Source organism: Ovis aries, chromosome 7 (genome assembly GCF_016772045.2).
Source record: "Ovis aries strain OAR_USU_Benz2616 breed Rambouillet chromosome 7, ARS-UI_Ramb_v3.0, whole genome shotgun sequence".
Lineage (NCBI taxonomy): Eukaryota > Metazoa > Chordata > Mammalia > Artiodactyla > Bovidae > Ovis > Ovis aries.
In genome coordinates, this window is record NC_056060.1 from 12,000,814 (window position 1) to 12,252,763 (window position 251,950).

Genomic DNA, 251,950 nt, shown 5'->3' on the forward strand with positions numbered 1-251,950 from the left:
GTTCCAGATCCCCTGTCCCATTTCCTCCCAATTTCATCCTTCATCTACTGAAGCTGAGCTCCATGAGGACAGAGATTCGTGTCTGTTTGTTCACTGCTGTATCACCAGGACAGTGAATAGAACATAGTAAGGGCTTAATAAATACTGATATTGAATGAATGAATGGTGCTCAATGGATATCAAAAGAATAAATGAATCCATCACATGGAAAACCCACAGAGAGAGGCTGTCAGATTTCAGAGGAGAGGGGTATCATTTCTGGCAGGGGGTAGCGTGGGCAGGTGACTAGGGGAGACCTTCATGATGAGGTGATGCGCTGTGGGGTGCACAGCACACCGTGGGAAGAGTGGGATCTGAAAACGGCAGCAGCCCAGAGGCTCGTGGAGGGGAGGTGACGGGAATGAAAGTGCTAATCATCCTGTGAAGAATTGCTCCTCTTGGCGGTGGAATACACACAGGGCTGGTCTGTTTATTTTCCTTTGGCCCCAAGCAGCTGGACCTCTTTTTCATCCTAATTGCTTTGCTTCAAGTTGCTGTCACTTCCCAGGAACAGTGGCAAGTTAACTGTGCTGGTGGGAGACACAGCTGTAGGCAGACAGGCTATGTCTGAGCAGGCTCATTGTGGGCGTGGGATGCAGACCCCCTTGGAGGGGTTCTCCTGGGTCTCTTCCCAGTGATGTCCCTGCAACCCTCAAGATTCTGCTCGAGCTGGAATGGGGATTCTCTCTCTGGCATCTTAGCAATTAGCAAAAGGTGAAGAGGTCTTTCTGTCAGGTTGCAGGGTCTTAGAACAGCGAGGAAAGGGAAGTTGGCAAGGGCAGGGCACATAGCTTGTGTGGAGACACGCAGCAATGCAGTGGACCACTCTGACCCCCTTCTCTAGAATCTTCTTCCTGTCACACCATGCTGCATCTCTTGTGTTGCCTGCCAGGACACCCATGAGGGAGGTCTCCAAAATGACCCATCTGGTCTGCCCTCCCTGATTCCGGACCTCCATCCTCACTTTTCCAGGAAATATAACCCTCTTGTGTCACATTCTTTTAGCACTCTGCTTTATTCAGCAGATAGAGACAAAGGGCTTGATCTGTAATGGTGGTATCTGAGCACCTGGGCCCTTCACATTACACACACACACACATGATTTTGACAACTCTAAGGGTGGCCTTATGACACTGGCCCACTATGCTTTTTCTCTCAAGTGAAATATTTTCATTCTAACTGGGGCCTTCTGTGGATAGTCCTAGCTCCATAGTCCTGATTAGCAGAGGAAATTTCAGGGGCTCAAAGAGGGAGTGAGCATTGCCCTGGGGTGGAGACAAGAGGCTGAGGCTCTGCAGAGGGCCAGCTGTGCCCAGAGCAGGCAGCTGGTTTCAAGGTCAAGGCCCAGCTCTGCGTTCTGACCACGGTAAAGTTCCTTAACCTTTCTGATATTAAGATGTCTCAACTCTAAACAGGGAGGATAATTCCTTCCCTGGAGGGTGGTTATGAGAGTGGAATGAGGACCTAGAAGCCAGCACAGGTTATGCTCACCATCCGTGTTCGTTTCTCCTCCCTCCCCTTCTCCACTGAGACCCTTTCTGTGAGGCAGGCCAGGGGTGGGATGAACACAGTCCTATGGTCCAGGCATGTATCCCTCGGCGAGGAGGCTGCATGGCAGCGTGGGTAAGCATCGGCTTCAGCATCAGTCAGCTGTGTCATCCATATGCAAACTCCATCTATTCATAAAATGTCGAGGATAATGAGGTTCACTGTACCCAGAGCTGTTGTGCAAGTAGATCCTGTGAAGCACCTGTATCTCTCCCAGGAGGGAGGGAGGTTGGAGTCTGGGTGCGAAGAGCTTTGAATGCCAGGCTGAGATTGTGGGTCTCATTCTGTAGGAAGAGGGAGCCACAGCATGTGTTTGGGGTGATGAATATGGAAAATGGATGCCATGCTTCTCAAATTCCAAGAGCAAGCCCCTCAGCTGGCCCACCTGCCCTTCAGAGCCACTCTCCCCTCTCCTGTCCCTTGCCCTGGGAGGGTGCCCTTTGTGTTGCCTTACTGGTCCCCTTGACTCTGACTTCAATGGGGACAGCAGCAGCAGGTGAGGGTCAGAGGAGAGCAGGAGTCTGGGGACTTCATTGCAGGCTCCCTCCCTGCCCAGCTGCTTTGCACCTACTTCTTTCCTCCACTGACCACAGTCACAGCTCCTGTCGGGTGGCCCGTCCCTTGCAGGGCTGTCAGTTTCTTGGTTGTGGTGGCCACCTCTCCCCTCCCCCTGCAGGCCTGGGAAAGGCAAGAGCCCCACTGGCGCTAGCCCTGCACCAGCCCCACAGCAGTAACCTCTGTCCTTGGTAAACAGCCTCTTCACTCAAGTCTCCTCTAGTGACCTGATTTGACTTGCCATCTCTTTCCTGCCAAGATGCATGCCCTGTCCCCTCTGGCACTCGTCTCTCTGGGCATCGGTCATCAAGTGCCTTGGTTTGCAACAGCAAAGGATACAGGCTTACCTCGTGCTATTGTGCTTTGCTTTATCATGCTTTGCCAATGTTGCATTTTTTTACAAATTGAAGGTCTGTGGCAACCCTGCACTGAGCAAGTGTTGCTGCCATTTTTATTTTTTAAAATTTAGTTTGTTGACTTATATTTTGGCTGTGGTGAGTCTCTGTTGCTGCGCCCAGGCTTTCTCTAGTTGCAGTGCCTTGGCTTCTTGTTGCAGTGGCTTCTTTTTGCAGAGCACAGGCTCTGGTGCACAGGCTTCAGTAGCTGCAGCACTCAGAATCAGTAGTTGCAGCTTGCAGGCTTAGTAGCTGTGGTACATGGGCTTAGTGGCATGTGCGACCGGGCCTGGACCAGGGATTGAACCAGTGTCCCTTGCACTGCAAGGCAGATTCTCAACCACTGGACCACTAGGGAAGCCCTGGCCCAATTTTTCCAACAAGCACTTGCTCACTTTGTCTGTTTGGTAATTTTGCAGTATTTCAAACAGTTTCATTGTTACTTTATTTGTTATGGTGATCAGATGTTACTGTTGTAATTGTTTTGGGGCGCCTTGAGCTGCACCCATAAAAGATGGTGAACTTAATAAATTGTTGAAATGACAAGAAAATATTTAGACTGTTACATAAACTTAGTTGGTAAAGCAATGGCAGGGTTTGAGAGGACTGACTCCAATTTTGAAAGATGTTCTACTGTGGGTGAAATGCTGTCAAAGAGCTCTGCATACAACAGACAAGTCATTCATAAAAGGAAGTCAATCAATGTGGCAAACTTCATTGTTGCATTATTTTAAGAAATTCCCCAGCCTCCCTAATATTCAGCCACCACCACCCTGATCAATTAGCAGCCATCAACAAGAGGCAAGGCCCCTACCACCACAGAAAAAAAGATTATGACTCGCTGAAGGCTTAGAAGATGGTTAGCATTTTTCAGCAACAAAATCTTTTAAAATTAAGGTCGCTATACTGTTTTTTTTCCCCAGTGATCCAACAAATGTTGGCAATTTGATCTCTGGTTCCTCTGCCTTTTCTAAATCCAGCTTGAACATCTGGAAGTTCATGGTTCATGTACTGTTGAAGCCTGGCTTGGAGAATTTTGAGCATTACTTTGCTAGCGTGTGAGATGAGTGCAATTGTATGGTAGTTTGAACATTCTTTGGCATTACCTTTCTTTGGAATTGGGATGAAAACTGACCTTTTCCAGTCCTGTGGCCACTGCTGAGCTTTCCAAATTTGCTGGCATATTGAGTGCAGCACTTTCACAGCATCATCTTTTAGGGTTTGAAAGAGCTCAACTGGAATTCCATCACCTCCACTAGCTTTGTTCATAGTGATGCTTCCCACTTGACTTCGCATTTCAGGATATCTGGTTCTAGGTGAGCGATCACACCATCATGATTATCTGGGTCATGAAGATCTTTTTTGTATAGATCTTCTGCGTATTCTTGCCACCTCTTCTTAATATATTCTGCTTCTGTTAGGTCCAGACCATTTATGTCACTTATCGTGCCCATCTTTGCATGAAATGTTCCCTTGGTATCTCTAATTTTCTTGAAGAGATCTCTAGTCTTTCCCATTCTATTGTTTTCCTCTATTTCTTTGCATTGATCACTAAGGAAGGCTTTCTTATCTCTCCTTGCTATTCTCCGGAACTCTGCATTCAAATGGGTATATCTTTCCTTTTCTCCTTTGCCTTTAGCTTTATTTTGCTTTATTTATTTAAAACTTCTGCTTTATTGACTATACCAAAGCCTTTGACTGTGTGGGTCACAACAAACTGTGGAAAATTCTTCAAGAGATGGGAATACCAGACCACCTAACCTGCCTCCTGAGAAATCTGTATGCAGGTCAAGAAGCAACAGTTAGAACTGGACAGGGAACAACAGACTGGTTCCAAATCGGGAAAGGAGTACATCAAGGCTGTAGATTGTCACCCTGCTTATTTAACTTATATGCAGAGTATATCATGCAAAATGCAGGGCTGAAAAAGCACAACTGGAATCAAGATTGCTGGGAGAAATATTAATAACCTCAGATATGCAGATGACACCACCCTTATGGCAGAAAGTGAAGAGGAACTAAAAGCCTCTTGATAAAAGTGAAAGAGGAGAGTGAAAAAGCTGTCTTAAAACTCAACATTCAAAAAACGAAGATCATGGCATCTGGTCCCCTCACTTCATGGCAAATAGATGGGAAACAATGGAAATAGTGAGAGACTTTATTTTGGGGGGCTCCAAAATCACTGCAGATGGTGACTGCAGCCATGAAATTAAAAGATGCTTACTCCTTGGAAGGAAAGCTATGATCACCTAGACAGCATATTTAAAAGCAGAGACATTACTTTGCCAACAAAGGTCCATCTAGTCAAAGCTATGGTTCTTCCAATAGCCACGTATGAATGTGAGAGTTGGACTATAAAGAAAGCTGAGCACCGAAGAATTGATGCTTTTGAATGGTGGTGTTGGAGAAGACTCTTGAGAGTCCCTTGGACTTCAAGGAACTCCAACCAGTCCATCCTAAAGGAAATCAGTCCTGATATTGGGAAAGATTGAAGGTGGGAGAAGAAGGGGATGATGGAGGATGAGATGGTTGGATGGCATCGCTGACTCAACGGACATGAGTTTGAGTAAGCTCCGGAAGTTGGTGATGGACAGGGAGGCCTGGTGTGCTGCAGTCCATGGGGTTGCAAAGGGTCAGACATGATTGAGAGACTGAACTGAACTGATACTGTTTTTAAGATATTACACTAATGCACACTTTATAGTGTATGTGTGCTTGCTTAATCACTCAATCATGTCCAACTCTGCGACCCTATCAATAGTAGCCCACCAGCCTCCTCTGTTTATGGGATTTTCCAGACAAGAATACTGGATTGGGCTCACCACTATTATTCAAAATAGTTTTGGAAATCCTAGCTACAGCAATCAGAGAAGAAAAATAAATAAAAAGAATCCAGATCGGAAAAGAAGAAGAAAAGCTCTCACTAAAAAAAAAAAAAGAAGAAAGAAAAGCTCTCACTGTTTGCAGATGACATGATAATATGTATAGAAAGCCCTAAAGATACTATCAGAAAATTACTAGAGCTAATCAGTGAATTTAGCAAAATTACAGGATACAAAATCAATACACAGAAATTACTTGCATTTCTATATACTAACAATGAAAAATCAGAAAAGATAATTAAGGAATCAATCCCATTCACCACTGCAACAAAAAGAATAAAATATATAGGAATAAACCCAAGGAGACAAAAGAACTATATACAGAAAATTATCAGACACTAATGAAAGAACTCAAAGATAGCATAAATGGAGAGATATTACATGTTCCTGGGTAGGAAGAATCAATATTGTGAAAATGACTATACTTCTAAATGCAATCTACAGATTCAATGTGATCCCTATCAAATTACCAATGGCATTTTTCATAGAACTAGAACAAAAAATTTCACAACTCATATGGAAAAACAAAAGACCCCAAATAGCTAAAGGAGTCTTGAGAAAGAAGAATGGAGCTGGAGGAATCAACCTTCCTGACTTCAGATTATACTACAAAGCTACAGTCATTAAGCTACCATTAAGACAGTATGGTACTGGCACAAAAACAGAAATATAGACCAATGGAACAAGATAGAATGCCCACAGATAAACCCACACACCTATTCATATCTTACTTTTGACAAAGGAGGCAAGAATATGCAATGGGGCAAAGACAGCTTATTCAATAAGTGGTGCTGGGAAAACTGGACAGCTACATGTAAAAGAATGAAATTAGAACAATTCCTAACACCATACACAAAGATAAACTCAGAATGGATTAAAGACCTACATGTAAGGCCAGAAACTATAAAACTTCTAAGAGGAGAACATAGAATGCTCGATGACATAAATCAAGACAAGATTCTCTATGACCCACCTCCTAGAGTGATGGAAATAAAAACAAAAGTAAATAAGTGGGACCTAATTAAACTTAAAAGCTTTTGCACAGCAAAGGAAACCATAATCAAGATGAAAAGACAACCCTCAAAATGGGAGAAAATAATAGCAAATGAAACAACTGACAAAGGATTAATTTCCAAAATATACAAGGAGCTCATACAACTCAATGACAGAAAAACAAACAACCCAATCAAAAAGTGGGAAAAATATCTAAACAGACATTTCTCCAAAGAAGACATACAGATGGCTAACAAACACATGAAAAGATGCTCAACATCACTCATTATTAAAGAAATGCAAATCAAAACTACAATGAGACCATCATCAAAAAGTCTACAAATAATAAATGCTAGAGAGGGTGTGGAGAAAAGGGAATGCTCTTGCACTGTTGGTGGGAATGTAAATTGATACAGCCACTATGGAAGGTGGTATGGAGATTGCTTTAAAAACCAGGAATAAAACCACCATATGACCCAGCAATCCCACTCCTAGGCATATACCCTGAGGAACCAAAATTGAAAAAGACACGTATATCCCAATGTTCATTGCAGCACTATTTACAATAGCTAGAACGTGGAAGTAACCTAGATGCCCATTGACAGGTGAATGGATAGAGAATTCGTGGTACATATACACAATGGGATTTAACTCAGCCATAAAAAGGAATGCATCTGAGTCAGTTCTGATGAGGTGGATGAACCTAGAGCCTATTATAGAGTGAAGTAAGTCAGAAAGAGAAAGATAAATATCATATACTAAAGCATATATATGGAATCTAGAAATATGGTACTGAAGAATTTATTTGCAGGGCAGCAATGGAGAAACAGACATGGAGAATGGACTTAGGCACGCAGGGAGAGGGGAGGAGAGGGTGAGATGTATGGAGAGACTAACATGCAAGCTTACACTACCATATGTAGAATAGCCAATGGGAATTTGCTGTGTGTCTGAAGGAACTCAAACAGGGGCTCTGTATCAACCTGGAGGAGTGGGATGGGGAGGGAGATAGGAGGGAGGTTCAAGAGGGAGGGAACCTATGGCTGATACATGTTGAGGTTTGACAGAAAACAAAATTCTGTAAAGCAATTATCCTTCAATTAAAGAATAAATAAAATAAATTAACTAATTAAAAAAAAAATACTGGAGTGGGTTGCCATGCCTTCCTCCGGGGGATCTTGCCACCCAGGAAGCCCTTTATAGTGTATAGAATAAACGTAAACATAACTTTTACACTGGGAACCAAAAAATTCATGTGACTCCCGTTATTGTGATATTTGCTTTATTGTAGTGCCCTGGAACAAAACCTGCAATATCTCCAAGATACGCCTGGACTGGAAAATGTCCATCTCATTATCTTGGTCTGATTACACAGTGATGGGAACCAGAGAAACATCTTACCAGAATGGGTGGTGCCTCAGTGACCGGAAGCTAGGGACTTGCTTCCCAAACCACTTGAATTTGAGGGGAAAAAAGTGACCTTTAGAAGCTCTCAGTGGAGTGGCTGGGAATGAAAAAAGAACCTAGTGCATGAGCTCCAGGGAGCACAGCTTTTGCCGCCCCTTCCCAAGTGAGGGACCAGGCAGGTCTGCAATCCTGGCCTCTAGGTAGGGCCTAGCTGTCCCGGTCAGACCTGACTTCTACCAGGTTCAACCAAGGGGTCCTGAGGAGCCCTAGAGACCTTCATTCCAGCCCTGGCCCTGCCACCCATGTGCTGCGTGACATTTGGGCCCAGTGCACCACCTCTCTGAGCCCCACTTTGCATCCGTCACTGAAGACATAGCACCAGTCTGGTGCACATGTTTGCTGTATGGTCAGGTGAGGGGATGAGTGTGCAGGCCCATGATGAGGGGAGCCTGGGGCTCCAGCTTCTATTTCAGACTTTCTGAATTCTAACTCAATTTTAACACTTTCTGACCAGGGGACCCTGGGCAGCTCTTAGCCTCTCTGAGCCTCAGGTGGTATGAGTCAATGAAGACTGTTGGGACGTGAGCAAAATAGTACACAGAAGGAGCCAAAGTCAGTACCAAGCCCACAGCAAGTGTGAGTAAACCCCAGAAAACTCTCGACCCTCAGGCGAGGGCAGTGGGTTATCTGGTCAGTAGCAGTCAGTGGCTTCCGATGGAGAAGGCAATGACTACATGGTGTGGCCAGGAGCCCTGAAAGCCTCTCCCACCAGTCCTCCCGGCTAGCCATCATCTCCAGAGTGTAACCCCTGGGCCTGCAGCATCTTAGGGTCGTAGAGCTGGTGGGGTGGTAGGGCAGGCATATGAGTTCTCTCACCAGATACTGAGACAGTGTCATCCCCATGATCCTAGGGCCCCAGCCCCTGTACTGAAAGCCCTGCTTCCCTGGGGAGCTCAAAACACAGCTTCAGCAGCAGTGACCTACCTTGAACCATCGCTCAGCCGTCTCCTTGGCCACCTGCCCCCACATCCCCTGGCACTGGAGTAGACAGAAGAAATCTCCTCATCACAGAGTCAGGGCTGGTCTCGTCCTTGACCAGCAGCACCCACCCCTCTCCTCAGAGCTCAGCGTGATCCACCAGTGTGGTCAGTTCTTCCGGCCTGCTCAGGGACACTGACCCTCTCGTTTCTATCCAGCCCTGCTGCCATCCAAAAGGGGCCATGCAGTCCCCATGGGAGCCCATCACAGGGGTCGTGAGCCAGCTAGAGCCTGTGTCCCTTCCATGGGACCCTCCTAGCAGCCACCGGGATGGCTTACTCACTCCAGTGCCAGCCACATGGCCCCTCCAGGCTCTGAGGGGCTGGGCACTAGGGAATGGGGGCTGCCTTTGTCCCCCAAGACCACTGTGCTAAAAGTGTCATTCCAAGTACCCAGAGCTTCCCTAACACCTCTGGTGAGTCATTCATCTGGCAAATTGGTGACACTTCCTTGGAAGCCAGCTACCTTCAGCATAGACCCTCCCTAGAGGGCTAATTTTCATCATTTCCCTCCTTCCCTTCCTTCCTCCTTCTTCATTCAGCAAATACTCGGAGTACCTCCTCTAATCACAAGCTGTGTCAGGCACGGGGGCAGAGAGACAAAGCAGGTTCGGTTCCTGCCCGCCCCCCTCCAGGGCTTCACAAGCCATGATGGGGGCGCCTGTCCGCAGTTACAAGACCGCAGGGTGTCCCTGATGGAGAGAGCCCACACCTTGGCCCATGTTTCCCTCAGCCTGCTTTACACTCTTAGGCCTTTCTCCGCCCCATTTGGGGCTGCCTTTACTCACGTTCTCTCATTGCATCAGCAGGATGCTTTGGGTTCTGACAGAGAACCCACCTTTAGCTAAATTAAGGACAGCAGACTTCTAGTGGAAGGACACTGAGTAGCTCCAGGCTCCCAGGGAAGGTCAGAGCACTGGCTGAGAAAGGACAGAATGAGTGCGCCCAAGGTTCCAAGGTGACACAGCCAGTCAGCCAGGTCCAGTGCGGGTGACATGTGCCCATCTGCCTGGTCAGGGAAGGACAGGGCACCTTGACAACAAGATGACCCACAGCTGGGGGAGGGAATTCCTCCAGGATCCCCGAGTGTCAGCTAAGAATAAGGCGGCAGTGGCAGTGGGGCGGGGGAGGGGAGGACCTCCCTGCTGTTTCAGTGGCTAAGACTCTACGTTCCCATTGTGGGCGTGCCCAGGTTCAATCCCTGGCCAGGGAACTAGATCCCACAACTGCTGCAACTAAAGATCCTGAATGCTGCAATGAAGATCGAGGATCCCATGTGCTACAACAAAGACCTGCTGCAGCCAAACAGATAAATATTTTTTAAAAGTATGTTATTAAAAAAAAGAAGAAGGCGGAAGGGCCGCCAGCTAGGTGGCCAGAAAGCAGCAGTGATCACTCCAGTCTCCCTTCTATCCCCACTCGCTGGCACCACTGTGTCGACTCCGCAGCTCCCTGGCTGCAGGGTTAAGTGTGAACCCCTCAGGGCCCAGCCATGACCTTTCAGGAACACTGGGGTCCTCACCTCTCCCTTCCCACCCCAGGTTGTCTCCTGCCTGGGTGACAGCAGCCTGGAACACCCTTCCTCTCCTTCTCCACATGAAGAACTCCTACCTACCCTGCAAGACCCACTTCAGTTGTGCCCCCTCCTGAAAGACGCCTCTTGCCAGCCTGAGGCTCCTCCCTCAGCCTGGCGAGAGCTCCTGCCAGGTGGGGCTCACCTCTGCCTGGAGGCTGCCCTTGCTGCACCAGCCTCGGGAGCTAAGGAGCCATCTGTCCCCTTGGCAGAGCCCCTGACGCCCTCCCCGCCACCCCCATGTCCTCCCTGTACCCAGCACAGGGCCGGCTGAGATTCGTGAAATTGCCTGACTGCTGAGGCTTTCAGAGTCTGTGATTAAGCCTTGCCCTGGGGCTGGCCTGTCCTGGGTCCCCTGGCTTCCCTCCTTCCACATTCACCCAGTTAATGTCTCCGTTCAGCCTGGAAACATTTTCTTAAAGACAAAAAATAAATAAATAAATAAAATCATAGGTTAACAGTCTCAAGCAATAAAACAGCAGATGACGTTGTGTGGGCAACTTCCCAGAGGACACAGAACACACGTCTCCTGAGTGGGTGGCCTTATAAGGGCAGGTTCAGGAGGAGAATGGGCAGGAGGCAGAGCCACCCGCCAGGAGACAGGGAGGTAGGGGTGGGGGTGGGTGCCCCATCGCTGGGCTGGGAGTGGGGCCAGCAGGGGTGCTGGCGAGGACCCAGCTCCGCAGGAAGAGCTGGACACGTACCATCTCCAGAGGCCCTGCTCAGGCCAAAGCCCGCCTGTCCTTCCGCCTGCGCTGCCAGCAGCAGCAACACAGACATTGACCGCTCACAGCCAGCTGCCACACTGACCCACACCACCAGCCTGGCACCCAGAACCCTCCCACCCCAGGCTGGGCCATGGCTCATTTTCCTTCCCAACTCCCCACACTTGTGGGCCTGCAGGTCCTGGCTCCCAGCTGGCATGCCGTAAAGCTTTGTTGGGTAGAAGAATTATTAAGTGAATGGCTGTTTAATGGTAGTTTGGGCTCATCAGCTAGTCTGTAGCCCCTGGAACACGGGTAGGGCCTTCATAGGGAGACCAGCACACAGCTAAGTGGGTGCTTAAGAAAGAACTTGGTGCTTGGCTGGCTCCTGCCTTCGAGTCAATTTGAGCCATCAGTTCTTACCTCACTCAGGGTTACCTTGTCCCAAGCAGGAAGGCACGCATGCTCCACAACTGTTCCAGAGAAGCCTGGGATGGGGCTTCATTTCCCAAAGCCGCCCCTCCAGGACAGTGAGGTGGGGCAGCTATAAGAGAGAGAGAGACTTCCCTGGCGGTCCAGTGATTAAGACTGTGTTCTCAATGCAGAGGGCCTGGGTTTGATCCCTCGTCAGGGAACTAGATTCCATATGCCACAACTAAGACCCAGTACAACTAAAAATAAACAAGTGATAGAGAGGAAGAGAGAGGGTGGTGGGGGTGGGGAGGCCTTTCTAGGAGATTCCCAATTGTCTAAGTGTTCGTCTGAACTCAGCATGTCTGAGAACAAAACCCTCACCTTGGTGTGGGAAGGTTGGGGAGGTGTGTGCCAGGCGACCCTGTCCTGAGGAAAGGGCTCTGGAAGCCTCCCCCAGTTCTCATTAGGAAAGACTCTTTCCAGCACCCCCAAAAGCCCCAAATCCTCCTCTAAGTGAGTCTTAAAAGACACAGAATGGATGGTCAAATAAGGTGAAAACTGGGGGAGCCACCCCATCCCTCAGCTGGCTCTTACTTGGCCTGCTGCTGCTGCTGCTGCTGCTAAGTCGCTTCAGTCGTGTCCGACTCTGTGAAACCCCACAGACGGCAGCCACCAGGCTCTGCCATCCCTGGGATTCTCCAGGCAAGAACACTGGAGTGGGTTGCCATTTCCTTCTCCACTGCATGAAAGTGAAAAGTGAAAGTGAAGTCGCTCAGTCATGTCTGACTTGCAACCCCATGGACTGCAGCCTACCAGGCTCCTCTGTCCATGGGATTTTCCAGGCAAGAGTACTGGAGTGGGTTGCCACTGCCTTCTCCATTACTTTGCCTAAAGCTTCTCATTTATGAGCCACTATTCACGAGGGAAGCATCGCTCTGGCCCTAAATCCTCTTATAAAAGGCAAAGAGTATTTCTCTGCAGAGGCCGACAATCACCTGTCTAATAAGTAGCTAAGACAGGAGAACAGGGCAGCAAGGGGTCAGATGGGGGCAGAGGCAGGGAGGAAGTGGGAAGGAAGGGGCCCAGAGGGAAGGAGGCCCCGGGAAGAGGAAGCTCCTGAGTCCTCCAGGGATCCCTGGATGCCACCTGTGCCCAGAAGGCGTGTCCTCCTCCACTGCCCCTTGGTCAGGGCCAAGAGGAGCCTCTGGCAGCCTCTCAGCTGGCACTGCTCTGGGTACCAGGAGAATATTGTCAGCTGTAGAAGATGGACTCAAGTTGAAGCTAGTGCCCCAGAGGCTCCTGTTAGAGGCGAGAGGGGAGCAGAGCCAGTTGTGTGGGCCTGAGCCTGGCCTCGCCTGAGACCCTGACCCCTGGGTAAGGCCTGCCCCAGTGTCATTCTGTTCCAAAATAGAAATGCTCTTTGTGTAAAGAGTAATGCAAACCACAACAAAACCCCCTTATGTGACTGCCTGAAATTCCACCAGTAGTCACATATTATTTGGGGTTAATCACTGCCCCCTGTGTGGGACTGAATAATGGTCCCCCAAAGGTGTCCATGTTCTAATCCTTGGAGTTAACTACCTTACATGGTGCAAAAGACTTGGCAGATGTGATTACGGATTCTGAGGTGGGAGATTAGCCTGGATTATCCAGGTAGGCCCAACGTAATCACAAAGGTCCTTCTGAGAAGGAAGCAGAAGGGTCAGCTAGTTAGAGGGCATACATCTCCCTGGGAAGGGAACACACAAAGAACTTGGGAGAACTTGGGGTTTCAGCCTGAAATACCGCACCCTCCCCATCAGTCAGGTTCTGCAAACTGCTGGCCCGGGGTGTCTGAGGGAACATGGTGGGGACCCAGAAGAGGAGACAGAGTATGTGGGGACAGAAGGAGAAGCAAAGCCTCAGGGGGAGCTTACTTCATTCTGTATCTTTGGGTCAGAATGGTCCCCTTGGGGGCCTCCACCATCGCCTGGCTTCCTCTCCAAGGGTCATGTTGTCTAGACTCTGACTTCAGATGGCAGAATGTGCCATCTGCTGCTGTTTCAAGGGGCCATCAATGACCCTTTCTATTAGTTGTCGAGATTGTTTCTCTCCCACAATCCTCTGCTCTGGCCCTCTTCTTAAATCCTGCTAACAGGCTAAGTCACTGGGGGAGAAGTTCTCCCAGGTTTTCTGAGTTTGATTATAAATGCTGGAGATTTTTTAACCATAACAATAATGGGAAGGATGACAGAATAAAGGTAGTAGTGATTATAGAACAAAGTAGGGCATAAATATGAATAAATAAGAAAATAGCTACTAGATACCATGTCATAAGCTTCCTGTGCATTCTCCTGTTTAATCATTCTAATTGGGAAGCTTTAGTATCCATATTTTATGGGTAAGGAACTGAGGCACAGAGAGGTTAAGACTTTCAAAAGGTCACACAGCTAGTTAGTAACAGGGCTGCAGTTTCAGCCCAAATTTGACTTCAGAGCCCATGCCTTTAACTATGACACTATTCTACCTCCTAAAACATAATGTAAACTAACAATGTGCCCAATGACATTTCATTTGTAATCAAACCATAGTTTCTAGGGATGGGAAGGTTTGGGGCAGACGGGAGAAGGATGGGGGAGTAACACCGGGGAAGGCACTGCAATGTGGGGGAGGGGCCAGCCAACTGGTCGCCTCTAATCAAGGGGACTGAATAAAGCAGCAGACTAAGGCAGATTACCTTAATCAAAACAGAAAGAACTTTGATGTAACATTGCATCTTAGAATTGAATTTTAATTTTTCTGTCTTTTCCAAATGCAGTTATATTTTTTTTACTAACTTTATGCCATCTCACGGATTTCTCAAATAGTTTTATATTGCCTGCAAGTTATTTAAAGCAAAATTTTAAGGGCAAAGAATATTTTTAATGTAATTTCAAGTTGGCAGGGCTTGAGGCTTAGTGGAAAGTACTCAGGGACTGGATGGACCTCAGAAGACCCGGGTTCTGTTTAGGCCTGTGTAGGCCTGCTAAGGTCCTCACTGCATGTTCAAACAAGATTTTGTCTTTTCACAGGCCTCAGCCCTAGGTCCAGCCCTGTTTGTTGGGTAGAGGGGGCTGAGAGATTTCAGTTCTGCACTAATTCCTCCAGGTCAGTGCTCAGGGCAACTGGGAAGGACAGAGGCATCAGCGTACTGTCCTCTGACCTCTACTTGCCTGTCATGGGCAGCCCCAGAAATTTGTCCCCTCAGTCCCTAGGGACCTCCAGAAGTTAGGCCTGGGATGACTGAAGACAACTCTGGTCCTAATCCCCAAGTCAGGGAAAACTGATATAGGGTAACAGACTGTGAAAGCAGAAGCCAGACACATTGTCCATGGGCCCATTACATTGACTAAAAATCCCCCAAGATATTGGCATAAAAACAGACACACAGATCAATGGAACAGACTAGAGAGCCAGGAAATAAACCCACACATATATGTGGTCAGTTAATTTACAATCAAGGAGCCAAGAATATACAATGAGGAAAAGACAGTTTCTTCAGTGACACCCTTATGATACCACTCTTATAGCAGAAAGCAAAGAGGAACTAAAGAGCCTGTTGATGAAGGCGAAAGAGAAGAGTGAAAAGCTGGCTTAAAACTGAACATTCAAAAAATGAAGACCATGGCATTTGCTCCCATCCCTTCATGGCAAACAGATGGGGAAACAATGGAAACAGTGACAGACTTTACTTTCTTGGGCTTCAAAATCACTACAGATGGTGACTTCAGCCATGAAATTAAAAGATGCTTGCTCCTTGCAAGAAAAGCTATATCAAACCTAAACAGCATATTAAAAAGCAGAGACATTCTTTGCCAACAAAGGTCTGTCTAGTGAAAGTTATGGTTTTTCCAGTTGTCATGTAAGGATGTAAGAGTTGGACCATAAAGAAGTCTGAGCACTGAAGAATTGATGCTTTTGAACTGTGGTGTTGGATAAGACTCTTGAGAGTCCCTTGGACTGCAAGGAGATCCAACCAGTCAATCCTAAAGGAAATCAGTCCTGAATATTCATTGGAAAGACTGATGCTAAAGCTGAAGCTCCAATACTTCGGCCACCTGATGCAAAGAATGGACTCATTGGAAAAGGCCCTGATGCTGGGAAAGATTGAAGGCAGGAGGAGAAGGGGACGACAGAGGATGAGATGGTTGGATGGCATCACCAACTTGATGGACATGAGTTTGAGCAAGCTCCAGCAGTTGGTGATGGACTGGGAAGCCTGGTGTGCTGCAGTCCATGGGGTCGCAGAGAGTCAGACACGACTGAGTGACTGAACAGCAACAGCTCTTCAGTGAATGGTGCTGTGAAAACTGGGCTAATGCTGCTGCTGCTGCTGCTGCTGCTGCTGCTGCTACTGCTGCTAAGTCGTTTCAGTCATGTCGACTCTGTGCGACCCCATAGATGGCAGCCCACCAGGCTCCCCCGTCCCTGGGACTCTCCAGGCAAGAACACTGGTGTGGGTTGCCATCTCCTTCTCCAATGCATGAAAGTGAAAAGTGAAAGGAAAGTCGCTCAGTCGTGTCTGACTTTTCGCAACCCCATGGACTGCAGCCCACCAGGCTCCTCCGCCCATGGGATTTTCCAGGCAAGAGGACTGGAATTGGGTGCCATCACCTTCTCCGTGAAAACTGGGCAGCTGTATGCAAAAGAATAAAACCCCACCACTATCTCACACCACACACAAAAATTAACTCAAGGGAATTAAAGACTTGAATGTTAGATATGAAACCGTGGAACTCCCAGAAGAAAACATAGGCAGTAAGCTCCTTGACGTCAGTCTGGGTGAGGACTTTTTAAATCTGACACAAAGCAAATGCAATAAAAGCAAAAGTAAGCAAGTGGGACTGTATCAAACTATTATGAAAAGCTCTGTACAGCAAAGGAAACCATCAACAGAGTGAAAAGGCAACCTGCATAATGAGAGAAAATATTTGCAAATCATATATCTGATAAGGAGCTAATATCCAAAATAGATAAAGAACTCATTCAGGGACTTCCCTTGTGGTCCAATGGTTCAGATTCTGAGCTTCCACCACAAAGGGTACTGTTGGATCCCTGGTTGGGGAGTTAAGATCCTGCATGCTCCATGGTACGGCCAAAAAATAATAAAAAATTAAAAATAATTTTTAGAAAAAGAACTCATAAAGTCAGCAGCAAACAAAAACCCAAAAAACAAAATACCTACACAATCTGATTTTTAAATGGGAAGATCTAAATAGAGTTTTTCCCAAAGAAGACATACAGAAGGCCAATATGCATATGAAAACATCATTATTAGGGAAATATAAATCAAAACCACAATGAGATGCCATCTCACACCTATCAGAATGACTAGTATCGAAATGACAAGAAATCACAAGTGTTCGTGAGGATATGGAGAAAAGGGAACCCTCATGCACATCGTGGGGATAGAAGTTGGTGCAGCCATTATGGAAAACAGGAAGACGGTGTGGAGGTGCCTCCAAAAATTAAAAATAGAGCTACCTTATGAGCCAGCAATTCCACTTCTGGATATTATCTGAAGAAAACGAAAACACTAACTTGAAAAGGTATATCTGCACCCCAAAGGTTCACTGCCATATTATTAGAAACCACCAAGACAACGGCAACCGCCTAAGTGCCTACTGACGGGTGCGTGGGTAAAGAGACTCTGGGGTGTATACCATGGATATTATTCAGCCATAAGGAAGAATGAGATCTTGCCATTTGTGAGAACATGGAAGGGCCTTGAGGGCGTTGTGCTACGTAGAACAAATCAGACACAGAAAGACAAATACTGTATGATCTTTCTTATACATGGACTACCAAACAAAAACAAGATCACAGATACAAAGAACAGATAGTGGTTGCCAGAGGTAGGGGATGGGAGAGGGGGGAAATGAATGAAGAGGGTCAACAATATAATCAAAACAGCGATTTAAAAAATAAAAAGGAAAATGAAAGACTCTCCAGAGAGCTTCTTATAAAAACAAAACAGATTCCTGCGGGCTGCCAAGATGGACTTTCTGAATCAGATTATCCAGGAGCGGGGCTTTGGACATTTAAACAAACTCCCCAGGGCACTTTTATGGATAGCAGTCAGGTCCAGTCACTCCACTTTCCCTGGGGAAACTTAAGCCCAAACAGGCCTTGAGCCAGTCATCAGCAGAACCAAAACCAGAATTAGGTCCTCTCACCCACAGTTAGATATCCTTTCCACACCAAGACCAGAAACCAGGACCCAAAGAACTACACAACATTTATTTGTTTTAATTTTCTTAAAGTTACTAATGCCCATAGTTCAAAGAATCAAATACAGATCATTTTACAGGCTTATATGAAAACACGCAGTTCATCACCCATGCACCCCATCTGGCCCTCCTCACAAGGAACCACTTTCACCTCTATAAGCTGCTGCTTCTGATACTGAAGGAAACTGGACTGTCATCCCAAAATATGCCTTTTTGACATAATTCTGCTCAGTTGCATCCAACTCTTCGTGGCCCCACAGACTGTAGCCCACCAGTCTCCTCTGTCCACAGGAATTCTCCAGATAAGAATACTGGAGCAGGTTGCCATTTCCTTTTCCAGGGGGTCTTCCCAACCCAGGGATGGAACCTGTGTCTCCTGCGCCTCCTGCACTGTCAGGTGGACTCTTTACCACTAAGCCATCTGGGAAACCCTTGACATAACTGAGCTGCAGGCAATTAAGCAGAAAATGCAAGAAAAGTTCTCTCTTCCCTTCCCCTCTTTTCTGCCTTGAGGCAGGATATACATTCTTTTCTGGAGACAGATTCTTGTCAGCCCAGCAGTGCACCAGGGAACTTGCAAATAAATCTTACTCCATTAGTTCCCTCCCTGCAGTTTGCCACCCTTGGAAGCCTGAAACTGTTTTCCTTTGTCCTGTCATTTCTCTACAAATGTATTGTTGTTTGTTGAAAATGCTATATAAAGTGAAAGTCACTTAATCGTGTCCAACTCTTTGCAACCCCATGGACTATACAGTCCATGGAATTCTCCAGGCCAGAATACTGGAGTAGGCAGCCTTTCCCTTCTCCAGGGGATCTTCCCCAGCCAGAGTTCTAAACTGCTATCCTGGGTTACTTTTCACTGAAGTTTCTTGGGCACGATGCGTGCCACCTGCATTAATACATTTTGATTTTTCTCTTGTTAATCTGTCTTTTTGTTAACGAGCCCCTCTGAAGTTCTCAGAGGGAAAGTTTTGCCTTCTCTACAGTATTTACTCCCACTCTCGGCATCGTGTGCATTTTTACAAGCGTGCCCTGCTTTGTTATTCTCACGCAGTCCTCTCGATACAGTCAGGATGGACTGCCAGGTCTGGGTCAGGACCAGGGTGCACAGACACTACTAGGTGCCCTGGGGGTCACTGGGCACAGGCCACCAGCTCCTCCAGGGCTTGCTCACGGCGGTTGCCATGGACCAGCAGCACTTCCTTGATGCGGTCCTGCTGGAAGCCCATGTCGCTGAACTGCTCCGAGAGGCGCAGGAACTCCCCTGCCTGAGGAAGAGGAGGCAGAGAGGGCATGGGGGCCGCTGGGAGGCTGGGCCTCTGGCCTGGGCAGTCCCCTCCCAAGTACCCACTCTACATACCCCCAGAAAGCCGTGACCCCACAGGCCACGTGAGCCTGAACCTGGCCAGCACCTATGGTCCTCCTGCATCTCAATGACAGGAGGTGACATGGGCTCAAACCTCACTTCCTGTGTCAAGGAAGGAGGTCCCAGCCCGGCTGCTGGCTCTCTGTCTTGGCTCTACTTCCCCTCTCCCACTCCCTCCTGATTCCCTGTGCTCATGCCCTGCACTGGGGCAGGAAGAGAAGGCTGCACACTGGTGCCCAGAGGATGCACAGCACAGGGTCGCTGTCCAGGACCCAAACCCTCACACAGCACGGCCTCTGCCTGCCTCCTCTGACCCCACTGCTCAAAACTTCAAAACTTCCCTGCCTCTCCCCCCACCCCTCAGCATCCCTCCCACCCCATCATCCCTCCCACAGTCTCCGGGAAGTCTGCTCTGCCTTGACCAACTGCCGACTCTGGACAGGTCACATTCACTGGGCACTCAGAATGTCCTCCTAACTAGGGCCACAACCTCAAGCCTTCTGGGTTTCCATATAAGTGGCAAACTCCCTGAAGAGAGTTCAGGCATCATCGTGCTACCTGCCTGGCTCCTGTCTGGGTGTCTGACAAAGAGGAGCCAGTCAATATTTGCTGTGTTGATTCAGCTATAAAGCTCTACCCAGGTGGTATTAGTGGTAAAGAACCCTCCTGCCAAAGCAAGAGAGGCAAGAGATGCAGGTTCAGTCCCTGGGGTGGGAAGATCCCCTGGAGGAGTGCATGGCAACCCACTCCAGTATTCTTGCCTGGAGAATCTCATAGACAGATGAGCCTGGCGGGCTGCAGTCCATGGGGTCACACAGAGTCGGACACAACTGAAGCGAGTTGGCACAAAGCTCTGCTCCCTGTTTCCTCCCCACCCCTTCCCCTTGGGTCCTCTTGGCTTCTCCATGTCTCAGCTCCCTAGGCTGTCTCCTTCTCCCCGGGGCTCAGCAAGCAGGCTGTCTCCTGAGGCCCCCAGGTGGTCTCTGGTGCTGGTCGGCCCCTGCACGCCAGGCCTGCATGGGTGCCCCACCCACCCCTCGCTGGGGCCCGGGCAAGAGGCTCTGCTGACCTGGCTCTCGGAGAACTGGAACATCTCCATGGCCTCATCCACCAGCCCCTCCTCGTAGCCCTGTCGCAGCAGCCGGTCACAGGCGCTAAGGTAGCTGAGAAACTGGGCAGGAAGGGGCACAGAGGGAAGGACAGTAAGAGCAATGCCCAGGACAGCAGGTGCAGTGGAGGAGGCACCCAAGGGCCTCAGGAGGGCTGAGCTCAGGCCCAGGCTGACTGGGCAACCAGCCATACACAGCATGGGCCCAGAGATCCATGAGCCAGCGGAAGAGGGTCAGAGGCCTCCCCTGGGACAGGTGGACAGCAAAGCCTCACCAGCTGTCCAAGCTGGGGGCTGGAGTCCAGGAAGAGAGATGCCGGGGTGGGTCAAGGTATTCCCAGAACCTAAGTGGGGAACAGGCCAGGCCTCAAACACAGGTGTCTACCCAACATCCACCCAGCCTGCTCACCCTCCCTGGTGAGCACCCACCTGTATGAGAGTGCCTCCTTTTCCACCCACTCCGTGCACCCCCACCCCCACTCCAGACACAGTATCTTTGCGATCCAGGACTCCACGGGCCCCACCCCAGAGCAGTGTTGAGCCAAGGCTGGAAGGGGAGGGGACAGCCAAGGGGCCCACAGGGCCGAGCACCTCTTCCAGCCACTCCCTGCTTATTCACCAGGGGCTGCTTTTGCCCTCAGGATAAAGTTCTGCCTTCCAACCCCACTTTCAAAGACCTGCTCACTCTGTCAGCACCCTTGGCTGCTTCCCTCGGCACCCCTAGACTCCTGCCCATCCGGCTCCAAGGCCAAGGCCAGCCTCGCTCCTCTGCCCTGGGCAGGCTCTCCCTACCCCTACTCCCACCTCCGTCTCCACCAGGTGTCTCCACAGCACTCAAGGCTTCCCTGCACCTACAGCTCTGTAACTGCCTAGTATGTTTCTCAGCTTTCTCATCCACCAAGTTTTTGTCCCACAGGAGGACACCACCAGGTCCCAGCCTCCACCACAGCAGGCAGGCAGAAGGAGCTCAATAAACGTAAGCTGTGTTTATAAACTAAATTAAGAACTACCTTCCGGGAGCTCATAGCTCCTTGGGGGAGATAAACCAGATACAGGAAAACACGAGTGCCAGGCAAATCAAAGCAGGATTTACAGGGAATTGGTGCCAAACGAAGGCTCCAGACGATTAAAGTACGGGTACGAGTGGAAGAGAAGCAAGTCGGATTTCTGCAGACCTTCGGAACAGAGCAGAAAACAGACCACAGAGACTAATGGCTTTCAGACTGTTCCAGCCTGTGAACTGCCCAAGCACCAGGGGGCTTCAGCAGTAACAGGGGGAGTTTGCAGTTGCTCTGGGAGAACTGGGGGCAAGTGGTAGAGGGAGCCCAGAGCGGGGGCCCTCACCCCAGGAACCTTGCTCTGGGCACATTTTGAAAACCAACCAACTCAGCTCTCCTGGCACAGTTGAGGGAACTGAGGTCCAGGCAGGGTGGACCAGGGTCCCAGGACTAGGGCCCAGACCACCTGACTTCTTGGCCAGTGCCTTGTCCATGGAGTGCCTGCCCCCGCCACTAGAGGAGGAACTTTGAGCTGGCTTGCAAGTAGACAGAGTTTCCGAAGGTCTATTCATCTACAACAAGAGTTCTCAGCCTCAGTGCCGACTGTAGCTACCTGGGAGCTTTAAAACTACGGTGCCTCAACAATAAATTCTGGAGAGGGTGTGGAGAAGGTAACCCTCCTACACTGTTGGTGGGAATGTAAATTGGTAGAGACACTGTGGAGAACAGTATGGAGATTCCTTAAAAAACTAAAAATAGAGCTACCACATGACCCTGCAATCCCATTCTTGGGCATATATCCAGAGAAAAACGTGGTCAAAAAGGATACATGCCCTCCAATGTTCATTGCAGCACTGTTTACAATAGCCAAGACATGAAAGCAACCTAAATGTCCACTGACAGAGGAATGGATAAAGAAGATATGGTACTTATATACAATAGAATATTACTCGGCCATTAAAAAGAATGAAATAATGCCATCTGCAGCGCCACGGATGGAACTAGAGATGCTCACACTGTGAAGTAAGTTAGAGAGAGAAGGAGAAACATCCTATGACATCCCTTATACGTGAAATCTGAAACAAAGATGATAACAAAGGAACTTACTCACAAAACAGACTCAGTCTGAGAGTACGAACTTACAATTACTAGAGGGGCAGAAGCATGGAGGAAGGAATAGTTAGGGAGTCTGAGGATGCTCATACTGACATATTTAAAACAGATAACCAACAATAACCTACTGTGTAGCACATGGAATTCTGCTCAGTGTTAGGTGGCAGCCTGGATGGGAGGGGACTAGGTGGGAGAATGGATACATGTATATGTACCACCGAGTCCTTTTGCCATCCAGCTGAAACTATCACAACATTGTTAATCAGCTATACTCCAAAACAAAACAAAAAGTTAACAAAACAAAACAATAGCAACAAAACACTGGTGTCTCTGTATCACTACCCATATCCTGCTGATGATGGTCACGTCCAGAGGCCCTGATATGACTGGTAGCGGGGAAGCCTGGCACTGGGATTTTTACAGCTCTCCAGGTGATTCTTGTGTGCAGCCAAGGTTAAGGGTCTCTGACTCAGTCCAACCCAGTAGACCCAAGCCAGGCTGCGTATCAGAACCATCTGCAGATCTTTTAAAATGACAGGCCCCTGGGCCCACTCCAGATCTACTGACCCTGCAGAGTAGGTTCCGAGAATCTGCATTTGTAAGGATTCTGCTGCTTGGTCAGTAACTAGGCCTAGCTCAGGCTCCAGGGTGGGTGAGGATGTCACCTTCAGACCCCAGGATGGGAACCCCAGCAGGCACTGGTCATAAACAAATTCTCCTCCATCTGTGAATGGGGAAAATGAGGCTCAGAGAGGGGCCATGATGTGTCTAGAGTCTAAGGGTAAGCCTGGGTCTGGCCAATGGACCCTCAAAAGCGCTACCCATGCCTGTCCTGCAGGCAGTCAGTGGGCACACGAATCCTGGGGCAGGAAGGAAGGAGTGATGGACAAAGCTTAGGTTTTGTATTTCGTCCTCTCTCCCTGGTTTTTCCAAGTGCCGTGTCTCCATCACCGGATGCCCACCCTCCTGGACCATCTGCTGTTCATCTCTGACCAAAGACGATTTACTGTAGTATTTGTCTTTCATGGGGAGAAGGGCTGTGAACCCAAAAGAGATGTTCAGTTAATGGTGGAACTTCACAGAACAGAGAGGAACACTAACGTGGTCCGGGAGATCAAGATAAAGTCATCCAATGGCCCTCAGGCCCACACCTTAGAGCCTGGCCCCTGAATCCTCACTAGGAGAAGGCCCACCAGGCAGGTGGTCAGTCAATGTCTGGAAACAGTGTTCCTGATGCAGTGAGATTCTTCCAGCCCACGCACAGGGAGGCCAGTGCCCTGTGCTGCCCCCAGTTAATCTTCAGGTCCCCACAGTGATGACCTGGGACCTCAGCCTTGTCACAGGGTCTGGAGGAGTTGGGGAGGCATGTCAGAGTCCCCACCATGGCCCTGGCCCCTCACAGTGCTTCTGGACTGCTTCTTGGCCAAGGTCCTGGCTTTTCAGCCGCAGCTGAAAGTGGAGGCAACTTTAAATTTACTCCTAAATCTCAGATCAACCTAAGGTGCTGCCCTGGAAGATTTTCATACAGAGAATGAGAGAAAAGCACAGTGTAACAAAATTCAGAACCACACCAGCCTGGCATCCACCCTGGTGCCACCACTGACTAATTATGTGAACCTCCCCAACCTCAGTTTCCTCATCTGCAAAGTGGGAACAGTAAAAGCAACCTTGCAGAAATGAGAAGACCTAAATGAACACTCTCAGATTGAGGGACTGGCACAGAGGTGCTCGGTAAATATCAGCACCACCCCTGGCATCTCCTCCATCATGTTAGCCACCATATATGGGGCTCACCATGTTGAAAGCTTTCCTCTAGGACTGATGAACCGAGTAGAGCGGGAGCAGGAGAGGGTGGGAAAGAGGACCCAGTGCCTTCCCACCTCCTCAACCTGCAGCAGCACATCCTGATCAGGCTCCTGTTTGAGCCACTCTCCCTCCATCACTCTCTCACCCAGGAGCAGGCAGCTCCAGACCTCAGGGACTCAACATATGGCCACCATCAGTGACTAGGGAAAGGGTCTCCAAGTCCTCTGATGGTGGTGGGACAGAGACAGGAGAAAGAAATATATGCCATTCAATATCTGTGGCTCAGCTTTCCAACCACAAATAACCCTGGTGCGTAGAAAACAACGCAAAAAGGGATGCAACATTCAGCTGGGAGAAGGCATGAAAGGATTGTGGGCAGGGGCCCACCTCCTGCCCTTGCTCACAGTCCTTTCATGCCTCCCTTCTGCTGTGGGGTCTTTGAGAAAACTCTCAGGCCAGCCTTCAAGGCACCCTTAATCCTCCCTCTATTCCCCTTCCTGTCCTATCTCCCACCAGCCCATGTCATATATTCAGTGAGACTGTTGAATCAGGGCTTCCCAAGTCCTTCCTGCCTCTGCCTCTCAGCTGATACTGTTCCTCCTGCCTGGAAGATCACCCTTCTCCTTTCTTCAAATTCAGGCCTTATCCATCCTTAAACTCCAGCTCAAGGCTTTATACCTTCATGAAGCCTTTCTCAATTACTGAAACCTCCCCATGGTAGATTAAGAACAGTCATACTCTTCTTTGCAGCTTTTCCCATCAAGAGGTAGAGTCTATTTTTCTACCCTTTTAATATGATCTGGTCTATGACATGCTTTGGCCAACAGTATAAGGCAGAAGTGACAATAATTTCAACCTCAAGAGACTTTGCATCTTCCACTCCTGTACTCTTTGAAACACGTGGGCTAGCTTGCTGGAGATAAGTGGTCCAGCTGACAAGTTTCACCAACCACTGGATTGTGATCAAGGTCATCCTAGACTATTCAGCTCTAGCTGGGTCACTAGACTATAGCCACATGAGAGACCCTAGGTGAGACCTGCAAAAGAACTTCCTTGCAGACTCCACCCACACTGGCAACCCAGAGACTCATGAGCGAACACATGGTTGTAGTATTAAGCCACTAAGTGTTGGGGTGACTGTCACACGGCAATAGATAATTGAAACACCCCTGAATCTTTCCTGTTCCTTCTGCTCCCAGGCATCTTCTCACCACACCTCTCTTTTGGCAGTTCAGGGGTTCTCACTCTCCTGCAGGTGTTCTCATATTCTTAGCTTGTATGGGGGGGTGGTCAAGACTTGCTCCCAAATATTAGAGCAGCTTGGGGTGCTACCTATCCTTGTTATTACTGGTGTCCACTCTTCTTCCAATAGGAGTAGAGGACTTAAAAATGGAACCTGGTGTGGTAGACTCTGAGATACCCCTTCCAGATACACCTTCCTTTAAGGTCTTATTGCAGATGGTGGTAGCGGTGGTAGAAACCATCAGCTATCTGTCCCTTCAGGGGCTGCTGTAGCTGCAGAGATCATTTCTCTCAAGTCACCGTCTTTCTACCTCTGGTGACTCATTAAGGCAGAGGTATGAAGGCCTGACCATCTCATCCCCAATTAGGACAACTCCAAAGGGCCATATATGCTTCAGAGCTATGGGGTCGGCTGTCACTGGGTCTATAAAGTTCAACCTCTCCCCCTACCCATCCCTGCTTCTGTCCTCTCCCTTCCCCAGAAGTTGTTCCCAAGGGTCTCCTTAATAAATCTCCATATGCCAAACCCCACTGGAGTCTGGAAACCCAGCCCACAACACTGGCTTCCCCATAGCTCCTAGCTGCATCTAAACACCAAGGAAGCGTCCAGCAAATACTTATGCCTAGATTGATGGATGGGTAGATGGAAAGAGAGCGCGATAGATATGGGTGTAGATTAACTGTTGAGGGAAGTGGTCAGAGCTCTGCCATCCAATATGGTAGCTGTATGTGGCTATTTAATTTTGTATTTCATTTAATTATAATTAATAACAATTTTCAGTCATACTAGCCACATTCAAGTAACCACATATAGCTAGTGTTTACTATATTGGACAACACAGGAATAAAACATCTCTCTTGTTGCAGAAAGTGTTATTGGGCAGCTCTGGAAAGGTTTGTGACTTTCCAAAGCTTCAGTCTTACTTTTGGGGCAGAGACTTGGACAGGAGTAGAATATTGAGACTCCACAAGTAGGCATGGGGAGTCTTGCTAAACTCCCATGGAGATGGTAGCCTTAGGATCTAGAAAACTGATTAAAACCCCCAATAATTAATTCGAAGCTGAAATTCTGCCTCCGAAGAAAAACACAAAATAACTTCAAGTTGAAGATAAAAACGATGTGGCCACTGACCCGACTCCAGTTCCACAGCCCCCCAGCTCTGGGTCCCCCACTCACCTGGCTCAGGCTCTGCCGCCCTGTCTTCTGCAGAGCCACAATGGCCCTGTGCAGGGGGTACCCCAGGGCAACCACTGGCCCGATGAGGTCTTGCTCCTCCTGGCTCAGGGCAGACAGCAAGTCAGCAGAATCAGGTTGCGATCTGTGGGCAGCACGAGGCTGGGGCACCTGTCCAGGAGGTGGCAGGCAGGTGTACGGGCTGAGGGACTGAAACACAGACAAGCTGCAAGTGTCACTTACCACTGGAGGTGACACCCGGCTGGGCAAGACATTTTTAAAGGCGCCTTCGCTACAGAGCACAGGGGCTAATATTGTTAGGATCTTGGAGTGCTGCAGACCTGGGTTCAAATCCCAGCTTTCTACTGTTTACTCAGGTGGTTGTTTAGTTGCTAAGTCATATCCAACTCTTTGCGACCCCATAGACTGAAGCCCACCAAGCTCCTCTGTCCATGAGAGTTCACAGGCAAGAATACTGGAATGGGTTGCCATTTACTTCTCTGAGGGATCTTCCTAACCCAGGGACCGAACCTGAGTCTCCTGCATTGCAGGTGGATTCTTTACCACTGAGCCACCAGGGAAGCCAGTTTATTCATGTGTAAAATGGATGCAATCATACCAGATACCTCACAGGATTGTTACAAGGCTTAAATAAGACAAGGTGAGAAAAGTGACTAGCAAAGGGTTTGGCATACAGAAACTGCCAGTAGATGATAATATTTACTGCTTAGAACAAGCCTGCGAGAGAAATACGATAGGCTCATTCTATTTTTTACTGAAGTCAAGGTTCAGAGAAGCTGGCAAGTGACCTGGCAAACAACACACTTTTGGGACCTGTACCCTACTCAGAATCAACGCAGGGTTCTTGACCCCACACCTTAGGGGGCAGGGGAGCAGGACTGAGCTTTCTAGCCAGAACTTCCTTCTTGAGTCTGGCTGGACTGAAGGTTGGCTAGGCAAGGAGCAGGAGAGAAACTGGGTACAGCTGTGGTGATGGAGAAACCCACAGAGACCTTGGACTAAGGAGGGTGGCTTGAAGGCATTTCAATAGGTTTGGCTGGCATCATCCCTGGCCCGTTCCCCATGAAGAAGCATCCAACTGCTAACCCTGTCCCCTCCTCCAGCAGGAAAGCCTAGGGGCTGCCCTGGCTCCAGGAGCAGAGTGCATGTGACATGTGAATTCCCTACATGTCCTCATCTTCTCGGCGGTTTCCCTGCCATGACGTCACCTTAGGATCTACTCTTTACTCCTAGAGTGAAAACCATGCAAGTCTTAGGATTTGAGTCTACCCTTGTGACCTTGAAAAAGATGCTCTCTGCCCCAGTTTCCTCCTCTACAGAATATCTGTCCCATCTGCCCCCATCTCTCCCCCACCCTGCTACAGGGTTGTTGCTAGAGTTAAATTTAACTGGGATCAGGGGAGAGCCCTCCTAGCATCAGCATCTAGCCCGTGATGTGGGTGTTGCCTGTACTGTTTATATAGCCTCTTCTCTGTTTGCTGTAAATAACTGTGTGCAGGGTTGCTTTACAGGTAGAGAAGGGATGGCTCAGAGCAGTTCAGTGACTTGCCTAAGCTCACACAGCATTGAGTGGGAAAAGCCAGACTTTGAGTCTGTCTTTTGGACTTACTTTCACCTTGGCCTTATTCAGTTGCATCTCCTGGCCTGACTGTGGAATTGCTCAGGGGCAGAAAGCTGTGCCTAAATGTCATCTCCTGCTACTAATCTAACCTAACACATCTGTTCCAGACCTAGATTTTATGGAGTCTGACACTTATACAATGTAGATTACTTAAAGGAAAAAGACACAGGAGCATAAACATATGCATAAAACTGTACACAAATCCTTGGAAGGGCTTCCAGGTGGCTCAGTGATGAAGAATGTTCCTGCCAATTCAGGAACCTCAGGAGATTCAGATTTGATCCTTGGGTCAGGAAGATCCCCTGGAGGAGGAAATGGCAACCCACTCCAATATTCCTGTTGGGATTAAACCCAGGGACAGAGGAGACTGGCAGGCTACAGTCCGTGCACGCATGCATGCTAAGTGGTGTCCAACTCTTTGCGACCCTATGAACTGTAGTCCGCCAGGCTCCTCTGTCCATGGGATTCTCCAGGCAAGAATACTGGAGCGGGTATCATATTGCTATGCCCTCCTCCAGGGGAATCTTCCCAAACCAGGGATAGAACCCATGTCTCTTACATCTCAGGCGTGTTCTTTACCACTAGCACCACCTGGGAGGCCCCGGGCTACAGTCTGTACGTTCACTGCACGTTCACATCTGCTCCCAGTTCTTGGTGCACATCCTTTGTCCTGAAGCCGTCCCAGCCTGCAGCAGCCTTCACTTCTCCCTCAGTACCTGATCCCTCCCACTGGGCAGTGCTGCCTGTCTCACACTTCCTCGCCAAACTCCTCGTTGCCTGCTTTAGACTTTGTCTCTTCCAATCCAGTCTCTTGCAAGAAGGAACTGCGCTGTGAATATTCCTTGATTGAACTCACCCAATCCTTGAACAGTGGGAAGCCCTAGATCTGAGCCACATTGATTGATTCAAGGGACATTCACTGAGCTCCCCCTGTGGGCCAAGTGTGCTCTGGGTGCTCTGGAAACAAATGCAATCCAATCACTGCCCTAAGAGATGTCATATTCCACTGGAAGAGACAGATCCTGGGTAATTACAATTATCCTAACAGGTGCCCTTATAGAAGCAAAGGAGACACAGCGAGAAACGAGGAAGGGGACCTCGAAGCAGGGAATACTCTAGGCACAGGGCTGCAGGAAGGACTGCGTGGTACAGGGCCAGGTGAGAGCTGGTAGGGAGGAGTGTCCAACCAGACAGGGCACCAGATGTGGGGGCTTCGCTGCTGAGTTGTGGCCTTGGCCAAGGGGACAGGTTCCTTACCGCAACTGTGGGCTTGTGGCTCCGCAGCGGGGGCATGGCGCCGGCCGTGGAAGGCCGCGGGGGCAGCGTGAAGGTGCTGGGGAGCGACGTCTTGGGGCCCAAGGGGGGCGTGCGGGTGCTGGGGAGAGAGGCCTCGGAAACAGGGGACTGCGGGTTCTGCGTGGGAGCATTGCGGGGGGGAGGCGCTGGGCCCAGGGGCGGCGCAGGGCAGAGGCTCAGAGCTCGGTGGCGGAGGCGGTGCAGGAGGCTGCGGGGGTGGGAGGCAAGCTTGCCCTCGGAGAGCCGCCGCCTAGCCCCAGCCAGCTCCGACCTCACGCCGCGCAGCATGTCCAGCGAGCACCGGTGTTGGCCCAGGCCGGGGCTCGCCGCGGAGCTGGGCTGGGGGCTGCAGGGCTCCGGGTCTTCCTCCATGGCAGAGGAGGCTGCTTCCTCATCCTGGTCCTCCTCCTCCTCCTCCTCTTCTTCCTCCTCCTCCTCAGGCTGCTCCTGGGATCCGGCCTCCGGATCTTCAACTGCGGCAGGAACGGGTTCCAGCCCTTGCTCGGGGCTGGCCAGCAAGAGCCAGGCCGGAGGGGCGGAAGCTGCCCCTGGACCATCACATTGGACTGGGCAGGGTCCCCGGATGACAGCCTCCACCCAGAAGAGTGTCCTTCTCTCCAGGCTGAAGTCGTGCTGCGGATACAAGGCCAGGGGAGGCTCCGCCAGGCAAACCAGGGTCTGGGGGCACACCCCTACCTCCTGGCCCCGGGAGAACCTGTTCAACCGTACACTCTCCAGACCTAGACAGCTTCTGATTCTAAGCCCCAGGCATCATCGCAGGCCACCCTCACCCTCGGTTTTAGCTAGCATTGGAGTGGATGGCTGTCAATAACAATTTAATAGCAAACTCTGTAGACAGGACAACGTGAGGAATAGGTTAATAGAATGAAAAGTCTAAGTCCCTTTCCCATTCAGCATATAATTGAACAACAGTGGCCTAAGCAATTTCTCCAGGGGACTTCTCTGGTGGTCCAAAGATTGAGAATCTGCCTTCCAGTGCAGGGGATGAGGGTTAGATCCCTGGTGGGAGAAGTAGGATCCCACATGCCAGTGGGGGCAACTCAGCCTCTTCACCACAACTAGAGAAGCCAGGGCACCCGCAACACTGAGCCCGCAGGCTGCAGAGCCTGCCCCACTAGAGAGCCCGTGCATGCAGCAAATAGCCCACACACAACCCAACAAAGACCCAGTGCAGCCAAAAAAATTTTTTTTAATTTCTACAAAACTTTTCCTTCACCAAGAAGCTTTCACTTGAGCTCAGCACCATTTGCCACTGAGCAGCTGGCCTTGGAGGCTGGCCCAGACACACAAACCTCTGCATGGAGTAGTACTTGCCCCCACCCCATGTGCTGCCTTCCAGCTTACTTGGGGGCCCAGGAAATGTAAAAATCATTCTTTTTTTTTTTTCTGAACTCTACTTAGTTGGTCCTAATGTTATTCCCATTTCCAGAGGCCCCGGAAATCTAGTTTGCTCAAGGTCAGATCAGTGGTGAGTAGATGAGCTGGGATTCCTGTCCATCTGACTGATCAAGCCACCTAAAAAATAAATGTGGAGCCCACATAAATAATTTAAATTGAGAGTTTATGTGAAGCAAAAATAAAATATTCCTGTTAACTACTATTAAAATTAAGAACTGGAAATATAAAACTCCATTAAAAAATATAAATATTCTTAAAAGGCAACTTCAGTGCTCTGTGATGGCCAGGTAAGCCTGGCGGAGTAGGGGCGTGGGGTGGATGTGGGAGGCAGAAAGGCAGACGGGAACAGCCTCTCCCCTCACCCCACTCCTGACATGACCCTAAGTTGGGGAGAGGAACAGAACTTAGCTGTTCTAACTGTGGTTCCCCAACTGAAGTCAGGGAGTGTATCTTATTTCTCTGTGTTCTTGGGGCCCAGGGCAGTTCTGGCTCTGAGGGGATATTTGTAAAAGTGTACAGAATAAATGATTAGAAAAAGAGACTGAAGCAAAATGAATGAGTTGGGAAAGACAGAGGCGGTGAAAAGACCACTTCAGAGCTGAGGAGACCATCATAGAGGGAAAGAGACTGAGAGATAATGAAACAGACACTGGAACTTAGGGGATAAAAGGATCCAAAGACCCAGTAAAAATACCAGCACTTGCGACTTGTGGAACCTAAGCAAGATGATTCTAAAGTTCATATGAAAAGTAAACAAGCAATAGCCAAGGGCTTCCATGGTGACTCAGTGGTAAAGACTCCACCTGCCAATGCAGGAGACACAGGTTCGATTCCTGGTCCAGGAAGATCCCACGTGCGATGGAGGAACTAGGCCTGTGCACCACAACTACTGAGCCCACAGGCCGCACCCCCTGAAGCCTGCACACCCTAGAGCCTGTGCTCTGCAGCAAGAGGAGCCGCTGCAATGAGAAGCCTGCCACGGCAACTAGAGAAAAATCTATACAGCAACGAAGACCCAGTACAACCCCCCACCAACACACACCCCAAAAAAAGAATAGCCTAAAAACCTCTGGGGACAAAAAGAGAAATAAAGGGGACAGGCCCTACCAGCCTCTAATATATATTATAAAACCTCAATAATTTAAGGTAAGGTACTGCACAGAGAGCCTAAAGGCAAAGAACAAAAGGTCCAGAAATGGATGTTATCTGTGGGACTTTAGTAGATAATAAGGTGGTATCTCAAGCAATGCGAAAAAAGAGGGACTGGTCAATAAATGGTGTTAGTGGAAAGAAAATAAAGTTGGATCCATTCTCACATCATACACAAGGGGAAATTCCAAAAGGATCAAAGATTCAGTTGTTTGAAATGAAACTATAAAAGTACCAGCAGAAAAGAGGAGAGAAATCCTTTATAATCTCAAGTAGGGAAAACATTGCTCACTCTGAATTGAAATTGAGAAGCTGTGGAAGTACACACATGAACCAATACAATATTGTAAAGTAATTAACCTCCAATTAAAATAAATAAATTTATTTTTTTAAAAAAACAAAAAAATTAAAAAAATAAAAAATCATACAAAATGTAAAAAAAAAGAAAAAAGAAAGGAAGTACACACAGGCACAAGTGAAAAGCTGCACGGCAAATACACCCCATAAGCAAGGTCAAAGGCAAGTAACAAACTAGCGGGAAAACAGCACTGATAGCACAGACATAGGAGTGCCTAGAAACAGGTAAGAAAAGACCAACAGCCCAGCAGGGACAGAAACAAAAAGATATGAACCATCCACAGAAAAGGAACTACAGGTGGCTCTTAAACACATGAAAAGCTGCTCAATCTCACTCACAATAAGAGAAAGGAAAATAAAACTATACTGAGATACCATTTGCCTATCCCTCAGCAAAGATGCAACATCTGATGACTCCTTTGTTGAGGATTGCAGCTAAGGTACAAGCCCATTTGTAGAGTGCTGTGCATGCTAAAGTCATTTCAGTTGTGTCCAACTCTTTGTGACCCTCTGGGCCACAGCCCACCCGGCTCCTCTGTCGATGGGATCCTCCAGGCAAGAACACTGGAATAGCTTGCCATGCAAAATCTCCAGGGGATCTTCCTGACCCAGGGATCAAACCTGCATCTCTTATGTCTCCTGCATTGGCAGGTGGGTTCCTAACCACTAGCAGTGCCACCTGGGACGCCCTTGTAGGGTGCTGGTTGGATGTAAAACAGTATAACCCTTATGGAGAGCAATTTGGCAATATGATTTATTTCAAAAGGACATCTGCATATAGTCTTTCTCTGCAGCATTGCTTGTAATGACAAAAGACTGGGAAGAACGTAAGTGTCCATCAAGAGGGGATTCATTCAGTAAAGTACAATATACCTATATAATACACTACCGTGCAGTGAAAAACTAACTGAAGAAGCATTTTGTATATTGATATGGAAAGTCTTCAAATATGTTAAGTGAAAAAAATCAAGAAGAATAATGTATAGAAAATGGTACCTTTGGTGTGAAAAACGAGGGAATAGCTGTATTTGCTTGTATGTACACAGATAAGAATCTACAGAAGAATACATTTTAAAATACAAGTAACAGAAGTTACCAGAGCAGGTGGGGACAGGACAGATAAGGAAGGGTCAATGGAAGGCTTTTTACTCTCTTAAGACAGGCAAACTGCCTGGGAGTCAAGCTGAGCTCCAACCTTGTTTTTTAAATAAAGTGTGAATGGAACACAGCCGTACTCACTCACTCCTTTCTGTAATGTCTACGGCCCTTTCTCCCTACAGCAGTAGTGTGGAGTGATTGCTGCTTTTTACTGTCTGGCCCTTTACAGAAAATGTTTGTTGACCCTTGCTCTGTACATATATATATATTCTTCCAAAAGAATTTAACACAAAAGGAAATCAATTCTAATTAAAGGAAAACTATGATAAAACAACAAAACACAGACTTGCTGAGGCTCCACAGGAAAGCAGTAGGTGCAGGAGGTGGACGTGGGCTTTAGGGGCTGACACACTTATGTTGGAATCCTGGCTGTGCCACTCACAGCCACATGGCCCTGTTGGTCACACGGGTGGGAAATTTGGTTTCCTGTGCCATGGAGAGGGAACACCCACCTGCTACAAGGGTCATAAGAATGAGAGAGAAGAGTAAATCTTTGAAGAGCATGTAGCCTGGCCCTGGTACAGAGCAGGTGCTCCATGAATGGAAGGTATTTTTTTTTTTCTTTTTTAGGCTGCTACAGATTCATCTGGTAATCTAACCACTATCTATAACATTGTTGCTATGGGAAAATGTGTTTCAAGTTCCAAACACTGGGAATAAAGCCCAGTAAACTTGGAAGACTGACCAGGAGAGGCTATAAATCATACATGGAGTCCCATGCTTCTCTATTTGATAGCTGGCCACAGCAGTAAAAGAGTGGGTGTGGAGTGCCCACCCTGAGAACAGGAGGCAGGGCCAGGGCCAACACGTGGGCAGGGACACAAGACATAGACTTGGCAGAAGGGTACCTATTTCTGCTTCTAGGAGAAGTGACTTTCAGAATAGCCTCCTCCCGGCTTAGCAGAGAGGGAATAGTTACGCTAGTCTGTCTACCTCCACTGGAGCTTAGTAAAGCAATTTCCTTTTCCCAGCAATACAGGCCCTACTGCCAGAGTGAGGGCCCACAGCACAGGTTCTCTGGCGAAAGCAAGAGCTCCTGCCGCACCAAGAGGGGGCCCCTCAATGCTGTACTCGGGGCTTTACAAAGCTTATTTCACTTCTGGGTCCTGAGGAACTAAAGTGCACAGGCAGGGACTGCAGATGAAGTCTCCTGCTCCTACGCCTCCAAGCTGCCCAAGCCTCTCTACCTGACCCTCTCCAGGCCTCTCCTTCCTGGACTGGTTTCTTTGCACCTAACTTCCCATAACCCTGTATTTTTTTGCCCTCGAACATTATGTGTCTGATGTCTCTCACTTTCCAATCCTTCTCTGAGCTATCATGAAATGATCTGCAATCAAGATCTAGGTTTTATTTTTTACTTAATTTTTAAAATGAATGCATTTATTTATTTTTGTCTGTGCTGGGTCTTCGTTGCTATGAGCAGGGTTTCTCTAGTGGCAGCAAGTGGGGCTACTCTCTAGTTGTGGTGTGCAGGCTGCTCATTGTGGTGGCTTCTCTTATTGCGGAGCACAGGCTCTCGGGTGCACACACTTCAGTGGTTGCTGCACAGGTGCTCAGTAATCGTGGATCACAGGCTTAGTTGCCCCATGGCATATGGGCTCTTCCTGGACCAGGGATCCAACCAGTTTCCCTTGCATTGCAAGTCAGATTCTTAACCACTGGACCATGGGGAAGCCCAGGACCTGGGAATTAGTCCCATCACTGCCACTATCTTTGGACAGATCATTTCCCTTCTCTGAGCCTCAGGTTCCTCATGTGAAAAGTGAGTGTGAGCTGAACTAGATCCTCAAATTTTCCTACCAAGTAGACCACTGCTGCTGCTGCTGCTAAGTCACTTCAGTCGTGTCTGACTCTGTGCAACCCCATAGACGGCAGCCCACCAGGCTCCCTCGTCCCTGGGATTCTCCAGGCAAGAACACTGGAGTGAATTGCCATTTCCTTCTCCAATGCATGAAAGTGAAAGTGAAATCGCTCAGTCGTGTCCGACTCTTAGCGACCCCATGGACTGTAGCCTACAAGGCTCCTCCATCCACAGGATTTTCCAGGCAAGAGTACTGGAGTGGGGTGCCATTGCCTTCTCCAAGTAGCCCTCAGACAGTACTGAATGAGCACACAAGATCCCAAGGACTCAGTCCCAAGAGATCCACCACCAGCTCCACAGCTGTTTGCAATCCTTCTTTTTCATTTTTTAAAATTCATGTGGATTTTGCCTTCTACCTCATTATATATCTGTGTTATAATACAAATGCAATAGGTTTCCTCCTAAATCTTCAAATAAATTTGACTCACTTGGAAGTTAAATAATCATGTTTATCCTGAGGGTATGTGATACCACCATATACACTGAGGGCATACCCCAGTGTGTGAGCCATGGGGCAAGGGGTGCTTCATAGGTGCCCCATGGATAGGTGTACTTTGGGTCTGTGGAATAGTAATCCATTCTAATGTGTCCTGTGTAACTGTCTGCATTTTAGTCTCAAGATAGCATCTTAGCCCAGTGGAGGGATTCTAACAGTGGAATTTTAGACTTGGCAGTAGGCTGATAGAGAAGAGAGGAATTGGAGTTGGAGTATCCTTGCTAGGACTCTCAGTAACTCCATACAGGCAACCTTCTGGTCATTCTAAACTTAAGATGCACTAAATAGCCCCATATCCAATCTCTAGACTTCTGCATGGAATATCTTTTCCTCTTGCATTATTTTCACACTTTCTAGAATATATCAGAACAGGAGTGGCTGCCATTTAAAATCAAGGAACAAGGGGCCTCCTGAGGCTCAGCATCAGACCGAGGGATGAGAAGACAGACAGAGAGATGCACTTACCATAGAGCCCAGCAGAAGTTCCCTGCAGTCTGGAACACTGAGATCTGGCCCAGGGAGGGGCTCTGTGTCTATCACAAAGCCCTTGGGCACCTTGAAGGGGACATCATCCAGGGCATTCATTCTGTCAGAGGCGTGTGGAGATGGCTGAGCAGGGCTGGAAAGAGCAAGTCCCTGAGGACCAGGCCCAGGCCTCAGATGGCTCACTGCTCTCCTGTGTGGTGACTTGGCCGAGCCCCACACAGCCAGGAAGGGAACGGTGAAGTGACTTGTGCTGCATAAGGGAGGAAAAATGAATAAAACCAAGAGCCTTCAAACTGACAGCAATTGATAATTTCATGTTTAAGTCTTGCTCTCTAGACCACTGTTTCCCAAAATGTGGTCTACAACACTAATTCTAAAGGATTTCATCAAGAGTATTCACCCCAATGGGGAAGAAAGAGCTATCAAACTACACAAACTCTTCCGAAAAGGGGGAGAAAAGGAATATGTCCTAACTTGTTTTGATTTCAGCATCGCCTTAAAACCAAACCTGACAAGAAAATGAGAGGCAGATATTTCATGAACATAAATGCAAAAATCTTACCAAAAATAATTATGGATAGAAAAAGTACAACAGTTCCAGGTTGAGTTTAATTTCAGGAATGAGAGACCTGTCTCTCATTCAGGGGAAATAAAGATAAATATGAATAGAATAAAAATTTAAAAGTGTATAATTATGATGTGGAAAAAGCACTTGATAAAATCAATATCCATTCATGATTTTAAGAAACAATAAACTAACTCTATTTGGCAACTGAAGAATAGAAGGGAATTTCATTAACCTAACAAAGAATGTCTCTAAAACATCTAAAACAAACATCCCACTTAATGGTGAAATAGTAAAAGATTTCCCCAATATTGGAAATGAAATAAAGATGTCCCCTTCATCTCTTCTGTTCAACACTGCCCTGGAGGTACTAGCCTGTGCAAAAAAGAGAGGGGGAAAAAAAGTATTAGGATTGGAAAGAAAGAAAACTACTTCTAGAAATAGAAAACTATTTCAAGATGACATATTTACACCTAGAAAATCCAAAGGAAGAGTATGTCATGCTGTAAAGCAATTAATACAGTGTGATATTGAGAGTTTACAAAGAGACCAACAGAATAGAAAAGATAGTTTAGAAGCAGATTCACACATATACAGATCCTTGATTTATGACAAAATTGGCCCTGCAGAGCAGTAGGAAAATGAAGATCTTTCAAAGAAATGGTTCTGGATCAATTGGATATTCTCTAAAAAAAATCTTGACCTCTACCTCATAAACCAAAATCAGTTTCAGGTAGGCTGTAAACCTAAATGTGAAAGGTTAAGAAAAAAACTTGAAAATAAAATAGGAGAATATATTTATGACCTCAGAAAAAGGCAAACATTTTGTAAAATGTTACAAAAAGACTAACCATAAAGGAAATACTGATAAATTGGGTTACATTAAAGCTAAGAACTTCCACTCATCACGACATTCCATTAAGAGAGTGAAAAAGCAAATCACATAGAGGAAGAAGATATTTGTAGTACACATATCTGACAAAGGACTCATATCCAAAATATGCAAAAAGTTTCTACAAATCAATAAGAAAAAGATCCCAAAGTAGGCAAGATTTTTTAACAGGTACATCACAAAAGAGGACATCAAAATAGCCAATAAACAGGAAGTTGTTTAACCTCATTAGCCCTCAGGGAACTCCAAAATGAAACAATGAGATATCACTACACACACATACACACACACACAGAGGAGGAGTTAAAATTTTAAAAAGCCTGACAATATCAAGTGTTGATGTTGTGGAACATCTGGAACTCTCATGCACTGTTGATGAGAAAGTCAGTTAATATTAGTCAACAATATCTGCTAAGCTGATCTAAAAATTAAGAATTCACACATAGCCACTGAACCATTTGGTTAAGATCAAGTGCAGTATCAGTTTAATAATTCAACAGCCAGGGATTTGCTTTTTTACATATTTTGGACCACACTAAATGCAGTTACATTAAAAAAAGCAAACTTCATACATACAGAATTCAGTTTCATGACTGCCTATAATATACACTTAAATCTAGGCTCCTAACCACGGGAATTTTACAATCAGGGTTTACCAGGGAGTACCTCTGGCTCAATACATCATCCCTATCAGGATGGTTTCGAAGTCCTGCTGTTCTGGGTCACTGGGGTCATCCCCACACACAGAGGAGAACATCCGGTGAAGAGGAAGAGTGGATAATCTGAGGGCATAGAGGTCAAAGGGGCCAGATGGGCAAATCCTTTAATTCCCTCATTTCTGCTGTCTGCCCTCTCTTGTCATTGTCTTACTGTACGGAAGGCTTGAAGGTTTCTCCACCCCATGTTGGGAAACAGTCTCCCAGCATATTGGGAGTGAGTCTTCATACTATAGGATCAGACAGCTTCCAGTGTGATCACTAAGTAATCTACCCCATCAACTCTTCCTACAGGGGACCTTTGAGATATAAGGAGTTGTAGGGGACACATAAAAGTGAGGAAGTTTTGGCAGTCTCAGATTTATCGTTTACATTTTTGGCCATCGTTAGAATTTTTAGCTATGTGGAAGGACCACAGTTCAGTGAGACACAAGTGTGAACTGCGCATCCAATGAGCAAATATAGAGCCCCCCTCCTGCTTCCTTCCCTCCACTCCAACATCTGTATCCTAATGATATTCTCAGCATTATACCTGCTTCTGGAGTTCTTTAAGAGTTTGAGGATTCTGGAAGCACATTTTAAGAGCAGCCAGGACTACAATGTAAGACATGATCTAGTTAGACCATATTCTAAAATGACAGTCACTCTGCTAAATACAAAATAAGAGGCACAGGTCATTAAGTGATGACATTCTTCAGAGGAAGGGGAGTATTCCAGTCTTTATGGGGGTTCAGGAAACTTCGGGAAACTTCAGGGAAGACAGGACTTGATCTGGACCCTGGAGGGTGGGAGAAAAGCCTGTGGAGCAGGGAGAAGGTGAGGTAGAGAGAGAACATAACTCCAGGGAGAAAACAGCTTAAGCCAGGGAGCAGGGGCAGGGCAGAGTGAGACAAGCTGCTTGAGTCAAGTACATGGTTTGTGTTGAGAAGCAGTCTGCAGTAAGACTGAAGGGGTGCACTGAGGTAGAGCTGGGGAGGGTGCTGAACTTGAACTGAGTGCTAACACCATTCAGTAAGCAGTGGAGAAAGCCCTGAAGGGATCTGAAGAGGTGGGGTTAGGGTGGGGAAAGGGGGATAATAGGAAAGCCAGTCTGTGCATGCTCTGACAAACTGCATAACCCAGGACCTTTCTAACCTCAGTTCATGGGTCTGGGCCCACGTGGCTGTTTCTGAGCCTGGGGCTAGGGGCTGGGTGATAGGGATTGTAGTAGTAATTAATCTACTTGGAGCCCCAGCAATGATATTGGTATTATAGGTCTCCACCATACTCTCAAAATGACTTCATCCTTGCCCACAAATCTATGTGCCAGTACTCACACATGAAATTCTCCAGTTAGGCCCTTCTAAGATCAAACTTAAAAATGCAACTGCCTACAAGGCCTCTCCTCCATAATGTCTCAAGGGTGCCTCAAACTCGACATACCCAAGGTAAACTCTGATGTTCCCCTCCCCCAAACTGCTCCTCTTCCTCCAGGATTCCTTATCTCAAGGAATGTCTAAGATACACACAAAAGCTTGGGACTCATCCCCAACACTTTCTTCCCCTTCACCACCACCCATCTCAAATTCCCACCAGATTCTCTTTCCTAAATCTCTGGAATCTAGCCATTTCATGCTACCTCCACTGCTGCTGTTGGAATCCGAGCCCCCTTCCTCTCTCACTTGGACAACTGGTGTCCATGTATCTTCTCATGCCTCATCATTCTATTACACACACTGGGATCAAATTGATCATTTCAAGCCATTCTGATGTTTAAAAGCCTTCAATGGCTAACCTCTACTCTCAGAATAAAATCAGACTCCTGACAAGGAATTCCAGTGCCTTGCAGTGTCTGGCCCCTACTCTCTCACTTGCAGTCTTATTCTCACCATGCTGGCCTTCAGCTGCATTGCCCTCTCAGCCCCACTGTCTCTTCCCACTAGTTAATTCTTCGGAGCTCTGCTGGAACATCATGTCCCCCAAAAAGCTTTCCCTAACCCCCAAACTTTACTTGGTCCCACTAGTACAGTGGCTTTCAAGGTTTTTTTCCTACTGTGACCCATGGAATGAAATTCATTTGACTTTGTAACTTAGTAAATACATACATAAACTGAATGATAGTTCTTACTCTATGTGACACATAGATATTTTGTATTATTTCACCTAAAAGCATTACAGAACACTGGGTTTGGGGGTGGGGGGGGGAAGAGAGGGGAACCAGAGCTCTCCTTCAAAGCACTTGGCCCACTTTTTAATTGTTGGATGATTATCTATCTCCTTTAAAGCCTGTACTCGTTCGGGAGTATTTGGTATTTTGCTCACCATTATAGCCCCTGTACTTAGCAAATTATCTGAGCCTCAACAGGCACTTAAAAAAATTTGAACAATGAAAAATATAAATTTGTGACTTAATACTGTTTCTTTATAGTGCATATCACAATTACAACTGACTACAATTATCTTGTATAATCATTAAACTTCTCTACTCTAGACTAATTGCAGGAAGGCAGGAATCCTATCTGTTTGTCCCCTTTTTATGTCTCTAGCACTTAACATTGTACCTGGAAAATGGTAAATAATAATTTCCCAAGAACACCATTCAAATCCTGGTAACCAGCTTCTGACAAGAATAAGTTAATGAAGTTGAAAAGTAACTGCTGCTCTTCATAGTTACCTATTTTAAGTCCAGTTGCCTCTAAGACTTCAATCTTGGCTTCAGAGACTATGAAAAACCCAGCTTATTCCAAAAGGAAAATGGAACCTTCATTGGAAACAAATTCTTCATGGATAGTCAGGTGTGGCAAATCAGAAACTACTAATGGGTACACCCAAAAGTAAACAGTTAATTATGTGGGAATAGCTGGTTATAAGTAATTTTTTTTTTTAAATTTAGTTGTTACATGCTTCATGTAATCTCTCCCTAAATTATGTCACAGATAATACTTCACAGGATTCACACTCCTTCTATATATTATTCTTATTTGAATGGAATAAGACATACTTTGCACTTACCTTGTAATTCCCAAGATAGCTTCTCTGAGGACAAAATTTATAGAAGTAAATTGCTACAACAGATGGTATAATCCCAGCTAAGCTTCTCAATAATCCTTGCACAAAAATCACGTGGACATGGGAGCATGAATGGCTTTAGAGTGATTAAACTGGTTGGCTATAGCAAATTCTTTGACGTCATAAACTCAGGCACTCCCACTGAACACTCTTAGTATTTAACATACAACTAATCTCTTTCATTTTCCAGTCTTCCCTGTACTTATCTAATTTCTTAAATGTTCTTATTAGAGTTTCTCACAAATCTAGTGTCTCCTGTTAATTTGTCAAGATAAATAAATTTCTTGTATATAGGACATGATGAATCAACACATTTCTGGTTAGTCTTTGAAGGATTTTAATTTTCATTTATTTATGTCCAATACATAGAGAATATAGGCTATATGCTGCATGCTAAGTTGTGCTGTGTGGCAGGTTGCTTCAGTCGTGTCCAGCTCTTTGCAACCCTATGGACTGGACTGTAGCCCACCAGGCTCCTCTGTCCATGGGATTCTCCGGGGAAGAATACTGGAGTGGGCTGCCACTCCTCCTCCAGATCTTCCCAATCAAGGGATCAAATCCACATCTCTTATGTCTCTTTCATTGGCAGGCGGTATCTTTACCACTATCACCACCTGGGAAGCCCAGTATAGGCTACACCTATAAGGTAAACTTGGAACAGGATACTGGGATTGAGTGGGAACTCAGGATTGGAGTTAGAGGCTCCCACTGGCCAAACATGAAGCAATCAATAAAAAATAATAACAATGGGTTGAAAGAAAAATCCACTTAGATCCGAATTCATAATGACACTTAAAAACAAAATTTACTAGTAACTTTTAGAGGATGCAACTCATTATTCTGAATACTAGTAAATAAAATCATGTGTTTATTTTTTGCCTTTCCTATACAAATTCTGGTTCTGTGTAATCAAATAGTTGATGAGGTGATGATGCTTCTCCTTTTAATATTCCAGCTGAAGTTAAGAAAGAAGGGCACAATTAAACTGTCAGTCTTTTGCAAATCCAAATAAGTGAGTCTAGGTCTTGAATAACAATGGCTGCTAAAATCACTAAAGGAGACAACCGATTAGTCCTCTTGAATGTAGTACCAGGTCTATGATATACTTGAGCCAGAAAATCCTGATCTTAATGTGATCAAACCTCTAGCGTGGTCCAATAGAAATATATGAGCCACAAGTGTAATTACACATCTCAAGTCAAACAGTTTCAGTTCAAACTCAATTTCAAGTGCTCAACAGCCACAGATGGCTATGGTACAGTTCTGTCGAATCATTAAATCATAAGAAATACAGGAACAGAGGAATATGTAATCACAGCGATGCAGTTAGCTAAATCCAGACTGGGAACTCTAGAAAAAAGACGATCTGATTTCCTCAAGTGATAAGTTGCAAGGGAGCGAAAGAGTGAAAGTGCAACCGTACACAGGAAGAAGACTTCCGGGTTATGAGAAACTTAAGAGACACATCTGCTAACAAAGGTGCATAGATTGCATCCAGATCTTGATTTGGAACAAAATGTAAAACACACATTTCTGAGATCATTTGAACACTGACTGGATATTTGACGATACTAAGGAGTTATTCATTTCTTTGGGTGCAATAATAGCACTATGGTTAAAATTTTTTGATGTCTTAGAGCTATACACTGAAACACTTATGAAGTAATATGGCATCTGAGATTTGCTTCAAAATAATCCAGTGTGATTGGTAGGGGTACAGATTAAACAAGATTGGCCAGGAGTTGACCATTATTTGAAGCCAGATGATGAAAAAAATTATACCATTCTCTCTACCTTTCAATGTTGGAAATTTTCCACAATTAAAAAAAAAAAGAAAAGACGACCTGGGATAAAATTACAGAGATATTGTCCATATTGTTAGAAGTACAGTTCGTGAAAGACACTACTGTAAGTCTTCTTTTTGAACTCATGACGTACCAGTGGCTGCTGCCACCACCACGACACAGGGCAATAAACTAGGGAAAAGTTAACAAAACAAAAAACCAAGCAAATAACAAAAACAATGCTCACTTTATTAAAACTTCGCAGAAGCCGAATGAGAGGAAAGGGAATTGTTTTTTCCACCCGAGATTGTGTCTTCTTTTCCTTGGGTTCTGCTGCCTGAGTTTTCCTGAGTCCCTGCTCCATACTCCCTAAGCCCATCAATGCAGGTATCTTCAAAGCAAGGCTCTCTGGAACCAAATATATATTGTACAATTCATCTTTTTTTCTACTTGTCCTACAGCTCACCAGAAAATGGTGGAGACTTATAACAAAAGGGCACACAGGCCTGTGGGGTTATGTGAGCCTGACCACGTCAGATTCTGAGGTTTATGAACTTAAACACACTTTGGAGGAGTGATGGCACTCACACCCTATCTGTTAACTCTGTAGTGCTTAATATAGAAACTTAACAGTGCAAATAAAACAGGGACAAATGTGTTAGTTAGTATCTTGTACCCAAGTGCTTCCAGTTACATGAAATCACTTCCAAAGTTGAGGTGTCCTTTCCTGCTTATCCAGAGCTGGATTCCACATACAAAGTCTAGTGCTTGAGGTTTGCCTTCCTGGAGCAAATGCCTAGTTACTAAATGTGAACTTTATAGTGTGTGTGTTTCAGCAGTGAGAAAGTGTGTACAGTGATTTCGGAGGCAACAAATTGAGGGCAAAGGCTCAAACTAAAAAAATAAAAATAATATTTATTTAGCTTTTTGGAAACAACACAATAAATGACAAAAAAGGAAAACCAAACAAAAAACCTGACAATGTTATATGATTGGTCATCTCCAGGCACAACAGCATTTATTAATGAATATAAAAAATAAGTTTTATTATTTTAATCCACTTCCCCCCTGCCCCCCACTTCAACTATGTATATAATTTTGGAAGCTTGAGTTCCTAAGAAAATTCCACAATTTCCACTCTACTGGCTCCCACAGGGTGACTGAGTGAAGTTGATCAGGGTCGTAATCCCATAAGGAAATTAATTTTTATCGCTGGGGATTCTGAACATCCAGACCTTTAGGAACTTAAGAAGCAGGTGCTTTCATTAGGATCCTTCTAACATGGGGGACATGCAGCCAGCATCCATTAAAACACAATCCAGTTTGGATACAAGCACTCGGCAGGCTTTCCAAGTTCTCCACATACTAGCAGTGAGGCCACCAGCTTTTCTGGCAGCCTAGCCTCTCCAGCTGCACCAAAAGTAGAATTCACAAAACTGAAGATAAAGCCTTCCTTACTTTTCTTCCTGGAAGTTAGGAGGGTCTTTGGGTAAGAAAGGTAAGGAGATTTTGCATCAAGCTTACCTTAACAAGCAGTACTGGGGGAAGGACTGCTACCCAGAGCACACCTGTGCCGAGGATATGCGTGTATAGTGTACTTACCCATTACCACGCGAGAAAGGTACAAGTAAACTTGCAAGTCACTCTAGACGAAGCCCCTCAAAACAGAGGCAAATTCGGTGAACCAAGGCCAGTGCCTGTCATGATAACCTCAGTCCACCTGGGTCTTTTCTTGAAGAATCATATTAATCTCCCGATTCAAGAGGCACCTCTGGATGAGACAGAGGACAGAAGGAAAATGTACCTTCTCGGTAGGGCAATGCCACATGGAGTTTGCTCTGTATCACAAGATGGCAGCATCACTGATACTTAGAGTTGAAAAGAGCCTTGGCTGGACGACACTCCTGTAACATCTTTACTAATGCAGCTTAACAGCGGTTGCCCAGATGTCGTTGCTGGGGAGCGGGGGAAGGACCCATCCTTGAGGAATGGAGCTGCCTTTGGGATGATCAGATGGCACCAGGTACTGATCCCAATCATGCCTTAATAAGAACATTGTAGAACAACTGTTTATTTCTGTCTTATTTCAAGCAAGATGCTAGCAACTAAGTATTCTATTTCAGGACTCTGCTCTCAAACGACTTATATGAATCTACTAATGAACTTAATTTCTAGAAATTATGCAAAAGACTACTTCTTAATGTATATACAAATGGGGTAAAAAAAAAACTCCAAAGAACTCGTATTTTACGGATAACCAAAGAATGAATATAGCGTCAATCATCGATTCTGTTATTTGCAAATTTGCCTACTCACTAAAATTTGTGTAACCTCCCAAATCGTGACTCGTGGTGCTTCCACGGTTAGCTGCTGACACGCACAGCGCAGTGAAAAGCCTGAGTCACCAAAGGGCATGTTCCCAACTGCAGTGGGACACAGTGACACTCTGCCTTCTTGTCTTCAGCTCCCCTAGTCTATTTAGTGCAACACTCTTCACATTTTTGTGCCTTTTATTGGCATTTTGTTGTTTAAAATTGCTCCCAAGTATAGTGCTGGAGTGCTAAAGCTAGCATGAGGAGGCCATGATGTGCCTTATGGACAATATGTGTATGTTAGATAAGCTACCTTCAGGCATCAGTTATATGTTAATGAGTTCAATGTTAATGGATCAAAAATATTAAATAAGGTGTCTTTTAAAAAAGAAAGAAAATTTATATACTGATTGGTTGATGAAATGTTATGGCCAGAGGCTCACAGTAATCTATTTTTCCTTTAGGAGCAGGAGTTCAACATTCTCTAACTCAGCATTTGCAGCTTTATAGAATAGAGCTCCTATGAATAACGAGAATCAACTGTAATATATTTAAAGGCTAAAACTTGTATATTAGCCGGAAATACACTTTTCCCAGAACACTGCTGAACAGCATTGTTGGACCTTTGGAAGGATCCTCAAAGATCACTTGATTTGGCAGTTTTTCAAACTGGGCTTTGAAGACCCTTAGATCCAAGGAGATGCTCTGGGGAGTCTAGAAAGAACAAGGTGCTTCCAGTCACTAACAGATTTAAGCTGCCTGTGGAACCTATCCATCCATTCATTCTGTTATACAAACTGAGTTCTCAAAACACTGCATCTGGGAGGGTACTGCTGTTCACATTTGAAGGCCACAGTCTAAGCCTCCATTTGCATCTTGCAGGTAAGGGAAGCGAGGCTCAGAGCTAAAAACTTTACCCAGCTCATTAGTAACTGCAGATAAAGGTGAGACTCCTTGTTCCTAGCTCTCTTGGGTTTGAACTCACAAGTCAGTCTGGGTCTTAAACAGTCTCCACAAGTAAGTAAGCACACAGGAAGGGTTTCTTTTCCTTGGCCTGTTTAGCCACAGAAGAGAATTAGGAAAAGGAAGTCAATGTTTTAAGTCAACATAACAGCTATAGCATGGGATAACACAGAGGGCAAGTCACAACCCGAGTTTCAGTGTCTTCACCTGTTAAAATAGGGACATGTACTTCTCAAGAGTTGATGAGGACTAAACAAGATGTAAGTGGCACCCTTCGAACTTGGAAACAGTACATAAATTCATAAGAACTAAAAAAAAAAAAGATATAGTAATAGACCCCAACAACATAAGCACTGCCTGTTGCTACCTAAGGGAAAGAAGACGTGGACGATGCCCCTCTCACCTTATCTGGATGAGTGCTGGCAGGGAGTGCTCAGCTTGGAGGTAATACTGCCGGAAAGGCTGCAAGAGATGGGCGAGCGGGAACTCATCTGAAAAAGAAAAGGCACCATGCCATGTCATGCTTAGCGTGCAGAGCATATTTCTCAAGGCAAACTGACTTAGTCTATGATTATACAATAAGATCAAATGTGTCTCACCTTCAGCCCTGATTTCCAGGATATAGTTCAGAATTCAAATCCTAAAGGTGTCACCTGTCATCTACCACCTCTTAGCTTAGGTGGAGATCATCCATGAACAAAAGAGCTGTCAATCTAGTATTTTTCTTTTCTCTACTGGCTACAGAGAAACTTACCTAGATCCCCAAATAACTTGGACTCGATTTCATGCTTCTGAAGTAAAAATTTCTCTTTTTCTTTCCTCTGTTTCTTTTCTAATTCTCTTTTCCTCTCTTCCTCTTGTTCTCCTTCTAACATAACTTGGAGGGCTCTCTCTTCAGCTTCATAGAGTTCAGAGCGCTTTTTAATGAGTTTTCTCAGTCGCTGAAGGTGATGCTCAAAAGTCTCATCTGCTGAGGCTGGAGGACAGACCCCTGGGCAACAAGATCCAAAAGGTGTTTAGATACAACCTCTTCTTATCCCCAAATCCATGTTCTAAGGAGCAGACTCAAAGTCCTACTTCCAGTATGAGTTTGGTTAGAGTTTACAAATTCCAACCAATCTTCGAGACTTAATTTGACCTTTCTGAGTCTTCAATTAATTTGACCCTACCCTGAGTTTCACTAACTCCTCTTTCTGTATCACACCACTTAACCTTTGATTTTGTTTATTTCTAATGTTTTTGACCCTTCAGCTGGACAGTTCCTTTATTAAAGGGAGGAACTTTTATTTCTTCATTGTAAAAACAGCACAGACACCTAGACCCAGTTAATAAATAATTCTCCCTCTGATTGAGTCTGAACTTCTGAGAGTGCACACTTGAGCAGTGAGAAAGAAATACACTTAGCCAACCGCAATAACCTCACAGGCTGCTAATGAGCACAGCACGGCCAACTATTTCATTTGCCCAGTTTTAGCACTGGAAATCCAGTGTCCTGGGGATGGCTGGTCACCCTGATTTGCAGGTCTGATTCTTTTCTCCCTCAACTACTGCAACTAAATGGCTGTGGAATTCGCTCTATCTTCATCTTCAAGGCTAATGGTTCTTCAGATCATTTTGTTAGGATTTCTTTGCTTGAACAAGTTTTCATCCACTCATTCCCACCTATGGAAACTCTACAACTCAAATCCATCTTCTACTAAGTTGATAATTATTTACCAAATACACACAAAATTCTTATGTACTGAGAAACTTAAACTGTCATTTTGTTGCTCTGTAATGAGTTTATGGTTTTGTTTCATTTCTTGACCTAGATCAAGGATTGACAAACTTTTTCTATAAAGGGCCAGACACTGAATATTTTAGGCTTGTGGATCATACAATCTCTGCTACTAAAACTGAAATCTGCCAGTACAGCAAAATATACAGCTAATCCATCAGCCCCAAAGTGCCTCCAGACCCATGAGAAGGTGAGGCCTGTTCCCATCTCAATTTGCTGGGCCACACCAGCCACACTCACATTCCTCAGCCTTTCATGGATGACTTCTCACTACCCCGACACATTCTCTGAAATGGCACTTCCCACCAACCCTCTTCCAGATCCCCTGCACTGACATGATCTGGGTTAGATGAGATCCTTCCACTGTCTACCATTACTTCTCTAGTTCAGGCAGCTCCCAGATACCAATGCCTTCTCCCTTATTCCCCTTTATTTCCCTTGAGGCCACCCATGCCTGAGAGCCTCGCCCACTCTTCAGACCTTGGCATAATTAGAAAAAAGATTCCACCCTTGAGGTCTTAAATCCAATTATTCTCTTCTCTGGCTTTCTACCTGAGACTCCATTAGTTTCACTAAAACCTCCAATCTGGGAATTCCTTGGTGGTCCAGGGCTTAAGACTCTACACTTCCATTGCAGGGGACATGGGTTTAATCCCTGGTTGGGGAACTAAGATCCTACATGCCATGCAGTACAGCCAAAAAAAATTAAAAACAGACAAAACAAAACAAAACCCAAACTAACAAAAACACCCCTCCAGTCTATCAGATTTCTCCACACTGTGTGGTCACCCATAAAGCAAAACGCCAAGAGCTCTGTGCTCTGTGCTCACCTGCCAGATGCACGCCCGTGACTGTGTGACCTGGTGCCAGCGTGCACGCTCGTCAGCTCTGCCCACAACAGCACCTCTCTGCAGCCAGATTCCCATGCATCTCTGGTTGGCTCTCATTCGTTTCTCACAGCAACTACTTCAAACCGGCAACTGCTCTCCTAAAGCCTTCCTTCTCTACTCTAAGCAACCCATCTAGCATTTTCCCTAGACAAAAAGAGGCCATCGGGCAGGAAATTCCTTAACATTTTTTTCCCCTGACTTTGCTCATTTGCCTTACTACCCATCCTTGCCCTCCTCATGTTCATTCCAGTGGAAAATGGCTCCTTCCCCACTGATGTGAATGCCTCCATCCGGGCTCTGAGTCTCCCTGCTTCCTATAGGACCTCAAGCCATCAACTATCCCTCCTGCTTCCCTTCACAGGCAAACTTTTAGTAAGCTGGACTCACTGTTTGCTTTTCTGATTTCCTATTTCCTCTTTGATCTTGTCTAGTCTGTCTTCTACTCATATCACCCCACTGAAATGCACCCCCTACAGGTCACTAATGATCTGTTAGGGATGGTCCTTAATCTTCATATTACTTGATGGTGACTGCAATAATAATAGGAAGAAACACTGAAACATTGGCCAGGATGGTTTTAAACACTTTATGTATGTTTACTAATTTAATCATTGCAACACCCCAAGGATAGGTACTATCACTATTTCCTTCGTACAGGTGAGGAAAAATCAAGGCACAGAGAAGTTCAAGTAACCTACCCATTACTACACAATCTCTTTCAGCATTTGCAACTTTCCAGAAGAAAAGGAGTCTACGTGGGGACATGCCAAGTCGCTTCAGCTGTGTCTGACTCTCTGCGACCCTATGGACTGTAGCCCACCAGGCTCCTCTGTCCAAGGGACTCTCCAGGCAAGGATATTGGAGTGAATTGCCATGCCCTCCTCCAGAGAGTCTTCCTGACCCAGGGATCGAACCTGTGTCTCTTACACCTCCTGCATTGGCAGGCAGATTCTTTACCACTAGTACCACCTGGGCAGCCCCAGGAGGTCTACACTTTCCTCCTATCTCTCTTGATCTCTTTTGTAGTCTCCTCCTTACCCAGCTTGACTTTGACATTTCCTAGGATTTTGTGGTTTTGACCCTCATCTCATACCATACAATCTCCTTAAGGTCACTCCAATTTATGGCTACATGCTGATAAACTCTTATCCAGAATGCCCCAAGGGCACCTCAAACTCAACAGATCCTAAACCAAACTCATCAGCCCTGAGCCTTTTCCTGCTCCTGTTTTCCTGGTCAATTAGAACAGTACCATCATTCATTTAACAGATCAAGCTAGAACCTGAAAGCCATTTTTTCCTTCAGATCCCACATGAGCTCCCCAAGTTATTTACTCACGTGTATACACATACTTCACACACACTACTCACATCTCTTAAATCCATATACTTTTCTCCAGCTCACCATCTGACCCTTATTTCACACTCCCATATTATCCATGCCCAGACAACAGTAGCGTATCAGTCTCTCTTTTCTCCTCCCTCCTAGAAGTCCCAAACCTTCCTCTACTTTGCCAGCACTAATCTTCATCATCATTTCACTCTCTGCTAGAAGTCCGTCAGTGGTTCCACTCAGATTTAAGCATAGGTGAGATATCTAGTCCTAGTCCATAAGACTCTTTGCAACTTGTCCCTGCTTACATAACCAGCTTCGTTTTCTCAGTACATAATTGGAGAAGCACATGCCTTAAAGAGAGAAGTTAGAAAGTTGCACTTCTTTTTTCAAAGTATCCAACAAAACCAGTTACTAGACGCTAACTTGTTTCATACTCAAGGCAATTAATTCCAAAGAGTCTGCTTATTTTAGATCATAATTTCTCCTAAAATTTCTCCCTTCTTTTGGAAAGTGAGGAAGGCTAATAGTGAGAAATTATGCTGGTGAATTCACTTGATGAAAATTTACTGAACATACCTCATGGAAGACATGAAGTAGGGGAATAATGCAAAGCCCTTGGGTAGATGCAAACTCCACTCTGACTCTTGAATGGGGTCATCTGATTCTGAGACCTGAATCTGAATCAGCCAGTGAATCTTTTGCTACTTTGGTACTTGCTAATTTGTGCACTCTCAAATATCCCTGGTGAATGACAATGGCCTACTAAATAAGGCAGCGTGTTGTCCCAGCCAGGTGCAAATGAAAAGGAGCAGCAGGTCACCTCAGCCCAGAGCAGGGAAGGATGGATGATGCTACGTCTGTATTTACCTCTGAAGGATAGTGAGAGCTTAAATGGGAAAGATGGAACTGAGGGCCCTTCAGACAAGCAGACTGGCAAGAGCCAAGATCCAGGCAGGCAAACGGAAAGCAAACTGGGGAACTTCTAGAAAACCATTGCTCCCTCTAGAGTCCAGAGGAGACTACTGAGGTTTTCTAAGTCCCAAAGGGACTTGCAGGTGAGTCAGGGACACCCATGCAATCTGCAGGGCACTCCCTGCCCCGTCTAACCGTTCATACGTTTTCAATTCAGGTTTGAAATGTATTTGAAGGAGCATGGTAAGGTTTCGACACCTTTTGAAGCACCAAGTAAAGACAGAGTAGCTTTCACCTTGGTATATGGGCAAAGTTGACCAGCCATGCCAACCTCACTCAGAAAAGTGGGGCCAGGAATGCCTGGGGTGGGAATGATGAGTCAAGAGGAACATACGGCAGTGAGTTTCCACATCCTTTTCAATTTTGGATACTCAGGGCTAAACATCTGAGGCTTCCTGCTTCAAAAGTTCTGAGGTACTGTTGATAAGCTTAGGTTACCCTAGTGGGTGAAAATAATGAAGTATCAAGTATCAAACGCTTTCGGGGGGCGGGGGGGGGGGGGGTGTGCCAGGATAAAGAAAAAGAAGAAACGCAAAGCCGTGCTTACCTTTCCTTGCCGCAGCCTCTTTCCTAAGCTTCCTCAATTTCTCCAAGGCCCGGAGAATATCCACCATCCTTTTGGTGTCTGCTTGTTTTTTCCTCACTTCAGATAAGACACCATCAGCAGCAGCTTTAAGTTCCTGCTCCTGAAGGAGAAAGAGAAAGAGAAGCCATGAGACCTAGTAGGGAACCTAAAGAGGAACAACCTTACAACAGAGAAAAGCTGCCTGGGCTTGAGATTTCAGAGGATCAGGCGGTCCCAGGGTTAAGAAAGACTCCACTGGATCGACATCCCAGTTTCCTGGGCCGAGCACAGCTCCCCTCTACACTGCTCCAGCCCAGGGATTATCTTCTCTGCAGCGTCCACGTGGGCCCTTGTCTTTGTTTCTTCCTCAGAGCTTCTCAAGCGTGGTTCAAGGAACATCTGCATCCAACTTACCTTGTCAAGCTGGGGCTCAGTCGTTGAAAATGCAGACTCCTAGAGGCAAAGATTCAGACTAGCAGGGTGGATAAGGAATGGAGTTGGAAAGGCCCAGACTCCACAGGGTTCTCAGTGACTCCTAAGCACAGCCTGTGCCCCATTGCTCTAAAGTCTTTGATAGGACAGCCTTTCCAATATGTGAAAACCCACCCTTACTCGTCTTAAATTGGTTCACATGTAGACTAAATAACCCTGGTTCCTCAAGTCACTCCTCACAGCACTCCCTCTCTAGTATCCTTGCAGTGGGTGGGAAGGAGGATCCTTTTGACTAAAGCTCTCTTTCCCATCTGTCAAATGAACACTATAATTTCACCATTACAGATACACCATGCTGTTTCACTCTTTTGTTCCTGAACTGTACATGTTGCTTTCACTTAGCTTAAACATTTCCTACAAGACTCAGCTGATATGACACTGGATCATCTGGGACGCCTTCCTTGATACTTCCCCCCAACCTCCAGCTGAAATCCTAACACACACCATGCTATACAGACACGATCCCCCATAGTCCTCTAAGCCCTCAAGGATAAGCTCTATGTCCTATTCATCTCTATCTCCAGCACCGAGTAGTGGGCCAGCCCCAGTAGGTCCTCATTAAATGTCGGTTGAACTGGCTCAAATTCCCTTAGATTAAGGCATTGCCTGTCCTTTAAAGCACTGATATGTTCCTGAAGTTGTGAAGACAAAGCTTGCCATCAATACACTTCACAGGGGAGGTGGATCAGACTCAGGGCTGTGGCAGATAGGAGAAGGCAGGAAATACTAGCTGGTTGTGGAGAGCAGAAGGAAAGGGGAAGTCCCTTGAGGAACTCAAAAGTAAGAGGATGCCTTAATTATAATATCTGACCAATTTCCAGTTTCACCCTTGCCCTCTACTTAAGAACTTGAGATCAGTAGGCTTTGGAGAAACTGCCCCCTAAACCAGTTGTGTGACTGTTGGCAAGTTAATCTCTCTATGCCTCAATTACCTAATCTGCAAAATTAGGGTAATACTGCCTACCTCTCAGGGTTGTTACAAGATCTGGCATTTGCAAGAAAGGACTGTAGGCAGCATAGTGTCTAGTATATAGTAAGTGCTCAAAAATACCATTGTTGAACTTGAGAATACAGTCGAACTTGTAAACAAAGGAATCTGGGGAAATCATCACTATTGGCCCATCGCCAATCAGGGTATATATGTTCCTGGAGAAACGGCCCAAAGTTCTTTTTATTTTGTATTCTTAAAATCACCTAGAGTAATACAAGACGCAAGGCCCAGACGCTTGTTCGTCTTGAGTGTTACTAAGTGAACAGAAGGATGGAGCAAGAAACAGACCTGTCATCCCCGTAAGATCATTGCATAATCCTATACTTGGTATTCATGAGCCTTTGCAGCGTACCTAGAGCATTCATATGGTGTACACTATACACCACCAACACGCAACCAAAATGAAGATATGTGGTAGGAAAGGCAAACTATCCTTTTATTTCACGGATGAGGAAAAAGTGGCTTAAAGCTGGGAAATTACAGTGCAAAGCCTCACGCCCCTTCAGGTGTCAAACACCGCTATCCCGGCCCCCGCGAGCGTCCGCTGCTCTTACCCGCTTCTTCTCCTCCACCTCCTGCACGCACTGGACCCTCCAGCGGTCAATCTCCTGCTCGCGCTCTGCTGCCCGCGCGGCCTCTGCCTCCCGCTCGGCCTCGCGTTCCCGGACCCTCTCGCGAAGCCGCAGCCGGCGGCGCCGGACCCTCTCCAGCCTGCGCCGCGCCTCGCCCACGTAGGCGGCCTGGGTCAGCAGCTCTAGTCGCTCGGCCAGTTCGGCGCGCAGTGGCTGCGCCTGCGCATGCAGCTGCGCCCAGGCCGCGCCGTCGGCCTCGGCCTCGTGCAGGGCCTGGCCCAAGTCGCGCAGCCGCCGCAACAGGCGCAGGGCCCCCCGCAACCGGGCGCGCACCTCGCCCAGGCTGGGCCCGGCGGGCGCGCGCGGGGGCACCGAGCCGCCGGCCCGCCGCGGGATTCCGAACACCGCCTCTAGCCACTGCCGGTCGCGCAGGCGCTGCAAGGCCGCGTCCCCGAGCGCGTCGGATGGCGGCTGTGCCTCAGGCCAGCGCGGGCTCCAGGGCGGCCCCGGGCCTGGAGGCGGCGGCCGCGGGCGCTCACCGGCGTCGTTCCCTAGGAAGGGGCGGCACTGGGGCGGCGGCGGAGGCAGCGGCGGTGGCGGCACCGGGTAGAAGGAGCCGCCGCCGCCACCTCCACCGCCCCCGCGGGAGACTTCCACGGGGGCCCGGGGCTGCAGAGCCAGCGGAGGCTGGAGGAAGGGGGCGGAGGCCCCCGGAAAGGAGCCAGGCCGCTGGGGAAGAGGCGGCGGGAAGGCCGGGGAAGGTAGTGGCGGTGGCGGACAGCCGAAGGGAGCGGGAGGCGGCGGCTGCGGGGGCGGCGGGCCAGGGCGACCCGGGGTGAAGAAAGGTGGCAGAGCCATGGCCACCACAGAGGGATTCTGAGAAGTGACAGGAATCTGAGTGGTTCCCGGAGAAAGTGTCTTCCGGGAGGAAGTGACGCATACCACGCGCGGCACCAGTGTGACGCTGCGACCCAAGGACCTCCGCGAAAGGCTGGGCGTTTTCATTCAAGCCTTCAAAACCACCGTCCTTACTGAGCATTCTAGGTGCGGAGTTAGCAGCTTTGCAGTGAGATTAACAGATACAGTTCCTCTCCTTGTAGAACTACCTATTTAATCAAGTAATCATTCAATCAAATGCAAAAGTGCGGCCGTGGATGTGAAGGAAAAGAAGGCAAGAACTTATAGGAAATTTGGATTTAAAGAGGTTGGGGAAGGTCGTCCTAAGGATCTGAGACTTCATCTGAGGTCAGAAGGGTAATTATGAGTTAAATAGTGGAAATCGGAGAGAAAATGAGAGGGACGCACAGTACGGATGGGAACAGTGTTTACAAAAGCCCTCTAGTGGATTACAGGAGTAGGTTTGGTGTGGGAACTGAAAAGAATGCCAGTGTTGATGGACCACAGAAAGCCTGAAGGAAACCTAGCGATCCTGGGAGGCGGACTAGATCATAGGATCCAGGATCTGATATTTTAAGAACAGTGGAAAACCACTGGAGGGTGTTAAGCAGGAGGGGCAGGGAAGCCCATATGGATTGTAGATTCGTATGTTGTGATATATAGTACAGCAAAATCCTGTGTACTCTACCCAGTTTCTTCCAGTGATAACATCTTGTAGAACTGTATCACAGTATCACAACCGGAATGCTGATATTGATGGTCAAGATACAGAACATTTCCATATTTCCAGGAGCCCTCATTTGCCCTTTTATAGCTACACCCACTTCCCTTGGCAACTACTAATCCTCCATTTCTGTAACTTTCTTTCCTTTTGAGAATGTTGTATAAATGGAATCATACAGTACATAACCTTTTTACTGTTCTCGCTTAGCATAATCCTTTAGAGATACATCCAAGTTCTTGTATCCATGTTCCTTTTTATTGCAATAAAGTTGTGCAAATAAAAAGTTGTGGGTAAAATGAAACCATACTTTGTGTAGTCAGTTACCTACTGAAGGATATTTGAGTTGTTTCCATTTGGAGACTACCACAAATAAAGCAACTATAAACATATACTGCTATCATATCTCTGGAATAAATGCCTAGGAGTGTAATTGCAGGGTCATAAGCCAGTTACATGTTTTGTTTTTAAAGAAACTGCCACATTGTTTTCCAGAGTAGCTGTACCAGTTTACATTCCCACTAGCAATGTATGAGTCATCCAGTTTCTCTGCACTCTCATCAGCATTTTGTGTAGTTACTATTTTTTTTATTTTATACAACCTGATAGGTAGATACTTCATTGTGGTTTTAATTTCCACTCCTTTAATGGCTAGTTTATGTCAAGTATCTTTTCATATGCTTCTTTGCCATCTGTATACCCTCTTCATTGAAATGTCTGGTCATGTCTTTTGCCCATTTCCTAATTGGATTTTTTACTGTTGAAATTTGAGAATTCTTTATATATTCTAGATACTATTCCTTTATATGTGGCTTGCAAATATTGTTTCCCCAGTTTATAGCTTGTCCTTTCATCCTAACATGTTTGTTTTGTTTTTTCAGAGCAAATATTCTTAATTTTAATGAAGTCCAACTTACCCATTTTTCCTCTTAGATTTTTGGAATCAAGTCTAAGAACTCTTAGCCCTAGATCCTGCAAACTTCTCTCTTGTGCTTTTTCTAAAAGTTCTCTAGGTTTACATTTAAGTCTGATCCATTTTAGGTTGATTTTTGTGTCAGGTATCAAAACTTAGTGTGAGGCCCCTCACCCTACCTCTGCTCCAGTATCACATGATTAGAATTTCACAGTTGTAAAGTGATGGATGATCCCTTGGGTAAGACTCCAGCTCTATACCATGAGAAGAACCAATATGAATCTGACTTCACTTCCCAAGGGACCTCTAATATTTCTCAGAAACTTTGTAATGTAACATTCTACACATTTACTTGTATCTTATGTATTCAGTAATATGTAATATTGTACATAATATTTGAAGTCTTCATTTTTCATCTTAAAATTTATTAGGTAAGGTATGGATATACCTTTATATTTTCTAGATGGATGTTGTTGTTCAGTTGCTAAGCCGTGTCTGACTCTGCAATCCCACAGAGTGTAGCAGGCCAGGCTCCTCTTTCCTCCACTTCGAGAGTTAGCTCAGATTCGTGCCCTTGAGTCTGTGATGCTAACTCATCCTTTGCCACCAATGGTAACTCAGTTGTCAATACCATTTATTGAAATCTTCTTTTCTTTCCTTTTTATAGAAATCTTCTTTTTCTAATTTGAAATATCACCTTTTTCAACACTAAATAAGTGTTAGTCGCTCAGTCGTGCCCAACTCTTTGCAACCCCATAGACTGCAGCCCACCAGGCTCCTCTGTCCATGAGATTTTCCAGGCAAGGATACTGAAGCGGGTTGCCATTTCCTTCTCCAGGGGATCTTCCCAACTAGGAATTGAACCCAGGTCTCCTGCACTGCAGGCAGATTCCTTACCAACTGAGCTACAAGGGAAGCCCTTTCAACACTAAATCCCCATATATATTTAGGACTTATTTCTGTACTTTTACCTGCTTTTCCATTGGTCTCTCAGTTCGTGCACTGGTAGACTTAGATATTTAAAGGTGTATAATATTTTTAAAATAGAAGGTGCAATCCCTCCTCATTCTTCTTTCATTTGTTGGTTAGGTCAAGAGGCTTCCGAATCAGTCTGCCTGGGGTTCATCCTGGCTGTTACTTAGTAGTTGTGTGACCTTGGTAAAGCTATCTAACTACTCTGGGCTCAAGTTTCTTCACCTAGAAGGGCTGATAAGAGTAGTACTTCACAGGGTTGTTGCGTTAAACGCACAGAGTGACACAGAGTAAGCACTACGTGCATTATCGTTTTACTTGTTTACCATTCTTGCTTATTTTTCCATATGAACTTTAGAATCCATTTGCCTAATTGCATTTAAAAACTTACTGGCATTTTATTAGAATATTAAATTTGTAAATTAGCATAGAGATGACAGACACCCTTTTCATGTTGCGTTTTCCCACTGAAGAACATGGGATCCCACTTTTCATTGGTGGTGCCTTAGTCACCAAGTCGCGTCCGACTCTTGTGACCCCATGGACTATAGCCCACCAGGCTCCTCTTTCCATGGGATTTTCCAGGCAAGAGTACTGGAGTAGGTTGCCATTTCCTTCTCCACTTTTCATTAGATTTGCAAAAATACCTACCCATCCACTCTTCCTCTTACATTGCTATCATCTGAGTCCAATCCATCATCAAATAATAATAGCCCCAAATGACCCTGATTTAACCATTGATTCTTTTGGGATCAAGGGTTTGGGACCCCTGGGCCATGGACCAGTATTGGTCTGTGGCCTGTTAGGAACCGGCCACACAGCAGGTGAGTGGCAGGCTAGCCAGCTTCATCTGTATTTACAGCCACTCCACATTGTTCACATTACCACCTGAGTGCTGCCTCCTGTCAGATCAGCAGTGGCATAATAAATAAATGCAATGCACTTGAATAATCCCCAAACCATCCCCCTTTCCCTGGCCCTTGAAAATATTGAGGAAACTGGTCCCTGGTGCAAAAAAAAAAGGTTGGAGACGACTGCTCTATAGGCTGGTCTCTTATACCACAGCCAGGGTGGTCTTTTATAACTCAGAATCAAAACCTAGAACGGAACTAGGAACAGGAGGATCACCTTGTAATTTACTGTGGAGGAGATGTGGGTTCAAGGGAGTTGTGTTTTATATGTTGATAAGAATTGACCCAGGCCAGGAGCAGTGGTGGCGGTCTGGCTGCAGGCTGGGAGCTGGCATCTGGCTCCTGGTAAGTGGGACACTGTGCAGTGCCCACCACTCTCCCTGGAGTCATGGAGATCGGCACGGAGATCAGCCGTGAGATCCCAAGTGCCGTTAAGGGGAAATTGCAAGAATCAGGAGCTTATATTGATTGATTTTCACCTTATATTTGTGCTTTTCTTGAACTGGATTTTTTTATATTTGAAACAAATGTCTGATAGTACTTCTGAAATGAAACTTCCTGCCTATATAGAAATGTTATGAATATTTAAGATGAAGAACTTCCTGATTACATTATGGTGATGGTGGCCAACAAGAAAAGTCAGGACCAAATGACAGAGGACCTGTCCCTGTTTCAAGGGAACAACACAATTTGATTCACCGTATGGCTTCATGGGGTATTAGATAAACTTAGTTCTGTAACAACCAACCCCTCTAGTCTGAAGTCTTCTGATACCAACCTCTTTGATGGTAACGTACCTTCAAACAAGAGCAGTTTCAATCGAGATGAGAGAAGGCACGAAGCTGTTTCTAGCAGCCTTTCTAGCTCTTTCTAGCAGCCTCTTGCAGTTTCTAGCACTAGACCTGAAAAAAGAGAATCTAGAGTTTCTACAAGTTCACAGGAGCAGAAAGCCACGAATGTCAGAGATTTATGATAACAGAGCTGCCACCTGACCAATGTCAACAGTGAAACCTTGGAGGGAGCTAGCACCCTCTGAAGATGTGATTGATTTTAAGCCAGAACCAGATGATCTCATTGATGAAGAACTCAATTTTGTGCAGGAGAAACTCTTCTCTCAGAAAAAAAAACTACAGTGACACTTATATAAGGTTCCTCTTGCCCTTCTATTGAAATTTATGGACCACCTGCAGGTCGAACGCAGACAGTGGTGCTCATTTAAACAGGTTGCAATTTCAACAGCAGCAAAACAGTATTCATGCTGCCAAGCAACTTGATATTCAGAGTAGCCAGGTGTATGAAACAGGACATTTGTGTGAACCAGAAGTGCTTAACCAGCTTAGAAGAGACTTACAGTCCCTTCCTCAGGAACAACTCAAAAAAGGTGAGTATTGAAAAAGAAAACTTTCAGAAGAGAACGTTGCCTGTGGTAAGGTCAGTTGTTAAAGTAAAAAAAAAAAAAAAATCAGTCACGATGGAGAAGAGGAGGAGGAAGATGAGGATTGTGGGTCCCCTACTGGAAGCATCTGCAGCAGTGTGTCAGTGCCAGCAAAACCTGAACGGAGACCTTCCCTTCCACCTTCTAAACAAGCTAACAAGAATCGAATTTTGAAGGCTATATCCGAAGCTCAAGAATCTGTAACAAAAACAACTATTCTACAGTCTCACAGAAACAGACACTTTCAGTTGCTCCCAGAACTTGAACTCAAGAATTGCTAGCAGAAATGGTCCAGGGACAAGGCAGAGTCCCCAGAATAAGTTCTCCCATTAAAGAAGAGGAAGCAAAAGGAGGTAATACAGACAAAAGTCAAGGAACTCAACAGAGGCAGTTGTTATCCCGATTATCGAGAAAGACTACATACAAGTCTGCTTTATGCTCTGCACCCTGAGATCATATATCTGCGAAAGCTGGGTAATAAAATTTGTCAGTCCACTAGAGGCTGTCCCTGAGTGTTCCTTTCAGAGTGCGGCCCTCCGAGCCTTACACCCATGATGGCAGAGACTCTGCAGATCCGTCAAGATTACTATGACATGGAATCCATGGTCCATGCAGACACAAGATCATTTATTCTGAAGAAGCCAAAGCTATCTGAGGAACTAGTAGTGGCACCAAACCAGGAGTTGGAGATGAAGACTGCAGATACCCTTCAGGTATGGACACCTTATGCAAACATGAGATTTGTACAACCAGATAAACCTGCAAGTCTCGAGTTTATAGTGATGCTGGATGGTGTCCCCAGCAATGCCCCCCCACCACCACAGGATACATATCAGATCAAGAGGAGGACATGTGCTTTTACGGAGTGAGACCCACACACCACCCTGCTGCTTCATATGAGGGACTCGCAGGTCTCCTCCACCCACAGCAGCTACACTTGCTGAGCAGGCAGCTTGAGGACCCAGATGGTAGCTTTTCAAACGCTGAGATGAGTGGACTGAGCCTGGCACAGAAACCAGAAAAGCTGTTGGAGCACTGCAAGTACTGGCAGGCCTGCAAAAACAGGGATGAGTGTGCTTACCATCACTGGGTCACCTTGCAAAGCCTTTCCCAGTTGTAAATTTGCTGAGAAGTGTCTGTTCATCCAAATTGTAAATATGATGCAAAATGTACTAAACCAGACTGTCCCTTCACTCACATGAACCAAATAACCCCAGGACTGCCTCCAAAACCAGTTAGAACACCAGCACCACCTTATAGTAGTCAGCTCTGCCGTTACTTCCCAGCTTGTAAGAAAATGGAATGTCCCTTTTATCATCCAAAACACTGTAGATTTAACACTCAGTGTACACGACCTGACTGTACGTTTTATCATCCCACCATTACTGTACCACCACGACATGCCTTGAAATGGATTCGACCTCACACCAGTGAATGACACCCAGTCCTACCTGACAGAAGACTGTGGAGTTTGAAAGTTTCCATCTATTGATGAAAGACATTGTACAGAATTTGTCAAACCTTTGAAACTGGGAATATACTGCTTTCATAATATGAAGTTTATTGCCTATCTGAAGCATCTAATTTTTCAAGTTTTTAAGTTAAGTGATTTTTAAATCAAATACATAATCAAGAAACTAATAATGCAATATTACCCAAACAAAATGTAAGCACATGGTCAATTATCAATTTCCATATTTCAGAGAAGAGGCATTAAGGATTTATGCCATAAGTTTATTTACAAAAATATCTAGGATGCTGAGTTCAAGGGATTGATCCTTTTAAGAGACTGCACCTCTTAATATGCTCCACTTCCTATCTGTCTCATGGATTACTTTTTAAGTAGTTGGTGTCTTACTATAAAGGTGCAGCAAATCCAGACCCAAAGAACAAAGTCATCATAGCTAGTAACCTCCACTTGTTTTCCACTGAAAATGGTATATTCTTCCCTGGACCCTCCTCATAGTGGCTCTGATGAACCACAGAGGTTGTGATCCTCCGGGTGGTCTGTCCCAACATAGCGCTGTTGGACGCTCTACAAAAGATCCAGAGACCATAGGCGGAAGAGATGGCAGCTGCAAGCCAACCACTTCTTGCCTCACGACCTTGCTCCTCTAAGTTTATTGAGTGATTTTAACATTGGGTCTTTTTTTGTTGTTTTGACTATGGAAAGACAATTTAAGGAAAAGCTGAATTCTATTAAAACACTTGAGGCATGCTTATAAAAAAAATCGATCCAATTGACATATACCCCTACTGTATATAAAATTGATAATAAGAACCTACTGCATAGCACAGGGAACTCTATTCAATGAGCTATAATAGCCTATATAAAGAAAAGGATCTAAAACAGAGTGGATGTATGTATAGTATGTCCCCTACATGCGAACGAGTTCCATTCTGAGAATGCATTTGTAAGTCCAACAAGTTAGTGTAGGTACCCAACTAACAAAATCAGGTATACAGTACTGTGCTGTAATAGGTTTATGTAACTTTTCACACAAACAATACATTAAAAACAAACACAAAAAATAAAACATTTTTAATCTTACAGTGCAGTACTTTGAAAATACAACAGCTGGCATACAGGGGCTGGCACCAGTGAACAGGCAAGAAGAGTTACTGACTGGTAGAGGGAGAGGAGGTGGGAGATGGTAGAGCTGAAGGATTGTCAGCAACTGGAGTCAGAGGGCAAGCTGCAATGGCACTCATGCCTGATGCTGATGGCACAGGCCCTGGCTCCTTGCTGGATTCAATTCTCTCCACCCTCTGGAAAAAACAATCCAGTGATGTCTGGGTAGTAGCTCTTTTTCTCTCGCCATAGATGACACAGTAGCATGGATTAATTTCTGAACGGCTGCTGCAAACTTTGTGTACCATTCTACGTTCAGGTTCTGTGCCTCAAAAACAGTACCTCCTCAAATAAAGAAAATCCCCTTGCCATTCCCCACATCATCAATCTCTTGGGTTCTTCAGTTACTTCTTTTCTCTGGACCCCAATCAATTACTAATGGGTCTTCATTAGCAAGCGTGTGTTTCACAGCAAATTCAGTGAAGTTGCCCCGTTGCAGATCTAGATCCAGTTTCTTCCTGAGGGACCTCTAAGCCGCTGAAGACCTATTTGGACTCCTCATCCATCTTCTCAAACCCATGGAAATCATGAACACACAGCCAGCAAAGATACTTCCAAACCATTAATGGTGATAGCTGTAACCTCACACCAAGCAGTCAGTTTTTTATGTCTTGTAGATGTGACAGTCCTTCCAAAACTGTCCCAAAGTTGTTCCTGATTCACTGCCTGATGAAGAGTGTGACATAACATAAATATTTCTTCAAAGTTGCTGTAACCCCCTGGCCCATAGACTGGATGAGCAATGCAGTGTTCAGTAGCAGATGCACTACTTTGACAATGGGGTGGTCACCCACAAATGGGAGGTGGCCTGAAACACTGTTGAGTAGCAAAAGGATGAGTGGGACATCCTCCAAGCAACATTTCTCTACCTCTGGGATAAAATGGTGTTAAAGCCACCTGGGAAATGGCCTGTGTAATCCAGGCTTTGGCATTACTCTTCTACATCACAGAAAGAGGGCCTTTGGCTAAGGTTTTAAGGGCTTTCGGGTTCTCTGAATAATAAACTAAGGCAGACTTCAGCTTCATATGCCCGGAAGCACTGTCACCAGAGTTAGCCTATCCTTTCCTACTTTATTGCCAAGCAGCAACTTTCCCTCCTTATTGATTTAACTTTGGTCCGCCACCCTCTTCCAGTACAGCCCTGTCTCATCCACATTAAAAATCTGCTTGGGTATAACTTCCCAAAGTGTTTCAGGAAATTTCCAAGCAGCTACCATACATATCTGTAGTTGCTGCCTCACCACTTGCTTTTACATTGTGAAGGCTGGCTCGTTTGATTCTGGAAACACAGTCCAATTCTGTTTCTTCTTCAAGTCTTCATAAGGGCTTTTAGCTTTGTCTTGAATCAGCATTAAGCTGAGCAGGACTTGACGCTGATGCTGATCCTGTTTCTCCATCTCCTCCATCACTTTCCCACATTTCTTTGATATTATCAGCAGACTTTATGTTTCATGATCTCATCCTTGTTCTTTAGAATTGTGCCAGTGGTTGAACAGTTTATGTCGTAAGAATGAGCGACCTCTACCATCTTTTCGCCTCCCCCTGCTCTCCTGATGATTTTCACTTTTCTTTCTTTCCATCATTATCATTTGGCACTTCACGGAAGTACCAGCTACTTTTTATCGCTTTTATGCTTGCTTCTGCACATCCTGGGCTTGAAATAAAGTCACTCTACTGCTACGATATACAGTGCTGTCCAGTACCCAAAAGCACCACTTGTACAAGATGCACACACATGACAAGGTACGCCAAACACATGAACTAACCTTTGTAACTGGACATGTGAACGCATGTTTACATTTTTGAAAGTTTGCAACTTGAAGGTTCATATGTTGAGGACTTACTGTATAACTGATTCACCTTGCTGTACACCTGAAGCTACACTGTAAATCAACTATACTCCAATTTTTAAAAAAAGAATTGATCAGACGGAAGGAAAGCAATGAGGTAGGAGATATAGGGCAAGTGTTGGAGAAACGTTTGCAAGTAGATCTCTAGTTGTCTCCCCCAATTTACCACAGAACCTTCCCAACAATCTGAAACATGTATCTAGTGATGTTCAATTCTCATGCTTAAAATCCTTTTAATAGCTCTCCATTACTTTCTGCATAAAATTACAACTTGACCTGGCATATTCTGTATTTTTTAAAAATGTTTGGAGCAGGTGATGGGCTCCCTTCATAATAATGTGGAGCAACTGAGTTTTGATAAAAGGGACTCTTCAGCTGTAACTGGAAAGGTTGAGTGTTAAAGCAGATTTATAGATCTGATGGTGGGAAGGTGAGTTCCATCTTGCTCCTCAATGAAAGGCCAAGTAAGATGGAGAGGGGAGAGAATATATCAAATGGTCATCTCAGAGGAGTAACATGTAGTCATATATGGTGGCTATTTCTCAACTCCTAAAGCTCCCTGGTTGTTTCACATTTCTGAGACTTTAATTTTCATGATTCCTTTCTGGCAAATTCCTACTTGTTTTTCCAGATTTTCCAGAAAGGAATATCAAAATTAAAATCTCTGAAATGTGAAACTAGGGAGCTTTAGGAGTTGAGAAATAGGCAACAAGTATGACTTCATGTTACTCCTCTGAGATTACTGTATAGCATATTCTCAGCTGGTACCTACCTCACTTCCATTATTATAATACACTGATGTTTGCATTTGCTTTCCCTAATAGACTAAGCTTCTTTGAAAACTTGGCCTGTACTACTAGTGTGGGGCCCACGCAGGATCACATTTAATGGTAAACATTAATCAATGTTTAACATGAACAGACTTTTTGTCGGTAGAATCCACAACTAGGAGAATTAGAGGAATATGAAAGTGTGAAGGGTTAACCAGTCTCTAGAATAAACCAGCTCGTGATACCTGTGTCTTTTTTAAAATGGCACTGCATTATGGACACACCACAACAAGGGCTTTCATTTAATCCTTTTATTCAAATGCCAAAACAAGTTTCAAGATACAAATCGTAGTTGTGTTTAATTTAAAAACATCAATTATGCTTTGTTAACGACTTTCAAAACCAAATCTAAGTTGTTATGACTAAAACGTCTCCCAGTCCATTTCTGGAGGACTACCTTTAATACATTTAGTAGCTACTCCAATTTTCACTCTACAAAAAGGAAAATGATGAGCCTGTAAGAAAAAGATAATGAACAGTTATGATATGAAACCCTTTCTGAGAAGAACGTTAACCATTACTAGGGAGACCAAGGATACCAGTTTCTGTTCCATACTATTGCAACCAGGCTTAAACACTTTGCAGAAGTGCATTTCTGGTCCTACCCCAGCCATAAATAGATATCTCTTATTACATCACAGAAAACCCAACTCTACCAACAAGATTTAGAATTTGCTAATAGTTTAAGGTTCTTTCCCTAAGAAAAGGGATAGGGTGCAGTTAAAAGGAAAACTCAAGCGTTTATAAACCAAAAATTGAAAACAAATGTTTAAAGGTACTCTGATTTAAACAATTTCCAATAAGGCTGAAGTAAAGGAACAATATAGAAGCTTGTATCAATATAAAGGGAAAGAAAAAATTTTTTAAGGTATCCAAGTATTTTAATATTTATGGCATCAAATGAAATAATTTTCATTAAGCCCCCCAAACCTCCCCCAGTTTCTATATAATGAAAGTTAATAACTTATATTTTAGTATGAACACATTCACTTCTGCTGATAGTAAAGCATAGATTTTCTTTAATGTTCCATGAAGCCAAAGAATTAGACAAATATTCGGCACCAGAAAACAAAAAACTAGTATTTTAGGTAAGTGTACAATATTAGGGTATTTTATTTAGTTCAGCAAATGGCTGTTAGGACTGATGCTGCATGCTACTTTTAGAATTAGATGCAGTCTTTTTCTAAAGATTTAAGGCAGACTTTTAATTTCATCTGCTCACTCATGGTACTAAAATGGATCAAAGACGGCAAATAAATCAGACAAGTTAGCAGGAGAATGGTCTTTTCTTATAGTACCAACAGGAAGTCAGCGTCATGCATCAGTGGACAAGACTAAGGACACAGCTAGACAAATCATCAAAGTATGGCTCTTCAGGGTGCTCTTTCCATGAAATCTTTAACTACTTGGAAACTCCTGTTCCAATTTTTAAGATGAATAAAATTCTAACATTTTTCAGGAAACAAACATGAGTAGACAAAGTTAAGCTAAAGAATGGAATCTCAACTTCAATTTTAAAGAATTTATTTTCCCATTTGTAGAGTAACATTATTGTAAAATCCACAGTTATTGCAACACTTGCACTGCTTAAAAGAACTCCTAAGATTTTTTTTAAGTATATTTTTTAAAAACCGAAACAAAATAATGTACATATTCTCTCAGAACATTGTGTCATTTAAGTCCATGTTATATCAGTCTGTATAAATCAATGTGATATTACATAATATACATGATCTGATTTTTATCCTAAAAGCTTCTGACCATGTATATGATATCCAATGCTATCCAAGATAGATCCAATGCTTTTAATGTCAGACTGCAGAGACAGTTATGATCCTAAACAAAACAAGGACAACTTTATATACACAACAGAAGTCTGACAGTTTAGCTGTTTGCAGCATCTGCTTGACGAGGCCATCCTTCTTCTTCAATTCCAGAATCATACTCCTCTTCAGAAGATTCTTTGGTTGGAGCCCTATAATGAAAAGTCATCAGTGTTTTTCTGGTTTTAATAAGAATTAGGGGTAAATATAACTTCTCAAAAAATAAATAATCAATTAATCCACCTAGCTAGAAAAGCTGCACAAAGAAAGAAAATATTGAGAGTACTTCTAATATTAAGATTGCTTAATGGTAAAATATGAGAAACATTTCGAGCACACAACCAAAAACCATAAGTAATTTCCCAAACAATTTTTTTAAAGTGAAACAAATCAACAACCAGGCTTCAACAGTGAAAGCCTTTTCTCCAGCAAAATAAGTAGAATCTATTATTTTATCTAAAATACTTGACATTTAGTATATGTCAATGGAAAGAAGTTGAAAGCTTCTAATCAAACCAATATGACTCAAATTAGCCAAAATTATGATTAGACCACAATTCTTTTATATACTAATAAGTTGATGGAGGAGCCTGGTAGGCTGCAGTCCATGGGGTTGCTAAGAGTCAGCACGACTGAGTGACTTCACTTTCGTTTTTCACTTTCATGCACTGGAGAAGGCAATGGCACCCCACTCCAGTATTCTTGCCTGGAGAATCCCAGAGACAGAGGAGCCTAGTGGGCTGCCGTCTATGGGGTCGCAGAGTCAGACACGACTGAAGCGACTTAACAGCAGTAGCAGTAAACAATAAAATGAGAGATTATACCTCTTTGAATAAGTAAAGGTTGTTCAAAACCAATCAACTGCCTCATAAGTTACCTTAGAAGATAAGCATAAAATGTAACATACCTTGTGACAGAAGCCTATTTTTTGTGTATGTAACATTCATGTCAAGCACTGTTTAATAAATATTTATTGAATAGACTGGGGTCAGTAAACTACAGCCTGCTGGCCAAATAAAGTCTGTCATTTGTTTCTGTAAATATTTATTTGAACACAGAGATGGATCATTCATTTATGCTGTAAGGGCAGAGTAGCTACAATACAAATTGTATGGCCCCGAAGTGTTAAAATAGCCTTGTACTGGACAGTTTACCGACCCCTAGAATAGTTAAATAAAAGCAGTGAAAGATATGTCAAATTTGTCAACTGATAAGATACAACTAAGAGAAAAATTATGTCAACAAAGTTTCGGTCTTATGAAAGACAGGAAACAAGTAATAAATTATAGAATTAGAAGCAAAGTTCATTTAAATCTTTTCATTTAGATTACTTTATGTCTTTTTTGATATTTCTTTTAGGAGAAAAAAGTGGAGGCTAGTTTTGAAGATCAATTTCCAAGAAGAGTCAAAATATCATTTTATAAACCAAAATTAGAAAATTTTTCTACAGAATATTTGAGATAACTGATTCCTTTATGAATATACACACACTGTATGACAGACCAATAAACTATAGCAATAAAGAATGATCTTAAGTTTTAGACCTGTTTTAGTCTGACAATACACTTTACCGGATGTATCCTGGTTCCTTCTTTCCTTCTACTACTTCTTTGTCAACCTCCACACATACAATATCAGAATTAGGGACTTCGAACATTGGTTCTAGTAACAGCTTTTCCTGAAGAGTAAAAAAGCAATGAATTACATGGAAAACTGAGGTTACATACAAAATACTTGTATTCCATAGGTTATCAATCAAATTCATCAACTCAAGAAATATTATGGGGTCCCTATGATGCATCAGGAACTGAATTTTGAAAAGTCAATGTAAAAGCTTTCATATTCTTCATATTAAAACAGCTTCTAACTAAATTTGGACAGAAGTCATTCTATAAGGGAAAGCTTCTTGTCTGCAGTTCTGCCTACTTCAGTCACCTTGCACCTACAAAGATTGCACTTTCACTTTGCATGTGATCAGATGTTCCTCAAGAAGCATTTCTGACATACTTTATCACCAAAGGAGGTCAACTGGTAGTCCTTAATTTGAAAATGACTTAATCTTAAATCATCTATACCAAGCTATGACTTCAAACATACATTTGTCTCAACTGCTGCAGTAGATCTAAAGTAATTTACTAAAGAAAACTAGTTTACCTATGGGTAGCAGCTGCATTGGAGAAGGCAATGGCACCCCACTCCAGTACTCTTGCCTGGAAAGTCCCCTGGACAGACAAGCCTGGTAGCCTGCAGTCCATGGGGTCGCTAAGAGTCAGACACGACTGAGTGACTTCACTTTCACTTTTCACTTTCATGCACTGGAGAAGGAAATGGCAACCCACGCCAGTGTACTTGCCTGGAGAATCCCAGGGACGGAGGAGCCTGGTGGGCTGCTGTCTATGGGGTCGCACAGAGTGAGACACGACTGAAGCGACTTAGCAGCAGCAGTAGCAGCTGGATTATGTTCCATCTTAAGGAAAATATTGGTTGAATACATCAAATTTTCTAAAAATGTCAACTATATTACCTTTTCTTCTAGTTTCAGTTCAGTCGCTCAGTCATGTCTGACTCTGTTCGACCCCATGGATCGCAGCACGCCAGGCCTCCCTGTCCATCACCATCTCCCGGAGTTCACTCAGACTCACGTCCATCGAGTCAGTGATGCCATCCAGCCATCTCATCCTCTGTCGTCCCCTTCTCCTCCTGCCCTCAATCCCTCCCAGCATCAGACTCTTTTACAATGAGTCAACTCTTTGTATGAGGTGGCCAAAGTACTGGAGCTTCAGCTTTAGCATCATTCCTTCCAAAAGAAATCCCAGGGCTGATCTCCTTCAGAATGGACTGCTTAGATCTCCTTGCAGTCCAAGGGACTCTCCAGAGTCTTCTCCAACACCACAGTTCAAAAGCATCAATTCTTCAGCGCTCAGCCTTCTTCACAGTCCAACTCTCACATCCATACATGACCATAGGAAAAACCATAGCCTTGACTAGACGGACCTTAGTCTGCAAAGTAATGTCTCTGCTTTTGAATATACTATCTAGATTGGTCATAACTTTTCTTCCAAGGAGCAAGCATATTTTAATTTCATGGCTGCAATCACCATCTGCAGTGATTCTGGAGCCCAAAAAAATAAAGTCTGACACTGTTTCCACTGTTTCCCCATCTATTTCCCATGAAGTGATGGGACCAGATGCCATGATCTTCATTTTCTGAATGTTGAGCTTTAGACCAACTTTTTCACTCTCCTCTTTCACTTTCATCAAGAGGCTTTTAGCTCCTCTTCACTTTCTGCCATAAGGGTGGTGTCATCTGCATATCTGAGGTTATTGGTATTTCTCCCGGCAATCTTGATTCCAGCTTGTGCTTCTTCCAGTTCAGCGTTTCTCATGATGTACTCTGCATAGAAGTTAAATAAGCAGGGTGACAATATACTTAGCCTTGATGTACTCCTTTTCCTATTTGGAACCAGTCTGTTGTTCCATGTCCAGTTCTAACTGTTGCTTCCTGACCTGCATACATATTTCTCAAGAGGCAGGTCAGGTGGTCCGGTATTTCCATCTCTTTCAGAATTCTCCACAGTTTATTGTGATCCACACAGTCAAAAGCTTTGGCATAGTCAATAAAGCAGAAATAGATGTTTTCTGGAACTCTCTTGCTTTTTCCATGATCCAGCGGATGTTGGCAATTTGATCTCTGGTTCCTCTGCCTTTTCTAAAACCAGCTTGAACATCAGGAAGTTCATGGTTCATGGATTGCTGAAGCCTGGCTTGGAGAATTTTGAGTATTACTTTACTAGCATGTGAGATGAGTCCAATTATGCAGTAGTTTCAGCATTCTTTGGCATTGCCTTTCTTTGGGATTGGAATGAAAACTGACCTTTCCCAGTCCTGCGGCCACTGCTGAGTTTTCCAAATTTGCTGGCATATTGAGTGCAGCACTTTCACAGCATCATCTTTCAGGATTTGAAACAGCTCAACTGGAATTCCATCACCTCCACTAGCTTTGTTCGTAGCGATGCTTTCCAAGGCCCACTTGACTTCATGTTCCAGGATGTCTGGCTCTAGATCAGTGATCACACCATCATGATTATCTGGGTCGTGAAGATCTTTTTTGTACAGTTCTTCTGTGTATTCTTGCCACCTCTTCTTAATATCTTCTGCTTCTGTTAGGTCCAGACCATTTCTGTCCTTTATCAAGCCCATCTTTGCATGAAATGTTCCCTTGGTATCTCTGATTTTCTTGAAGAGATCCCTAGTCCTTCCCATTCTGTTGTTTCTCTGCATTGATAGCTGAAGAAGGCTTTATCGTCTCTTCTTGCTATTCTTTGGAACTCTGCATTCAGATGCTATGATATCTTTCCTTTTCTCCTTTGCTTTTCGCTTCTCTTCTTTTCACAGCTATTTGTAAGGCCTCCCCAGACAGCCATTTTGCTTTTCTGCATCTCTTTTCCATGGGGATGGTCTTGATCCCTGTCTCCTGCACAATGCCACGAACCTCATTCCATAGTTCATCAGGCACTCTATCAGATCTAGGCCCTTAAATCTATTTCTCACTTCCACTGTATAATCACAAGGCATTTGATTTAGGTCATACCTGAATGGTCTAGCGGTTTTCCCTACTTTCTTCAATTTGAGTCTGAATTTGGTAATAAGGAGTTCATGATCTGAACCACAGTCAGCTCCTGGTCTTGTTTTTGCTGACTGTATACAGCTTCTCCATCTTTGGCTGCAAAGAATATAATCAATCTGATTTCGGTGTTGACCATCTGCTAAGGTCCACGTGTAGAGTCTTCTCTTGTGTTGTTGGAAGAGGGTGTTTGCTATGACCAGTGAATTTTCTTGGCAAAACTCTATTAATCTTTTCCCTGCTTCATTCCGTATTCCAAGGCCAAATTTTCCTGTTACTCCAGGTGTTTCTTGACTTCCTACTTTTGCATTCCAGTCCAGATGAAAAGGACATCTTTTTTGGGTGTGAGTTCTAAAAGGTCTTGCAGGTCTTCATAGAACCGTTCAACTTCAGCTTCTTCAGCATTACTGGTTGGGGCATAGACTTGGATAACTGTGATACTGAATGGTTTGCCCTGGAGACGAACAGAGATCATTCTGTCACTTTTGAGATTGCATCCAAGTACTGCATTTCAGACTCTTCTGTTGACCACGGTGGCTACTCCATTTCTTCTGAGGGATTCCTGCCCTCAGTAGTAGATATAATGGTCATCTGAGTTAAATTCATCCATTCCAGTCACATGTTTATAAATCTGTCACAGCACCTGAAGTTGACGCCTTTATTAAAGTATTATCGCAAATTGTGACAGATGTGTATTTCTGTTCAAAAAGTCCTACTTAGATAAGAGAAGTAATACTTAGCAGTGAAATCCTCAGAGAACAGACCATGTGCTTGCTTTTGCAGCATGTAGGGAAACAGTAACCCACTGTACAGCCACACCAGGGAGGGGAAAGTCCTTTAAGAAAGAGGGTGGCTGAAAAGTAGGCTGGGTCTCCAGGACTTGTAACAAAATTAAAATAGTGAGTTCATACTACACTGAAGAATTTAGAAGTAAAATGTTATAATATCTACAACTTAATTTCAAACATAAAACAACATTGAAATGAGAGAATTTCAATGGTTCTGAGGAGCCACTCTGGAGCTTAGTCAACAGGCCTGTGTAGGGTTTTCTAAAAACCTCCTTCCCATGATCCTGATTTCCTCTATTTCATTAATCACATTAAGCGTATGTCCTTTGTTGCAAACACCTTGAAGTTCCATTTTAGAAAGAAGAAAAGGGACTTCCCTGGAAGTCCAGTGCTTCCACTGGAAGGGTTCAAACACTGGTTGGGAAACAAAGATTCTGCATGCTGCAGAGTGTGGCCAAAATATACAAGAAAAAAAAATCACAAAAAATATTAGACGAACAGAGATCATTCTGTCATTTTTGAGATTGCATCCAAGTACTGCATTTCAGACTCTTTGGACAAATTTCTGGATATATTTCCAAAGGAAAAACGTGGCGGTTTAATATTCTCAAAATTCAGACCAAGAAATAATCTAGTTTTTGTAAATTTATGCCAACTTACCATAATGGACCGGAGGCCTCGTGCACCTGTTTTTCGTTCTAGTGCCAATCTGGCTATAGCTTTTAAAGCATCTTCAGTAACATTTAGTTCACACTACAAATACATTCAAAAGAAATAATTCAGATAATATTTGATGATGACATTTTCCTAATAAAATCATGCAGCATTTGATCTATTACTACCTATCACCATTATTGGTCTTTTTATAACAAGAGGTGAATGCCGTGACTTTACAGGTAAAGAAATGTTCCATAGCGTTAAGTACACTGATTCACTAATACTTAAAAACACAGAATCTTGTGTCTTGACTGATCCTATCTCCTTTCAGACTCAAGTATTTTTAGATTGTAACTTAAGCTTCTGAAAAAATACTCATTTTAAAAAGTGTTACTAACCCTCTCATCCCATAGAACAAAGGTACAATTTTAAGACATCTCTCTAAATTACCACAAATATAAAAAATTACTGAGAATTTAATATACCTCCCCCTAAAAAATAAGATCTTGGTACTAAAAAACTTTTGGTTATTAATTTATACCTCCAGAAAATGTAAAACTTATACAAGGTAATTATCTCTCATGATGCTTTAGACTCTTGCTTTCAAAAAGCATTTGTTTCTATGAATTAGCTTATGAGACAGTTAACAGCATGAATGTTTCTATGAATTAGCTTATGAAACAGTTAACAGCATGAATCAAAGTTTGTGCTTAGTTCCTGAAGAGGTTTTCTAAATTAACGCGGATCTTCTAAGACTTTATTCAACATTTATTGAATCCAGATGTTTAAATATTAGAAACTGAATGATGACTCAGATACCACCTTTACCCTCAAGAAACTTAAGTGTATCAGATGGTGACAAATCAGCAAAATAGCATTTACAGCATAGCGTTTGCACATGTTGCTAAGAGAACAATAAAAGTGGGGACATCTAAATAAGCCCAGGGGACCACTGAAGCATTTTTAAGGAGGGGAGTAAAATAATTAGCTTTGGGTTTATTCATTCAATAAATATTTATTAGGCACTTAATATCTATTGGTTGAACCCTATGTTCAATAATTTTAAAAAGATCCATTCTGGAAGTAAAGTGGGAGATGGTATTTTGGTGGTGGTGGTCAGAGACAAACTTTAGGTAGGGAAACCCAATTAGGAAGCAAATGCATGGGTCAAGGTGAAGAATGATTAAGGAGACTGACTTGAGGTAGAAAGAGTAGCAATGGAGAGGAGGCGGCTAATGTTTTGTGACACTAAGTTCATAAAACCCAAACATTTGCTATCTGATTGGATATATGGCTCTAAGTGTCTGACTCCAGAGAAATAGATGTGAGAGCTAACTTTAGGAAAAAATATACCTAGCATGTCATAATGAAAGGATTTAGAATATCAAGACTGAAAAGACAATTCTATGTGCCTAGTTTGCGGGGTTAGCCATAGGCTGCTAGCATTTCTCTCAATATCTATCCTTAGTCTTCAAGCTACAACGCTGACTTTAATTAAGAAAAAAAATTAAGCCAATTCGTAAGTGTCTAACACAACACAACATGCCTTCCCTGATTCCTAGATCCATATTTAGTGAGTAATAGGCTGGTCTGTTCCTGCCAACAGAATCTGCCTGCCAATGCAGGAGACACAGGCTCAATCCTTAGGCTGGGAAGATCCCCTGGAAGAGGGGAAATGGCAACCCACTCCAGTATTCTTGCCTGGAAAATTCCATGGACAGAGGAGCCTGGCAGGCTACAGTCCACGGTGTGGCAGAGTCAGATACGACTGAGCAACTGAGTGCACATGCACACACAGAGGCTGGTATTCCAGACGAGAAGTACTGCTTTTTAATTTGTTAGGCTAACATTTGCAGATTTTCCATAGCAAAAAATACACATAAGTAAGTATAAAAAGTAAAGATCTAACCTTATCCATGCTGAATAAGGCTTGGTACTGAGGGATAACAGCATTACGTGGCTCAGTTAGTATTTGTACAAGTGTCTTCTCATCTAGGCTATGCAAAGGAACTACCACAGGCAACCGTCCCACAAACTCAGGAATCATGCCAAACTCAATGAGATCTCTGGCTTCCACATGACGCAATAAACGATCTTTTTCTTCAATGTCTTGGTGAGTATTCGATTCTCCACTTCGATTGGCAAGGTCAGCAGCAGCTGCAGCCCTTCTACCTTTTCCCAGATTAGATGGTGTTCCAAATCCAAGATACTGCCAAAGAAAACACAGGTATTACAAATAACAAAATGAAGCTGCATTGTGTTCAGCATTCTACATGCATATCTCACGTGATCTTTGCAACAGAAGAAAGTATTATCATTTATATTTTACAATGAATAAAAAAGGCTTAGAGGTTAAGTACCTTAAGCTCTCATTTCTGCTAGTGGTTAACAACCAGGATTCAAACTTAGGTCTATCTGCCTTCAAAACTGAGAACCCAACCAACTCTCAGAAGAATGAATTCTAGTAAGAATAGGTAAGAACTATGAAGGGAAGTCCCTTAGAACTCAGATTATGATATAGCAGGACATTTCCCAGACCTCTCGACTAGTATAACTTCCAAAATGTGCAAGAAAGTAGAGATAGTAATTATTTTGTAACCAAAGTCAATTAATTCTGTAATACTAACAGGAGTAGAGTCTATGGAACAAGCAGTCTTACAAGTAAATTATCCACAAGCGTCTTAAGTCATTGCTAAGCATTCTATTAAAATCGTAATTTGGGGTTGCATACTATCAGATTATATGATGAGTTAGAACACTGTATGAGTTAGATTTTATAAAAGAGCATGTAAGGATGACATCAAACAAAAATGGTAACCTTGTTGCAAAAGGTTGTGTATCTACAATGTATGGACCTTGCTTTACTCAGTATAAAGAACTATACTCCAGGTAACTGTCATAGAGTTTGATTTTGATATGTCATACAACTTTTGTCAAAAGTACAAGAGAAGTACATGATATATGAGAAAACAGTCTAAGTTAATTCTAAATATTCTGTGTATGTGGACAGTGACTCTATCAGAAAGCAAAGAATTTTGCTTTCAATAATGTAAACATTAAAAAAATTTCTTTAGGATGTACCTTTCCTTTTTAAAAAAAATTTTTATTTTTTTAATATAAATTTATTTAATTGGAGGTTAATTACTTTACAATATTGTACTGGTTTTGCCGTACATCAATTGAAGGATAATTGCTTTACAGTATTCTGTTGGTCTCTACCAAACAGTAACATCAATCAGTCATAGGTTTACCCATGTCCCCTCCCACGTGAACCTCCCTCCCCACCCCATCAGGTTTTTACCGAGCCCTAGTACGAGCTCCCTGAGTCACACAGCAAATTCCCACTGGCCATCTCTTCCCATGGCCCCACTGGCCATGTTTCCATGTTACCCTCTCCGTACATCCCACCCTCTCCTTCCTCCTGCTCCAGCAGTGTCCATAAGTCTGTCCTCAGCATTTGTGTCTCCACTTCTGCTCTGCAGGAGTGCTATTGTTCAGTCACCAAGTCATGACCAACTCTTTTTTCTTTTTTTTAATTTTTAATTTTTTTTTTATTTTTAAATTTTAATATCTTTAATTCTTACATGCGTTCCCAAACATGAACCCCTCTCCCACCTCCCTCCCCATAACATCTCTCTGGGTCATCCCCATGCACCAGCCCCAAGCATGCTGCATCCTGCGTCAGACATAGACTGGCGATTCAATTCTCACATGATAGTATACATGTTAGAATGTCATTCTCCCAAATCATCCCACCCTCTCCCTCTCCCTCTGAGTCCAAAAGTCCGTTATACACATCTGTGTCTCTTTCCCTGTCTTGCATACAGGGTCGTCATTGCCATCTTCCTAAATTCCATATATATGTGTTAGTATACTGTATTGGTGTTTTTCTTTCTGGCTTACTTCACTCTGTATAATCGGCTCCAGTTTCACCCATCTTATCAGAACTGATTCAAATGAATTCTTTTTTACGGCTGAGTAATACTCCATTGTGTATATGTACCACAGCTTTCTTATCCATTCATCTGCTGATGGACATCTAGGTTGTTTCCATGTCCTGGCTATTATAAACAGGGCTGCGATGAACATTGGGGTACATGTGTCTCTTTCAATTCTGGTTTCCTCGGTGTGTATGCCCAGCAGTGGGATTGCTGGGTCATAAGGTAGTTCTATTTGCAATTTTTTAAGGAATCTCCACACTGTTCTCCATAGTGGCTGTACTAGTTTGCATTCCCACCAACAGTGTAGGAGGGTTCCCTTTTCTCCACACCCTCTCCAGCATTTATTGCTTGCAGATTTTTGGATCGCAGCCATTCTGACTGGTGTGAAGTGGTACCTCATTGTGGTTTTGATTTGCATTTCTCTAATAATGAGTGATGTTGAGCATCTTTTCATGTGTTTGTTAGCCATCCGTAACTAGAACAAATAATTTCAAGATTTGTATGGAAATACAAAAAACCTCGAATAGCCAAAGCAATCTTGAGAAAGAAGAATGGAACTGGAGGAATCAACTTGCCTGACTTCAGGCTCTACTACAAAGCCACAGTCATCAAAACAGTATGGTACTGGCACAAAGACAGACATATAGATCAATGGAACAAAATAGAAAGCCCAGAGATAAATCCACACACATATGGACATCTTATCTTTGACAAAGGAGGCAAGAATATACAATGCAGTAAAGACAATCTCTTTAACAAGTGGTGCTGGGAAAATTGGTCAACCACTTGTAAGAGAATGAAACTAGATCACTTTCTAACACCGCACACAAAAATAAACTCAAAATGGATTAAAGATCTAAATGTAAGATCAGAAACTATAAAACTCCTAGAGGAGAACATAGGCAAAACACTCTCCAACATAAATCACAGCAGGATCCTCTATGATCCACCTCCCAGAATTTTGGAAATAAAAGCAAAAATAAACAAATGGGATCTAATTAAAATTAAAAGCTTCTGCACAACAAAGGAAAATATAAGCAAGGTGAAAAGACAGCCTTCTGAATGGGAGAAAATAATAGCAAATGAAGCAACTGACAAACAACTAATCTCAAAAATATACAAGCAACTTCTGCAGCTCAATTCCAGAAAAATAAACGACCCAATCAAAAAATGGGCCACAGAACTAAATAGACATTTCTCCAAAGACATGACCAACTCTTTACAACCCCGTGGACTACAGCACGCCAGGCTTCCCTATCCCTCACCATCTCCTGGAATTTGCCCAAGTTCATGTCCATTGAATCAGTGATTCATCTTATCCTCTGTCGCTCTCTTCTCCTTCTGCCTTCAATCTTTCCCAATGTCAAGGTCTTTTCCAATGAGTCTGCTGTTGGCATCAGCTGAGCTTCAGCTTCAGCATCAGTCGTTCCAACAAATATTCAGGGTTGATTTCCTTTAGGATTGACTGGTTTGATCTCCTTGTTGTCCAAGGGACTGTCAAGAGTCTTATCCAGCACCACAATTTGAAAGCATCAATTCACTGGCACTCAGCCTTCTTTATGGCCCAACTCCCACATCTGTACATGACTACCGAAAAAATCATAGCTTTGACTACACAGAACTTGTTGGCAAAGTGATGTTTCTGCTTCTTAACAAGCTGTCTAGGCTGGTCAAGCTTTTCTTCCAAGGAGCAAGCATCCTTTAATTTCGTGGCTACAGTCACCATTCGCAGTGATTTTGGAGCCCGAGAACATAAACTTTCTGTTTCCACTGTTTCCCCCATCTATTTGCCATGAAGTGATGAGACCGGATGCCATGATCTTAGTTTTTTTTTAATACTGAGTTTTAAGCCAGCTTTTTCACTTTCCTCCTTCAGTCACATCAAGAGGTTCTTTAGTTCCTCTTCACTTTCTGCCATTAGAGTAGTATTATCCAACATATCTGAGGTTATTAATCTCTTGATTCCAGCTTATAACTCATCCAGCCTGGCATTTCGCATGATATCCTCTGCGTCTAAGTTACATAAACAGGGTAATAATAAACAGCGTTGTCATACTCCTTTCTCAATCCTGAACCAGTCAGTTGTTCCATACAAGGTTCTAACTGTTGCATACAGGTTTCTCAGGAGGCAGGTAAGATGGTTTGGTATGCCCATCTCTTTAAGAGTTTTCCACAGTTTTTATGATCCACACAGTCAAAGGCATTAGCGCAGTCAATGAAACAGAGGTAAATGTTTTTCTGGAATTCCCTTGCTTTTATGATCTAGTGAATGTTGGCAATTTGACATCTGGTTTCTCTGCCTTTTCTAAATCCAGCTTGAAGATCTAAAAGTTCTCAGTTCATGTAATGCTGAAGCCCAGCATGCAGGATTCTGAGCATGACCTTACTAGCATGGGAGATGAGTGCAATTGTCCAGTGGTTTAACATTCTTTAGTACTGCCTTTCTTAGGAACTGGGATGAGGATGGACCTTTTCCAGTCCTGTGGCCACTGATGAGTTTTCCAAATGTGCTGACATATTGAGTGCAGCACTTTGAGAGCACCATCTTTTAGGATTTTAAATAGCTCTGCTGGATTTCATCACCTCCACTAGCTTTACTGGCAGCAGTGCTTTGTAAGGCCCACTTGACTTCACACTCCAGGATGTCTGGCTCTGAGTGAGTGACCATACCAACACCATCATGGTTATCCGGGTCATTACGATCTTTTTTGTACAGTTCTTCTGTGTATTTTTTCCATCTCTTCTTGAACTCTTCTGCTTCTATTAGATCTTTACCTGTTTCTGTCCTTTATTGTGCCTATCTTTGGATGGAATGTTCCTTTGGTATTTCCAATTTTCTTAAGGAGATCTCTAGTCTTTCCTCTTCAGCTATTTTTCCTCTATTTCTTTGCACTGTTCATTGAAGAAGGCCTTCTTGTCTCTCCTTGGTATTTTCTGGAACTCTGCATTTAGTTGGATGTACCATTCCCTTTCTCCCTTGCTTTTTGCATCTCTTCTTTCTTCAGTTTTTTGTAAAGCCTCCTCAGACAATCACTTAGCTTTCTTTTCTTTTTCTTTGGGATGGTTTTGTTCACTGTCTCCTGAACAATATTACCAAGCTCTGTCCATAGTTCCACAGCCACTCTAGTTAACTAGATCTAATCCCTTGAATCTGTGCGTCACCTCCACTGTTATTCATAGGAGATTTAAGTTGTACCTGACTGGCCTATTGGTTTTCCCCTCTTTCTTGAGGTTAAGCTTGAATTTTGCAGAGAAGCTAATAATCTGAGCCACAGTCGGCTCCAAGTCTTGTTTTGCTAACTGTATACAGCTTCTCCATCTTCAGTCACAAAGAATGTAATCAATCTGATTTTGGTATTGACCATTTGGTGAAGCCCATGTGTAAGGTTTATATATATTATAAAGCATTATTACAAAACACTGGGAATATAAGCCTGAAGACAGTCCTTATCCTAACTTAAAAGTGTTTATTTATAGTGAGAACACATACAAATATATGTATTTTTTAAATTTTTTATTTTGTGTTGTTGCTGCTGCTGCTGCTAAGTCACTTCAGTCATGTCTGACTCTGTGTGACCCCATAGACAGCAGCCCACCAGGCTCCCCCGTCCCTGGGATTCTCCAGGCAAGAACACTGGAGTGGGTTGCCATTTCCTTCTCCAATGCATGAGAGTGAAAAGTGAAAGTGAAGTCGCTCAGTTGTGTCCGACTCTTAGCGACCCCATGGACTGCAGCCTACCAGGCTCCTCTGTCCATGGGATTTTCCAGGCAAGAGTACTGGAGTAGGGTACCATTGCCTTCTCCAATTTTGTATTGGGGTATAGCCAATTTTCAATGTTGTGATAGTTTAAGGAGAAGAGCAAAGGGAGTTGACCATACATATACATGTATCCATTCTCCCTCAAGCTCCCCTCACATTCAGGCTGGCACATAACACTGAGCAGAGTTCTGTATGCTATACAGTAGGGTCTTGTTGGTTATCCATTTTAAATATAGCAGTGTGTACATGTCCATCCAGATGACCCGCAGACGACACCACCCTTATGGCAGAAAGTGAAAAAGAACTAAAGAGCCTCTTGATGAAAGTGAAAGAGGAGAGTGAAAAAGTTGGCTTAAAACTCAACAATTCAAAAACAAAGATCATGGCAACCGGTGCCATCACTTCATGGCAAATAGATGGAGAAACAATGGAAACAGTGAGAGACTTTATTTTTCTTGGTCTCTAAAATCACTGCAGATGGTGACTGCAGCCATGAAATTAAAAGACACTTGCTCCTTGGAAGAAAAGCTATGAGCAACCTAGACAGCACATTAAAATGCAGAGACTACTTTGCCGACAAAGGTCTGTCTAGTCAAAGCTATGGTTTTTTCAGTGGTCATGTATGGATGTGAGAGCTGGACTATAGAGAAAGCTGAGCAATAAAGAATTGATGCTTTTGAACTGTGGTATTGGAGAAGACTCTTGAGAGTCCCTTGGACTGTAAGGAGATCCAAGCAGTCCATCCTAAAGGAAATGAGTCCTGAATATTCACTGGAAGGACTGATGCTGAAGCTGAAACTCCAATACTTTGTTCACTTGATGCAAAGAACTAACTCACTGGATAAGACCCTGATGCTGGGAAAGACTGAAGGCAAGAGGAAACAGGGACGACAGATGATGGGATGGTTGGATGCTATCACTGGCTTGATGGACATGAGTTTGAGCAAGCTCTGGGCATTGGTGATGGACAGGGAAGTCTGGCATGCTTCAGTCCATGGGGTCACAAAGAGTCAGACACAACTGAGCAACTAAACTGAACATGTCCATCCCAAACTCCCTGACTATTCCTTACCCCTATCCTCCCCTCTGGTTCGTTCTGAGTCTGAGAACACATGAAGATATTAAAGCATCATAACTGCAATGAAGGACAACTGTGCAGGAAACCTTAGCAGTGGAAAGGAAGAAAAGAGGCACAATCTGGGGAAGGAGGGTAGGAAGTGACCAAGAAAGTCCTCACAGAGGAACTGACTCATCATTTAACAGAATCTTAAAGAATGAACACATATCTGCCAACTGAACTGAGGTAGGGGAAAACATGAGCAAAGGCAATAGGTTTCATATGGTCAGGATATAGGTATATTATTTAATACTGTAAGCCTGGCTTTCAATGAGGTTTGATAAAAAAAAATAGCCAAATGGAAGTGTTTAATCCTTCATTAAATCACTGTTACAGACTCTTCCATGTCTCGGTCTTCTTTTCATAAAAATCCATCTTTTAAAATCTTTGTTTTTCATGAAGAAATTATACCCTTCCTCGTTCAGGGAATAAAAACTAGCTCATGATTTCTCCCTAATTTCATTAAGAAGTTCAAAGATAAACAGTGACTTAATTTCCACTAACTTGAAATGATGTAAACTTTCTTTCTATCCATTTCTGACCTCTTTACTAACGTTACTTTTAACTGTTCTTTTCTACATGTTTCTAGTTTCAATTTTATTTGCAAGTATGAATTATAAATAAATATAAGAACATGGTCCTTGCTTTTGGTTACAGAATTTCGAATATAGAGTTCTGTCTCCCACTCTCCCCCATCTCTTTCATACCCACACACGTGCATGTACACACGAAGAAATAATTTCTTCTAATTTTTTTAGGCTAACTTGTGCAGAATTTCAAAAGCAAGAAAAACACAAATTGATTAATATGAAAAATAAAAATCTAACCTTATCCACGCTGAATAAGGTCTGATGCTGAGAAGTAACAGCACTACATGGCTCAGCTGGTAGCCTTATAAGAGGTTTCTCCTCTAGACTATGCAAAGGAATGACCACAGGCAACTGTTCCATTAGCAGAGCTATTTTTCTTTTTTTACTACTACTAAACTAATGATGCTAAAGCTGAAACTCCAGTACTTTGGCCACCTCATGCGAAGAGTTGACTCATTGGAAAAGAGTCTGATGCTGGGAGGGATTGGGGGCAGGAGGAGAAGGGGAGGGGACGACCGAGGATGAGATGGCTGGATGGCATCACTGACTCGATGGACGTGAATCTGAGTGAACTCCGGGAGATGGTGATGGACAGGGAGGCCTGGCGTGCTGCGATTCATGGGGTCACAAAGAGTCGGACACGACTGAGCAACTGAACTGAATACCAAACTAAAAAACTCAAGTAAACTGCTACTAAACATGTAAGGCCAAGAAGACTTAAAGCAGGCAATATACAAACGAAGTGATCTATGATACATTCATTTAGGTATTATATAAACCTAAACATGTAATATAAAAGGTATCATTTGCAGCTATTATGTAAAACAAAAAAGCATGGAAAATAGGCATGTTTTGGGGGTTCTTGCCACTATGCTGGTATTTTTTATCGTAAGTAGGTACTGGGAATGAACCTTGAGGATATGAAAAAATAAATTCCAGCTAAAATCAAGGCTTATAAGAATGTGTAAGAAATATCTATAAACCAGGTGAGATCACAACCCTCCCTCAACCTCCAAACTACCTTCCTCCACTTGTGAATGTCAGCAGTGATCTATGAAGACTCTATGGGCAGGAGCAATGGAAACAAGCCCTTTATTGTGCTCTAGTGAATTGGGAAAGAGAAATGAGTAGAAATTTTATTGATTTCACAGTTACCTCAAATAATAAAAAAAACTCAATGAATATAAAAATCAAAATCAAGTCACACTTTAAAAATGCCAATATAAAGATGATATTTAGAAATCTTCCAAATCACTACTCTGAAATTTAAAAAATAACTAGGAATATATTTCTGGTATACTCTAAGAACACCTAACTGGCAGAAAGCAGATACAAGATTAGAAACTGAGGGTCTATCCTCTAATTTCAAATGCTCTCCTAGTAACCATTCAGAAAAACTTACCTTTTCATTTTTCCTCCTGCTGATGATTCTGTCCAAACCATTGAAAGCACCAGAAGCAACAAACAGAATGTTTGTTGTATCAACTTGTACAGTTTCTCCACGGAGCTTACGGGAATTCTTTTCCGGAACATTGACTATCGTGCCTTCCAACAGTTTTAATAAGCCCTAAATAAAGAAAAAATGATTTATGGCATCATCATATAAGTGTATTATTTATTATACTTTAGATAATGGGATTCAATGGGGAAAAGAATATGTGGGTATGGTCAATGAGCATAACTGAAGAACACCTCCACATTCCTATAACTAACATGAAAATCTAATATACTATCATATTTAATTATTCATAAATTTATTTAGAATAGTATAGGACTCCTGATGCATTTAGAAAACAATCAACCTCAGAGGTTGTTTTTGATGGTAAAGACATAATTCTAACATAAAGACAGAATTAGGACTCTATAAAATGTTATTCAACCACGTGGGAACATTCAAAATTTGAAAATATTTGAAGCCTTGTCTTTATACTAAAATTCTACTCTACTTTTAGTGTTAAACTTTGAGAATAGTTGTATTTTGAAATGCCTTTACAAAAAACATTATCTAGCACATTTTATATGTGTGATTGGACCTCTCTATGTCCTGGTCAAAAAACAAAAGCAATTTTCCTTACCCTGTAGTTTATGTCATAATTAGTTACCAGTAAAAAGTTAATCATTAAACCATTGTGACTTTAATTATGACTCTACAAGGAATAGAGCACTATTTTATCTTCTAACTAAGTGAAAAGAATAAAATACATGTACATAGTTCATTTATGCCTAGTTAGAATCAGAACTTTCTTCAAGCATCCTTTAGAAATGTTTAACTGGGTCTTTGTGAAATACACCAACAAAAATTAAATTTCATTCACTTCTTTAAAATATCTTTAATTTCCTAACAAAGGTAAATTTAAAATCGCCAACAGGTTTCTCTTAGGATCTGAACTTAATAGTCTGGGGAGTTTGGAGTGGGAGAAATAAAACAGAGTCTAATTGAAACCAAACGTACAATATTTGGGAGGTTGATGTATTCCCTTCCTTTTAGTGGGCTTGAACAAAATATTCAACTGCTTACTTGCTGAACGCCTTCTCCACCTACATCCCGTAACTGATGAATGCCTGGCACACTGCCAATCTTATCTACTTCATCCAGAAAGACAATTCCTATAATTTAAGGAGGATTCTATTTATAATATGAAAAAGATATATACAAGACAACCTAAGCTTTAAAAGGCTAGGTAGCTAGAGAGCAAGGTATTTAATCTTTAACACAATATATGCAATAGTTTAATACAATAAAAAAATACTGCCAACTTTTCCACACATCATTTTGTGTAAACATTTTATAATTTATTCTTACATCATTTGGGTAAAAATAACGCTTGGGTTAGATTACCAATTCTCTACGACTATTATAGTTAGCTACCCCGCTAATGTTTTCAGGTTCTTTATTCTAAGAAGCAGAGACAGAGGTACAGTGTGAAAGCAAAAGGTGGATACAGGGCTGGTACTAGCTAAACTTCAGCTTATTTTTTCCATCTATATTCTTGTCCTAAAGGAATTTAGACAGGAAGCTGTCAAGCTCTTCATGTAAACAAGGAGAGATGATACAGAAGGAAAGGAGAAATGGAGCATCTATGACACTCCCTAGGTAGATAAGTTAATATGTTGCTATATACATCTTGCGCTCTCTTGCACTTGTCTTTTTCCCCTCCCTCAACCCATTTCAGCATTAGGAGTCTGGAGGAAAGTTAGAACACAGTGGAATAAATAATTTGGCCTGTTTTCACTCTAGTAATATTGCCAACTTATGACAATAAGACAAAGCAAACTTTGTGGCCCTCAGTCAGTATGCTAGAAAACTTAAACATAGCTACTTTTATATAGTTATTGAATTTGACTCTTTGACTCAAAACAAAAAATATATTATCTCTTGCTATTAGACTGCTTCCTCAACAGACTATATCTAAGGACAGACAAACTTGCTGAAACATACCTTGTTGTGCTTTTTCTACATTATAATTGGCATCTTGGAGCAGCTTGGCAATCACAGATTCAATATCTTCACCTACATATCCAGCCTGAGTCAAAGTGGTACAGTCACAGATGGCAAAAGGGACATCAAGGCATTTAGCTAGAGTTTGTGCCAGAAGAGTTTTACCTATAAATAGAAACAGAAACAATGGGCCTTCAGTTTTCTTAAGAGTGAGAATCCCCCAGTCATAAGACACAGCTTACAGAGTCATCTATATTCTATTTTCTTAAATGAGTGGTAAATTTTTAAGTAAGTTATTTACCTGACCCAGTTGGTCCAAGCAGCAAAATATTACTCTTTTCAAGTTTGATGTCATCGTGGGAAGAATCCAATACTTCACCTCCTCGTTTTTCCTGAGGTATTTGTTGATTTACCTGTTGCTGCACTGATGCTCCTAAAGCATTACCATGTGGACTAATTCCAGCAATCTGAAGTAACTCTGAAAAAATGCCAAAGGTATTAGAGCTTCATTTGCTTTCACTTGAAAAAATGCCCAATAAAACCTTACATCTAAAACCAATACTTATTTAGAAAAAAATAAGTAAATATTCTGACATTTTTTTGTCTTACCTAAAAGGGAAGGAAGTCTCAAATTATCTAATGACAAATGTGTAATACATGATGATTATTCATAGAACCTCAAGCAAAGGAAATGTATTCTTTTTACCTTATTTATATAAACTTGTATGAAGAATATCCTTTTACTGAAAAGAAGGCAGTATAACAGGAGGAGAACAGTGTCAGGAGTCAGAAAGCTTCAGAAATTTGGTCCTTTCTTTGCCTCTGAATAGCTACATGATCCTGAGCTATGTCATCATATACACTTTGTGTTTCTGTGCCCTAATCTCTAAAATGGCTAACACCTGCCCTCTCAATTTTAAACACATGACTGGAGGTTTAAGAACAAAATGCAATTGATTTAGAGGCACTCTGAAAGACAAAGGTATATGTACATATATGTGTACAAATGAAAAGAAACAGTGTTGTAGAGAAAGGATAAAACATTGAAAACTGAGGAATAGAAAGCTTGGGTTCTAGTCTCAGCTCTATCACAGGAACACAGCAAGTCACTTGGCTTTACTGAGCCTGCTTCCTTAGTGAACTACTCTACAATCTCTTCCACACTTAAAAATGATGCTGTGAGTCTACCAGAGAAACCAAGTATGGTACGACTCAATATCCCTGGCCCTACCTGAATTTCTGATTTTACAGGATCTCAACTGGATCACTGAATTTCCTTTAGCAGACATACAATGTTAATTATACGGGAATTATAGTGCTGGTGAACTAAGAGTTTATCAGCTGGATCCCTTTAAAAAAAATCTTTTTCTCCCCCTCTCAGCTAAGGAAAGAATCCCAATACTCTTTTGAACTAGCTATATTTGTAAATATCCACATTGCTCCTGGCTCTCAGCATTTAAGGTACCTGGGCTCATATCATATGTCTATATTTTCTAGATTTAGTTGTAGCTTGTTTCTATCAGTATTTTCCAATGCTTTATTATTTTAAGCAAACCAACAGACAGATCTTTGGCAAACATACTACTGAAATTCTGTTCCATCTGGCTGTCATTTTCAAACTATCTTTGGGTCACACCCTTTGGTAAAGGGTTATTCTCTTCACCAAGAATAACAGGCATTAAATAAATATTTGAATTTAATTAAACTGTACTACATTTGAGGGTTAATGGTCAGTGAATAATTCACAATGCTATGCCTCATTACAATTCACATCAGGTTAAAAAAAAGGCAGTCTTCAGTTAGCTAGCTATTATCCCCTGCCAAACAAAAAAAAAAAAAGAAAACTTTTTTTTTTTTTTTTTAAATTTCAGCAAAATCTAGTTTGGAATTCTGACAGTATAAGGAGGTGCTTGGCTGAAGAATAGGTCTGCCCAATGGGGAAAGATGATTTAGGTAACTTGAACAAAATTGTAAGAAGCATATTACCTACAGTGGAATCACATGACACACATGTTCAACTTTATGATTTAAGTTTTTTAAAAAAGAGGAATACAGAACAAATGATTTTGTCATTCCATTTATGAAAATATGCCCCAGGGTAAACTTGAGAAAACACCCCTGTTCTTTCAGTTAAGTCTCTGTTTGTGCACATCTCTTATTGCCTAAGCAGCTCTTTACAATAAGGACTACTGAGTAAGCAGGCTAGACTAGTTAGTTGTATGGAGCAATAGGGCCCTGGGCAAAACTTCACATTTCTGTCCTTCAACTTTCTTACATGTAAAATGGTGGTGAAAATAATCATTTCTGTCTCATAGGCTTGGGGAAGATGAAATAAGTATATACGTGTAAAATGCTTAAAGCAGTGCCTGGCAGATAGTTTTACATGTGCTTTGAAAGAATTTACTGTTAGTATTACTATTTTCCTAGTGTGTAAGTATCTGTATAACACAGCCCTCATACGCAAGCCAACTAGTTCATCTGGTATTTAACATCAGAAAAATTTATGTTCCACTGATGAGGTGAAGAAACCATCAGTCTTAAAATGTTAAAGAGACACATGCTGATCTCTAACATGTGATTTTCAAAGGAATTTCCAAGAATATTTTAATTATATATGACTTTAGCCCAATGTCCTAACATTAGAACCTAATACCCCACATAGGAGAAGACTAAATTATACATGAAAGTAAATTCTACACAAGCTCTAAAAATATTAATTTCTAAGCCAATCAATATAAGTAATTACAAATTATTTTGCTTACATCCTTAAATACTATTACTTGTTAACATTTGTATTAAATCACTACGATAGACTTTACTAATTCATACTAGTTTCACCAGCCACCTGCCCAAAATTATGAATATATAATAACAGCATATTTTATTACATGTAATAAATTTTACATGGAGAAGGAAATGGCAACACACTCCAGTGTTCTTGCCTGGAGAATCCCAGGGACGGGGAAGCCTGGTGGGCTGCCGTCTATGGGGTCACACAGAGTCGGACATGACTGAAGTGATTTAGCAAAAAATAAATTTTATGCCAGAGTTGCTGAACTCATTATGTTCTCATGGCTCATCCTGAATATACAGTACAATATTCTGATGTTCAAATATTAGATGTGTAATACTGTTTGGTTCAAAGGCAAATGTAAACTTATCAAACTTATAAGCGAAAAATGTTCACAATGGTTTATCTATTATTTTTTGTCTTTTGTGACAACATGAATCTTTTTATGGTAACTTTGGAACCTTCACCCTTTCTTTGTGTAGCAGCTATCTCCACCTCCAAAGAAATGAGTGCAAGACATCAGAATGGCCACTATCATTGGCTTATCATGTCATTCCATACCCTCCATCAGACCTCCTGATGATTTTAGGGGCAGTCTAGAGCTCTCAGTAGTGAGCTAGAGGTTATGCATAATTTGTAAGCCTACACTAAGTTTCATAAACACCAAAAAATAATGTAGTTTCTGGCAAAGAATAGCTGAAAGATAATACACCTCCCTTAAAATCTGTCACTTACAGGCAGATCAACTTTAACTGTATTCTTTTTAAGGAAAAAAAAAGGATACAACATTCAAGGTACAAATTTTAAAAAATACTACTTCTGTAAAAGTGCAGATCTAGATTTATAGAGAAAAACTACATATAATACTTATTTCTTTATGTTATAAGAAATATCACAATAGAAAAGATAAAATCAAATATCTAAAACAACCCAACATCTATTAACTACACAAATTAGCTATAAAACTGTTTCAAAGTTATATATGCCATGTATAACAAACAAGTTTAGATAATATACGATGCCTTTCTTAGTAATACACAAACAAGTACATATCTATCACAACTAGTGCTGACAAACTTCACTGAGGTAAATCTAAAAAGGAAGAGTGACTGCAGAGGAGGACCTGAAGAGAGGTCACTTACTTGTAAATCTGTACTCATCCTCCCGTCTTCTTATTTCTAACTCTAAGAAAGAGGATGAAAATGGCAACATGAAAATATTATATATTTGCTTAATTTAGGGGAACAAACAAGGAGTATTCCACTTCTTGCCCTCTTCCAAATATAAAGAATATGTTCATTAATGTTTTTTAGCTTTCTATAAATTATGAAAGAATTTATATGCTACCTCTTTTCTGTATTAAAAAAAAAACAAACATGCTTAATGATGGCTGTATAGTTGCTAATATTCACATTTGTCAAATACAAAGTTGCTATTTTAAGAAAAGAAATGTAGTAATTTAAGTCTTCAATAAGAATTTAAACCCCACATTATAAAGACCATATAACCATTTGCTTTTCCAGCACCTAGAAGAGTTTAACTTTAATTTGTTGACTGAAGGAATCAGAAAAAATTATTTTGCTCCATGACCAAACAACAATATTCGGACCTTATAAGTCATAAAGGTTCCAAGTCCTTCATCAGTTACTATGATTATACTTTCTAAAAAAGTAATTGATTCTACTATGTAAATATTTTGCAGTAAGTTCAAGCAGTGAACAAGTGTCTTCATTAAGGCAATAAATTATATATTAATACCTACTAAAAGTAATTTAATTCTAAAAGTACTTAGCAAAACTCCATAAAATTATAACATAGCTAAAAGAATGTAAACAATAGATATCTGTAGGACAACTCCAAAATTACAGCTCCCTAGCCAAAAAAAAAACAAAAACCCTTATTTAATTTTACTGTAGTCATAGTTTTTTAAATAAAATCATTCTGTTAATATAACATATACATTGTCCATAGTAAATTGACATTACACAGTATATTGGTGCATTAGAATCTATCATTAATAGGAACTATACTTTGAATCACTTATAAATTTGCCCTGAACCTTGCACTGTGTAGCTGAGGCCAAAACGGAAAGAGCGCTGAATATGTTCTGTAAGACGTACCATTTCCATATATCTCTGACTTAGGAAAATTAAATTCTGTGTCCTGAACCCAAAAGAGAAGAACTCAAGAGTTGTATACAGAACACTGCAATGATCTAGTCAACAAGACCTGTGGTCAAGCCTACAACTCAAAAATGATGTCTCAATTTGTACACGAGAACCTAAGCGCATATACCTGAAAATAAAATTTTAAGAAGTAATACTTAACAAGTTAACAGACTCTGGTATTTTCTACTCACACTTACTAACTCTCTCTCTCTTTTTTTTTTAATCTCTATTGAATTTGTTACAATATTGCTTCGTTTTATGTTTTGCTTTTTTGTCCACAAGGCATGTGGGATCTTAGTTCCCTGATGAGGGTTCGAACCTAAACCCCCTGCATTGGAAGGCAAAGTCTTAACCACTGGACCACCAGGGAAGTCCCCTAACTGTCTTTTTTAAATGCTGTTGGAAATGAACTGGAATGATTTCATGAACCACTAACGGGAAGCAACCTGCATTTTGAAAAATGTTGTACTGTACTAAAAGTATTTTAACACAAAAGCAAAGAGTTGCAAATAAGGATTACCTCTAAGCACAGGAATCTCTATTTTGGTCAGTTATCAAAACACTAACCTCTAGGTGTTAATGATGTCTGCTTCTCAACTTCTGCCTGCTGTCTCAGATTAGCTGGGATATTATTATATATTCTCTTGTAATGATTGTATACAGCAACTGAAAGCACCTTCTTGGCAAACGACTGGCCAACAACGTACTTGTCGAGGTAGTTATAAATCTGAAAAATGATTAGAAATGAACAATTTACTGTGAATCATCACAATATACACACATTAAATACTGAGCACATTTGTTTTTTGGCTGCACTGCATAGCATAAGAACTTTCCCTACCACGGATGGAACCTGTGTCCCCTGCAGTGGAGTGCAGAGTTCACCACGGGACCACAGGAAAGTCCTATATACTGAACTCACTTGCTTACAGTTTTAAATTTGAACAAAGACTCTCATTTAAAACAAAATGCCAAGGGCATGATCCATTATGCAGCAATGATTTCAGAGGCTCCAAATCTTAAAGATACAACACACCATTCATTTGTTCTCTAGCTTAACAAAGTATTCTTGTACTTTTCCAATGCTATGCCAGTTTCTATTCTATAAACAATGCCAATGATCCTAATTTTTGAAAGTTAAAGTCAATTAGAATACCTACACTTGCTACCATGGGTCTAAAGCTGTTATCTTTAATGAAATCAATTTAAGAAAATTTTACACCTCTTTCAATCATATGAATAATATTCTTCACAAAGATTACATCATAAAACTAATTTTTTCAAAATAGGAAAGATATAAGCATCTGAATGGAGAGTTCCAAAGAATAGCAAGAAGAGATAAGTAAGCCTTCTTCAGCGATCAATGCAAAGAAATAGAGGAAAACAACAGAATGGGAAAGACTAGAGATCTCTTCAAGAAAATTAGAGATACCAAGGGAACATTTCATGCAAAGATGGGCTCAATGAAGGACAGAAATGGTCTGGACCTAATAGAAGCAGAAGATATTAAGCAGAGGTGGCAAGAATACACAGAAGAACTGTACAAAAAAGATCTTCACGACCCAGATAATCATGATGATGTGATCACTCATCTAGAGCCAGACATCTTGGAATGTGAAGTCAAGTAGGCCTTAGGAAGCGTCACTATGAACAAAGTTAGTGCAGGTGATGGAATTGCAGCTGTGCTGTTTCAAATCCTGAAAGATGATGCTGTGAAAGTGCTGCACTCAATATGCCAGCAAATTTGGAAAACTCAGCAGTGGCCATAGGACTGGGAAAGGTCAGTTTTCATTCCAATTCCAAAGAAAGGCAATGCCAAAGAATGCTCAAACTACCGCACAAGTGCACTCATCTCACATGCTAGTAAAGTAATGCTCAAAATTCTCCAAGCCAGGCTTCAGCAATACGTGAACCGTGAACTTCCAGATGTTCCAGCTAGTTTCAGAAAAGGCAGAGGAACCAGAGATCAAATTGCCAACATCCGCTGGATCATGGAAAAAACAAGAGAGTTCCAGAAAACATCTATTTCTGCTTTATTGACTATGCCAAAGCCTTTAACTGTGTGGGTCACAACAAACTGTGGAAAATTCTGAAAGAGATGGGAATACCAGACCACCTGACCTGCCTCTTGAGAAATCTGTATGCAGGTCAGGAAGCAACAGTTAGAACTGGACATGGAACAACAGACTGGTTCCAAATAGGAAAAGGAGTACATCAAGGCTGTATACTGTCACCCTGCTTGTTTAACTTCTATGCAGAGTACATCATGAGAAACACTGCACTGGAAGAAACACAAGCTGGAATCAAGACTGCCAGGAGAAATATCAATAACCTCAGATATGCAGATGACACCACCCTTATGGCAGAAAGTGAAGAGGAGCTAAAAAGCCTCTTGATGAAAGTGAAAGAGGAGAGTGAAAAAGTTGGCTTAAAGCTCAACATTCAGAAAACGAAGATCACGGCATCTGGTCCCATCACTTCATGGGAAATAAATGGGGAAACAGTGGAAACAGTGTCAGACTTTATTTTTTTGGGCTCCAAAATCACTGCAGATGGTGACTGCAGCCATGAAATTAAAAGATGCTTACTCCTTGGAAGAAAAGTTATGACCAACCTAGATAGTATATTCAAAAGCAGAGACATTACTTTGCTGACTAAGTTCCATCTAGTCAAGGCTATGGTTTTTCCTATGGTCATGTATGGATGTGAGAGTTGGACTGTGAAGAAGGCTGAGCGCTGAAGAATTGATGCTTTTGAACTGTGGTGTTGAAGAAGACTCTGGAGAGTCCCTTGGACTGCAAGGAGATCCAAGCAGTCCATTCTGAAGGAGATCAGCCCTGGGATTTCTTTGGAAGGAATGATGCTAAAGCTGAAGCTCCAGTACTTTGGCCACCTCATGCGAAGAGTTGACTCACTGGAAAAGACTCTGATGCTGGGAGGGATTGGGGGCAGGAGGAGAAGGGGACGACAGAGGATGAGATGGCTGGATGGCATCACTGACTCAATGGACGTGAGTCTGAGTGAACTCTGGGAGTTGGTGATGGACAGGGAGGCCTGGTGTGCTGCGATTCATGGTGTCGCAGAGTCGGACACGACTGAGCGACTGAACTGAACTTTTTCAAAATAGGCATTCAGTTCAGCTCAGCCGCTCAGTCATGTCCGACTCTGCAACCCCATGGACTACAGCACGCCAGGCTTCCCTGTCCGTCACCAACTCCCGGAGCTTGCTCAAACTCATGTCCATCGAGGGGGTGATGCTATCCAACCATCTCCTCCTCTGTCGTCCCCTTCTCCTCCTGCCCTCAATCTTTCCCAGCATCAGGGACTTTTCCAATGAGTCAGTTCTTCGCATCAGGTGGCCAAAGTGTTGCAGTTTCAGCTTCAGCATTAGTCCTTCCAATGAATATTCAGGACTTATGTCCCTTAGGATTGACTGGCTGGATCTCCTTGCAGTCCAAGCGACTCTCAAGAATCTTCCCCAACACCACAGTTCAAAAGCATCAATTCTTCGGTGCTCAGCTTTTTTTTTTTTTTTTTTCCAGCTTTCTTTATAGTCCAACTCTCACATCCATACATGACTACTGGAAAAACCATAGCTCTGACTAGACAGACTTTTGTTGGCAAAATGATTCTCTGCTTTTTAATATGCTGTCTAGGTTGCTCATAGCTTTTCTTCCAAGGAGCAAGTGTCTTTTAATTTCATGGCTGCAGTCACCGTTCACAGTGATTTTGGAGCCCAAGAAAATAAAGTCTGTCACTGTTTCCATTGTTTCTCCATCTACTTGCCATGAAGTGATGGGACCTGATGCCATGATCGTAGTTTTCTGAATGTTGAGTTTTAAGCCAGCTTTTTCAGTCTCCTCTTTCACTTTCATCAAGAGGTCCTTTAGTTCTTCTTCGCTTTCTGCCGTAAGGGTGGTATCACCTGCATATCTGAGGTTATTGATATTTCTCCCACAGTCTTGATTCCAGCTTTTGCTTCATCCAGCTTGGCATTTCACATGATGTACTCTGCATGTAAGTTAAATAAGCAGGGTGACAATATAGAGCCGTAACTTACTCCTTTCCCAATCTGGAACTAGTCTGTTGTTCCATATCCAGTTCTAACTGCTGCTTCTTGACCTGCATACAGATTTCTCAGGAGGCAGGTAAGGTGGTCTGGTATCCCTATCTCTTTAAAAATTTTTAAGAATAAAATAGGTATTATATACTCAAAAATCATTATACCACCTGTATCAAATGTGATTTAATACTCACAAACATTTAGCTTTTTCTCAGATATTAACTTTAAAGCTATACATTTATCTAAATGGCAATCTAAAACTCTTATTCTTGGTAGAAACTAAAGCTCTATATGTAATTTGGTTATTGCCAATGGCTTAGCACCTAGAGTTTATTCTTTCAGCTTTTAGTTAACAGAAGTTAACTGCTAATATTCACCAACTCCTGAAAAGAGTTATTTTCTAGAACTTTATTCTCTAGAACTCCGACTCAGATTCTGGAGTCTATACAAATTAGTGAGGAACATAAAGCTTCACAGCTGTATTTTCCTTTACTTTATTTTTACATAACAAATTCTATAATGGTTGACCATATATACGTTGTTATGGTTTTTAACAGATGCTTCCCTGGTGGCTCAGATGGTAAAGTGTCTGCCTACAATGCGGGAGACCCGGGTTCGATCCCCGGGTCGGGAAGATCCCCTAGAAAAGGAAATGGCAACCCACTCCAGTATTCTTGCCTGGAAAATCCCATGGATGGAGCCTGGTAGGCTACAGTCCATGGGGTCGCAAAGAGTCAGGCATGACTGAGCGACTTCACTTCACTACTTCACTTCATGGTTTTTAAAAATCATCATTCTTCGTCAATTACACCCACAATTTAGCACATTTGCAGAAACAAATGCGCTGGTATCTCAACAGTCAAAGAAAGCAGAGGGTGAGAAATAGCAAGACTGCAAACACCACCTGAGATATGGTCAGAGATAATAACACAGCCCAGAAGCAGGGCTCCTCCTTCTCAGAAAGTACACGCCAAGTACCCAGTGAAGCTGGTGGTATACTCTGCTGTGTCTCACACGGCTAAATCACAATCCACCTGAGACTTCAAGAAAGAGCTGACACCATAAAAGTCACAGTGTTATACAGGAGTGCCCTGGCACATTGGTCATGAAAAAATACTTGCTTCTATTGTTAGCCTGAGGCTGTTTTACTTGTAGTAAAGTAGATTAATTTAAGAGGGAAAAACTACAGGCTGCTGTTATTTAGGGATCCAAACTAACAAAAACAAATCCCCAGCTGTTCTATTTTAAGGATATCATTTTAGATTAACTTAGTATTAACACTAATAATCATCAGCTGTATTTCATTGCTATGAATACAGTAATCATGATATGGGAAAACAGCAATGGACCCCATACCTAAATTTCAAGTATCAAATATCAGTAACAATTCAGCCAGACACAGCCTATATTATAAAGAACTTACAAAACTTGTTTAGATGCTAGTATTAAGATTCAATATAAACTGGAGAGAGGGGAAGCAGTGAAATGTTTTCAAGATAAAATGTTTATGACACTGAGCGAGGACTTATACCTTCTTGGGGGGAGGAGGCGGTTTCTGTTGGAATGCCAATTTTACAGCTTCTGCTGCTGATTCAGGTTCTTTAATTATGCTTTTCTTTGAGTCTGCTTCTGATAACACAACAAAAAAATGATGACATTTTTCACACTTCACAAAGCGGGTGGATGCTGTAAAAGGACAGAGAAAAATAATTCAAATACTATTTAACTTTAAAGACTCATTGAAAATTGAAACCTATGTATACTTGACGAAAAACTTGCAGTTCACTCCACTAGCCACAACAGCCAGCCTAATTTGTACCTAAAATAGCTGATAAATCTGAGTTCAGTAAACTACATTCTATTCATTTCAGCTAGGTGTGACAGATTTTATCTAGAGAAAAGATTGGCTGAAATTCTTTCGACTTCTCCATTCACTAAAGTTTTGGGTTTTTCTTTTGGAGGGGGGTGTGTACTGCGCAGTTCCGGACATCTTAGTTCCCCGGCAAAGGACTGAACCCGGACCCTTGGCAGTGAAAGTGGGGTGTCATCTAACCATTAACAGGGAATTCGCCCTAAAGTTAATTTTAAAAACCACTATATTAAGTAATTATTTTATTCAAATACTAGAATGAATAAACTGTGGGTAAAAAGTAAAGTACAAATAAATTAATCTGTAATAAAATTAACATTTTACTACAAAAAATTACAAACACACAAAAGTTGAAAGACAAAAATCCATTTTAATCCCTAAAAAATGTAAAATATATATATATATTCTTAAGGTTCTTTTCAAACCTGTGAGCATTTCTAAGACCTTGACTTGGTAAATATATAAAACTATCTTATACCTTTCTTCTTATCTTTATTCCACTAATTCCTATTTCTTTGACCTAAAAACCACTAAGAAACTGGGACTTCCCTGGTAGTCCAGGGGTTAAGAATCTGCCTTGCAATGCAGGCTCAATCCCCGGTCATGGAAGTAAGATCCCACATGTCATGGAGAAACTAAGCCCATGCACCACAACTGGAGAGTCAAGATCCCATGTGACTGAAAAGATGCTCAAAATCACTCATTATTAGAGAAATGCAAATCAAAACCACAATGAGGTACCACTTCACACCAGTCAGAATGTCTGCGATCCAAAAATCTGCAAGCAATAAATGCTGGAGAGGGTGTGGAGAAAAGGGAACCCTCCTACACCGTTGGTGGGAATGCAAACTAGTGCAACCACTATGGAAAACAGTGTGGAGATTCCTTAAAAAATTGCAAATAGAACTGCCATATGACCCAGCAATCCCACTGCTGGGCATACACACCGAGGAAACCAGAATTGAAAGAGACATGTGTACCCCAATGTTCATTGCAGCACTGTTTATAATAGCCAGGACATGGAAACAACCTAGATGTCCATCAGCAGATGAATGGATAAGAAAGCTGTGGTACATATACACAATGGAGTATTACTCAGCCATTAAAAAGAATACATTTGAATCAGTTCTGTTGAGATGGATGAAACTGGAGCGGATTATACAGAGTGAAGTAAGCCAGAAAGAAAAACATCAATACAGTATACTAACACATATATATGGAATTTAGAAAGATGGCAATGATGACCCTGTATGCAAGACAGCAAAAAAGACACAGATGTGTATAGCGGACTTTTGGACTCAGAGGGAGAGGGAGAGGGTGGGATGATTTGGGAGAATGGCATTGAAACATGTATACTATCACGTAAGAATTGAATCACCAGTCTATGTCCAATGCAGGATACAGCATGCTTGGGGCTGGTGCACAGGGATGACCCAGAGGGATGTTGTGGGGAGGGAGGCGGGAGGGGGGTTCATGTTTGGGATCGCGTATACACCCGTGGTGGATTCATGTCAATGTATGGCAAAACCAATACAGTATTGTAAAGTAAAGTAAAAATAAAAATTAAACAAAAAGATCCCATGTGATGCAACACAGACCCCATATGCTGCAACTAAGACCCAACACAGTCAAATAAATAAATATTTTTGAAAAGCTAAGAAACTAACAAAATATAATCATACAGCTTTTGGAAATAGCACAGGGCAGTTAAAAGTGAAGATGAAACAGGTTTCTCAATGCCAAGGCATCAGCTATAGATATCTTGTGTTTAAAACAAAAGTGATTTCCTCTTTTCTCTCTTTTAGGATACAGGCACATATTCTTAATCTTCTCCAAGACTAATTCCACTAATGGTAACCAAGAACCTCAGAAAGCAGCATGGTAGAGAATCCTATACAGACTATCAACAGATTCAGAGCAAAATATACACAAGAATTAGTCACATGTTGGTAAGTCTAGTAATATATTTTTGTGTTACGTTTGTGTAACCTAACTAAACAGGTAAAAAAGCAAAGAAAAATGATTTTTAAAACTATGGGAATCTCTGCCTTTGGAAATATTGTAACTACCTATCCATAGATTACAAAAAAACTGCACTGACTGGCAAGCACACCTCCATCTTCACAAAATAATCAAAGTTTAAAAAAAAATAGACCACTCCACATTTAAAAAATAAATTTATTTATGAATTCAACCAATTTAATTATTACATATCTGCTCTTAAACAAAAAGCCAATCAAAAATATACATTCTGGACAAATTCTAGCCACAAATTTTAAACTAGATGAGGGATCACGTGTGTATTCCATTTACCAATCACCTAGTAAGGCTTCCCTAAAGAAAAAGATCAAGCTATTTCAAGTACTTTTGATTAACACAAGTCAAAATTTATTATCACCAATTCCCATCAATGGAAAAGACAGAGGCTTTATGTTATGACCAGGCACCAATTAGTAACTGTTACTGATGGTAGTAAACAGGGCAAGGATTAAAGGGCAGGGAAGCCTCTAGTCTAGTTCAGGCTGTGTCACCGGAAAATCTGGCCTGAGAACACGAGAACGAAATAGTTCTCTGAAGAAATTAGGTCAAAGGGAAAGAGAAATACTGACAGAAACATTCCTCTTTGCTTATTCCTCACTCCTCCTTGAAGGGTTGCTTAAATTCTACCTGAATATTTGTAGTACTGTTTTACACTGAAACACATTCAACATTATCCAGGTTCAACTTGTCAAAATGCTATTTCAGAAAAACAAGTAAACAAGCATTGCAATACATATTTTTTATTCCTAAAACAAGGGGCAAAATCTGATTTTGTTAAATTTTCAGGGGATAAATAAAACTCCTTCCTTTAAATGATTACTACAGGTATTCTATATTCCTTTACAAACAGAATACTGATGCCAATAAACATGCTTGTATAGTATATCAACAACAGAAGAAAGATTATCTTAGTAAAAACCTTTTCAGGATATTTGTTTAAATCAAAGTTCTTCATAATTCTGAAAAAGTTTCAGGGTCAAATATAAACTCTCCAAGCCACTGCATAAAAGTTTACCCTCACTCAATGAGACACATAATTACAGTAAGCCTTCAAAAAGTATTACATACATAAGCATAAAAACTAAAAGCTCCATCCAAAAGCAACAGAACATGCAGTATGATTCTGTTTAAATGAAATACAAAAACAGGCAAAACCAATCTCTAGTGATGAAGGTCAAGGCAGTGGGTGCATTGGGGGAAGAGAGGTTAGTGACTGTGAAAGAACATGAGGGAGCCTTCTGGGGTGCTGCAAATACTGGCATGCACATCCATCACACTGTACATTCAGAATCCATGCGTTTTCTTTCCTTTTCTGTATATAAATTATCCCTCAATTTCCCCCTTGAGTTAAATAAGAAACAAATTTTTTAAAAATCCCAAGAAAAGCCCAAAATAAAAAACCCCATAACTTAAGGCTCTACCTTAAATAAAACTAGGGACACTATTCATAAAGTTATTTTTTTTAAGGGGAAAAAAAAGGGCAAAGAAAAAATTAATATATATACTTATAACCAACAATCTTAGATATTATTTTAATTTCTGATGATTTTCTAAATATTCATAATGGACTGACAGAAATGGTATTTCATTTCAACAAAGTCAGTCAAGCAACAGTAATACCACTATAAGAAAACAGAAAAATCACTATAAACATATTTGTGAGAGGAAATATGTACAGGAAGATCAAGGAGCTAAGAACAGCTTTTACATTTAAAAATCGATAATGAAAGTTAATGAAATTCAAATTTCAGTGTTATGCACAAAACGTTATTGGAACACAGCCGATTTCACTTCTTTACACTGTCTATGGTTGCTTTCGAACAGTAACAACAAATGAGAAAAGTCCCAACAGAGGCAATGCGGCCCATAAAGTCTAAAATATTTACTACTTGGTCTTTATAGTAAAAGTTAACTGACTCCTATATAGCATTTAAAAATAAAGAACTACCCATAGGATAAGAAAAATATTTGCAGATCACGAATCTAGATAAGGGCCCAGTATTCAGAATAAATAATTCTTCCACCTCAACAATAAACAGATAACCCCCACACACAAAAAAAGAAAAAGAAAACTCAACCTAAAAATGGACAGAAAGTCTTCTCCAAAGAAGACATACAAATGGTCAATAAGCACATGAAAAGATATTTAACATCTAGTCATTAGGGAAATGTAGATCACGACCATGATGAGATATTAATACCACTTTCTATTCCTATGATGGATGGCTATAATAAAAAAAGAGAAACCAGTGTTGGGGATGTAAAGAAATTAGAACCCTTACACCTACCTTGTTAGTGGGGATGTAAAACGGTACAGCATCTATGTGCTGTACTGTGCTTAGTCGCTCAGTCGTGCCCAACTCTTTGTGACCACACAGACTGCAGCCCATCAGGCTCCTCTGTCCATGGAATTCTCCAGGTAAGAATACTGGAGTGAGTTGGCATTTCCTTCTCCAGGGGATCTTCGCAACACAGGGATAAAACCCCAGTCTCCCATGTTCCAAGCTGATTCTTTTCCATCTGAACAACCAGGGAAGCCCAAGAATACAGGAGTTGGTAGCCTATCCCCTCTCCAGGAGATCTTCCTGACCCAGGAGTAGAACTGGGGTCTCCCACATTGCAGGCAGATTCTCTACCAGCTGAGCTACCAGGGAAGCCCTTATACCATGTTAGCAACATCTACAGCAGTCCCTTAAAAAGCTAAACAGTTACCATCTCACCAAGCCATTCCATTCCTAAGCATATAGCCTGCCTCTCGGGGCTCGTCTCAACACAGCTTAACCATTAAGAATTGTTTATCTACTAAAATTGCTGGGTGGCTCAGATGGTAAAGAATTCACCTGCAATGCAGGAGACCCAGGTTCAATCCCTGGGTTGGGACGATCCCCTGGAGAAGGGAATGCCAACTCATTCCAGTACTCTTACCTGGAGAATTCCATGGACAGAGGAGCCTAGTGGACTATAGTTCACAGGGTCACAAAGAGTTGGACATGACTAAGTGACGAACACACACAAGCAAAACAAGGAAGCAAAGAGTTTTCTTAAATTATCTTATACCGTAACAGTTCAAAGCATTACTAGTCCAAGAGATTTTTAGTATCTGGTGACCATAAGAGAGACTATTGTAAGTTCAGGAAAAAAATAATTCTGATGTATATAAGATATAATGTATATACTTCCGTGCAATTAATGACTTACAGAAAAGGCAGGGAAAAAGAAGAACAGAAAAAATAATACTTACACACAAAGGTCTCTACGTGTGTGCATAAGTCACCACATTTAGGACAGCGAAGCTGGTTTCCACCTTTCCCAGAATTTCCAGAGCCTGATTTCTTACTGCTTCCTTCACTTGCTGATTTCTAATGTTTGTGCAAGAAAAGAAAAAGTGTCAATTATTACTTTCAGGCAACCGCCACGCAACTTGTTTGTATTTAAATTTATGTTTATATTGTTTGTAAATTAATCTTATAAAAAAACTAGTTCTAGTAAAAACATTTACTGTTTCCCTTCTTTACATGGTATGATCCAGCGTGTATATTAGCTTTTTTTCCATGACAGTAAATACTAGAGGAAAAAAATGTCAATAAGCATTAGTAACTAAAAAACTTACTATGAAATTGAACTGAGAGTTATTACCATGACAAGTAGTGACTCAACTTTCTTAAATCTAACTTCTGTTATCTCTAAAAAAAAGGGAGGGGATAATTTCACCTACTTTAGAGAGGCATTGTTAGGACTAAGTGTGTATATGAAAACACCTAGCATTCTGTCTCACACATATTAATAACTCAAGTGTTAGTCAAATTTGCATAATAAAAAACATGATTATTCACTGACCTAATAAAGTTACCAATCATCTGTTTCCTAGCTAGAGTTCAGTTCAGTTCAGTCACTCAGTCATGTCCGACTCTTTGGGACCCCATGGACTGCAGCACGCCAGGCCTCCCTGTCCATCACCAACTCCCAGAGCCTACTCAAACTCATGTCCATTGAGTCAGCGATGCCATCCAACCATCTCATCCTCTGTCATCCCCTTCTCCTCCTGCCTTCAATCTTGCCCAGCATCAGGATCTTTTCAAATGAGCTACAGAGTAGCCCACCATTAAGTCATACAGATATCCAAGATTGTTAGGTAGAGGATGAAGTAAGGTTTATATTATCATGAGTTTTAAGAGCTGTGTAGAAGTAGAAAAGGATGGCTATTCTTAATCCAACCAACCATCAGACTGACTACATAAATTATTTAATGAAGCTTCTTTACTGTGTTGGGGTGTTAGAAATTTTAATTATTGCTTACCAATGAAATGCTTATCAAATAATGTTATGGTTCAGGCTGATACACAAAATAAAAATACATAAAATTCTTCACATCATCTTATATCTCCTACAGAAAACATGGGCTTCCCTGCTGACTCAGCAGTAAAGAAACTGCTTGTAATGCAGGAGACACAGGTTTGATCCCTAGGTAGGGCAGATCCCCTGGAGAAGAGAATGGCAACTCAGTCTAGCACTCTTGCCTGGGAAATGCAGGACAGAGTCACCTGGTGGGCTACAGTCCATGCGGTCACGAAGAGTAGGATACAACTTAGCAACCAAACAATGAAAACATATAACCAATGAAATACAGAGTACTATTATATTTGTTTAAATGAGGGAACTCACATATGTATATAGATGCCAATAAAGATAAAATACCTTATTTCCATCTCCAGAGCCATCTTTACTTATCCCATCTCTTGAGGCAAAGTATGCTGGTGTTTCTGTAAAAGCTCTAAAAGGAGCTCTTCGTAGAAGCTGAGTTTCAAAGGTCCCAAGCCTTCCTAAAACTGGTATATGAATACGACTACAAGAAATACCTGAAAATACAATGAAATTTATTTAGTCTACACATCAAATATTAACACGTCTTCAATAAATCCCCTGGAAACAAAAATCCCTTAAGCATTAAGGAAGTTGAAAAAGTTACATTTTTCACAGCAATAGTACAAACTGGTGACACCATCCTCAAAAACTGGCCAGACCTGTGCTTTGGAAGTGAGGAAAGACCAGCGACAACAATTAATGGCCCTTTCAAAGTGTGAAAGGGGAACAAGGGCATTTAAGTTCTATACTGTTATATGTCTTATATCTACCAACAAGAACAAACAAAATGTAAATAAATAGGTGTCTAGATCTGTTCTATGGGATCATTGTTTGCTGACTCCTGCTTCTCTGCATATAAATACAAAATAAACTCCCAAATAAATTACAGTCATTGGCAAAAGAGCCATACTCCATATTGTGAGGCAGTATTCCCCAAGTCGGTCCTTAAAAGACTGCTCCCTACACAAGATAACTGAATGGTCGTAAGTTAAACAAAATTCCACAGACCTCAATACCCTAGAGCTACTTAGAATCTTGCAAAAGCTAATAAGGTACATTGGCCATGAAGCAAGTTTCCCAGACTGCTATTAGGAGGTGATTAAACAACACTGGGGGCGAGGCCGGTGGTGGTGGTGAACACTTAGATAAACTTAAGAAACTGATTTTGCCTCCCTCATTTTATTTCCTGCACAATTCACAACTTAGGATTTAATTTCTACACTTGTTAGGGCTTTTTAAAAGATACACACATGTATATGCTGTATTCAAATACAAAAACTGGTTTAAAATTATGTAGTTAAAATAATTCAAAAACAATTGCTTAGTTGTGTAACTGTTTTATTAACAACCCCCTCCCATTTTCCAACTCCTTTTACACTGAATAACTTATCACCGTGCCATCTCCAGTTCCACAAGGCACAAAAATGAACCCACCAAATTACTCAGCAAAGATACAAAGAGGAAAAAAATTTTATTTCTATATAAATTCACAAAGAACACCAAAAAAGGATTATAACATCCCGGTCCCTAACCCCAAAAGTATAAAATTTTGCTTAACACTATTAAGCTTGAATATTGAGGGAAAAAAAAATTGATGCATTCCTTATAAGTAACATTTTCAAGACATTTCAAATTTTCTCAAGTGTAACATTTCCATGTTTTGCAGTAAATTATGTTAGCCATTATTCTCTCTGGTGATGCCACTGAGTCAGTGATGACTCAATGGACATGAGTTTGAGTAAACTCCGGGAGTTGGTGATGGACAGGGAGGCCTGATGTGCTGCAGTCCATGGGGTCGCAAAGAATCAGACACAACTGAGTGACTGAACTGAACTGACTCTTGTTAGATACAGTTTATGAAATTTAAGCTAAACGTTAATGTTTTTTCAAGGACATAGTATGTATTTAAAGACTATGTCCCTCTAAGAAGCAAGTTTAGACAAAGTTTCAGGAGAGAGGGATAGATGAAATCAAGAATGCAGAAAGCTGAATGTACCTTGGGGCTGGGTGATGGATATCTGGGGGTTCAGTGTTCTATTTTGTGTATGCCTGAGAACATCCATTAAATGAAAGACTAGCATAATATAATAATTTACTATAATCTATGTAACAAGTCTAATCTTTTAACTGAACTTTTATGATGTATTCACAAAGAAAACTACAATTATAACAACCTTTATATTTGTACCTGGATATTATATTTGTACTCAGATGTTTAGAACAAAATTTATACCTGAAGTTTCACATATAGTGTATTATTTTCCACTTACATCTTTTAAAATAGCATTTAACAATGTACAGTATCTAATACTATCAGAAAATAAGCTGAAAGGAAATTATCTTTGGGAATTTAAGAGAAATAAAAATGATGAACATGATTCTTTTAAAATCTACTTGAATAGAAAGAAAAATAAATTCTTCACTTTAAATAACTAATGAAGCAACATATGAAACCAAATTACACAGTCACCAAAGAAAATACAATTTAAAATACATGTTCATGTTATTTAGACTTCTAATTTAAGAACTTCTTTGCTGGCCCTGATAGTATGGTACTGAAGTGGTGTTTTAACATTCTATAATCTAAGGGCTACACATGATGCTATAAATACTAAACCACTGGTTCCCAAACTTGGGCATGCATTAGAATCACCTGGACGGCTTGTTAAACCACCAATTGCAGGGGATCTTCCCTAGTTCTGATTGAGAGAGTATGAGGTGGGACCCAAGAATGCATTTCTAACAAGTTCCCAGATGATGCCTATGCTGCTGGTTTGAGGACCACACTTTTTAAAACCACCATACAAAACAATGTAAATGACCAGTCATTCACCAATCAGGTAACATCTTCACAGAAAGCACAGCAGCAAGCCAATCAGGAATTGTTAACCCTTTTTTTTTCGTCCTCTGGCACACTGGTGAAGCCTATTCAGAACATTTTTAAATGTACAGAATAAAATATATAGGAACCCAATCATCCTGAAGTAGTTAATATATTTTTAAAATATGCTTCTTAACAAAATTAAACAAGATCTAACAGCTTTTAAAATAACCATGATTTCAAAGTAGTGGAAAGTGTAAACAATATTTTGGGCTATCAGCAATGCAATGCGAAATGAAAACATCTGTGATTTAGACTGGTGGCAATTCCACAGGTATTGCTAATACTACTACAGTTTCTTGCCTATATTTATAACTGGAGGAAATGCTACATTTCTCTCAGAGACTAGTGAAAATAAAGTTCAAAGAGCCTCTGAATTTTATCCCTGGGCCTTTTGGAAGCCTGTGAACCCAGGTGAAAAACACCTAAAAGCCAAACAAGGGCAAGTATTTATGTGAAGTATATTTCAAAAGACTACTTGGCAGTAATGACAGAAGACAGTTAAAAGTTAAACCACTTACAAACTTCTGTCATAAAGATAAACCTTTGAGTTTCAGAGCAGCTGTTTTTTAAAAACTATATATTAGAATAAGGTATAATGATTTTAGGGCTTTTAAGAACAGGAGAATATTTTATTCAATTTCTAAATACTTAACTTCCTATATTCAATCTTAAACTAAGCATTCTCCAAAAATACACCAATGATTCAGCTTAAAAGATAAATTGATCTTTGATTTGCATTTTAGAAACAGAGCAAAAGAACTAATGAAAATTTTAAACTAGCTATTTGTAGTGACATATTTAAGCATTTAACAACTTATGAAATGGCAAATCAAGTTGGATGCTCTCTTAAACACTAGACCCTTAACACAAATTGGAGACAAAATTCAACAAACACTCATGGTGCTTGCAATTTAGTAGATACTTACTGCTTTTAATAATCTCAACTTTTTACTTTATGTCCAAGTTACTACTTCAGGAATTCTCAATACTTATTAATAAAGAAAAATAACATGACTCCTGTAATAGCCTTCCTCAAGTTTAAAAATATTTGACAGGTTTTCACTAACGCTATTAATCTACTGGTCTGAAGGTGAACATGCCCAAGAAAAGAGAAGTGATTAGGAAATAGTGTATAATTTCATAAATAAAGATGTTCTATCACTTATTCATTTTGTCTTATTTATTTTGTATTGGATTTAATCACAAGATAGGGAGGGAACTAAAATCTAGCTAAAAACTATTAAGTTAGGCACATTACGTAACTATCATGAGAATTATGGATGCCAACCAACAAGTTTGAGCATCTTCAAATCTTCATTTACATCCTTATGAGGTGACACCCTTCCAATGGAAAAGAACAGAAAACATCCAGAAATCAAGAGAGTTATACAGAATCACACAACTCTCACAGCCAAATTCAGATCAAGTATTGTCACTGAGGATTTTTTAAATGGAATCAAACATTTTTGAACGCACATATTTAGAATGCAAACTGACTGTTATATATGCAAGGTACATTTTAAAAACACATACACCAATAGTGAAAACACCAGCAATCTGAGCAAAAAAAATATTTAAAATTTTTACTTTAACATGCATTTCATATTCAAAGAGAACAGTGAAGAAAATATTAAATTGGATACATATAGCCCAACAGGGAAAGAAAACAGATCCGGTGTCTAGTATGACAGCTTATCAAGTAATTTTTCAAACTACCATTTAAAATTTTAAAAGTATAACATGACAGATAAAGGAACAGAAACAGAACAGCACTGTACTTCAGAGGAGTTATGACATCTCCCCTTTTATTCTTAAATCACTGTACAATTTCCTGTGAGAAGACTATATTGATGAGATTATTTAATTATGTTGAAATTCTTAACTAATTGTAAGAATAATACACTAAAGTTCAATTCTAATTTTTCTTTCACTCTCTTCCTCTTTCCAGGAATTCTAAATAAAAATAACCTTCTTGGAGGTTTTTCAGCTTTAAAAAAAATTATCTTTATATTTTTGTAGACGTATGTATAGAGTTTCTACCATGGAAAAGAAACATTTTATGTAATTAAGCCTTGGGAAAGTCTCAAATCCATGTGAAAACCATTTAATGTTTCATTGTCACATAGAAATATTAAATTCTATAATGATATTGGGTAATATCTCACATTTAAAGTTTAACTTACTCCTTTACAGTAAAAGCTATGGTTTGGTATTTCTGAAAAGCTCTAGTAAACTTGTATTAACTGAGAAACAAACAGATAATTCCTAAATAAGCCATTAATTTTCTACTTACCTAAGGACAGATTTAATTTTTTAAATTAACTTTTATTGGAGTATAGTTGCTTTACTAAACTTAATTTTTAAAGAAGCTGTTGTTTTGAAAAGACAAATAAACAACTGCACCACTTCCTATAATTCAGTTTTCAGGGACAATTGATAGAAATGAAGACTTTTGTCAAAAGGAGCCTTCCCTACCCAAGGACACCCACATATTTCATACAGGCCCAGAAACAATATTATTCTTTGTCTAGTTCTCTAAACTTGAAGGTGAGGACTTATTCCCCCCTCCATCTCCAGCACCAAAACAGGGCCTGGCACACAGGAGGCTGTCAACAAGTGTGTCAGATAAATGAATTCAACTGTCACTTTCAACTGTTTGCAACTCGAAGTTCCTAGAATATGGATGTCTACTTGTTCAGGGTTAACAGTGTCTGGAGGCTAAATTCACTCCTTTATATTTACATACCATTTTAGGAAATGCTTCTGCCCACACAACCTCATTTAATCCCTGTGTGAAATAAACTGTCAGAAAATAAACATTTAGTAAACAGTAAGGATTTTACAATGATGCTAAATATTAGGAATAGAAGGCTTTCCCCCTCCGCCCCGAGATCACAAGCTGATAATCCAAAACAAAACGAATTTGCCTAGACCTTAGTGATTAAAACAGGATCTAGCCTGTTGTCAGCTATTCATAGATTTAGGGAACAGAAAAATGGTTTCTTTTCCGGAATCTCTTGGCTGGGGTACCATCTCTTCGCAACTCCTGATAAACTGAAAGGAAAGGTAAACAAGCGCCACCCTTCAAAAACTACTTGCGGCTGTCAAGTTAGCAGACCCGGCAAACGACTGCTGAGACACCCAAGTACTTCAAAAACAACTGCTGAGCGAACCGGCACCTCCTCAGACGCTTTCCCGCGGCCGCCTAGGAACAGCACGAGTCCGGTTTACGTCCCGGCGTGAGCGACCGCACAATGACTGTGACACCCGAGGCCTCGCGTGGCCAGCGCTCGGGACGGCCGGGTCGGCGCCCCGAGGCCCCAGGGGATCCCAACAGTGGCAGCCCTCCATCCGGGCCCGAGGGGAAGCCGGCCAGGCTCCGGAAGAGGAACCGCAGTCAGAGCAGCCGGCAGTCCCCGGAGGAGCTCTGAGTGGGGTCTGGGGACACTTTATAACAAACGGAGCAATTTGTCCCCCGCTTTCAGGGTTTCTGCGAAGCGGCCACATGCTAGCCCCAAAGGCCTGAAAGCCAGCGGGTTGGGGAACACAGGGGTTCACCTCAAATGTGAGAAACAGCTGCTCCAGAGGTTGGCAGAGTCCCATGCCACGGAAGGGGGGGTGCCAGGAGAAGCACCGAGTGGTGGGGGCGGTCTCTTGCCCTCCCCGGAGTCTCCACCGCCCGCCAGGACACTCCTGGATGAAGGGCTCAGGTGAGGGACTACTTCGTTACCTCTTTGAGCGGAGACGAGCGATGAGCTAAAGATTCGCGCGGCCGCCGCGCCGCAAGTACAAGCTCCGCAGCCCGACATCTCCGCGGGGCCTAGGCCGGGGCTTCGCCCCCAGCGGCCTTCTGGGTCTCAGCGGCCGACTCTTTCTCGCAAAGTTCGCTCCCTTAGCTTCGGAATCTCTTGCCCGCTCTAGGCCCAGTGCAGCGTTGACCCGCTTGGCACCAGGAGCTCCGCTCTCTTCGTGCCCCACTGCCGTCTACTCAATAGACACCTAACCCCCCCACCCTCCCCCTCCTCCTTCCCCCGCTCCCCCCCTCCCCGCCCACCGGGCCCCGGGAGCGTGCGCGCGCCTGCGTCCTAGGTCTCGGGAGGGGCGTGGACACGCGCTGCGCGTGCGTGCGTGGGACATCGATGTACGGCGAGGGGAAGCGAAGGAGGCGGTGACCTGGGCTCCAATGAGCAGGCTCCTATGGCAGACGGCCGATCCGAACTGGGGAACTACAAGTCCCGACAAACGATTCTTCCGGAAGTCTCTAGAGTTGAAAAGTTTGCGATAGAAGCGGAGAGATGCATGCTGGGAGTTGTAGTCCCAACTCGTCTCAGTAAACTGATCATTTTCGACTCTTGGCTGGGAAGGTCAAAGTGAGACCGGTGGCTTGACCGACCTCGAGAAGTCTTGAAAGCCGCCGATTCAGTAAGAGTCGATAAGTTCCTTCTTCCGAGGGTTCCACATCCTTATCTTTAGGAACACGGAAGTGGTGGCATTTTTTTACCAAGTTCTCAAGCCACTCTGTTGATTACAGCTCTCTTTCCTTGCTTTTTCAAGCCTAGTGGTGATAACTTCCAGCCATTGCTAGTCCTGGGGTTCTTTACAGTCCTCTGTCCCCCTTAAAGCTGAGCACACTTTGGTAAATAGTTACTTCATTCAGCTCTCTTCTGTTACCCTTCCACCCCTGCGTGTGTATGGCTGCTTTCTCTCTGGATATCTAAAGCAAATCAACCAGCTAGCTGACAAGGTGCCGGATGGTGACAAATGAATATTTTCCCATCCGGGTGGGCACCAAATTACTTTGTATATAAGATTCTGATCAACTCCGAAGCCCTGAGAAATTGCCAAGTGAGCTTGGATATCTTCAGTTCTGAGCTGGGGGAGGAGGGAGGGGAAGGAGAGAGTAGGGGGAGGACGACACGCAAGCCAAAGTCAAAGTTATTTAACCATCATCAGTCTTGGATCAGAGAAATGTGACTTATAGTTTCCCAAGTCTGGCCATGAGAAGGGGCATTGGCCTTGGCCCAGGCCACATGTGATTTTTGTCTTTCTGGGTGCTAACTCCTAGTGCTAACTCCTAGTACTCCTTCAGCTTAAAGTGACAGAGACCAAAAGGGAGCCCAGGTCTTAACTCAGCTGCCTTCATGAATAGAATTTTCAGAGAGTATAGACTCTAAAGTTCCTTCATCCCAGTGTTTTCAAACTGCGTTTCTAGGATTCCCTCAGAAGCCAAACCTCTTTGTAGGTGTGAGGGGACTAAGAGAGGGGAACTCCCCAAACCCTCCTTCAAGCCACTGCTGAAGTCAATCAGAACAGCTCTGCTTTAATAAACTGTTTAATTTATTGAGGTTTTGCTTGAAAATACAGTTGTTCTCCTTTAAAACAATGTTTGAAAACCATTGATTCTAGGACAAACTTCTTTGAGCAGTAAGCTAAGTAGGTCTCCTGGAATCTTTAACACCCAATTTAATCCTTTCATTCCACTCTATCTTCTATTTCAATTATATACACATTTTCCTATTATTATATAAAGAAGTTATTTGCTAAAATTTATAGATTGCTATGAATCAAGATGAATAAAAGCGTTAGTTAGGCCAGGTCTCAACTGGAGGCACCCTATGAAAACTCCTTTCTCTGACTGTCCTAAGGACTTGACTTATTCAGTCAGCAAATATTTATTGAGTGCCAATTACATGCCAGACACTGAGGAAATTGCATTGAACAAAACAAAAATGTTTCATGAAGCTTCTAGTGGGGAAAAATAAGATGGTATGTAAACAAAAATATCTGACATTGCTATGATGACATAGTTCAGTTCAGTTCAGTCACTCAGTCGTATCCGACTCTTAGCAACCCCACTGACTGCAGCACACCAGGCTTCCCTGTCCATCACCAACTCCCAGAGCTTACTCAAACTCACATCCATCAATTCGGTGATGCCATCCAACCATCTCATCCTCTATCATCCCCTTCTTCTCCCGCCTTCAGTCTTTCCCAGCATCAGGGTCTTTTCCAGTGAGTCAGTTCTTCACATCAGGTGGCCAAAGTATTGCAGTTTCAGCTTCAGCATCAGTCCTTCAATGAACATTCAGGACTGATTTCCCTTAGGATTGACTGCTTGGGTCTCCTTGCAGTCCAAGGGACTCTCAAGAGTCTTTTCCAACACCACAGTTCAAAAGCATCAATTCTTTGGTGCTCAGCTTTCTTTATAGTCCAACTCTCATATCCGTATATGACTACTGGAAAAACCATAGCTTTGAGTAACAAACTTTTGTCAGCAAAGTAATTCTCTGCTTTTTAATATGCTGTCTAGGTTGCTCATATCCTTTTTTCCAAGGAGCAAGCATCTTTGAAGTTCATATCTGTAGTCACCATCTGCAGTGATTTTGGAGCCCCCATAAGTAAGATCTCACTCTTTCCATTGTTTCCCCATTTATTTGCCATGAAGTGATGGGACCAGATGCCATAATCTTAGTTTTCTGAATGTTGAGTTTTAAGCCAACTTTTCACTCTTCTTTCACTTTCATCAAGAGTCTTCTTAGGTCTTCTTCACTTTCTGCCATAAGGATGGTATCATCTGCATATCTGAGGTTATTGATATTTCTCCTGGCAATCTTGATTCCAGCTTATGCTTCTTCCAGCCCAGCGTTTCTCATAATATACTCTGCATAGAAGTTAAATAAGCAGGGTGACAATATGCAGCCTTGACCTATTCCTTTCCCAATTTGGAACCAGTCTGTTGTTCCATGTCCAGTTCTAACTGTTGCTTCTTGACCTGCATACAGATTTCTCAGGAGGCAGGTCAGGTGATCTGGTATTCCCATCTCTTTAAGAATTTTCCATAATTTGTTGTGATCCACACTGTCAAAGGCTTTGGCAGAAGCAGATGTTTTTCTGGAACTCTCTCACTTTTTTGATGATCCAGCAGATGTTGACAATTTGATCCCTAGTTCCTCTGCCTTCTCTAAATCCAGCTTGAACATCTGGAAGTTCACGGTTCATGTGTTGAAACCTGGCTTGGAGAATAGCATTACTTTGCTAGCGTGTGAGATGAGTGCAATTGTGCAGTAGTTTGAACATTCTTTGGCATTGCCTTTCTTTGAGATTGGAATGAAAACTGGCCTTTTCCAGTCCCGTGGCCACTGCTGAGTTTTCCAAATTTGCTGGCATATTGAGTGCAGCACTTTCACAGCATCATCTTTCAGGATTTGAAATAGCTCAACTGGAACTCCATCACCTCCACTAGCTTTGTTTGTAGTGATGCTTCCTGAGGCCCACTTGACTTCACATTTCAGGTTGTCTGGCTCTAGGTGAGTAATCAAACCATCATGGTTATCTGGGTCATGAAGATCTTTTTTGTATAGTTCTTGTGTATATTCTTGCCACCTCTTAATATCTTCTGCTTCTGTTAGGTCCATACCATTTCTGTCCTTTATTGTGTCCATCTTTGCATGAAATGGTCCCTTGGTATCTCTAATTTTCTTGAAGAGATCTCTGGTCTTTCCTATCCTATTGTTTTCCTCTATTTCTTTGCACTGATCACTGAGGAATGCTTTCTTATCTCTCCTTGGTATTCTTTGGAACTCTGCATTCAAATGAGTATATCTTTCCTTTTCTCCTTTGCCTTTACCTTCTCTTCTTTTCTCAGCTATTTGTAAGGCCTCCTCAGACAACCATTTTGCCTTTTTGCATTTTCTTTTTCTTGGGGATGGTCTTGATCACTGCCTCCTGTACAATGTCACGAACCTCTGTCCGTAGTTCTCCAGGTAGAGACTCTGTCTATCAGATCTAATCCCTAAATCTATTTGTCACTTCCACTGTATAATCGTAAGGGATTTGATTTAGGTCATTTCTGAATGGTCTAGTGGTATTCCCTACTTTCAGTTCAAGTCTGAATTTGGCAATAAGGAGTTCATGATCTGAGCCACAGTCAGCTCCCGGTCTTGTTTTTGCTGACTGTATAGAGCTTCTCCATCTTTGGCTGCAAAGAATATAACCAGTCTGATTTCAGTATTGACCATCTGTTGAAGTCCATGTGTAGAGTCTTCTCTTGTGTTGTTGGAAGAGGATGTTTGCTATGACCACTGCGTTCTCTTGGCAAAACTCTGTTAGCCTTTGCCCTGCTTTGTTTTGTACTCCGAGGCCAAATTTGCCTATTCCTCCAAGTATCTCTTGACTTCCTAATTTTGCATTCCAATCCCTTATAATGAAAAGGACATCTTTTTTTGTTATTAGTTCTAGAAGATCTTCATAGATCTTGTGAATCTTCATAGAACCATTCAACTTCAGCTTCTTTAGCTGAAGGTGGTGACATTCTTCATCATAGAAATAAAATCTTGTGATGTATTCTTCTATCATTCTCAGAACAACTGAGTATTTAATTTTATTTATGGGCTGATGTTTTATGTACTTAGTCTGTATTCCCAACTGTACTATGAGTCTTCGAAGGCAGGTATTTCATTGTATACATGGGCTGAATATACAGTATAAATTCAATAAATACTTAATTAAGTAGTTGTCTTCCAACTTCTTTAGCTTGGCAGAAAGCTAGGATGGTGTTTTCAGAAAATGACATTAAATCAGAGCAAATTATAATTGGCAATAAAGATGTTAATAGATACAAATTCTACAATTTATACAATGGTTGATCCACCTGATTGAGTATCCCAGAAGGAATTCTTAGAAACTAATAAAGTAGACTTTGTCCCAGAAAGTACAAAACAAGCAGAGCTGTATACAACTTAGTTTAACTTTTTCTCAAATGTGAGCAAAGGTCATGTGGCTTTGGCATGAGACTGGTAATGGTTTTATCACACAGGCCACGTTTATTTGGTAGTTTCAGTACATCACCCCCAAACTATTCTCTGTGGGTCAAAACGTACCAGGATTTTTAGGATCAGCCCTCAACAAATCCACTACCTGGATCGGGACATGAACTTTGTGTTAGGTTCTTTGATGGTATAAATCTTACGAAGTGAAGTGGAAGTCACTCAGTCCCGTCTGACTCTTTATGACCCCATGGACTATGGCCTGGCTGCCAGGCTTCTCCATCCATGGAATTCTCCAGGCCAGAATACTGGAATGGGTAGCCGTTCCTTTCTCCAGGGGATCTTCCCAACCCAGGGACTGAACCCAGTTTTCCTGCATTGCAGGTGGAGGCTTCACCATCTGAGCCATTATTCAAATTGGGAAACTTATACATGAGGATATACCAAGACTTCCATTTGGTACTTGAGCACAGAGGAATGTTGAGTTTAAACAAAGTATCATCTGTGCTAGAAAGGGTTCAAACCTAAAAGGAACCACTTGACTATATGATAAAGGAGTCTGTTCCCAGTATTCCAAGAGTTAAAGGAGTCTGTTCCAAGTGTTCCAAGAGTCTGTTCCTAGTCACACCCTGGGGCAAAGACATTGTTCCAACCTGTGTGAGTTTCTGTCAGGCCACCCTCCCCAATCTGGATTTGGAGGCACGGAGTCATTTGAGATTTTCCCTGTGATAATACGGATCTTCTGTCAAGAAAGTGATGGCAAGTACTTACTTGTGGTCTTATCAGCTCTTTGGAACAAAATACTTTCATATCATATCAACTTTCAGCACTTTTCTGAATAGGCTTCTGTTGCTTTAAGTGAAAGTGAAGTCGCTCAGTCGAGTCCGACTCTTTGCGACCTCATGGACTGTAGCCTACCAGGCTCCCCAGTCCACAGAATTTTCCAGGCAAGAGTACAGGAGTGGGTTGCCATTTCCTTCTCCAGGGGATCTTCCCAACCCAGGGATCGAACCCGGGTCTCCCGCACTGCAGGCAGATGCTTTACCATCTGAGCCACCAGGGAAGCCCCATGTTGTTTTAAAAAGACGGTCAAATACAAAGTAGTGAATGGCTGTTTTCTTGTTTACTAATGGGAAAAGATTCATTTTGTACTTAAAGTATCTAGATTGTTCCAAAATGTGAAAGAGGATAGGGAAGGACAAACTTTAATAGGAAAGCTGTAGAAGACTTGGGAAGGGGAAATTTGTTTGTCTTGGACCATAATGATTGCAAATAATAGTCTTAAAGTATGCAGTGAAATATTAAAATTTTGCTGAAGCTGAAAAAAAAAGAAGAAAGTCAAATGTTACTTTCCAGCTCAAATAGCTTCACTTGAGTTGACTTCTTGAGTTATTTACTTTTTGTGAACTACATAACTAAAGGCACATAATATTTTAGGTCTCTACTTTACATTAACTTTTTCCTTTTATACTTGATTCCACCTCACAGGATTGTGAACACTGTGACTTGCTAAGTAAAAAATATTTTACAGGTTAGAGTCAGAGTCATCCAATCTAGCACTGGATTTTCAGATGAGGAAAGAGGCCTATGAAAAAGCAGGAGGGCACATACTGAGTCAGAAGCAAAGAGAAAAATACAGCCCAAGTCTGCTGATTTTAAAACTGTGTTTTTCAGTCTTTTCTTTTTTAACCCAAGGCTCCTTTTTATAAACAGAAAAAAATCTCCTCTACCAGAGATTTTCATACAGCCTCTCAGAGAGTCATCATTCAGTTGAGAATCACTGTATCTTCTGAATAATGACATTTCTGTTTCATAGCTGAACACTGATCCTTCAGACCAGCAGACATTGATCCTGCCAGGCAATAACAGGAGCTCAAAATGTGTATTTTAAAAGATAAAGACAAAAAAAAAGGCTCATGTCTATAAGTAGTATGAGACTCAAAGTAATACTAAGAACATTATATAGAACTTTACAAACTGCTTTTACATCCACCTTCTCATCAGATTCTCACAGCAAGCCAGTAAGGTATTGTTATCTGCATTCTGGTTTTGCAGCTGAGAAGATCAAAACATGGAGAGTTTAAGTGACTTGCCAAAGCAGAACCAGGATTTGCACCCTAATCTCCACTACTGTTTCCATTACTTCCCTATATCTTCTTCTAAAAGCTAGTAAGATTTTAGAGATTCACAGAATCATCACTCTTTATCTAGAAACATCTCACACCAGGGACTAAAATGCTGTCATTTTATTGAGGTAGTGACCACCCCTACCCCCATCCTTCCTTCTCTTAAGAATGACCTGGAGTGTTTGTTAAAATAAACCTAGGCCCTTTTCCTAATGGTTTTGATAAAATACTCTGGAGTGGGGCTAAGGGATCTATTTTTATTGCTAGAGTACTAGAATCAGGAAATGCTAAGGTTTATTTGCAAAAATGAATAAGGTGTGTTTTCACTGTGGTGGTGGGAGCCTGTGCCTTTATTTCTCAAGGCCTCTAATTTACCACCACTAACTACCACCACTTTCTCCCTCTAATTACTACCACTTTCTCTCTCAATGAATCACTGTTCAGCCTTGGCATTGTAGGGAGACCAAGAATTCTACAGGAAGATGTTCACCATCCTCCTGTGCTTTTCCTTGGAGTCTGGTGGTAACCTAAGATAGCACAATGTTCCCCCCACCCCAAGGACTGTCCTTCATCCTGATGTTGAGGGAAATGGTCAGCTGCTGCTGCTGCTGCTAAGTCGCTTCAGTCATGTCCGACTCTGTGCGACCCCATAGATGGCAGCCAACCAGACTCCCCTGTCCTGGGATTCTCCAGGCAAGAACACTGGAGTGGGTTGCCATTTCCTTCTCCAGTGCATGAAAGTGAGAAGTGAAAGTGAAGTCACTCATTCGTGTCTGACTCTTCGTGACCCCGTGGACTGCAGCCTACCAGGCTCCTCCGCCCATGGGATCTTCCAGGCAAGAGTACTGGAGTGGGATGCCATTACCTTCTCTGAGATGGTCAGCAGATGGCACTAACTCACCATGGCTTCCCTCTTTGAATTTATGGGGTAGAAAGTGGAGGGGACAGACTTTTAAAGCTAATCCATTGGAACTTTTGGTATACCAAATCTTGAAGACAGTGCTAGGAAGGCTTGTTTAGTATTTTCTAAAGAGCACAGATGTCAGGGATGGGAGGAATGATGTGTGGTTCCTAGCTGGGTCATTTACCAGCTGTGTGACTTCCAGCAAGTTACTTCATAAGCCTGTTTTTTTGCAACTATAAATTAGGATGCTCCTGACTCCCTGGGGTTAATGTGAATAAATGATTCTGAGTCATAGTACACAGTAGGTGCTTAATAAATAATTTTTTACCGTACAAAGCTTCCTTTTATGCCTATAAAAAGTTTCTTTTTAGTTATGCTTCAGCTTGTTGATGATCTTACCCTATTCCACTATACTTTAGCAGTATAAGGAGCTCGCTTGATTTCAAATGCAAAATCGAAGAAGAAAGATGAAAGAGAAGAGAATACAGATCCTTAGTTTATAAGTCCTTTACAATTTGCAGTTAATTTGCCTTAGCCATATAATTAGACAATAAGAGATATTTGGAGAAGGAAATGGCAACCCACTCCAGTATTCTTGCCTGGAGAATCCCATAGACGGAGCTTGGTGGGCTACAATCCACAGGTCGCAAAGAGTTAGACATGACTGAGCAACTTCACTTTCGCTTTCGCTTTCAAGAGATATTTCTGTTTCAGTAACAGTTGTTATCATTTATATTTTGGTCATCTGATGCAAACAGACGACTCATTGGAAAAGTCCCTGATGCAGGGAAAGATTGAGGGCAGAAGGAGAAGAGGGTGTCAGAGGATGAGATGGCTGGACGGCATCACTGATACAGTGAACATGAACTTGGGCAAACTCCAGGAGACGGTGAGGGACAGAAAGGCCTGGCGTGCTGCCGTTCGTGAGATCACAAAGAGTCAGACACAACCGGGTGGCTGACTGAACAACAACAACAAATTAACTGCAAGCACCCATTGGGCTGTGTGTGTAAAATATGTACCTGTTGGTAAGTAAGTCAGTAAGAGAAAATGTGAGAAAGCTTCTTAGCCAACAGAATATATGTTGCAATGTTGGCAATTAAAAGTTCATGTATTTTGCTCATACTTGGGCCTTCAGAATCACATTCTGTGCCTGTTTACTCATTTTTTTAAAAAAAATATTTATTTATTTCTTTGGCTGCATCAGATCTTAGTTGCAGCGCACAGGATCTTTTAGTTGCATCCTATGGCATCTAGTTCCCTGACGAGGGATTGAACCTAGGCCCCCTGAGTTGGAAGCACAGAGTCTTAGCCACTGGACCACCAGGGAAGTCCTTATTTACTCATTTTAAATATTGATTTGATTATATGGAGCCATATGACCATAAGTGGGTGAGTAAATTATAATGGGGAGCAGTGCTAGAAGCAGGCATATTCACCACCACCAAAGCGTTCTCAAGTGCCTGACAAAAAAGGAGGAAACAGAAAAGTGGATGCGTGAACTCCGTCAGATGGAGAAGGCAATGGCAGCCCACTCCAGGATTCTTGCCTGGGGAATCCCAGGGACAGGGGATCCTGGTGGGCTGCCATCTGTGGGGTTGCACAGAGTTGGACACGACTGAAGCGACTTAGCAGCAGCAGAACTCCATAAGAAGACTGTCTCATAGATGCAGAGACTAAGTGGCTGGTTACCGGAAGGGAGGAGGGTTGGGGGTAGGGAAGATAGGTGAAGGGGATTAAGAGGAACAAGCCTTCAATTACTAATATACACTGTGTTCATACATTTGTTCAGGTGATCTTTATAACAGTTCCATGAGATACATATTATTTTCTCAAATTTATAGTTGAGAAAACTGAAGCACGCAGAGGTTAGACAACTTGTCCGAGATTACACTGCCAGTAAGTTAAAAAACCAGTATTGAACCCAGGTACTCTACTTCAGTAGTCATGCATTTAAACACTCCACTATATTCCACAGGACTTACTATTAGATTGTCCTGGATGAAATACACTTTTTATTGCACTGTTAGGCTTTTAAAAAATAAAAATTTCCAAGAACATGCATGCAAATTCTTATGTTACTATGTAAGGTGAAAATTGTAAGGCAATGTTTTAAAGAATTAAAGTAAACTCAGGAATTGTTTTTAAAATGAGCAAGCAATTAGAGGCTATCAAAAGTGACCAGAGTAAGGACTTCCTACTAATGGTTAAGACTCCATGCTCCCAATCCAGGGGGCCTGGGTTCAATCCCTGGTCACAGAACTAGATCCCACATGCCGCAACTAAGACCTGGCGTAACCAAATAAGGGGATAAAAGGGAGGGAAGTACAGGGTGGTCCCTGGTGGTCCAATGGTTAAGACCCCATGCTTCCACTGCAGGGGGCATGGGTTTGATCCCTGAGGGCATGGCAACCCACTCCAGTATTCTTGCCTGGAAAATCCCCATGGACAGAGGAGCCAGGCAGGTTGTAGTCTGTGGGGTCTCAAAGAGTCGGACACGACTGAGCGCCTAACACACACACACACAGGGCAACTAAGGTCCCATATGATGCATGACACAGCCAAAAAAATTTTTTTTAATTTAAGCAATTAAAAAATAAATAAGGCTTCCCTGGCGGTCCAGCAGTTAAGAATCCACCTTGCAAAGCAAGGGACGCCGGTTCGATCCCTGGTCTGGGAAGATCCCACATGCTGTGAGGCAACTACGCCCATGTGCCACAAATCTGAGCCCACGTGCTACAACTCCTGAAGCCCCTGCACCTAGAGCCTGTGCTCTGCAACAAGAGAAGTCACTGCAGTGAGAAACCTGCATACCGCAACTAGAGGAGCCCCCACTTGCCACAGCTAGAGAAAGCCCACACGCGGCGACAAAAACCAGCACAGCCAAAAACGAAGCAATAAATTTTTTTTAATTTATTTTTTTCAATAAATATTTTTAAAAGTAAATAAGAATATATAACTGTTAAAATTATATGAATAAAATTGAATTAGTATTTCTGCAGTGGCAAAATAGACTTCAAGCATTGAGACAAAATTAAGACATTTTCAGATAATAAAAATCGATAGAACAAACTTGTAAGACTTGCACTACTTGGTGTCAAAACTTACTACAAAGCTACAGTAATAAAGACAGAGAATACTGTCATAAGAATAGACACACAGAGCAATAGAATAGAATTGAGAGTCCAGAAACAAATCCTCACTTTTACAGTCAATTGATTTTCAATGAGTGCCAAGCCCATTCAATGAGAAAGAAGAATCTTCACCAAAAAAAAAAAAAAAAAAAAAAAAGATGCTGGTTCAACTGGATATACACATACAAATGAAGTTGGATCTCTACCTGTATCCAATATATACATTTACTCAAAATGAGTCAAAGACCTAAGTGCAAATGCTAAAACTATAAAACTGTCAGAAGAGAATAAAGGTATGAGTTTATGACCTTGAATTAGGCAACAGTTTCTTAGATAGGGCACTAAAAACATAAGCAACCAAAAACAAATAAATTGAACTTTATCAAAATTTAAAACTTTTGCGCTTCAAAAGACATGCTCATTAAAGTGAAATACAACCCATAGAATGGGGAAAAATATTTGCAAATCAAGTATTGATAAGGACCTAGTATTCAGAATATATAAAGAACTCTTACAACTCAACAGTAAACAGATAACAATTTTAAAAGAGGACGAATGTCTGTGTCCTCACAAAATTCATATGTTGAAACCTAATCCCCAGTGTGATGATATTAAGGGCTGGGGCATTTGGGAAGTAATGAGAGCCCTCATTAAGGAGATCAATAGGAGATAAAGATTAAGGAGATAAAATAGGCCTCAGAGAGCACTCTTGCCCTTCCCACCTTATGAGCCAGGAAGTGGACCCTCACCAGATACCAAATATATCAGACCTTGATCTCGGACTTCCCAACCTCCAGAACTATAAGAAATGCATTTCTATTGTTTATAAGTCATCTGGTCTTTGATATTTTTGTTATAGCAGCTCAAATAGACTAAGACAATGAGCAAAGAATTTGAATAGACATTTCTCCAGAGAAGATGTACAAATGACCAATCTGTTGTCGTTCAGTCGCTCAGTTGTGTCCGACTCTTTGCGACCCCATGGACTGCAGCATGCCAAGCTTCCCTGTCCATCACCACTTCCCAGAGTTTGCTCAAACTCATGTCCATTGAGTTGGTGACACCATCCAACCATCTTATCCTCTGTCATCCCCTTCTCCTACCTTCAATCTTTCCCAGCATCAGGGTCTCTTCCAATGAGTTAGTTCTTCGCTTCAGATGGCCAAAATATTGCAGTTTCAGCTTCAGGACCAGTCCTTCCAATGAATATTCAGGACTGGTTTCCTTTAGGATTGACTGGTTGGATCTCCTTGCAGTCCAAGGGACTCTCAAGAGTCTTCTCCAACACCATAGTTCAAAAGCATCAATCCTTTGGCACTCAGCCTTCTTTATGGTCCAACTCTCACATCCATACATGACTACTAGAAAAACCATAGCTTTGACTATACACACCTTTGTTGGCAAAGTAATGTCTCTGCTTTTAATAATGCTGTCTAGGTTGGTAATAGCTTTTCTTCCAAGGAGCAAGTGCCTTTGAATTTCATGGCTGCAGTCACCATCTGCAGTGATTTTGGAGCCTAAGAAAATAAAATCTGTCACTGTTTCCATTGTTTCCCCATCTATTTGCCATGGAGTGATGGGACCAGATTCCATGATCTTAGTTTTTTGAATGTTGAGTTTTAAGCCAGCTTTTTCACTCTTCTTTCACTTTCATCAAGAAGCTCTTTAGTTCCTCTTTGCTTTCTGCCATAAGGGTGGTGTCATCTGCCAGTAAGTATGGAAAAAGATGCTCAACATCACTAGCCATTAGGAAAATGCAATGCAAAACCACAGTGAAATACCACTTCACACCCACTAGATGGCTATAACTCAAAAAAGCAGAAATCACCCAGGTTGTGGTAAGGATGTAGAGAAATTACAACCCTCCAATAGTGCTGCTGGAAATGTAAAATGATGCAGCTGCTATGGAAAACAACTTAGCAGTTCCTCAAAGATTAAACCCAGAAGTATTACATGACTTAGCAATTCTACTCCTGGGTATATACCTAAGAGAACTGAAAAGATAACGTTCATACAAAGACTTGTACAGGGTGTCTATAGCAACATTATTCAAAATAGGCAAAAAATGGACACAACTCAAATGTTCATCAACTTATTAATAGATAAGTGGTGGTATATCCATAGAATAAAATACTATTCAGCCATAAAAAGTAATGGCATATCCTATGGCTGATTCATGTCAATGTATGGCAGAAACCAAGACAACATTATAAAGAAATTATCCCTCAATTAAAAATTTTTTGAAGCAATGGCATATCAATACATGCTACATGAACCTCGAAGACAAGCTAAGTGAAAGAGACCGGTGCCACAACTACAGAGCCTGTGCACTCTACAGCCCACACTCTGCAACTAGAGAAAGATCCACATGCCAGAGTGAAGATCCCATATGCTGAAACCAAGACCCAACACAGTCAAAAATAAATACTTTTTTAAAGTTAAAAAAAAAAAAATTTTAAATCGCACATAGAAACTACAAAAACTGACCAAGTACTAGGTCACAAAGTAATACCCAACAGATTTCAAAGAATTGGTGTCACACAGATCTCATTTGTTGTATTTAAAACCTCCTGATGTTTGGAAATGGAAAACTCTAAACTCCCAATAAACCCACTGTTGGGCAGCACCTGCAGGCCTAGTAAGCCTTGTAGCCTAGCCTCAAGACCAAAGAGCCGAGAGACAGTAACAGATATTAATGGTTTTTTGGACAGAGGTTCTTACACATCTAAACCAAAAGGCCCTGGAGATCTGCCCCACTGTGTACAGCAGACAGCAGACAAGACATGACAGCAATCTTCGATACTTGGGGGTGAAGGGAATTGAAGTCAGGTTGACCCATCAGTTACCAGGGAAACCAGCAGCCAGGGCAGGGGGCAAGCACATAGTTACTAATTAAGCCCTATAATTAAGATGATTGTATATTCATGTCAGTGAAGCAGAGGCTGTACAGAGAACAAGAGAACAGCCATCTTGAGTGGCCTGACCAAACACCCACAGTGATCTGCTCATTGTTCCACTGAAGTATTCACCTTTCAGGTTGCCTCCCCAGCTCTCCAAGATTCCTTGCCACTTCCCCAGCAGCCATAACTGTATAATAGGACTGCCCTTTGAACTCCACTCCCCACTATGGCCACAGTTGATTGGATTAGAGGTAGAGCCCTAATTCAAAATGAGCCAATCAGATTCTCCAAGGAATCTGGGCTTAAGTCACCAGTCTTCATTAGCTGGAAGAGAGATGCCCACCTCTTCTATAAGCCCTGGGGAGCAAAGAAAGCTGAGCTGCAAAGAAATTAGGGGTTCCTACAGAGAGGAGAGACCACACAGTAAGAGGGAGAGATTGAAAAACAGACTGATTAGAGAGAGGAACTTAAAAAGAAACAGTATTTATAGAGCATTTAGAGCAAGACTGAGTTAAATTGAGATTGATGAAATAAAATTCATATTTTATGGCAAAAAAATTAAGCAAATTTTTTTCTCTGCCTGTTTGGGCCTCTTCCCTCCCTTTTAGTGTGTACTGTACATCAGCATTAACCAGAACTCCTAATGTGATAATATTCTTTTTTCTTTTTTTTTTTTGCCATGCGACATGCAGGATCTTAGTTCCCTGACCAGGGATTGAACCTGTGCCCCCTGCAGTGGGAGTCTTAACCACTGGACCACCAGGGAAGTCCCTTGATCATTAATCTTTAGTGAAAAGCACTAGTTGGTCAAATATTTTGTTCCTCAATGTCAAGGGCATTTTTTACCTGCCCTGGGTCTATCATGTCTGTCCATGTCAGGTCTTCATATCTCTGTTTTATCTTTCCTTTTAGGGGGTTGTACTGGTAAGATGTCTGGCAAACATTAATGGTCAATTCCAAGTTTTCCAATGCGATTTATGCCTATTTTATCTTGCTTGTGCATTGTGGCATGCTCAATAATTTATACAGAACTATAGATGTGATCAAAATTGACAGAGTAACAATGTCATTAATAAAGATTTAAGCCAAGATTCTCCTAAACCAAAACATTTTCGCAGCATTTTTCCTAAACTAGGAAGAGAATCATTCAAAGCAGAAATTTGATTCTTCATGTGTCATAAGATGAGTTAACAAATATCTCAGTCACACAGTCATACCACTGGAAAATTGATAGAACTCACTATGCTCACATTAAAGGCAGAATGCAGGGGTTGTTTCCAAGACTACCCATAGGTGACCTTGAGCCAAGGGAACGTGATTGTGCATCTTTCTAACTAACCTGGGGAGAATCAAGGCCATAAACTTGTTCCATAAATACCCTGGATCCTGTTAGGAGCTACCCAATTTTAATATCTAGTGAAAACTATTGCTTATGACAAGGTTCAGAACAGTTGTCATTAACTGGCTAAGAGGGTCCCACTTCATCATACCAGTAAAATTAGCTTGCATGGTACTAGAGTATTTTTCCTTCTAACGGAAAGTTGCTAGGGGCCATTTATTTAGAGCCTTAGAGAAAAGAAATCCACCAAGGTAACCTAGGAGTACTGGACAGAGGTAACTAGCCACAAACCCAGAAACTGGATTGAGTTTTGAAACTTGCAAATAATTGAGCCCAAGGAAAAAAATATATTTGGTTCACAAGTAAAAGTATGAGTAATTGTCTAAGTAATTAGTATACCAAGTAATTACTAATTACTAGGACCACAGCCTTGTCTAACTCAATGAAACTAAGCCATGCCCGCGGGGCAACCCAAGACAGGTGGGTCATGGTGGATAGGTCTGACAGAATGTGGTCCACTGGAGAAGGGAATGGCAAACCACTTCAGTATTCTTGCCTTGAGAACCCCATGAACAGCATGAAAAGGCAAAATGATAGGATACTGAAAGAGGAACTCCCTAGGTCAGTAGGTGCCCAACACGCTACTGGAGATCAGTGGAGAAATAACTCCAGAAAGAATAAAGGGATGGAGCCAAAGGAAAAACAATACCCAGCTGTGGATGTCACTGGTGATAGAAGCAAGGTGTGATGCTGTAAAGAGCAATATTGCATAGGAACCTGGAATGTCAGGTCCATGAAACAAGGCAAATTGGAAGTGGTCAAACAAGAGAGGGCAAGAGTGAATGTCGACATTCTAGGAATCAGTGAACTAAAATGGACTGGAATGGGTGAATTTAACTCAGATGACCATTATATCTACTACTGCAGGCAGGAATTCCTCAGAAGAAATGGAGTAGCCATCATGGTCAACAAAAGAGTCCAAAATGCAGTACTTGGATGCAATCTCAAAAACAACAGAATGATCTCTGTTCGTTTCCAAGGCAAACCATTCAGTATCACGGTAATCCAAGTCTATGCCCCAACCAATAATGCTGAAGAAGCTGAAGTTGAACGGTTCTATGAAGACCTACAAGACCTTTTAGAACTAACACCCCAAAAAGATGTCCTTTTCATTATAGGGGACTGGAATGCAAAAGTAGGAAGTCAAGAAACACCTGGAGTAACAGGAAAATTTGGCCTTGGAATGTGGAGTGAAGCAGGGCAAAGACTAATAGAGTTTTGCCAAGAAAATGCACTGGTCATAGCAAACACCCTCTTCCAACAACACAAGAGAAGACGCTACACATGGACATCACCAGATGGTCAACACCGAAATCAGATTGATTATATTCTTTGCAGCCAAAGATGGAGAAGCCCTATACAGTCAGCAAAAACAAGACCGGGAGCTGACTGTGGCTCAGATCATGAACTCCTTATTACCAAATTCAGACTCAAACTGAAGAAAGTAGGGAAAACCGCTAGACCATTCAGGTATGACCTAAATCAAATCCCTTATGATTATACAGTGGAAGTGAGAAATAGATTTAAGGGCCTAGATCTGATAGATAGAGTGCCTGATGAACTATGGAATGAGGTTTGTGACATTGTACAGGAGACAGGGATCAAGACCATCCCCATAGAAAAGAAACGCACAAAAGCAAAATGGCTGTCTGGGGAGGCCTTACAAATAGCTGTGAAAAGAGAGGCGAAAAGCAAAGGAGAAAAGGAAAGATATCAGCATCTGAATGCAGAGTTCCGAAGAATAGCAAGAAGAGATGATAAAGCCTTCTTCAGCGATCAATGCAAAGAAATAGAGAAAAAGAACAGAATGGGAAAGACTAGGGATCTCTTCAAGAAAATTAGAGATACCAAGGGAACATTTCATGCAAAGATGGCTTGATAAAGGACAGAAATGGTCTGGACCTAACAGAAGCAGAAGATATTAAGAAGAGGTGGCAAGAATACACAGAAGAACTGTACAAAAAAGATCTTCACGACCCAGATAATCATGATGGTGTGATCACTATTCTAGAGCCAGACATCCTGGAATGTGAAGTCAAGTGGGCCTTAGAAAGCATCACTACGAACAAAGCTAGTGGAGGCGATGGAATTCCAGTTGAGCTGTTTCAAATCCTGAAAGATGATGCTGTGAAAGTGCTGCACTCAATATGCCAGCAAATTTGGAAAACTCAGCAGTGGCCACAGGACTGGAAAAGGTGAGTTTTCATTCCAATCCCAAAGAAAGGCAATGCCAAAGAATGCTCAAACTACCGCACAAGCCAGGCTTCAGCAATATGTGAACCGTGAACTTCCTGATGTTCAAGCTGGTTTTAGAAAAGGCAGAGGAACCAGAGATCAAATTGCCAACATCTGCTGGATCATGGAAAAAGCAAGAGAGTTCCAGAAAAACATCTTTTTCTGCTATTGACTATGCCAAAGCCTTTGACTGTGTGGATCACAATAAACTGTGGAAAATTCTGAAAGAGATGGGAATACCAGACCACCTGACCTGCCTCTTGAGAAATCTGTATGCAGGTCAGGAAGCAGCAGTTAGAACTGGACCTGAAACAACAGACTGGTTCCAAATAGGAAAAGGAGTACGTCAAGGCTGTATATTGTCACCCTGCTTATTTAACTTCTATGCAGAGTACATCATGAGAAATGCTGGGTTGGAAGAAGCACAAGCTGGAATCAAGATTGCCGGGAGAAATATCAATAACCTTAGATATGCAGATGACACCACCCTTATGGCAGAAAGGGAAGAGGAACTAAATAGCCTCTTGATGAAAGTGAAAGAGGAGAGTGAAAAAGTTGGCCTAAAGCTCAACATTCAGAAAACAAAGATCATGGCATCTGGTCCCATCACTTCATGGCAAATAGATGGGAAAACAGTGGCAACAGTGTCAGACCATTTTTGGGGGCTCCAAAATCACTGCAGATGGTGATTGCAGCCATGAAATTAAAAGACGCTTACTCCTTGGAAGAAAAGTTATGACCAATCTAGATAGCATATTCAAAAGCAGAGACATTACTTTGCCGACTAAGGTCCATCTAGTCAAGGCTATGGTTTTTCTTGTGGTCATGTATGGATGTGAGAGTTGGACTGTGAAGAAGGCTGAGTGCTGAAGAATTGATGCTTTTGAGCTGTGGTGTTGGAGAAGACTCTTGAGAGTCTCTTGGACTGCAAGGAGATCCAAGCAGTCCATTCTGAAGATCAGCCCTGGGATTTCTTTGGAAGGAATGATGCTAAAGCTGAAACTCCAGTACTTTGGCCACCTCATGGGAAGAGTTGACTCATTGGAAAAGACTCTGATGCTGGGAGGGATTGGGGGCAGGAGAAGGGGACGACAGAGGATGAGATGGCTGGATGGCATCACGGACTCGATGGATGTGAATCTGAGTGAACTCCGGGAGTTGGTGATGGACAGGGAGGCCTGGCGTGCTGCGATTCATGGGGTCGCAAAGAGTCAGACATGACTGAGCGACTGAACTGAACTAATTATTATACAGACTTGGTCCAGCATCTTGGGTCAGCTGTCTACTTCAGATGTCATCTTCTTGTCCTGGTCTGGTAGTATTAATCCTAGTCAAAGTTGGGTATCAGAAATAGGAGTTGCAGTTCATTCAGAAGAATGAAAGTGGCTGTAAAGAATCCTTTATCTGATGTCTTTTCCAGTATACATAATCTGCTGGTTGCGAGTCATGGCACTTATCTTCATTCAAAGATAGATAACTGTGATAAGCTTCAGAACCAAACTTTACAATAATATGGCAACAACGAACCATCTGAGAAGTGAGTCTTTAGCAGTAAATACAGACTTCAATTAACAAAACTAGAATTAAATATCCACTGAAACATGCATTTTTCTCTCTAAAATACCCTCATTTCTACCAAATATGGCCAAATTAAGACTAATCTGTGAAATAAATCTGCTTTTCACAAATTTGGCCTGATTATCTACATAAGTGTAACTGATCACATGGGCTTCCCAAGTGGCACTAGTGGTAAAGAACCTGTCTGTCAATGCAGGACTTGGATTTGATCCCTGGGTTAGGAAGATCCCCTGGAGGAGAGCACAGCTACCCACTCCAGTATTCTTATCTAGAGAATCCCATGGACAAAGGAGCCTGGTGGGCAGCAGCCCATAGCGTCATAAAGAATCAAACACGACTGAAGTGACTCAGCACACACCCATGCTATTGATCTCACAGGCTCTTTTTAAGTTGGCTGTGCTGGAACTTTTCATAAGGAATCTCAGATTAAGCTTTTGAAAGGCCTCTCAAAGGCAGGAAAGCCATGCCAAGGCCTTGTCACAGATTCTGCCTGTGGTATCTATAGATTTGGATGAATTCCTCTCATTTCCCAAGTACCTTAAGACTTCTGTACCTATTAGGAGGTAGCCTTCCTTACTTGGGCTTCTCTCATAGCTCAGTTGGTAAAGAATCCACCTGCAATGTAGGACACCCCAGATCAACTCCTGGGTCGGGAAGATCGCTGGAGAAGGGATAGGCTACCCACTCCAATATTCTTGGACTTCCCTTGTAGCTCAGCTGGTAAAGAATCCACCCGCATACCTGGGTTCGATCCCTGAGTTGAGAAGATCCCCTGGAGAAGGGAAAGGCTACCCACTCCAGTATTCTGGCCTAGAGAAGTCCATGGACTATATGGTCCAGGGGGTCACAAAGAATCAGACACAACTGAGCCACTTTCACTTTCCTTATTTGCCTGATAAAGTTACTGGCAAACTAAGAAATTATAGTTTCTGGAGGGATCAGGTAGAGAGAAAAGATAGATGCCTCATTTCCATTTATAAAGGTATAATTTTACCAAATTGCCGTAAGTCATAATTAACTGGAGGGGAAAACCAAAAAGTGATGGCCTAGATTCTGAAGGCTTTGCAGTCCCTGGTTCTAGCCCTTCCAGTTGTCTGCTGGCATCCCTCTTACTTCCAACCAAAAGCCTTGCAGTGTGCAGTCCCAGCACTACTCCTTGGCTCTAGCTGATATCCCTTTGCCTAAAATTCCTCCTGTCCTGCACTTCCTCCAACTTGTCTAAGTTCTCTCAGTCTTTCAAGCCTCTGTTCTTATCCTGACATCTAGGTGACATTTTTCTCTACCAATCTAGCTGCTGGAACTCTCCAAACTGTAGCAAATTTTCTGCCTGCAGCTTCCTTGGTTGGGAGCAGAAACTGTCTGATCAGCCCCTCTGTCTTCCTGTCTGTGCCCTTCCTCCCTGCCATCTGGCGTCTGTCTTCTTACAGTTCACTCTCAGTAACTGGGTTATCCGCCAGGGTACAGCAGGCTGAGCCCAAAACCCCGGGGCTTTTCTGAAATGAACGTTTTGTCCATCCAGTCTGCAGAGTCTCCGCAGGGGACGGGAACACCCAGTGAATCATCCGCTGTTTGTTAAAGCAAAAGCATCTTGGGAACTGTGCTCTTTAGCCTCAGTGAAGAGCAAGGAAAGGACTTCAGAGATGGTTTAGAGTCAGTCTAGACAAATGCTCCATTTAATTTTTTTCCTATTTACTTATAATTTAGATATTAGTTTTAGGTGTACAACCAACCCATTTATTTATTGATTTATTTATTTTGGCTGTGTAGAGTAGCATGTGGGTTCCTTGACCAGGGGTCGAACCCATACTCCCTGTGGTGGAAGCAGAGTCTTAACCACTAGACCACCAGGGAAGTCCTCCAACCCCTTCATTTACAGGTGAGGAAAATGACCTAACCAAAGTCAGACAGCTAGCAAGGAGTCTATCTGCCTTCAGAAGCAAAATGCTTAAAAAGTAGGTGTCATGAGCTCAACTCAACAGTGTTCCTTGTCGGAAGGAGAGGTATCTGCCTTCCCCTCCCAACCGCCACCTTCCTGGTTTTGCCCACAGTTTCTGCTTGTGGCCCTTGCCTCTGACAAACCACAGCTTCAGCATGCCAGGTCCTATCACTCAGACGTCAAAGTACACGCCACCTCCTCTAAGAAGCCTCCTCTGGCCACCACCCCCTCCACAGCTGGTGCCACTGTGTGTGGGTTTTCTTTTTCTTTTTGGCTGCATTGAGTCTTAGTTGTGGCATGTGGGATTCTCTAGTTGTGGTGAGCAGACTTAGTTGCCCTGTGGCATGTGGGATCTCAGTTCCCAGGCCAGGGATCAAACCCCACGTCCCCTGCATTGCAAGGCAGATTCTTAACCACTGGACCACCTGGAAAGTCCATGTAGTATATTTTATATACTCATGAAGACCTCTCTACTTGCACACATGGCTTTGCATAGAATAGGCACTCAATAAATATTTGATGAGCAAGAAAAAAAAATGGACTCCAGCAGCTGCCACTTGCTAGAGTCCATTTATTCAGGTCCTCAAAGGAGAACAGAAAGGGAAGGCCAGGGGTTGGGAGCCCAGTCATCCCACTTTCCCCAGCAACCCCTTCTGATGAGTTTGCAGGAAACTGGACGAGCAGGTTGAAGCTGTGAGGCAGCTGTGCTATAGATAGCTGAGCCTGACTCCTTGGCAGGGGCAGTCAAAACTGCTCCCGCTGTTATCCCACCCAGTGTAGTCAGTGGGAGCCACTCCCTGGGAAGTATAGCCTGGAAGTAGGTTAAGGAGCAGTCACAAAGCTTCAAGGCCCTAGCCCTGCATACACTCACTCTCAGAGGTCATGGGAGTGGGGTGCTTAGCCGGGGAAATTTCTAGTCAATTATGAACCAAACCCCTGGGAACTGGGCAGATACTGATCCAAGATTATAAATCCAAGCCAGACCGGAGGTGGCCAAAATGAGCTGAACCAGGCCTGCTAGGGGATCAGGGACAGCATTTTGTCCTGATTGTAAGTGATGCCCTCTCCTCACCCCTTGACCTCTTTTGTAATAGATTCTGGAGAGGTTGGGAAAGAGGCCATCAGTGCATCTTACTCAACCCTGGCTGTTGATGCCTCCAGGATCACTCTGGCACCATCTAGGGCCTCTGATATACTATTTTAAACCAAACACCTTTTCCAAAAAGAAAAAAAAAAAAAAACCCTGTCCATTTGAACCAGTCATTTTACTCAAGGGACAGAGGCCATTATACACAACAGAGGTCTGGTGTCTGAAAAAGCTGAGCATCTTTAGAAGAACTTGGAATGAAAAAAATAAAAAGCCCATCCTTCTGAGTGAGGCCAGCCAACCCAGCTAGAGAAGGCAGCACACTGTGGGGAGTTGCCAAAGGACCACTGGGCCAGCGTGCCAGACCCTGGGCCAAACCATTGTATAAGCTCCACGGTATTGGAAGGGATAAAAAAAAAAAAAAATCAGGACATGTTTTCAGCTTTGTTCAGGGGCCCAGAACATGCTTTCAACTCCAGGAATCTCTGCTCTTCTCTGCAAATGGAAAATATGATCCATGAGAACAAACTTGACCACTGGAATATGTGCCTAGTCACCCAGCCCTGTAACTTGGGGTTAGGCGGTGCTATGCCTCGTGCCAACTTGTGACCATTTTCCAGAGACCCCTCTGTCCCTCTGAACAGTTAGCTCACTTTAATGGTTTAAAGACAGGTCAGCGACCTCAAAATCAAGTACAAAATGTGCATTTATTGACATCTGTTCTGGGCCACACTGGGCTTCTAGCAAGAACAATAGCAAATATAAAAGGAAACACATTAATATAGTTAGCAACCAAGTGTAGTTGTGGATACCAGGTGATGTTTTTTCCAGATTTGGCAGAGGAAATATGATTACCTTATATTCAACAGTGTAACACTGAACATGCACTAGAGTTCCAGATTCAGCTAAGAAATGTTAGTACCATTTCAAGTAACAATATAGTTTATTTCTTTATTTCACCACCTTTTATATGTATGAACTGTGATGCAGGCCTTGCTTACATCCTATGGAGCCAGGCCAAGAAATATGCTTTATATTGGTTATTTGATCTTCAACATCAGATTATCATTAGAGGTGGGCAAAACCATGCAAAAAAGAAAAAGAAAGACATTTCCAGGTAGGGCACTAAAGGAAGAATGCTTGAAGCCACAGAGTTTGCCCATGGCCAATTTCTTGTTTCTTGTAGAGAGAGAACAGGACAGTGGGGCTTTATTTTGACATGTTAGGGGCTTCATGCCAATCAGTACCATGGGACAAAGACAATAAGCAAGTAAAGGAATGAAGAAACAAACACGCAAGTTGCACCAGAACAGATGGGCTTAAATTAACCGAGTGACAGTTTGGGCGTCAGTCCCACAAGGCTGTCATGTGAGATGGCAGGAGAGAAGTACCACAAGCCTCAGTCGCTCAGAGGCTGCTGAGCAGCCCCAGGAAACCTCAGAGAGGCCACCCCTCCACGCTGGCTACCCTGACTTGCCCGCTGCCTCCTTGAGGGCACTCTTCCCCTGACAGTGCTTGCAGGAGAGGGCTGGGCCGGGGTGTTCTGGAGGTACTGGAAGGCACTCTGACGGCCCACCTGCCTCTCTACGCAGTTAAAGGTGAGGGCCACTCCCACATTGGCCTTCATGACTCTGGAGGAGCCATCGGATGTGCCATCAAAGCACCGGCCGAGCGCAATCTCCTTGGCCGTGCGAGGGTCCTGGTCAGTGACAGTGTAGATGCCATAGTTGTGGCCCAGTGGGTCCAAGGGCGCCAGCATGGTGTACTCACTGGTGTCGTTGTTGACCGCCAGCGGTAGGTGGTTGACCAGGTACTCATGCAGCATAGAGTTTACACTGGCTCGTTGGCAACTGCCCTGGGGGACGACCTTCACCAGGGTGCGGTCCACACGGTCCTGGTCATAGAGCATCCCACTGCACTTGAACTCCAAACAGGCAGAGGAGACGTTGGGCTGGTCCCTGTCCCGTGTGCTCTTCACATCCCGGATTCCATATAGCTTTCCCACCGTCCGCCGGTGGGTGCCCCCCATGTTACGGGATCGCACATTTATCTCCAGTGGCCCCACAATCTTCACCTTGATGAAGCAAGCCCTGAACTCCATTGGCTTCGGCCACCATGCCAGGTAGTCTTCAGTCCAGCTCATGGGGTCATCATCGTTGAATGGGACTGTGTTATAGTCATACCGATCCCCCTCAATCTGGTAGAACCGGAAATGGGCCGCACTGGGTGGTGCGTCCTCGCATGCCCGGAGGTTCTCAAATGCATAGATGGGTCCATTGCCCTCCTCAGCTGCGTTGGGCCGTGGCTTGGCCATGCTGATCTGGAAAGCTGTCTTCTTGACCCGTGGGTCCTCATGGTCTGTCCGGCGGTACTTGAGCTTGTTGAGGTAGGGCTGAGGGACACCAATTGCATTTGGGTTGAATTTAGGAGAAGACTCCACTGCTTCCAGTTCTTCCCCAGCCAGGCTGGCCAAGACATAGGCAGAGTAAGCATCGGGGGACTGGTCATCACAGAAGGCAGGCAGGCAGGCCCCATTGGGACCCGTGAGGACACTGTCAAAGCGGCCCCAGGCCCTGGGGTTGGAGGAGAAGCCAGTCCTCGGCTCCAGGTTGATCACAGAGACCACAACCCCCTGGATTTGCTCACTGGGCAAGAACCTCTCACTCCTGTAGGCCCTCACCTTGATGAAGCACCTCCTGCTTTCCGGGACATCCAGGTTAAAAAGCCTCCGCTCACGGATCTCCATGTTGCCCACCAGGAAGGTCCTGTCTTCCCTTCTGTTCCGCCTTTGGCTTTCAGGTTTGAAGTCACTTTCCTCCTCCCACAGCCCTGTTTCTGGGTTGAGCGACCAGAGTTTCATCATGGGCACATGCTCTGGCATCTTGACCTGGGTTGAGTCAAGATGAACCTTCACCTTGCCAACATTAAGGGACTCTGAGGTGGCTTCATCTCTGAAGTCCACCGAGAACATGCCATATGTCCGAAGAGGGAAAGTGTCTCCTTCATCATTGATGAAGTTCAGGTCACTCTGGGCAGCAGTAGCTGTGGAAATATTCCGGGGATCCAGGAAGGTCACACTGGCCTTTACTTTTCCCATGTAGGGCTCCCCGTTCTGCCGGTAGAAACTCTTGGATGGGATCTCCAGCTCAGCCACAGGGTCTTCACCAGCCATGTCCCCCAAAGGAATAATGTTGGTCTCCATGGCCTCCAAGGTGATGGGCTCTTTCCGCCGAAGCATCTTGATCTCATGGAACACAGCACTCCCCTTCTTATTGAAGGGCAGCACTTTGGTGGTGTTGACGAACTTCTGCATCCTGTCCACAAACGTGAGCACCAGCCTCTCTGTGTCCTGAGGGACATGCAGAGTGAACGTGCCCTTGTAGCCGGTCATGCTCACACGAGTGTTCCCCATGTACACGTGGCCGAAGCGCAGGGGTTCCCCGTTGTCGGCTGCGCTGACTCGGCCCCGCACAATTCTCCGAGTCTCCGTACACCGCTGGCAGCTGCACTCCGTGGCCACCTTGGTGGGCAGCGTGTACCCGCTGCACTGGATCTCCCTCTCCTCTGTTTTGGAGATCCCACAGCAGTGCTCCACAGCATCTCGGCACCTGATCCCATTATCCTGCTGCCCTGCACAGGTCTTGACAGGGCAACGACCCACGTCATAGTAGAAGGAGTTGGTGGCATTCTGGAAACAGTCATGGGGCAGCCGGATAAGGTAGCTCTCGGGGGTTGGGTTGCAAGGAATCTCATCAGGGGCTATGGAGGGAAAGAGTTCAGACATTAAATGCAAGTCCTTTTCCTACACGAAAGGCACCTCAGCCTCACGTCTCTGACCTCTCTGCATGCTTTTGGGTTTTCAAAGCACTGGCATGGTCCCACCTCTCACAGAATTCCTCTGAGGGAGAATGGATAGCCATTACTAATTCCATTTTATCCTTGGAGAAACAGAGTTCCTTGCAGAGACCACCACAGTAATGGTTCTCATTGGAGAGATCTTGAAAATTTGAGGGTGTTCTGAGCTACCACCCAAACTGGGAGTGCTACTGGCTTATCGTGGGTGGGGCGGGCTTGCAGTTCTGTTTTCTGGCACTGGCACTGTGCGACATAAAGAATTTTTCTACATTCTGCTTCCACATATTCTATAGACATTCACGTACATGGAAAGCATGTTTAAATGATCAGAACCTGGTATTTTATGCATGGTTTTACCATGCATTGAATTTTTGAAGAATGCAACTACCATATAAAACGAGCCAAGATTGTACTTTGTTTAGCTTGGTCAAATACCAAGAACTGCTTCTTGTCTCAGAAAAATCACCTCCCTACAACTGCCCAAGGTCAGTATTTGTTGTTGTCACATTCATGGTGACTGGATTCAAGTGAAAGTGTCTCACTTCTTGGTGGGTGTTCTTGTGCCATTAACACTTACATATTTAAATACATATGATTTTGCATTAAAATTATTTTTTTATATTTCTGTTTTATGTCATTAGGAGCATGTTCTATATATAGATCTTAAAATCACATGTAGTTATTATCTATAAATTCAACTTTAGTAAATTACTTTTTAGTTTAAAATATTAACCATATAAAGTATTAAGAAAAACTGTGACAAGCAGGGAGCACTGGTATAATGAGCTGGGAACCGCGGTTGACAGGGTTCCACATCTCATCTGCCAAGGTCCAAGTGCCCTGTGTCCTGTCTGTCCTGAGCTGTGTTGCTCAACTTTCTTGGAGTCTGTGAAAATATTCCAGAATCCTCCCAACAAATTTCCTCCTGACTTTTGTTTGGTTTTGTTTAGGCCAATTACTAAGATACCCTCCTTCCCCCTCACTTTGCAAATACAGGTTCCTGACTGGTCTCAGCCTCCGGTCTCCCCTCCCTCAGCTCACTTCCAGAAGCCAGCTTTAATCAGGTCACCCTTTCTTGTAAAGCCCCCTCAGTTTCCCACTTCTATAACTTTGCTCCCTCTGGCCTTTGATCTGGGACGCCCCCACCTCCATACACACAGACCCTGGCCATTGTTTAACGTCAGGGGTTCACAGAACTGGCCACGAATAAGAAATACCAGGGAGAGCTTTTAACCTGAGTGTTCCCAGGCCACATTCCAAACCAATCAAATCAAGCTCCCTGGAGGTAAAACACAGGCATCAGTATTTTTGAAAAACTCAACAGGTGGACCTACTGTATAACGCAGGAAACTCTGCTCCATGTTATGTGGCAGCCGGGATGGGAAGAGAGTTTGAAGGAGAATGGATAAATGTACATATGTGGCCGAGTCCCTTCACTGTTCACCTGGAACTACCACAACATTATTAATCAGCTATTTGTGCACACATTTTAAGTCACTTAAGTCGTGTCTGACTCTTTGCAACCCTGTGGACTGTAGCCCGCCAGTCTCCTCTGTCCATGAGATTCTCCAGGCAAGAATACTGAGCGGGTTGCCATGCCCTCCTCCAGGGGTTCTTCCTGATCCAGGGATTGAGACTGCATCTCCTGCAACTCCTGGATTGCAGGTAGATTCTTTACCGCTGAGCCACCAGGGAAGCCCTAATCGTCTGTACCCCAATACAGAATTAAAAGTTTAAAAAAAATGCAACAGTTGATCCCAGTGGGTGGCCAAAGCTAAAAACCACTGTTTAAGCCTCCAGCAATGAGCCACAACAGTCATTCCCACCTGGAAGTTCTCTGTTTCTCTTCTGTAACATCCACAACTCCTTCTCTCCTGTTTCAGCTACACTTTTATTCTATCTCTACTGACTTGTCTCTTATTTCTACTCCCCTCCTGGGGTGGCAGACCTGTGAGGGTAGGATCAAGGTCTGTGCCATCTTTGTGTCCCAGAAAGCACAGCACTGGGCACAGCCCAGGACAGCCCAAGTTTTGACTGTTCGGTTATGCCCACTGTGGTAGGGGTTCTCCAGGGGCCCTGCCAGGCTTACCTATGACAGTCAGCCGGGCAATGCGGGACTTTGCAGCCCCAGCATCGCTCTGGGCCTTGCAAAAGTACTCCCCGGCCTGGTCCCGCTGCAGATTCTTCAGCACCAGCTTGCTGTCATGCTTGTAGAGGGAGGGGTCCAACAGTGTGTTGTTATGGTACCTGCAAGGGATGGAGAGGGACACCCTGAGGGGGCAGTGGAAGGGCTGGTATCCTTAAGGACAGTGTCAGGAGCCAGGCAGGTGATGGACAGGTCCCTGCAGATGCCAACTCTACAAGTGACTCGGCTCATTCAAGAGCACTGACTGGCCTGGGGGTCAGGGGACTTGCTTCTCAGTCTCAGCTCCACCGCTGACTAGCTATGGACCCTTGGACAAATCCTTTCACCTCTGAGCTTCAGCTTCCTGTTCCATTCATCTGAAGTAGATGCCATGATTCCTAGCTGATCCGTAGAATTGTTGAGAGGATCAAATAAGATAATGGCTGTAAAATGTTTGTGAAGGGTAAAGGGCAGCCACTGGGGACTCTAACCTTGTTTGCCTTTGGGAAATTAGGATGGGAAACCTGGTTCTGTGTCCCAAGGATATACAGTCAGGACCCTAAGACCACAGCTGCTCTGTAGGGACCCCAGCTTCAACAGGACAACAAGGCTTGCCGAGTGGCCTCAACCCTGTTGGTCCCCACTTAAAAAAATTTTTTTTTAATTTTTTTTCATTTTTGGCTGAACCATGCTGCATGTGAGAATGTTAGTTCCCTGACAGGGGATCAAAGCTACACCCCTTGCAGTCTTAACACTGGACCACCAGAGAAGTCCCCAGCTGGCCCCCACTTTTAAGTGCCTATTCCCTGGTGATATACTAGGGTGTGTGTGTGTGTGTGTGTGTGTGTGTGTGTGTGTGTGTGCGCGTGTGTGCGTGCACACGTGTGCGCTCAGTCATGTCCAACTCTTTGTGACCCCATGGACTGTAGCCTTCCAGGCTCTTCTGTCCATGGAATTTTCCAAGCAAGAATACTGGAGTACGTTGCCATCTCCTACTCCAGGGGATCTTCCTGACCCAGGGATCGAACCCACATCTCTTGCATTTCCTGCCCTGGCAGCAGGTTCTTCACCACTGCATCGCCTGGGAAGCCACACCAGAGCCTTCCTTGTAATTTTATTCTGCTGGTTATTGTCATGATTAACAACTCCAGACCCAGTGCAAGAAAGCTCTGGTTTTCCAAGAGGAGAATCAGGCCAGATAGCTGGCAGAATACTCACCAGAAATACTTGTCTGGTTTGGGCTTCCCTGTGGCCTTACAGCACAGGGACACGCTCTGCCCAGCTCTTCGTGCTTTTGTCTCAGGGTTCATCACAATGTACGGGGTTTCTGAGACAGGGATGAGAAATGGTGTTTGGGGATTTTCATTGTGACAGGTTCTCCAGAGCCTTGCTCCCTCAGGTATTTTGACATGTGTTAAAATCTTACAATTTCACACACACACCCTGCTGCTGCTGCTGCTAAGTCACTTCAGTCGTGTCTGACTCTGTGTGACCCCACAGACGGCAGCCCACCAGGCCCCCCCGTCCCCGGGATTCTCCAGGCAAGAACACTGGAGTGGGTTGCCATTTCCTTCTCCAACACACACACCCTAAATCCCTTCTAATGGTCCTAATGGAGTCCACTCCCTCCAGACACTCAGATGGGACCCGTTCCCATAGCCTCTTGGGCAGTATCTGGGTGAGGCAGTGGAGAACCAAGGGGACCCTGTACCAGGCAAGATTCCCAAGCATTGCCATTGAGACAGAGCCAGATGTTTCGAATAGTGCAGTACCTTTTCTTCTGATTCCAGCAGAATTTTCTGGCCATTCTGCACTGTTCCTAAATTTCCCCAGCCTCTCTCTCTATGACCTCCAAGCCTTACACTAGGAGGCAGGAAAAGACCGTATACATCTGAGGGAGCAAGCCATGCCACTGTCTGGGGAAGAATACTCCAAGCAGAGTATATAGCAAGTGCAAAGGCCCCAAGGCAGGAGTGTGCCTGTGTAGTTGAGGAATAGATAGGAAGCCTTTGTAACTGTAGTAGAGTGACTCAGTGGGGGTGGTGGGGACTGTAATAGGAGAGGAAAGGAGAGGAGAGAAGGTAAGTAATGGGTGGAGGGTGGGGAGCCAGATGATGTTGGAACTTGTGGATTTTTTAGTTTTACTCTGGGCAAGCTGGGAAGCCAGCTCTGAGTACTGGAATGCCTTTATTTAAAAGTCCAGCCTTCCCCCCCAGCCCTACCCCAGAGAACTTAAGTACCTGCCCTTATGAACTCCGCCCTGATGGTGGCTGCCTTCAGTCTGGTCTTAGGCACCGTGAGGCGGATAGGCACAAACTTGGTCTTTGTGATCTTCAGGATGCTTTTGCCATCGGGGCACAACCCGGGGACTCGGAACCTCCCACTGCTGTCCGTCTGGGTCAGTAGCTTAGGTGTCTTGGTCAGGAGGTAGACAGAAGCCCCTGAGGCTGGGGCACCCCCAGGGAGGGAGACAGCCCCATACAGCACGAAGTCCTGGCACATGCATGCGTCACACTCAGCATTCGCCTTGCCCATGGGGCAGGTAAGGTCACAGGCTGCGGAAAAAGAGGCCACATCAGGAGGGCATGTATGGATTCTGGCCCTCCTTCAGCCACATCCCACCTGTGGAGTCCCATATGCTCCTTCTCATCTGTAGGCTTTTGTTACCCTCCCTCAGCAGCCTGCGTAACTAATTCTTAGTCATCCTCCAAGACTTAGCTCAGGACACCTCCTCAAGGAAGACTTAATTGATTCGCCTAAGTGACGATAATTGACCCTGCTCTGTGCTCCCACATTATCCTCTATGTCCCCCATCAGTGCACATAATTACTTGATAAGTGGATAAATAAATGAATGAACCTGTCTCAGTCTGATAGGCTATTTCAGCCCCAGCCCCATGCCCTACCTGGCACCAGGAGCAGGGGTGGTACCTGAACAGGCCTGTTCCATGCAGTGCCGGCCCTCCTCGGTGGCCTCACTGCACAGTGACACCGTCTCCGCCAAGCAGGTGCGCGTTCGGGTCTGGACCCCAGGGTGACCACAAGCAGCAGAACACTTGCTCCAGGGAGACCACGGACTCCAGAGGCTGTGCTCTGTGTCTCGGCGCAAGGATCCTACAAAGAAGTCCAGCAGGCGGTCTGACTTCCCTCCCAAGGGGACTCCATCAGGATGTCTGACCCTGAGGCTGCTTTTTCTCAGAGACCCAGTCCTCCATTTACATCCTAGATGTCTTTGATATTTATATTTCCTGCAAGGATTTTTCCAACAGATGGACACCAAGAGACTTGAGGAAGTGATAGCTCTTAATTTTTACAATGACATCACCAAATGGGCTATAGGTGCCCCTGAAAGGGACTTACTGGCCAAGCCCTGGGACTTTGATGTGCTGTCCTTGGATGTGGAGGACAGCACCATCTTTACTCTCTCCCAGTGTGAAGACAGCCACTGCTCCTGCAGAATGGGCCCTGGGAAGTCGAGACCTGGGGCCTCAGCAACATCAAGCCCCCTCTGCCCACACCCCTCATCCTTGATCTGAGGCCTCTGTGCAAGAAAACGGGGGCCTCGAACCTCACCCTGAGACATTCCACAGCCTGGGTTCCTGATCCAGATGACTGCCACAGTCACCTGAGCCTGCAGGGCCAGGCCATGTGCACTGGCGGAACCCCAGGAAGGGAGGATGCACAGTCAATAATGGACAGGCCTGAGCTGGCTCTGAATTACCTAGTACGGGGAGAGAGGACAGAAAGAGCATGAACTCTTGGACTCGGCAAACACAGGCCTGGGTTTAAATCCCAGCATTCCACTGACCAGAAGTGTCATTCCAAGAAGTTACCTAACCTCTCTGAACCTGGAATGACTTGTCAAAACAGAGATTCCTCACAGTCAGTTGTGAAAGTTGAATAATGGAGATAACTAGCAGCGTCTGGCACAGAGGAACTAAAATAGAAATGAAAACTTAGTGGGCATTCACCTGCATTAAGCCCTCTGCATTTATCATCTAATTTAATCCTTGTAAAAACCCCCATAAAGTGAAACGGTTAGTCGCTCAGTCACGTCCGACTCTTTGCGACCCCATGAACTGTAGCCCACCAGGCTCCTCTATCCATGGAATTCTCCAGGCGAAAATACTGGAGTGGGTGGCCGTTCCCTTCTCCAGGGGAATCTTCCTGACCCAGGGATTGAACACAGGTCTCCTGAATTACAGGCAGATTCTTTACTGTCTGAGCCACCAGGGAAGCCCAAAGCCCCCCCATGAAGGTATATTAATACCTCTCTTCCACATGTGAGAAACCCGAGGCTCAGAGTTTCAGAAAATCTACCTAAGGAGCACAGTAGAGACAGTGGGCCCAGATTCAAAGCAGTCCAGCTCCAGAGCCTGTGGTCTTCCCCATCAGTAAAATGGATTGAAGGGAAACTATCCACCAACACAGAATGCTGTTGGGAACACGGTGGCTCTCATGAAACTAACAGGTTATTATGGAGCTGAAGCACATGTATGTGTGCGATGTCCAGTTTCCATGGCCAGATGCAGGCCCTGGCCTCCCTGTGTGGAGGCTGGTGAGAGGCAGGGCGTGGGGGCTGGCCAGGCTCACCCGGAGGGCAGAGGAAGCGCACGGTGTAATTAGAGCAGTTCTGGCCGGGTCGCTGCTCCCTGTTGAGGCACCAGAAGCCCTCGAGGGGGCTGCCATGGACCACTTGGCCGGTGCTGCCTGCAGGCTTCCAGTTGGTGGTTCGAGCCTCTAGCCGCAGGGGCCGAGCGCACACCCGGTCCCCATAGTAGAACTGAATGGCATCCAGCCGTTCGTAGTCACCCTGCCCACCCGGGTGGTCAATGTTGAACCAGGTCGTCCACTCCCCAGGACCTGAGAGAGAGAGAGCCAGGTGGGAGCCAACTGGGCCCCAGAGCCCCCCGGTGAGCTCAACCCCTGGGAGTCATCCCCGCTACCCCTCACCCGCCCCTCACTGGTCTCATGCCCCATCGCATCTCTCTGTGCAGCATTTCTAGAATCTCTTACCCTTCTGCACACCCTATTGCCAAAGATTCTCAGCAGCCTGGCTATACCATGTCAATAACTTCCTGCCTGGTGTCTCTACCTCCAGCTTCCCCAAACCATCCCCACACCTCTTCAATGCTACAGTCAAGGCGAGCTTTCTCCATGCAGCCTGGGCCACATCACTCCCAGCTTTAACTCCCTTAGCCAGCTATTTAGGTGCTGATGAGCTGGTATCTTGGAGAAGGAAATGGCAACCTACTCCAGTGCTCTTGCCTGGAGAATCCCAGGGATGGGGTCGCACAGAGTCGGACATGACTGAAGCGACTTAGAAGCAGCAGCAGCAGCAGCAGAACCGGTATCTCCACCCTCCTCTCTCTGCTCTCTCCCTGCCAGTCTGTGCTTTGGCCCAAGCAAGCCCTACAGCATTCCTGGGATCTATCAGGCAGCTTCATGCTTCTGAGCTGTCCTATATACTTGGTCCCTCTGCCTGGACAGAGATGTTGGCCAAATATCTTTTTTTTTTTTTTTTAAGTTCCCTGACCAGGGATTGAACCCAGACTCCCTGCAGGGGAAGCACCTAGTCTTAACCACTGGACTGCCAGAGAAGTCCTCAAATGCTTTTTAAAAGTGGATTTCTATGGAAGTTCCCAAATGGCTCAGTGGGTAAAAGAATCTGCCTGCAATGCAGAAGATGTGGGTTCAGTCCCTGGGTCAGGAAGATCCCCTGGAGAAGGGAATGGCAACCCACTCCAGTATTCTTGCCTGAAAAATCCCATGGACAAAGGAGCCTGGTGGGCTACAGTCCAAAGGATCGCAAAGAGTTGGACACAACTGAGCAAAGCGTTTTGTCTATGGAACCCTGACATTGTTCCCTGACTGCAGAGACTCTCTTAACAAGCTCAGTAAAGACCAACCCCTTCACCCCCATCAGTCCCTGCTCCAGCCACAACTCACTGTCCAGGAGGTTGGCAGGCTTGGCAAAGACGTCTGAGGTCCTCTTCCCAGGCTGGACTCTTCTTACTGACTGAGTGAGCATCATCTGCCTCCCTGAGGGCCAGGAGGAGAAGTGAGAAGCCAAGACAGTTACAGGGGCCTAGCAGGGTCCTGCTACTAGCTTCTCGGGACGTAGGGAAGCAGGGTGATGTGGGGAACGGAACATGAGCGCTGGGCGTGAGTTCAGAGTCTCACTCTGCCATTGACTGGCTGTATGACCTCAAAAGCTTTATTCTTTTAAATTTGCTTCCTCATAAAATAGAGCTTTACCCTGTTTACAATAGCTAGGAAATGGAAGCAACCTAGATGTCCATTGGCAGACGAATGGATAAGGAAGTTGCGGTACATACGCACAATGGAATATTACTCAGCTACAAAAAAGAACACATTTGAGCCAGTTCTAATGAGATGGATGAAACTGGAAACAATTGTACAGAGGGAAGTAAGTCAGAAAGAGAAACACTAATATAGTATATTAACACATATATATGGAATTTAGAAGACAGTAATGACCAACCACTTATGCAAGACAGCAAAAGAGACACAGATGTAAAGAACAGACTTTTGGACTCTGTGGGAGAAGGCGAGGGTGGGATGATTTGAGAGAATAGCATTGAAACATGTATATTACCATATGTAAAATAAATGAACCGTGCATGTTTTCCATAAATGAAGCAGGGCATTCAAAGCCAGTGCTCTGGGACAACCCAGAGGGATGGGGTGGGGTGGGAAGGAAGAGGGAGTGGGGTTCACGATGAGGGGACACATGTACATCCGTGGCTGATTCATGTCAATGTATGGCAAAAAGCACCGCAATATTGTAAAGTAATTAGCCTCCAATTAAAAGAAATTTTTTTTTTTTTTTTAAAAAAGAGCTGCCTAGCAATCACCGCATCACAGGGTCATGGTGCCTTTTCAGGATGACGGTGAAGGCAAAGGGACCTGGCATGCAGTGCATGCCCAACCAGCGTGGTTCTCGTTTCCCTTTTGTTCTAGAAATGGACCGTGGGATGCTACAAGGCAGCTGCGGCTTCTCCTGTAAGGTCTGAGCCCATTCTCCTTAGCAGAATGGAACTTTACTTTCCTTATCTTATAATATGGAGATATTTGTTCCCATAGCACATGTGGTGGTCCAGTCGGCATAAGGATTCCATAAGGAAACACAAAGTCTCTGAAGTACATGGCGATTGAGACTGTGAGCCCCAGACACTGCCACTTCCTGACTGTGTGACCTTGGGCGAGGTACTTAACTCATCTGACCCCTCATCATAAAGTAAGGATAATAATAGTTCTTATCTCAGAGGATTATAGGGATTAAATAAGCTTCATAAAATCCACTTAGAATAATGCCTAGCACAGAATGTTTGCTCCATTTAGCTCAAGACCTGGACAATAGATGCCCACTTCTCTTCTCCTGGCGAAGTTTGACTTTGAGAATCCACCCTCACCCTCATAGGATCTGCCTGGAGGAGTGGTCCTTTAATTTTTTTTTTTTTTGGCCACACCATGCAAGCTGTGGGAGCTTAGTTCCCCAGTTAGGGACTGAGTCGGTGCCCCCTGCACTGGAAATATGAAGTCTTAACCGCTGGCCACCAGGGAAGTCCCAGTCCTTATAGTTTTCTGATCGCAGCTGGTGAAGTCTCCCTGAGGAAGGGTATAGGGACCTTTGAGCCACAGGCAGCGAGCCTCCAGGCCCAACCCACCTGAGGCTGAGTTGGAGGCTCCAAAACAGAAAGGTGAGAGGAGAACAGAGGCCTGCAAAACCTTCAAAAGGCAATTAACTCTCACATGAGAGAGTCAAATTAGTATTCTCTTTGCTACTTAACTGGGGGTGATAGTAGCTCTTTAAATCAAACTAATCTGATTTCCCTTCAGATTGCTGAATGTTAATCATCTTCATCAACAAGAGCTGTCAAGGCAGAAAGAGCAAGACAGGAGGTGGACCCATAGAGGGTTTGGCAAGCTGCTCGGACAGCCTCTGTTCCCACATCTGCAGTCACAAAGCCTATAGTGCTCATAGCTCTGAGAGAGAATTCTGAGCATTTTTTGCTTTACTTGAGTATGTGGCTAGAAATCAGGAAAAGAAAGGGAGGTGAGAGAGAGTATGCAGTCTGGTGCTGTGAACTCTGATGCTCAGATGCCTCGGGGAGCCCACTGGGCAAATTCTCTCCACCTGTTCCCTGGTGAACTCAGAGTTACCAGAGAATGGGGTCTGAGGACAAGGAGACCAGAAGGGGTTCTGGTGTCTCTGTGAAATTCGGCTACAGGGTCGAAATGAATTTTCATGAAAACTAAAATCAGATCTCACCCTAAATCCGGATGTGAGAACTCAGGGATTCCTTTTGCTTTGGCTATCAGGAAGCTCAGAGCTAAATTTAGCACTCAGGGGCAGTGGTAACCCTCCTCCTCCTTTTGAGTGACATCTTATCCCTCTCCTCATTTAAAAAATTCTGTTCTGTGAGTTTTAATATTGGGACCTATCTCAAACCCTTTAGGAAAACAAGCAGGGCATAAACTATGAATAAATAGATAAACCAGCCTCAGGTCTTAGTGCCATGGCTATAGTTTAAGGCAAGTGCAGAGTTGGGTCCCAGACCAAATGTGACTTCCCTATGGAAAGTAGCAGCTTAGAGAGACAGGAGGTACTTAGCCTGTACCCAACGCTGAGGTGATCTCCAGAACTAGGAAGAACATGCAGGCCTTGGTCCCCGCCATCTTTTCCCCGGTCCTGTGGGGAATGTGGCAGGAGCTGAGTGAGCGTTCCTCCACAGAGCTAGAGTCCCTGGAATGCAATCCCTGAGAAGTTTCTCAGATCAGCGACCTGCAAAGAAACAAAGCTTATCAGGTTCCATATCTCTGAGTTGACTCTGAGGTTTTGAGCAGAACTATTTCTTTTAAAAAAGTTTTTATTCATTTATTTTTTTGGCAGCACCTCGCCACATGTGGGGTCTTAGTAACCCAACCAGGGATTGAACCTGCACCCCCTGCAATGAAGCGTGGAGTCTTCACCACGAGACTGCCAGGGAAGTCCCCAGAACTATTCTATTTCTTGACCTATCAAAGGTGAAAAGTGGACAGAATGAAGTCTTGTGAGGATGATACCCGCCCACATTGCAAATCTGGGCAGCTTGGGAAAGGCAGAGAGTCAGAATCTCAGTTCACATGAGGCAGACCTGGATTCAAACCCCGGGTCCAGGTGCTAGGACCTCACCTCAAGATGGGACTTAAGGGACAGTTGGCGTGAGATGTTTCCTCGCCAGTAAGGGGGTGCCTGTGCTCACCCCGAGCAGCCTCTGGGTGACTCGTTAATCACTTCCAAGACCCAGGCTTGGGGACCTGTTTTGCTGCCCTTAGTGGGACTCACGTTCCTGCACAGCAGGGCTGCATATTAAGGCTGGGCAGCCCCTGCCCCGACTACAGCAGCCTCTCACAGGACAGGCAAGCTGGAGGGTGCAGATGCTTCAGAAACACCAGCTCTATGAACACATTCCCAGATGTGCACAGGCTGCAGATGGAACACATTTCTGGCCTGCTTGGGAGTCACACAGCCAGGAGCCTGCTGGAGGAGAGCAGAGGGGACCCACAGGGAGGGGCCGGGGCCCCTGAGTAACTGCTGAGTGGGGGTTAGGGGCTGCAGGAACAGGAAGAGGAGCTCCCCTGTTCTCTAAGAGGTCTGGTAATAGGGCCAGGACCCAGGCTCCCGCTCAATTTTCTCTCTCCCCAGACCTCTGGCCAACCCCGATTCTGACCAGTGCCTGGAAATTCAAGAGGGATTTGCTTCAACCTCCGAAGTCCAGGGTGTGGTGAGAAAAGGGAGATTCCTCCTTTCTGGAAAAAAAGATTCAAAAGCACTTAGTTGTCCCAGAAGAACAGACCAAGCCCACACTGCAGACCATCCAGCTCTAAGGCCACTAACTCTGCCACCTGTCTCTCAGCCCAGAGAACAGAGTGCAGGGCCTCCAGGGTCCCCAGCTCTTGTGGGTCTCACCCCCAGCTCCCAGGCTCTGAGCCGAGGGCTGAGCGCTCCCCAGGGTCTGCACGGCCCTCAGCCTGGGACTGCTCTGGGACTGTCTGGAGCCAAAGTGGCTTGAGGCACCTTGTGGAAAAACCATTTCCCATCTGGCAGCCCATGGAAGTTTCCTCAGCATATGCTCTGCTGGTGAAGCTCCCCAGTCCGCAAGTCTCAGAGCGCTCAGACAAAGAAGGCTGGCTGACCTCAGGAAAAAGGGAGAGTACCCAGAGGTAAGAGACCCTGACTGGGGCCTCTGAGGGCCCGTATCCTCACATCGGGGAGGGAGAAGACTTGGGGCCAGCTCCAAAGAAAGGCGAGTCTTGTCTGCGGGAGGTGAGGCGGCTGGTCGGGGGTTGCCCTGGGGTAGCTGAGCCAGGCTGAGCAGTGCAGGGACGGGCTAAGGAGAACAGGAGCGGGGCTCACCGTGTCTTGAGCGGGACTCCTCAGCTGGGGGGTCCGAGTTTTCCTCTCTCCAGCAGGCCAGCCACTGGGCCTTATATAGCACAGCTGGAGGCTCAGCCTGTGGCAGTGCGCCAGGGGAAGCAGCCGCGAAACCAGATCTGAGCCTGAGGAAGCTCAGCCTTCTCCTCCCCTCCCCACATCCCCAGCAGCTTCCAGAGGCCTGACTTCACTTCCAGATCCTCAGGGGGAGATGCCGCAGGGCCTGGGGATGGGCCAGGTGGGCAGCTGCCCGGGGCTCCATAGGCCAGAGCAGAGGGGAGGCAGGGGCTCGGGGAGCAGCCCTGGGGAGGGGCCAAGGGGAATTCTACGTGTGGGCAGCGCTTCATGGCTCAGGGGCTGGTATGCTCTTGCCTAAGCTTTGCCTGCTGATCCCCAACATTCCCCTGGCCCCGGCCCACCTATGCAGAGAAAGAACTTTGCTGCCCTTAGCACATACCCCGAGTTCTCCTAGGCACACAGGTCACCTGACCTCTCATCTAGGGCTGCCTTGTCTGATTGGGCAGCTACTCAGAGTCTGTGGCTCTGAGGGAGCGCTCAGGGACCCTCCGAAGGGACAAGGGGCAAAGCGATTGTGGGGCCAGGAGGAGAACAGTTCTTTCCTACCCCTTCCTGCCTTCATTTGGGTGCCTGCCTATACCCAATGGATCCGAGAGGAATCCCTGCGTATGGATTCTCTGAGATCGTGCCAGATGCTCATATATGTGCAAGTGTGTGTGTGTGAAAGTGTGTGTGTGTGCATGTGAGAGTACTTTGGGTATGGGCACCCACCAGCAATGAGCAGCCGCCTTACCCACAGGTGGCGTAAGCAGCTGCTAGTGTTTCCAGACTTTAGCCGCCTCCCCCGCGGCATGAGCTTGCCTATCCTCACAGGCAGCAGTTCTATAATTGTAGTGTGCATTAGAAACCCCTGAAGAGCTTATGAAAGCACAGATGCTGGACCCCACACCCAGGCTTTCTGGTTCAGTAGATCTGAAGTGAGGCCTGAGACTTTGCATTTCTTTCTTTTTTTTTTTTTTTTTGAGACTTTGCATTTCTGACAAGCTCCCAGGTGATTTTGATGGACTAGTTAACGGACCACCCAAGGAGAGAGTCCCAAGTGGAGGCACCAGATGGGGAGGGGGTGAACCAGGGAGACAGCAGGAGTTGCCAAGTTTTGCCTTACATCCCAGGCTCATCGGGCCTAGGCTGGGCTTTCTGCCTTATGCAGGGCCTGGAGATGGAGGCCTGGCGCATGTGGCCCTCCACACCAGTGTCAGCTCCCTCTTTCCACACACTATCAACGAGCACCTGTTTGGAGCAGGCTCTAGGCTCAGTACTGGCAGGACATAGGGAGAAGATATCTCCATGATTTCAGAGGGAAAAGCCCTGTATGGAAATGATCTGCAGTGCAGATCATTGTGTGCTGCAGTGCACACTTATTCAGCTGTGCGTGTGTGCTTGTGTGTGTTTGTGCCTTTCTCTATAGGTATGTGCCTGTGTGTATGCCATATGTATGTATATATATATGGGCCTCCCTGGTGGTTCAGATGGTACAGAATCTGCCTGCGGTAGAGGAGACCTGGGTTTTGATCCCTGGGTCAGGAAGGTCCCCTGGAGAAGGGAATGGCCAGTCACTCCAGTATTCTTGCCTGGAGAATTCCATGGACAGAGGAGCCTGGCGGACTCCATGGGGTTGCAAAGAGTTGGACATGACTGAGTAACTAACATTCATTCACTCATATATATATATATGTCTTTCTCTCTGTGTGAATGTGTGTGGGTGTAAGCAAGGGTTTAGGAGCTCTATTTCCCTGAGCATCGTCCTGGACGAGAGCTGTTGGGGGAGAAGCGGATGGGTGGAGGAAGAATATTGAGTAAAGACAGCCCCTAAGCAGATCCAAGGCACGGACCTGGTTTGCTTTTTCTCCTGGAGCCTCCTGGTTTCCCTCCTGGCCCCCAGATTTTGGCCCAGAAATTCTGTAGCTAGACCAAGTCTGGTCCAATTATAGTCAGAGCCAATCCATGAAGCAGCTTTAGTCTGAACTAAGTGAAGGCAGAGTGTGAACCGAGTAAAGACCCTAAGAACTCTGCTGGTCTGTGGACAAAAGCTGAGACCCAACAGCCTGATCGGAGGTCAGGAGAAAAACAGGAACTTGGGAGCCCAAAGTAGAATACTGGTTCTATTGCTAATTCTGATGTGTGATCTTGGACAAGTATGGACGCACATGACTCTGGACCTCCTACGCAGCAGGAGTTCAGACTGAGAGAGCTGTGAGGCCCCCAGCAGCTCTTGCAAGGTTTGATAAGATGCTGACAATGAATACAACAGAAAGGAGAGAAGAAAAGAAATGACAGCTCCAAAGACTCTCACCAGAGGTTAGGCCAGAAGCCAGAGAAGTCACCTGACCACCAAGACTGGATAAGGAGAGCAAGGTAGACAGGAGAGGAAGGCACACGGGAGGTAAACCAGAGGACAAGAGGTCAAAGTCAGGGTAATCAACTTCTTTCCCGGGCCTCTACCACAGAGTACATGAAAGAGATCTCCCCAGCCTGCCTTCTCCTTCTGTAGCAGGAGGCAGGAAGCCTAGGACTTGGTAAGGGAAGCCCTTTAGGCCATGATCCCTGCCTAGGTGTCATTGCTTGGCCAGGAACTCACATCTCAGGCCCCATTTACCCTGCCCCAAGGGTAGGGTGGTAGGGTAGATGGCCAGAGGGTCTTGTCATGGTTGGCACAGGGCTTAGCTAGAACCCCTGGGCTCTGCTAACCTCCCTGCCATTGGTGTCCTTCTAGCTCATCTCCTCCCATTTCTCCCGTTGAAGAATCCTTTTCTGTCCCCAAGAGGGACTGAGCAGCTAACTGCACAGGGCTAGACTGGTGGAATCTGAGCCCACCCCACCCCCTGCTCCCAGGACGCCTTTGAGGGAGAGGCTGCTCCTCTCCTTGGCCAGGACCTCAGGATAGTGAGGGCTTGGGAGGCGGCCACAGATCCAGACTGTCCAGGGCCTGGCCTAGCTGGGTCAGCGCCAACCATGAGTGGCCACCTGGGGCTCCTTCAGGCCAGGCCAGTCTGCTGCAGCTCCAAGCCCTCTCCTGGAACACACAGGAAACCCATCAATCACCCCCACCCTTGTCCAGGGGATCGAGGGGCTTGGAATCCAGTTTAGCCAGGCCATCTGTGACCCAAGCCTATGGCCAGGGGTCTCCACCCTGCGGAGGGGAAAGAAACTTGGGAATACTGGGAGGGGTCTGACATCATGCTGGTGGCTCCAGAGGAAGGGATCTGTCTCCTACTCTCTGACCACCTCTCCTATGCTCCCATCATCGCCCCCTTGTGGCCTGAGGAGGCTTTGCAGGCCTGGGGAGGAATGAGCCACTGCTGATCCCTGGGGACTGGAGGACTTCACTGCAGCTCTGAACCACTCTCAGGGGCTGCTGACCCAGTATGTATGGAAGTCGAGATACCCAGAGTCTACAGGAGTGGGAGAACTCACCCTCTGACCCTGTTTGTCTCCTCCCTGTTCTAGATACAGTCTGTCACTTTACCCACCCAGTGCCTTTACAGTTCTGTTCCTCAGCTTCCCATCTTCCTCCCCACCCACTTGAATGTCCCCCATCTTTCAATGCCCCATCTCAATCTCCCTGCTCCTGCCCTCTCTGACCACCCAGACCCACCTTGACTATTGCTTCTCAGATCTCAGATGATAATGTTCAGCACCCTGTAATTCACAAGGCACATTTGTGATCATCACCCCATCTTCAGCCTCACAGCTGGTCTGCGAGACAGGAATGATGACACCCATTCTACAGAGGGAAAACTGAGGCTCAGAAAGGTGAAATACACTCCAGCCGTGTGCTCCTCAGTGAGAACATGCTAGAATACTCTGGCTCTGCCTGCCTGGCACACACATCCTTCTTCCCATACACACACTAATTTCAAAAATGTCCCTATCTAATATGATCCAGCTATCTATCATATTGTGGTGGGTTAAATATGGCCACAAATTCTTTGCAACTCTCCCATTATGAGGTAGAGTCTCTTTATTCACCCTTTTGACCTGGACTGACTTTGTCACTTACTTTGAACACAGGAATGTGTTCACCTTCACTCCCTAGGAACACTCTCCTGAGGCCACCATATAAAGAAGTCAGTCTGTTCTAGAGGATGACAGGCCACATGAAGGAGAACTGAGACCCCCAGCCTACATCCAGACATGTGGATGAGGACATCTTGAACTTTCTACCTCAGCAGCTGCATAAGTGAGCCAGGTAAGTCCAGCAAAAGAATGGCCTAGCCACCCACAGAATCACAGGAAATGATAATCATTGTTGTAAGGCACTAAGTTTGGGGGTGATTTGTTGTACTGTAACAGATAACCGATATACACACTCAGCGGCTTCCCAGGTGGCGCCACAGCTAAAGAACCCGCCTGCCAACGCAGGAGTTATAAGAGACAAAAGTTTGATCCCCGGGTTGGTAAAAACTCCTGGAGGAGGGTATGGCAACCCACTCCAATATTCTTGCCTGGAGAATCCCATGGACAGAGGAGCCTGGGGGGCTACAGTCCCTGGGGTTGCAAAGCGTCAGACATGACTGTGGCAACTCAGCACACAGTTAGACATACACACTAAGGGTAAAAGAGCTTCCAGCTGCAAGAGACAAATCACAACTCAGATTGGATTATACAGAAAAGGGGTCTAATGGTTGTGAAAACTGAAGTCCTGGGGAAAATTGGATCCAGGGACTCAAATAACATCATCAGGATTGTTCTCCTTCCCTGTCTCAACTGCTTTCTCTGAGATGGTTTTTTCCCAAGGAGGCTGTAGCAGAGTCTGTATTTTCCCAAGCTGGCTGCAACAACAGCTCCCATTGCGCATGTTCATGTACAAGGTGATTGCCTTCTTCTGCCATCAGGAGGTAGAATCTAATTTCCCTCCCCTTGAATCTCAGCTGGCCTATGACTGACTTCTAACCAAGAATGAGGTGAACTTTTAAGGCTAGGTCAGAAAAGGTCCTACAACTTCCACCTGGGATGTCTGCTCTGGGGAAAGCCAGCTTACTTCCCAGAGACCACCAAACTGGAAAGGCCTGGTGTCGGTGTAATGGTAGGAGTTCCCAGCTGAGCCCAGTCTTCCAGCCCTCACCATGACGGCACCAATCATATGAGTGTGGCTGTCTTGGACCCGCCTGGCCAGACCAGCTCATCTACTAGATGAGTGCCACAGAGTGGCCTCAATCCAAGTCATTGTTTTTTGAATTGCCCAGTCAAGCCCTACATGAGACCCTGACCTATAGAATTCTGAGGATATGAGAAAATGATCATCATTTAAGCCACTAAGATTTGGGGTAGTTTGTTATGCAACAGTAACTGAACACATGTGGTATCTTCCAGAAGATCCAGGCTCCTTTCTAGCACGTCTCAAATCTCCAATCGAAAAAGCATGACTTCTGTGTTCCAGCAGAAGTCCTGGGAAAGCCTCTCTCTGGCCCCTTCCTGTGCCCGTAACCATGGGGGTGGAAAGCTCTGATTAGTCCACTTCTGGAGGTAGGGGTAGATCGTCTCACTGGAATCACAGGGACTGATTTTTCCCAAAGAAAAACTGTGATGCTGTCATCAAAAGTAGGAAGAATGGATGTTAGGAAGCGAAAAATGACACATACCTACCAAAAAGACAGCCACAAACCAAAAAGTACAATTCCTACTTCAGGTTGAGTAGGAGTCAACCTGAAATGTCTAACTACTAAACTTTTTTTTTAATCCAGATTCTTTTTAAAAAATTTATATGTGGTTTCGCTAGGTCGTTGTTGCTGTGCGTGGGCCTTCTCTAGCTGTGCCACGCAGGGGTTACTAGTCGCTGCAATGTACAGGTTTCTTGCTGCAACAGGGGTTTCTCCTGTTGCAGAGCACAGGCTCTAGACACACGGCGTCAGTAGCTCTGGCGCATGGGCTTAGTTGCCCTGTGACATGTGGGATCTTCCCTGACCAGGGGTTGAACCCATGTCCCCTGCATTAGCAGGCGAATTCTTAACCACTGGACCACCAGGGAAATCCCTCTGACTACTAACTAATCTTGATACTAGTAGATGAATCTTGATATCAAAAACCACTTTACTAGCTGTCAACCTCAGCATTTACCCTCCCTTTGTTCTTCGGCAAACCTACCCATGAATCATTTCCTCTCACCCCGTAACCACATCAGCACTTCCCAGAAGAGCTGGGCAAAACTGAACAACTCTAACAACTCCAGCTTAGAGAATGAAAGAAAAAGAAACCTTCAAAACTATGCAAGTCACGCATAGCTGCACACACTGTGGCCTGCTGGTCAACACCTGGTCTTATGAGGGTGTGCTGACTCTTCAAAGGTAGTAGGTGGGGAGCAGATACCTGGAGAATGGGCACAGTCTGCAGATGCCCCAAAACATGTCCAATAGGACCCTCCACCTTGTGTAACATGCTCACTGTGTTCATGCTCCTCAAACTTAAAAAAAAAAAAAAAAAGTCACCTTAGGACTTCCCTGGTGGTCCAGTGGCTAAGACCCCACGGTCCCAATATAGTGGGCCTGGGTTCGATCCCTGGTTAGAGAACTAGATCCCAACTAAGACCACAACTAAGAAAAACTAATACGCCACAGCTAAGACTGGGAGCAGTCAAATAAACAAGTAAGCATTTTTTTAAAAAAAGGTCACCTCACTGACCTATGGTGCACTCATCTTGGTCTCACCATGAGTTCACACATGGCATCTCTAGTGCTCCCCACACTTACCACAAGGTGCTCACACCCACAGAAGCCCCAGCGTCTTCACCACTGACTATGGGCGTCACCACGATGCTCCCCAAGCTGTCATGGCGGGCTCAGGGTCACGAGTGTCTCCACCTCACTTCCAGCGTCTCCCACACTGAGACCTTGTTCTGTTCACTGCACAAATCAGTGAGCTCACATTCTACACATGGATATCAGTGTGTCCCACAGTCCCCCCGCCATGTGTCTCAGGGACACCCCCACTCACAATTTTGTGTAGGACTAGGGGGTTCACACTTACCAGGGAGTCATGGCAAGAGTGTTCACACTCCCCTCCTGGACCAGTCACACTCAGTGTGATGCATTTGCCCCAGGTGTTCATCAAGCTCACCCTGAAGCACCTGACAGCTGCCTGTTTCCCGCCTGCAGCAGGGATAGGCACGCCTTGTACTAGGGCTGAGATGAGACCGATGTCGGGTGGATGTCCTCTCAGACCGTACATTTCCAGGACCCATGGCCGTTTAATGGGATAGAACTGCGGAAAGTGGAGTGTGAGGAGCCTCCCTCTTTCTAAGCAGAATATTTCACCCACACAACACCTGGGCCGTAAAGATTTGGGCCTCCAGATGGCCCTGGGAAACAGGCAGCCAGCGGAATGTTTAGAAAGGCCTGGGTGGGCAGGCTTAGCCAGACAAGGAGGGACGGCAGGAGACAGCAGACATGGGCCTGCACAGATCGTCCTCGGTGGGTTGACTCTTTGTTTCCAGAAACAAAGCAATGTTCAGGGCGGCCGAATTGAGAAATTACTCCCACCCACAGAAGAACAGTAGCTTGGAGGACAGAATGTTGGCCAGTAACAGGAAAGGCAAAGAAAGGGAAGAAGAAAATTGAATCCCTCTTCTTTTTACTTTTTTTCTTTTACTTTTTCTTTTTTTAAAAAAATTACTTATTTATTTGGCTGCAACCGGTCTTAGTGGTGGCACGCAGGATCTTTGGTTGCAGCCTATGGGATCTAGTTCCCTGACCAGGGATTGAACCCCAGGTACCCTGCATTGGGAGCTCAGAGTTTAGCCACTGGGCCACCAGGAAAGTCCCCTCACTTCCCATTTTTAAAAATTGAAGCATAATTTTAAAATGAGTAGAAAATTCTATGATTGTTTACAAATGCAGACAGTCTTGTAACCACTGTCACCATCAAGATACAAAATATTTCCCTCATCTCAGAAACTCCCTTTGGAGTCAGCTCCCTTCCCTTTCCCCAGCTGCTGACCACCACTGATCTGTCCTCTTTTCCTGTCATTTTACTTTTACGAGAATGTCCTGTAAATGGAATTCTTTGGTATGAGCCTTTTAAGTCTACCGTCTTTCACTTGGTATAATTATCCAGGTTGTTGCATGTGTCAATAATCCATTCCTTTTCACTGTTGAGTCGCATTCTATTGTATGGATACGCCACAGCTTCTTTGTTCGTTCACCAGTTGAAGGACATGTGGGTTGTCTCCCAGTTTTTAGCAATTATATTTTAGCTATGAATATTTGTGTACCAATTTTTGTATAAACATGTTTTTCTCTTCTTTTGAGTAAATATCTAGGAGTGTGATTGTTGGGTTATAAGTGAAGTGTATGCTTAACTTTATAAGAAACTGCCAAACTATTTCCCAGAGTGATTATTCCATTTACTTTCCCACAAGCTACATGAGAGTTCCAACTGCTCAGCATTCTCATTAACACTTGATACTGTTAAAATTATACCTTTGGCTGTTTTTAAGCCTTTCCAATGGTTGTGTAGTGTGTCTAGTTTTAATTCACACTGCCCTGGTAACCAATGATGGTGAGCAGCTTTTCATACTCTTATTTGCCATTTCTATGTCTTCTTTGACGAAGTGTCTGTTCACATACTTTGCCCATTTTGTAATTAAGTTATTTGTTTCCTCATTATTGAATTCTGAGTGCATCTTATATATTATAGATACAGGTTCTTTATCAGATGTATTTTGAAAGTATTTTCCCCCAGTAGCTTGTCTTTTTTTTTTTTTTTTTTTTTTTTGCTGCAAAGCACAGCATCAGAACTTCCTGACCCAGGATCAAACCCGTGCCTCCTTCAGTGGAAGTGCAGAGTCTTAACCACCAGATCGCCAGGGGACTTCTTTTCTTCCTATGCCTTTTGAAGAGCAGAAGTTCTTAATTTTGAAGTCTGATTTATCAATTTTTTAATTTTATGGATTTGTGCTTTAGGTATTAGATCTAAAAATGTTTGCCAAAACCATGGTCACAAAAATTTTCTTTTGTGTTTTCTCTGAGTTTTTTAAAATTTTTTAGATTTTGCCTTTAGGTCTATTTTCACTTTTAACCAGCTTATGCACAGGTGCAAAGTCTGAGTCAAGCTTCATTTGTTGCGTGTAGATGTCCAATTGTTTTTGCCCTATTTGTTGAAAAGACTTTTTTCTTCATGGACCAATCCCTTCCCCCATACTGTAGCTCTTCAAGTCACTGATGCCAGCACCATAGAGCTTTCTCCATGTACAAAGGTCAGTGGCATAGCAGGAACAAAGGCCTCTTTTGCCTGATTCCAAAACAGGTCTGTAATTGCCCAGACAGGCAAACTTTTCAGTGGAACAGTTTTTTTAGCTTTCACTTACAGCCTTCTGTTCTCCCCAGGACCCAGATGTGGGTCTACTGAGAAGTGCCCAGGAGATGGCTGACTTTCAAGCACCGTGCTGTGTCCAGAATTGTCCCTGCCCTCCAGTGACTTTCAGATCTCCCTGGAGGCCCTTTGAACAGAGAGGGTTTGAATCCTCTTGTTGTTTACTCACCCGGTCGTGTCCAACTCTTTGGCGACCCCGTGGACTGTAGCCCACTAGGCTCCTCTGTCCATGGGGTTTCCCATGCAAGAATACTGGACTGGGTTGCCATTTCCTTCTCCAGGGGATCTTCCCAACCCAGGGATTGAACTCATGTCTTCACATCTCCTGCATTGCATACGGGTTCTTTACCACTGAGCCGCCAGGGAAGCCCTTTGAATCCTCTGCACCCAACTAATCAGCTTCCATCAAACAGCAGAATACCCTGCACAGGCAGCAGCTGCCTTTACCTTTCAGGCTGCTTTCATCTGTCATTTTCCTTGGAGCCAGATCATAACTAGCGAAGGAGAAAGCACAGTGTGCAAGGTATCCCAGCCTTCTGCCAAGGCCTGGCTCTTGGGGACGCTTGGGAACCTGAGTCAGCCTCGAACCCAGGCCTGGTCTCTTAATTTCCCAACCTCTGATCTTTCTGTTTTCTCACAGCGGCCTCTCTACAGCATGCAGGACAGAGCTGGCTGCTCTTTGGCATGCCAGGGAGATGAGGGGGCTCTTAGCTAGTTATACAGTTTAACAAGAATGATGACTCATTCAGGCCCGTCTGAATAAAAAGCAAGCTTGTAAAGACAGCTGAAGTCAGAAACTGAGCTGAGGGCGGCCAATCTCTCACATGCTGCCTGAATGTTTCTCCAGAATGTTTCTCCAGTGGAGCAACTGCTTCTTTCTGTATGGCAGCTTCTCTCTGTACCTTGCTCCTCACAGGTCCATCTCCTGTATTTCCTTAGTTCACGTTCTACCAGGAGCCATTATGATTGGCTCAGCTAGTTACTATCTCCACCCTTATTGGGTGGAGCTTTTCCCAAGAAGCACACTTCACCAGTCACCTGCCAGTGGGTGGATAGGCTGGGTTTAGGTCAGATGCTCAGCCTGAGCCAATCAGTGGCCATTCCCAAACACCATGTAACAAGTGCTTTCCTGAGTAGGGAGCAGTGGGCCCACAGTTACAGCTAGATGGGGATCCGGGGTGTGGTGGTACCGTTAAGGTTACAAGCACAATATGAGAGTTTATCATCATACCTGAAACAGGCAGTTGCGCCTGCTGAGCATTCCAGCCTACCCTCCTCTCCAGCCCCAGCCTATTTCCCACTTAGCCCCACTCTGAGTTGAGCTCTTTGCTCCACCTGGAAATGCTGCCTTCCTTCACCCAACGTAAACTTCTGAAGAGGAAGGCCTGTGCCTTATCTCTGTGTCTCCAGCCCCTGGTTCAATGTGATAAATTCATAGATCTGGGACTTGCCTGGCATTCCAGTGGTTAAGACTCTGCCTTCCAATGCAGTGGGTGCAGATTCAATCCCTGGTCAGGGAACTAAGATCCTAAATGCCTTGTAGCCAAAAAAAAAAAAAAAAAATCAAAACATAAAACAGAAACAATATTGTAACGAGTTCAATTAAAGACTCTAAAAGTGGTCCATATCATAAAATCTTTTACATAAAATAAATTCATAGATCCTCAAGAGGAAAAGGGGTTTACCCAAGGCCATTCATAGAGACAGGGGCAAGTCACAATGGAGCCCAGGTCTCCTGTTCCTCTAGGTTCCTCTAGAAACGTCTAGGTTCCTCTCTGCCTCCAGTAGACTCCATGGCATCCCACTGAGATGTGACACTAGGGGTCTGCAGTCCCAGTTCTGAGTCCGGTGAGGCTTTAGCTCTGCCCTGAGGCACATCTTCCCTTGAGGATGCACTCCCAGTCCTGACCCCTGAGCAGCTGAGTCCACTCTAGGGATGAACATCCTGCACTGCTTCAGGGAACTTCCAGGGGATGCTCAGAACAGACCCGCAGGTAGCCTGACCCAAAGTTCCCAAATATTCTACTTCCCGCTATGGGCCCTGTGATCCGTGAGGGCTGGAGTGCGAAAGGGATGCAGACAGGGAGGCTGACCCAGCTCTCAGCTGAATGAGGGATCTGAGCAGCGTCAGGTGTGATTAACGGCAGCCTCGGTTGCCTGCCTGCTCTGGGAGTGTGCACCACGACTGGCTGTGCGGGGGTTTGCAAGCTCGCCTGGGTGTGTCATGACCCCTGTGCGCCCACACTCAGCGCTGACCCCCAGGTACAATGTGACCTCAGGCATTTTACTTTCCCTCTCTGGACCTCAGTTTCCTCCACAGTTAAATGAGAGGATTAGATGGCCCCTAGAGCTCCCTCCTCTTCCTCTTCCACCACTGCTCCTCATACCTCCCTCTGAACCCTCCTTCCTGTTTTCAGCAGAGCAGCAGCCTGTCCCTACAGGTCTTCAGCTGTGGGGGCCTCATCTTCTACCTCCAGTTCTTATTAAAACCTTTCTCTTGGGATGTCCCAGGCGATCCCAGTGGCTAGGACTCCACTCTCCCAATTCAGGGAGTCCGAGTTCAATCCCTGGTCGGGGAACCAGATCCCACGTGCCTCAACTAAAGATCCCACCTCCCTCAACTAAAGACCCCACTTCCCTCAACTAAGACTCAGTGCAGTCAGAGAAGTATATAAAAATAAATATTTTAAAAAACCCTTTCTTACAGAAACAGCTATCTCACTGAGAAGAAGGCTGGTACATTCTCCACTACCTTGTACATGTGTATGTGTTTATATGTAACTGTTTGTGACTATGAGTGTGTCTGCACTTTAATGTGTATGCGATGGGCAGAGGGGAAGGGAGAGATGATAGGCCCCCCACTCAGGGAGAATGGGTCCATTTGCTGACGTCTCTCTGTTTTCCCAACAGAGAGAGAGAGGCTTCTAGGGCACGTACCCACACTCCAGCTTTGTGAACATTCTTCAAATATCTATTTGTAGCAAACTCAGCCAGGTACCACCTCCTCCTCTGGGAACCCTTCCTCATAGCCCAGGACTGAGATAACTGCCCTTCTGCTCTCTTCAGGAGCCCTGTGCCCTGTACACTCCTCCCACAAAGCGTTTATCGCATTCTATTGACATTGTCTGTTTCTTTGCCTGCACCATCTCTATGGTGAAAACTCTAGAGGACAGGGCCCATGTCCAGCATCCCAGCATCCGGAACCTTCAGAACCTGTGTATCCCAGTAAGATATTCCATCCTCAGTGGGCTCACTTCTCTGTGCCCATTTCCGCAGGGCAGGGCAGACCAAATCCAATACACCTGTGGGGCTTTCACCTTGCAATCTCCATCCCAGGACCTTCCTGTGGCCCAGGCAAGGCTTGCTCTAACCCTGAAGATGGAGGCAGCCTGGAATATAGGATGTGGGTGACGTGACTGATCCCGCCCCACCCCAGGGTTTCCACTGCAGGGAGCCTTATTCCTTTTTTTTTCTGAAATTTTTGGCCTGGCCTGAACCTTGCTGGCGCCCATGGGCTTTTAATATTTTCCGTTCCTGGCTGTTGTACAATGTTTCACCTCAAAAATGCATCCTCCCCCGTGACCAAAGGGCGCGCCTCTCCAGTGGAAGGACCTGGCTGGGTGAGTGGAAGTGGCCCACCGCAGTCTGGAGCTTGGAGGAGGCCCAGCCCAGCATGCAGAGAAAGAGGGGGCAGAAATGTCTCCCCACTTCTGGGGAGACAGGGCCAGTTCCTGAGCCAGCCTGAGGCCTCGTGGTCCCACTGGAAGCCGCTCTGGAAGCCTGAGTGCTTCCAGCAGGGTGCAGGTCTAGAGGGGACCCTTGTCCCTTTCACTTGCCCTCTGACCCCAGGCAAGTGGTTTCATTTTTCTGAGCCCAGTGTCCCCACCTGCACGGTGGAGATGACGACAGTCCCGGCCTTTCAGGGTCCTTGTGAGGCTCAAAGGCCACACGTTTGGATCATCCAGGAGCTTTAAAACCGGTAACTGGTGTGGCCGCAGCCCGGACAGCAGTGGTTTGTAAAGCTCTCAGGTCATTCTTGTCGTATCTGAGAACTGCTGCTCTGACAGGAAAGCTCTTCAGCTGTGGCTCTGAAGAGCAAGAGCGCCACTCCCCCATGTTCCCGGGAAATATGACCCCAGGGACGGTGGAGACCCACCGTCAGGGTGGAGGGGAAGCACTTGGAAAAGGCAGGCGAGGGTCCTGAAGGGGCAGGCAGGACCTTCCCAGCTGGCCCTGCCCGCAGACGGATGCCTCCGAGCCTCCAGCCTGGCCCAGCCACAGGCTGGGATGGACAAACCTGCCCTGGTGGCCCCTCTGCTGGGCAGCCAGGTCCTCCCAAGCGAGACCCAGCCTCCCCTCCCAGACACAGGCCCTGAGCCGGATAGAGGGCCAGGGGTGGAGGGCACTCTGCTCTGTCACCTGTCACAGCAGGGAAGGGCCGTGGTCACTGCAGAATGGAGGAGGAGAGAGCCGGAAGCCCTGGGGTTGGGGGGAGGATGTTTGGGGGCCTGGTGGGGATAGCGACATCTGCTTTCCTCATCCTGAAGAGAGAGGATCCGCAGAAGGTTCCAGAGCCCAGAGGAAGAAAACAGCAGGAGAGCCAGGTGCCTGGGGGTGGCCAAGTGGAGAGCAGCTTCTCCCAAGGCTGCTTGCACCCCCCGCCCCCCCGCCCCAGAGCCCAGACATGGACAAAGGCAAGAGAGCAGCTTGTCTCCAAAGGCCCTAGAGCCCCTGCCAGGGAGCTTCACCATGAATCCGGTTTCCTCAGGGGAGCCCAGAGCCCTCAGCCTTCCCGGACCCCAGGTTTTCAAGGGGCAGCGAACAGGGCGGAGCTTGGGGGCTAGAGTCCCCGTGAGAGGCTTCAGTCATGGGAAGAAGAGGGCAGAGACCCTGTTGTAGGGTTTCCTCAGAGTTGGGGTCCCAGGCTTCTGGCCAGAGGGAGGGAAGGAGGCAGTGTGGTGTGGGGGCCCACACAAAAGTCAGGAAGGAGGAGAGGACAGCTTAGTGGGCAGACTGGGCCCCACCAGAAGGGAGTCTAGGAAGAGCAGAGGCAGTGGCACTCAGTCTAGGAAGAGTGCTGTCCTGTCCAGGTTTGTTTTCCAACTGAAGGCACATTACGTGTAGGCATGGGGACGCTCTAGCATGCCTAGAGCCGGGGCTGTGGCCTCCAGGGAAGCATAGACAGCCTCAGCAAGGCCAGAGGGGACAGGGGACAGCTGAACTGGGAAGCAGCTCAGCCCCAAACGAGCCTGCCCCCACTGCCTTGTAACCAAGGTGCGAAATGCAGAGAAAGTTAGCTGTGGAGCTGCCCCAAAGATCTTTCGTTGTTGTTGTGCCGTGCAGCTTGCGGGATCTTAGTTTCCCCACCAGGGATCACACCTCCACCCCCCGCCACTGTGCCCCTTGCACTGGAAGCTGAGTCTTAACCGGAGAAGTCCCTCCAAAGATCATTTTGTCCAGACTTCTTAATCTTGGGTCCATAGATGACTTTAGGGGGAGCAAAAAGGTATATATACCATTTTGAATGTGTGTATCTGCATTTTTCTGGGGACAAGGTCCATGACTTTCATCAGATTCTCCGAGAAGATTCAGTAAAGATGATTTAGTAAAGAAATGTTCCCAGGAGAAATCAGTTCTGGAGAAGGGGAAGCAGGATAGTCGGAGAAAAGGAAAAATCCAGGAAAGAGTGCAATTTGGTGTGAAAACACATCCTGACTGGCACTGAAATCACAGTAAGTCCCCTACATACAAACTTTCAAATTGCAAACTTTCAAAGATGTGAACATGCCCCTGTATGACAGCTGTTGTACTGTACCACACTGCATTTTCCAAGGTGCTGTAAGATTAAAAATATGTTCTTTATTTTTTGTTTTTATGTATTATTTTTGTTAAAAGTATCATAAATCTATTACAGTACAACACTATATAGCCAATTAGTTGGGTACATTGTTGGGCTTATGAACAAATTGGACTTATGAATGTACTCTTGGGATGGACCTCTTTTGTATGTAGGGGACTTACTGTACTCAGGCCAGAAAAAAACAAAAGCTAGAATTGAGAGGGCAGTGGATTCTAACCAATGAAATTAGCTGTTAGTCTGACGACATTGTTTGAACTTAGTGAGCTTGAGCCTCAGTTTTTCAGCCTCATGGAAATGGGACAACATTTAGAAGTCCATGCTTAGCTGGGGGTCCTAGGACCACTTTTATGACAATAAACTAATGTTGACTCTCCCCATGAGGCCAGGCCTGGAACTACTTTCCCTAAACTAGTTCTCAGAGTAAAGTCGGTACCTGAATAAAGTCAGGGGCTCTTAGGCAAAAGGGAGGGGGACTAGCCATGGGGTAGCCATTGGGAAGCAGGGCCCGCTTCACTGTGAGGAGTGTGTGAACTTGACCCAGAGGAAACACCTTAGTGCTTGGGGAGGCAGGGGAGTGGGAGGAAGAAGAATCTGAACTCATTTCTGAGTCTGTATTCAGACTGAGCTCCTAAATTGGCCCGCTGAACTCATATCTGAGTCCTAGCAATGGAAATAGTGTGATTTTTAAAAAAAAAAAAAAAAAAGTAGGATTTCAAGGAGCAGATAAATCCGCTTTGGGGACTCATAAAGCAAAGAGAAACATTTCTTCCTCCACAAAGCTCTTTGCCTCAATCAAGGCAGGAAAACGTAGGCCACAGGAGATGCCCTACTGGATGCCCTGAGGCTGTTTGTGAGTCCATAGGAGCATTGGTCTGTGGACCCAGAAATACATGAGTGGGCTTTGCAGAGACCAGAGAGGGTCCTCACCCACCTCAGTGGGTAGATGCAAAGAATGGGTGAAATTTGGTGCTTATTGTTTTGTTTTTATTCATGTAGGTCCATTTATATCCTAGGCTATTGAGGCCTGAGAGCCCAGCTTCTAAGAATGAAAAATATCTCTTGCACGTGGTAATTAGTAGACTCTTGGTAGTTTTAGAAACAGAAGTTTCAGTGGGGCGATAGGGGTTGAAGCCAGCCTACAAAGGATAAAGAAGGAAAGTTGGGAGGTGAGGAAGTAGAGACATTGTTAATTACTCCTTGGATGTGGAAAGAAGTGGTTACATGGTGGTCAGAAAGGGGAGAAGACTCTTTCCAGAAAGGAAGAGACTCAGGACTTCCCTAATGATCCCATGGTTAGGAGTCCACCTGCCAATGCAGGGGACACAGATCCAGTCCCTGGTTGCAACTACGGAGCCCATGTGCTACAACTACTGAAGCCCCAGCTCTAGAGCCCACGCTCCACCAGGAGAAGCCACCACTATGAGAAGCCTGAGCACTGAAATCAGAGTAGCCCCCACTCACTGTAACTAGAGAAAGCCTGCATGCAGCAACGAAGACCCAGAGCAGTCATAAATAAATAAATAAAATTTAAATAAATAAGACTCTGGGTTTGTTTTTTGGTTTTTTAAAGAAAAAAATAAATAAATAAAGGCATGGAAGAGACTTGAGCAAGTTGTTGGGTTAAGGAGGAAAAGCCAAGAGAATGAGGTATTATAGACATGGAAGTGAACAAAGGTGATGGACCAAGATCCCAGAATATGGGGAAGGATTTGTAGAGCTGGGCATCTTTCTCCAGCATGACTCAGCAGCCTAGCCAATCACAGGAGCAGAACAGGTGGGCTCCAGGTATAATGCAAGGATGGGCTGAGCCCAAGAGGATAGGAGTGCAGGGGAATCAGGAGTGCTGGGGAGAGAGGGATTCAAATGACCCTCCAGAGGTTCAGACTGGGAAAGAAGGAAGCATGATGAGAGGGGGCAAAAAGACTGGACCAAAAGTCTCCAGGAAGTTTAAAAAGGTCAAGGAGGAGATGTAGGGGGATTAAGATTGTCCAGAAGTAGGAAGGTCAAGGGCTGTGCTAGGCAGTAGGATTTGACATTAAAGATTTCTGAGCAAGAGCATCTTACCCAAGATATTTAACTTCTCCGGGCCTCTTAAGCTTCCACTTTATAAAATGGGACTAGAATTCCCACTCATAAAACTACTAAAAGCATTTTTTCTCTGGAAAAGCATATAATTGTGGTATCTTGGGCATTCAGGCTCTCAATATTTGTAGAAGGATGAAGGATCATCTGTCATTTCCCCTCTATGGACCCCACTTTCCTAATCCTTACTGATGGTTTGCTTGATCTATCAGTTACTGGGGGAGGTGTGTTAACATCTCCCACTGCATTATGAATTTGTTTTTATTTTGCTTTCCTTGATTTCTCATTTTGCTTTATCTATCTTGAAGTTATTAAATACATATAAATGTAAGATTTATTCCATCTTATTGATGATGGAATTAATCATTATGAAGTGACTCTGATGTCTCTCACAATGCTTTTTTTTTTTTTTTTGGTCAAAGTCTATTTTGACTAAAATATATCATCTTTCTTTGCTTAGTATTTGGCAGTTTTTTCATCCTTTTACTTTTAATCTTTCTGTATTATATTTTAGATACACCTCTATAATAGCTTATAGCTGGATTTATTCACCTTGTCTAACTTGGCAATCTTTTTCTTCTTCTTTTTAAAAAATATTTATTTATTTACTTGGCTGCCCCTATGTCTTAGCTGCACCATGGGGGTTTTTGTTCCCTGATCAGGGATCATATCTGGGCCCCCTGCAATGGGAACGTGGAGTCTTAGCCACTGGACCACTAGGGAAGTCCCAGCAATATTTTTCATCTAACTGAAGCATTTAGTCCATGTACATTTATTAAAATACTGATATATACACAGACACATAGATATATGTATGTATGTATGTAAATGTATATATACTTTATTAATTTGAATTTTTCATGCCTTTTCTTGATTTCTTTTTCTATTGTTTCTTTATTTGATTATTTGATTTGTTTTCTATTGTTTCTATTGTTTGATTATTTTTTCTTATTCCATTTTTCTCCTTTACTAGTTTGCAAGTTATACTTGTTTTTGCTATTCTTAGAGGTTATACTAGAAACATAATGTGCATATTTTTCCTGTTTGACATTAACCAATATCTTTTATTTTCTCTTAAATAAAACAAGGACCTTAGAACTAATTCTAATCACTCCCCTTTTAGCTTATATATGACTGCTGTTATATATTTGAATTTTATCTTTTTATAAGCTCACAAGACATTGTTAGTATTATTTATACAACATTTGTTTTTACTGATATGGGTACCACTTCCTTTGCTCTGCAATCCTTTTTGTCTTTAATTCCTTCCATCTGGAATCACTTTCTTTCTGCTTGCCAGTGGCAAATATAGTTTTTGTTCATCTCACCGTATCATTATTTTTTCTTATTCTTAAAATATCTTTTCACTAGTTTTAGAATTCTTGTCTGACAATCATTTTCCCTCAGCACATTAAAAATACAGTTATACTATCTTCCAGCTGTTAAGAAATCACCTGCTTTAGTCTAATTGTCACTACTTTGAAAATATATTCCTATTTAAGACTTCATTTTTGGCAATCTGCATTTTCACTATGATATGTCTATTTGTGGGTTTCTTTTGATTAATTCTTTTGAGGATTTACCAAGATTCTTGAATGCATGAATTGATGGATTTCTAGATGAATCTCATCCACTAACTATTCGAATATTACTTTTGTCTCATAATCTCGCTGCTCTCCTTCTGAAACCTTTTGTATTTTGGACCATCTCAACCTATCCCCCATATCTTTTAACTACTGTTTCATATTTTCCATCTTTTTATTTCTCTATGCTGCATTTTGGAGAATTTCTTCAGTTCTATCTTCCAGTTATAATTTTATTGTGCCTGATATATTCAATCATGTCTAATCTTCTATTTAACACAATCATTGAATTTGTAGATTTAGTTAAGACATCTTAAATTTCTAGAGGGACATTCTAGTTCTTGTTCAAATACACTTGGTGCTTTTTCAGAGTATCTTGCTCATTGCTCAAATTTTCAACTTTCTCTTCTACTCTTTCAGCATTTTAAACTATTTGTCTGATAATTCCAGTATCTAAAGACAACACAGATTTGTTTCCACCATCTGTTGTTTGGTGTTTGGTGATTTGCAGCTAGAAGCTACTATTTGGAGCTTTCTCTGTGGGAATTCTTGAGACTTGGGGTGAAGGTGGGTTTTTCCAAGAGTATTTGCATTTGACTTGCCAGATTCTCACAGTGTTACCAGATTGGGCCCACTTTAAACTAAATGCTGGACTGAAATTTTTCAGATCCCCCAAGTAGTGTGAATTTGGGCTTCAAATGACATAGATATGCTTTACAGTTGTGAATTTGCAGGGGCTATTTTATTTCTCCTGAGAAGAGGGACGTTAAGATAGGCATTTTTCTTTTCAGTCTCTTGGGAGGTAGTGGTGCTTTTATCCAGTCCATTCATTCACTGAAGTTCCAGTCTTATGCAAGAAAGTTCTTATCAGACTTCCCACCTTAGAGACAACTTGAGTTTCTCTCAGTAGTGTGCTGGATCTGGCTCCTACCAACTCAGAACCAAATACTTAGGAATTTCGAGTGTCAGTTCCTGGTACCATTGAGAGCTTGAAACTGGCTATGGTTGGAATATTTACACCTTGGAAATCAGCAAACACTAAAAATAGGGTACTTTGTTTTGTTGGAGAGCCAGTTATTACTACAACACTTATTTCTCTCATATCACCCCATTCTATATGACCAAGTTCAAGTTTACTAAGTTAAGAAATAAAAATAACAAAATGTCACTTGTGCAAAATGAAAAAGCCGTAGGGATCTGCTGTACATGATTGTGCTTATAGTTAACAATATTGTACTGTACACTTCAGTTTTGGTTGAGGGGGGACTTCCCCGGTGGTCCAGTGGTTAAGAACTCACCTTGCAATGCAGGAAACATGGGTTTGGGAACTAAGATCCCATGTGCCTTGGAGTAACTAGGCCCATGCACCACAACTACTGACCCTGTGGGCCACAACTGGAGTCTGCGAGCCATAATGAAAGATACCTCATGACGCCACGAAGATTCCACATGTGCCGCAACTAAGACCCAACACAGCCAAATAAATAAATAAAATTTGTTAAGAGCGTAGATTTCATTATGTATATGGGAGAGGTGAAGTGGTCTCCACATTATAAACAAACAGTTAATTTAAAAATAGCTCAACTTACCTCTCTGGATTCTTGAGTTTTAGGGGCTGAGTATTCCTCATTTCCTTGCCAGCTCATCAGTGCATTAAAAGTTTTTCTTCTCTTTTATCCAGAATTATTTGCAGAAGGAAGTTCATTTAGGGTACTTTGTCCATCTTTTTACTAGAAAATGAGGTGTTCTCAGTTTTTTAACCTAGAAATTGAGATTGCTATGCTAAATCAGTAGTTCTTAACACTTTGGGGACATAGGCATTTTAAAAATTGATAAAAATGACAGCCTAAAGACCCTCCCCCTAGGAAAATACACATACAGGGGAAATGTTTGTTTTTGCTCCCCTGAAACCATGCATGGCCCAAGATTAATGAATCACAGTGACATGAATGCACTCTGAGGTTCTTGCCAGAGCTCATTTTTGATGACCCCACCATGCTCTTTGCTCTGGGCAGAGTTTCTGCGAGTCTTCTCTTGGCTAAGTATCAGTACAGACTCTTTGGGGCTTCCAGGATCTCCAAGGCCTCTTGGAGCAGGAAAAACTGAGAGTTACCAACCAAAATTTATACAGAGCTAAAGCAAAGGCAATATTCCCTCAGCCAGACTTCTCCACATCTATTCATTCAATACATCTCTTGAGTATTTCTTGGACCCTGTTCCAATCCACTTCTAAGTAACACATCATCCCAAAACTTAAATATAATAACAATAACAACAATGATCAGTTATTTAATAACAACAATCAGTTATTTTTTCATCTCTCATGGTTCCAGGAGTAACTGGGTTCAGCTAGGCAATTCTCACTCAGGGTTTCTCGTGTGGTTACAGTCAGATGGCAGCTGAGGCTGGAATCACCGCTAAGCTTCCCTCAGTACATGCCTACCAGTTGATATTGGCTCTTGGCTAAGTTCTCAGGGGGGCTTTTAGCTGAAACACCTACCTGTGCCCTCTCTGTGTGGCCTGGGCATCCTCATGGCATGGCAGCTGTTTCTGAAAGGGAGCATCCAAAAAGAAATCAGGCCAGGAGAAAGAAACCATACCGTCTTTCATGACCTAGCCTTAGATGTCATACTGCATTTCTTCTGCCGCATTCTGTTAACTAGAGGCAAGTCATTAGACCAGCCCATATTTAGAGGGAAGACAGTTGGACTCTATCTCTTGATGGAAAGGGTATCAAAAAATTTGCAGACATGTTTCAAAACTACCACATACTCCTTCTGTGTGCCAAGCACTGTACAAGGCACTTGTGATAAGAGTGGTAAGTTATACAAACCCTCCCTTATGGTTTAGTGGTAGAGACAAACACTAATAAAATAATATTACAAATATGTACACAACTGTATACTTTGACAGTACTATGGAAGATGAGTATGGGGAGCCATGAGAAATTATATTACACATTAGTATGACCTGGACCAGGGACTCAAGGATGAATTTCCTGAAGAAGAGACATTTGGGTTGAGATCCAAAGTATTAGTTGTTGCTAACTCCATGAAATTAGTTGAAGAAGAACCTTCCAGGCAGAGGAAACCATAGCCATGGCAACTGTAGGCAAGGACCTGAGAAGCAGCCAGTGTCTTTGGAGGCAGACAGCAGAGGACAAAGGTGTGAGACAAGACCGCAGAGGTGAGCTGAGACCAGGCCCGTAGACCTTGTAGGTAGGTGAGAATATTTGTCTTTGGCCTAAAGCTGCTGGAAGCTGTTGAGGGTCACTCACTGGAGCGTGACATGAACAGATTTGTAATATAAAGTTCACTTTGGCTACAGCATGGATGACCCTGCAGATGCTGAGTCAGGTCTGGAAGGGCTAGGAGATTCCTGTCCACAGTACATCCCCTCTCCATGACAGTCTCCCCCACACATGCTCAAGCTAACAGCAGCCTAGGTCCTATGCACCCTGTATTTGACATCCTTAGTCCCTCTTCCCAGGCATAGGGAGCTCTGCCATCTTTCATTATTTAATTAGTCACTCCTTTAGTCCGTCAATCAGTTGGTACAGGGGGTTGAATAATGGCCCCCAAAAGATATGTCCACAGGCTAATCTTCTTGTTTGGGGGAAGAAAAGATCGTTATGAATATAATTAAGCTAGAGATCATCCTCGATCTTCTGGGCGGGCTCTAAATCCTACGACAAATGTGCTTAGAAGAATGAGGCAGAGGGAGATTTGACATCAACAGGAGAGGAGGAAGCAAGTGATCACGGAGACAGAGAGTAGAGTGATGAAGCTCGGGTCAGGGAATACCAAGAGCTACCAGAAGCTGGAAGAGTGACAGAAAGCATTGTCCCCTGGACCCTCCAGGAGGAATATGGCCCTGCTGATGCCTTGATTTTAGCCTGGGGATCTAATTTTGAACTTCTGGCCCCCCAGAACTGAGATAATAAAGTTTTAGTTGTTTAAAGCCACCAGTTAGCAGTAATTTGTCACGGCAGCCATAGGGAATTAATATGATTGGTAGTTCTCTAGTTGTTCCTTCCTGAGGAGCTTTACTGGGTCCTTCAGGGAATTGCCAAGTGTTGGAATGCCCAAGGCTATTTTATTTTTTAATTTTTTTTCCCCAAGGCTATTTTAAAGCTGCTTCTTCGTCTATTCTTTCAGGGTGACTAATACTCCACTCAGACCCTTCTCTTCAAGTCTAGCCACCTTCACAGATAGACAAAAAGAGGACTCTGGTTCCATTCCCATCTCTACCCCCAAGTCTTCCTGACCAGGCATCCCTAGCCACTCAGCACTCAAGTTGGAAATTTGGTAGCCATCCTAGAGCTCTCCATTTCTCTCGCATCTTATAAGTCTGTTAGTGCACTTGTTATTAGGTCTCAAAATATTTCTCAAATATGTCTGAAAAGTGATACTTGTGCAGCTGTGTCTGACTCTTTGCAACCCATGGACTGGAGCCCAACAGGCTCCTCTGTCCATGGGAGTTCCTAGAGCAAGAATACAGGAGTGGGTAGCCATCCCCTTCTCTAGGGGATCTTCTCAACACAAGGAATGAACCCAGGTCTCCTGCATCGCAGGCAGATTCTTCACTGTCTGAGCCACCAGGGAAGCCCCTCCTCTTCATCTCCACTGTCACCGGTATCTCCCACCAGTATGACTGTGACAGTCTCCTAAGCACCCACAGCTCCTACTCTTACCCACTGTCCCACCCCAGCCCCTTCTCCTCATAGCAGCCAGAATGAATTTCACAAATTAGATCAGGTTGCAGTTTTTTGAGCAACTTTATTGAGGTATAGTTAACATACAATTACATATACAATTGGATACAATTAGAATATCCAATTTGATAAGTTTTGCATATTGGATACACCTGTGAAATTATCAGTAATCTTTATAACCTTGAGTTAAGCAGAGTTCTCAGATATGTTACAAATAGTGCTAACAATAAAAGGAAAAACAACAAACTAGATTAAAATTTAACACTTTTGCTATCTAAAAGAAACCACTAGGAAAATGAAAAGATGGCCACCATTGGGAGAATATATTTGTAAAATATATCCCACAGAGAACTTGTATCTAGAATATACTTTTTAAAAACCTATTTATAATAGATCGAGAATATGTAAAGGAAGAATAGACCCAAAATACATGAAGAAAGAATTTGTATTAGAATATATTTAAAAATACAAATGGATAAAGAAGTTGTGGTACATATACACAATGGAATATTACTCAGCCATAAAGAGAAACACATTTGAGTCAGTTCTGCTGTGGTGGATGAACCTAGAACCTATTAAACAGAGTGAAGTGAGTCAGAAAGAGAAAGATAAATATCATATGCTAATGCACATATACAGAATCTAGAAAAATGGTACTGAAGAATATATTTATAGGGCATCAGTGGAGAAACAGACACAGAGAATAGACTCATGGACATGGGGAGAGGGGAGGAGATGAGATGTATGGAAAGAGTAACATGGAAAGTTATATTACCATATGCAAAATAGATAGCCAATGGGAATTTGCTGCATAGCTCAGGAAACTCAAATGGGCTCTGTACCAACCTAGAGGGGTGGGACGGGGAGGGGGATGATAGGGAGGTTCAAAAGGGAGAGGATATATGTATACCTATGTCTGAACTGAACTGAACTGGAGAAGGCACAAAAAATATATTTTATTTTTAAATGAGAAAGTTTTAAACAGACACTTCTCCAGAGAAGATACACAAGCAGCAAATAAGGACATGAAAAGTACTCCTTGGTTATTCAGTTCAGTTCAGTTCAGTCGCTCAGTCATGTCTGACTCTTTGCAACCCCATGAATCGCAGCACGCCAGGCCTCCCTGTCCATCACCAACTCCCAGAGTTCACCCAGACTCACGTCCATCGAGCCAGTGATGCCATCCAGCCAGTGATGCCATCCAGCCATCTCATCCTCTGTTGTCCCCTTCTCCTCCTGCCCCCAATCCCTCCCAGCATCAGAGTCTTTTCCAGTGAGTCAACTCTTCGCATGAGGTGGCCAAAGTATTGGGAGTTTCAGCTTTAGCATCATACCTGCCAAAGAACACCCAAGGCTGATCTCCTTTAGGATGGACTGGTTGGATCTCCTTGCAGTCCAAGGGACTCAAGAGTCTTCTCCAACACCACAGTTCAAAAGCATCAATTCTTCAGTGCTCAGCTTTCTTCACAGTCCAACTTTCACATCCATACATGACCACTGGAAAAACCATAGCCTTGACTAGACGGACCTTTGCTGGCAAAGTAGTATCTCTGCTTTTGAATATGCTATCTAGGTTGGTCATAACTTTCCTTGGTTATTAGGGAAATGTAAATTAGTATACAAAGAGATACCACTACACATCCGCTTTTAGGAAAGCTAAAATTAAAAGACTGACCTTACCAAGTGTTAGAGAGCATATGGCATCCGCTATATAAAACACACTATAATTCTCCTACACTACTGGTAGGAATGTAAAATTGTGTAAAAACTTTGGAAAACATTATGGTACTTTCTCAGAAATGAAACACACCATTTGACTCAGTTGTTATTCTCCTTTTATTAATTTTTCTTGCTATATTGCACTGGCTAGGACCTCTGGTACAATGTTAAACAGAAGTAGTAAGACCAGACACTCTTGTCTCGTGAAGGAAAGTACTCAGTCTTTAACCATTAACTATTATGTGTTAGCCTTTAGTTTTTCATAGATTCCAGATCGAGGGACTTTCCTTCTTTTCCTACTTTGCTGAGGGTTTTGAATCAAACATAAGTGTTGGATTTTGTCAAGCCCTTCTGCATCTACTGAGGTGATGTTGTTTGCTTTTCCCTTGTTCAGTTTGCTAATATGGTGAATTATATGAATTGATTTTCAAATGTTTCTTCAAGCTGGCATTTCTGGGTTTACCCCACTTGGTCATGATGAATTATTCTTTGATACATTGCTGGGTTTACTTTGCTAGAATTTTTATTAAGTTTTTGCATTTATGTTCATGTCTGTCTAGTTTTGGTATCAGAGTAATGCTAGTCTCTGAATTAGTTAAGAACTATTCCTTCCTTTTCAATTTTCTGAAGAATTTTATATAAAATTGGAAATTTTTCCTTATGTTTGGGAGAATTCACCAGTAAAGGCATCCAGGTCTGAAGTTTTCTTTGTGGGAAGACTTTAAACTACAAATTCAACTTCTTTAGTGGATAGAGTATTATCCAGGTTATCTGTTTTTTTCTTTTCTACCTCAGAACCAACATTAGGTGCTATTTATTTATTAATTGGCCATGTAGCATGTGGGATCTTAGTTCCTCAACCAAGGATCAAACCCATGTCCCTGCATTGGAAGCACGGCGTCTTAAACCACTGAACCTCCAGGGAAGTCCCTATCTATTTCTTCTTGAGTATATGTCACACTTATGCTTAAAGTCCTCAGGGCCTTCCCCTCACACCTACCTAAATCCTTACTGTGGCTTACAAGGCCATGTCTGGTCTGCTCTAGCCTGCTCGCCAACCTTAGCTTCATGTTACTCTGCTCACTCACCATGTTCCATCAAATCAGTCTTATTATTCCAAGGTAACACCAAGCTCTTCCCTGTCTCAAGGCCTCAGCATTGCTTTTCACTCTATCTGGAAAGTTCTTCCACGGGCTCTCTGCATGTTTCCTTTTTTTTTTCTCATTCTCATTCCCCAGTTCTCAGATTATGCATCTGGGAGGTCTTCCCTGACCATTATATCCAGGGTAGGGCCTGATGGCTCCTCTCTCCTATAGAATCCTGTTTATTTTCTTCATAATACATACATATATCACACCCTTGGAACTTCCATAGCAATCCAGTGGTTAAGACTCTGCACTTTCAATGTAGGGGACACAGATTCAATCCCTGGTTGGGGAACTAAGATCCCACATGCTGCATGGTGTGGCCAAAATTTTTAAAAATTTTTAAACACACACACACATATCACTCCATCATTGTTTTATTTACTGTCAGCTCCCTAAGAGCAGGAATCTTGTCTGTCTTGTTCACTACTATATCCCCTGCACTCAGCATAACAGTGGGCACAAGAAAGGTGCTCAATTACTATTTGTTGAATAAGTAGATGTATTGGTCAGTCGGGCTGCACATCAAGCAGGCAGTGACTCTTCTGTGAGCTGGCCAGTCAGTCTGAGTTTCTCAGTCAGCCTGAGGTAAGTCAGGTAGGCTTTGAGTGGGCTGGTTGCTCTATGGGGCAGGGCTGTGTGACTGATGAGTCCCCTGTAAGGTCAGTATTCTGGGGGACACAAAGAAATGAAAAGCTGAGGCTCACTGCCAAGAAGCTTCTGGCCACCTGTCTACTTGGAGGCTCACAGCTCCCCACCACCCAGCCAGGAGGGAAAGTGAGGATGGTACAGGGTGACTGGGGAGAAGGCTACAGAGCATGACCCAGCCTCTGGCAGCTGCTCCTCAACACCTGCTGCAGGGCTTCCAAACGCCGTAAAAGCCTTACCTGGCGACCGCTGTGCTTAGCAAGAGCCTGTTCAGGAGACACAGAGGGAGTTTTGTGGCTTCTTCCCCACCCTACTTCCCCTGAATTGGGCCCTCTGCTCATGGAAACTCCTCCAGTGGACCTGGCTGTCTGGCCCCAGGAGACAGGCAGTGGTGCGTGCCGCCAAAGCCCACTGTCCACAGGGGCAGGACACGGGCCTGTACTTCCAGAGGCTACTCCCTGCAACTGAATCCAACCTAGGTGCCTCTCTCCCCAGCTCTCTGGTTGAGGAAGGGGCCTTGCATGGAAGCAGGGGACGGCACAATGAATCCCAAGTTTCCCACAAACACCCCTGGCTGTGAGATCATGGATGTGGCTGGAGTCCCGTCACAGACGAGCATGTGTAGGAGGGTGTCAGAATCGCCTGCATGAGAAGCAGCTGTTGGTGATAACTGGACAGCCGCACTGAGACTGCTGGCGCTCACTGGGCCTCCAACCTACTCACTGACAAACTGCCTCACCAGGAGGCCCTCCTCGGGTGACATCACCCTCCTTGCACACCAGTGAGGGAAATGAGCTCAGGGTGGCCATCAGAGGCGGTCTGTTTACTTACAGAGACCCTGGCCGTCAGCAGCTCTTTGACCAGACATTCCCTGTCCCAGCCAGCATGAAGCAGAAATTTCCTTAAACACATTATTTTGGGCTCAACCCACTTGTGCTCTTGTTTTCATTTTTTTTTAAGAGGAAAATTTCCAGTTCTGGCTCCAAATAGAACAGTCCGGTGATGATGGGGGGATATCAAAATAACTCCCAGAGGGACTTTTGCAGTTTAAGTTGCTCCCACCTGTCCAGTCACCTCTGGAGCTGAGAAGATCATCAAATCATTCCTCCATCACCCATGTGTGTGTGTGTGTGTTGAGAGGTGGGTCAGAGGGGTGCCCAGGATGACCCCAAGGGCAGACCCTCTCCTTGAGGGCCTCCCTCAGCACCTCAGCTACCCTGAGCTCCTACTCAGCGCATTTCTCAACTCAGAATCCCTGGCTAGGCCCTAGACCCCACCCTCATTCCCTCCAGGTCAGGGATATTTCCGGAGAGTCCAAGAGCTGCCAGTTTTCGCAGGCTCCAGGGGATTCCCAAGACGGTCACTCCCACCAGCCCTGGCTGAGAGACGCTGTCACCTGCCCTCTCCCAACCCCCTCCGTGTCATTCCTGCTGGAACTTAGCCATTCTGGAAGACTTGGGGGAACAGGCGCTATGGAGGTCTCCTCAGCGCTCCAGGATCCTAAGGCCATGTGCGCAGGAGCAGAGAGATGCCCTCCCAGGAGTATCAATCATGGAAGACAGGTGCCCTCCGCCTAGCTGGGGCTGCCCACTACTGGGGCTGGTGTCAGACAGGCCCAGACATGTCGGGCAGCCTGAGGCCTTACCTGACCCAGCTCCTCCCTGTGGCCTGACCCTACTTAGCTCAGCGTCCTGCGGCACCAGGGATGGGCTCAGGGCAGAATCGGGTCAGAAAAGGGCTTTGGATCTGTGTTCCATAATGCTTTTCGTAAAACTAAAGAAAATGTCAAAGGTCCAAATCAGAGAATGGAGTGGAGGGAGAAGCTCACACATATATGAGTTGGCAGCTTCTCAGAAGGCATTTAAGGGCCAGACTGTCTCATCCAACTGTGCCCCCTCAAGCAACTTAGCGCCTGAGCTCCCCAAACATGAGGTTCCAATTATCTCAATTAGACATGTCTACTAACCCAGAATTTATAAGGTAAGAAAGCTGGAAAGACCCTATATGAGGACAGAAGCTAATGTTTATTGAACATCTACTGTGAGCCTGGCATGACGCTCCACCCTGCTACACACGTTTATCTTATTCAGTCATCACCACCACCCTGAGGGAGAGTAACAATACGAGAGGCATAGCACACACGGCAAAGCTGGCGTTCAAAGCTGGTTCTATATGAGCCCAGGCAGTCTACAACTAAGCATTCCCAATGTGAACTTCTAGAAAGTAACTAACTCCAGAAATCAACCCCACTCCTTCCATAAACCAAGCAAGGCTTGTAAATTAAAGACGTGGTAATCCCACGTCGCCACTCTAACAGATGAGGAAACTGAGGCCAAATCACAGAGCAGGTCCGAGCTGAGCACAGGACAGTGACTCAGACTCAGGCCAGTGTTCCTCCCACCACCCCAGCCCATCTGACAGTCCTAAGTCCTCACTAAGTCAGGTGAGGCAAGAATGGGAGAAAAGCTGTGGGTTCTGCCCTCTAGAAGACCCAACAAAGATGAACAGAAAAACACATCCACAGCCATGCACAGACAAGCACACAGGACCGTTCTATGAGAAAACAAGCAGGAAGGGTCCTTACTCCAGGTCTGCCTTTTAGATGGCCACACTCTGGCTCTATTCTGACCCCCACCATCCCACACAGTGAGAAGCCCCTGGGGTCAAGAGGATGGGTCCACCAGGAACCCAGGCCCCACTCCTAGACTACAAACCAGGTACGTGAGACTGCATTAGTTCCGGTTCAGAGCCATATGGTGGACTTTAGCAGTGGTGTGGGCGGCCCTAGGTGCAAAGGGTGGCCAAGGGGGATACACACATGGAGTCTGGACACATGTGAAGAAGTACGCATGCATGTGAGCTACAGGATGAAGCCAGGATGGGGAAGGAGAGGCTGGGGCCACTCGCTCTGTGTTGCTGAGTTTCAGCACAAAACTCGGGAGTTGGGAATTCCAAATCAAACCCAGCCCTCCAGTTATTAGGAGTCTTTCATTTAGCTGCTTGCTGTTTTGACTTAGAATATTTAAATATTTAGACATGAATGTAAGCCTTCATTTGTACACTTCCCCGAGGTCTTTCAAATGTTAGGACGTGAGCTAGACACCTCTCTAAATCCCCTGTGCCAGCATAGGGCCAGTCACAATGCAAGCACTTGGAAGATGCCTGTTAGTAAATGAGCAAATCACTTTCATGAATGAATTGAAGACTGAGTGAATGAATGCTTCTGCACAAATGTAAACAGACAAGCACCCATGCTTTCAGAGACTCACCAACATATCAGTGACAAATATATGCCCTTGCTCTCAAAGACACATATGCCTCAACTTAATACATCAACAAAGACAAGTGCATGGTTTTACCAAACTAACGTAAATGCTCACATGTGTACTCCCACCAGGTATAGACCTACTTACCCATGCAAAGACACAGAGGCCCACACTTTCCCTCGAAGATACCCCTACACATGAGCTTACACAGAGATGTGGATGTATACACATGCACACAAACACAGAAGCACACAATTTCCCCCTGAGGAATCCAATTCCAACTGGAAATGCAGCTGCCTACGCATACAAACGTGGAACAGTCACATAAACCACACTGATACACGCAGCCAGACAAAGACAAAAGAATAAGCCCAAGACAGACTGAAAGTTAGACAGCCGCCCACAGAGACCCCCGGGCTACCCTGGGCTCCCACACTGTCTGCGGCCAGAGGGGGGTCCTAGAGGAATTCTTTCTGCAGACAGGCTGAGGTATTCTCTCTCCTCCCCCGCAGTCCCAGGCCAGAGCCCTAGGGCAGAAAAGCAGATGGTGTGTGCTGGCCGAGGCACCCCCTTCCCAAGTAATCTGCCCTCTGGCCCTGGCCACCTACTATACCCTGGCCAAGCCTCGACTGGGAGCTGGATCTTGGACGTGGCAGAGCCCCACTCAGGTCCTGCTGCCCCAGCTCCACTCCCAACAGGATGATTTAGGAGGGGCGGGTAAACAGTGCTTTTCCAGAGACTGCTTCCTCAGGAAATGGCTCGGCCACAAGCCTGATCTCCAAAACAGGCGTAGGATGAAAACACCTCTGCTCCTCTCCAAAAACATGGGCCACCCCTCTCGCCCAGAGCCCCTCACGTCATTCTAGCCACAACATCTCAAGGTAGTGGACAGCAAAAAAAAAAAAAAAAACCCTGGGGTCTTGCCTTGCATCTGCACTGACTCACGATGCCCACCTCTGTAAAACAAGCCTTAGGGGTGTGATGCCTTCAGATCTACCTAAAATGATGTAGGAGCTTCAAATTCCCCAGGCAGCTTTCTGGGCACGGGTGAAGGGGTTCCAAACCTAGGGACAGTGGCCTTGTCTTGACCTTGTCTGAAGTCACAAGAGTCATTACTACAAATACAGAGCTTGTGCCAGGAGTGGCTGAGGTGCCTGGCAGGGGGGCGAAATGGGGACTCAGGCACAGGAATGTGCTGTGCAGTCTGAACACAGATGGTTACCTCCCCTCTCCCTTCCAGCTACTCACCAGGCCCCCCAGGCCTCTGCTGGAGGTGGACGCAGGGCTGCAGCCCCACCCGGCCAAGCAGGCTGGGAGACAGGAATGCTGCTCAGCACAGCTGGCTGGACAGGGGAGACTGTTTATTCTCTGATGTTGGGAACATCTCAGACAATCAGGGGGATTTGGCCGCTGTCAGCCCCTTGATACAAGGCTTAGAAGAAGTCAGTTGAATCAGAGCAGGCTGATGGCCCAATCTCTGAGCAGGCAGTGGGGGTGGAAAGGAGAGGCCGTCCCTCTGTGCCCCACATGCAGTGCCATGTGCCCCTCAGAGCTCACCTACTGGGTCTGCAATGATGGGGCTGGACAGGTGAATGAAGCTGAGCCCAAAGCTCTCATTAATAGTGTGGGTGTCGGGGGAGACTTCCCCTGCACCTGTTTCCAGCATCCAGGTGCACCCTGCTTATGAGACATGGCAGAGCTAACAGTCTTTGCCTGGGAAGTGAGCTCCCTTGGCACACCTTGAGCCTGGTGCTGCCCACTCCAGCCTCCTACCCCATCAGCCCAGATCCCTTTTTCTTAGACAGCTCACATTTACCTGTCTTTCTTATTATTTCAGCTCTAGAGTCAGCTTTGGCTCTGCCTCTTTCAGGCTTTTTCACCTTGGGCAGTCACCTCTCCAAGCCTCTTTCTTCTCCTGTAAAGTAAAGGCAATAGTATCTGCCTTGAAAGGACATTGTGAAGATCAAACAATTCTTTCCATCCGCCCATCATGCAGGAGGCACTTAATAAATGGTTGTGCCTTTCTCCCTCATTCCTTCTATTGCTACAGAGTCAACCTTTGGTTTTCTGGAGGGCCAAGATGCGCCAGTATAATATATAACCTGGAGCCCTGGTCTCATCTCCCCTCCACTGCTCAGAGACCTCAGAGTACTCTGGGGTTCCCTAGGCCAGAAGACTTTCTGGAAGAGTGCAAGGTGACCCAAGGAAACATCCTGATGCTAAGGCTGCAGAATACCCCAGAATATGGTATTTTGTGCGTTTGTGTGTTGCCCAATTCTCATTTTGCACTGGTTTGAGTGCCTTGTGGGTATAGTCCAAGGGTGAGGATTGTCAAAATACAATTCAGACTCATGTATCTGAAAACCACATCTTTATGTATTCAATAAAAGGTTTACACCAAAAATAACGGAGCACCGGAGATGACAATGGGTATAAGTTATGGACTCCGTCCCTGTATTCCCCACAAGGCCCAATTTAAACTCTGTTAAATAAAGACAAATTCATTGGTCACTTGAGCTACCAGGGCTTCCCTCCTAGCTCAGTCGGTAAAGAATCTGCCTGCAGTGCAGGAGACCCAGGTTTGATTCCTCGGTTGGGAAGATCCACTGGAGAAGGAAATCGCCACCCACTCCAGTATTCTTGCCTGGAGAATCCCACGGAGCGAGGAGTCTGGCAGGCTATAGTCAATAGGGCGCAGAGTCAGACACGACTTAGCGACTAAACCACCACATTGGTCACTTGTGAAAAATCCAGCTCCAGGCATAACTGCATTCAGTACTCAAACATCATCATCGTGACCCTGTTCCTCTTCCCCTCTTGGCTTTGCTTTCCGGCAGTGTTGGCATCAGCCTGAAGCCTCCCAAGGCAGCAAAATGGCCACGGAAGGAACGCAAGCCTCTTTCCCAGCAGCTCGAGAAAAAAAACTCCTTGGGGAGTCTGATTGGGTCACATGCCCATGTCTGAACCAATCACTGAGGCAGAGGTGCAGGGCTGAAACTCACTGATTGGCTTGGGCCTCAGCCATTGCTCCACCCCCTGGAGTGTATGGATGGGCGGGGCCTTCAGCTTTACCAAAATCCAGGGAGTGTGGAAATTGGTTCCCCCCTGGGAAGCTGGGTTCGGTACCAGGAGAGTGATATGGACCTCAGGGGTCAAGAAACAAATATCAAACCAAAGAAATAAGTGGGTCAGAAACTAAGATGATACATGCTTTTCAAGCATACGTAAACCCTCTAAAAATATTATTGATGTTCTAGTTTTAAATCCCTACAGACCTCTGATAGGCGATGTGTTACGGACCTCTTTGGGATAGCCTGGACATGCTTGAGAACAGTAAGAACTACACCTTTAAACAGTATGCAGTCCATACTTCCCAGGAATTCGGACCAGCCTTGTCTCCTCCTGCCCCACCAACAGGCAGTTTGACTGAAGTGACCAATGTTGCCAGGGCAGAAGGGCCGGTCAGCTCCGCAGGCTGATTTCACTGGGCCAAAGAGGTTTAGGTTATCAAGTAAGTCTGACTCCAGTGGCCTCAGCCCTCTCCCCCTACCCCCTCACATAGTCAAAACTCCACTCACCCTTGAACTTCCAGGGATTTCTCTCTCACCACTTCCTTGCCCCTTCTAAACTCTTACTAAAACCTGTTCTTAGGCAAGGCTTCCTCTTCAGTCATTTACACTTGTGTATGAATAAACATCAAAATCAATAATTTAATCTCTCTTAGGACCATTTGCATTTTGAGTCTGAGCCTTTAAAAATGAAACTTTTAAAAGACTCGGTCCTCCCCACCCCAGTCTACTCCCAAAAGGTATTGTTGGTGACAAAGAATGAGACTCTGAAATCAACCGGAAAATGTCCACAAAATTCTCTGAAACCCTCATCCATCTGTACTGCCTTACCAATGAATTTTTTCTTGTCTGACCTCAGTCATCTTTGCTGACATTACCCTCTTCTATGGCAAAGAAATTTCGTACATCCTTTCATCCATTTATTCAGTCAACATGCTTTTCTTAAGCTTCCACAATATCTTAGATACTTGGATTTACACAGATGACCAGGGCCCTGCCCTCAAAGAGCTTGCAGTTAAATTTTAGTGCAGGAAACATCACTTTCACCACCAGATTTTTAATACAAGCAAAGCCTAGCCCAGTGGTTGGTATACAGTAGGCATTCAATAAATGCTTCTTCCCCTTCTCAGGGCTGTGCTATGTGGGCACTGCAATTGAACACTGGAAATTTTCTAAAAACTCTTTCCAAGTGGACAAGGGTGACAGCGGGAGTGGGTGGAGATGGTGGTTTGTATCTTACTTCAGAATATTATGATTTATTTTGGATGTTCCAAATGTCGGGTTGGAGATTCATGCGAAGGAAAGGGGCTTATTCTAACCAGATCAGGGCTAGAGGCAGCCCAGGACACTGTCTCCATGGTGCACGGCCCCAGACAGTTTGAAAATAAACAAAAACCCATCCAGAGGTGAGAGACTCACAAAATCAAAAACAAACAAAGGCCGAGAGATGGAAAACTCTTGAGGTGGGGCAGGGTGGAGAGGAGGGGAGGGGAGGGCTGTGGAAGGGGATTAGGGAGAAGTTTGGTCCTGTTTTTTTCTAGGGAGCTGAATCCAGCCCCACCCCACCCCCTACCAAGAATCACCATGGCAAATGCCAATGGGGGGAGGGGGGTGAGTCTGGCTGATTCCAAGTCAGGATGAACTTCCTGGGCTTAGCAGCAGGAATGGGCTCGGATGGCTAAGTTCTAAAGAAAAAGATCTGAGCTGGGCTTTTAAAATCACAACCTCCTACCCACTACTGGTTTTGCAGGCAATCAGTGTTTAATGAAACAGAAACAAGAATGGGCCACATCCCTCCTCCACATCTCTCTCACATACACATATACACTTATCCAAAAGCCCAGAGTAAAATCCTTCCTTTTGTGGTGGAAGGTGACAGCTCATGGGATCCTTGGCACTTCTCAGAAGCAGGGACCTAGTCTGTGAAAAGTGTACTTGCCACCTCCCATAACTATCCCCTTCACCCCACCCTTGGCAGTGGCATTAGTGACAGAAGGCTGATGAGGTTGCTTTGATAAGACCAAGGCAGCCGGGCCTCTGATAAGAGGCAGCTCCAAATGAACCACCATCTGGTCTCGTCTGCCATCAGCTGCCCAGTGGAGCTCTTGGCCCTGAGGGGCTTTGTTGGCAAGGAGACTGGTGCTTCCTCCTCTGTGAAAGTGTCTGCAGCATGAGCCCCGAACTCTCAACTCCCAGAAGCCAATTTTGCCCTTTCCTGAGCTTGTTGGCCTACAGGGTCTGCCTTAGATGTGGAGTTGGTGCCAAACAGAATTGAGACTAGGGTTTGTTTCCTTCCTGCCTCTCTATCCCCAGGTACCCAGTGATCTCACACTATCCCCCAGGGCCCCACACTATCCCATGACCCTCATCCAGAGTTGGCTCATCCACTAGGCACCGAAGGCACAGGGCCTAGAATCCACATCACAAAAAGGATTTAATTCCCTTTAAAAGTAGAAGAGGGACTTCCCAGATAGTCCAGTGGCTAAGACTCTGCATTCCCAATGCAGGGGTCCTGGGTTCAATCCCTGGTAGGGAACTAGATCCCATATGCAGCAACTAAGATCCCAGGTGCTGCAACTAAAACCCAGCACAGCCAAATTAAATAAAAAGTAGAAGGGGGGAAAATGAGCTTTTAAAAGGAAGGAAACATTCTAGTACATAATAGCAATACATTCATCTTTATACCAACTCAGTCCTAAAACATAATTTTAGATTTTTTTTTAAGGTACAGGGGCCCATGAAGGCAAAGTGCCCAGGGCTCATGAAAGTCACAAAGTGGGCCTGTCCTGTCCTAGTCTTCCCTCATGTCCATTCCAACCCTCCAGGCTCCCGCGGTTTCCTTCCCTCTTTAGAAACGTATCTGTCCCTGGAGCCCATGGGCTTGGAAGCTCCTTGGTGTCAGGACCATTCTTCAACCATCCTCCCCATCATAAGCCCAGTGCCTGTCCCACAGTCACATCAGGTATTATATAACCTCTTTTTTTTTGGAAGGTGGGAAAAGAACAGAAACCTCAGAAAAAGGGGGGTTAGTTTTTAAATAAATATTGTCTGACAACCCCTGGAAACTGCTCATGTCAGGTCTGTGTAGTTGGACTTTGTTCAACTATCCCCTGTGCTGGACTCTACTGAAACTGCTCTGGCCAAGTTCACCAATGATCTCCAACTCAGTAATAAATACTTCTCAGGTATAATACTGACTGTTTGGCTGCATTTAACACTGCTCACCAAGACTTCCTTTTCACTTCTGCAACACTTCACTGTTTGCATGCTCCTCCTTATGATCCCCTCTGCTGGGCCACTGAAAACAAGTAACAATAGTAACAGCAGCTGAAATGTGTCAGCTACTTGCCCTACTGTAACTGGTAAATTCTTTTAATCCTCAAAATAATCCTAAATCCATTCTCCAACTACCAGCTAAAGTAATTTTTTTGCAAACCAAATCTGATCATGTCATTTCCTTGCTTAAAATCGAATGGCTTTCCCCAGCCCACAGCTTGTAAGGTCTTTCATGATCTGGCCCCTGCCTATCTCTCCAGCCCCACTTCTCACCATAGCCTCTTCCACTGTGACCCTCTCCTGCTTTTAGCTTCTCCAGCAAAAACTTCACATCTCTGCATGTGTTATTCACACTGCCTGGAACACTTTTCCTCCACCTCTTAGTCTAACACTGATGGCTCTTTCGGGATTCAGTGACCATCCCTTTTCCTGGGAGCCCCGGGAGGCTGTACAGCATGGAGCTTATGAGACTGACATTGAAGCCAGGTTCCACCCTCAGCTCCGCCACTTCCGATCCATGTAACTTTTGGGCAAGTTATTCAACATTCTGGGACTTCATTTTCTTGTCTGTTGTGAGGGTTAAAGAAATCAGTACATGAAAGGTACCTTTGTAGGCTCAGGGTGACCCCAGACCATGTTAAGATACCCTGCCAACTGTTTTCCAGAACTCCTTTATAATATCCTATAATGCCAACTTCACTCCTGAGAATGTCTGCTGGTCTGTCTACCTTGCTAGACTGTCAGTTCCATGAGGGGAGGGGCAGTTGGACCTGATGCTGCTCCTATTTCTAGTGCCTGGTACACAGTAGGTGCTCACATTTGCTAAATCAGTGACTATAAATGTAATGCCTATGGATATCCTAGAGATACATACTCTCCAGAAAATGGCTACCCCAAACATGGAAGCAAAGAGAGGATGAAATTCTTCACAACGAATACACAGCAGCCTCGCATTAAGGCTGAAAAGCAGTCACAAAGGCAACTTGGAAATTAGGAAAATATCTTTATTATTTCTGAAATGTTCCAATATTCAATGTAGAAACCATGATAGTGGCTTTTTCACAACTTCACAAATTATAGAAAAATGACTTTCCATCTTCTTTCTTTACAGAAATCTCCCCCCAAAATCAGGGCTCCGTGATGGCTGACACTGGGCAGGAAGGAGGGGCAGAGAATACAGCAGGTAGAACCAGTGCTCCCGGAGCAGCCTGAGGCTTTTCCTGTGCATTTAAAGCTCAGGCTGAGTCTCAGAGACCCGCAGGCCCTGGGAGGGAGGCGTGGCCCCCACACACCTGTGGCACACTGAGGCCAGCCTCTGCTTCAAAGGCCGGCCACCCCCAGAAGGCCTGCAGTGTGGCACTTGTGGCTGATGGGCCACAATCAAGGCAGCTTCGTGAGAACGAGAGCAGGAGGCAGGCCTGCAGCTCAAATCTTTTTTCTCTAAAGCATGGCCAGGAAAGAGGCTGTGGGCGCTGGCCAAATGGTGCTCTAGGTTTAGAAATTTCCCCCTTTAGCTCATAAAAACAAATTGTCAAATAGTTATTCTTTAAAAAAATCAGAAAACAAACATTTGGTTCCATTTAGGCTGTAATCAGCAATTGGTAATTTTTAGAAAAAGACGACTTGCGTTGCTCATCGTTTTTATCGGGTCTCTGACTCCTTCCTTTCTCATCCGCGGCTGGGTGGAGGGGTTACAGCTGTAGCAGAGGACTGTTTGTTGACGTGAGAAAACTGTGAAAAGTGTTTTGCACTCGCATACAAAGGCTGATGGAATTCAAAACGATCCCACTGAGTTTTATGAGAAACAGGACTGTTCCTCTTGGGTGTCTCAAGTCAAAACAAGGCAACTGCCTAGTGATTTATAGTCCCCACTACACATTTTCTGCCTTCCAAGAAGGCATTAGAGAAGGGCCGATGTCCACCAGAAGCAACTGTAAACACCTCACAGACAGCCTGGACACTTTGTTTTCAAATGCAGCAGGACTTTCTCCTTTGGCCCTGGCAAAAAAGCCAACTCCCTAAGACTGTTTAGGAAGGAACAGACAGGAAATCTCCCCCAAAAGCTAAGAGGGGCCAGTGCCCTCTGTTGACTAGAGTGGCGGAGAGCATCGTCAAAGGCAATTGATACATTTATGGCATATGAAAATTGTCCTGTGGTCCCCAGGTGGCCCCCAGGTTTGACCTGGCTGGATGGGGGGCACAGGAGATACAGAACAAGTTATCATAAGGCACGTGATCGAGGTGGCCCCCACACCAGGCCCAGAAAGATTATCTCTTCGCACGATTCCAGAAGTGTTGGAAAGCTGAGGAGTTGATGACACTCACTGCGAGCAGCAGCAGCAGATACAGGGTGATCATGACCGTAAACCAATGGCTGGAGACCCAGGAGAGCTGGCTGGAAGCCCTGCTTCAGCGGCGAGAGGGGGTGGGGGAATGTTGGAACAAAGAGAAAAATATTTTTTTAAAGGGTATGCAACAACTTCTGGCTCAGAGAAGATGAAATGATGAATTTCGTCCTCCGAGTGAGCCATGAAATGAAGCTTCATGCGTGCTCCTTTGCTCAAAAAATCTGGAGCTGTTTGCCCTGGCACTGACATGCCTTTCACCAGAACAATTTCTAAATGTACAAAGACAGCTATGCAATGAGCTCATCCTAATCTTTTCTTTTATAGCTCCTCTTGTACCTTTTATAACCAGTCTTTTCTTAAGCAAGACCATGGTATCTAAACAGATGACCTTGCTAAGGCAGATGACCAGATGGCGGCAGGTGGCAGGGTATTTAGCACAAAGCTTTTCACTTTCAGACATGCACAGATATCACTCTGAGCAGGGGAAATCCTCTCTGACCCACTGGGAGATGATCTAAGCCATCCAAATGTGCAGTACAGAGACACTGCAGGAAGGAGTGGGAAAAGAATGGAATTTTCAAGTAGAAAAAGCCAGATGATTCTAAAGCACAGAATACTGTCCCCCAAACTTAGGAACCCTGTACATACTTCCCAGATTTAAGGGGAGATGATTTTACTAGTTTATTGAATCCTGAAGCATAGAAGCCACTGGTATAGATAAGCAGGAGTTGGGAGTATTAACAATAACCCTTTCCCTGTCTAACCTGCTTACCTGTTGCTCATCCCCATGAGAAACTCTACCAACAATGCAACAAAATCTCAAAGTGACCCTCAACCCCAGAGAGCCCTGCCAAACCCCCAAATACACCCTGCTGGAACAGCGTGAGGAATCGCCACTCTCAGGTTCGTGTGGGGCAGGATGGCCTCATCTGCTATTGGATTCGACACTCTAATTTTAGAGATAAAGATGAAGCATCTCAGGTCCAAAAAGGAGCAGGTGGCGGTCTGAGAGTCACTGTGGAAAGTGACTGAGCCGGACAGCACAGAATCAGAATTCCAGCTCAATCCTGGCCCCAATCTACCTCTCAGTTCAGCCCAGTCAGTGGATTTCAGCCTCGTGATCAGAGCCTAGGTGGCTAAGGGGCTTCACGGTTCGGCTTCATTCAGTCCCTCAAGTCATTGTGTTAACAAAGCCATTCCTCACTGTAATACCCAGTCCCCTAGGGCCAGGACCACATTTTATTCAACGTATTCCTCCCTCCTCACCCCTTACATGAAGCAGAGTGCTTTATGTATTTTATACATAGCTGCGGTTTAGACTGAGGGAGAGGGGCCGCTGACAACCAGGAACCCGCTCCTATGAACACAGCCCTTGGCTGTCCTCCTGGATTTCGTGCAGCAACTGTCCGTCTCACCTGTTGGGCTGCTTCTGCGAGTACACCAGCAGGTACTTCACGCGCAAGAGCTGGTTATTAGTGACCACAAAGTACTTTGGAGGGACGTCGCCCCCTTCACTGTGCTTGATTCTCGCTCTCCTGCGATCTATCTCCTTGGAATCTGAATAAGGAGAAAAAGCACAACTTTACAGGGGGAAATACAATAACAAAAGCAAACTACGAGTAGAAACGAGTCAAGCCTCCTGGTCCTGAGGGTGGAGAGGCCCCAGCAGGCAGAGGAATGGCCTGTGTACGGGAAGCAGGACTAAAATACAGGAGAGTCCCACAGACAGACCACCAGGAAGAGGGAAAAGGGAATAGGAAAATAAAAAAAGATACAAAAGGGTAAAAAAGAAGAAGACTGAGTGGGGAAAGCAGAGGGAAGCAGCAGACTGATGGCCACAACAAAAAAATCATCCGGGGCTAGCAGCTAGCAACAGGACTTGATCTAGAACAAGCCTTTTAACAGGCATTTTAAATTAACCATTCTGGATTCGAGCTTCCTAGAACACTCATCTTCCACCCTTCATACCATGACTTGTTTAAAAAAAACAGAAACCCTTTCCTTTTAGTAACATGAAAAAGCTGTATGAAAAAGAACCAGAAAAACAACAATCAAAAAAGTCCGCAACAGGCCGAAGCTTTGTGACAGCAGACATTACCAGGTCTTGTCCTGATGTTTAATGTCATGGTGTGCAGACTTCCTAAGAATTATACAAACGAATATTCATGCTGTCTGGTTTGGGAGAGTGGCGTCAGACCTGGGCCCGTTCCCCAGGATTCCAGTTGTTTTACATTAGGGGCCGGGAACAGTGTTCTCAATTCTCCTTCTCTCAGTGGAACCAACAGGCCAGCTCTGGAGTCTAGAATGACAGTTCTGTGACTTCTCTGCCTTTCAGGACGAAACAGCAGGGGGCAGAGCCTTAAGGGACAGATCAGGAGAGCGGACTGAGGGGCCTGCTGGTCATCTGCTCACTGGGGAGCCCAGGATTTACCCCCATGGCCTCAGCTGCCCCTCACATCCTCCTGGGGCTCCAGCACACACCAGAGCGGCCTGGAGGAACAGGGCAAGACACAACCTTAGCTTCAGTTTAGCAAATGTTTACTGAATGTCAAGTACGTACCAGGCTCCCTGCTGACAATAGGTGCCCAAGAGTGAATGAGACCCAGTTTCTGCCTTCAAGGAGCCTGTGCTCTGGCCTCGCAGGTTCATTTTCCTCTTCTCTACCCCAAAGCTTTCCCTGAGCACTTGGACCCACCGTGACTGCCCTCTCCTCTGAGCTATCCCATGGACCTTATCAGCACTCTCAGCTGGCACTACTGACCTACTGCCTTGTAGTAGATGATACCCTTTTCACCTTGTGTTCAGTCCTTAAGGAGACGGCTCACTCCCTGAAGGCAGGCTCTATCCTACACTGCTCTGCACCCAACCCATCCCTTGCCATGCAACGGGTGTTCCACCCAACAGCTGGGCCAAAGGCAAGAGCCTGACACCCAGAGGCCTGCAGCCCAGGGCAGGGCCAAGCGCTTACTCACCCTTCTTCTTCGTTTGGCACTTGACGTCTGGATGGTCAATGACCTCGCACACAGCCACGCAGCTAAGGATGGGGCCAAGGAGACTGTGCTGCCACCCGTGGCCATGGGGGCTATAAATGAGGGCCAGGCTCAGGTCACTGGTGAGGTAGGTCCCTTCCCCAAACAAGGATGTCTGGAACAGCGGAGATCAACAGAAAACGAACAGGGCTGGGTGAGTGCCGAGTGGGGGCAGCAAAACAACACAGGTCTTTCTTCAGTAGAGCTGTTAACACAAAGTCTCCCAGCCTCTCCTGACCCCAGGAAAAGACATAAGATCAAACAATCCCATGACATCATCACAGGGATATTACAAAACACATTCCTATCTGACCACAGTTTAACTGATTGTGGATGTGGCTGACTAACCTGGCAAACTAGTAGTTCTAGTGCTTAAGGCTGAGTAAGAAAAACACAGGTGTTAAGAGCCCAAACGGACCCACATTTGAACCCTGTCTACCCTTCTAACAAGATAGCAAGTAATATAAATTCTCCGGGCCTCAGTTTCCACACCTGCAAAGTGGTGATGATGATCTCTTCTTCACAAGGTCATGGGCAAGGATTCAACGAGACGACGCACATGAAGCACCACACAGAATACCTGGCACGAGAGAGCAGTGGCTATTCCATCACAGATAGGCTCTTGTGTCTTAGGCAATCAGTAATTCCTGCTACATGACTGGATTAAGCATGGTGACACTCACAGGCTTGCAGAAGCAAAGTCATGCCCCTGTGTGCAGGGAGAGGGCGGTCACACCTAAGTGACTAGGGGAAGTGATCTGAGTCATTACTTGGAAAAGAATCTCTCAGACCAGACACTGTAACGAAATAAGGCAGGGCTATATGAGAAGCAGGGTTAAGTTCTGTGTTGGTGCAGACCAAGAAAAGGTCCAAAATTCTAGGAGGCAGATCGCTGGCGGCAGGTGCTAACTTGCTGTCCTCCACAAGGAAGCATGCCACGTAAAAGAGAAGGCTCTCAGGTGAAATACCTGCACGCTGAGGCCACAGCAGGCATAGCAAACACATCCTTTGCCCATGTAGACATCAATAATCAATCACGATGCCAACTTAAAAATATCAATCATGGCACTCATTCATACTGATTCAGACTCCTCACACAATATTCCAAGTAACTGCTACCAGTGGGTGGAATTTGACATAAGTTGTAATTCAAATTCTATCTCTGGGCCTCAGTGTCAGTCTCTTAAGATGACTGAATGGACTTACATAGCTCAGTGAACATCCTCTACTTGAGAACTGAGAAACATCCTATTCAGCAGCACCAGGCTTCCACAATTCTCAACCAATTAAGTGAAGCTTAGGGGAAACAAAACAAGCCTCTGCTTGGCCATTTTACAATGTCCCCATTATCTCAAAAGCTAGCACAGACCTCCAAGGAGGAAATGTCTCTGATCTGACCCTACAGCCATTTCTGCTTATGCCTCCCATGTATACACAATTCCCTAGACTCAAGAACCATGCACAGGGGAGCACAAAGCAGGAAACTTGGGAGTATCTCTACCAAGGAAACACTCTTAGAGCTTCAGCTGGCAGGCAGGCTCCCTCAAGCAAGCCCCTCACTGAAAACCCAGACAGAGGCGGCCAGAAGAACATCCACTTCACCAAAGGGCTCTGATGAGATGCTTCTAAGCAACAAACCCCTCAACCAAGCAAAGGCTTGGTTACAAGACTGGAATCAGCAGGCAACTTCTTCAGACGTGCTCTAGTGTGAAGTGTAGGGCCCCTGGATTCCAGTAGCCTGGCCATAATAATAAGCCGAGAGCCAGAGTAAACAGGCCTGTCCTCCTCAACACAACTCAACTGCGATAATCAGCTGCAGCAGTGTTGGAAAAGTCTCTCCTGCCTTGGAGCTGCATCAGCTACAAATGAGCCCACAGCTCATGGAACCAACCCCCAGACAAGGCCGATGCTGGCACAACCGAGGGAGAAGCTGCACCCTCCAACCACCCCCCCAGTCCCTCTCCTTCAGCCTCTAAAAGAAGCCACTGCTTCCTTAGTGCTTAAGTACAGGAAGAGCCCTTTGCATATGTGAAGTATTTCAGTCCTGTCAGGACACCAGAAGGTGGGGAATGGCATCCTATTTTACAGATGAGGACCCCGAGGCTCTGAGAGATTAAGTAAATTTACCCATTTTAAAAAAGGGAGCAAAGGGACTTCCCTCATGGTACAGTGGTTAAGAGTCTGCCTGCCAATGAAGGGGACACATTTGATTCCTGGGCTGGGAAGATTCCACATGGCGTGGGGCAATCAAGCCTGCACACCCCAGTGAAGAGTGGGCCCCGTCTGCCCCAGCTAGAGAAAGCCCATGCGCAGCAATGATGACCCAGCACAGGGCCCTTCCCTAAAAAAGAGGTGCGGGGGAGCTCAAGGAGGGAGCTCCTCTCAATTTCCTAATGACTGACTCTCTCGGAGGGTCCCCGAGGCAAGTACTTCTCAAACTTCAACATGCATATGAATCACTTGGGAGTCTACTGAATAGTGATTTCTCATATGATGGGGTCTGGATGGGCCTGAGATTCCATGTGTTCAACAAGCTCCCAGGGATGTGGTCCAGGGATCATGCTGGGAAGACCAGGCTCGCCACACAGTAGCATCACCTGGGGAGCTCTGGAAGCATACTGGTGCCCAGGCCCCACTTCCACAGATTCTGACTTAACAAGCTGGGGACGTAGCCAGGCATCCAGACTCTTAATAGCTCCCCCAAGCGATTCTAAATGTGCACCCAAGGCTGAGAACCATCTTTAAAGCGACGCTTCTCAAACTTTCATCAGTAGAGGAATCCCCTGGAGACCTTGTTAAAATGCAGGTTCTGACTCAGGTCTGGTGGGCCAACGATTCTGCATTTCACAGGCTCCTAGGTGATGCTGCTGGTCAACAGACCACACTTTGAGTGGCAGGACCTTGGTGAACCTACCTACCCCCACCCTCACCAGCTCTGGCCACCCCCCTCACAGCCCCCTGATGTCAGCAGCCTTGGGCCCCACCTTGTTCAGGTGGCAGTGCAGGCCATTGTGGATGATGGAATGGAAGTTCTCTAGGCGGCTCCCATGGAAGGCGTAGATGAGGTCGCGTTCTCCTTTGGTCTCATAAAATTTGGCGTTGGCTGGGTCGGAGTACTCGATTTCAAACAGGAAGTCCGGCACGGGGACAGGCGTGTGAGGGGTACCAGTCAGCTTTTGGATCTTTTCAAACTTGAAAACATGCAGGAAGTCGCAGTTTTATTTGGGAAGCTGGTAGAGTGCTGCCAAAATGGCCTCCTAAAGCCTGGGGCTTAGCTCCTATGGGCTCTGCTCATGAGAACAACTGGTTTCACAGGAATAAAAACATCAGTTTATAAACAAGTTCAGAGCCTACAGCTCAAGACTGCTTTCCTCTAACGGTGTTTTCCCCTACAGTCAGTTAACTAAGGAGTATGAATTGTATCTTCTAACTAAAGATCACATCTAATTTTCATTACCCTTTCACATTTATTTCCTGCATTCCATCTTTACAATACTATCAGGAGCTAGAAAGGTGAGATAAATTACAAAACTGGCCACGAATTTTTCCTCCCATCCCTGTCCATTCACCTTTCTGCAATGTGACTTTGCAGGTGGAATTCCATCAAGATTTCACAGGGAGATGGAATCCATTTCTCCACCCCCTAAATTGTCACCTCTCTTGACTAACGGGGCCTTGGCAAGCATACGGCAAACAGAGACTTGAAAAGGGCTTCCCTTCCCCTTGTCTGCTGCTGGGAACCCTTCACAAGCCCTGCAAACCTTCTACAGGATGACAGCCTTGTAGAAGCAGGCACCAGCCACAGCAGCCTTCAGCTGGGATAGCTGAAGCCCCATCCGCTTACGTGAGGTTGCCCTAGGACAGCCCCGCGTGAGCCAGCCCTGCTCAGGAGAAACACCCGACCAACCCAGAGAATCGTGAGAAGCAGTCCGTGTTGTTGCCAGCCAGTAGATTTTGGGGATGGTTTGTGATGCAGCAGAAGTCAACTGATATGCAAGGATGAACTCCTTCCTAAGGGGTAATAATAATGCTCTTCAGGGCAGAGACCGCATCATCTCTGTAACTTTCCAACAGTACATCCCAGACCCAAGTCAGTCTGTGGTCAAGCTTTCTCTGGGTTATGATTAAATGACAAAAATAAGGGCAATTTCACAGATATATTTACACTGATGTAAGGCTGCCATGAGCCCTTCTTTAAAAGAATTATCCTTTCAGCCTGAGGTCAGGGCCATCCTCCCTTTTTCATATTAAAATATCCTTTTGTAAAATGATATGCGGTAGACTAATGTCCTCACTTGGGCACGATAAATAAAAAGTTGATAAGCCTGGATCCCAACACTTCATATTTTAATGGAATTTAACTGCTCTATAATCAAACATCAAGAAGCAACCGCTTTATCTACTTTGCCCGTAACACCCAACAGCCAGTAAATGCCTGACGAGGAAGGAGTAAATCTAAATTTAACAGATGACAAAAGTGAAACCCAAAGAGCATAACCCAGGATTTAGCAGCCCAGCCTGGACCTGAACACAGGTATCCTGACTCCCACTCCAGGATGCTGATGGTTTCTTACCACCCAACGTGGATGGGGGATGTCCCTAGACACTAGAAACCGAGATACCAAATTCTAGGCCACGTAAGGAGGATTTTTGTCTTTAGCAGGAACTTATAAAATCAAATGCTCTTAAATTAAAAACGATTAAGTGAAGAATGGTATAGACAAACCCCTCTTACCACTTAGAGGTAAGAACACCAGATCAGCGATCTGTCAGTCTACCCTTTGACCCCTGTCATCCCAGCCTGTCCCTGCAAGATCCCAGCCAGGCAAGGGAAGCCAATTTATGCAGTGCCTGCCCTGTGCCAGAAACTACACTGGGGGTGACGCACATTCTGTCATAGCGCCCTTCTGAGCTGTTAATATTCTCAATTTACAAAGAGGGCACAGAAGACTAAATAACAGACGGGATCTGAACCCAGCCTGAGGATATCTACCACTTCAGTCTGCCTCGTTGCTTCCTGAGAGCGGGAATCTTTTAAGCTATGGTCAAGGATCCTCCCCTTGTTAGAAATATCTGGGGTGCTTGTGATAGCCAACATTTACTGAACCCTTAGCACGTGTCCTTAGGCATTATTCTAAGTGAGGAAGTTCATTTAATTCTCAGAGCCAGTCCACTGATAGAAGTATACTATTATTATTCCCATTTTACAGAGTGAAAACCCAGGTACCAAAATGCACCCAGTAACCTGCTCAGTGTCACACAGCTAGTAAGGAGGGAGAACACGGCTTTGCCCTGCCAATATGCAAACTGCTGGGCCCCAGTCTAGACAGAGAATCAGAATCTCTGCGGACAGGGTCCAGGAATCTACATTTTCAACAAGCTGCCCAGGTCACACTGGTGCACAAAGAGGTCCCACAGCTCTCCAGGCCCAGGAATCTGTGACCCTATACACCAAAGTCTCACCTCTGACTTCCCTGCACTGTGGATTGTCAGGACCTTTGACGATAAAATCCAGCTCATCAGGTCCCAGGCCGATGGGTCTTTTTCTCCTGAGGACTGGAGAAGTTCTTTCAGGTTAGGTAACTTGCTGGCATCTGCAAGCTGAAGTAGGGAAAACTGTTAGCAAGGATCCTGGGGGAAAATGATAGTAACCAGGGGCCCTCTAGTGGTAAGGCAGGCAACCTGCACTTCTTTCACGTTCCAAGGAATTTCTTAAGAGGGCAAAATGTGTAAGTCTGTGATCCCTTTCCAAATACTGCCCAACTCCTAACGCTCTGAACACTGGAAGGTTATATGTAACTCAACTGGTACAAAACCTAACCTGAAGGGCTTCCCTAGTGGCTCAGTGGTAAAGAATTCACCTGCCAATGCCGGAGATTTGGGTTCGATCCTTGGTCCGGAAGATACCAATGCCACTGAGCAACTAAGCCACAACCACCAAGCCTGGGCTCTAGAGCGGGGACCTGCAACTACTGACTCACACACCCTAGAGCCTGCGCTCCACGACAAGAAAAGTCACAGCAACGAGGAGCTGGAGCACTGCAACTAGAGAAACGCCCATGCATCACAGCCAAGAATAAAGAGATAAATAATTTTTAAAAAGCTTAACCTGAGCAGAAGTGAAGTTCATTTCATCGAATTATCTCACTTTGTGTTACTATTAACACAATGTCTTTTTCTCCAGGACTTTCAATACCTGATTATGGGATGCACCCTGCTGGAGATGTTACCAGAGAGTTGGACTGTGAAGAAGGCTGAGCGCTGAAGAATTGATGCTTTCAAACTGTGGTGTTGGAGAAGACTCTTGAGAGTCCCTTGGACTGCAAGGACATCCAACCAGTCCATTCTGAAGGAGATCAGCCCTGGGATTTCTTTGGAAGGAATGATGCTAAAGCTGAAGCTCCAGTACTTTGGCTACCTCATGCGAAGAGTTGACTCATTGGAAAAGAGTCTGATGCTGGGAGGGATTGGGGGCAGGAGGATAAGGGGACGACCGAGGATGAGATGGCTGGATGGCATCACGGACTCGATGGACGTGAGTCTGAGTGAACTCTGGGAGTTGGTGATGGACAGGGAGGCCTGGCGTGCTGAGATTCATGGGGTCGCAAAGAGTTGGACACGACTGAGCGACTGAACTGAACTGAACAGAGTACATACTGCGGGTAAAGGGTTAACACCTTTTCCCTTTAGCATGAGTTAATTTCCTATCCACCTGTTCCCCTGGAGACCAGATAAAAGAAATACAGCAATTACATATATAACTAAGCAACACTGCTTATGGTAACTACAACCCCAACGGTACCTGCAGCTGGACTGGAAGAAACCGTGTGGGGAATCCGCGGTTGGGGTTTCCCTGAGTGTGGTCACTTTCTGTAAGGACCCTGGTAGTTATGTTCGTGATACTGTTACCAGAGGGGCCAGCCTCCGTGGAGCATGGGGCTTCATTAGACCAGAGCAGTTCCTGCAGTCACGCAATGTGAATCTCATCTCCTTAACACCTGAGTTGTCACACTTGAGGGCAAAGACGAGCTCCTGGACCTCTTTGTGGACCACAACAAGGACTTCTGCAGAAATGAAATGCCTGTTGTGAGTTGTGATCCATCCCAGAGCCTTCTGATATAGGCTAGTACCTGGTGTGTGAGGTGGACAATACTGCCTCTGTAAAATCAGGCAGAATCTGAATTCCACAGCAGACTTGGTGCCAGGATTTCTGATAAGCGATTGGAGAACCTAGGCTAGCAGAGAGCTCCAAGGTATCTGTAGCTTTTTCTCGGAAATTAGAACTGACTAGAAGCCAAATCTCTCCAGAATGGGATTTAAAACACCACTGCAGACTGGTGCCACCTGTGAACATACTTCCTCCAAGCTTTGCTCACTCAGTCCCCTGGAATGCCCCTTCCCCCAACTCTACCAACCCAGACAATCCCTCTCCTCCAAACCCCTAAAGCACTCAGCCCCAGTACTGTCTCTCCAAATTAGCCAGGATTCCTGAAGACCAAGGACTGTCTTGTATTTTCCAAGTTCTGTTTCCCTTGATGTAGAGGAAAGAAAAGATGGATCTCAGGTTGAATCCCCACTCCTTAGACCTGGCTCCACCACTAGACCTGGCTGAGCCTCAATCTCCTCTCTAACATGAGAACCCCACTATCTCCATGTGGGTTGTCAGGAAGATCAAAGAAGGTAACAGAATCTCAGGGCCTGGTCTATACAGTGTATGTCCATTTCTTTTCTTCTAATTTGCATTTCTCCCTGGACAACACGTACCTTTTCTAGGGATGTAGTTGGTACTTCATGAATACCAGCAGTTCTTTCCTGTTTTTAGCTAGTTCACAGTTGCAAACCTTGGGAGGTTTATTCCTTAACCCTGTAACATTTCAGAGTTGTTTTATTCCTGTCTGTTTCTAAAGATGCAATCAACAGACTCAGGTTTCTGATAAAACTAAATCTGCATGCTTTGTGGACCATCAGTGGGGATCCAATTTAAAAACAGGGATGTGTAGATGCTCCACAAGAATTGAACCTACACAGTAGGGAAGCAGAAAGAGAAATAATTATGACTTACAACTATTCACTGTCATAACAAAGATGGGTACAAACTACAAAGGGGAACAAGAGAGACTCCTGTTGGGTAGGTGCTGGGAGAAAAGGGAGCGGTCAGAAAAGGGTTTGAAGGGGAGGTGCTGTGTGATGGAGTTTGACAGGCAAGGGCACAAGAAGCACAGAAGTGCAGCCTGTAGTCAGGGGCATTGATGGCCACAAGGGAAGTTAACTGCAAGCTCTTTTCCCAGGTGGCTCAGGTCCAAATCTGGGCTTACCCTTTACTAGTTGTATGACCTGGGTGAGTTAACTTCCTGTGTTTCAGTTTCCTCAAACATATAACTGGAATGAGATTAGCCACTTCTGAGGCTCCTGCTGAAGGTTAACCAAGTTAAACCAGTACTGTGCTTAGAGCAGTAAGAAGGCAGTAAGTTAGTGGGGCTGCCGAGAGTGCTGTCTTCATTAACTGCAGCTGGTTCAGTGTGGCTACAGCTTAAGAGTGTGGCGGAAGCGTCACCAGGAGGAACAGGAGTGAGAAGACGACTTGAGATCAGCCTGTGAAGGACCCTGTACCCTCCTTGGGACTCTTGACTTTTGCTCTGTAGGCAACATGGAGCCACTGAGAGTACCTGAAGATGCATTCCAAATGATATATCCTCAGGGACACCGTGGTCTCCACTGACACTCTTTCCTACTCCTGGTCCACACCTGCTATGCCAGAGTCTTATCTCCCACTGGAATGACCACACCCATCGCCGCTCTCAGATCCCACCTGCGAGCCACAGCCTTTGCCAGCAGTCCAGATCGAGTGACGGAGGCCTCACAAGAGACTGTCAGTTACACAAGGCCTCTCTCAGGGGCTCAGTCTATGGACGTGGGAGAGACCCCTCTCAACTCTGAGCTAGGCCCAGGCTCTTCCCACAGCTGCCTGCCCACACAGGGGGGCACTGCTGTTGCTTTGTTCCCATTTGCAACAACACAGATGGACCCGGAGGGCATTGTGCAAGTGAAATAAGTCTGACAGAGAAAGACAAATGCTGTGTGATATCACCTATATGTGGAATCAAAAAATAAAACTAGTAAATAAAACAAACAAGCAAACAGATATAGAGAACTAGTGGTTATCAGTGGGAGGAGGACAGGGAGGAGGGGTAGGAAAGGGTAGGGGTTACGAAGCACAAACTACTGTGTGAAAACAGACAAGTTGCAAGGACATATTGTGCAGTGAAGGAAACAGTTGATATTTTATACTAACTATAAAGGGAGTATAACCTTCAGAAATCATGAATCACTGTGTTATACACCTGAAACAGTACTGTAAATCAAGAATACATCAATAAAAGAAATTTTTTAACTTTAAAAGATATATATGTACATACATACATACAAACATGCATAAAAATGAGGAAACTGAGGCTTAGAGAGTTCAAGTGCCTTGCCTAGGGTCACACAGCTATTCAGTGGCAAGGCAGAGACGTGAAGCCAGGTAACGTGACCCAAGTTCATTCTCCATGATGCTTTCCTACCAAATCAATGGAGAAATTTAGTAGTGGACTGACTGTTTTAGCCCAAAAGAGCAATTCTGCTGCTGCTGCTGCTAAGTCGCTTCAGTCGTGTCCGACTCTGTGCGACCCCAGAGACGGCAGCCCACCAGGCTCCCCCGTCCCTGGGATTCTCCAGGCAAGAACACTGGAGTGGGTTGCCATTTCCTTCTCCAATGCATGAAAGTGAAAAGTGAAAGTGAAGTCGCTCAGTTGTGTCTGACTCCTAGCAACCCCATGGACTGCAGCCTACCAGACTCCTCCGTCCATGGGATTTTTCAGGCAGGAGTACTGGAGTGGGGTGCCACTGCCTTCTCTGAGAGCAATTCTAGGAGAAATTTAAGAGGCTGCTTGGGAAGCTCTAGGTGTGTTTCCTGAATAACACAGCCAAGACAGCTAGCTACTGTCTATGCCTAAGCCCTGTCAAAGGGCTTAAGAAAAAAGATGTATGTCATGTGTAGTATGGGGGGTGGGGGAGTGGTCAAGAAGACAAACTCTCCATCTAGACAAGAGTAAGGAACCACAGTTGGTGACATTAGAAGGCATTTATCAACAACTGGATTGAGGGGAAAGTGTTCAGGAGGAGGGCAGGCATTTATGGGGGCTGAGGGGAAGGCAGACGGAAGAGTTCTCAAAGCAAGTAGGGAGGGAATGGAACCTTGAGTGAGGGTGTAGAATTTTGAGAGGAAGAGAATTCCCAGTGGCAAAGAGCAAGACAAAGAGGCAGAGAAGGGAACAGTGCCTCTCCCAAAAGATGGTCCAGGGCTCAAATGCCCCAAGGCCAGGCAAGTGATGAAGAAGAGAAAAAGGTTGTCTAGGAAAGAGCAGTGAGGACTGTGTTGCACTGGAGGCCCACCAAAGGGCCCAGCCACCAACCTCCAGCTGCTCTCTGCCTAAGGGCCACCTCTACCCAGGCTGTGGAGCCTCAGACTTTTTTCTTGCTTGTAAAAGACCAGATGAAAAACAAAACCTGTCATCCCACAGGCCACCTTTTTGCAGTCTCTGCTCTAAGGAATAAGGATGCATTCAGTTGGAGAAGTGGCTGAAGGAGCCTGGGCAAGTCCTAAACACTGGACACTGCTAAGTGGTCAAAGGGGTTTGAGAAAGGAAGAGGTGGTCTGGGTGACTAAGAAACCAAGAGCAGGGAACCAGCAGGAGACAAGCAGAAGAGAGAGGGGACCAATGACCTTAGAAGGAGACAACTTAGTCTCCTTGCTTCGGGTCCGGGTTGGGGCGGGGGAGGGAGGGAAGGAGTTGGGAGGGGCACAGGACAGCTTGGCGGACACCTGGCAACAACCCAGATCAAACTCTCCTGGGACGTGGCCCAAGACACTGTGTCTACAGAAGTTGTCACAGGTGATTCTTATCACCAGGAAAAGCGGGGATACTCAGGCTTAGATGTTAAGCAATATTGTCCTAGAAGGGCTGGCAGCAGGAAAGAACATATTTAAAAAAAAAAAAAAAAAAAAAACCCTTGTCTAGGAAGATGCCTGAGGCCATAATTACTAGCTGTGGGTGGAGGTGCTGGAAAAAATGAACCAAAGGTACAGCCAAGGTCACCAGCCTCAGGGACCTGACCACAGAACGACACCCAGAAAAGTGGGGTGGCCCACTGCGATGAAGGCAGGAAAGATAAGACAGAACAGTTGCGTACAGGCTCACCTTGCACAAACCTAAGGTATGAAAACCTCCAGATGTTCAAGCTGGATTTAGAAAAGGCAGAGGAACCAGAGATCAAATTCCCGACATCCACTGGATCATAGAAAAAGAAAGACAGTTCCAGAAAAACATCTATTTATGCTTTATTGACCACACCAAAGCCTTTGCCTGTGTGCATCACAACAAACTCTGGAAAATTCTTAAAGACACGGGAATAACAGACAACCTTACCTGCCTCATGAGAAATCTGTATGCAGGTCAAGAAGCAACAGTTAGAACTGGACATGGAACAAGAGACTGTTTCCGAATTGGGAAAGTTCAGTTCAGTCACTCAGTTATCTCCGACTCTTTGCGACCCCAGGGATTGCAGCACGCCAGGCTTCCCTGTCCAACACCAACTCCCGAAGCTTGCTTCAACTCTGTCCATCGAGTCAGTGATGCCATCCAACCATCTCATCCTCTCTCATCCCCTTCTCCTGCCTTCAACCGTTCCCAGCATCAGGGTCTTTTCTAATGAGTCAGTTCTTTGCATCAGGTGGCCAAAGTATTGGAGTTTCAGCTTCAGCATCAGTCCTTCCAATGAATATTCATGACTGATTTCCTTTAGGATTGACTGGTTTGATCTCCTTGCAGTCCAAGAGACTCAACAGTCTTCTCCAACATCACAGTTCAAAAGCATCAATTCTTCAGCACTCAGCTTTCTTTATAGTCTAACTCTCACATCCATACATGACTACTGGAAAAAACAGCTTTGACCAGATGGACCTTTGTTGGCAAAGTAATGTCTTTGCTTTTTAATATGCTGTCTAGGTTGGTCACAGCTTTTCTTCCAAGGAGCAAGCGTCTTTTAATTTCATGGATGCAGTCACCATCTGCAGTGATTCTGGAGCCCCCCAAAATAAAGTCTGTCATGGTTTCCATTGTTTCCCCATCTATTTGCCATGAAGTGATGGGACCGAATACCATGACCTTAATTTTCTGAACACTGAGTTTTAAGCCAACTTTTTCACTCTCCTCTTTCACTTTCATCAAGAGGCTCTTTAGTTCTTCGCTTTCTGCCATAAGGATGGTGTCATCCATGTATCTGAGGTTACTGACATTTCTCCTGACAATCTTGACCCCAGCTTGTGCTTCATCCAGCCTGGCATTTCACATGATGTACTCTGCATGTAAGTTAAATAAGCAGGGTGATAACATACAGCCTTGATGTACTCCTTTTCTTATTTGGAACCAGTCTGTTGTTCCAAGTCCAGTTCTAACTGCTGCTTCTTGACCTACATACAGATTTCTCAGCAGGTAAGGTAAGGAGGTCTGGTATTCCCATCCCTTTAAGAAATTTCCACAGTTTGTTGTGATCCATACAGTCAAAGGTTTTCGTGTAGTTAATAAAGCAGAAGTTTTTCTGGAACTCTCTTGCTTTATCAATGATCCAACAGATGTTGCCAACCTGATCTCTGGTTTCTCTGCTTTTTCTAAATGCAGCTTGAACATCTGGAAGTTCACGGTTCACGTACTGTTGAGCCAGGCTTGAGAATTTTGAACATTACTTTGCTCGCGTGTGAGATGAGCGCAATTGTGCAGCAGTTTGAACATTCTTTGGCATTGCCTTTCTTTGGGAACAGAATGAAAACTGGCCTTTTCCAGTCCTGTGGCCACTGCTGAGCTTTCCAAACTGGCATATTGAGTGCAGCACTTTCACAGCATCATCTTTTAGGATTTGAAACAGCTCAATTGGAATTCCATCACCTCCACTAGCTTTGTTCTAGTGATGCTTCCTAGGGCCCACTTAACTTCTCATTCCAGGATGTCTGGCTCTAGGTGGGTGATCATACCATCATGAATATCTGGGTCATGAAAATCTTTTTTGTGCAGTTCTTCTGAGTATTCTCGCCACCTCTTAACATCTTTTGCTTCTGTTAGGTTCATACAATTTCTGTCCTTTATTGTGTTCATCTTTGCATGAAATGGTCCCTTGGTATCTCTAATTTTCTTGAAGAGATCTCTAGTCTTTCCCATCCTATTGTCTTCCTCTGTTTCTTTCATTGATCACTGAGGAAGGCTTTCTTATCTCTCCTTTCTATTCTTTGGGACTCTGCATTCAAATGAGTATATCCTTCCTTTTCTCCTTTGCCTTTACCTTCTCTTCTTTTCTCAGCTATCTGTAAGGTCTCCTCAGACAACCATTTTGCCTTTTTGCATTTTCTTTTTCTTGGGAATGGTCTTGATCACTGCCTCCTATACAATGTCATGAACCTCCATCCATAGTTCTCCAGGCAGAGACTATCAGATCTAATCTCTGGAATCTACTTGTCACATCCACTGTATAATCATAAGGGATTTGATTCAGGTCATGCCTAAATGGTCTAGTGGTTTTCCTTACTTTCTTCAATTTAAGTCTGAATTTTGCAATAAGGAGTTCATAATCTGAGCCACAGTCAGCTCGCGGTCTTGCTTTTGCTGACAGTATAGAGCTTCTCCACCTCTGACTGCAAAGAATATAATCAAACTGATTTCAGCATTGACCATCTGGTGATGTCCATGTGCAGAATCTTCTCTTGTGTTGTTGGAAAAGGATGTTTGTTCTCTTGGCAAAACTGTTAGCCTTTGCCCTGCTTCATTTTGTACTCCAAGGTCAAATTTGCCTGTTACTCCAGGTAGCTCTTGACTTCCTGTTTTTGTATTCCGGTCTCCTATAATGTAAAGAACATCTTTTTTGGGGGGGTGAGTTCTAGAAGGTCTTGTCAGTCTTCATCGAAACATTCAACTTCACCTTCTTCAGCATTACTGGTTTGGGTATAGACTTGGATTACTGTGATACTGAATGGTTTGCTTTGGAAACGAACACAGATCATTCTGTCATTTCTGAGACTGCACCCAAGCACTGCATTTCAGACTCTTTAGTCGACTACGAGGGCTACTCCATTTCTTCTAAGGGATTCTTGCCCACAGTAGTAGATATAATGGTCATCTGAGTTAAATTCACCCATTCCAGTCCATTCTAGTTCACTGATTCCTAAAATGCCGATATTCACTCTTGCCATCTATTGTTTGACCACTCCCAATCTACCTTGATTCATGGACCTAACATTCCAGGTTCCTATGTAGTATGGCTCTTTACAGCATTGGACTTTACTTCCATCACCAGTCACATCCACAACTAGCCACTGTTTTTGTTTTGGCTCCATCTCTTCATTCTTTCTGGAGTTATTTCTCCACTGTTCTCCAGACCTGGAGAGTTCATCTTTCAGTGTCCTATCTTTTGCCTTTTCATACCATTCATGGGGTTCTCAAGGCAAGAATACTGAAGCGGTTTGACATTCCCTTCTCCAGTTGGGAAAGGAGTACATCAAGGCTACATTGTTACCCTGCTTATTTAACTTATATGTAGAGTACATCATGCAAAACGCTAGGCTGGATGAAGCACAAGCTGGAATCAAGATTGTCAGGAGAAATGTCAATAACCTCAGATACATAGATGACACCGCCCTTATGGCAGAAACAGAAGAAGAACTAAAGAGTCTCTTGATAAAAGTGAAAGAGGAGAGTGAAAAAGTTGGCTTAAAACTCAACACTCAAAAAACAGAGATCATGGCATCCAGTCCCATCACTTCATGGCAAATAGATGGGGAAACAATGGAAACCATGACAGACTTTATTTTGGGGGGCTCCAAAATCACTGCAGATGGTGACTGCAGCCATGAAATTAAAAGACGCTTGCTCCTTGGAAGAAAAGCTATGACCAACATAGCATATTATAACGCAGAGATATTACTTTGCCAACAAAGGTCCATCTAGTCAAAGCTATGTTTTTTCCAGTAGTCATGTACGGATGTGAGAGTTAGACCATAAAGAAAGCTGAGCACCAAAGAATTGCTGCTTTTGAACTGTGGTGTTGGAGAACACTCTTGAGAGTCACTTGGATTGCAAGGAGATCAAACCAGTCAATCCTAAAGGAAATGAGTCCTGAATATTCACTGGAAGGACTGATGCTGAAGCTGAAACTCCAATACTTTGGCTACCTGATGCAAAGAACTGACTCATTAGAAAAGACCCTGATGCTGGGAAAGACTGAAGGCAGGAGGAAAAGGGGAAAACAGAGGATGAGATGGCTGGATGACATCACTGACTGGATGGACAAGAGTTTTAGCAAGCTTCAGGAGTTGATAATGGACAGGGAACCCTGGCATGCTGCAGTCCTGGGGTCACAAAGAGTCAGACACGACTGAGTGACTAAATGAACTGAGCTGAAGGCATGAAAATCCAGATTGACTAAGACAGATTAGGGTTGAGAGTCTACAACCCTCTTCATAAAAACAGTCATCACAGGGACCCTTTAAAAGGGTGGTTTTCTACCCTAACCCCACACCAGCATCACCTGGAAGCTGGAGAGTTGTCTGCCACCATCTCATATACTGATGAGTGGATGGTGACAGAGATGGTAACAGAATCTACATCACTGAGTTATTAGGAAGATTAAATGCGTTACACACAGTCCTCCTGAAAATAGAAATAAAAAAATAATCTGAGAGACTGAGAGGTTTACATTGAGATACCAAGTATGTACCTAAAGGACACTTATTGACCACACTGAATCTGTTTGCTACCATTTCCTCCATTACTCAGCACCTGAGTGCCCATGAAATGATCAAATCAATTACTAGAAAAAAATTTAAATTACATATTCTCTACAAATAAACAAAAAACATAATGCCTAGGTTCCACCTCAAACCAATTAAATCAGAATATGTACACGGTGAGACCCAGATGTCAGTATGAAGCTTCTCAGGTAATTCCAATTCAAGCCAAGGTTGAGGCCCTTATAAAGAATGATCTTCCCAGTAAATGTTAATATTCAATTTCCAATCAGGAAATAAGCAACAAAAGCTTTCCTTAGAAAGGTCTGTTAGCTGATGAGCCCAACAATTGCACCTTTCGGAATTTACTTCAAGAAAATAACTAGACATATAAGCAATGATTAATGTAATAGAAGGACCTTAGTTTGCTAACCAGGGATCAAACCCATGCCCTTGGCAACAAAAGCATGGAGTCCTAACCACTGGACCCCAGGGGAATTCCCACCACAGCATTATTTATAAGAGCAAATTTGTTAAAATTGTGTAGGAACCCAGATGAAGGACTCCTAACTGCTAGGAAGTGGAGGCACAGAATAAGAGGAGGTTCCAGCTGTATCTGAAAGGATGAAGCAGAGTTTGCAGGGACAGAGAAGGAGTGGCCTGGAGAGGGCAGGCATGCCCTGGGGTCAGGGAAGAAGCTTATTCACGTTTTAATCCAGACATTGAGGAGTCAGTTTGTCTAGACATTATAAGCCAGACCTGAACCAACAGTCACTGGAGAAGTTTGGGCCCCCGAATAGGAGATGGGAATAGTGTAGCTAGCTGCAGTGCTTCTCAGGCTTTACTAGGCACACAAACACCCAGTAAAAGTCGCTCAGTTGTGTCTGACTGTTTGTGACCCCATGGACTATACAGTCCATGGAATTCTCCAGGCCAGAATACTGGAGTGGGTAGCCTTTCCCTTCTCCAGGGAATCTTCCCAACCTAGGGATCGAACCCAGGTCTCCCACATTGCAGGCGGATTCTTTACCAGCTGAGCCACAAGGGAAGCCCACAAACACCCAGAAACACCCATGGATCTCCTTAAAACGCAGATTTTGATTGGGTAGGTCTGGAGTGCGGCCCAACAAGCTGCATTTCTAACAAGCTCCAAGGTGATGCTGATTCTGCAGGCCCTCAACCACACTTTGGGTGGTAAGGGGCTGAAATTAATACAAAAGAGCCATCCCCGCCCACCTCCCACTCCCAGCAAGGGTCTGCAGGCTAACGGAGAACCAGGGCACGGTACTTTCTAGGGGAGGAAACAAAACAAAAACCTTACGGCTGTGACGCCAGTGACAAGATTCTGTGTCAGTGATTCAGGAATGTGAACTGCACAACCTGAAGTTTGAGGGGGCTGATGGTCAAGGCTATTGGACATTCCAAGAATGCTACAGATTCTCTGACCTGAAAAGAGCTTAGTCAACTTTTTTCCCAAGAAACAGAATCAAAAACCCCCAGCCTGGGCAATCAGCACATACCCAGTGTGATTCCTCAAACATCTGACAAGCACCTCCCAGGCCAGGCACCGGGAATACAAAGAACTAGTACAAAATCGAAAAGCTGAACACTGACAGAAACGTTCTCAAAACAAGGCACTTGAGAGAGGATTTGGAATTTGGGGGGCTATGAAATAATCAAACCCTCTACTGCAGGTAGATTCCTATACTGGAGGTAGATTCTTTACCATCTGAGCCATCCGGGAAGCCCATGAAGGAACAGGCCAGGGCCACGCTAAGCCTCAGAGTGTGGCTCAGCAGGGGGCAGTCTCAGGAAAACAACTGTCAAGAAGTAATTTAAGCCAGAGATCTAATTTTTGGAAACTACAACAAGTGTGTTACAGGTGTTAGGACATCTCATAGTGTAGAGAAAATTAATTTTAAATGGCTGAAAATGATACACTGTTTCACATTACTTCCAAGGGCTTTTAGCCAAACAAATTAAAATGGGAGATGTTTTTCCAGTAGTTGTGACCCAGGAGCTCAGTTGCTCTGAGGCACATAGGATCTTCCCTGATCAGGGATGGAAAATGGGAGACTTTTAAAAGCTACAAACCTTCCTTCTCCAAGTAACCACAAAATGATCCAGAAGGCCGAGTCCAGATCGGACTCTCTTTTAAAGGTTAACCTTTAAATCAGAAAGACATAAGTCCAGATGCCAAGTTCTCTGCACCTTTTAACTCAAGTAACATGTGGCAAAACGAAACCTAAAGTGTGTTTATCTAAGAACATGCACATGTCCCCAGAGGTCATGCCAGGCCCTGCCTGGTGAGAGGTTTCTCCTCAGAAAGAGCTAAAGAAAACCAAGAATCTGCATGGCCTGGGCTAACTTCCCTCACTCTGGGGCCCCATAAGGAATGGTAACAGTTTGGGATGGTAAGAATCTGCTTTTTTTCAGTGGCCCCTGAGAGAAAGAGTGCACTGTCTAAAAATGGCCCCCAAATGAGCCCCATGCTCACGACAGTCTGTCCCTACAGAGGAGGCAGGTATTTGGGGCTACCCAAATTGTCAATGCTCTCCTAAAGGATTACCAGTGTGGGAGGAAGTGTATGCCTCAAACTGAGTGCACTAGTAGCTATGGAGAGGGATGTGGGGCAGGGTGAGCTCCATCAGGGGCGCTTATACTTTATCACTTGGATTTTTTATAACAAGAATATAATCAAACATTACTTGTATAATTAAAATGAATTGTTTAAAAAGCATGAACAAATCAAAGCGTGAACAACTCCAAAGATCCCTCTGTGTTTATCCCATATCCATCAAAGTAACCTGATTCTGTTCTTGCAGAAAGAGAACATGCTGAGCATTCTAGTCCATTTGGATGTTTCTTGGAAAAAAAATAATAAAGCGTATTGTGGGGCATCATCTCTGGTGAGTTTGGGCCCTCTGACCCCCAGTTTTTTCTCTCTCTACTCTTGAACAGATCCCTCTGTCACCCTGCCACCACAAGGGTCTTATATATCCTGGATGTCACTACTGCCCTCCCAGACCAAGGATAAAATCTACACATCTGGGCAGATCATGCACAGCTCTGATTGCCCTGGTTGGCCTCATCTTTTCCTATTCCTCACAAAAGTCACACGGAAGCACAGGCTTGTCCTTCTTGATGAGATCCTGGTATTCTGCCCATCCTGCTGCTACTCCTGGAATACCCCTTTCCTCCTCTCGGCAACTCCAAATCCTCCATGTCCCTGGGGACTCAGCATGGTGTTGTAACTGCCCCTGGTTAGTACTCTCTGATTCCAGCCTACTGCCAAGATGTTGAGTCCTGCTCTGGGCTTCTGTGTTGTATATAGGGCTTACCCCATAGGGTAACTGATCAGACTGTTAACCTCTCCTTGATTCTTTTAATTTTGTATCCTTAGCACCTGGCCCACAGCAGGAGCTCAGTATATATCCACTGACAAAACTGAAGAAAGGTTCATTCTCCAACACTCTGATAGCACAAATGCACAGAATTCAATATTTGAATTTGCAGAACAAACCATGGGGGAAGTCAGTCTGCTTGCCTCTTTCTCCAACCTCCCATTCCCTGTACCCTGAAACCCCTATGCACTGTGGTCAAGATCTGAAGCCCCATCAACACATCCCTAGCCTAAGCTGCAATGGACCAGACAGGGGCGAGGAAGCTGGGCCGTTGCCCCTTGACCATCTGGGAGTGAAAGCAAAAAGGGTCACCCAATACTGACCACCTCATCAGAGATAATTTTAAATATCTGTTAATTCTAATCATGATCAACATTCCATAAAAATGGCTTGTAATATTAAGAGATTTTCTAATGTTGAACTAATTTCACATTTCTGGTAAAAACCCAACCTATTAATAAGTAATTATTCTTTTTATATATTGTTAATTTTAGGATCCTAATAGATGATCTCTGTATTTATACTCTTCGGTGACATTAGCCTATAATTTTCTTGTATCATTCTTACTAGATTTAGTATCAAGATTACACTACCCTATTTTTCTACTCTGGAAGAATTTTTGCAAGACTGCAATTACTTACTTCCTCAGTGATTGGCAGAACTCACCAATGAAACCAGGGTAGGCCTGGAGTTTTTTCTGAGAGAAAACCTCTGAGTACAAACTCAATGTCTTTAAAGCCTATAGGCTTTCGATTTTGTATTTCTCAAGAGAAGCAAGTTTGGCAAGTTCGATTTTTCTAGGTAATTCCGAACATTTGGATTACAAAGATAACTAATATCTGGAAGGCTGACCCTGAGGTGAACTCTGCAAGAAATTAAGTGCCTCCTGAATCATCAGAAAAATAACAGCTTACATGTGTACTGGACATATGCTACAATTTATAAAAGTACTGGCCACATATTACCTTATCTGAAGATGAGGTCCCGGTGGCTTTGATGACTTATGATGTCTCATTTGCAAAGGGATAGATAACTTCCTATTTAGCAGAATCAGCTGATTCACTAGGAAATGCTGTGGAGGCCTATGCAATTGTTGAATTTCTCACTTCATCTCGGGGAGTCACTTGGGAGTGTCAATATCTAGGGTGTTGGGAGTGTTCTGAGCTCCTGGAAACAAACCTTCCGCAAGACCAGGCTGGGGGTGTTAAGTGCGGGGCTGGCACCTTCACGAAACACGGGTTCCACACACAACGCGGCCCGGACGCAGTGCCGGGGGCGACGGGGCACACTCACCAGAGCCTCGAAGTCCTTGCAGTCGTGGCGGGCATAGGACGCGGGGAAGGGCCGCAGCACTGAGTCGCGCTTGTAGCTCCGCAGGGCCGAGGCGAAGAAGCTGCAGCGCAGGTCGGCGGCCAGCACGTCGCGGCCTGCCGCCTCCCTGACGGCCGCCCACCCCGCGGGCTGCATCCCGGGGCGCCGCGCGTTTTGCGGGGAGACGCGCCGAGGTGCGGGGGCGGCGGGTGGGCGTCTGTAGGGTCAAGCCTGCGGTCAGCGCGGGGCTGGGCCCGCGGACAATGGGCTGGAGGGGGCCGGGGTCCTTCGGCGGGGGCGAGCTAGGCGGAGAGAGGAGATGACAGGGTGAGAACGTGCTGACGAGTGTCTTCTGCGGGGGGAGCCGAGCCACTCGCCGCCCAGGGAGACGGACGGGTGAGGAGAGGTACCCGGCCGGGACCGCGGGCCAGCGCGAGGGGTGGGCCGGGGGATAATGGGGCCGGCCGGACGGGGATCCCGGACCTGGGGGAGGGGCTATGACATGGGTGAGACGACAGCGTCCCGACACGTGTCCTCTGAAGCGGCCGGGGTGGGGGCACCCCCAGAGGGGACCGCGGCCCGAGCCCGCTCCCTACGCCGGGAGAAGCTGCGGCGCGGGGCCTTCCTGTCCCGCCTTCGACCGGCGCCGTCGCAAGCCCCGGCGCTCGCCCGGCTGCCCTCGGCGTTGCCTGCGTCCCGCCAGCTGTAGGTGTCCGCTTGCCGCCCGGCGGCCGCCGGAAGGACTCCAGCGCCCCGCCGAACGCAGGCCCCTACCTGCCCTCCCGCCGCAGCCGCCGGCGTCCCTGCCGAGCCTCGGGCGCGGCCTGGCGCTCCGCCCCGCCCAGCGAGGGCCCGCCCCTTCCCGCGTCCGCCTCCGCCCACTCCCCAGTGCTGGGAGCGTCCGCGCGCCTCTCCTGGCGTGGTCCCCGGCTAACCTGTGTGCGGCCCGGGCGGGGTCGCCCACGCTGCTGCGGGCCATCCTTGCTGAAGCCCCGAATAGAAACTGACCCAGGCGCACTTTTGACCCACCGCGGGCTCAGCTTGCTGGTCTCGCCTGGAGAATTGCTACTACCTCCTGCCTCCCTCTGAAATCATATCCCTCCAAAATGGGCTGATGCAAAAAGAGTCGTTTGACACCCAGGGCAACTGGGTCTCAGAGGGCTGCCATGATTGCCCAAGGTTCCACGGCCAGATGCGTGAATCCGAGAGTCTAAAAACCCAAAGACCTTTCCTCTGCTTTTCAGAATTCGCTGCACTGCAAAAGTCTCTGGCTTCTCAGACAAGACCTTTGAGAGCCTACAAGAAAGGGAGCCCCTGGAGACGAGTAATAGGGGCGGGCAGAGGGCAGATTGACCCAGTTCTGCAGGAGGGAAGGGACAGACCCCCAACCCCTCCGCTAACTCACAACCCCATTAAGATAACCCCCACATTTTGGCCTCATGGTCACATGGAAATCTAAGCACACGTGATGGCTAATTCCTACACCAAGAAGCCCCTCAACACACTGCCCACACCTCTACACTCAAGCATCCTCCGAGGGAGGAACTTCCCAAACCTTCTCCATCCAGACTGAGTAGCACCCTGAACCCAGAGGAGAGGTCCTTGCTCTCATTTATGTATGACTTTGGGAGAAAGAGCAAGACTAGACCACCAGCCATCACATGGTTTCCCAGGCTCATACTTGGAATCAGTGCTGGCTGCTCCCAGGAGTCTGTATCAAACTGCATCAAACCTCTGGATGCTATGAGACCTGTACTGCTCCAGAAGCATCCAAAAGTGTCTGAGAGCCTTATGGTCTCAGAAAAAACTCTTCAGTCAGTCAGTTCAGTCATGTCCGACACTTTACAACCCCATGGACTACAGCACACCAGGCTTCCCTGACCATCACCAACTCCCAGAGCTTGCTCAAACTTATGTCCATCCAGTTGGTGTGGCCATCCAACCATCTCATCCTCTGTCGTCCCCTTCTCCTCCTGGCTTCAATCTTTCCCAGCATCATGGTCTTTTCAAATGAGTCAGTTTTTCAAATCAGGTGGCCAAAGTATTGGAGTTTCAGCTTCAGCATCAGTCCTTCAAATGAATATTCAAGACTGATATCCTTTAGGATTGACTGGTTTGATCTCCTTGCAGTACAAGAGACTCTCAAGAGTCTTCTACAACACCACAGTTCAAGAACAGCAATTCTTCGGTGCTTCCTTTCTTTATGGTCCAACTCTTACATCCATACATGACCACTGGAATAACCATAGCTTTGACTAGATGGATCTTTGTCGGCAGAGTAATGTCTCTGCTTTTTAATATGCTTAAATATGCTTTTTAATAGCTGTTCTTCCAAGAAGCAAGAAATTTTAAATTTCTTTTAATTTCATGGCTGCAGTCACCATCTGCAGTGATTTTGGAGCCCCCCCCCCCCAAAATAAAGTCTGTCACGGTTTCCATTGTTTCCCCATCTATTTGCCGTGAAGTGATGGACTGGATGCCATGATCTTACTTTTCTGAACGTTGAGTTTTAAGCCAACTTTTTCACTCTTCTCTTTCACTTTCATCAAGAGGCTCTTTAGTTCTTCTTTACTTTCTGCCATAGGGGTGGAGTCATCTGCCTATCTGAGGTTATTGATATTTCTCCTGACAAACTTGATTTCAGCTTGTGCTTCATCCAACCTGGCATTTCGCATGATGTACTCTGCATGTAAGTTAAACAAACAGGGTGACAATGTACAGCCTTGTCATACTCCTTTCCCAATTTGGAACCAGTTTGTTATTCCATGTCCAGTTCCAACTGTTGCTTCTTGACCTGCATACAGATATCTCAGGAAGCAGGTAAGGTGGTCTGATATCTCCATCTCTTGAAGAATTTTCCACAGTTTCTTGTGATCCACACAGTCAAAGTAGATGTTTTTCTGGAACTTTCTTGCTTTTTCAATGATCTAACAGATGTTGTCATTTGATCTCTGGTTCCTCTGCCTTTTCTAAATCCAGCTTGAGCATCTGGAAGTTCACGCTTCACGTTCTGTTGAAGCCTGACTTGGAGAATTTTGAGCATTACTTTGCTTGCGTGTGAGATGAGTGCAATTGTGCGGTAGTTTGAACATTTTTTGGCATTGCCTTTCTTTGGGATTGGAATGAAAACTGACCTTTTCCAGTCCCGTGGCCACTGCTGAGTTTTCCGAATTTGCTTGCATACTGAGTGCAGCACTTTCACAGCATCAGCTTTCAGGATTTGAAATAGCTCAAGTGGAGTTCCATCGCCTTCACTAGCTTTGTGGGTAGTCATGCTTTCTAAAGGCTTCCCTTGTGGCTCAGATAGTAAAGCGTCTGCCTACACTGCGGGAGACCCGGGTTTGACCCTTGGGTCAGGAATATCCTCTGGAGAAGGAAATGGCAACCCACTCCAGTACTCTTGCCTGGAAAATCCCATGGACGGAAGAGCCCGGTAGGCTACAGTCGATGGAGTCACAAAGAGTCGGACACGACTGAGCTTTGCGTGACTTACTTCACTTCACTTCATGCTTTCTAAGGCCCACTTGACTTCACATTCTAGGATGTCTGACTCTAGGTGAGTGGTCACACCATCGTGATTATCTGGGTCATGAAGATCTTTTTTGTATAGTTCTTCTGTACTCTTCTTGCCATCTCTTCATAATATCTTCTGCTCTGTTAGGTCCTTTATCGAGCCCATCTTTGCATGAAGTGTTCCCTTGGTATCTCTAATTTTCTTGAAGAGGTCTCTAGTCTTTCCCATCCTATTGTTTTCCTCTATTTCTTTGCATTGATCGCTGAGGAAGGCTTTCTTATCTCTCCTTGCTAGTCTTTGGAACTCTGCATTCAAATGAGTATATCTTTCCTTTTCTCCTTTGCCTTTACCTTGTCTTCTTTTCTCAGCTATTTGTAAGGCCTCCTCAGACAACCATTTTTGCCTTTTTGCATTTCTTTTTCTTGGGGATGGTCTTGATCACAAACCTCCGTCCATAGTTCTCCAGGCAGAGACTCTGTCTATCAGATCTAATCCCTGAATCTATTTGTCACTTCCACTGTATAATCGTAAGGGATTTGATTTAGGTCATGCCTAAATGGTCTAGTGGTTTTCCCTACTTTCTTCAATTTGAGTCTGAATTTTGCAGTAAGGAGTTCATGATCTGCGCCACAGTCAGCTCCCAGTCTTGTTTTTGCTGACTGTATAGAGCTTCTCCACCTTTGACTGCAAAGAATATAATCAAACTGATATTATATCAAACTGATTATTTTAATCAAACTGATTCTCTTGTGTTATTAGAAAAGGATATTTGCTATGAACAGTTCGTTCTCTTGGCAAAACTCTGTTAGCCTTTGCCCTGCTTCATTTTGTACTCCAAAGTCAAATTTGCCTATTACTCCAGGTATCTCTTGACTTCCTACTTTTGCATGCCAGTCTCCTATGATGACGGAGAAGGCAATGGCATCCCACTCCAGTACTCTTGCCTGGAAAGTCCCATGGATGGAGGAGCCTGGTACACTGCAGTCCATGGGGTCGCTAGGAGTCGGACACAACTGAGCGACTTCACTTTCACTTTTCACTCTCATGCATTGGAGAAGGAAATGGCAACCCACCCAGTATTCTTGCCTGGAGAATCCCAGGGACAGGGGAGCCTGGTGGGCTGCCGTCTTTGGGGTCGCAGAGAGTCGGACACGACTGAAGCAACTTAGCAGCAGCAGCAGCAGCAGCTGCTCCTATGATGAAATGGACATCTTTTGAGGGGGTGAGTTCTAGAAGGTCTTATAGGTCTTCATAGAATCATTCAACTTCAGCTTCTTCAGCATTACTGGTTTGGGCATAAACTTGAATTACTGTCATATTGAATGGTTTGCCTTGGAAACGAACACAGATCATTCTGTCATTTTTGAGATTGCACCCAAGTACTGCATTTCGGACTCTTTTGTTGACTATGAGGACTACTCCATTTCTTCTAAGGGATTCTTGCCCACAGTAGTAGATATAATGGTCATCTGAGTTAAATTCGCCCATTCTAGTTCACTGATTCCTAAAATTCCGATATTCACTCTTTCCATCTCTTGTTTGACCACTTCCAATTTACCTTGATTCATGGACCTAACATTCCAGGTTTCTATGCAATATTGCCTTTACAGCGTTGGACTTTACTTCCATCACCAGTTACATCCACAACTAGGTGTCGTTTTAGCTTTGGCTTCGTCTCTTCATGGACTTATTTCTCCACTGTTCTCCAGTAGCATATTGGGCACCTACTGACCTGGGGAGTTCATCTTTCAGTGTCTTATCTTTTTGCCTTTTCATGCCATTCATGGGGTTCTCAAGGCAAGAATACTGAAGTGGTTTGCCATTCTCTTCTCCAGTGGACCATGTTTTGTTGGAACTCTCCACCATGACCCATCCATCTTTGGTGGCCCTACATGGCATGGCTCATAGTTTCATTGAGTTAGACAAGGCTGTGGGCCATGTGATCAGTTTGATTAGTTTTCTGTGATTGTGATTTTCATTCCAAAAAGACCCTTAGTGTCCTGAAAATCCTGGGAGCCTCACGGGACTCAGCATTTCTAACATGGCTGCCAAAGGTCAGACCCAGAAAGGCAAAGCCTATGGCAGGGAGGTGGGGGATCTGGGAACTACTGCTCTTCACTGTGGACCCTTAGACAAGGCCACCTTACTGGCCTCAAGGATCGTTTGTTGGATGAATACCTGAAATTTGCTTTTCGCTGAGTATGCTATCTCACACATGAAATGAGAGTTGCACTGTTAATACCCATGTTCCAGGGGGTGTGGAAAGTTCTCTGAGGATGCCACTGTAGAGGCTGGGAGCTCTTCAGAGCAAGCTGGGTTATCTAGTTCCATATCACTGTGGTTCTTTTTATTTTTTTTTAAAAGCACCTTTATTGAAATATAATCCACAGGCCATAGAATTCATATTTAAAGTGTAAAACAAGAGTTTTTAGTACATTTGCAGATATGTGCAACCATCACTGTCGTGAATTTAAAAACATTATCACCATATCAAAAAGAAATCCTATATACTTAGGCTATCACCACTCTATGCTCTCAAGTGCCCCAGCCCCGCTGCTGCTACTGCTAAGTCGCTTCAGTCGTGTCCGACTCTGTGCGACCCCATAGGGGACAGCCCATCAGGCTCCACCATTCCTGGGATTCTCCAGGCAAGAACACTGGAGTGGGTAGCCATTTCCTTCTCCAATGCATGAAAGTGAAAAGTGAAAATGAAGTCGCTCAGTCATGTCCGGCCCTCAGCGACCCCATGGACTGCAGCCTACCAGGCTCCTCCACCCATGGGATTTTCCAGGCAAGAGCACTGGAGTGGGGTGCCATTGCCTTCTCCAACCCCAGCCCTAAGCAACCATTAATCTGCTTTCTATCTCGTTAGGTTTGCCCATTCTGGCCATTTCACAGAATGGAGTCATATACTACGTGGTATTTTGTGACTTGTTCTTTCACTTAGAGTATGATGTTTTCAAAGTCCATCCATGTGTAGCATGCATCAATACTTCATTCCTTTCAAGGGCTGAAGATTGTTCCATTGTCTGCATATACCACCTTTTGTTTGTCCTTTCATTAGTGAACTGTCATATGGATTGCCTCTCGCTTTTGGCTGTTATGAGTAAGTGATGAGGCATTATTCTCTTGCTGCTTTGAAGATTCCCTGCTTGTCTTTGGCTTTGGGCATTTTTATTCAATACTGTGCTGTGTCTGTGGACCTCATTGAATTGTATTTTATTTGGAATCCATTAGATTCCTGGATGTTATTTATGTCATTTATGTTAAAAATAAATGGTTATTTTTATAATCTGGGACGTTTTTAGCTGTTATTTCTTCAAATGTTTTTTCTCTTCCTTTCTCTTGTCTCTTCTTCTGGTACTGCCGTTACACATATGTTGATGTGTTTAAGGTGTCCTGCATTTCTCTGAGGCTCTGGTAATTTTTCTTCAGTGTTTTCCTCTCTGTTCTTGGATTATGTAATCTCTTTCAGTCTGTCTTCAAATTTGCTGGTTCTTTCTTCTGTCAATTTACATCTACCACTGAGCCCTCTAGTGAAATTTTCATTTCAATTAGCATACTTTTCAACTCCAGCATCCATTTGTTTCTTTTTGGATAATTTCTCTTTCATTTCTATCAATAAAGTAGTCTCTATGTGATGTAAAATTATCCTTATGCCTTCCTTTCTTTCTTCAATCACTTCCTTTAGCTCCTTGAACATATTTATAAAGGTTACTTTGAAGGCTTTGCCTGTTAAACCCAACATCTGGTTGCTTTCACAGGCAGTTTTTGTTGACTGTTTTTTCCCCAGTGTATATGAGTCACACTTTCCTATTTCTTTGCATGTCTCATAATTTTCTGTTGCAATCTCAAGGCCAGGTTATCACCTGTGCTTCTGACCAGCTAGCTGTAAATTGGAGGCCTCCATGTCCCCGTCCTTGGATTTGATTAATTTGCTGCAGTGGTTCACAGAATTCAGAAAAAGTTAACTTCCTAGAGTATAAAAATATAGAATTACATGAGGAGCCAAATGAAAGCAATGACAGGGCAAATATGTGGGAAGGGGCTTTCTCCATGCTCTTTCGAGGCGGTGGGGGTTACCATTCCCCCAGCATCACTACGTGTTCAGCAACCCCAGAGTTCTCTGAACCCCATCCTTTTTGGACTTTTATGGAGGCCTCATTACTTAGGCATGGTTGATCCAATCATTGACCACTGGTGATCGAGTCAACCCCTATCCCCATCCCCTCTCTAGAGCTGATTAATGTCATCATATCAACAGTGATAAATTATGTTGATGTATGTACCTTTGAAATGGAATTATGAAAATGGCAATATACCTATGTAGACTTCCTCTCAGAAACGTATTACCCTAGTCTGATCATGAGAAGGGGTTTCCCTGGTAGCTCAGTCAGTAAAGAATCCACCTGCAATGCAGGAGATGCAAGTTCAGTCCCTGGGTCAGGAAGATCCCCTGGAGAAGGAAATGGCAACCCATTCCGGTATCCTTGCTTGGGAAATCCCATGGACAGAGGAGCCTGGTGGCCTATAGTCCATGGGGTTGCAAGAGCCGAACATGACTTAGCAACTAAACCACCACCACCACCAATCATGAGAAAACATCAGACAAATCCCAACGGGGGAGGGGAGCCTTCATTGGTGGTCCAGTGGTTAAGGGTCCACACTCTGGTGCAGAGGACATCCGTTTGATCCCTGGTCAGGAAACTAAAACTGCTGTGGGGCAACTAAGACCATGCGCTTCAACTAGAGAAGCCCCACACACTGCAAGGAACAGCCTGCACAACCGCAAAAAAGACCCAGTACAGCCACACAAAAAAAACACCAATAAAAGCAGAGTCTATGAAATATCAGTATACCTCAAAATTCAAAGGCATCAAAACAAGGAAAGTCTAAGAAACTCAGAGGCCAGAGGAACCTAAGAAGACATAACTACTAAATAAAATGTAGTATCCTGAGTAGGATCCTTGAACACAAAAGGACATTAGATAAAAACCAAGGAAATCTGAATAAACTAGGGACTGTTGATTAATTAATTATAATAAATGTACCATATTGATAATGTTAGTGATTGGGATGATTGGGTGTGGGGTATACAGAAACTCTGCATTATCTTCACAATTTTTCTTTAAAATTTTAAAATGTTTGAAACTTTTCTTACAAAATTAAGTCTACTTAAAAGTCCATTGTTGCTAAATTGAGTTTAGGTTATACATGCAGAGTTAATTTATGATACAAAATCTATAATTTCCCGTATTTATATATTAAATGGGAAAGCTTATGATTAACTCAATATCCAACTATACTGCAAGAAGAAAAAAAATGCAATATACTAGGAGTACAATGCTATTAGCTTAATCAAAACAATTCTACCAAATAACTTTTGAGGTCCAGTACAAAATGAAGATGCAGGATCATTTTTCTCTTTATATATATCCATGCTAAGTCACTTCAGTCATGTCCAACTCTTTGCAACCCTATGGACTGTAGCCCACCAGGCTCCTCTGTCCATGGGATTCTCCAGGCAAGAATACTGGAGTGGGTTGCTATGCCCTCCTCCAGGGGATCTTCTGGACCCTGGGACCAAGCTGGCATCTCATATCTCTTGTATTGGCAGGCGGGTTTTTTATCACTGGCGCCACCTGGGAAGCCCTTTTTAATATATATTTTATTTATTTATTTATTTTTGGCTGCCCTGGGTCTTCCTTGCTGTGGGCTGCTCATTACATTGGCTTCTCTTGTTGCAGATCAGGCGCTCTAGGCACACTGGCTCAGTAACTGTGGTGCATGGGCTTAACCCATGCAAGAGCAATAAATAAAATTCAACTAATACTATAATGTCAACAACAAATTCTACCTTAAAATATCTATACTAGCCCCCCAAACTACAAACTATTAACGGTAAGGAAAATCTAACCAAAAAAATCTTTGTTATAAATTTATAAAACTGTATGAGGGACTTCCCTGGTGCCTTAGTTGATAAAAATCTGCCTGCCAGTGCCTGGGGCCTGGGTTCAGTCCCGGTCCAGGAAGATTCCACATGCCTTGGAGCAACTAAGCTTGAGCTCCAGAGCCTGTGAGCTGCAAGTATTGAGCCTGTGTGCCGAAACCAGAAAATCCACTGCAATGGGAAGGCCAGACACCACAATGAAGAGTAGCCCCTGCTTTCCACAACTAGTGAAAGCCTGCGCAAAAGCAACAATGCAGCAAAAAAAAGGCGGGTTTTTTTTAAATAAAATATTTAATTTTAAAAGCTAGATGAAAAGACATAAAAACAGACATCAATGATGGGGAAGATTGACAACGCTCATGAATATGATACATGATGTTATATGATATCTAAATATAATTGAAAATATAATAAAATGGGGACTTCCCTGGAGGTCCAGTGGTTAAGACTTGGCATTCCAGTGCAGGGGGGTGCAGGTTTGACTCTTGATTAAGGAACTAAAATCCCACATGCCTTGAGGTCAAAAAACCAAAAAATATAAAACAGAAGCAATATTGTAATAAACTCAATAAAGACTTTAAAAATGATCCACATCAAAATAAAGAAAAATATTTAAAAAGGTACCTTGCGGCCTCCCTCCCAGTTTAAGAAGAAAGATAGTGCCAACACCTTTGAAACTCTCTGTGGTCCCTTCCCCAGTCACACTCCTCACTCCCTGCTATAAGTAACCACTATTCTGGACTTCAGATTAACAATTACTCTGCTATCTATCCTCAACGCCCGCCCCCACCTCAGATATCAGAAAATTATTTTATTTAAAATATACCAAAAAAAAAAAAAAATTCAAGGGCAACCAAGCCATGGCTTCAGCCCTTAAAGTTGGCCCAGAGCCCGGTTTGAATATGGTACTTTTCGAGGGGAAGGGCGATCACTCAGGCTCATTTGCATACCCACAATGCACTGCAAACAGTTTAATAGTTTTCAAGTTTAATAAAAAAATTTTACTTAGTTGAATTTTCTAAGTGTGAAAATAATATTTTCAGAATTCCTTGAGTAGACTTTCTCAGGTAGTAACTTTGGGGATTAAACAGTCACCATCAGCGTAGTAGGAGTTGTGGTTACTGGAAAAACGAATTATGGGCAGCATTAGGTATACTCTGGTTTCTCTTCAAACCGTATAAATCTTTCGCCTTTTACTAAAGATTTCCGTGGAGAGAAACAATTCTGAGTCTTAAACCAATTTTTTGAAGCCTTGCTTGATGCGAGGCTGTCTGTTGTGGTCAAAAAGAAAGAACTGGGCTTTCTCTTGGGGGGGAGGGTTGCAGAATACATTATCATACATTTGCTGTCAACAACACACTAGTTATACACGTACATAATATGACCTCTAGATCTTTTTATTTGCTTTTTAAGGTTTTCTGAGGTGCTTGTTTATTTATTTCATCAAATCAATGAAAAGAAACAGGTGAAACAGCTGTTAGTATAGCTTATTAAAAGCATGTAGGTTCTTCAAGTATGTTCCCGTAAACGTTGTTATATTAACATAAGTCATGGAGGTGCTTTTACAATGTTATTCATATGTGCCATAAATGCTGTGAAAATAAAGTCGCTCAGTCGTGTCCAACTCTTGGTGACCCGGTGGATTGTAGTCTACCAGGATTCTCGTCCATAGGATTTTCCAGGTGTTAGTGCTGGAGTGGGTGGCCATTTTCTCCAGGGTTTCTTCACGACTCAGGGATCAAGCCAAGATCTCCCGCACTGTAGACAGACGCTTTACCCCCTGAGCCATCAAGGAAGTCAAATCCTGTGGAGAGAAGGGGATAATGTAGAGAACAAAATGGTGGTAGAGAACACGTAGAGAACATCACCAACTCAATGGACATGTGTTTGAGCAAGATGGTGAACAAGGAAGCTGGTGTGCGGCAGCCTATGGGGTCGCAGAGTCAGACATGACAAAGCGAGTGAGCTGCCAGGAATTGAACCCAGGGCCCCAGGCCTCCCTGGTGGCTCAGACGGTAAAGTGTCTGCCTGCAGACAGGGAGACCCGGGTTCAATCCCTCGGTTGGGAAGATCCCCTGGAGAAGGAAATGGCAACCCACTCCAGTACTCTTGCCTGGAAAATTCTGTGGACTGAGGAGCCTGATAGACTACAGTCCATGGGGTCGCAAAGAGTCAGACACGACTGAGCGACTTCACTTCTTCAGCAGTAAAAGCACAACATCCTAACCTTTCGATTGCCAGAGAGTTTCCAAAGTTAATCTTATTTAAAAGTTAGGGTACTTTCATAAAACTGTTTTTCTTTGAGCCGCTATTTTGGAGTTACAGCCGTTATAGTTTATTTTCTTTGCTTAGCGTGATTCTTTAGCATTTGATGTTATTTATTTTGGGAAAAGCTTGTAATTGTTCTACACCTAAAGTATCTTTCCCTGCTAGCGCAGAGAATAGAGTCAGCCCGCAATGCAGGAGACCCAAGTTCGATCCCTGGGTCGGGAAGATCCCCTGGAGAAGAAAATGACAACCCACTCCAGTATTCTTGCCTGGAGGATCCCCATGGACGGAGGAGCCTGGCGGACTACAGTCCATGGGGTCGCAAAGAGTCGGACACGACTGAGCCACTTCACGTTTACGTTTTCAAAGTTTCTTCACAGGTGGCGCTAGTGATAAAGAACCCGCCTGCCAACAAGGGAGACAAGAGAGACGGGTTGCCTCCTTAGGTCAGGAAGATCCCCTGGAGGAGGAAATGGCAACCCACTCCAGTATTCTTGCCTGGATAATCCCATGAACAGAAAAGACTGGCGGGCTACGGTCCATGCGGTAGCCGGACTGCACGTAAGCACTTGCGGCAGAATTGAGCACTAAAAGGGGGAGCAAGCGCCCCCTTGTGGCCAACAGAGGCTGCAGCGGAAACGAGAAAGGGACAGGAGCTGAGACCCAGAGACCCAATTTACCTTGCACAGGAGCGTGCTTCTCCACTGCAGAATCTGAAAGAATTAGGTGTTGCTCTAAGTCTCAGACCTGCCACTTGTAGCTGTGGCCTCTGGGATCCTGCCACTACAAAAAGGAACTAAAGAACAATCCACAAGAACAGGTAAGGCTGATTTAACATTGATCTCTTAATGTAGACCCTCACTGGAAGAGATTAGAGTAAAAGCATTCTATAATAATTCCACAAATGCAGAAAAAATATTGAATAAATTCAAATACCCATTCATTATACATTTAGGTGTGATGTTGCGGAGAAGACGCTTGAGAGTCCCTTGGACTGCAAGGAGATCAAACCAGTCCATCCTAAAGGAAATCAATCCCAAATATTCATTGGAAAGACTGGTGCTGAAACTGAAACTCCAATACTTTGCCCACCTGATACGAAGAGCTGACTCATTAGAAAAGACCCTGATGCTGGCAAAAATTGAAGAAGGGAGTAGAAGGGGCCGACAGAGGATGAAATGATTACATGGCATCACCAACTTGATGGACATAAGTTTGAGCAAGCTCCAGGAGATGGTGAAGGACAGGGAAGCCTGGTGTACTGCCATCCATGGGGTCATAAAGAGTTGAACAGGACTGAGCAACTGAACAACAATATAGATAAAATTTAACATCTGCCTAAGTGACTGAACAACAATATAGGTAAAATTTAACATCCACCTAACCTAAGGAAGAATTTTAGCAACCAAAAACCTGGAGCAAACACCACATGTAACAGAAAGTGTTATAAATGTTCCCTTTGGAGTCAGGAAGAAGACAAGAACAAATCACAATTTCAATCAAAAAATTCCAATAAAGGTTTTTACGTTTTATATTTTTTAGTATGCCTTTTATCAATGCCTGATGATCTGACGTTGTGCTGATGTAATAATAATAGAAATTTAGTGCACAATAAGTGTAATGCACTTCAATCATCATGAAACCATCCCCCACACTCCCAACCATGGAAAAAGTGTCTTCTATGAAACTGTCCCCGGTGCCAAACAGGTTGGGGACTGCCACCTTATATTACATATTAGTATGAATTGTTGACAGAAATGGAAATTCCAGGCACACTATAAACAAATTGCTCCAGCCCCTCAAACCCCATATTTACAATCGAGAGCTGTGTCCATGCTCTGGAGTCAGAAGTCCTGGAAATGTCCATGGAGCTTGGAACGGCTGAAAAACAAGTTAACCCTCCTTGTCGTTCTCTAGCCAGTGAAAGCTGCCCAGGATCCTTTCAGAATGAAGGAGACCAAAGGTCCCCCCCAATCTAGGAGCAGAGAAACACTCTTTTCCTGTCCCCTCAGCGACTGAGCCCCTGGCCAAGCCCTGGAAGGTGTAACTATCGTCATAGGGTGAGAACACTGCAACTCCTCGTCACACTGTGAAATATGCAAGAACACAAAGGAATCTCAAAACGAATGAATGGATGGTGTGAATGAATCTCGGAAACAGGCTAAGTGAAGGAAGCTGGTCACCAAAAGCCACTGGTTGTATGCTTTCATTGGTGTGAAATGTCTAGAAGAGGCACTTTAGAGACAGGAAGTAGTTAGTATTTGGCAGAGGCTGGGGGATGGGAGAGCTGGGGAATAGCTGCTAATGGAAACTGTTCCTTTGTGGGGTTGATGAAAATGTTCTAAAACTAGATTGTGGGGAGCTTGCTGGCAGTTCAGTGGTTAGGACTCCCTGCCTCCACTACAGGAGGTGCAGGTTTCACCCCTGGTTAGGGAACCAAGATACCATATGGTCCACAGGCCTGCCAAAACAGAACAAAAACACTATTGTTGTGTGCATGCCTGTCAAGTCGGTTCAGTCCTATCCGACTCTTTCCAACCCCATGGACCATAGCCTGCCAGGCTCCTCTGTCCATGGGATTCCCCTGGCAAGAATACTGGAGTGGGTTGCCATTTGTTTCTCCAGGGGATCTTCCCGACCCAGGGATTGAGTCTCTCAAGCCTCCTGCATTGGCAGGCAGGTTCTTTACCACTAGTGCCACCGCCTTGTGGAGATGATCACAGGATTCTGAATATGCTAAAAGTCACTTAGTTGTACACTTTAAATGGGTGAACTGTGTGGTAAGTGGATTGCATCCCCCAAAAGCTGTTTTCATCAAATTTAAATCAAATATAATGTCAAATATATTGTGAGCAGAAGAACTAGCAAACCAAACATGACAACTCAGAGGTATCGAAGTTGGGAAATGGAATATTGACACGGCCTCCAGAAGAGTCAAAAAAGAACTGCAATTTCCTTTCCCAAGACTTTCAGTTACCACAATCGTTAAGGAGTCTCTGTAGACTGTCGGAGCCCGTTCCTGAGCACTGCAGAGGAGTACAGCTCATGGGTTGGTTTGTTTGTTTTCTAAATAAGATGAGACTCGAGGTCTGACACTGAAATAAGATTTCATCGCCACAAGTAGCATCAGGTGAGGAGGCGGGAAATCTGAAACCCACCGGCAAGCAGCAATTTTTTTTTTTTTTGGCCTGCGCAGTTTGAGGGAACTTAGTTCCCCTACCAGGAAAGGAACCAGCAGGGAGTGAAAGCTAGAGCCCAAACCACTGGACCCCCTAGGGATATCCAAAGCTCCAATTTTAAACAGGACACGGCTATGAATTTTTCTCAAACGGCAGAATATTCCAGAGTGTACATCTTGGACGTGCACGGTACAAACAAACAAAACACCTGTGCGCCCACCACGCAGTTCAAGAAAAAGGAAATTGTCGAACTTTGCAAACCCTCAATCCACCGAAGGGAGGAACCACGGTCATGAATTTTGTGCCAGTCACTTGCTATTTTTTTTTTCTTTTTCAATTTAACAGCAAAGTCTGTAACAGAAATCAAAGTCGGACATACACATATACAAAACATCCGAATCCCAGGTCTCCGCTCGGTGTGGCGTGTCGATGCCGCGTGTCGTTGCCAGCCAGCCCTCCCGCCGCTTCGCCCCCTAGTGCCGACACAGGGGCGCTGCGTGAAGACAGCTTTCCCGGGCGGAAAGGCCGCCCACTTGCCTTATTTGCATACCCACCGCGCCCTGCACACCGTACAAGTTTAAAGTTGTAAAACTTCAAATTTTCCTTTACCTATATTTTCTGAAATTAGACCGTTGTTTACAGAGTAATCTAGAAATTTTTGTTCAGGCACTGGCTCTCGGAGTTAGCTAGTCACCCTCACTGTGTAGGAGTTTCTGTTACCCGAGCTGTGAATTACGAGGCCATGGAGTATACTCTGGTTTCTCTTCAGATCGTATAAATCTTTCGCCTTTTACTAAAGATTTCCGTGGAGAGGAACAACTCTGAGTCTTAAACTAATTTTTTGAGGCCTTGTTTCAACAAGGCTACCTATATTGGTTAATGAAAGACTAGTAATACTTTGATAGGGAAATGTTATTAGCTAGTGGCAATAACATTGTTAGGGCGACTGTATTGTTTATTGGGCTTAAGGCACTACCCAAGTGCTTAAAATGAAGATGTAATTTAGCTAATATGGCAGTACGCCGGGCCTCTCTGCCCATAACTAACACTCGGAGTTCACTCAAATTCATGTCCATCGAGTTGGCATCAGAGTCTTTTCCAATGAGTCTCCTCGCATGAGGGTAGTCAAAGTACTGGAGCTTCAGCTTTAGCATCATTACTTCGACTGCTTGGATCTCCTTGCAGTCCAAGGGACTCTCAAGAGTGTTCTTCAACACCACAGTTCAAAAGCATCAATTCTTCGGCGCTCAGCCTTCTTCACAGTCCAACTCTCACATCCATACATGACCAGTGGAAAAACCATAGCCTTGACTAGACGGACCTTTGTTGGCAAAGTAATGTCTCTGCTTTTCAATATGCTGTGTAGGTTGGTCATAACTTTTCTTCCGAGGAGTGTCTTTTAATTTCATGGCTGCAGTCACCATCTGCAGTGATTTTGGAGCCCCCCCAAATAAAGTTTTCGCATCGGGTGGCTAAATTATTGGAGATTCAGTTTCAGCACCAGTCCTTCCGATGAAAATTCAAGACTGATTTTAAGATGGACTGGTTATATTTTCTTTCTGTCCAAGAGACTCTCAAGAGCCTTTCCCAACACTATAGTTAAAAAGCATCAATTTTCCAGTGCTCAGCCTTCTTATGTAGTTCAGTTCTCACATCTGTACATGATTACTGGGAAAAGTATGTTTGACTAGATGGACCTTTGTTGGCAAGGTTAGTGTCTCTGCCTTGTAATATGTTGTCTAGGTTAGTTGTCCAAGGAGCGAGCGTCTTTTAATTTCATAGCTGCAGTTACCATCTGCAGTGATTTTGGAGTCCCCCACCAAAATTTCTTGGACTGCTTCCCCATATATTTGCTCTGCAGTGATGGGACCAGATGCTATGGTCTTATTTTTCTGAATGTTGTTTTAAGCCAACTTTTTCACTCTCCTCTTTCACTTTCATCAAGAGACTCTTTAATTCTTCTTCACTTTCTGCCATAAGTGTGGTGTCATCTGCATATCTGATGTTATTGATATTTCTGCCAGCAATCTTGATTCCAGCTTGTGCTTCATCCAGTCCAGCATTTCTCATGATGTACTCTGCATATAAGTTAACTAAGCAGGGTGACAATATACAGCCTTGACATACTCCTTTCCCAATTTGGAGCCAGTCTGTTGCTCCATGTCTAACTGTTGCTTCTTGACCTGCATACAGATTTCTCAGGAGGCAGGTAAGGTGGTCTGGTATTCCCATCTCTTGAAGAATTTTTCCACAGTTTGTTGTGATCCACACAGTCAAAGGCTTTGACATAGTCAATAAGGCAGTAGATGTTTTTCTGGAACTCTCTTGCTTTTTCGATGATCCAATGGATGTTGGCAATTTGATCTCTGGTTCTTCTGCCTTTTCTAATCCAGCTTTTCTAATCAAAAGTGATTAATGTGAAAGCGTATGTTTGTTTTCCTTATTTACATGGCTTAATCTTCCTTGATGAGCAGTTATGTGTGAAGTTGATGGGGGTTTTGATTATTTTAGGGGCTGGTTAATTAAATAATTTAAGAAAAAAATGTGGTTATTGTTTTTTCTTTCGTATTAAGTTTGAAGTCCAGGGTGTATTTTATGATTGAAATGTTTTAATTGGGACTTTTAAAAAATTTATTTATTTTAATTGGAGGCTAATTACAATATTGTATTGGTTTTGCCATACATCAACAAGAATCCGCCACAGTTGTACACGTGTTCCCCATCTTGAACCCCCCTCCCACCTCCCTCCCCGTACCATCCCTCTGGGTCATCCCAGTGCACCAGCCCCAAGCATCCTGTATCCTGCATTGAACCTGGACTGGCGATTCGTTTCTTATATGATATTATACATGTTTCAATGCCATTCTCCCAATCATCCCACCCTCTCCATCTCCCACAGAGTCCAAAAGACTGTTCTATTTATACATCTGTGTCTCTTTTGCTTTCTCGCATATAGGGTTATCGTTACCATCTTTCTAAATTCCATATATATGCATTAGTATACTGTATTGGTGTTTTTCTTTCTGACTTACTTCACTCTGTATAATAGGCTCCAGTTTCATCCACCTCATTAGAACTGATTCAAATGCATTCTTTTTAATGACTGGGTAATACTCCACTGTGTATATGTACCACAGCTTTCTTATCCATTCATCTGCTGATGGACATCTAGGTTGCTTCCATGTCCTGGCTATTATAAACAGTGCTGCAATGAACATTGGGATACACGTGTCACTTTCAATTCTGTTCCTTGGTGTGTATGCCCAGCAGTGGGATTGGAGAGTCATAAGGCAGTTCTACTTCCAGTTTTTTAAGGAATCTCCACACTGTTCTCCATAGTGGCTATATTAGTTTGCATTCCCAACAACAGTGTAAGAGGGCTTCTTTTTCTCCACACCCTCTCCAGCATTTATTGCTTGTAGACTTTTGGATTGCAGCCATTCTGACTGGCGTGAAGTGGTACCTCACTGTGGTTTTGATTTGCATTTCTCTGATAATGAGTGATGTTGAGCATCTTTTCATGTGTTTGTTAGCTATCCGTATGTCTTCTCTGGAGAAATGTCTATTTAGTTCTTTGGCCCATTTTTTGATTGGGTCGTTTATTTTTCTGAAATTGAGCTGCAGGAGTTGCTTGTATATTTTTGAGATTAACTGTTTGTCAGTTGCTTCATTTGCTATTATTTTCTCCCATTCTGCAGGCTGTCTTTTCACCTTGCTTATAGTTGGGACTTTTGTTTTTAAAACGCTCAACCAGATTGTAACTAAAAAGAAGCCAGCTCAAAGTATAATAGACAATAGATCTTATTCTCCTCTCATGGCTTTAGGCTGGACTGTCTGTTTTACTTATTACAGGTTTGGTTATTAGAATGATGTTTTTCTTGTTTAGACTGTGTAAGGCTTTCTTTCCCTAAGAATGAAATGGAGTCACAAATTTCTTAGGGCAAGCAGGTATAATAATTTGTCCCTAAAGCGAGTGTACCCATTTATACTTCCACCAATGGCCTATGCATATTCCCATTGTTTCTCAGCCTTACTGGCCCTTGGTATATTCAGGTTTTAAATTTTGCCCATCTGGTAGTCATAAAGTTATTATATCTTAGTTTTAATGTACATTTCTTTAATTACTAATGAGGTTGGACATCTTTTTAAAGACGTTTTGGCCATTCATGGCATCTCCTCTATGAAAGGCATGTACTTGTCTTTTGCTGCAATGTCATTTTCTAAGTGGTTGTAGTTTTTGATACAGACTCTAGAGACTTTATTTTTTAAGTAAGACTTTTGTTTTTATTTATTTATGGCTGCACTGGGTCTTCATGGCCACTTGGGCTTTCCCTAGTTGCTGTGAGCAGGGGGCTACTCTCTAGTTGCAGCTTCTGATTGCGGTGGCTTCTCTCACTGCAGAGCACTGACTTCAGGTACGCTGGCTTCAGATGTTGTGAACTGCGGGCTCCAGAGCACAGGCTTGGTAGCTGTGGCACACCTGCTTAGTTGCCCCATGGCCTGTGGGATCTTCCCAGACCAGGGATGGAACCTGAGCCCCTGCATTGGCAGGCGGACTCTTAACCGCTGGGTCACCAGGGAAGTCCTCCAGAGTCTAAATATACTGTTTGCTGGTTATGTGGTGCATTTTCCTTCTCCCAGGTTAAGGCTTCCCTGTCCAATTTTTTAGCCTCTTGTGGTGAACTGGTCTAAATTTTAATATTGTCAGATTGATCTTATTTAAAAAATTGTATTCTGATTTTGTGCTTTTGTGTATGTGTTTAATAATTCATTGCCTCGAGTTATTAAATTTTATATCTTTATATTTTTATTATACATATATAGTTTTTTTCTCTTTTCTTTTTGGCCATACTGCACAGTGTGCAGAACTTCCTCTGTGTGCTGTGCTTAGTTGCTCAGTCATGTCCAACGCCTTGTGACCCCATGGACTATAGGCCGCCAGACTCCTCTGTCCATAGAGATTCTCCAGGCAAGAATACTGGAGTGGTTTGCCATCCCCTCCTCCAGGGGATCATCCCAACCCAGGGATTGAACCCAGGGCTTCCCTGGTGGCTCAGAGGTTAAAGCGTCTGCCTGCAATGTGGGAGACCTGGGTTTGATCCCTGGGTCAGGAAGATCCCCTGGAGAAAGAAATGGCAACCCACTCCAGTATTCTTGCCTGGAGAATCCCATGGACAGAGGAGCCTGGTGGGCTACAGCCCACGGGGTCACAAAGAGTCAGACATGACTGAGCGGCTTCACACTCACGCTCCCGCTGTGCAGGCAGATTCTTTACCATCTGAGCCACCAGGGCAGTACAGAACTTCCTCTACCAGGAATTAAACCTGTGCCCCCTGCGGTGGAGGTGGGGAGTCAACCGCTGGACCACCAAGGAAGTCCTGTATCTTTTAAAGTTATGCTTTTCATGCTTAAGTTCTTGACTCATCTGGAACTGAATTTTTGTGCAGTAAGTCCTCTACATATGAACCTTCAAGTTGTGAACTTTCAAAGATGCAAATGTGTGTTCACGTGTCCAGTCACATAAGTTAGCTCACGTGTCCGGTGCACACTGTCATGTGTGTGCATCCTTACAAATGTGTGTACTTTACTGTATACTGTATAGCTTTTGTGTACTTTACTGTAGAGTGCTGTGTAGAGTCCAGCAGTACAGCGGCTTTATTTCAAGCCTGGGATGTCTGGAAGCAAATGGAACAGCAGCAGTGATGTAGCTGGTACTAGTATACTACTAGGATAGTAGCAGTATATAATCTCTGTGAGATCAAAAATGAGAGAGATTAAAAATGTGAGGTTAAAAATGTTTTCTTTATTTTTTTAATGTATTATTCATGTGAAAAATGTTATAAACCTATATGCTGCTGCTGCTAAGTCACTTCAGTTGCCCAGTACTGTACAGCCAGCTGTGCTAGCTGGGTACCTAGGCTAACTTTGCTGGACTTACGAACACACTGGACGTAAACGTGTGTGCTCTCAGAATGGAACTCATTTGTATGTAAGGGACTTACATGGTGTGACGTGCGGGTCATTTTTATTTCCGACAATCACCCAGCAGTGTTTATTTATTGCTGTCTCTTTCCCCACTGATCTGCAGTGACAGCTCTGACAGACATCAGCTTTCCTTACAAGAGTGGGAATGTTTCTGTGCTATTTGTTTCTTCAAACCACTCTGTCGCGGTGTGATTGACCTACAAAGAGCTGCACGTGTTTAGGGTGTACAACCTGATGAGCTTGGAGTTAAGTACAGACCCATGAAATCGTTACCACAATCAACGTCATAAACACTCTGGGCTCTCCATTCTGTTCTGTGGGTCTAACTTATCTATCCCTGAGCTGATATCACACGTCTTAATTCCTGTGGATTTATAATAAGACTTGAAAGTGGTAGGCTTAATCCCTCTCTTTGGTTTTCTTTTCAGGAGTCACTTGGCTATCCTTTGTTCTTCCAAAAATGTTTAGAATAGCTTTCTGATTGCCATGAAAATTCCTACTGGGGATTTCCCTGGGGGTCCTGTGGCTGCCAATGCAAGGAAGGGATGCAGGTTTCTATCCTTGGCGGTAAGCTAAGATCCCACATACCTCGTGGCAAAAATAAATAAATAAATAAAATAAAACAGAAGCTATATTACAACAAGTTCAATAAAGACAAAAAATGATCCACATTAAAAAAAATCTTAAAAAAAAGAAAATCCAATGGGATCTGAATTTATTTAATTAAATAATTTATTTGATTACTTATTACTCAAGTAATTTATTTAATTAAATAAGTTATTTTTTTTTTTTGGCCATATAGCCTGGATGTGAGATCTTAGTTCCCCAACCAGGGATCAAGTCCCAGCCCTTGGCAGTGAAAGCATGGAGTCCTACCCACTGGACCACCAAAGAATTTTCATAATTTGAATTTACTATCTAACCACACAATTTTTAAAAACTTCTTTTCTGATATTTTTTCTCTTTTATTATTGAACAGTTAACATATGCAACGTTGAACTTGTATGAAGTAGAAATGATAGTGGACCTCTTTTTCTTATGCCTGATCTTAAAAGAAATGCTTTTAAATACTTCTCCATTGAATATGATGTTTCTTTTAAGTATTAGATAACTTATATCGAGTATGTGCTTATACTCTCTTTTACTTAAGTTTTGCTGCATCTATTAGGATGATCATGTGCTTTTTTCTTTTAAATTGTTAATGTGGTGAGTGACATTGATTGATTTCCAAATGTTCCAATTTTGCATTTCTGGGATAAATTTGTCTTAGGCTGCTATGACAAAATACTATAAACTGGGTGACAACTGAGACTTCTTTCTCATAGTTCTGAAGGTTGTAAGTCTGGAGTCAGGATGCCAGCATGGGTCTGGTTCTGGTAAGGGCCCTCCTCCAGACTGCAGAGTGTTGACTTCTTGTATCCTCACAGGGCAGAAAAGAGAGCCAGCTAGCACTCTGGCCTCCTCTTATTTATAAGGGCACTAATCCCAACTGTTGGAGAAGGCAATGGCAACCCACTCCAGAACTCTTGCCTGGAAAATCCCATGGATGGAGGAGCCTGGTAGGCTACAGTCCATGGGGTTGCGAAGAGACAGACATGACTGAGCGACTTCACTTGCACTTTTCACTTTCACGCATTGGAGAAGGAAATGGCAACCCACTCCAGTGTTCTTGCCTGGAGAATCCCAGGGACGGGGGAGCCTGGCTATGGGGTCACTCAGAGTTGGACAGGATGGAAGCGACTTAGCAGCAGCAGCATCCCATCTGTGAGGGCTCTACCCTCATGGCCTAATTACTCTCAGTTCATCTCTCCTAATTGATCATACTGGGTTTAGGGTTTCAACACATGAATTTGGTGGGAGGGGACACAGACATTCAGCCCACTGGAAAACCCAACTTGGTTATATTATTACTTTATTTATTTTAATTTTATTGCTTTCTAAATTTTTATTTAATGTTTATTGCTTTACAATGTTGTATTAGTTTCTACCCTACAGTAAAGGGAATCACTATATGTGTGTGTATATATATATATATTTTGTTGTTGTTGTTGTTGTTCAGTTGCTCAGTCATGTCTGACTTTTTGTGACCCCATGGACTGCAGCATGCAAGGCTTCCCTGCTGCTGCTGCTAAGCCACTTCAGTCATGTCCGACTGTGCCACCCCATAGACAGTAGCCCACCAGGCTCCCCCGTCCCTGGGATTCTCCAGGCAAGAACAGTGGAGTGGGTTGCCATTTCCTTCTCCAAAGCGTGAAAGTGAAGTCACTCAGTCATATCCGACTCTTTGCAACCCCATGGACTGTAGCCTACCAGGCTCCTCCATCCATGGGATATTCCAGGCAAGAGTACTGGAGTGGGGTGCCATCGCCTTCTCTGCAAGGCTTCCCTGTCCTTCACCAATTCCTGGAGCTTGCTCAAACTCATGACCATTGAATCGGTGATGCTATCCAAACATCTCATCCTCTGTCGTTCCCTTCTCTTCCCACCTTCAATTTCTCCCAGCATCAGGGTCTTTTCTAAAAGGTCAGCTCTTTGCATCAGGGCCAAAGTATTGGAGCTTCAGCTTCAGCATCAGTCCGTCCAGTGAGTATTCAGGATTGATTTCCTTTAGGATTGACTGGTTTGATCTCCTTGAAGTCCAGGGGACTCTCAAGAGTCTTCTCCGGCAACACAGTTCAAAAGCTGTGGTGTGTATATATATATGAACACATATGTATATGTATATATAACACCACTCTTTGTTTGTATTTCTTTCTCGTTTAGGACACCATTTAGCATCAAGACTGGAGTTCCCTGTGCTATGCAGTCAGGTTCGCATTAGTTACCTGTTATCTATTCTTTAAAATTGAGCTATAGTTGATTTATAATATATTAGTTTCAGGTGTATAAGATAGTGATTCACATTCGATTATACTCTATTTAAAGTTACAGTAAAATATTGGCTACATCCCCTGTTCTGTACAATATATCCTTGGTACTTACTTATTCATTTTACACACAGTAGTTGGTACCTCTTAAGCCTCTCCCCTTGCCTTGCCCACCTCCTTTCCCTCTCCCCATTGGTTACCGCTACTTTATTCTCTCAGTCCTGCGTGTTCATTGGAAGGACTGATGTTGAAGCTGAAACTCCAATACTTTGGCCACCTGATGTGAAGAGTTGACTCATTTAGAAAGATTCTGATGTTGGGAAAGATTGAAGGCAGGAGAAGAAGGGGACGACAGAGGATGAGATGGCTGGATGGCATCACCAACTCGATGGACGTGAGTTTGAGTGAACTCGGGGAGTTGGTGGTGGACGGGGAGGCCTGGCGAGCTGCAGTTCATGGGGTCGCAAAGAGTCGGACACAACTGAGCGACTGAACTGACTGACTGACTTTATTCTCTCTGCCTGTGAGTCTGTTTCTGTTTGTTGTTTCATTTGTTTATTTTTTAGGCTCCACATGTAAGTGATAACATACAGTGTTTGTCTCTGTCTGACTCATTGCACTCCGCATAATACCCTCCCGGGTCTACCCATGTTGCTGCAAATGGAAATTTTTCATTTGAGGCCTAAAACTTTGCTACTGATTCCTGTCTTTATTAGTTATAGACATTCAACTTTTCTGTCTTCTTGAGTCAGTTGTTCTAAGAGAGATACACAGGTAATACATTTTCTGCAGCTGTAAGATTTCTCGGCACACAGTTTATAATCTCTATTATTTAGGTGTCTGCTGTCCCTTCAGTTACGTCTCCTTTTTTTTCCCCAATACTATTTACTTATTATGTCTTCACTCCTTTTTGATCTGATAAATCTTGTCAGAATTTGTCAATTAGTTTTCTCTCTCAAAGCACTAAATTTGGGCTTTGACATTTCTCTCCAAAGTATCTTTTTCTTTCTGACTAATCTCTGTTTACATTTTCAATGTATTTTTGTGCTTACTTTCTCTGAAATGTTTCTATTGCTTCAAGAGGCCTTTTCAGGGCACTCAACAAGATTTTAGTACTCTTTTGGAAAAGGAAAAGACCTCGACTCTCCCTTTCTGAACCCTTCTTGCAGTGATATTTTAAGACAGCATAGCTGGTTTCACGTTCTGCTGGATGTCACCGCGGGCTGGACTTTCCTCCCAGGCTAGAAAGAAGCTCCTCTCAACAGATTCAGTCTCGTGCTTCCTGTCATCCCTGGCCAGGACCCTGAGAATGTGAAAGGAGCTGCAGGAGAAAGACAGTCTCCTGCTGAGTGATCCCCACAGGAGGCAGTCCTCTCTGAGAGAAAATAGAGGCGTCTTCCTGCCTGCCTCACAGGGTGTGGCGAGGAGCAGGAGAGAGGATGGACTCAAAAGGGAGATGTTTAAAAGTGAAATGCCAAATAAAACATTGCTCTCATCTTTCAAAACTAGACACTAACTCAGAGGCTTCCTGCGGAGACCCTCCCTGTGTCTTCAGAAACAGGCATATCCTGCTCCAGACACACAGAGGCAAATAAAACCAGAAACCAGGTCACACAGACACACACACACACACACACACACACCATTTGCCCCAAACTCTCAAGGTCTGAGAGCCTCTGATGCCTTCCACACAAAAGCCCTGCAGCCAGCCCTGCTCTTGGCCACGCCTCGTCAGCAAGCAAGGATGCAAAGGACAGCTTGGGTTGCACCCCTCAGGCCTGCAAGCGCTGTGCTCACCCAGCCTCAAGTCGGAAGAAAGAGCCTGGAGTCAGCAACAGAGGTCTCCATGGTTTAATGGATGGGGGGATCCTACATACTGAAGCAAGGTCCTGGAGAGACACCTCACCAGCAGTCTTTACTTCTGGGAAAGGAGGGAGGTTACCAGTTACAGAGAGAATTGACATCCGATCAGTTTGTCGGTCACCAGGGAAACCTGCAGAGGCCCACGCCTTGCACTGCCCCTTTAATAAACACCTTGGTGGAGCAGTTCTGATGGAAAGATTACAACAAGCGCCAGCTGGGGCTGGGAGCCAGTATGTAGGCTTACCCCCGAGATTAGGCTCTATGGTTAAGAGGGAAGGTCAGTCAGGTGAGGAGGGTGTAGTAGGCAGGGACGGGTAGGGGAGGTACAGAAGAGCAAGAGAACAGCCATGTTGGGTGGTCTGATCATACAGACGGGATCTTCCATTCAATGCTGGCGCCTTGATTTGGGTGTCTTCGGGGCGTGAAAAGATCGCTTCCTTGTTTTCAGTCTCTCATATTGCTGAGAGGGCAGCCCCAGACACACATCTATATCCTCAGGGCCCAAATCCCAAGTGCTAGCCGCCCTTCCTTTCAAAGCCCACCCCCACATCCACTTCCCATCCTGCCTTTCTAATGGCAGCCCAGGGATGGTCTGGAACACACAGAAATTCCAATGTCGCCCCCTTTCCAGGACAATTGGGTTGTTGTCTAGGAGAACCCTTTCCCCACCACAGAGAAGCCTCTTTATCTCCTCAAAGGTAACTTATCTCCCGAGGTGACACAGGGGACTTTCTGACCCTTTCTTTTGATGAAGAGACCAACACACTCTCCTGTCCAGCCTCTCCCAGGGCTCCTGTTACCCTGTCATGCTCCATTCATTCATTCCACAAACATTCCCTGGACCTTCCTCCAAGACACAATTTCCTGTTTCTTCTCTTGAAACCCCACATAGTGAAAGAATTTGCCCACTGCATCAGGATCTTTTCCAAGAGTCAGCTCTTCAAATTAGGTGGCCAAAATATTGGAGCTTCAGCTTCAGCATCAGTCCAATGAATAATCAGGGTTACTTTCCTTTAGGATTGACTGGTTTGATCCCCTTGCTGTCCAGTGGATGCTCAAGAGTCTTCTCCAGCCCCACAGTTGAGTGCTCAGCCTTCTTAATTGTCCGGCTCTCACATCCTTATATGACTACTGTAGGTCAGACAGAAGTCTGGGCAGTGGGGTTGTGGCAAAAGCATGGAACTGGACGGGGAGATGTGGGCTCTCATCCCAGTTCTGCCCCTAAGAAGCTGAGTACTTTCAAAAATCCAGAACTAGCTGAACTAAAAACACCAAATCAGTAAACAGTAGTTCAGTTCAGTTCAGTTCAGTCACTCAGTCATGTCTGACTCCTTGCAACCCCATGGACTGCAGCATGCCAGGCTTCTTTGTCCTTTACCATCTCCTGGAGCTTGCTCGAACATCCATCGAGTCAGTGATACCATCCAACCATTTCATCCTCTGTGGTCCCCTTCTCCTCCTGCCTTCAATCTTTCTCAGCATCAGGGTCTTTTCCAATGAGTCAGTTCTTCAAATCAGGTGGCCAAAGTATTGGAGTTTCAGCTTAAATACTGTTACTAAACAGTATTTAGTAAGAGTTTATTATGCCTATAAAAGCAGTTCACGAACCGGAAGGTTCGCAAAGACTGATGTGAAATGCAGGGGCATGAAGTTACAAGATGGCTTATGGTGATTACATTGGGTTTTCAGATGGCAGGGGACTGGTTTAAAGCGATCATACTATTTTTAGGAAAATGACTGAAGTTTTCTTTTATGATTGTCAGAGGCATTAACAAGAAATAACCTAAAATTGCATTTTACTTACCTTCATGAAATAAGCTGGATTTTTGTTTTGCTTTCAGAGCCGTTATGGTTTTATCTGCTCAGAGAATCCTCAAGTCCAGTTTCCATTTTATATTTAACTTTAACAGTATCCTCTCTGGGGCTTGGTGTCTCCACTTCTCAAGGGAGGGCCTGAGTTAGATAATCTCCACGTTTTCATCCCAGCCCTGGCATTTTATGATGCTAAGGTCTGGGCTCAGGGAAGTGGAGATAAGAGTGTGACAGAGACAAACACCACTGCCCTTGATCTGAGCAGCCTCTCTCTGCCTGCAGTGACGCAGGTGATCTGCCCATGCCTGCTGCCTGCGGGGATGAAAGACGCCTCTCAGCCAGCGCAGGGCTGCATGGTCACGCCAAGATGGCCACGCCCCCACACGCACACCATGCACGTGCCCATGCTCGCATCCATGCATGCATGCACACCCTCGTGCACACACACACTGCCCAGTGCTGCATGCTCCATAGCGCCTCCAAGTCAGGGAAGGTGCCTGCTTCAGGCTGGGTACTGGGCGTCATGCTGGCCCTTAAGCTGGGTCTTCCCTTCCACCCTAGTGTCATTGAGAGATTCAAGTGAAATATCAGAATAAGTTTTCCAAATATTGCTTTCCAGTAGAGCTTTGGAAAACAAACATATGTGCCTAACTGCAGGCTGAGGGTTGCCCATATTAAGGCTGAGAGGCAGTGTGGTACACTGGTTACCACCCAAGCGCTGGAGTCACCTGCCTAGGTTGTGATCCCAGCATTTCTAACTTCCTAGCTGTGTGACCTCAAGCAAGTCATTTAACGTCTCCATGCCTGAGATACTTCGTCCATGAGCAGGCATGATGATGGTAGTATCCACCTCGTAAGTTTAAAGTGTGTCAACGTGGGTGCATGACCTCTAGTCTGTGCTCTATAAGGGAGTCCATCATCCATTACTAAAATTAGGCACTGACCCTCTCTGTTTATCTGAATCAAAACAAAACGAAAAGGGACTTTCTTGGTGGTCCAGTGGCTAAGACTCCGGGCTCTCAGTGCAGGGGGTGCAGGTTTGATCCCTGGTCAGGAAACTAGATCCCACATGCTGAAACTAAGAGTCTGCACACCACAACTAAAGATGCTGCAAGTCGCAACAAAGATCAAAGATCCCTCATGCCACAACTAAATCTGGGTGCAGCCAAATAAATAAATAAATGTTATATTTTTTAAACACAGATGATAGCCTTTTTTCATAAATAATTTTTTTTAAATTTTAAAACAGAAAAAAGAGAGGATCTCAGTTAAGAGAACAGTATGCTAAGTCAGTTCAGTCGTGCCCAACTCTGTGCGACCCCATAGACGGCAGCCCACTAGGCTCCCCTGTCCCTGGGACTCTCCAGGCAAGAACACTGGAGTGGGTCGCCATTTCCTTCTCCAATGCATGAAAGTGAAAAGTGAAAGTGAAGTCGCTCAGTCGTATCCGACTCTTAGCGATCCCATGGACTGCAGCCTTCCAGGCTCTTCTGTCCATGGGATTTTCCAGGCAAGAGTACTGGAGTGGGTTGCCGTTGCCTTCTCCAAGAGAGAACAGTAAGAATGTAAAAAAAAGACGTGTTTTATTTTTAATTAAGATTTTACCACGCTAAGTATTTTAGCCCATATGGGCTTTGTTTTGGGAATGTTGTTTTTTGGCTGTACCACACAGCATGTGGGATCTTAGTTCCCTGACGAGGGATTGAACCTGGCCCCCCTGCAATGGAAGCTAGGAGTCTTAACCACTCACTGGACTGCCAGGAAAGTCCCTATGCATGTTTTATTTGCATTACATGACCATTTGATTATGGTGCCATTACTTGTTGCTTTGTAATTTAGAGTTTTAAAACATTTAATGTCCTTGAAAAAATGCTCAGTCCACAACATTTGCAGGGTTGCTGTGACACATTATGGCTGAGGCAGGCGGGAGTCCTCGGGGGGCTGGCATGCTGCATCCACTTCGGGCAGGAGCCAAAGTGGGCAGAGGTTCGAGTGGGGACTTGCCCAGGGGCTGCAGGTTCATTCCTAGCACTGGTTCCAGGAGGATTGGAGGGTCAGAGAGGCAAGTGGGTGGGTGGGGGGTCAAGGAGATGGAGAGGGGCCAGGGGACAGAGAGAAGACAGGGCACCAAGAAACTGGAGAAGGAGCCCAGGTAAGAAAACAGATCATGCCAACCTGAACACAACCACAGTATTTAGAGAGCTGCTGCTGCTGCTGCTAAATTGCGTCAGTCGTGTCCGACTCTGTGTGACCCCATAGACGGCAGCCCACCAGGCTCCTCTGTCCCTGGGACACTCCAGGCAAGAACACTGGAGTGGGCTGCCATTTCCTTCTCCAATGCGTGAAAGTGAAAGTGAAGTCGCTCAGTTGTGTCCGACTCCTAGCGACCCCATGGACTGCAGCACACCAGGCTCCTCCGTCCATGGGGTTTTCCAGGCAAGAGTACTGGAGTGGGGTGCCATCGCCTTCTCCGATTTAGAGAGTTAATCCCTTCTAAATCAGCTAAGGTGAATGGATGAGGCTTGTTGGGAGTGAACTGGGCACTTACTGGTGGGCAAAGTTCCCAGGATGCTCTCTGATCCTCAGAGCAACCTTGGGAGGGGAAGGAAGTTGCCTGTGCAAGACAGAAGCAGGCTGGGTCCTCTCACAGTCTGCTGGTGGCCAGTAAGCTCACACAGTCACTAAAGACGGTCATCCCATGGGCCTGTGGCCCAGGACCCAGCAAATCCTCTCATTCCTGCTGTAGAGAAACACACACTGACGACTACAGGGAGATGGCCAAGGGTATCAAATGTAGCACTGAAAATTGGAAACAGAAAATATACATGTCATTATTGTGTATACCATATATTTGACTTAAGGCTTCCCTGGGGCTCAGCAATAAAGAATCCGCCTGCAATGCAGGAGACTCAGGTTCAATCCCTGGGTTGGGAAGATCCCCTGGAGGAAGGCATGGCAACCGACTGCAGTATTCTTGTCCGGAGAATCCCACGGGCAGAGGAGCCTGGTGGGCTACAGTCCATAGGGTTGCAGAGAGTCAGACATGACTCTTTGAAGTGACTGAGCATGCGCACAGATATTTGACTTAGGTACTTATAGAAATCTATAATTACATGGAGAAAGGCCTGGAAGGATCTTATATCACATAGACAAGAACAATTATCCCTGGGAGGGGGACTGGGTTTGGGGTGATTGAAATGGGATCTCTGTAATATTTAACTTTCTTTTTTGAGACTTGTGGGATCTCAGCTCCCCATCCAGGGATGGAATCAGGACCCTCAGCCATAAGAGTGCCATGTAGTAACCAGTGGACTGCCAGGGAATCTCCTTACTTTTTTTTTTTTTTTACAGTGAGGACTTTTTTGTGTATTGCTTATTTGACTTAAACTAACTTAAAAAATTAAAATACATAGAGTAAATTGATCCAAAGGGAGGACGGATTTGGACGAGAATAAGAGAAAATCCAGTACAGACTGGAGTTGGAGAGAAAAGAAGAGAGGTTTGGCAGTGAAAGTGGAGCCATGAGATGATAGGGAGAAAGGTGGGCAAAGAGAATACTCTGGACTCCTTAGTGTATGGCATGTAGTATAATTAACCCTCTGACACCTCTTCCAGGCTGTTCAGCAAAGACTTAAACAGATTTTCAATTTGTTTTTGGATGTTGGGTCTTTCTCTGAAAGGTGAAACTGAGATTGACCACAAGACAGACTGATTTCATTTGGGTTACAATTTACTTGGCAAATATTTATGGGAACCTTCGCTGGTGGACAGTGGGCTGGGCCCTAGACAAAGGGGCGTTAGGAAGAGCTCCACGGTGACCTCTACTATGTGGAGACAAGTCATGCAATGAGGCAGAAACATGAGGCTGCAGGGGCAGAAAGTAGGGAACATTGGTTCTGCTCCTGACAGCCTCATGAAGGGATGAAGCCTCGACACAAATGTAGGAACATTCCAGAGAGACGAATTAGAGAAGTGCATCTCAGGTTGTGATGGGCTTCTTCCCAAAGTTCAAGGCTGCGGTCCGTGGGCCTGGAAGAGTCCCAGAGAGCGAGCTTCTCCAGTGGCCAGTGCCGACAGCGCCCCCTGGTGGAATCATTTACTCGGCATTCTCTCCACGCTAGGAATTCCCCAAGAGGCTGAGAACAAAGCTTTGGCCTTGGAGCTGGAAATCCTGCATCCCTTGACAAGAACAGCTGGCATCGTGGGCCTCCAGATGTGAGGCCCTACTTAACTGTAACCCAGCTGGACACTACGGGGCCACCCCGACCTCTGCCTGCCCATTGTCTGTGGAAAGACTTTAGCCTCCAGGCCTTCCCCCAGTTTCAAAGAATATATTTAATCAAGAAGTGAGGGAAATGTGGAAGCAAAGAAAAACAGTCAAGACAAAACAGTAATAGTTTAGCCCTTGAACAAAGTCGAGGGCCTTTTTAGTTCCTCTTCAAGGGCTAGAGGTCATCCTCTGAGCAATGTCCTTTGCGCTGTTTTGCACAGACCGAAAGCCCCACCAGGTGGAAGAAGGTAACTCTCTGCTGCCCACAAGCATGTAGACCCCAGACTGATTGAAACCTGAGAGCTGATGATGTTCATTCCAGGTTACCTCACCACCAAGCAATCAGAAGGACGTCCACGAGCTGACCATACGCCCCACAACCCTCTCCTCAGCACGTAGCCCCTTCTTCTTCTCCCTGGGTAATTTCCGAGCAAAACCCTAGGAGTTGGTGCTCTGGGACAAGAGTCTACCTTCTCCCCAGGGTTGCCAGTTTACTCAATAAAGCCGTCTTTCCTTTTTGTGTGACATGTATCTCTCAGTATTGGATTCTTGAGCAACGAGTGGCTGAACCTGAGTTCAAGAACAAGAGAACACTCTAAATAGTCAGGAGGAAACATAAATCCACATGGGGGTTAATCTGAGAGACAACTGACCTTGCTCCTTCGGAAATGTCAGTGTCAGGAGGGGCTTCCCTGGTGGTCCAGTGGCTAAGACTCCATGCTCCAAATGAAGGGCGCCCAAGTTCAATCCCTGGTCAGGGAACTAGATCCTATATGCCGCAACTGAGAGTTTGCATGCCACAGCTAAGACTTGACTCAACCAAATTAATATTTAAAAAAGAAATGGCAGTGTCAGGAAAAACCAAAAGGCTGGTACTGTTCTAGAAGAGGAGAGAGGAAAGAGACAGGATAACCAAGGGAGTGGGTGAATGTTGGCTGGATCCTGGATGGGGAAACACGGGTAAGGGGGGAACATTGTTGGTACAATTGGGGACATTTTATAATGGACTATATATTAGATGGCTCAGAAGGTAAAGAATCTGCCTGCAATGCAGGAGACCAGGGTTCAATCCCTGGGTCAGGACAATACCCTGGAGAAGGAAATGGCAACCCACTCCAGTATTCTTGCCTAGAGAAATCCATGGACAGAGGAGCCTGACCGGCTACAGTCCATGGGGTGGTGAGGAGTCGGACATGACTGAGAGACCAACACTTTATGATTTTATATATTAGATAACAGTGCTGTATCTTTTTTCTTTAAATGATGGAAATGAAAAGAACATTTATAATATTCCCCCGGGTTAGGAAAATGGGGGTAGGTGGGAAGAATCCATTATTTTACAAGGAGAACAAAAGCTTAGATTCCAGTACTGGCCTTGCCACTTCCTACCTGTGATAAGTGGGACCTGTTTTGCCACCACTTGGACCCTATTCCATCATCTGGGAAAGCGGGGTTACCGCAGTGCTCACCACGGGTGGCTGGTGAGGGCTGACGGAACACACACAGAAGCTGGGGCCGGTGGGGAACTCACTTCAACCAGCAAAGAAAGCTTAATGGAAAGGAGGCTTCTGCTAAATCAGGCTCTATGGGGCTCCCTTCCCTCTGTGTGGGAGAGGGCCTGCACCCCTTTGCTTCCCCTCTACCCGCCCCACCCCTTTTCCCAGCGGATCCCAGAAAATGTGCTCCCAACAAGATGTATCAACCACAGGGTGCAGCCTGGAAATGTAGCTTAGATCCCCTTTGTTGTTTCCCAGCAAATTAAAATTTATCTCTCAGGGAGGAAATGAGGGGGTTGGATTTTTTTTTTTCTTCCTCCTTAATGGTCCCTGATGAAGGAAATGAATGCGGGGGAAGGGATCAGAAATACGATCCACTTCTCGCTGGCTCAGAAAGGTCTGGGGGCTCCCTGCACCCTCAGAGGGGGCAGCTGGGCACAGTGTGTTTTATTATATAATTAACCTTGACCCTTCTGGGTTCAAAGAGAGAGGTTAGTTGGAAATAAATCAATAGTCTGGTCTGGTCACTTCAAAGGCTTCAGGACCCGCTGGAAAATTCCATGTTGTTTCAGTGTGTAAATTGGAGTAGGGTGTGCAATTCTTTTTGAAAGGTTGTGGGGTGGTTAGGTCTAAAATTGAAATGAATTGTGTATCCGCTTCCTTTAATCAAGCAATCAGGAGTCTTTATTGTGTTTCTTGGTGGGGGCGGGGGTGGGTGCGAAGGCCTGGAAGAAAATATAGTGTGACCTCTATGTGACCACTGGGCCCAGCTCTAGGACAATAGGCAACTCTCCGAGATTAGGGAGCCCATCTCCTCACCAGCAGGGCTCGGCCCTGGCTTCCAACAGGTCTGGGATTCTTGGAATCACTGAACCATCACCATCATGATACACAGCAATTTTTGAGTGCTTACTATGGGCCAGGTGCCAGAGATTTTCCAGTTGTTTTCTCATTTGAGTCTCCTAACAACCCAGTTAGATAAGTACCATTATTATCTCTATTACAAATGAAGACATTGAGCTTCCGAGGGGCTAAAGAGCAGGTCCAAAGCCACTGTGAGGTTTTCAAAATCTGTTCCAATGATATGGCTCAAGGGATGAAAAGGAAAGCCAAGGAAGTGTTGCAAACGACCCAAAAGTCTGCAGTCCCGGCATTCTTATTTTTCCCTGAAGTTGTTGGAAGGTGAATGGAGCTGGTTTCTCTTCTAGTCTCTCTTGGCTTCATCTCTAGTTTGCCTTTCATCTCTCTCTCCTCCTTTCTCTTTGTCTTTTCTTTCTTCCTCCGTCCCTCTTTGTTTCCCAGGCGGCACAGTTGTAAAGAATCTGCCTGCCCAAGCAGGAGACACAGGAGATGCGGGTTTGACCCCTGGGTTGGTAAGATCCCCTGGAGAAGGAAATGGCAATCCACTCCAGTATTCTTCTTGTCTGGGAAATCCCATGGACAGGGGAGGCTGACGGGCTACAGTCCATGGGTTCAGACTGAGCAACTGAACACACACGCCCTCCCTCTTTGCTTTCCTGCTTTCTCTCCACAAGTGTTTATTACGTACTTAGTGCTGCTCCACAGCAGCACCAGTGGGTCATAGAGAGATAAACCATGCCTGTTCTTAGGACGCTCACATCCTAAATTCTCCAAGCAGGCATGAGCGGCACACATCATGTGCATTTTATGCTACAGAAGGAAATAGTTCTGTGTGAGAGGATGTGGAGGAAGGGCAAAAGCAGGAAAGGAAAGGATCAGGGAGGACTGGGAGGAGATCATGTTTGGAAGGATCTGAAAATAAGAGATGGTTGAACAGTCTTACTGCAGGCTGAGGGAATAGCGTGCAGAAAGGGCCTGGAGGCACCATGGCACGGCGTGTTCCAAAGAAGTCAGGAGTCTTTGGCCCATTTTTTGATTGGGTCATTTATTTTTCTGGAATTGAGCTGCAGGAGTTGCTTGTATATTTTTGAGATTAATTCTTTGTCTGTTGCTTCATTTGGTATTATTTTCTCCCATTCAGAAGGCTGTCTTTTCACCTTGCTTATAGTTTCCTTTGTTGTGTAGAAGCTTTTATTTTTAATTAGGTCCCATTTGTTTATTTTTGCTTTTATTTCCAATATTCTGGAAGGTGGGTCATGGAGGATCCTGCTGTGATGTATGTTGGAGATGCTGGAGAGTGTTTTGCCTATGTTCTCCTCTAGGAGTTTTATAGTTTCTGGTCTTACGTTTGGATCTTTAATCCATTTTGAGTTTATTTTTGTGTATGGTGTTAGAAAGTGTTCTAGTTTCATTCTTTTACAAGTGGTTGACCAGTTAAAGAGATTGTCTTTTCTCCATTGTATATTCTTGCCTCCTTTGTCAAAGATAAGGTGTCCATAGGTGCGTGGATTTATCTCTGGGCTTTCTATTTTGTTCCATTGATCTATATTTCTGTCTTTGTGCCAGTACCATACTGTCTTGATGACTGTGGCTTTGTAGTAGAGCCTGAAGTCAGGCAGGTTGATTCCTCCAGTTCCATTCTTCTTTCTCAAGATTGCTTTGGCTATTCAAGGTTTTTGTATTTCCATACAAACTGTGAAATTATTTGTTTTAGCTCTGTAAAAAATTGGTAGCTTGATAGGGATTGCATTGAATCTATAGATTGCTTTGGGTAGTATACTCATTTTCACTATATTGATTCTTCTGACCCACGAAAACAGTATATTTCTCCATCCATTAGTGTCCTCTTTGATTTCTTTCACCAGCATTTTATCCGTTCAGTTCAGTCACTCAGTCGTGTCCGACTCTTTGCAACCCCATGAATTGCAGCACGCCAGGCCTCCCTGTCCATCACCAACTCCCAGAGTTCACTCAGACTCACGTCCATTGAGTCAGTGATGCCATCCAGCCATCTCATCCTCTGTCGTCCCCTTCTCCTCCTGCCCCCAACCCCTCCCAGCATCAGAGTCTTTTCCAAATAGTTTTCTATATATAGGTCTTTTGTTTCTTTAGGTAGATATATTCATAGTATTTTATTCTTTTCATTGCAATGGTGAATGGAATTGTTTCCTTAATTTCTCTTTCTGTTTTCTCATTATTACAGACATTTCTCCAAAGAAGACATACAGATGGCTAACAAACACATGAAAAGATGCTCAACATCACTCATTATCAGAGAAATGCAAATCAAAACCACAATGAGGTACCATTTCATGCCAGTCAGAGTGGCTGCAATCCAAAAGTCTACAAGCAATAAATGCTGGAGAGGGTGTGGAGAAAAGGGAACCCTCTTACACTGTTGGTGGGAATGCAAACTAGTACAGCCACTATGGAGAACAGTGTGGAGATTCCTTAAAAAACTGGAAATAGAACTGCCATATGACCCACCAATCCCACTGCTGGGCATAGACACCAAGGAAACCAGAACTGAAAGAGACATGTGTACCCCAATGTTCATCCCAGCACTGTTTATAATAGCCAGGACATGGAAGCAACCTAGATGTCCATCAGCACATGAATGGATAAGAAAGCTGTGGTACATATACACAATGGAGTATTACTCAGCCATTAAAAAGAATGCATGTTCTAATGAGGTAGATGAAACTGGAGCCTATTATACAGAGTGAAGTAAGTCAGAAAGAAAAACACCAATACAGTATACTAATGCATATATATGGAATTTAGAAAGATGGTAACAATAACCCTGTATGCGAGACAGCAAAAGAGACACAGATGTATAGAACAGTCTTTTGGACTCTGTGGGAGAGGGAGAGGGTGGGATGATTTGGGAGAATGGCATTGAAACATGTATATTATCATATGTGAAACAGATCGCCAGTCCAAGTTCAATGCATGAGACAGGGTGCTCGGGGCTGGTGCACTGGGATGACCCAGAGGGATGGGATGGGGAGGGAGGTGGGAGGGGGCTCAGGATGGGGAACACATGTACACCTGTGGCGGATTCATGTCAATGTATGGCAAAACCAATACAATATTGTAAAGTAATATAAATAAATAAATTTCTTCAGTGATTGAAAAAAGAAGCCAGGAGCCTAGCTTGGAGGACTGAAGTGGATGACAGTCAGGTAGAAAACTAGGCTCTGTTCTGAATAATAATAGTAATAGTAAGCACAGTCCTGACTGCTTTCTGTCACTGACTTCTTTACTGCTCACAACAACCTGTGAAGTCTGTGCTCTGCTTCTCCATAGTTTATAGAAGAGGAACCGACGGCACCAGAGCTTAAAGGATGTCCACTGGGCCACAGCCAGACAGTGGCTGACTGGGGATTATACACTTGAGCCCATGCTCGTAACCCCTGGGTAACACTGCCTCTTGTGAGGGAGGCTTGAATGCCAGGCTAAAGGCCCTGGACTGATCTGGGGTCAGTGGGGAGCTCAGGAGGTTCCTCACTAAACCTGCATTAGCCAACATACCCACCTCAATCCTCCTCTTCAGGGCCTTCCATCCCTGCATCTCTCCTCAACATTCAAAAAGAAAATCTTAATTTCATTCCATTCCATTTGGACCACGTCTGCCTTCAAGCCTGCCCCCACCAGTCTACAGATAACAGTCAGCAACCAGCATGGGCTTCACACAAGGAGGCCCAGGTTCAGGCCCCAGTTCCACCACCTCATTTATCTGGGCCTTGGTTTCTTTGTCTGGTAAATGGGAGGATGACAGTAAGTCCAGCTCTGCTTGCTGCAAGGCTGTGAGAAGACTCCAAGGAGGTGTTCTAGAAATGCCACCAAAAGTAATAACAGAGGAACTCGTCCTTATCAGCGGGGCACCAAGGACTCCATAGCACCCCTTTCCATTTCCCGAGGAAGCTCCAGGCTCTCTGGCTTTCTCACTAGTTCCCTTCCCACCTGGAAAGCCATGTAAAGTTTTCCTCAAACACATCAACCGTGTAAAAACATGCTCTGGAGATTTAGTAGTCATTCATTTGTACGTTTATTGAGCCTCTATTAAGTGCTAGGTCTCCCGCAGCAAATGACAACCTCCTGGCTGCTCCATGGTCTTACCGTGTTTGTTGCTTACCCTTTGCCTTCAGCCCTTCCCTCTTCTCCCCTTGTCTTTGAAGGCTTCCTTAATTCTGGCCTGCAATGAATCATGTTTTCTTCTGCTTTCCCAGCTTGCCAGTGCCCATCCAAGCCAGCACCTGGATAAGTTGAAGTTATTTTAATTGAAGCCCATACTGTCTGCTCACTGAGAGCTAGGTCTGTCTTTCCAGTGTGGGGCTGAGCTTAGCTGCTAGCTTCCATCAAGCGAGGGTTGACAGGCTTTCTTTCCTGTAGCTGTAATCCTCGCTATTTCCACAGGGAGGCAGCAAACCTCGCCAGTCACAGCCTTTCTCCCTGGAGCTGAGAGACACTGCAGGCCGGGGGTCCTTCGTCCAGAGGCTCCCTCCGTTTCACGGAGGCAATGCCGGATGCAGAGGTCCTGTCTTCTTTATCTCACTCACCCTCACTCACTTTGTTCTGCCCACTTTCTCTGCCTGTAACAATGAGTTCATCTGAACACTTAAACCCAACTCTTGGCTAATATGAATTCATTGGGTGCAATCAGAATATACAAACCGATCCCCGTAATACTTCTTCGTGGGAGGGCACGGGTCTAGACGGCCCACTCCCTGACTCTAGCCTGAACTGAGTTTGGGACAGGTCCCTCATCGCTGGTTGCTCCCCCTCCCCCATTCCTGCTGCCAGCCCAGCTTCTCCCGACCCCTGCTGCCCCACACCTGTCCTGAGCAGGAGGACTACTCTCCTCACTGCCTGCCCCCAGGTTCATGTTCGCACATCCCAAACCCCCCGTTCTCCCCAGGACCCAGGCTCCCCATCAACTGTAGCCTGACTAGGTTTAGCGCAAAGGGCTCCTGGCCTCCAGCCCTGGCCCTGCCTCTAACTTCTCTGTGAACTTGAGTGATGCCTGCTCCTCCTGGCTCTCGGTTGTCTTCTCTGTCTCATGAATGGGTCAGTGGTCCCTCCCTGCTCTGCCATTCTGGGGTCATTCTGGGGACCACCATCCCTGGTGGGTGGGGATCTCAGGCTGGCACCAGCTCTCCCTGGCCCCTCAGCCCTCACTGCACTGAGGGAGCTGGCCGTGGAGAAGGCCCTTGCTAGGTGTTCATAGAGGCCTGGGACTCCCTTCCTGTGACCTCAGGACTGGCCCTTCAAAACCGAGCTTCACTAATCATAGGGATGAGACCTACAAACATGGCTTGGCTAGGAGTCGGGAGCAGTGCTTGTCTTCCTCCAGCCCCTCCCATCATACCCCAGAGCCTCGGGGAGCAGCCTTCCTGCTGCCCAGCCTCCCAGCTCACACTTGTTCTCCACCCACCCCTCCGGTGTGGACCTGTGGTCAAAGAAGCCCGCAACATCTCTGACTCCAGTCCCATCCAAAGGTGGAGGAGTCTAACTCCCCTCCCTGGAATACAACGGCCTTAGTGACCTGCTTCTCAGGAACAGAACGTGGCAGTGACGCTGCAGGATGTCCAGGGCTAGGTTCTAAGTTTCCTAGCAGTTTCCGCCTGGCCCTGGCTCTCAGGACGCTGATCCCTGGGCCCCAGCCACCAGGCTGTGCGGCAGCCCAGGCACATGGAGAGGCCACATGTAGGCGCGGAGGCTGACAGCCAGCATCAGCCACCAGACTCGAGCAAGCCTTCAAATGATTCCAGCCCTCAGGCTTCAGGCTACCACAGCTGATGCGCAGTGGAGCAGAGACAGCTCTCCACGCTGGGGCCTGGCCCAAACTGCAGATGTGTGCGCAAAAGAAATGTTAGGGTAAACCTCTAACATGTTGGGGTGGTTACAGAGCATTTGGTAACTGGAGCGAACTTAATCCCTGGCTGCTGCTGCTTTCTGCTCACGCATGTGTGTGTGTGTCTGTGTGTGTGTGTCTGTGTGTGTAGGTATTCAGCCAGAGGCCACTGGATCACTTGAGGTCTCAGGACCTAGAGTCCAGCTGGGCCACTCAGCTGAGAGCAATTTCTGCTAAACTTCCTAATTGGAACCCTGCTTCTCCTTTTACCTCAGTTCAAGGTCTTGTTAGAACAGACCCTTCCTTTATTTGCACGTGGTTTGTGTGCAATTTGCATACATCTACATGAGTCCTATTAGGGGGTTTTAAAAGGTTTCCGGGCCCCTCCCTGGGGGAGGTACTAGCCTCTTGGAGCCTTGGAGGGACGGGAGCACTGGAGGCTGTGTGGTCTGCTCCTCCATATGACCCCCCATCACCT

General features: G+C 44.6%; 6 protein-coding genes, 1 long non-coding RNA gene, 3 other non-coding genes and 1 pseudogene across 16 annotated transcripts; 4 read left to right on the top strand and 7 right to left on the bottom strand.

Annotated features, from left to right (window-relative positions):
• Positions 1 to 17,784: 17,784 nt before the first annotated feature.
• Positions 17,785 to 36,673, bottom strand: UBAP1L (ubiquitin associated protein 1 like). The gene is made up of 5 exons (XM_042252044.2): positions 36,446 to 36,673; positions 29,502 to 30,173; positions 26,606 to 26,812; positions 20,231 to 20,332; positions 17,785 to 19,063 (listed from the first exon to the last, which is right to left on the bottom strand). Exons 1-5 carry the CDS (start codon positions 36,563 to 36,565, stop codon positions 18,929 to 18,931), a joined length of 1,236 nt encoding a protein of 411 aa, XP_042107978.1. The 5' UTR covers positions 36,566 to 36,673; the 3' UTR covers positions 17,785 to 18,928.
• Positions 36,674 to 44,366: 7,693 nt separating this feature from the next.
• PDCD7 (programmed cell death 7) lies at positions 44,367 to 55,228 on the bottom strand. Its single transcript, XM_015096805.3, has 5 exons — positions 54,323 to 55,228; positions 52,268 to 52,406; positions 47,501 to 47,737; positions 47,150 to 47,237; positions 44,367 to 45,513 (listed from the first exon to the last, which is right to left on the bottom strand). Exons 1-5 carry the CDS (start codon positions 55,196 to 55,198, stop codon positions 45,390 to 45,392), a joined length of 1,464 nt encoding a protein of 487 aa, XP_014952291.3. The 5' UTR covers positions 55,199 to 55,228; the 3' UTR covers positions 44,367 to 45,389.
• Positions 55,229 to 59,142: 3,914 nt separating this feature from the next.
• LOC101118700 (zinc finger CCCH domain-containing protein 14-like) lies at positions 59,143 to 61,627 on the top strand (annotated as a pseudogene).
• Positions 61,628 to 62,046: 419 nt separating this feature from the next.
• On the bottom strand, positions 62,047 to 62,305 carry LOC114115687 (cytochrome c oxidase subunit 7C, mitochondrial-like). The gene has a single exon (XM_042253103.1). The coding sequence runs from the start codon at positions 62,206 to 62,208 to the stop codon at positions 62,047 to 62,049; it is 162 nt and encodes a 53-aa protein (XP_042109037.1). The 5' UTR covers positions 62,209 to 62,305.
• A 3,432-nt stretch (positions 62,306 to 65,737) lies between these two features.
• On the bottom strand, positions 65,738 to 110,419 carry CLPX (caseinolytic mitochondrial matrix peptidase chaperone subunit X). Of its 2 annotated transcripts, XM_027971498.2 has the most exons (14): positions 110,149 to 110,419; positions 103,868 to 104,028; positions 102,414 to 102,531; positions 96,794 to 96,948; positions 91,767 to 91,926; positions 90,174 to 90,215; positions 86,542 to 86,718; positions 86,241 to 86,405; positions 85,320 to 85,408; positions 84,204 to 84,368; positions 75,303 to 75,602; positions 73,397 to 73,489; positions 68,896 to 69,002; positions 65,738 to 67,476 (listed from the first exon to the last, which is right to left on the bottom strand). In XM_027971498.2, the coding sequence occupies exons 1-14, from the start codon at positions 110,225 to 110,227 to the stop codon at positions 67,386 to 67,388; spliced, it is 1,902 nt and encodes a 633-aa protein (XP_027827299.2). In that variant the 5' UTR covers positions 110,228 to 110,419; the 3' UTR covers positions 65,738 to 67,385. The 2 variants fall into 2 exon arrangements, with proteins under 2 accessions (XP_027827299.2, XP_027827300.2); XM_027971499.2 differs by lacking the exon at positions 90,174 to 90,215.
• A 9,051-nt stretch (positions 110,420 to 119,470) lies between these two features.
• Positions 119,471 to 119,543, bottom strand: TRNAG-UCC (transfer RNA glycine (anticodon UCC)). The gene has a single exon. It is a non-coding gene; the product is annotated as a tRNA-Gly (tRNA).
• Positions 119,544 to 133,170: 13,627 nt separating this feature from the next.
• CILP (cartilage intermediate layer protein) lies at positions 133,171 to 148,932 on the bottom strand. 3 transcript variants are annotated; one of them, XM_004010230.5, is made up of 9 exons: positions 148,885 to 148,932; positions 147,107 to 147,270; positions 144,411 to 144,503; positions 143,055 to 143,324; positions 141,393 to 141,575; positions 140,703 to 141,017; positions 139,681 to 139,789; positions 138,427 to 138,584; positions 133,171 to 136,241 (listed from the first exon to the last, which is right to left on the bottom strand). In XM_004010230.5, exons 2-9 carry the CDS (start codon positions 147,162 to 147,164, stop codon positions 133,882 to 133,884), a joined length of 3,546 nt encoding a protein of 1,181 aa, XP_004010279.3. In that variant the 5' UTR covers positions 147,165 to 147,270; positions 148,885 to 148,932; the 3' UTR covers positions 133,171 to 133,881. The 3 variants fall into 3 exon arrangements, with proteins under 3 accessions (XP_004010279.3, XP_012036126.3, XP_012036127.3); XM_012180736.4 differs by having other exon boundaries at positions 143,055 to 143,354; XM_012180737.4 differs by lacking the exon at positions 143,055 to 143,324.
• Positions 148,294 to 200,164, top strand: LOC121819941 (uncharacterized). Its single transcript, XR_006060294.2, has 3 exons — positions 148,294 to 148,691; positions 152,992 to 153,169; positions 197,209 to 200,164. It is a non-coding gene; the product is annotated as an uncharacterized LOC121819941 (long non-coding RNA).
• Positions 186,631 to 212,376, bottom strand: PARP16 (poly(ADP-ribose) polymerase family member 16). Of its 4 annotated transcripts, none has more exons than XM_042252045.1 (7): positions 212,325 to 212,376; positions 211,533 to 211,852; positions 196,488 to 196,625; positions 194,009 to 194,215; positions 190,968 to 191,139; positions 189,411 to 189,552; positions 186,631 to 188,054 (listed from the first exon to the last, which is right to left on the bottom strand). In XM_042252045.1, exons 2-7 carry the CDS (start codon positions 211,704 to 211,706, stop codon positions 187,916 to 187,918), a joined length of 972 nt encoding a protein of 323 aa, XP_042107979.1. In that variant the 5' UTR covers positions 211,707 to 211,852; positions 212,325 to 212,376; the 3' UTR covers positions 186,631 to 187,915. The 4 variants fall into 4 exon arrangements, with proteins under 4 accessions (XP_042107979.1, XP_042107980.1, XP_004010280.2 ...); XM_042252046.1 differs by having other exon boundaries at positions 212,034 to 212,376; XM_004010231.5 differs by having other exon boundaries at positions 186,631 to 188,051; positions 211,533 to 212,376.
• A 9,790-nt stretch (positions 212,377 to 222,166) lies between these two features.
• Positions 222,167 to 222,283, top strand: LOC114115964 (U5 spliceosomal RNA). The gene has a single exon (XR_003590064.1). It is a non-coding gene; the product is annotated as a U5 spliceosomal RNA (small nuclear RNA).
• Positions 222,284 to 227,210: 4,927 nt separating this feature from the next.
• LOC114115963 (U5 spliceosomal RNA) lies at positions 227,211 to 227,326 on the top strand. Its single transcript, XR_003590063.2, has one exon. It is a non-coding gene; the product is annotated as a U5 spliceosomal RNA (small nuclear RNA).
• Positions 227,327 to 251,950: the final 24,624 nt, after the last annotated feature.

Excerpts from the sequence above, each read along its gene's own strand:
- UBAP1L (XM_042252044.2), bottom strand. The coding sequence starts at position 36,565 with ATGAATGCCCTGGATGATGTCCCCTTCAAGGTGCCCAAGGGCTTTGTG. Across the intron at positions 30,174-36,445 it reads AACTTCTGCTGGGCTCTATG|CACGACTTCAGCCTGGAGAG; the intron begins GTAAGTGCATCT and ends TTGTATCCGCAG. Across the intron at positions 20,333-26,605 it reads GGCGGCAGAGCCTGAGCCAG|TTTCTCAGCTACCTTAGCGC; the intron begins GTGAGTGGGGGA and ends CTTCCTGCCCAG.
- PDCD7 (XM_015096805.3), bottom strand. The coding sequence starts at position 55,198 with ATGGCTCTGCCACCTTTCTTCACCCCGGGTCGCCCTGGCCCGCCGCCC. Across the intron at positions 52,407-54,322 it reads AGGTGGAGGAGAAGAAGCGG|GAGCAGGAACTTAAAGCTGC; the intron begins GTAAGAGCAGCG and ends TTTCTCCTTCAG. Across the intron at positions 47,738-52,267 it reads AGAGGCTGCGGCAAGGAAAG|GGGTCTGTCCTCCAGCCTCA; the intron begins GTAAGCACGGCT and ends CTTGTTGCCCAG.
- LOC114115687 (XM_042253103.1), bottom strand. The coding sequence starts at position 62,208 with ATGTTGGGACAGACCACCCGGAGGATCACAACCTCTGTGGTTCATCAG.
- CLPX (XM_027971498.2), bottom strand. The coding sequence starts at position 110,227 with ATGTCGGGCTGCGGAGCTTGTACTTGCGGCGCGGCGGCCGCGCGAATC. Across the intron at positions 102,532-103,867 it reads GCTCTGGAGATGGAAATAAG|AAATCAGCAAGTGAAGGAAG; the intron begins GTATTTTATCTT and ends CACAAACATTAG. Across the intron at positions 75,603-84,203 it reads GCAGGAGGAAAAATGAAAAG|TATCTTGGATTTGGAACACC; the intron begins GTAAGTTTTTCT and ends TTTCTTTGGCAG.
- CILP (XM_012180736.4), bottom strand. The coding sequence starts at position 147,164 with ATGGCGGGGACCAAGGCCTGCATGTTCTTCCTAGTTCTGGAGATCACC. Across the intron at positions 143,355-144,410 it reads GCCTGCCAACCTCCTGGACA|TTGGCTCCCACCTGGCTCTC; the intron begins GTGAGTTGTGGC and ends TCTGGGGCCCAG. Across the intron at positions 141,576-143,054 it reads GCGCTTCCTCTGCCCTCCGG|GATCCTTGCGCCGAGACACA; the intron begins GTGAGCCTGGCC and ends ACTTCTTTGTAG.
- PARP16 (XM_042252045.1), bottom strand. The coding sequence starts at position 211,706 with ATGCAGCCCGCGGGGTGGGCGGCCGTCAGGGAGGCGGCAGGCCGCGAC. Across the intron at positions 189,553-190,967 it reads GTGCCAAACGAAGAAGAAGG|ATTCCAAGGAGATAGATCGC; the intron begins GTGAGTAAGCGC and ends CTCCTTATTCAG. Across the intron at positions 188,055-189,410 it reads TCGCAGAAGCAGCCCAACAG|CAGGGCTTCCAGCCAGCTCT; the intron begins GTGAGACGGACA and ends TCGCCGCTGAAG.